The sequence below is a fragment of the Lepidochelys olivacea genome (genome assembly GCF_965140295.1).
Source record: "Lepidochelys olivacea isolate rLepOli2 genome assembly, chromosome: 1".
Classification (NCBI taxonomy): domain Eukaryota; kingdom Metazoa; phylum Chordata; order Testudines; family Cheloniidae; genus Lepidochelys; species Lepidochelys olivacea.
Genome location: NC_140411.1, coordinates 306,762,965 through 307,051,322, shown reverse-complemented (window position 1 = coordinate 307,051,322; position 288,358 = coordinate 306,762,965). Strand labels below are relative to the sequence as shown.

At 43.2% G+C, this 288,358-nt stretch overlaps 2 protein-coding genes across 4 annotated transcripts; both read right to left on the bottom strand.

The window, feature by feature from the left end:
- Positions 1 to 3,560: 3,560 nt before the first annotated feature.
- CAPZA2 (capping actin protein of muscle Z-line subunit alpha 2) lies at positions 3,561 to 48,828 on the bottom strand. Its single transcript, XM_084617761.1, has 10 exons — positions 48,672 to 48,828; positions 23,258 to 23,321; positions 20,314 to 20,365; positions 18,954 to 19,017; positions 18,086 to 18,292; positions 15,784 to 15,863; positions 11,270 to 11,348; positions 9,121 to 9,192; positions 6,008 to 6,070; positions 3,561 to 4,537 (listed from the first exon to the last, which is right to left on the bottom strand). Exons 1-10 carry the CDS (start codon positions 48,708 to 48,710, stop codon positions 4,397 to 4,399), a joined length of 861 nt encoding a protein of 286 aa, XP_084473887.1. The 5' UTR covers positions 48,711 to 48,828; the 3' UTR covers positions 3,561 to 4,396.
- Positions 48,829 to 93,233: 44,405 nt separating this feature from the next.
- Positions 93,234 to 212,076, bottom strand: MET (MET proto-oncogene, receptor tyrosine kinase). Of its 3 annotated transcripts, none has more exons than XM_084617760.1 (21): positions 211,906 to 212,076; positions 180,771 to 181,985; positions 159,479 to 159,670; positions 145,234 to 145,368; positions 143,791 to 143,964; positions 136,787 to 136,947; positions 133,177 to 133,279; positions 132,810 to 132,946; positions 130,528 to 130,692; positions 130,004 to 130,103; positions 120,174 to 120,392; positions 113,031 to 113,177; positions 109,778 to 109,934; positions 109,109 to 109,249; positions 106,514 to 106,744; positions 103,909 to 103,989; positions 102,583 to 102,764; positions 99,595 to 99,704; positions 96,757 to 96,922; positions 95,777 to 95,913; positions 93,234 to 95,665 (listed from the first exon to the last, which is right to left on the bottom strand). In XM_084617760.1, exons 2-21 carry the CDS (start codon positions 181,968 to 181,970, stop codon positions 95,455 to 95,457), a joined length of 4,149 nt encoding a protein of 1,382 aa, XP_084473886.1. In that variant the 5' UTR covers positions 181,971 to 181,985; positions 211,906 to 212,076; the 3' UTR covers positions 93,234 to 95,454. The 3 variants fall into 3 exon arrangements, with proteins under 3 accessions (XP_084473886.1, XP_084473885.1, XP_084473884.1); XM_084617759.1 differs by lacking the exon at positions 211,906 to 212,076 and adding an exon at positions 211,116 to 211,875; XM_084617758.1 differs by lacking the exon at positions 211,906 to 212,076 and adding an exon at positions 210,316 to 210,736.
- Between the last annotated feature and the right edge of the window lie 76,282 nt (positions 212,077 to 288,358).

Below are 288,358 nucleotides of genomic sequence, written 5' to 3'. Positions count from 1 at the left end.
TAGAGACTAATTACTACCCATTTTCAATGAGGTTAGGGTTTTGGTTTTTTTTAATTGTATAGCCTTGACACTTGCATTCCAAGGAAAAACTGCAAGCTTTTTGAACAAATAATCCAAATCTAGTCTATGATTGTAGGCAGACTGGCTTTATGGTACTCAGAATAGTTTCAGGTTTCAGAGTAGCAGCCGTGTTAGTCTGTATATCCAAAAAGAAAAGGAGTACTTGTGGCACCTTAGAGACTAACCAATTTATTTGAGCATGAGCTTTCATGAGCTACAGCTCACTTCATCGGATGCAGTTTCACTCTTTCCTACTAAGGTGGCATAGCCTTTCCCTGATACAGATAAGTTTTTATTTCTGAAGTATGAGGCTAGTACTGCCACATTCATCACACTTGGCATGGACACAAGGAACAAAGTTAAGCCTCTACTTATAAGCATCTACTTATTGCCAGCTACATGTATGACATGCTCATGTCACACACGGACTGGCACAGGGATATGGGATCATCAATATGAAGGTTGGTTGTTGGCACACTACAGTGTGCAATTTACAATGATACATAGATTATTCCATCATGTATGCTCATCAGTTTTAAGCAGGACATACAAAAATGAGCTGTTGTGAACTGGCCAGAGGTCGAGTGTAGCTGAACACAAACTAATGCATATAAAGGTAAACGTGACTGAAGGAGGGACTGTCCTACTGTAGATTGTACAGAGATATTACTGAGCTCTTAATGGAAGTGAAAAATAAATGTACAACCAGCAGATGGCATAATGCCAGAGCTGCAAAAACTGCACTAAGTGGCATGTAACCAAGGAAAAAGCATGAACATTGTTTTTTTTTACAAGTCACTATCAACTGTAAGTGTTTCTAATATATTCACATAGCCCTATACAAAGCAAGTTTGATTCTTTATATTCCAAAAGTAGAAGTCCTGTGAGAAAAAGAACAATACACATTAAGTCTATTACCACACTCCCGCAAGGCTACTTCATGTTGTTCTGATGAATATTCAAAAGCCTGTGAGGTAGCCAAGTATTATCTCCATTTTACAGACAGAGAAAGATACAGAGGTGAAGTGCCATTCAAAGCCATCCTGCAGGTATGTGGCAGAATCTGAAGAGAATTTAGCAATTCTGAACCTGTCCCATTTGAGAAAAGCAACTAAAATATCTGCTACACTTAGTGACATCATAGACCCCATTGATGGCATATTAGGTACAATGTGTAACTGAAGAAGTGAACAAACATACAATGTTATTACACATGGTTGCAAATTACAAAGTAAAAATTAGCATGTTGGAGGAACAGCCAAAGTCTGAAATTCACACAGCAAGACTGCATTGCTAATGCTCTGCCTACTCACGATTTCTCCAGTATGTCTGATCCTGACGAGACCACATCAGAGGGCAAGGTGTTAGTGAGCTATCTGTGGTTATTCACTCCTTGGTGGTTCTTCCCAAACAAAAAGGACAATTTTTATGGGTGTCTGTGTACTAGGAACTGAAATCAAAAGCTGATTTTAGATAGGTCACTACTAAGTCATGGATCCTTGCCCTAGATCAGTGGTTTTTAAACTTTTTTTCTGACGACCTAGTTGAAGTAAATTGTTGATGTCCGAGACCCAACAGAGCTGGGGATGAGGGGGCTGGGGCGTGGGAGGGGCTTAGGGTTGGGGCAGAGGATTGAAGTGTGGGGGTGAGGGCTGTGGAGTGGGGCTGGGAATGAGGGTTCAGGGTGTGGGAGCTCTGGGCTGGGGCAGGAGGTTAAGGTATAGGAGGGGGGCAGGGCTCTGGGCTAGGGCCAGGGATGAGGGGTTTAGGGTGCAGGAAGGGGCGCGGGCTTACTTTGGGTGGCTCCCGGTCAGTGGCGCAGAGGGGTGCTAAAGCAGGCTTCCTGCCTGTCCTGGCACCGCAGACCATGCTGCGCCCCGGAAGCGGCCAGGAGCAGGTCTGGCTCCTAGGTGGAGGTGTGCAAGCAGCTCTGTGCAGCTTTCACCTGCAGGCAGTGCCCCCCACAAGCTCCCATTGGCCAGCAACTGGCCAATGGAGTGCGGAGCCAGTGCTCAGGCAGCACATGGAGCCCCGTGGCCCCCTCACCTACGAGTCAGACCTGCTGCTGGCCACTTCCAGGGCACAGCGCAGTGTCAGAACAGGAAGGGACTAGCCTGCCTTAGCCGGGCAGCACCGCCGATGGGACTTATAACGGCCCGGTCAGCAGGGCTGACCAGAGCTGCCGTGAACCAGTGCTTTACATTCCGTGACCCAGTACTGGGTCATGACCGCAGTTTGAAAACCACTGACCTAGACCACACAAACCAATGACCTAGAAATGAAAAAAAGACAACAACGGTCTGGAGCCTAACAATTCCCCTGAACCATCCAGTCACCTCCCCTTCTCCGGTTCTTCTAATCAGCAAGTATGTCAAAAAAAAAAATGCTGTAAAATTTGTATATAGATCTTAAAAAGGGATTGCAGATTTGTTGTACAATAAATCATTGTTCAGTTGCAGCTGCTATAAGCTATTATCCTGCCAGTGTTTATTGAACAATACAGCTAGTTTGCAGTATATTTTCAATATAGTATTCAGATAGAGTTCTGCCTATCAGTTAAGTTTTGAAAGAGTATGCAGCTGAGGAAAATCAGCTCTTCTACAGTCTCAATATTGTAGAGTTGCAGAGCTTGAATTCTTGAAGTTACTAACAGTTATATACCCTTCCACAGAAAGACAAATAAGGTGTGCCACCTTAATCATTACTGTGATTAGTTTGCATAAGCCTACATCCATCATACTTCTCTTACTATACCATGAACTACGACTTAAACAGAAGTGATTGGGTCATCATGCTGTAAACAAATGAGAATTCTGTTCAGGTTTTGATACTGTGCTCATTCTTGTATCTGAGCATCTTCCAGGAGTGCGTGCATTAATTCACACCACACTTATTGTCTACAAGAATTCCCACAATTTAAGTAAAGCTTAACAGCTATAAAAATCCAATTATTTCTCACTTAATTAGTGGTTAAAAAGTTAGATTTTCAAAATACCATTCTTGACACATCACACCTTTTTTAAAAAAAAACAAGATTCTTTTTATGCAGGTTTTTAAAAAGAAACCCTATATATTTCAAACTGCTGAAATGTTTGACTGCATACCTTGTTCTTTGCAGGGTCTCTTTTTTTAACCTAAAAAACACTTCAATCCCAAAACAACTGCAGCACACAAGGAAAGGATTCCCCTCTAGCAGATTGAGATTCGTTTTGGTCTTCACAGGCACCTAAATCTCTTCTATTCCCTACAGCAAAAAGTAAGTTATTATAAGCTAAGAACTTCAAGCAGTCCTTAGTAGAGAGTAATATTATGAGCATGCATCTTACAAATGGGGAGATGGAGAAATGTGCTATTACAGCAAACCATATACGTACCCAGCATTTCTAATTGCAACCAGTAAGCGACCAAGTTTCAAAGCGAAAATATCAGTTTTAGGCAATGTCCATATTTTTAAAAACACCACACAACAGGATCAATCAGTAATTGATTTGCTACTCAAATAAATAGAAAATCTGCATTTTAATGTCACATTGAATTTTAGTACATTTCAATCCAAGAAAAAAAAAAACAGAGACATGGTAATGAGTACAGGATTATATATTACAATATGCCTTGTTATATTACATTTGTGGCTGTATGATAAAAATAACTCTGGCAGATGGAATCTGAACTCATTAAGTAACTGTCAGGAATAAAGCATTAAATGCATTTCTGAAATAAGTACTTTATTTAATTTCAAAATCTTCAAACAGCATAAGACCGTGGCCTTGTTTAAAAAAGTTAACACTGAGCCAGCTGAATAAGTATTTTGAAAGGTTTTAAGATACTTAAAATAGACAATGCTTTCCCCAATCTTGCATCCAATGAAGGGCTGGATGATTTCTACAGCAGCACAGATGGCTAAATCCATCATGAGCCTTGAACTAGAAATGTACACTACTGAAATCTTCAAGGAATCCAGCAAATTTCAGAAGTTGCTCACTTCATATGAAAGCAAGAGAGTTATTGTATGCAAAAATATTTTTTAAACCGTTCTTAATTTTAAATGGAAATCTAAAGGCATGGTCTTTTCATTATAAAAAAAGTAAAGGTACAACAGAAACTCTAGAGGAAGGTTTTCAGCTATATTGATTTTGCGACCCTCTGAGAAAAAGGAAACAAACTGAAAAAAAACCAAACAAAAAAAGGTTCATTCGTTAAGCTTTGTGCTCTAACCAAAGTACTTACAGTGATTTTTCAATGGCAAAAGCCCATGCTGACTGGGTGACAACAGTTCCAAATACTTTTTATTTGAAAAGAAAGAACACTAAAATTATCCAGTCATGCAATGTTTTTCTTAAGCATTCTGCATCTCTTTTCCAATCTTGTAGCTAAGGATCTTGTTCCAGTCAATCTTAGTGCGGGTAACTGGCAATTGTCGACGTAAGGCCTTGAAAGTAGTGTCTGACATAGTTTGATAATTCTCACTGATAGCAGTCTGTTAAACAGAGCAAAGAGTTAGAATTATTCAAAACAAAACTACACTGGAAAAAAGAAAATAACTGAAACAGTGGCATACGTATACAGATAATTCAAATAATCACAGGATAATGTGTAACCTGTTGCCTCCTGTTCTTAAGTCTTACTAAAATTATGCAGTCTAAAAAAATTAAGATCACACATGTTTTCAGTAAGCTGTCAAATGGGAGCCCAAACTCTGTCTTGGTTTTGAAAGTTAAATATAGGTTTTGAGAGCTAACAGCATTACCATAGACCATAACCTTTCACTTTTTTCCCCCCTATGGGGGTGATCAGTTTGCACATACACTACATTTAGGGTCAGTAGAATTAAAAAATTCAAACTGATAATATCAATGTATATTTTAAAGCATTTTTAAAAAGTTGATTTAAATTTTCAGTTGTAGGAAATTAATGACAGCAGATGCTGAGATTCAAAAAATTAAAGCTTTATAACTGTTAAACAAATTGCTTACATCACATCAAAAATATGCCAAGTAAATATCTTTAAATCAAACTCAAATTCTCAAGCAGCATTATTCTTCCTTTGCCTCGCAGTAAATTTTGATTATTGATGGAAATATTTGTTTGTGAAATCAATGCTTAATGATAAAAATCCAATCATTCCAAGACTAAATACGTGTAAGCACTACAAGTAACACTTTTAGTCATCTGAATTTAAAGTGTACAGTGTTATTTTGCTAAAAAGCACAAGTGGGATATAATTTCGTGCCTGAAAGTGATCCCTTAGATCAAAAGTTTAATGAACATGGAACTCAAATTTCCACAAATGGCTCCTAGAACAGTTATATTTTGCAAACTCTATAAACCTCATCCATTTGAAATACTTGTCTTATTCAAATAAGGTGAGGTTCTGATTTGCTTAGATGGAAATTTCCACCAAAATGTGAACTTCTTGCTCTGGTGAAATATTATCTACATATCAAGATGTGTCCATCCAGAGTATTTAACTGTGGACTTGCCTTTCATAAGAGGTTGTGCACTTCTGAAATGAAATAATGTGGATTACACTTGTGCCTAGAAACTCTAGTGAAACTCAGCGTCCCACTGTGCTATACTGACAAAAAAATCTGCCCTCAAAAAGCTCAGTCTAATTTAAAACAAGACGCAACAAGTAGGTGGAACAACCAGAAGGACTGGGAGCAGGAAATGCGGGTAACAGAGAAGTTTTAGTTCTGCACTCTAGCTATCAGCACAATTAGACTGTCTTGACTCTGTTTCTTAAAGTTATAAAATGAACGGTATTATAGCAATAATCCTTAAAATTGAAATGAAATACCAAAACTGCATTCACTTACAAAAGCCAGTTTTCCTACTTCAGTAATATTACATGAGTTTTCGTACTCAGTCTAAGTGTACACAATATTAGGTGAAATTACACATTGTTTTACATATGAGTAATAGATTTTGGATGTTTCAGAAGTCATACCTGATACTCATTTTCTGCAGCCTCTACAATTTTTATAAATTCCTTTGCTGTTTGGGCTTCATTCTAGGGAAGAAAGGATTTGTTTTCAAATTAAGTAACTCTAAAATGTAACAACCCTAAAAAAGCTGTCAGTGAATTATACTTCTCCTGCAATTATAAGATGCTTAAAGTAGCCTCCAATAGCCAGAAAGTCTATAATAGATTAATTGGGCTTTCATAACAAGTGTTATTCAGTTCAAGCCTCAATCTGAAAAACTTTGTGCTTCCTAAAGCCTGAGTAACTCCATTTTCTCTTTGGTACTATATTTTGAATGCCTGAGTTATGCCTTGGTGCTGCATATCTCTATAGTCCTTAAGTATAAACTAAGCTCATTACTGGAAAGAGGAAAAACTAGTGAATCTTAAGAAAATTTGCAGCAGTATCACTGTCTAGTTACTTGTGGGCAAGTCACTATAGAACCATTTATGGAAGCCACGGCTATTAAATACCTGTGGGCAAGAGAATATAGAGCCATTTAAACAGCTAAGGATAGTACATACCAAAACAAGCAGATCTCATTGAGCCCTTCTCCAGTTATTTTTGCCAAAATTATTGGCAAAGACTAATAACAATAACAAGACTGTAGAGAGATGCATTTGAAAGTACTCGTACTATAACATATTTGATTATTCAACAGAAGTGAAAAATAAGTCTCTAAAAATATTGTAAAACAAGGGTGTTAAAATGTTTAATCTTTACCATAAAACTCAGTTTACACAGGGCAACCTTAAGAATATGAACAATTGATCAGAGCTCCAAGAGGATTTCCAGCAAGAGGCTACTGCTGAGCTGAGAAATAAGGGATACTGGAACTTGGGGGTCTAGCTTGCACATTTTTAGGAGACTCGGAGATAAGGGTGCATCTGGAGCAGGGCATCCTAATGCCAACATTTTTAGATAGACTAGCAGAGCGCCTTGGCCAAGAGTCCCATCCTAAAAGAATGGGTAATCCTCTCTCCTTGTCTTCTACCAGTCAGAATTTGACCTTATGGGAAATAAATTAAGCTAACTCCTTGAGGGGTATGCCTAGAAGGTGGTAGCCTCCAGATCTGCAAGAGGAGCTGCTTCCACAGAGATGGGAGTTGTCTTCAGCAGTGGAGCTATAAAAAGGTTCCTGGAAATTACAGAGGAGGAAGAGGGGGAGACCAGTGGAGGTGGTGCCCACTTAGTGAAAAAGAAGAGGCCTGAATCCTGCAGAGAGGCAAGGAAGAGAGACCTCATATGCTCTATTGAGTCAGGCAATCTTTCCTGGACTAACAGCTTCTGCTCAGCTTCCAGAAAAAAAGGCCATGTATGTTGGGAGGGCTGAGAGACACTGAATGAATCCCCTACTGATTTGGCATACTTATTCATATCTGTCTTTAGCAAGGGAGCTTTGAAATTATTCATTTCAGGTCTGCTGTTGCTGGTAGGAAGCTGCTGCTCAGCCACATGGTGAAGAAAAGGAGGGGGCCCGACAGCTAAGGCACTTTTCCTGCTCTCTCCAAGAGGACAGTGGGCTTTGCCTGTGTTGTCTTCTATGCCTTGTATGCCTGAAGTCTAAATATGCCTGAAGAGGACACATTTTGTTGCCCTTCTCCCTGTTAAGAGCAAGGAAGGCAGGCTGTTTGAGGAAGTGATAAACACCAAATCTCTTGGTCCAGATTGGTCCTTCAGTATCTGACTGATATGGCAGGACAGGACCCACTGTTGGAACAGTCCCCTCAGTCTCCACTGAAGCAACTGTCAGATGAAAAGAGCATAAGTAAGGATGTTTGGTCCCTTTACTTGACTCAGAAATAATTTCCATGTCTACAACTTCTGAAATTTTATCATTTAGCACCACACTTCCCCACTCTGTATGCTGTTATTGTGATTGGAAAGCCAGCGAGCCTTGCTTTTTTTTTTTAAAATATATATTTATTTTAATTCGCAAAGTTTTGTTAAATCCAGTTTGGCACTCAGAGCCCAGTTCTTCATCAGCATGTCATGATCATCTGAGATGCTTTCAAAATGTACTTTTTCCATTCCCTTCCGCTAATTTAATTTCATTGACAAGTTTATTAATGGACACTCCAAGCACTAAATATGTTTATTCACTTCCTCATGCCTTCTACCAGTCATGGTATTTTATTATTAAGAGCAATTATTAGTTCATTCTGCACTCAGACAGCACCAGTCCCTATAGTGAACAGGCCTTAGGATGCAACTGTTTCCACACAAATGGTTATTTTTAGGCATCTCCTCCCTAATGCACCATAATCATCTCTATCAAAAAGGGACAGCTAAGAAGAAATAAGGCCTGTATCCAGCAGGCGTGGAGCCTCTCAGCTGCAGAATATGTGAAATTTTGTCTCTGTCCCCTGAAATGGATTTAAATGTCCATGAAATCAAAGGCCTGATATCACTGGTTACAGATAGCTTGAACTAGTATAGCCTAACACTAGTTATGGAATTCTCCCCTAACACACTGCTATTTTTAGAGCCTTCATCTTCTCCTAAGCAAATGCTGCCAATTGTGTGGCAATACTTGGGAGGGGAAGGAGAGTGTGTTCAGCAGGTACTACAGACCAAACTCATTGCACATTCAAAATATAATTCCATAAGCCACACAGCCACCTAAAATTAACAGTTTACCAAGAGTTAGAGTAAGTGCAGATAAATAATAATAAGTGCAGACAGTTTAAACTAACTATAATCTCACAACTAAAATTAATCTGTCTTGTTTCTTTAAAAGTCACAAGCAAAAAAAGTCATGCAGCAAATTCAAATTACAGTACTCTGGAGGACTTCACAGAACACAGAAGACATCTATACCTAAATGTACACGCAATGTAAAAATATTAGCTAGCTACTTGCATGTACAATTTTATTCACGTATTTCTAAATGGTGAAAGTATCTTATGTCAGAATGTCTAACCAGCACTGTTGTGTAGAATACAAGAAAAAACACTTGCAGTGTAGAATACAAAGGCCAGAACTCACGCTGAGCATCAAAAGTCTTAACAGTGTCATATTAAATAATACATCCAAAACCTATACCAAAAATGTGTCACTTAAACAGATAATGAGATCTTGTAAAAAGATAACTTACAGACACTGTTAATGAATCTTGTACGTCTTTATGGCTCACTAGCTGAACATTACCATCTTCATAATAGTGAACCTATGCAAAAATAAAATAATATTACAGTACGACAGATAGTGAATCAGCATGGTGGTAAAATGCCAACATTAGTCAATATGTAAACACACTTTCCTGGGGAAAGGGCGGGAGCTACTGGTGGTGCATTTTCACTGAAATGCAGAGTTATACTTGAAGTGCTCAGCATTTATGTGCTCAGAGTAGCACTTTTCGTGTCTAGGAATTTCTTTTGCAATTAACAGTTCATTTTATCCAAGCTACTTGCGGTAGCAGGAAGGTGTCGTTCTTCAGGAGACTTTTTGGAAGCTACTCAAGTAGCGAGGATTGACTTTGTTCAAGGAGAGTTTTGGCAAAGCTTCAGACTGCAGTGTATTGCTGTCCTCCTTGCTCACCCAGACTTTTTGCTGGAGGCAGTGTGACATCTTGTATTAAGCAAGCCCAGGTGATCTTTCTAAAAAGAATTCCCTCCTGCACAATAATATTCGGAACCTAACTAGGAGACAAAGCAGAATATGTTTTGAAACTCTTGATCTCTCCCCACAACGGTTTACTGTACTCCCCCCCGCCCCCCGCCCTCAATTTACAGTCCTACCAGTCTTAGTCTTAGATTCTTTAAAGGTATTAAAACTAATCTTGATAAAGTCAATGAGTTAAAATCTGGAGTGATTTGAAGACACTGAAAATGTAGGATTATAATGCTGAACACTGGTTTCTATGTGGAGGATTTAAACACCAATGGGAAATTAAAGAGGTACTTAGATGTAAGGTTATTCACAGCAAATGACATGGTATTGAAGAGGAATGGATATCGTTACAATTTAAACTGGAATCTTTGGAAAATGCTAAGGATAAAAGGATTGTGGCCTTTAATGCCAGAATCAAAAGGAAATTATGATGCACATGCACTTGCAACTGAAACTGAGAGAAAGGTCTTGGAACTGAGCCTCGAGACAGAAAATTAGGATTTTTTTGTTTGTTTGTGTTTGTTTTTACACTTGTGGCCCTAGAGTTCATTGATAAAAAAATGGGCAACTGAACTGTAAATTGTACCTAATAAATGGTGGGATATGCCCATCCATGTTTACCTTTCTAATCACTTTCACAGAGGAACATCAATGGCACTGTATCAATATAAATGCTACTTCCAAAATGAAACAGAGGAGGAGAATTTTTTTTTTTTAAGGGTAAGAGGACATCTGTTTACCAGTTGTGGCAAAAATAACTGACACCATTCATTCACAGCTGAATTTACAGAGAAGGAAATCAATTCTATTTTTTACCCCTCTAAACAGATGAAAAAGGTGCCATTCATTATCAGAAAATGAGAATTTGATACAGTTGAAGAAACATTTATTGAAAAAAAGACAGACTCTGCCCATGATGCACAGCAAAATCATAAAACACAGGCATTAGGATTCCTCTAGTAGAGGCTCCAACAATCACTCTTTTGGGAAAGAGTTTCTGCCTTCCCATAGGGACTGGTAAGGACGTACGTTAGTGATTTCTAATGTATATATGTACTCATTACTTTGGCTGATCTTGTAATAAGTCTGGTACGGTATTCAAGGAAATGTTTGACGTTTTTGATAGTGTAAATGCCGATTCTTAATCCTTTTTTAGAAAGTGTTTCCATTTGCATTGTAGAAGCAACATACAACTTTTGGAACAAGGAGTATATTCCTCTAATCCTATGCCTTCAAGAGAAAATAGCCTAAAGCTGCATCCAGCCTTCTTTGACGAGACACCAACCCTTTTGATTCAGGAGGCAAGAGAGCCAACAAAAAAAACCCCCAAACCAAAAACCCAGAACAAAAAACCCAACCCCCCGCTCCACAACACACAAAATGAGATGAGTCTCCAAAGCCCTCCATCATCCATTTTTACTATATATATATGAATGCATGAATGACTATTTACAGACAGAATTAATGCCAGTTTATTTTAAAATACCGCAGAATGATTAATTAAATGTGTATTTGTTCCATTTTTTCTTGTACCACAATTATTATTGTTGCTACATCACCATGAGATTCCCGTGGTTAAAAAAAAACCTAGAGACCTACTATACGCTGAAGTATACAATTTATGATAAGCCTACCTGAATTTTCAAGATGCCAGCCACCTGAGTGGTTGAAGGGGTAATTGCAAACTTCCATTCTGACCTCCAACGGCCATTCCTTAAAAATAAAAACAGCAGCTATAAATAAGGCAGGGAAAATAATTTGAATAAAATGTTGAATTTCAAACACCTAGTTTTGCACTACTAATGACACACTTGGATTTAATTTGAAATCACTAAGGGAGGTAGTATGGGAAACACGCAATACTCTTACAAAAGAAAATCACTCATGGTTTTAAGACACAAACAGTTGAGAAAAACTGGGACTCTGTAGAAACACTTATTGCTGCTTTTGGATACGAAGCATGATTTTTTATTCATACAGCCATTCTAACAGGAACTTTTTCTTGGTCTCTAAAAATGTTCCTCATTATTAATTATTTGTCAATTGGGCATGTGTAGCTGAGTACTGTTTAGAGCAAAGGAAGACTCTATTACTGGAAATCTCCAGTAACAGTCACCTTTTTGCAGCTCACTAGCTTTAGAATCTGCATTTTTATTTAAAAAAATACCAAAACACCCATGAATCACTACAATGTTAACTGTAGCTAAGGCTTTGGACTGCTCTGACAGAAATATAAAGCTCCAGAACCGTAGGCACTCCTTCCATTACAAAGGAATGCAATAGTCTTCCCAAACCACTCAAGGGGAGATTGTATCTTTCCAGATGTCAGAAATACAGGTAGGCTACATTTCAAACTTTGCCTCCCTGCAAGGCATACATTTCTGAAAAGGTTAGTGGATCATTCTGTCAGGGAGGAAAAAAAAGCTATATTAGGACAGCCACAATTTCTACTCTGTGCATGTTTAAGAAACAAACAGTTTGGGTACAGCATAAACTCACTTTCCATAAGAAGATTAGCTACAGATTTTATTCCCTTTCAGAAGGTAACAATACAGAGACCAAAAAACAGTTTAAGATGACCAAATAATTAATCCACACAAATTGATGAAGAAATGCTCCACTGAATGTATTTCAGATGACAAGTTAATGTCCAAATCCATGATACCTTAGGCTATAATTTCAGAACTCAAAGTCCAAGCAAGGTAGGGTTTGATAGGTACTTAGCTATCTTTGGGTGGGGTGGAGAGCATAAGGTTCTGCAGAAGCTGTTGGTTCAGTGTTGAGTCACTAGTTTCCCAGCTAGGCTGCTAAATGGCACTGAAATGCTACAAGTGCCATAACACTGAGGTCCTGACATCTTGCAGCTACAAGAAGTGCCAAAGGATCAGTTATAAACAGATGTTAACCACAGTGCCCTAACTAAACTCTAATTTGTGTTACTACATTCTGCATACCTAATATTCTTCTTGTTTCAATGTGAAGAACATATTCTTCACTTCCTGAACAGTTACAGGATGGTAACTAGTATTCTGCAGGTTGTTAAATGATTGCAATATTTCACTCGAGCAGAGCCTACATTTTAGTGAAAAAGTAAGTCATTTCAATGGTTTGTAAAGTCCTTTGTCATCCTTCAGTGTAAACGGCATTATCATAATTTAAGTTATAAACATTACTGTGTAATCATTGCTGAACCAAGGATTTCTAGAAGCTTGTTACACACATACCAAAGGCTTTCAACTGCTTTTTAAAATGATTTTATGCAATGTGTCTTTACTAATCTATTTTATTTACTAGCTGTCAGCTGTTTTCCAACAGAAATTTCCATTGGAAAATTTCCATTGACAAAAATTAAAACGCATTTCACAGGAATATGTCAATTTCATTGGCTCTTGGACTAGGCAGGTCTGCCTGTTTTTCTGCCAGCTTGGCTGCTATGCAGCTGGGAGAGCCTGGTAACTCAGGCTCTGAAAACCTCTAGTTTCCCTGATCTACAGCAGGAAGCACAGCAGCCCTTGAAGCCCCAGCGCAAACCATATGACTATCAGGGTTTCCAGGCTTCCAGCTTCTCAGTAGCCTGAGTTCTGGGCAGCTTAGTGAGCCTTGTCAATTTTGTTTGTATTGTGTATCCATTTCTCCTTTTAAGAGAAAAGCCTCAAACAGCCATTTGGAATCTTAATGTTACTTATATTTTTGGACTAAAAGGAATATTATGTCAATATATTCTAACCAAAGATACATTAAGATCAAATTAATTCACATTTATAAGCTAGTAAGCATAAGTCAGAACATTTTATCAGCTCTGCTGGTTAAATGAACAGACTTCAAGGCATTATATTGCACCAAATCATCTCACTGGCTGATACAGATGCATACTGGAATAATTATGCATATCTAATGTCGGCTTCCTGAACTAATGACGTAAGACCTCTTTTTGTAGATGGGAATGGAAAGATGTGCATGCATATCGTGTTACCAAAGAGGGCATAGCACAAGAGATAGAGAAATAGTGTTCTCTAACAATTACATCCACTAACGGTGGAACACCTTAAAAATAATAGCAGACCATTGCACGCAACTCAGACCCAACTCCTTCTGAAGCTATCCAGAAGTTCACTTCCAATGCTGCAAAACAGTCTTCACACAATTGTGTGTGATTTAATTTTAGTTATTAACCAGATAAACTTTTACAGAGCAAAAAGGAGGAATCCAAAGAAATCCAACTTACACCAGATTTTGGCTTACTGTTTGCCAAAATCTGGTGGGTAAAGGCCTAGTGCATGTGACTATTTAGAGAAAATGAGTTAAAATGCTGGCATTTTCCATTCTTTGCCAGTCACATCCACTATGGGACCTCATCCTGAAGAGTAAACAAATTAACAGGAGGGAACACACACAGACAGAAAATATATTGTGTGTGTTTTATATATATATACACACACATACACACACACACTAAAAAGCCACATAAGGAAAAGTTAATCATTTTTAATTCTGCTTTTTTGAGGAAATTATACAAGATTCCACTCTTGGGTCTCTCATCTTCATAGCATGACAGAGGTTGGAAATTCCCTGGCTTCTCAGACTTTAGGCCCTCTAAGGTTTAGTCATGAGGCTTGAGCACCTATATCTATAGCAACAAATGTGCTACTCTGATGGGAAAACTTCCAGGGAGTTGTACATAAGAATTAAAAAGCCTCTGACACTGATGGGAAAAATATCTGCTTTGAGTTTGTTTCTCTCTTAAATCTTTCCTACTGTGAAAATAAAGTAATAGTAACTGATGACATTTTGCATCATCTCAAGTGTTTTGCTTGAGTTTCTGAAACATACTCTTCTCATTCTCGTTTGGTGTACTCTTTTGGAGAAGTTAAAGCTAATGGATTTTTCACTTTTTGTATAGCTCCTTCATTGGGGGAGGTGGGGGGGGGGGAAGGAAGAGGGGGAGGAAGCTGGTTTTCCCTTTACCTGGAGAAACAAATTCCTGGAAAGTTTTAAGAGCTGGAGAATTTGAAAGACTGATGAAGTTTCTTAGCCACCACAGCTTGTCCTTTTGACACATGTTGCTCTACGATAGACTCCAATCTGGCCAAGAGGACTCATGAAGAAAAAGTCCTAACAAGACATTTCTCCTTATTTCTAAAAAAAAGCTCTCTGTATTACTGCTAGCAAAAACTCTCTCAAGAAGCTTGGATACAGATTTCCAGAAGTCATGGCTTGTCTTGCTCCCTTCCCCTCCCAATTTCCCACTTTTTCATGAACAAAACTGACCGGGGGGTGGGGGCGGGAGAGAGACGGGACGGGACACAGAACTGTGTTTTGCCTGGCAGTATATGGCTGGACTCTGGGAGAGTTTTTTGATCACTGATCAGGTTCACTGATTATTCTTCCCTTTGCCTCGTGAGGAATTGGTGGTGAATGACTCATGACCAAGGAGCTGTTGGGTGAAGCACAGGCTAAATATTACTACTGAAAGAATCCTGCTCATCTCCCTTCTGACAAAAAGGAACCATTAGTACCTCTGGGGTAACTGAGGCCTTAGCTATTGATAGTTTAAAGGAAAAATGCCAAGTGGGTGGAAATTAGTGAGCCCACATCCTACAGTAGGCTTCCAATCCCCACTGATTGCCTAAGTGAACCTAAGATACTCCTACGTCTGTGAAAGGACTGCTTCTGGGACTGGCTAGGAGAAATAGAAAGTGAAACAGTCTCCTTTGACATTTCTTCCTCTGCCAATGGAAAATAGCCGTAAATTTCCTGGTCCTCAATTTGCTTTTCTTTGTTGACATCTTACAGCTAAGAGAAAAGGACAGTCTTAAAGCTAAAAATAAGTGGCTGAAACAGTGGTCAAGGAAGAAAAAATGCAAGTAAGAAAAATCACTGGAAAGTCCAGGCAAAAGAGTGGCTGGGAATTTCCCAAATGCTCTGCAAAATAACATATCAGTAGCCTGCCATTTTGCTTCTTTTAGCAGCAAAGCTTTTTGCATAGCTCCTTATAGAAGCTTCTAAGTCACATAAAACAGATCTGGAACGTCTTCCCATCAAAAGAGGTGCACTATCCGATACTGAGGATGAGTGGATATGATTGTGATAGATAGAGTTACTTAAATATAGTGAAATATAACAAATACAGGATCAGTTAAGAACTTACCAAAAATTTTTTGCTTGGAACTGATGGCTCTCTATGCATGCAATAATGGTTTGCTGTCCATCAACTGTTTTACCATATACCTTAATTGCAAATGAAAAAGTAAAGTCATGCCAAGTTTTGAATGAATTCCTTAACCAAATTATAAGTACCCTGTGCAAGACAGATTTTTAAAAAGATATTTAGCTCTTGTATTGTACTATACTTCAGTGACATTACACTACAGAATTTTATTTTTATAACCACTTTCCATTATTTCTATGTATAAACAAAAGCAGTCAATAAATTAGCTTTAAACCATGTCTTGAGTGCTTGTATGATTTACAAAGGAGGAAAATTTAAGGACTCAGTATTTGGAAAATCATTAGACCTGGTCAAACTAAAATTTAGATGCTGCAGTACATAAAACTTTCAGATTAGCAACAAACTAGATATGTCTCAGCAACTAGGGATTTTAACCATGTAACTATGAGTGGTCATATGAGCGAGTCTTCACGAACAGTGCAACAATGGCTGGGTTTCAGACTATTCTTCGTCTAACTGGATATTTTAACTTTTAACTAGGGGAGAGGAAAACAGAGCAGTTAGACACCAAATGTACAACAGCAAGGTATATATTTGTTTCAGTATGTCTATGCCTCAGTATTTTGTCCACTGCAAACAATGGTACAAAAGAAAAAAAAGAAGATCTAAAAATCTAAGGAAATGGAATTGTAAAGCACATAGCATGACTGATATCAGAATCAAGTGCTAGTCTGATCCACAACGAAGAAAGGTTGTATTTTTATGACGCTACCATTACCCACTTTTGCTTTTAAATGCTGAGGATGGGGCAAAGTGCTTTCTCTCCTTTATCTTGCCATGCTATACCCAAAACTTTGTATTGTGTCTCCAAAGCAGCCCAAAAAAAGGCTATGAGTACACTTCATGTATCTTAAAGCAACACACCAAAGACCAGATTTATTCATACCAGTCTACAAGAGGCATTAAATATTAAACCTAAAACCTTATCCCCCCCCCCCCCCCCAAAAAAAAAAGTGTTAACTCCTCTTCACTTTGCTTACAGATTGATGACTGCAGCCATAGTAACTTGGCCTACCCCCAGCAGGTTTGTAGAAACTGCACTTCCAAACTGAATCTTTCCCTTATTGTTTGCAGTGGTGCTGTAGCCATGTTGGTCCCAGGATATGAGACAAAAGATGGGTGAGCTTGAAAGCTTGTCTCTCTCACCAAACAGAAGTTGATCCAATAAAAGATATTACCTCACCCACGTTGTCTTTCTAAAATCTTCTATTGGACCAATTTCTGTTGGGGAGAGACAAGCTTTTGAGCTTACAAACCTTGTCTCTTTCCCTTATCTCTAACTCCACTCAGAGTTCACTTAGTTACAGTGAAACGTCAATCCCGGTTTACTCACCCCCATAATTATCTGTTTTCTTACCAACAACACATTCTCTAGAGAAGATATAGCAAATCAATGTTCATTAAAATTTATGGTACTTCAGAGTCTAGTTCCTTCATGTTTGGAACCTTACAGATGTAGAACTGATGAAGAGAAGGGACTGTTGCTGCAGAACTGCCTACATTTTATAGAGACTCACTGGTGCTGAAGAGTTCTCTCCCCGTTCCCCAACTCTCCAAGACTGCACATCCAAATTACATTTAGCTATGATTTCAAATTGGCCTTTTCTTCCAGTTGAGATTAAGAGTTTAATTGCAGGTGTAAATAAGAGTAAAAATAAGTCACCATGCAAAATTCAGACTAGATTTTAAATAGCTCCTCAAGGCAGAGACTTTGTCTTCATGAACAATGCTTAAAATGTTCTCAACAATTCAAGTAATAATGTTAATATGATTTAGAAAAGCAAATATAATCAATCAATAACATTATCAAACATTAGCCAGACAGGTATCTCCGCCGTCACAAGCAGAACAGGATTTGGGACTACTCTAAATTCTCACACATTTTGATCTTGGAGCAATACAAGAGATACCACTGAGTCTCAAGAGGCTAGTGAGTAGCTAATGCTGCACAATCAATACCCCCAGAAGTTTCAGGAGCATGTTGTTGGGGACAAGGAGAGAAAGAAAATATATGATCGTAGATGGTGCAGAGTGGTGAGTAATGAGAACACTAAAACCGAAGACATTCCCACCTGTCAATTTAAGGACATGTCTGTACTAGACTTTACTTTGTGTTTACATTGTCTTGTATTTCAGGTAACAATATTCTCCTGCAGACAAAAATATAAGCAGACAAGGGAGACTTCAATCCCCCATCATTTCATAGCTGTATAGTACTTACTGTGCAGACACCACTGGGGTAGTGTTCTTTCACATAGGCTCTCATTGCAGTTTCTACTGAATTTCTCCAGGACTCAACCGCATTTTCAGCTTCATGTGGCCTAGGATCAGTAGCCTCCTTTCTTAAGTGATCAAATTTAAAAGCTATCTTGTTTTTTGGATCCAAAAATTTTCCATTGCCCAAATCACCGTGTTCTGTTATCAATACCTGCATTACAAAGTTGTAGTTGTAACCTACTTTTATTTTATTTAAAATATTTCTTTTTCACACAGAGTTTGGTCTTGACATCATTACACCATTCAGTACTGTGTAACCCCACCGAACAAAGGGAAAAGACTAAACTGTGCCAAGGTGAGGCTCATCCAAATCTCATGCTTTAAAAACATAAGATGTGAACTAAGTTCATGCACAGCAGCGGCAAAGAGGGGGGACGTAACAGATATTAAACAGCAGCAAACCTTGAGTTCTCATCTAGTTTACCCCCACATTGTAGTAAATGCAGAATTCATACATTAAATGGCGGTCTTCCAGTGTCCATGAAATTAGTGCATAATAATATTTCAAATTCTATATTACATTAATCTAATTTTTAAAAGATAGGGGTTTTTTTCCGTTCATGATGTAACTATAGGGCAGAGTTAAGATTGTTTAGGTGACTTCACTCTGCATCTTACAGGATTAGAGACCATGTGTCCCCCACTGCTTATATTGTAGCTCTTTATGGTTTACATTATAAACAGGTTATTAACTTGGAATATTACCCAATGCATATTTTTGCAAGAAAAGAAAAGAAAAAGTTCTAATATCATAGCATGCTCCTTAAACTTTAAGAAACCTGTTATGACTTAATATTTCACTGTATCCATACCTGTTCATCATAACCTTCAATTTTCACTGGAGTAAACTGATCCAGATTGTACTGTGCAAATGCACTAAAAGAAAAAAAAATGCATATCAAGTTTACCACACCACCTGTTTTGCAATAAACTTCTATACTATAGCACAGTAAAGACATTTTACAGAATAGTGTACTAGTTTAGTATGCTGAAGTGCCCAGGATATATATGCTGACACAAAGCGGGCGTACACAAAAAAAAAGTGTGCAGAATCCAAGAAGTCTATTCCAAATGAGAATGAAAATTTCTGTCCTTTAAGGTGGAATCTATTTTTGAAGTAATTTTTAATATATAGTGTTGCTATATATACAGAAAGCTTTTAGCATAGAGGGCATGACTATTAACCATTCAAAAATCTTGACAGGGTTAACCAACAGTTTAGAGATATAGTGCTGCCTAACAGAAGGAGCACTGAGATTCAGGAGACCTAGGTTCTATTCAGCCACTTCCCTGCTAGGTGACCTTCGACAAGTCACTTTGCCACTATGTGCTTCAGTTTCCCCATCTGTAAAATAGGGATCACACTCATCTCCTTTCTAGAGCTTTGAGACCTATAGATGAAGAGAGCTAGGTATTATCAGAATGCAAGAGCTGAAACCTTTTGAGTAAAAATCTCCAAATTTATGGAGATAAGTATAAGTTCACTAGATGTGGTCCATGGCACGGGAAAATAAAGTAAGAGTCTACTTATCCCTCCCCCTCCATCATCACCCCCCATTCCACCATCTTTGGGAACTTATATTTACGCATAATTTTTCATCCAAGAGTCCCAAATAGGCTCAAACTTACAATTTACTTTGTAGTGATAACTTTGCCAACCACTTCAACACTATACAACTTTTTATGACAAGAAGTGAAGAATACCTCTAACTGAAACTGGAAGGGGATTTGTAGATAAGCATGATGTAAGTTACCCAAATAAATATATATAAACACCCCTGCAAAAAAGTGCTCTGGAATCGTTAGTGAACACAAGATACAGGACTGCTTACGCTTTATCCAAAGAGACAGCACTTATAGGAGCACTGCTCTCTTTAGAAAACTGCTCCAATGTGGTTTCTATATTCAAAGGGCTGATTCAGTATTGACAGAGCACAGATGACAGAGCCATCAACACTACTTCTGTAACGCCCGAGTTTCCCTTGGACATCTCCAATACAACTATTGACCAACGCTAACTATTTAGTTTATTAGCTCTGATGAACACACAGACAGAGTTACAAGTGCAGAAATTAACAAGTCAGATCACTGTGATCACTTGTTGGTAACAAAACTTTAATAGAATGTGAAAGACAAAGTGTTTAGATGCTAAGCGTAGAATGTGATACTTACTGGGCTGCTCCTTCCCTAAGAAGATTATCATTATTAAGCAGCAGCCGAACATCTGAAAGAAAATATTTAAGTCTTAAAACTATTTTCAAGATGTTAGAAGAATACTTATTTTAATTAGCCCACAAAATAATTTTAATGTACATAGTATTAAATGTAACTTATTCCCCAAGAAAATGGGGGGGGGGGGTGGAAAGGGTGGAAGTAGATAGCAAACCTGTTAAATAATAGATACTTCACCATCATGACTCCACAGTAATTGGATGCAAGACAGATGACTAAAATGGATTCTCCCAGCAAGTAGGTAAGCAGATATAAGTAGGGCCCTACCAAATTCACGGCCACAAAAAAAGCATCATGGACCATGAAATCTGGCCTTGTGTGTGCTTTTATCCTATATTATATAGATTTCACGGGAGGAGACCAGCATTTCTCAAATTGGGGGTCCTGACCAAAAAGGGAGTTTCAGGAGGGTCACAAGGTTATCTTGTAGGTTGCGGGGGGCGGGGTGTCACGGTATTGCCACCCTTACTTCTGCACTGCCTTTACAGCTCGGTGGCCGGAGAGCAGTGGCTGCTGCTGGCTGGGTGCCCAGCTCTGCAGGCAGTAGCGCAGAAGTAAGGTTGGCAATACCATGGCATGGCATGCCATCCTTACTTCTGTGCTGCTGGCAGTGGTTCTGCCTTCAGAGCTGGGCTCCTGGCCAGCAGCCACTGCTTTCCAGCTGCCCAGCTCTGAAGGCAGCACCGCCACCAGCAACAGCACAGAAGTAAGGGTATGGCAACCCCTGCTACAATAACCTTGAAACTCCTCCACAACTCCTTTTTTGGGTCAGGACCCCTACAATTACAACACCATGAAATTTCAGATTTAAAGAGCTGAAATTATTAAATTTATGATTTTTAAAATCCTGTGACCGTGAAATTGACCAAAATAGACCATGAATTTGGTAGACCCCCTAGATATAAGCCATACTATACAAGAGGCATGATCAACAATCTAGGAAACTGTGCCGGATTAGCCACAAGAACGCTGTAATGGCTCCACTTGTCTACAGACAAGTGTTCAAGATGACTAAAGATCGTACAGCAGCCTAGCCATAGACTCTAAGTACAGTTTTTGACAGTGGTGATTAGTGTTGTATACATAGTTAATTTTAATTTATTGTATTTTCCCTGCCCCTATTCCAAACTCCTAGACGACTTTGCTAACCTGAACATATATTTCAATCCAGATTTCAAATCCGCAGGTGGATCAGAAACTGAATTGCAAGTAACTTCTTACATTCTTAAATATTAAGAATTATTTTCAGACACAGAAAATCTACACTCCTATGACAGTAAAATCCTAACCTGATAAATCACCACTTTGTGGATGCTTTCATGTGAAATACCTATATGCAAAGTTAATCACAAAACTGTTCAGTACAGAATACATTAAAATGTAAAAGGCTGGTTATAGGGTTAAAATTGAAAATAAAACCTAATATACGCTCCCACCTGCAAATCTGAAATTCAGATTTTCATTTAAAAGAACAATTTAAAATATTTCCTCACCTGAATGACTAATGTTACTATTATGCCACCTAACCCTGAATATTCTTTCCTCTCACCCAAATATTTATAAGGACCAAAATGATCAGATTATCAGAAACTGATACCTAGAATAGGAGATGGAATCTTTGTGTACTTAAATTACCAAAATTATTTAACAGACTTTGGAATTAGTTTTTCCACTGTACATTAAAATTTTGGTTGGTGTATAGTGTCTGAAGGAGAGCCCTCTCAACCATGGCTCAAAGCAGGGTTTTTCTATAAACATTCGCAAATTCATGAGGCTTGTGGGAAGGAGAAGGTAAAATATGGGAGATTTATCCACATGGAAAACCCCAAGTTTTATACCTAAAAAGTAAGTTTAACTTTTTAAATGACAACAGGGGGCTGCTTGTTCCTGTCTCCTGTTCCTTTCATTACTCTTCTATGTCTCCATCTTTATGTACCATCTTGGTTACATCCACACCTCCCACCTATACCATCATGTATAACTGTCCTTTCAATGCCGGCCTTCTATCCTCCTCTGTTCCGTACCCTCAATATCATACTCTCCCAGATCTTGCCCTCTTCCATACCCCCACACACCTCCCAATACACCCGCCGCCACACACTCCCTTTTAGGCTGTTCCCTTATGTACTCCCCTGCCTCCTTCCTCTATATCCCCAACATCTCCTGTACTCTATCACCATACCTTGGGCACTCATGCCTCAGAGCCATCTCATTCCAAAATAGAAAAATACAGCTCAATATCACTCCTCCAGGATCCCCACCCCCACCCATTTCACCTTCCCCCCAACCCTAAAACTATTGATTCATTACATTTCCCTTTGATCTCACAGCCTCCCACTCCATACCTTCCCCCCTGCAGCTTATCCCCACAACAACAGTATTAATGAAGTGTAAAAAAATATCAGCACAAGGTCAGTTTAACATTTATTCATAAACATTTTCACTTTAAACACTGCATTTTATATACTTAAACTCAACCAGCTCTTAAAACCTCCCCCCACCTGCCTCCAACTAACCACACCCAATATACAACAAGGTATTTTTAAGCAAGGTCAAAAAAACCTGGAGTGTCTAGCCTCGGTATATATCAAAGCATGAGCAGTTAACTGAAGTATCCTTCTTTTCATCAGATCAAACGCTATTAGCAGTTGTCAGTATTGCAGAATTGGCAATGGTGGCAAAGCAAGGTCTCATCCCCACAAAGCAGCGACTGAAGATAAACAGCATGAAATGGCAGAGAAGGGTGAAAAAACAAAAACAATGAACACCTAATCTCTGATAGCTTATTTAAAGTTATTAAACACACACACACACACACACACACACTCTATCTGAAATGCATTAACAAGTTAGATCCAGAGCAGGGAAGCACAAAGATACTCACCATTGAACACCTCATTAAATTCCCCAGGAGGAGCATGAATGATGAACTTCGCTGCTATGTGCACCTTAGATAAAATAAAAAGTATATTCTTATATAACTCTACAGCAAAGGAAATAAAAATATGTAAATATCAAGACTTCCAAAACTCAGTGTCCATCCATGCAAAACAAATCAGTTCTACTTTGTATGGTTTTAACGTCTAAAATATAAAGTCCTCCAAATCCCACTATTCAATACAATCCACATTCCCAAAACTATTTTTGTCTCTGAATATACCAGGAACAGGGACAAGGAGTTGTTTCTAAGCATAGGGGACAACATGGATGGAGGCTATCATATGCAACACAGAGGAGGAGAGAAGGGATACAATAAGTAACAAGACCCAAGTTGTAGAGCTTGCAATTCATAATATAATTTGCAATCACTATAATGTCCCTTTGTAATGCCAAGGCAGGGGAAATAGCTCTCTCTCTAATAGAATCAGGCCTCTACACTGGAAGCTGTCTATGGAAAGGGCCGTCTTTTGTCTGTACAAAACCTAACAGAGAGGGGTATTTGTTTCATTTTATAGTATTAAACTGAAGTGGAAGTTTCGTACTTGTTTCTTTAATTACCAGAATTTCAGATTTTTTTTTCTAGGAAGAAACTTCACACTTAAAGCTCATCTATGCCAAAACAGACAAAACCAAGACCTCATTAACATCATTACTGTAAGACCACCAGAAACTCAAACAGAAAATTGCGCCTGTGCTATGTGCGCTATAGAGTACTGCTTTCCAATATACTGAATTTTCACAAATCAAGAAAGCTGAAATGCTTCAGACTATATTCCATCAGGGTTTGCAGTTTCAAGTCAATAGGCCTGATCCTTGCAGGTCACTTAAATGTTTTTTTTGAAGATCCCATCTAAACACAAGCTTAGGAGCTTACAGCTGTGTCTACACCACAGACTTCTACCAGTTATTGACAGCTGTATAAGAGGTATGATCTAGAGCAGCAGTTCTCAAACTGTGGGTCAGGACCCCAAAGTGGGTCGCAAGTTCATTTTAATGGGGTTGCCAGGGCTGGCATTAGACTTGCTGGGGCCCAAGGCAGAAAGCCAAAGTCCAAGTCTTGCCATGAGGGGCTGAAGCCGAAGCTTGTGTTCCCACGGGGCTTGGGCTTCAGTCCCACACTTTGGGCTTGAGCTTTTTGCCCTGGGCCCCAGTGAGTCTAATGCCAGCCTTGCCAAAGCCTACGCCCCACTACATGGGGCTAAAGCCCAAGCCTGAGCAGCTTAGCAGTTCATGGAGCCCCCTGTGGCATAGGGTCATGTAGTAATTTTTGTTGTTAGAGGAGGATGGGGAGTGGGGTAACAGTGCAGTGAAGTTTGAGAACCACTGATATAGAGCCCTGCAGTGGGACTGGGATCCTGCTCCCATAGTAGCAAAAAAATGTACTTTGTTGCAGGTGGGATTGGGTGGGCAAAAAACCAACCAACCAACCAAAAAACCCAAAAAACAGACTGCAGTAATTTGTGGGAAAACATTAAATCTCTCACCAATTTGTCAATAATAGAATTTCAGCAATGTACAGCAAATTTTCCTTTGTTTTTTAAAGGTTTTAATACAAAGGTTTTAATACTTAAATTGAAGCAAGGGTAGAAAGAGATTTGGTGTCTACTATAACATAAGTTAACGTATTTTTTTTTACACGGTTTACGCAAGATTTGTTTTATTCTTTTAGTGGTAAAAATTGTCTGAATTCTGTTTATATATTTTATATAACATATTAACTGACTGGGTTTTTAGTAGTATGGGGAAAAATCTGTCTCTTGTGGAATCTAAAGTTTTTTGCAGGTGGGAGCACGATAAAAATGCAAGAAACAATGTAGGAGCGGGTGGTAGTGAGTCTTGTGGGACAGGAGAGGGATTAAAAAAAAAAGTCCTGCACAGGACTCTAGTGTGATTCCTGACACAGCTATGAGAGCAGAAGCCCCTTGTATATGTGCAGTTATACTGGCATATCTGTTATGTTTGTGTCGGTTTTATTGCACTGGTATAAAGCACAGTTTTGCCAGTATAGTATACGAATATTCTTTCATCAGTAAAGCACTTCTAGTTTCAATATAACCAAGCTCCTATTTTTCAAAAATTTGGGTTGTATAGATGTGAAAAAATGTCACAATAACTTAGTTCACTGAAAGTGTAAGCTTGTTAATACTGAAGCAATTTTGTTTTGATATGATGAGTTGATTCTACTAAGAGCATTTATTTAAAAATAAAAATAGTGTTGGCTCCTGATGCTGCAAAGCACATGAGTCCGATTTACATCAATGGAACTATTCAAAATTACAAACCTGCTTAAAGGGTCTAATCCTGCAACCACTTTTTAGGCCACTTCACCCCAATCTGTACTCATACTGCAATTTCTTAGTTTTTAAAGATATGACAGTCTTCATACAAAACAAAGCTGACATCGAGTGGCTCAACTGATGACTTATGCTGTTTTAGCCATTTTATTAAGAGCAGCTGCACTAATTCAATCCCTGTCTCCAATCCACTAATCCAGGACAAGGCCAACTCTTCAAGGATCTGATATTCTCTCTCACTTGTGTCCAGGATTAATCTCTCACAAACAATGGTATGAAATATAACACACAGATTGCCAATCCTTGAAAAAGCTGAGTTGTTTCATAGCATTAAAGAAAACACTGATTTATTCAAAAGCCTAGTGAAAGCTTGAGTTTATGTTTACCTGGAAGTGGCTTTTTAGAATAACTTAATGCTTTGTACTATTTTAAGCCTAAAGTTAGCAAGATGTATGCTATAACATGGATAATACTTTCTAATTTCAATTCTTCATTACCAGAATAATGGATTCTATAGTTTGTCAGAGGTCAATAAACAGGTACATTACTGAAAAGAACTAGTTTTATCATTACTAAAGAGAAATTTTCAGTACTAATTATACCTTCTTCCCAGAATTGAATGGTCCTTTTTATTCTTTCCAGGACAGATGGTGCTCCCTTATTTGGTGCAAGGGTTTTACTGAGGAATACTGACTAGTTTTCTAGTATCAAATTTTTTGTTTTGTTTTGTGGAGTACAGAAAGTCTTAGAAAAAGTCTGAAAATAGGCTATCAAACCTTCCATAACAGCCACCCATTCAAGAACAGAATAATTTTATAAACAGGTATTTAAGAAAAATATACCAAATCATTAACTTATGGTAATATCTTAGAAAACTAAGTATTTACTAAGCATAAAAATTTCCAACAGATAGGGAGTTTTTGTTTGTTTAAAATAAATTCTTATTTTGGTATCTTCAGCCCATGTTCACTGACTGAAGTCAACTGGGACTTTGCTATTGATTTTACATTGAAAGCATTCAGATTAACAGGCTGATGGTACTGGTACTAAAAAAATTCATGATAGATATCAAGGACCTGCCATTTTAATGATTTTCCTAGCACAGATCCCACTGGAAGATGTAAATTAGAACAGGAAGAGAGTAAGTATAGTCATTTAAACACATTTTGAATGACTTTACCAAAAAAGTCTAAAGGAAAGGATACAAATACACTAAGAGGCACAACTAATTATGCTTTGCTTTGATTCTTTTCTATTTGTACAATGCAAATCAGTATAAATTACAAAGTCAAATGTTGGCTTTTTACAGCTTAGTTGGAGTTAAATATTTATGGTTATACAAAATTATGTTTGATTATTCTAGACAACAATGTAAAATAAAGTTTAAAGACACCATTTAAAATTAAAAAGGAGGACTTCTGGCACCTTAGAGACTAACAAATTGATCTGAGCATAAGCTTCCGTGAGCTACAGCTGACTTCATCGGATGCAAGCAGTGGAAAATACAGTAGGGGGATTTTATATCCGATTAAGTGAGCTGTAGCTCACAAAAGCTTATGCTCAAATCAATTTGTTAGTCTTCAAGGTGCCACAAGTACTCCTTTTCTTTTTGCGGATACAGACTAACACGGCTGCTACTCTGAAACCGGTCATTTAAAATTAGTTTCACATTTACAGTAGAAGTTCTATAATTCAGAAGAGATTGGTTATTTAACAGTTTAACAAGAAAAGACTGGTTAAGAGTTGGCTCAGAATTTCTTAAATTTATTACAAATACTTTTAGAAGAGTGAAAAACTCAGAACAAATGCACAGTTTAAAAGAAAACTTGCAACTCAAACTCTGATTTAATTGTTTCAAAAGGAAAACATTTTTCAGTCCCACTTTGCATAAAAGTGTCTAGATAGCAAATTCGTATTTTTTTAAAATTCTGTAATTAAAGTTAAGAAATTTAAGATTACATGTGTGTCTTCATTTTTAAAAACATCTCATGTTTAAAAACTCAGAATTCTTTGGCTTTTGAGACAATCATACAGTTTATATGTGAATTAATGTTATACAAAAGTTAGGCAAAATTATGGTAATAAGAAACAACAATCACCATATAAATTCACAGAAGAAAGTTGTTTATCAGAAACAGATCTTGCAGGTTTTGCCATAAGTGTATTTTTAACCACACAATAATGCTTTTAAGTTAAGTCAAACAAGCTAACCTAAATATACTTTGCGAAACATTGTATCTCCACCACCACCCCCATGGCTTGCTCCCCCATCCCCTGGGGCTCACCTGCCACCTGCACAGCCAGGCTGGGAGGAGCTGACATGGAGCCTGCCCAATCAGGGCACAGTGGGGCATGGCAGGGGTCAGTCCCCGGAGAGAGATGCTGGTTAGGGAAAATCGGGACACAGCGGGGTGGGGTCCGTCCCTGGAGCAAGAGGTTGGGGTGGGAAAATCAGGGCACAGCGAGGTGTGTGGGGGGATCTGTTCCCGGAGCAAAGGGCTGGAATGGGGAAATCGGGGCACAGCAAGACTGGGGGGGTGTCCATCCCCAGAGTGAGGGGCCAGGGAAATCAGGACACAGCAGGACTGGGGGGGACGGGACAGAAATGTTAACACCCACCTCCCCCCCCCCGGATGGCACCAGTACCTGCTTTGCAGCCCAGTCCAGTAGCCAGCCAGTTCTCTCTGGCAGGCTTGGGGGTGGTAAAAGCGACAGCTGCTAAACAGAGTGCCTCATCCAGGAGCAGCAGCTGCTGCTCTTCCAGCCCCTTGGTGGCAGAGAACTGCAAGTAACTGGACTTTATCTATGCTAACTGGATTCTGCCCGTTTTCCCTGTTCGACTGGACATTCCAGTCAAAAGCTGGACATCTGGCAACCCTATCCCTAACCCCCAATTGCCCTCCCACCCAGCCCAGAGACTAAGGTGACTACTTCCCTAAACTAAAAACAGGATGCACAGGGCTGTCCTGAGCCATCTGGCATTGCCGCCCACCCCCCGCCCCAAAGTTCCTCCATGGCCCCAGTTTGAGCCAAATAGCAGAGCTGGGGCAGAAGAATGAGTATGGGCTGGGATCTGGGCAGAAAAGCAGGGTGTGAATGAGTACTTTTGAGCTTGGAGCCAGGGGGTGAAGCTGTTGGACTACGATCCTGCTAGTGGTGCGATGTCCCTTTGGTACCTGGGATAGCATAGATGGGGGTGGAGTTCTGGGGACGGCTTGGGGGCAGGAAACTCCAGGGACCGCCACATGGCTCCAGCTCAGCAGTGACACATGGCAGTGGCTAGTGGGGTGAGGGGCCACAAATGAAAGGTTCTTGGGGAGGCCACATGCCCCCCTGATTTTGCAGGACTCCCTGAAGCAAGGAGGCAGCACTCCCCATGGCAGAAGCACTCTCCATGCATCCATTCAGCACAGGGAGGGAGGAAGCAGTGGGACAGCTGGCTGAGCTCCTCCACCCCCAACACGGGGCTGCTTTGCTTTTCCTGCTGCTGTATCATGCATTGCCTCTCACCTGTAGATGGTCTGCAAAGCAGGCAGCAGCACTGGGACTCCAGCAGAAGGGAAGGCAAAGCAGCCCGGGGAGGAGGGACTCAGCCAGCTACCCTGGTCCCTCCCTGTGCTGCACAGACACATGGAAAATGCTGCCTCCTCCAGAAGTATCCGGAGCAATTGGGGCCACGGTAGGAGGAGGTAAAGACACGTGATCCTGAACGCCCTGCCCATGCATCGCCTCGCCTCCATGTCCCACTGAAAAGCTTCTGACAGTCTGGATTTGAACTGTGGTATGCCTATTGACTACGCCAGTGTAGATGAAGACCGAGGCTATACCTCAGCCCAATTTCAAATGCATGCGATAATCTGAAACTTTTGTGATTTTAGAACTGAAATATATACAGCATTAAAACTGAACTTGATGGAGAGGGAGAAAGGGGAGTACATATATTAAATATCAAGAATTTCAAAGAAGTTTGACTTCTGTATACTTGAGATGTTCTCTTTATTACAAACTAGCTGAAGGCTCTTTTCAGCCAGAGTTGATTGACATAAAAAAAACCCTCTAGATTTCACTATCTGCAAATTCCATTCATACTAGCAATAAGCCAGCTGTTCAAAGGCCAGTATTAGCTATCTTAGGTCTTGTCTACACTACAAAGTTAGGTCGACGCAAGGCAGCTTATGGAAATGTCTACACTTAAATTTTGCTCCCGACGACACAACTGCCCCGCTATGTCGACTTAACTCCACCTCCACAAGCAGCATAGAGTCAAGGTAGTTAGTGTAGCAGAAAGAAAGCCTAAGACATAATGCCTTGTGTCAGAGGACTGGTGTGAGGACTAAGCTAAAGTAGTGGTCAAAACTTTGCTAATATAAAGCAAAAAATCAGACTGAGATAAAAGCAGGCCCTGCTCACAGAAACTGGCAAAAATAGAGTTAATATTGCAAAAACACACATTCCTAAGAGGTGCTAGGCACAGAGCATTCACGCAAACATATTCCAAAAGGGTGGTACCAAAACACCTCAATACCAACACGTTCCCTTATATAAACACGCAAACCTTCCTTAAAATAAGGTCAGAAGGACCGTGTAATAAATAAAAATATACAAGGTATGTGTGGCAACTGGCTACGTCAGAGGGTGTCAACTAACTACATTAGAGGGACAGTAAGTAACTTGTTTGTATTAATGTATAGAAAGATATCTCACAGGGAGCGTCTTTTGCTGGCCTAAGGGATAATGGAAAGTCCGCCATTAATTGAGCTAGTCCATTGCAAGGGGCATACATGTGTTAGTGTACTTGTAACCATTGAGCCAGGACATTAGGACTGTGCTTCATTGACAGTAAACCTGACCAAGTGCCTTTGCTATGAACCGAGTCTGGGGATTTATTGGGCAGTTCAATTGGAGCCTGCTGTATAGGCTATCTGGCCAACACCAGTACAGCACGCAAAAAGAATATGCAGCCAAACACCTAACAGTTAGGTCAACAGTGTCAATGTAGACACTGCGTTGGTTATGTCGACCGTTACTGGCTTTCAGGAGCTGTCCCCTTGCCCTACACTGACAGTACAATCAATACAAGCACGCCCGGTGAGGATGCGCACCGCTGACACAAGGAGCAAAGTGTAGACACACACAAGCAATGTAATTACTGTGGTGGCTGTATGCCAACTAAGTTAGGTCAACTTAATTTTGTAATAGAGATGACATTAGAAATGCTGTTTTCAGTCTTATGTCTTCGCTCCACCCACAAACTGTCCTCTGAAGGCATGCTATTAATCAACCAGAAATGCACTGGCTGAGCCCAAGGCTCTATTTCCTCTTCAACTACTTATACAGAATTTTTTCTTTTTTTTATAAGATGAGATGCTGCAAACCACTACTCTTCCTGTTTCTGGCCACACTGGAAACTGACATTGGTTGAAAGGCCAGACCATCTGCAATTTACATGCCCATATATGGTAGTGAGTAAGTGCAAGCAAAAATGCTATTACCAGCAGCTCTGAGAAAGTCAAACTACAGTACCAAATATAAAATACATTACTCCTGTTAATCAACTAACATTCAGCTACCAACAAAAAAGGCAGCAAAAAACTTAAAAACAGAACTTGTTTATAGAAAATATAAAAGATTTCAGAAAAAACTATTTGGCTTAAGTCTCTACATTACCTGGTATTCTGACAATGCCTTCCACAAGAGTTACTGATGAAAGAGACAGTAGAACATAAGATGATGCCCTGAAGTTTAAGCCAATATGTTTTGATATAGTCCCATATGTCGTTAACCTCCGACCCTTGTGCCTGGACTCCTTGGTCCCTCACATATTTCCAGTTATATTGGGAGCTCTTTGGGGCAGGAAACCATTCTTTCCTCTGCGTGTGCACAACATCCAGCACAGCAGGCTTTGGGCACTACCATAATACAAATCAATAAACTATATGTTCTATATAAAATATAGCTTACATATCAAGCAAGCCTCATTTTCTTCTAAAATGAGAAATAGGTTTTTTTGTGATTAAAAAGGTTACTCAAGTTTGCTTCACAGAACTATTACGACAGTAGAAAAAAGCTAAATGGCAGTGTTTGTCACAAATGTAAAAATGTTTTGCTATGACTTTTCAGAACCCTGCCTTTAAATGGAATTTTCTTCTAAAGCTGTACTTACTTAAAAGCTGTAGCATTCGGTTTCTAAACAAGCCCAAACTTGGCCAAATGTTGGCAGTGAAATACCCTGAAAGGTCACACTGAATGTTACACAAAAAAGAGTTAGGTTTCCACTCTAGAAAGCCAGAGAAGATATCATCAGTACTTGTTGGAAGAGCAATCAATATTTTGTTTCCACTTTTACAGCAACTTTCATTGAACGATTTCAAAGCATTTTACAAAGCTTTAACTTTCAACACCTCTGTAAAGGAGATACAGTATATATGGCTCAATATCAGGGTCCTTCCTTCCATTTAGCTACATGGGAAGAGCAGGACGGACACGACCCCCTAGTGGGGAGAGGGAGGGCAACCCCCGGTTGAGAACACATAGGTTAAACAGAAGCAGATCATATTCAACAAGGTAATAATGGGATTTTATTTTCCAATAAGAACTAGAGCAGAAGAGTTTGGTTCATAAAAATCATGCCTTTTGCTAAACTGTACATGCTACTTATTGGTAATCCTTCCTCACATAAACCAGAAATCATAGAATCACAGAATATCAGGGATGGAAGGGACCTCAGGAGCTCATCTAGTCCAACCCCCTGCTCAAAGCAGTACCAATCCCTAACTAAATCATCCCAGAGATTTTTGGTGGAGAATCATACCTTCAATGAAGGCTTCATGCAGAGTTCATATTCAGCCACAGGAGGGAAGTATTTAGAGCAAGCCAGCACTCGTAAAGTATTTGGCAAGAACAGAAGCACATTTAGCATTTTTGCCTCCTTAAGCTTAAACAAGCTATTCAAAGACTCATGTACAAGACGACCAGCCACTGTCAAGTATCCATCCATTCACATAAATAGTGAAGAGGCATGCATTGGTAGGTTTATCTTTAATAAAGTTCACAACTGTTACAGCCTCATCAAGTCCCATTGTTATCCTCTTTGACACCAACGCTTCCCGGTAAACTGAACAATGTGTCCAAATGGCTTAGCTGCAGACTAAGTTCTGGTCACAGGCTACTGTGTTTTCTTGTCATAGCTTGCCATTCGTTAATGCAAATGATCAACACAGCTAAACTAATCCAAACCAAACATTCCCCCCTCATAGCATGCCCCATTAGTGGGCCCAAAAACCAGGAAGTCATGCATGGATCCTACCCACTCATACCAGAGTAATGCTGTGCAGAAGACATCTGTAGTTTCATCCGGTGTATGAAGAAGAGCACTGGTTCACCTGAACTTTTCTTGAAAGCTGTTCAGAACTAGCTGGCCAGTTTTCGATGGAGAAGGGGATTGTTTTGACCTGACTGGCAGCAGCAGATCCCAATTTAACACTGACATTTGGGGAAAATGCTGATTGCAACCTATTAGGCTGACAGCTTTTGTTATTTGCAGTGATGCACGGAGAGCTTTCATGTTTACACTACATACGAATAATAAGTCTTGATTTTGTAAACTCAAGCTTTTGCTTGAATAATTCAATGGGCTTCGTTTGTAAGCCCATTGAATCATCATCATTAGTAGCTCTGCTTCTTCACTTTTAACAGCTATAGGCACATGCCAGAATCCTTCAACTGCTGCAACAAATCCTTTAAGAAACAGTAACTAAGAAGCATATTGATGTGTGTTTTGGGCCAAGCCCGCCAGAGAGGCTACAAGCAATAACTCCACAGAAGGAAGAAAGGCTAAGCAACAGAATGGTCATGACTGCTATGCTCCCTGGCTCAATGGAACACAGCAGGAAGCATGTACTGTAAGGAAGAAAACTGGAGAGGTCCCAATAGGGCAAGGAGACAAAAACAGCAAAATGCAAATCCTCGGGGGGTGGGGGAGAGACACCCCCCCTCCACACTGAATTCTGTGGCATACTGGAAAAACTGCCAGATTTTATGGCCAGAGAATAACTGCTCACAAGGCCTCACCTGAGATGAATGGAGCAAGACACACTTATTGTTTTATGCTGTCTTCACATATAAAGTATGTCTACACTGGCAGAGTTACCACACTGGCTGTTACAGCACCGCTCAGAGTGTGCTGAAAGGAAACCACTGTTGTGTGTTCATTCACACTATCAGCTGCCTGAGCAACAGTGTGTTCACACTTGCGGCACTTGCAGTGGTATTTGGAGAGGTTTACTCTGAGCAGCTACCCCAGAGAGCATCTCTTCCTCTTCTGCTGCTAAGAGTTATGGGAAGGCAGAGGGGATTGCAGGGCATCCTGAAGCTTGTCCCAATGCCCCATGGATGTATTGCTTCGCATCCCAGCAATCCCTGTGCTTCTGTCCGCATTTGGTGCCATCTTTCAACGGTTTGTGTACTGCGCGATCTGCCTCTTTGGTCTGCAGGAATGGATCCTGCACCATTGACCAATATGCTGCTCGCTCTCACTAAGACATTATGAGTGGCAGTGGAGTTATTCCTTAAACTACAAAGGCAAGAGGAGTTCGACATGGATCTCATCACTTGTAGTAGCTACAACACAAGATTGCTTGGGTCATTCACAGAGGCGCTAATCACAGTGGAACACCGCTTTTGGGATCAGGAAACAAGCACTGAGTGGTGAGATCACATCATCATGCACGTCTGGGATGATGAGCAGTGGCTGCAGAACTTTCGGATGAGGAAAGCCACATTCATGAGACTGTGTCATAAGCTTCCCCCAGCTCTGCAGCGCAAAGGCACAAGAATGACAACTGCCCTACCGTTGGAGAAGAGTGATAGTTGCACTGTGGAAGCTGGCTACTCCACATTGCTACCGATCGGTCGCTAACCAGTTTGGAGTGGGAAAGTCGACCATTCGACTCGTGTCGATGGAAGCGTGCTAGGCCATTAATCACATCCTGCTCCAAAAGACCGAGACTGGGCAACATGCATGATATTGTAGATGGCTTTGCACAAATGGGCTTCCCTAACTGCGGCAGGGTGATAGATGGCATGCGTATTCCAATTCTGGCACCAGACCACCTAGCCACTGAGTGCATTCATTGGAAGGGGTATTTCTCAATGCTTCTCCAGGCGCTTGTGGATCACCATGGGCATTTCATGGACATTAACTGGTTTGGAAAGGTGCATGATGCACGCAGCTGTCTGGTTCAGGAAGCTGCAAGCAGGGACTTTCTTCCTGGACCAGAAGATCACCGTAAGGGAAGTTCAAATGCCCACTGTGGTCCTGAAAGACCCTGCCTACCCCTTAATGCCGTGGCTTATGAAGCCGTACACAGGGCATCTTGACAGCAGCAAGGAATGGATCCACAACAGGCTGAGCAAGTGCAGAATGACTGTTGAGTGTGCTTTTGGCCATTTAAAGGCCCCCTGGCGCTGCCTATATGGGAGGCTGGACCTGGCCGATGACGATATTCCTATGCTTATAGCCACTTGTTGTACATTCTATAATATTTGTGAAGGGAAGAGTGAAAGCATCACTCAGGGCTGGACCGCTGAGGCTCAGCGTCTGGATGCTGAATTTGAACAGCCAGAGACCAGGGCTATTAGAGGGGCGCAGCACTGGGACATAAGGATCAGGGACGCCTTGAGGCAGCAATTTGAAGCTGAAAGCCATTAATATTTGTTGCTATACTTGGGAGTGCAGTACTTGTAACGCTAGGAGGTGATTGTCATTGGTGTAGATGATGCACTATGAAGGTTTAAGAAAATTGCCTGTTGCTTTGCAGGGCTCTGTTTGCTTTCAATTAATGGAATAAAGATTGCTTTCAAACCAAAACAATTCTTTTATTAAAAAACAAACAACCGGACGGAAGGACAAACAAAAAACACCAGCACTGAGGGGAATGGGGGAAGAGAGGGTCCCAGGAAGAGGTGGGGTCCCGGGACGGTTAAAGATTTCTGTATGTCCAGGTATCATATCCAACCTTCTCTTCTGGAGTACAGTGCACAGTGCAGTGGGTACTGTACTTCAGCAGGGGTAAACTGCAGAGGGATGGGTGTTGAGTGCAGAGGGTACTGGGAGTCTGAAGGGCTTGACTGTGATGGGGGAGAAGTGGAATGCAGCGGGTACACACTGGAGCCAGGAGGTTGATAAGAGTGTGTTGGCAGTGTTGGGGGGGGGGGGGGGGAATGGGGAAGAGTTTTGCGACAGCAGTTTCAGGGGAGGGCGGGCCTGGAGCCGCTTAGTTTGCGGTGCTAGTAGCACCTGCAGCGTGTCCACGTGGCGCTCCGTAACTTTTAAGAGTCGCTCCATGGCTTCATTCTGGCACATCGGTTTGCCTTTCAGTCTCTCTTCTCGCTGTCCTCCCACTCCTTCAATTCTTGTTTTTCGGCCACAGAGTGCATCATGATATCATGCAGAAAATCTACTTTAGTTGTTCGTGGCCGCTTTCTAATTCTGTGCGGCCATTCAGCTGGTGATAACACAGAGGGAGGCTGGGCTCCCAAGGTCACTTATATGAAGCCAAAATGCAATGTTTTACAGAAGCAGTATTGTTTGCAACACACAGACCACTGAATCAGTGATTTAAAACACAGCCACTATTCACGTACTTATCACTGACTGGCTGACCCCAGGCAAGCACACGAGCCACAAGACCCCCAAAATGGTGAGTAACCGCAGGGGCAGGGGAAATCAGTGTTCCAGGACTGCACTCTACACTGGGCAAGTGGCTCTTGGAGAAAGCCAGCACTGTAGAGGAGCGCTTATAATCATTACTGTCTCCACATTTTCCACAGGCTGTTCATTATGGAAGATGCCTCACTGCTGAGGGTGAGCAGGGAATCAAGGGGGTAGGGTGGGGGGGTCTTCTCCAAGACTGTGACTTCTGCCCTAGCCCCTATGGAACTTACCTCTGTGTAGCAATGGTCACTCCCCACCCTCCCCATGACAGCAGAGTGGCACAGGAAAGTTACCCTTAATGGGGCAAGAAACAAAACAGCTCTGCCAAAGAACCTGCGGCAGTGGATTGCCCAGTACCTCCATGACAGCTTCCTGGAGATCTCTAAGGCAGATTCCTGTGAAGTGAGGGAGTCAATCAACACCCTGTTCCGCTGCTCAGACTAGGCACGTGGTGGTAAGCGCATCATACAAGACAGAAGTCTACTTTCTGCAACCCTCCTGCCCCCAACAACTCACTTCAGTGACTCCCAAAATCAAAGCCACTTACCAGGGGCCTCCTCTCCTGTTTGCACTTCGCCAAGCTCTGACAGCTGTGACTGGCTAGCCTCCTCTGGGGTATAGAAGAGCTCCTGGCTGCCTGCATCTCTGACCTTCAGGTTGTCCTCTGCCTCTGTGTCTCCCTCCCCCTTCTCATCCAACATTTCCTCTTCCTGGCTCGGTCCACTCTCAACTGGCACACAAGCCACTGAAGGATCCACAGTGGCCTTCGCAGTGGAGGTGGGGGTCGCCGCCAAGTAACAAGTCCAGCTCTTTGTAGAACCGGCAGCTCATAGGTGTAGCATCGGAGCAGCAGCTAGCCTCCCACAGTTTGTGGTAGGCATTCTGCAGCTCCTTCACTTTAACCCTGCACTGCAGTGTGTCCCAATCATTGCCCCTTTCTGTCATGCATCATGAAATCTGTCCGTAGGTACCATAATTCCTATAGCTGAAGTGCAGCTGGGACTGGACAGCCTCCTCTCCCCAAATGCTGATGAGGTCTAGCAGCTCAACATTGCTCCAAGCAGGGAATCACCTGGGGCAGGCATGGTCACCTGGAAAGATGCTCTGAGACCACTGCACGCGTCACCGAGCAAACAGAAAGGGAACTTTAAAAATTCCCAAGGAATTTAAGTGATGGAGCTCAAGGTTGGTCACCTGAGGGCAGGGCAGTAGAGTTCAAACTGATGACCAGAGAGGCGAGAACAGGCATTGTGGGACACCTCCCGGAGGCCAATCACGGAGCTGTAATTGGCCAGGGTATCTACACTGGCACAGCAGTGCTGTAGCCCTGCTGCAGAAAGCTGTACGCCTCTCGTCGGGGAGGTTTTTTTTTGTTTTTTGTTTTTTTTAACAGTGCTACAACTGCGCAGTTTCTGCACACTAAGTAGCTTGGCAGTGTGTACACCTTGGGAGTTACAATGCAGAAAGCTGCTTTACTGCGCAGAAACTTGCAAGTGTAGACAAGGCCTATTAGACATTACGCAACTGTTAACCTTAATGGTATAAATAAAAGTATAAACTCTGCAACCTGAAGAGCTAGGAAAAAAAATCCTTGAAAGTGTAAGAATTGAAGGCAGAAAAGGTTGTGAAACCTACAGGGTTGAGAACCACTGCTTTAGGTGCTCTGAGCCTTTCCAGACTGCGGTACCCCTTTCAGGAGTCTGATTTGTCTCGCATATCCCCAAGTTACACCTCACTTAAAAACTACTTGCTTACAAAATCAGACAAAAATTCAAGTGTCACAGCACACTGTTACTGAAAAATTGCTTACTTTCTCATATTTACCCCCATATAATTATAAAATAAATCTATTGGAATATAAATATTGTACTTACATTTCAGTGTGTACTATCTAGAGCAGTATAAACAAGTAATTGTCCGCATGAAATGTTAGTCTGTAGTGACTGTTAGTGCTTTTAATGCAGCCTGTTTTAAAACTAGGCAAATATCTAGATGAGTTGATGTACCATCTAGAAAACCTCTGCGTACCCCTTGTTGAGAACCACAGCTATAAAAGGATAGTGATCTGTTCACCCACCAACGAAATACAGCTCTCAATGAACGATAGTAAAGGTTTAACAGCACATAATAGTACTAGTACTTAACAGGTTTGGACAAAAAGCAAATATAGTATCCAACCAGGAATTTCAGGAGAAATTTAGATAAAAGAATGCAATCACCAAAGTCATATTGAAGTATCATCTTCTTATGAAAATAACCATAAGCTCTTTCAAGACCACAACTGGTCAGAACCTTAATTTTAAAACTGTAGACTTCAACAGAAGCATCTAGATAGTATAGCAATGAGCACTTTAGCAAAAGCCTATTGAGCTGTTGGTTTAATAATGTCACACTACTTTACATGGAAGAATGCAACCTTAGAATGCTTCCTGAAGCAAAAGGATGGGAGCACTCTAGAGGCAGTATTTTTTAAAACGGACTAAACACAAAGCTTATGGAGAAGCAGTGCGGAACATGTCCCTGCACCCAGAAAATTCCATACCAGTAAATTTAGACACAAGATAAGAAATGCCATTTGAGGCTCCATCTAGCCCAATATCCTGTATCTGACAGTGGCCAGTGCCAGATGCTTCCAGCAATTGGAGGTTTAGGGTCACCCAGAGCAGAGAGTGTTGCATATCCCTGATTATCTTGGCTACTGATGTGCACTTGAGCTACTGAGGGACTCATGATCAGCTAATAATTTTTTCTTGTAATGCATCCATAATCAGTCCAATGACAATGAGAAGTAAGGGAAAGAAAGAGGGTTCTGTTTTTAAGAGGGTTAGATCAGAGACAGATGGCAAGAAAAAAGAGTAGGATGACAGAGGTGTCTCACACCAGTGATGGACCATGTAACTAACTAGACCATGTTAAAAAAAACCTGTAGCAAGACAAAATTTATCTTGGTTATTTTGCATAATATTCTGCTACCCCCTAATTATTTTAGCTATTTAAATTTTAACTTCTTCAGGATATGCATCTGTCTAATTCTATGCCCATCATCAATAAAAAGCTATGAAATTAGAACTTTACTGCCATTATGACCTAGAAAGCAGAATGTGCTGTAGCTATAGTGGTTCAGGAATACTAATCAGAAATACTAATCATTGCCAGTAACTAGCTTGAAAGTGACTTGAAAGCCAAGAAAATAGTATATGTACAAAATGCAATCACAGAACTATTTATTTCTAGTATTTGCCCATTCATTTATTTTAAGATCCTTGGTCCATTGTGCCCTACATAACTCAAATTTGAAACATAATCAAAACACTTTTCTTGCATCTGATTTTTCTTTAAAAAGGTTCACTACGAGATCTTCTCTCTCAACACTTATACAAAACATCTCAAGCTAAGTGACTGGTAAAATGCCAACCTTTGTTAAAAAGCTTTAATATATTATGAGCACCTTTGCTCTCAAATAGGTTACTTAACCCATACATGACTACACAGTACTAAAGGGTAGTACTGACAGGGGATCACACACAGGGTGATCTGACATTCCCCCAGGTACCCTACTCCCTTGACGCTTGATGCTCCCTTGTAACACTAGCGCTACTGAAGACACTTCCACGCAGTTAAGATGACTGCAATGGACCACTTGGTTGACATGTGGAAGATTTTCTTCACAACCATGAGGGCTAGAATTTTTAAATGAAAGCTTACACTGTGCAGAAGTTGATTGCATGCAACTACATTTCAAGCCCTGACAGTAAGCATGCATCCAGGAGTGGGAGAAATCAGAGCTTGTACCTATGAACATTTTTTTTTATTACAGAGTGTAGCTGCAGCATGATTAGTGCAACTCAGAGTGCCATCTTAATCATAAGAACTTTTTCCCCCCACATGGCTTATAAACTCTTTCCAAACCGTGTCAAATTACAAATGGAATATTTTCAAAATATCTCATTTTCAAGAGTTAAAAACAAAAATTGTTTCAGCATCTAAGTTCACTCCCATACTTATGTTTTTAAAAAGTTTACAATTATTTATGCTTGTATAACCTTGATTCTACATGTTAAGTTAAAATTTGGCACAATACATAGCTCATGGAAAAATGCAAACTTTGCTAAGTTTTGCTGTCTAACCTGACTTCCTCTCCTACTCAGTGTTTATTTGCTAATATTAAAACAACCCAAGATGGTATTTCAAAGTAGATTTATATTCTTTGATGAATTTCAGTTAAAATATGCAGAGTGACTTAGTGAACAGGGCACTGATGTAGAGCCAAGGTCTCCTGGCTCTCATTCTGCCCCTGACCTCCTCTATTTCCCCTCCCACCTTCTAGGTTTCTTGTCTACTTAAATTATAAGATGGGGTGTGTGTGTGTGTGTGATTGTGGTAGGTCTTTAAAAGCACAGACACAAATGGACCCCACTGAGGCTTTTATACTGTAATAAACATACTAATCTGTATAAGTTATTAGTCACAAACCAACTTCGAATCATTTGAAAGAATATTAACTGCATGGAAGCTGCAAACTGATTTTTTTTTAAAAAAATCATTCATTGTTCTCTTTCAAGAATGGATGCCACAGTAAGTTTTTGATCTTCAAGCTTTAGAATTTAAACAGTTTCTTGAACTGGTCAGAACTCAGACAATTATACCTCTCATAAATAATCAATTGGAAAATATATTTTTTCCAGTTAATCAGATGATACTGGAATGGTTAGCAACTTTTCAGCCAACCTGTGCAATGTTGATACTTCTTTCTGCCATTCCCTAATACATGGATGGCAAAAGATCTCTTTTCATCAAGCCTTCAGACATCTTTTCTATAAAGATCTGTAGACTGAACAATCCTCAGGAGTCAAATTTCAACATGCTAAGGTTTTATGCAGCCATAGTGTATAATCTCAATTCCGAAAGTTATGCAATGCTGTCTTCCTGAGTCTGCATACTGCCTGAAATAACTGCTCAGAACTTCCCCATCCATATTAAGGGGTTAACTGAAATCTGAACAATAGTGTTTAAACCAAGTCAATATGTTTATCCCATATTTCTGAACAACCTTCCACACCTTTTCAGGTATCAAAAACAAAATGTCCCATATTCCTTGACAAAACATCCTGCTTCCACTATCTCCTCCCCCAAATTCTGACACAGTTAGGCATTGCCAATACAAATATCTGTGGCACAGTGAAAATATGCAAATGAGCAACGAACTGAACAAAAAGACAGACTAGATTATTTAATTTTACATCTAATTTATTGGAAACCTCAATTTTTGCTTTATCTGACACTGCTACAAGATTTCCAGAATTTCCACAAAATCCAAGGGTTATGCAGCAGGATTTAGGTCCATCTTGCTTTATAACAAGATATTTAGCAAACTGTATTCGTTAGTTAACTAAAAAATTGACAGTGTTACAGCTACCTATAACTATGAACATACAAAATCTGTTCTTTAAACCACAGGTGACAGCAGCAAAAGAGTTTCATTTTGACTAATATGTTTTTAACATCCTGTTTAACTCCTCCAGTTCACTCCATTCCTACTTATCTGCTGTCTCCATGTCTCATCCCAATGACCTGTGCAGAGCATATAAACTTGATAGACTAAGTTTGGAAGACAAGCTGGATAGACCAGATTCAGAGGACAAATCTTTCATTAAAGTAGCAAAAATTAAAACTGTCCCCCACTGTAACTGCAGTAGGATGCCTATGACTCAAAAGCCATTTCTGGGGGGAAAAAAATAGGATTAGGGAAATACCTGAATTTCCCTGTCAGTGCCAGGAGTAAATTTAGTACTTAAAACAGATCCTAACGGCTTGTGCCAATAGTTATAATCACAACAGGTTATGAAAGTACCCTATATTCCAAGAGATACTTTTAGTCAATGCTAATGTCCTAATTGTGTGTGTCTTATGATCATATACATTTTAAAAGGGATTTTTCTTTCACAAAAATTATGCATTTCTTATAAGAATAGAAATTCTAATTACTCATGTTAAATGAAAGCTTACCTACTGATAACTTCTGCCTGAAGCCAGCATTCCCTCATCAGCAAGTGCAGCCTCTAAGATGTGGCTCTTTCATAAAATGTAGAGTTATTTCCTGAATGTTGTTTTACCACTCCCATATAAGTGTTAAACAGACCAAAAGTATGTGGATTACCTTTCTGAGGGCTGACTTGCAACAGATGCTATCCTTTACTAATAGGCCTCAGTTAATTTATTTAGAAGCGTGTTCCCCAAATAGATAGAGTTAGGAAAAGGTCAAGGTGGGTCATGCACGTCCCAGAGGCAGGTCCCCCCGGCATGCTTTCACTTTCCCTGGGTAGCAGGCAGAAGTGTACAGAGAAGGATCTGGGCATCAGTTACAGGGCAGAGGAAGCACCTCCAGGACACGGGCAGGGCAGGGATAGGCTGCTGACTGTCCCCCCACTGGCTCTGGCTGCTTCCATTGCCCTATCCTGCTCTCACTTCCCCTGGGCAGCAGGCAATGGCATGACGAGCAGGATCTGTGCGGCAGCGGTGCAGAGGAAACCAAAAGTCCTACCTGTCTGCCACCTTCTAGTCCTTCACATTGTGCCAACCACCTATGGTCTCAATCTGAATAGTTTCAGAGCTTACTGATGCTACCTTTTTAGTCATCCTGAAGTGACTATTGGAGAGCAACAAGAAGCATATCCTTTCCTCATGACCTCAGTGTTGCCTTGGCAGCACTTCCAGCCACCACTAGTACATAGAACAAGAAACCAAGTATGTATCTTTCTCAATGGGTACTGTCACTAGACCATCCATAAAATCCAGTATAGAGCCTGGTATTACTCCCTTACGTCTCTGCATGTCTGCCCTCTTTTCCAGGATTATGCCTGTACTTCTGCAAACAGCACCTGTCCCACTAGTCCCCCTCTATCAGGAGGATCACCAGCAGCATGACTATTACAAGATCCTAGTCAGTTTCACTCTATTGCATCATGAGGAAAGCAAAATAGAGAAGCCCCACAAGTGTGATTTACTGCTGGGGCAGGGCAAGATTAACATGTTTCTCCTCCCCCTCTCCAGAAGCACTCCTATACTCTAGGACTAACATTGCAGCCCTATCTTGACAAGAAAAGGATGTGTATTTTCATGTGTGTTAACTCAAATGATTTATCTTAAATACTACAGAAAGAATCCCTCAAGATGCAGGCTAACAAGTCTGAAGCTGGTTAGCTGGCCACATTTTAGCCTAGAAAAAGAAAACTTGTTCTGACAGCCATAGTAAGTGCCAATGAGAGGCGAATTTGACTAAACGTGTCCACATCCACTTAGAAAACTTACTCCCAAGTCTTGCCTAGGGATCACAAGTAGTAAAAATTCTACTTGAGTAAATTGCTGGCTTAAAATATGCTCTTTGTTTAATCAGAAAAAAAAATCTGGTATACTTTTGCTGTAAAATATGAATATTTGTCTTCCGCTCAATCTACTCAAAGCATAAAATCATTCAGCAGTCATTTAAATTTAATAATGTAAGAATAATTAGCTTCATGAGGGGCACACACCTTACTGTAAAGGACAGCACAACTCAAATATTTCCATAGAGATTTAATGTAAAGTCATCCAGAATATGTTGGGGACGAGTCAACATAGGAAATCATGTTTTACCAACCTATTAAAATTCTTTGAGGGAGTCAACAAACATGTGGACAAAGGTGATCCAATGGATATAATGTACTTAGATTTTCAGAAAGCCTTTGACAAGGTCCCTCACCAAAGGCTCTTAAGTAAAGTAAGCAGTCATAGGATAAGATGGAAGGTCCTCTCATGGATCAGCATCTGGTTAAAAGATAGGAATCAAAGGGTAGGAATAAATGGTCAGTTTTCATGATGGAGAGAGGTTAATAGCAGTGTCCCCCATAGGTCTGTACTTTGACCAGTACTGTTCAACATATTCATAAATGATCTGGAAAAGGGGTAAACAGTGAAGTGGCAAAATCTGCAGATGATACAAAATTATTTAAGATAGTTAAACCCAAAGCAGACTGCGAAGAGTTATAAAGGGATCTCACAAAATTGGGTGACTGGGCAACAAAATGGCAGATTAAATCAATGTGGATAAATGCAAAGTAATGTACACTGGAAAAGAATCTCACAAATACATACAAAATGATGGGGTCTAAATGAGTTGTTACCACTCAAGAAAGAGATCTTGGAATCATTATGGATAATTCTCTGCAAACATCCACTCAACATGCAGCAGTCAAAAAAAGCTAATACAATGTTAGGAACCATTATGAAAGAGATAGCTAACAGGACAGAAAGTATCATAATACCTCTATATAAATCCATGGTATGCCCACATCTTGAATACTGCGTGTAGATCTGGTCACCCCATCTCAAAAAAGATATACTGGAATTGGAAAAGGTACAGAAAAGGGCAACAAAAATGATTAGGGGTATGGAACAGCTTCCGTATGAGGAGAGATTAAAAAGACTGGGACGTTTCAGTTTGGAAAAGAGAAAACTTAAGGGGTCTATAAAACCGTACTAGTGTGAAGAAAATGAATAAGGAAATGTTATTTACTCCTTCTCATAACACAAGAACTAGGGGTCAACCTAATAAAATTAATAGGCAACAGGTTTAAAACAAACAAAATGGAAGTACTTCTTCAAACAACACAGACAACCTGCGGAATTCTTTGCCAGGGGAGTTGTGAAGACCAAAACTATAACAGGGTTCAAAAAAGAACTAGATAAGTTCATAGAGGATAAAGCCATCAATGGCTATTAGCCAGGATGGGCAGGGATGCAACACCATGCTCTAAGCATCCCTAGCCAGTTTGCCAGAAGCTGGGATGGGACAGAAGGGGGTGGATCACTTGATGACTGCCTCTTCTGTTCATGTCCTCTGAAGCACCTGGCATTGGCCACTGTCAGAAGACAGGATACTGGGCTAGATTGACCCACTATGGCCATTTTTACATTCTTAATAAGGTGTGTAAATAAGTAATACAGTAATAGATGCTCAATAAGTAAAAAAAAATAGTGTCATCTGGGAAGCCTGATCTTTCAAAAGAATACTCATGGAAGCTATATGGGTTATAGCGTGTACTAGACACCGCTGCTTTGGAAAGGACAAATGCAGGTCAGATAGGATATCTGATTATACCCAATGAATCTTATCAAACAGTTTGATTTTCCCTAACTGGTGAATGTGCCTCCTTTACACAAACTGAAAACTTTCAAGCATCTCAGCACTTTGTACTCACACCAGCCTACTTTTGTAAACTTGCAATATTACCCTTTTTTTGTATTGTCCAACCAGACAAACTCCAGGGCATGGAAAACACACACTCACCTAGGACAATCAGAATTTTGCACAGATGACAGGGTTGAGTTGGGTACCAGGAAGTCACTGCCTCTATCTTCGCAAGAAAAAAAAAAGAGACACTCATATGTCACTCTTAACAAAAGAGGAGAGACATACAGGAAACAGAGAGCCTCTAAGCTGCCAGTACGTTTCAGGAGGGCACAGAAAGCACCGAAGGTGCACCACTTCTCTTTAAAGACCAGGGGCAAAGCGACTTGAGCCAAGGCTAGGACAAGGAAAAGGGTTAACCCACCCGAAGAAGAGTTTGTGGGAGGCACAGGGCTTCCTCAAGGGCTGAAGCTCTGTCGTCCCAGATGGGCCCTACACCGAGACCCAGTATTACCTTATAGCTAAGGCTACGATTTAGTCATGGAGGTCGTTGAAAGTCACGAAATCTGTGACTTCCAGTGACCTCAGAGACTTCAGCCTGCAGCAGCTGGGAGCCACAGGGACAGGGGTTGCCGCCATGGGGAGTAGGGGCCCCCCCCGAACCACAGGGGAACCCAGCAGCTTCTAACCACCATCAGGGGTGGGGAGTTGTCACGGCGGGGGCACTGCGGAGCTCCCAGCACACCCCAGAGCTCCCAGCCGCCACAGGACCCCTGGAACTGCAGGCAGCAGTAGTATCCCAGAGCCCCCAGCTGCTGCAGGCAGCAGGGGCTGTGCAGCTCCTAGCCACTGCACAGTCCCGCTGTAGGGACCCACTGATCCCCATTTTGTTAGATATTTTTAGTAGAAGTGATGGACAGGTCACGGCTTCTGTGAATTTTTTTTTTATTGCTCTTGACCTGTCTGACTGTTACTTAAAATAGCCATGACAAAATCTGAACCTTACTTATAGCAGTGGAGTGCACGTCATTTATTTCATGAGCCTATAATTTATTACTGAGAAGGAAGTAGAGAGTCCAGAATTCATTTGTATACTTTTTGAGGAAAGGAAGAGAAATCAGAATTGCAGGAATCAGAGTAACAGCCGTGTTAGTCTGTATTCGCAAAAAGAAAAGGGGTACTTGTGGCACCTTAGAGACTAACCAATTTATTAGAGCATAAGCTTTCGTGAGCTACAGCTCACTTCACTGAGCTGTAGCTCACGAAAGCTTATGCTCTAATAAATTGGTTAGTCTCTAAGGTGCCACAAGTACCCCTTTTCTTTTTGCGAATTGCAGGAAGAGACCTCAGAACTTCATTAGATTAGTGGTAGGAGAGAAAAGAGCCTAGACTCCATTAGCTAGAGTGAGAGTCAATTGATTTGAGGGGCAGAATTTATTACTGTAACAGAGCAAAGTTATGGCAATGTAGCGACAAGTATTTCTCAGCCAGATAAGTAGATGTTGTTTCCAAGTTTATCCTTAGGTATGTATGTCAATATAGGGTTGCCAATCCTACAGGAATGCCCTGGAGTCTCCATGAATTACAGATTAATCTTTAATTAGAGATTATGTCATGTGATGAAACCTCCAAGAATACCTCCAACCAAAATTGGCAACCCTTCTACCCAGAGGATGCCAAAGTGTCTTTGTTTAGTGTTATTTTTATTTCCCTATGTTTTTTTAAGCAACTTTTCCAGACAAGGTTTGGACCAGAATATTCAAATGTGTATCTTTTAGCGTTTATGGTAGCTAATCTTACCTATTCTGCTGCTTTTGACATCACAAACAGGAACAGTACTCAATGAATTAAAAGAATAAACTGCAGCCTTAAAGTCCCCATCCTGAGAAACTATGACCCACCCTATGTTCTGGTGCTAAACTACTATACTTCTCACAACTCATAGTGACTTTTCATTTAGCCACCTGCTTCTGAAATTCAGTTCTAGCAGGCCTCAGATATGAAGGAAAACTCCTACATTACAATTAACAGTAAGGCATTTTAAAAGTCTTCCCTTTAATTTCAAGGGAATGTAAGACCTCTCTCAATTGCTTAAAATCTCCCACACTTGAGTTGCCTCCACAACTTCAGCAGCTCTGAAAACTTACATTTCTTATAGATGAGTGACAGTTACATAAAGACATGAGAGCTGTACATCAACCATCCTCTAGACATCTCCACACCCTGCCTCCAAAGCCTCCTTTTCACAGGCAACTGTAATGAGCCTCCCTCCAACAGAGGAAGGACAGACGAAAAGAAGAAGAGCAGCTTTAACACTTGGGTTTTACAAGCTGCCCCTTCCCTAAAGCACCATTTTAGGAAGCTATTTTCAAGCCACAGAGACCAACTAAGCAAAGAAAAAAATCAAATAGCCAGGGAAAGATTATAAACAGCTCACTGAGCCACAACCCTGTCTCCTGGGAGAGTATTTAAGCTCTGTCCTTATAATTCATCCCCAAGGGTGGGATCTGAATTCCCTACCCACTCTCCCCCAGCAACGGGGATAGGCGATACACCACACCCCCAAAACTCTCCTCCACCCTGCCAGAAGTCTCCCTTTATTTGACCCCCGGAAGTGAAGGAAGCCACTAGACACCGCCCAGAAACCAGCCCCATTAGTCTCCCTCCCTACAACGCGGAGTGGGGAGAGACACGGAACTCAGCCCTTACACCCCAGCCTGCGAGGAGCTCTGGAGAGAGGGAGCTCCCAGGCAGGCCGCCGGAGTGGGGCGAGGGGAAGGGCCCCTCTCCGAGACCCCGCCACTAGGCTCGCTCTCCCCACGCCCCTGATCAATAGGAAGCCGCCGCCCCAGGGCGAGGATCGGGCGAGCCCCGGAAAGCGGGGGGGGGGAGGGAAGAGGAAACTGGCAGCGCCTGAGGCCGAGCTCTCTGGGCCGGGCGGGCGGCCTCATCCATAGGACACCGGATCCTGCCCCCCAGCCCGGCGCCTGGGGCCTATTTTCAGCCCTCGGACCGTACAAGGCGCGGCGGGAGAGGCCCTTGGCCGGCCCCGGCGCTCTCTGACTGACAGCGCCGGGAAGGGAGGAAGCTAAAAATACAAACGCCGCCACCTGAGGCGGCGAGAGCCCAGCCCGGTCCCGAGCCCCGCCGGGCGCTGCGCTGCCCTGGCCCTGGCCCGCGTTACCTTCTCCTCATCCGAGAGCTGCTCCTCCAGGTTCGCCATCTTCCCGTCTGACCACGAACAGCTCCCTCCGGCAGGAAAGGCGGGGCCCCTCTCGTGTGTGTCCCCGGCGCCCTCCGCGCGCGGCGCCGAGGGGGCGGGGCCACGGCCTGCGGCCAACGGCCGAGGCGCCTGGGCGCATGCGCGGGCAGCGGAGGGCGTCCTGGCGGTGGCAGCCGGAGAGGGTGTCTCCGCCCCGTGTCAGCGCAGCTGCGGCTGTGGCGGGCGGGGTTCTCCCGTCTGGCGATAGCCGCGCGCAATGGCTGCGCGTCTCGTGCGGGGGCCTTACAGAGCGGTATGGCCTGTCAGTACATAGGGGGGGCGGGCCCTTCCGCACGAGCCCTCCGGGGTAGGTTTCACACACCGCTCGGCTCCCCGGTCTGTGAGCGGGGTCAGGGTGAGCACTGCGCCCGGCTTCAGGCACAGAGCACCCTGCGCCCACACCCTGACCACCGGACATAAGCAGGGCCACACTGGGTCCGACCTACGGTCCGTCTAGCGCAGGGGTGGCCAAGCTGAGCCTGAGAAGGAGCAAGAATTTACCAATGTACGTTGCCAAAGAGCCAGGGGTGAGCTGGAGCCGGTTCGCTAGAACCGGCTGTTAAATTTAGAAGGCCTTTTAGAAGCGGTTGTTCCCCGAGGGACAACTGGTTTTAAAAGGACTTCTCAATTTAACCGGCCAAAAGTGGCGCCTTAGGCGCCGACTCCATGGGTGCTCCAGCCCTAGCACACCCAAGGGGAAAATTTGGTGGGTGCAGAGTACCCACCGGTACTCCCCACCCCACCCCTGGCCCCAGCTCACCTCTGCTCCGCCTCCACCTCCTCTCCTGAACGCGCTGCCCCGCTCTGCTTCTCCCCCCCCCGTCTTTGCGCGAATCAGCTGTTTGGCGTGGGAAGTTGGGGCAAGCTGAGAAGCAAGCTTCCCACTCAGGCCCAGGGAGGGCGGAGGTGAGCTCGGGCAGGGGCAGGGGTGTGAGGAGGGCCACCCGCGCTGCAGCAGATAACTGGGGGGGATGGACGTGCAGGGGAACCGCTCCCTGCCCCAGCTCACCTCCACCACCCTCTGCCTGAGCAGGAAGCCACCGCCTGCTTCTCAGCCCTCCCAGGCTTCCTGCCAAAGACCTGATTCGCAGGAAGCCGGGGGAGGGGGCGGAGAAGCAGAGCGGGGCGGTGCGTTCAGGGGAGGAGGCGGAGGTGAGCTGGGGCTGGGAGCTGCCGGTGTGGGTTCTGCACCCACCAAATTTTCCCCATGGGTGCGCTAGGGCTGGAGCCTTCAGCCCTGGAGCACCCAGGGAGTCGGCGCCTAAGGCGCCACATTTTATGTGATCAGTGGGGGAGCGGCTGCTCCCCCACAGCTATGCTCCCCCGCCCCTAGGAGCCAGAGGGACCTGCCGGATGCTTCCTGGAGCTGCCCCAGGTAAGCACCGCTGGGACTCCCCACCTCACCCTCCGACAGGTGCCTTTAGCTCTTAGGGTTAGGAAACTGGCACCCACTACCGTGGCCCACGAGACCCTCCTGCCCAGTTCTGGGGGCAGTCAGAGGACAGGGGAGGAGAGTGGATGGGGCAGGGGTCGTGGAGGGGGGGGGTCAAGGAAAGTGGGGGGGTTGCATGGGGCAGGAGTCCTGGGGGGCAGGGGTGGGCAACGACCCCCTCGTGGGGTGAGGAGGGAACCCGTTGTTAAGATTTTGGCAGTTCATCACTGCAAAGAGCCACAGTAATACATCAGCAGCTCCCTTCCCCCATCAGCTTCCCCCCTCCTCCTCCCCTCCCGATCAGCTGTTTCATGGCATGCAGGCAGCCATGGGGGGCAAGAGCAAGGGCGTGGTAGGGTCAGGGAGGGGGCAGGAAGGGGTGGAGTGGGGGCAGGGCCTGTGGCAGAGCCAGGGGTTGATAAGTCAGCACCCCATGGTGCATTGGAAAGTTGGCACCTGTAGCTCCAACCCCAGAGTTGGTGCCTATACAAGGAGCTGCATGTTAACTTCTGAAGAGCCTGATGTGGCTCCGGAGCCACAGGTTGGCCACCCCTGGTCTAGCCAATATCCCATCTTCCTACAGCGGCTGCCAGATGCTTTAGAGGAAGGAAAAGAACAGGGCATTTAGCAAATGATCCATCCCCCAGTGTCCAGTCCCAGTATCTGGCAGCTGTATGTTTAAAGACACACTCAGCATGGTGTGTCCCAGATAAGCTTGGCTAATAGCCTCCAGGAATTTATCTAATTCTTTTTTGAACCTTATTATACTTTTGGCCTTCACGATATCCACAGCAATGAGTTTGGCAGGTTGACTGTGCACTGCATGAAGAATGACTTCCTTGTGTTTGTTTTAAACCTGCTGCCTATTAATTTCAGTGAGTGACCCTTACTTCACATGTTACGTGAATGGGGTAAACAACACTTCATTATTCATTTTCTCCACTCTATTCATGATTGGGTAGACTGCCATCACCTCTCTCCCTTTGGTTGTCTCTTTTCTAAGATGAACCGGCCCAGTCTTTTTTAATCTCTCCTCATATGGAAGCTGTTCCATACCCCTCATCCCTTTTGTTGCCTTTGTCTGTACCTTTTCCAAGTCTAATAGATCCTTTTTGAGATGGAGCAAGCAAAAATGCATATTCAAAGTGTGAGCATATTGTGGATTTATATAGTGGCATTATTATATTTTCTGCTTTATTATCTATTCCTTTCCTAATGGTTCCTAACACTGTTAGCTTTTTTTGTCTCCCATTGTACATCGAGCAGATATTTTCACAGAACTAATCACGACTCCAAGATCTTGTTCTTGAAGGGTAACATCTAATTTAGGATACCAATTATCAGAGAGCAGCCAGGGCAGGGAAGGAGTTATTGTGAACTCACCCTCACTATCACCCACTCTGGCAGGTTTTTCATCTCTCCAGCTGAGTGCACAAGCACCAGGATTTCCTAGAAGGGGAAACTACTCAGAATGTGGTACAGAGGGCTGATAGTGAAGACAAACACCCACAGAAACCATGGAGAGGGTAAGAGGAGAGTGGCTGCTCCTGCTACTAAACAGTCACTAACATGTCTCTCCTGGACTGTCATTCCACAAATGACAGTAGTCATGTATATACCTCTCTGCTGCTGTTATCAGCAGTAACATGATACACATGGTAACACAGACTGACCTCCGGGTTTGGCAACAGCATCAAAGCCGCACAGGAGATGCCACTAGCTCTGAGTTGCACATGGTTCATTGTTGACATAGACTGGGCTGCATTTTCATGAAGCAGGTCAGTAGCAAATACTTCAGTCTATAGCACCCACATTACCATCAGCCTACAGTATGGGCAGCACGGGGCTGGGTGTGTCAGGAGAACTAGAGCTCCAGCATGATGCTGAGCACAACAGACCCCCACCCTCCTCAGCATTTTCAGAATACACAATATTAATTCCCCTGTGATAGAGCCTGTGCAATTCTGTCCTTTCTTTTTGGTTTCAACAGTAACATGAGCCATTTAAATATCTCATTGGAAGTTTGTACGGGCAGACACACAGCTGAAAATGCCCAAGTTTTCAGACACCCACTCAGCAACATCCCCATGGCACAGTGACAACTACTGCTGCTTCTGGAAGGGATACACAGCTACTGAGGATGCAGCGTCTGGGCTGCAAGAAGGTGCTTTCAAGGAGACAGTCACAGATAAGAGGAAGAAGGCTATGAACAATAAGTGAACCAAATGTTTACATTGCCAATCCCAAGAATTCAAAAATCATGCATCAGGCCCCCAAGTCTTTTGGGTACTTTTTGTTTGCCTTCTGTTTTTTTAATCTTTTAGGTTGCACTTGTGTTGTGTTTTCAAGCTTTTCTCCACATTCACTAGAAACTTAGCTTCTATTCTAAAAAAAGTGAGATTCTTATGCAGTCACATGAATCTAGGAGCTGGGGCTTTAAGGAAAAAACCCACCAAACATTGCAAGACCTGCAATGAAGTTGTGAGTGTTGGCACCACTGTGTTCAGAGCACAAAAACAAAGTGTTTTTTTACAATCAGGAAGACTGCTATGCTGTTTATAAAAGTGAATCCTAAATTTGATATTATGCAGGGGAAGCATCCACAAACATTTTATTTGCAGTAAAAACACGTGATATCCCTTCCGACATTCAAAACAAGCAGCCAAATATTTAATCACACCACATCTAACAGTTTTCTTCCCTGTGTCTGCTGGGCTGTACAGTGCCTATTGCAACTGCTTATCTCCTTTTCAAAAATGTCATGACAGTCCAGAGGCTCCAAAACCTCTTTTTAGCCACCTGTCCTGGGTCTAGCTGCACCTCTGGCCCCTTTATGGTCTCTTTGAGTACACTCCTTCAGCTGTTGGGCCTTATGCAGTTACCTGTCCTGGGTGGACTTTTGCAATTCTCCCATTCTTAGACCATGAGCAGAACTACAGTACCCTGCGTAATCAACCATTCTTACCTCACAGATATGACGTGAGTTCAGGCTGCAGTGGTTCTTACCTTCAAGAGTGTTACCAGGGGTATATAGTGACCAAACAGCCCCCTTAAAACAAAAGTATTGTTTATTTTTGCAGTAGGCATTAAGTATTACAGAAAAAAAGAACTTTAAAAGAAACAGTCTACATACATGTCTAATTTACTTAAAGTCTTACTACACCCTGATGGTAAACCAGACAGGCTTTCTGTATTCAGATACCCCTAGCGAAGTCCTGGGTCTCACTGACTGGTTCCCCCCAGACAACTACTTTCTTTCGAGAGATGGTCTCATTAAATCCCACTAGAATTCTTTGGTTATTTGTGTTCATTGGGCTTTCTTTTCCTGGTCAAAACCAGTTTTGTAGGTTGGCTGGAGACAGAGGCAGCCTCATCCCGACAGCAACATGGAGCCCCCAGCTCCTGAGACAAGGAGGGGAAAGTTCTCCAGTGACTCTAGCTTACTCTCTTCTCCCCTTCTTGCTTCCTTCCTGTGCCCATCTGGGCTAATGAGTTAATTAGCCTTTTACCTCCTTCCAGGCAGCGCTTTCCAGGCTATCAATTGGGAGCCATTCCCATAGTCAGGTATGCTCTGGGACAACTAATTGGAGATGCAGTGACGAGATCGCTGGCCCAGCTCCTGTTGCCCAGGGTGTCACAGCCCCAACCAGGCCGAGATCACTCTTGCTGGCTGCCTGCTGGCCTTCCTCCTGGGAGGGAGCATGTGACACCAACACCACCAGGTTCTCTTCTGGCTGGGAGCCTGTTGCTGCCACTGTCAGAGGACTTGCTGCGGCTACTGCTGCTGGAGGAGGCTGTCATAGAGGTGCTGGTGCCGCGACAGAGACTGCTGCTGTTACCAGGACTGAGTTTTGTTCCATCATTGTCTTTGCCGGCACTGCTGTCATCTGGGAGCAGGATGGGGGCATGGAGCTCTCCCCCCAGGCCATCTTCACCTCCGCAACCATAGATGTTGAGTTATATGGGCCCGTAGTGCCCATGCTCCACCAATATTTAGGAACGTGGGCCCAGCTCCACCAATGTTTGGGCTTACTGCACTTTGGGGGGCCCTGCGCTTCAGGGGAACGCAGGGTCCCGGGCAGCCTGGGGAATTAGTGGGGGGCCTGGCGCTGCCAGCAGCAAGCAGCCCAGCTCCAGCCCACCCCACTGCACTCCGCCCCACTGGCATCTCTTGGGGGAGGGGGTGAAAGCGGGAAAGAGGCAGGGTGGGGGCTTGAGGGAAGAGGTGGAGTGGAAGCAGCGAGGGGGTGGAGCAAGGAGAGGCTGGGGCGCTCGCTGCTGCCGGCGCCAGGTCCCCTTCTAACCCACCAGGCCACCCTGGACCCCGTGTCTCCCTGAGACATGGGGCCCCTCAAAGTGCAGGGCCTGGGGAGGTTGCCCCAGTCCCTCCTATGGACAGGACAGCTCTGCTTGGACCCATTCTGGGCACCACCAAAAATTATACAAAGCTGGCACCCATGTCCGCAACTCCTGTAGACCATCTGGAACTGCCTCTTCTTACCAGACCAGCCAACTTGCCTTCACCCTGCTTGCCACATGGGACTGACAGCAACTGGGACTTTTTGGTCACAAGCATGCATGGATGGATGCACATGCCCCCCTTGCAATTACCATTCCCCCAGCTGCACTGAGCTGGCAGGCCCACCCTTTGTTTGCCCACCAGGCCCCCTGCAGCTGTTTGCTCCCCTCTTTGCTGCCTGCCCTATCTGCCCCACTACTGCTCAGCTTGTTTCTCCTCCCTACCCTGCCTTAGTCCCCTTATACAGTTTACTTTGTTCACCAGCCCACCCTATCCCTTGGGAGTTTGGTTACCTTTCCTGTCCCGCCTGGTCCATTCTCAGCCCATTCCATTCCCCATGATCCTTGGTTGCTTGACCCCTACCCCACTCCATCTTGACCATGAGCAGACCCCCTTGACCCCTACCCCACCTCCACCTGTCTTACCTGCTTTCTGAAGGAACCTATCAACAAACACCTCCCACACCAGGTGGCTCCCCCTGCCTGGCTTTAATCAGTGGATGCAGGCCACATACTCAGCAAAGTCAAGACCAGGACCTGTGTGGAAGCCTCTAGGGTCAGGATGCCTCTCTGGTTGAGGGCCCCACAGGTGCAAGTAAAGGAAAAGCTAACAGTGGTGTTGGCTACACACCATTTCCCTCCCATTGTGGTTCTTTCTTGTAGAATACCTGCAGGTTAAGAAAAAGAAACACACCCAACCCTACCTCCCGCCCTTTGCTGGTGAGCTTCCTTACTCTCCCAGCTGCCTGCATGTCATCAACTGTATATCTTAACAGCCACTGGGAGCCTGTGTGCTTTTTAAAGCCTGGACCTCACACACAGCTGGAATGGTAACTCAACCCCTGTTGCTCAGCTGCCTCTAATCATTGGCTTATCCAATCAGAAACTGCACAGCTCCCACTTCAAAGAGTCCTGCTCAAGCCCAAAGAGCCTTGCTAGAAAGCAGGTGCTTACTCACCTAACTGAAGGTCAACCCAGCTCAGCCAGCCAGCAACCACGCTGAGATTTCAAAACACAGCAATCATACCAACCAGCCCAGAGTCCTACCAAACATGATGGCAAGTTCCCAGCACAGAAAGCGTTCCTCTTTTGCCCTTCCTAAAGTTAATAGCAATAAAATGGTAGTGCCCCAGTGATACTCACCAACTGTCTCACTCCCTTAGTTTCCTAGCTGTCTTTGTGTCACCAGCCACATGTCTCAAGTTTGGAGTTTAACAGTTGATAACATATCAGATGTGCAAAAGCATCTCAGTCCAAAACTCTTTGATGAAATATTCCTGATTTCCTCCGGGAAGAAACACAATACTCTCATATCTCATTTACTAGGCAAAGAGAGATTAGCAGAGATTTATGGTGTATTTTGTTTCAAAGCTAATCCATTTATTTAAATTGCAGCTGCACCAGTTGTCTTTTCTTTTTGAAGCGTGAGGAACTGCAGTGTAATAAAAATAAGTTCTGAGATCATTACAAGGTAGTTTGATTAAGATATGTTGCTTGTATTGAGAAATGATAAGGCTTGAAATTCCAGCACCAGTGTTATCTGGACTAAGGGGAAGACCGTTGGAAACTTTCTGACTAGTATGAGGATTGCTCACTGTGCCTTACTGAAAACTTGCCACTATGGGTTTTGGCCTTTCTGATGATGACAAGTATTTTTAAGTGAATGAGATGATAGCAATGTGCCCTAACTGTAAAATAGAAACTAGAAGGCCTATTAGAGTTCCCATTGTATACCCAGTTATTCAGAGGTGGCATCCTAGCCTTTTGGAGTTCTCCCTTTCCCCAGTACAGCTACCAATGGAGAGAAACTCAGGTGGGAATGGAACAGAATAGGGGAAGAATCCAGCGGAAAGTTGGAGAGGAATCCAAGTGGCATGTGTATGAAACAGAGCATTCAGTGACAAGAAGAAAGATTCAAGAAGGGATCAGGAGGAGAAGTAAACAAAGGCTGGGGAACCAGGATCAAGGAGAAAAGGGAAAACAGACCAAGAGAGGCAGAAGGACCACTGGAAAGGAGAAAGAACAATGCTGAATTTGCCTGTTAGTCCTACGCCCCCTAGGGACTCTTTTACTTTACAGGTATTCACTAGAGGAAGGGCAAATGCCCTAGTGCTCCTTTGCACCAACCTAGCTGTATTTCTGTGCCGTCTCTACAGTAGCCCCCACACAGGCATAGCGGTATTACAGGAGCACAGGAAGAGCAGGAGTAGGCAAAGGCCATCAGAGGGAATGGGCAGATTGGGAGTGGGAGGAGGCATGGCCAAGGTGGTCCTGAACCCTTGCAGTGGCTCATCAGGCCCATTAAAGTAGGGGCACGACTTAAGGAAGCTACAAGCATTCCCAGTAGCCTGAGTCAAGGGGTGATTCAGTTTCTAACAGTCCCTGAATATGGGATGCACCAGCTACCTTTCTCCATCTCTGCTACACCAGGATGAATCTGGCCCTATGGGTAAACCTGGAGGAAGAGGAAAAGGATCGAGGAGCTGTAAGAGAGTAAAGAGAAACAAGCAGAGCAAGGCAGGAGCAGGGCTTGCCAGGCTTTTCCCAGACCCTAATCTATTAGAACAATATAACCACCCTAGTTTTCAGAGGTTGCATAAACAAAACATGCCAACTGCTTCCTTTCCCTTTCACCACACCTGATTTTTTTTTACAAAAAATGGTTCAGTTTCTAAAAGAGAAACTGTAGTTTTCCAGCTGGTGTTTTAGAAAGGACACAGCCTGGCAATCTTACTTTTATTCAACAGGAAATTAAAAATGTCCTGGTTTGTATAACCCGGTAGGGTTCCACAACAGGAGTCCAACATTCCTCTCTCCCTGCCCTCCTTCGAGTTCACTTTCATCTGAAGATAAAATCCCAACAAATAGAAACCACAGTTTGAGCTAACTTCCCTACATGGGCAGATGAATGAACTAAAGGTTCTGCCTGAAGGTCTCCTGTTCTCTATAGAGCTCCTCTAGTTACTGGGAGAGGGCTTGGCAAACAGAGCTACATAATTCAGGGCCCCCTGCTGCATAATTCAGCTTTAGCATACCCTATGGAACATGGGCTTGGTTCTAACTGAGAGACTATTGTGTACCACATATTACAAGAAATCAAAGAACACAAAGGCCAAGATTTTCTAAAATAGAAGCCTAAAGCCATTTTTCTACATACACGTTTAGGCCTCTGCTTGATTTGCAGGAGTGCTGAACACCCAAAATTCCCAGTGTACTCAGTGGGAGGAGCTAGGGCTAAGCACCGCTGAAAATCAAGCGCAGATATGGATGCAGAAGACTAACTTGTAAGTTGTATTTCACAGCATCTAGTCACCAGAGAACATTTAAAGTAGCAATTGGGTATAAAGAAGTTTTCATCATTTCAGTTGAGTGCAGCCTGTGAATTAATTGCCCTTTGATGCCATTGCAATTGATGCAATATCAACTCAGACACCCCAACTAAGGAAGAGATCATTCAAGCCATCACATCCTTAAAAAATGGGAAAGCTCCCGGCAAGGATAACTTGAATGCAGACTTGTTCAAGGTAAATCCTGAGTTAGCATCTATCCTAACCCCTCTATTTACATCAGTCTGGGAAAGGGAAAAAGTGCCAGATGAGTGGACCAATGGGGTTATAGTGAAGATACCAAAGAAAGGAACTCTCTGTGATTGTTATAACTGGTGTGGCATCACACTTTTATCTGTGCCAAGTAAAGTATTGTGTAAGATCATAGTCCAGCATATATCAGAGGCAGTTGATAGAGTTCTCAGAAAAGATCAAACTGGTTTTTGGAAAGGGCGCGGATGCACAAACCAGATCTTCACTCTACGAAACATAATAGAACAATGCTTAGAATGGCAATGGCAGCTTTACATAAACTTCATAGACTTTGAGAAGGCTTTTGATAGCATTCACAGAACCAGCCTATGGCGCATTCTGTGGCCATATGGAATCCCTCTCCGTATAATCAACATCATGAGGGGTCCTATATTGATCAGTAAAGATGACAGGATGCTCTCTCTACCAGTTTTATACTATGAGAACATTGGCCAAAATGTTCACAACTGGTTTTCAGTTGTACGCTGTTCAATTAGTGAGCTCCATGAAGTGTTTTGCTGGAGAACTGGGGGGACAGCCTTGCATCTGTCTCTTGTTTTTCCTTTTCATTTTAATACAGGATTGTCTTTATTCTTAATATCAGAAATGTCATTGCTCAGTCCAACCAAAATCGGTGTAGGGAACATCCTGGAACTTCACCCCCATTTTACATTTTATTACTATCAGGAAACCAGTAATCTCCTTCCTTAGAAGTTTTTAAGGTCAGGCTTGACAAAGCCCTGGCTGGGATGATTTAATTGGGGATTGGTCCTGCTTTGAACAGGGGGTTGGACTAGATGACCTCCTGAGGTCCCTTCCGACCCTGATATTCTATGATTCTATGATCAAAAGCTTTTATTTCAACTTTACATGCAGTGTTGATGTCAGTGAACTCAGTTTTGAAGTAAAAACAGGAGTACGTCAGGGGTGTGTCATGTCTGCAATCTTCTTCAATGTTGCCATCAACTGGGTAATGCAACATACAACAGAAGACATGCCAAGAGGCATTAAATGGACAACCTTTTCATCCCTTGAAGACCTGGACTTTGCAGATGATCTCGCTCTCCTATCACATACCCAACACCATATGCAAGAAAAAACAACTCGACTCAATGCATTCAGCCAGCAAATTGGACTGAAAATCAACTGCAATAAGACACATATCATGACCTTTAAGATTGCCTTACCATTACCAGCATGGATAGAAGATTATGTTCTCACCAATGTAGAAACATTCACGTACTTGTGCAGCACCATCAGCCAGGATGGCGGAACAAATCAGGACATCTAGAACAAAATCAGTAAAGCCATGACCACCTTCAGGGGCTTAAATACAGTCTGGAAATCATCAAAATACAACACCAAAACCAAACTCAAGATTTATCAGAGCTGCGTACTTTCAACGTTACTTTACAGTGCAGAATACTGGGGAATGAGAAAGTATGACATGTTCAAACTGTCTTCATTCCAGAACACCTGCCTCAGAAAAATCCTCCATATCTTTTCGCCCAGAACAATCTCAAACCAAGATCTATTGACACAATGCAGCCAAGAGAATATGAGCACCCTCATTGCCAGGAGGCATTGGAGATGGATTGGCCATGTGCTTCAGATGGAAACTGATTCCATCACCAGGGTAGCAATAAGGTGGACACCTGAAGGCAAGCAAAAAGAAGGCCACCCAAAAACAACATGGCAAAGAGCTGTGGAAGCCAAGCTGAAAAACCTGGGGCACAGCTGGGGAACTATTGAAAGACTTGCCAGAAACAGACAGAAGTGGAGGAGCTTCGTCGCTGCCCTAAATGCCAGAGGTGTAATAGGAACACAATCATGATGATGATGATGCAATTGCAGTAGAACCAGTCCTCTTTCACAAACTTACCTCTGGGCTGGGTGGGACGGTGGTTCTGAAGCATAAAGAAGTTTTAAAGCCTAGGCTCTCTGTTTAGGAGCAACTTCTTGTGATGAAAGTACTATACCTGTCTCTGATTCCTCCCTCCACCCCCAGTTTTTTTGGCTTTACAACCACATTTTGCTATTTTTGAAAACATGTTTTCCTCTCCCCTGTGGTATGGAGCTTTCCTAAGTCCTGGATCCTGCAGCTGCTTCTCTGCCGGTGAACCCATGAGCCAATGTGATGCTCTGTGGTGCAGAGATTGACCCCTATGACTCCTCATGGCACAAGAATCTGCCCAGTGGATGCAGCTGGAGGTCCTAATCTCTATGCAGGGGAAGCAGTGAAGTTGACTAGTGCATTAAATGCCCAGTATAAACAAACTGAAAAAATAAAGAAAACTCCCTTTTTTCTGTTCTCTTTTAGTTATTATAAGCTTAGGGGTTACTGTAACTATATTAGCAATAAAGTTTTCAGAGAGCATGGGTGAAATTTTGGTGCCACTGATGTCAATGGCAAAACTCTCATTGACTTCAATGGCACAAAGATTTCACCGACAGTATTGTGGTTCTTAAACTGAAGGTATCCTAGTGTCTTCAGCCATATGGAAAATGGAGATGATGATACTTTCTATTACTACCTGCTGTGGTAAATTGTAAAGTGCTTTGAGATCTTTCAGTCTGACTGGCAATATAGAAGTTCAAAATATTATTTTTTTAGTGCTTTTGTCCAGAATAAAGCGAAAGCCATATTAGAACTCAAGAAGGAAGGTTATAGGCAAATGGACCATGTGTCTAGGAGATTACACCAAGTTCTTCTTTGAGCGTTTGCACATGTCCATTCTGATTTAGGTGTGTGTGTGTCCCGAGCACAGCTGTCGGAAATTTTCCCCTACTGGTATCCATTTGTGCCCCCTCGTGTCACGCACTCATAGCACGGGTATAAGGGGGCCCAGCCAAGCCTGTGCTCCTCAGTTCCTTCTTACTGTCTGTGTGGCTGTTGGAACTTCACCTCTTTGCCTTGAGCAAAGTGTCTTAGTGGTTTCTAGTATTTTTATTGTAAATAGTTTATAGTTCATAGCATAGTAGTTTTAGTAGTTTAGTAGTGTTAGTATAGTAGCTTGGGACTCCTCTCCATACTCGGAGAGGTGATCCATCTGTCCCCTGGTACTGGTGCATCCCTCGGGTGCCGGGGTTTAAGCAGCATTCTTCGTGTGGCAAGCCTATTAACTAGTGACCCTCACTTGAGTTTCCTCAGGTGTTTGGGAGAGGGTCATAGAAAAGAACACTGCCCCATTTGTTGGGAATTTAAACCCAAAGCAGCAGGACAGAGTGGTGAGACTGAAAGTCCTCCTTATGGAGGCAGCACTGTGACCTGCCTTGGAACCAAGGTTAGACTTGGCACTGAGTACTTCGGCGTCAGTACACAATGCGCCGCCGGCCGCTAAGAGCTCTCAGCACTGTTCCTCCTCTCTGGTGCCGAAGAAGAGACATCGAGGCCACCGGGAGAAGACCCGTTCTCCAGCACAGAAGAGAGATAAGTAGGCAGAACAGGATAGAATGAGACCTGAGCTGGGCTGCTCTCCCTCCCTGGCATCGCGGCAAACGCTGGTATTGGTGGCTGCACCAGCACCACGGACCCCAGATGTCCAGCCAGCTTTGTAGCGCTGGGCAGACCAGTTCATGGTACCATCAATCCCAGAGGCCTACACGGTGGTGAAGGCCTTATTAACTTTACTTGTATTAAGCCCGGCCAGGAGGCAGGACACAGCACTGCCAGTGCCACCCAGCGGCACTGAAGCATCGACCAGCTTCAGACTGGTCTCAGGGCCAGCCTCCAGGATCAAGCCACTTTCATTGCCTCGCTGGAGATATCCGCACAGCACTGATCACCGGCATCAGGAGAATCGGTGCTGCCGTGGTCACCACAGTCCTCCTCCTCCTCTTCCAGTTCGGACTTGGGGTCCGATATTGCAAGACACTGGCACTAGCAGGAGGGTCCGTGTCAATCCCTGCACCCAGCTATATCTTCGGGGGTGCTGGGAACAGTGATGCCACACAATACATGGCTCATTGGTCTGTGGGGCCTGGCACCACTACAATGGTCCTTTTGGAACCCGTGGGGGTTTCCCCAGGGCCAAGGCACCAGCTCGAGGCGGTCTTACTTGGTGCGCTCAGTGACCACAGCAGCATCAGAGGCGCACTGGGAGACTCTGGTACTGATCTCCAGACAATACATCATCCATGTACTACATCAATAGACAGGGAGGGGCTCATTCTTCCCCCTTGTGTTGAGAAGCAGTACATCTATGGGACTTCTGCATCGAACACTTGATTGAGGTCTCATATCTGCCAGGGGTACAGAATCAGTTTGTGTACTGGCTCAGCAGGTCCTTCTTGACTCATCACAAGTGGTCCCTATGCCCAGATGTCGCGATGAGTATCTTCCACAGATGGGGCTTTCCCCACTTAGAGCTGCTCTCCACATGGTCCAACTGGATTTGCCAGCAGTTCTGCTCCCTGAGAGGTCACAGCCTTGGCTCCATGACAGATGCCTTCTTGAAGAAGTGGTCTCATAACCAGTTCTACACGTTTCTGCCCATTCAGCTAATCCACAAGATGCTGACAAAGATCAAGCAGGATCAGGATCAGTTCATACTGATAGCTCCGGCATGGCCCAGACAACACTGGTACACCTTGCTCGTCCGTTTGTCCTGCAAGGCCTCGATCAAGCTTCCCCTGTGCTTGGACTTGATCTCACAAGACTATGGTTGGTTACTCCACTCGAACCTTAGCTCCTTGCATTTGACGGCCTGGCATCTGCGTGACTGAGCCCTGAGGCATGGACTTGTTCAGAACAGGTTCAGAAGATTCTTTTGGGCAGTAGGAAACGTTCCACGAGGTCAGTTTACTATGCAAAATGGAAGCGGTTCTCCCTCTGGTCTTCAGCTCATGGGGTCCTACCAATGCAAGCATTGATCCAGCTTACCTTGGACTACCTTTTATCATTGAAAGAGCAGGGCCTGGCCTTCTCCTCTCTAAAGGTCCACCTGGTGGCCATTTCAGCATTCCACCCAAAGGTTGACAATAGGTTGGTGTTTACACATGAAATGGTGATCCGTTTCCTCAAAGGCCTATGTAATGGGACGCCTGCCCCACACTGGCCTGAAAGGGGTTAAAGCAACCCTATAGATGCTGCGTAGCAGGCAGCCAATTGGAAAGGACCCTACGAAGTCTGTGCAGGAGACAGCCTATTGGAAAGGGGCTGCGAGGAGCAGCCAATCAGGGCTAGGCAGGCCCATATAAGAAGAACCATAGGGCAGAGCAGGTCAGTCACTTCCTGGAGCTCCAGGAGGGAGGAGGACTGGCTACCCTGCAGCTGGAAGGCAGCTAGCACCTTGGACAGAGTAGTGCTAGGCAGGATCAGGGGAGCGAGTGCGAGCTCCCGACTGAAGGTGGACATGCTGGGGCCCTGAGACAAGGGTGGAGAAGGTGCTGGGGCTGCGGGGAAGTGGCCCAGGGAAATAGACTGTTGGGTTGGAGGGGATGCAGCACATGGTTGCCGTCTGCAGGGTCCCTGAGCCGGGTCCCAGAATAGTCGGCAGGTCTGGGTCCCCTCCCTGCTCCCACTTGCCACTGAGGAAGTGGCTGGACAGTGGACTACAGTTCCCCCGGAATGGAGGAGAACATAGTGTGACACAGCCAGAGGGCTGTGTCCTGAAGAGGACGCTGTGTTTGGAAGCAGACGTGAGGGCGGGGAGACATCACCAGATGAGGGCACACTGGTGAACTAAGCTAATTCCCAGGACAGCCAGCAGGAGGCACCACAGCGGTGAGTCTACCCCGTCACAGCCTAAAAAAGACTTTTCCGCAGATAAGAGAACCTCTCCCTCCATGGGACTTATATCTTGTCCTCTCAAAACTAACGGGGCTACCCTTCGAGCCGATGGCGACATGCTCTCTGCTGCATCTTTCATGTAAGACAGCCTTCCTTGTGGCGATTACTTCAGCCAGGAGGGGTTTCAGAGATTCAGGCCCTCACAGCAGAGCCCCCCTGTATGGTTTTCTTTGTGGACAAGGTGCAGCTTTGGTTGCAGCCGAAGTTTCTTCCGATGGTTGTGTCCCAATTCCATTACAACTAATTCCATTTCTGCCAGTCTTTTACCCCCAAGCCTTATGCAAATAGGGAAGAACATTGCCTATATTCCCTGGAAGTCAGACGTGCTCTAGCCTTTTACACTGAAAGGACCAAACCATTTAGTAAATCACCACAGCTCTTTGTGGTGGTTGCCGAGAGAATGAAAGGATCTCATCTCGCATCACATCCTGCATAAGAACATGCTATGACCTCGCGGGCCTTCCCCCTCCATCAAACTTAACTGCCCACTCCACAAGGTCCCAAGCCTCTTCAGTGGCCTTCCAAGCGTAGGTCCTGATCCAGGACATATGCAAAGCAGTGACCTAGTCCTCAGCGCACGCATTCTCAACGCACTATGCTATCACACAGCAGGCTAGAGACGATGCCCACTTTGGCAGAGCGGTTCTACAGTCGGCTTGTCCTTAATCTTTGAGCCCACCTCTGAGTCTACTGCTTGCTAGTCACCTAAATTGGAATGGACATGTGCAAGCACTCAAAGAAGAAAAATTGGTTACTAACCTTTCTGTAACTGTTGTTCTTAGATATGTGTGGCACATGTCCATTCCAAGACCTGCCCACCGGCTCCTCTCTCGGACAGGTCAGTAAGAAGAAACTGAGGAGCGCAGGCTCGGTGGGGCCCCTTATACAGGTGCTATGAGCGTGTGACACCAGGGGGTGCCAGAGCCAAGCCGAGGGATACCACTAGGGGGAAAAATTCTGACAGCTGTGCTCGGGGAGCACACACATCTAAAGCGGAATGGACATGTGCAACACATCTCGAAGAACAACAGTTACAGAAAGATTAGTAACTGTTTTTTTATAAGATGACATATTGTCTCAATCTAACACTTTTATTTTCACTCATTAGTTGACTTCAAAAAGACTCCTTTCCTTATCTCTAGGTGTGTCCCCCTTGCTGTGAGCTGAGCTATGTGAGCTGCAATTGCATGGAGCCCTTTGCAGGCTTAGGGCCCAAGTCATAAGCAAACCCATCTGCCAGGTGGTGTCAATGGCAACAAGGGCCAGGTTCAACATCTAGGAATTTCTCTTAATCTGTCTAGTAATCTGGGAAAACTAAACACCGCCCCTGGGCAGCTCTAAGAGGTAATATTTCCCCACTCACAAGTACTGAGTCTGTGTATAATAACATAAAACTTTTATTAAAAGAGAAAGGGAACCCAGCATTAATTTGGGAAAACACCACAACCTTGTAATCGTAAGCAGGTAACCATAAGCAAACAGACACCCAACGGTGCACTGCACAGTGTCCTTTGCCTCAGTTTCCCAGCCTGAGATGTGAAAGCCCAACAAATCAATGTCCCTTTAACACGCCACCCCCTTCCCCTGTGCTGCACCCCACTCACAGTTGGTTGTCTTTGGTCTTCAGAGATCAGAGGTACATTCACATGGTTCACCTCCCAACCCTGAAAAAAGGGGTAGGGCAAATGCCACCGCCGCTGCTGCTACCTCAACAGCTGGTTCGCCGCTGCTGTCTCTGCTGCTGCTGGCCGCTGCCTCTGCTGCTGTGGTCTGCCACCCTCGCCGCTGGCCGCCGACTGCCACATACCGCCACTTCTGCTGCCGCTATGGCTGCCGCTATCACCGTTGCTGCTTGCTGCTCACAGTCGCAACTGCACTGCGGCATTCTGAGGTTCTGCCACTTACCCAGCTCTTCGTAATTTCATGGGGTAGTGTGGAACCTCCCAGCTAGTGCAGTCTCTGCATTGTCCCCACATCAGGTCTCCGCCCGGGTCTACACTACAGGCTGAGGCCGCTTATGTCAACCTCACTCTGTAAGTGTCCAAACTAAAATTTTGCTCCCACTGACGTAGCTTACCCACTAACCTGACTTAATAACTCCACCTCCGTGAGAGGCGTAGCGTCAACGTCAACGTATTAAGGTCAACACAGTGTCAATGTAAGCACTGCATTGCTTACATCAACTGTTGCTGGTTTTCAGAAGCTATCCCACAATGCCTCACACTGACAGTTCAATCGGTGCAAGCGCTTGGTGAGAATGCACGCTGCTGACATAAGGAACAAAGTATGGACACCCACAAGTGACGTAATTACTACAGCACCTCTTTGTTGAGTCCCATCAGCTCTGTCATTAAACACTAGCAACAGAAGGGTCAAATAACGTCCTCTCTTTAAGTAACATCCACAGCACCAGTTAGGAGCATCAGTCCCCACTTTCATTTTCTTTTACTAGGATTTGGCATCCTTACTCCCTGCGTAGCAACTGAGGTTCAAAGTAGGGTGACCTCAGTTAGGGCATGTTAGATACACTTCTTCTACCATTCAGTAAGGATAACAACATTTCATTACCCCTGCACTCAATACAAAAATGAATTGTAACCCAAAAACCAGCCAAAATTGATCACTTTGGCAAAGCTGCTCTGTCTGTTGAACACCTAGGCAGAGGAGGTGTGTCTATGCAAATACAGTCTCCTCCTGAAGTCTTTTCCCTCCAGTTTGTCAGGGGAGACGTCATTCAGACCCTGCTTATATATAAAAGGCCAGCTGCAATGCCTCCTGCTTCTCTCACCTTCCTCAAGTGGGCCCTGCGAGATGGTTCTCCCTTTCCACCCCTATCTCCTAGTCCTTTGGAACTCATCATTGGGCCCCTGCCCTGCAAGCCTCCCCAGCCACCCCTGACATGCCACTTGAGCCAGCTGCATGACATCCAACTGGTCTGCTTTTGAACTGCGCCCAGAAAGCATTGGTACATGCTCATGCTTCATACCATCCACTTCCTCACCCTTGTGTCCTGCTCTGACACCAAGTGATGGGACCTCCTGCCACCAGAGCTGGGTAAGGAACCCTGGTGAGCCAGCCTGTATTCCACTCTGGTTCCATGCCCTGGTGGGGATATGAGTTGGCAGTTCTTCCACGGAGCTGTGAGCATGTGTGTGTACCTGGTGCAGTTCATGAAGTCCCCTGACTCATGCCCCTTCTGAGGCGAGAGGGATACCCTGGTACACATCTATGTGGGGTGCATCAGGCGGCAGCCCCTCTTCCCACTCTTCCCTGCATCTCCTGATCTATGCATGCCCCATCCATGGCCCCATATAGTTGCAGGACCTCTTGTCAGCCTCCTCCTGGTGCTGGCCAAGATGGGCATCCACCATACCAGGAGGAAGATGAATGAGAGGCTGCTCTGTTACTGTGGGGCCTATTTCCATTCCCTTGTTTGATCATGTCTCCCCTGGGCCATGTCCACTGACTCCTTAGATACCTTTGAGGAGTGGTGGGCACTGTCTGGGGTTCTCTGCTCGTTGTCCTCTTCTGATTCCCTGATTTTCAACCTTTGACCTCACTCCCATTCCTGTTTTTTCATTTGTTGACTCATGTATTCACTTGTGGCCTGGGCTAAGTGGTTCCTCCCCCTGAGCTAACTGGGTAGGTCTTTAGTTTTGGGCAGGCCTAGACCCGTCCCAGACCCGCAAATAAAAAAGAAAAGGCCAGCTGCAAGAATTGTCCACTCCACGGATGTACCTCAATGGTGCTTCACTTTGATTTGTTTTATAGATTTCATATTGACAGCTCTTTACTGTTTTACTTTAGCAGCTCTAAAAGTATTTCCAGTGATGATTATTTATATCGGGACAGAGTTTTCATTAAGGTTATAATTCATCCTATTGCAAATGGAACAATTAAAAAGAAAAGAAAAGTGATGTTCTTTTTGTTCTGGTAAACTGTGGTGTTGGGATTGTAATCTAAATTTCTCCCTAGCTTCTAAAAGGAATGTAGGGCAATTGACAAAGGTCTCATGCAAACCAAGGGGAAATAAATCTCATTACAGTTCTGCCAAGAACATAGACTTTTGTTAAAGAGGACAGTTCAGAGCAAAAACAACACTAAATTAAAGGTCAAATTGTGTTGGTTTTGCTTCTTTCTCCCTGCTACAAGAATGCACACAGGAACAAGCCTTAAAGCTAGTTCTAGCAGGAATCACTGCAATTTTCCTCTTTGTAACCCTATAATAGCATCTTGTTTGGGCTGACTGAGATAAGAATCCAGGTGCCAAGATTTTCTATTTTGGTGGTACGAGTAGTCGCACCAGAGACTTTCAACAACTCATTGGACTATCGGTCAATATTTTTTTAACTTAAATGTCTTACACATCTTGAAAAGGAATGATGTTGTAGTCCACAATTACTATAAATTAGTTCCTCAATTCTTTATAACCTTTTGATTTGTTTTTTCCTTCTTCTGTGTACCTGTGCTCATCTGAATGCCTGCAGATGATGATGTAGTGACATTCCGAGCTTCAGCACTGAATAAAACTTGTTAAGAGTGATCATTAATCCAGAGTGTATCTCTCTCTCCAACAGAAGTTGGTCCAATAAAAGCTACAGAGCCATAAATAAACATTTTAGCACCCGAGGTGAGCAAGCATATTTTGTGCCCCCTGCAGATGACGCATGGGGGTCATGTAGGGTCATGTGCCCCCCCCCCCCAGATTTCTGCTTTCTATTTAGCACAGAGGTTTTCAAACTCTGGGGTGAACCTCCCTAGGCTTATTCACCCCACAGTTTGAAAACCACCGCCTACTCCTGAGGGCATTCTGTGCCAAAAAATTAAAAATTCTGTGCACAATATTTTAAAATTCTGCAATTGTTATTTGTCACAATTATGTGGAGGCTCCAGCATGGCATTGGGAGAGCACAACCCACTGGCTGCACAGAGATGGGAGATGACTGTGCAGCTCCAGCTTGGGACACGGACTCAGCAGTGAGGCGGCACCCAACCCTGACACAGTGCAAGGACTGGGCCTGCCCCAGAAACACCCCAGTGCCTTGTCCCTCCATGCCAGGTGCACCAGGTGTGGGCAGGCAGGATCCAAGTGTGGAGGGGATTAGTGTGGAGGGAACCAGGGGTGGGTTGCGAGGGTTCTGTGTGGGGCAATCTGGGTGTGGGTGGCTCAGAGGGGGGTCTGGATGCGCAAGGGCTTGTTGGAGGGTTCTGGGTGCAACAGTAATGGGACTCTACAGGGGGGTCCAGGTGAAGGTGCTTGGGGCTCAGTGTGGGGGGGATAGAGCTTGGCAGGGGGTGTCTGGGTGTGGGGGGCTCAGTGCGGGGTCCAAATGTTGGGGGAGTGGGGCTCAGTGGAGGTGGGGATCCAGGTGTGGGTGACTCATTGGGGTAGTCCAGGTACAGGGGGAGTGGGGCTCATTGGGGGGGGTTCTGAGAGTGTGTGGGGGGGTGAGGCTCAGTGGGAGGGTCTTGGTAGGAGGGAGTCTGGATGCACGGGGGTTGGGTGGATGGGGGAGCAGCTCCCTGTACAGGGATCCCTCCCTCTGCAGCTGAGGAGCGATGGGTGCAGGAAGCAGGGGTGGGTAAGTTTTCAGAGCTTCCTGCAGCCCGGGGAGAAATCTGGGCATGGGTCTAACCTGGCCCCAGATGCTGTGCAGAGGAAGAGGAAGTCCCGTCCTCCCCAGCCCAGCCGGGACTAGCAGCTGAGCCCAGCACAGGGAGGAGCCACCAGCCAGGTCTTCTCCAGTCCTGTCTCCTGCCCCACAGTAATTTACCTCTCTGCCAGCTGCCCAGAGCACCCAAAACATACTGCTGGGGAGGGTTGCATGACTGCTCTTGTGGCTTCCCTTTGCTTCCCCATCAGAAAGTAATTTTTCTGTGGGGAAGCAAAGAAATCTGCGGGGGTCATAAATTCTGCACATGCGCAGTGGTGCAGAATTCCCCCAGGAGTAATCACCTGCTGTCAGGAGCCAGGATGTAATGTCAAAACCTACCACTGATCGATTTTGCTACCAGTAGTTACTGACATCCATGGGTGTTCTCTTTTGCTGCCCTGTCACAATTTGCTACCTCTCACCTTTGTCATCCTCTAGTCCAGGAGTAGCCAATTGGTAGCAGATAAGGTAAATTTGTGAACTGCTAGGAGACTTTATGCAAACATATAAGGGGTTCATTTAAACACTCAAAATGTGACACACATATTTTTACATACGCCCCCAAAAACTATTTCACTGAATCGAGTCTCCTGTAGCACCTCGGTACGTTATATCAGATAGAGAGGAGCTGCTGTGTCTAGGCCTTGGGAAGCCCTGTGCCTTTGAGGACACAGCCCAGGGAAGCGCATGCTAAGATGTACTGTCCTGTGGGAGGGGAAATAAAAGAAGCCCCTCTGCTTCCCCACACCCTGTTTTTGCAAGCATCTGGGGTAACTGTTACCCCTTCTGCCCCTCCCTGTGCTGGGGTTTTGCCTCTGCCACTGTCTGGCAGCACCTCACCCTTGGGGGGGATGTGGGACACTGAGCATCCTGGGCTCCAACCAATGCTGCTGGGCCTGATCCTGCACCACCCCATTTTGGCACCCTGGCTGGCTTTGCGCCCTGGCTGGCTGTCCCTCTCACCCCGTCCGGTTGGAGTCAGTCTGCGGATCTGGGGCTATGAAGGTGGGTGCAGGGCTGGAGTGGGTCTGTAACAGACCTGGACCAAGGTCAGAGTAGAGCCAGACAAGGCTGGAGAGGGCTGGAACAAGACTCAGGAAAGGCTGGGGCAGGAACAGAACCCAGATCAAGGGCAGGCTGAAAGCCTAGGGCATGCGTGACACTGTGAGGCAGCAGCAGCAGGAGTCCTGGCCAGGTAGTTCTGTTGCACACATTAACTTGCACCTCAGTGAAATACCTGTGCCTGGGGCTCATCTGACCTGGGCCCTACTCAGGGATAGGCTGTTGCCACATGCCTGAGGGCAGAGTCACTTCAGGCTTTGTTGGTTGAGGTGAGTCACAGCAGCTGAGTGAGCAGCCCTGGGCTGGCTGTGGGTTTGCCTCACGCTTCCTGAAATTACAGTAGTAATCTACTGTGAACATATAGTTCCTGTCCTCAAAAGTGGACAGGTCTGTTCCAACCTTTTCCCAGGGTCAGGTTGGGATTTCATGAGGCTGTACACTGGTCCTTCTGTCCTTGACCACTATTCTCGTTACACACCTCCTGCAGATCCATGTGCACTCTTAATTGGGCATTCATGCCTGATACAGGCATGCTTGACATGAACCAGGGAGTGAAGAGTGTATCGGTATCATCATGTCATCTCTTAAATCTGCTGGGGTTACTGCCTGGTCCCCTTCAAACAAAATCCCATTTTGCACACACAGTTCATCCCTTACCTGGCAGTAGGGGTAACCTCCTGTTGCACTTGCTCCTTGCGATCTAGCAGTATGAATTGTGTTACTGTCTGTAGCACATCATCCTGTTCAGTATTTTGTTGGATTGCCTGGAACTTGCCATTGGAGGTGCAAAGGCACTGCAGTATGTTGACAGACTATCTTCTGTTCCACAGAGCCATCTGTGTTTCACTCTGGAAGGGAGGCCCTGCTTGGTGTATCTGCCACCAGTAGTGACTTTCCTTGGCAGAACCACATCCTCACATCAAATCACTGGAGTCTCAATGATATGCATTGTAGTCAGTTGGGTGCACTCAGCAGTGGCTTCTTCTTGATGCTTTCTAATGATTTGTGATCAGACTGCACGTCCAGCTGGTGCCCAAAGGTGAACAGCTGGAATTGTTCCATCCCAAAGAGCACAAACAGGAGCTCCTTTGTATCTGACCATATCCTCTTCTGTGTCTGCCAGGGCTCTCCTAGCAAATGCTATGGGCAGCAGGCTTTGCATCAGTGCTGCTCCTAGGCCTCCTTCCAAGGCTTCTCCACAGGGTTTCAGTACTTTAGGACTGGTGCCTTCCTGTGATTTTCTTTATTCTTTTAAATACCTGCTCGTGGGTCTGTGACCATTTGCATAGCACATCACTGTGTGTTAACTATCTCAAGGGTTCACAGGCTTCTGATAGGTGTATGGAGAATCTGAAAAGATCGTTGGTCTTCCCTCTAAATTACTGGACTTCCTTCACATCCTTTGGGCTGGACATTTCCTTAATGGCTCTGTGATGGTCCTCACTCAGGGGCTGGTTGGTTGGATAGTGTCATCTAGTGATCATGGATAAGGCCCGTGACCTGCAGGGAGGTTGTTGGTAGGGGAGCTGGGGCCTTCCCACTCCACTGGGCTCCAACCTAGGGCCCTTTGAGGGCTATCAGTGATCTGACAGCCAAGGCTGCTTAAGGCTGCCGTCCCTGGGCCACTTCCTATCTTCCCTCCTTCCCATCTCTGCCCGCAATTGTCCCAAAGTCATCATCCAGGTTCAGGCAGTGTGAAGGGTGCCTGCTCACCACAGGACACCTTCTGGTGGCGGCATGCAGCGTGGTAACTCTCTTTCTCAGGTGGCAAGTGCCTCCTTCTGTGGTATGGCCCATGCTCCTGTGCCAGATCAGTCCAAACTGATGGGGTAGTCCAAACAAAAAGTAAAGGGGATTACCACAGTCCAGAGTTCATATGGGGGGGAGAGGGGAATGCTTCCCTCTCTGGCTGTCTCTGTGGTAGGTCCTTTCTTCCCTCAGGGAGGGACCTTTGGGCAGTTGTCTTAGGAAGAAATTCTGCCTTCCCTCCACTCTCCTCTGCTGAAGCTGCAGGTTGCAGGTCTGCTCTTCCCTGGTCTATCACCAAATGAGCTGTTCCCCTGCCTTTTAACTCCTGCCCTAGTTGGAGCATATCCTACAGGTATGGCGGGGCGGGGCTGGGCTAGATGGGCCCAAAGTAGTTCCTTAGCCCCTTGTTGCCCAATGTGGGATTTGTACACTCCATCACAGGCTCTCAGTTTCTCAGGGTCCATCTGGAGTCTCTCAGAAGCTAACAGATATCCAGTGTAGGGACTTCAGTTCTCAGCTTCAGCCTGTCTGCATTCACCCTATTATTTCGCTCCTGGCACCTGCTTAGGAATTGTCACAGCTTGGTGTCATGTTCCTGGATTGCCTCTCCTTTGTCATCTCCTTCTCCTACAATAAGAATGTCATCAGCTACATCAGCCTGAGAGTCCCTCTAGTGCCCGGTTCAAATTACACTGGAACACCTCTGCAGCTGGGTTGATGCCCATAGGCATTCGTACCAGCAGTACCTGCTCAGGAAGTTCAATATGCCAGAGCCCATTTTTGACATCACAAACAGTGAATACTTGTGCCCTGGTTAGATCAGGCAGTATGTCCTCAAACTTTGGGAGCAGGTAGTGACTTCTTTTCAGTGCTCTGTTAAATGGATTTGGATCAATGCAGTGTGAAAACAGCAGTGTAGATGAGGAAGGCACTGCTTGGGCACGTAGAGAACCATGTAGGGTATATACCAGGGGTGGCCAAACCACAGCTCGTGAGCCACATGTGTCTCTTTTACAGTTACAATGGAGCTTGTGGAGCACCCTCATGTCCCCCCCTCTTCTCCACCTACCAGCTTGCGGGGATGGGGGGATAAGCACAGGGCTTCTGCCCTGAGGCAGAGTGGTGAGGCTAGGGGCTTCTGCCAGAGATGATTGGGGCCTGCTGAGCATGGGGGGGGGGAACACAATTTAAAGGTTTGGGCCCTCCCAACAGCTTGAGTCAGGCCCCCCCAGCATGACCCCCTCTTACCCTCAGTGGCCCCACCTCCCTACAACTCCCAGGTGTTAGCATGGAGTGGCAGTGGCAAAAGCAGGAGCTCTCCCTGCAGCTCTCAGCTGTTTGTCGCTGCCTCTGCACATGGCCACAGCTCCCAGCTTGCCAGGTCCAGCAGCTGCCATGCAGGCAGGGGTGAGCTGGAGCCGGTTCACACCGGTTCGCTAGAACCAGCTGTTAAATTTAGAAGCCCTTTTAGAACCGGTTGTTCTGCGAGGGATAACCGGTTCTAAAAGGGCTTCTAAATTTAACCGGCCAAAAGTTGTGCCATAGGTGCTGACTCCATGGGTGCTCCAGCCCAGGAGCACCCAAGGGGAAAATTTGGTGGGTGCAGAGCACCCACTGGCAGCTCCCCGCCCCAGCCCCGGCCCCAGCTCACCTCCGCTCCGCCTCTGCCTCCTCCCCTGAACACACCGCCCTGCTCTGCTTCTCCGCCCCCCCAGGCTTCCCACGAATCAGCTGTTCGCACGGGAAGCCGGGGCAGGCTGAGAAGCAAGCGGCGGCTTCCCGCTCAGGCCCAGGGAGGTGGAGATGAGCTCAGGCGGGGTGTGTGTGTGTGTGTGTGTGTGAGGAGGGCCGCCTGCGCTGCAGCAGGTAACCCGGGGGAGGGGGCGGCGCAGGGGAACCGCTCCCCACCCCAGCTCACCTCCGCCACCCTCGAGTGTGAAGCCACGGCCTGCTTCTGAGCCCTCCCCGGCTTCCCGCCGAACAGCTGATTCGCAGGAAGCTGGAGGGTGGGGGGGCGCGCAGAGAAGCAGAGCGGGGCGGTGCAGTCAGGGCAGGAGGCGGAGGTGGAGAGGAGGTGAGCTGGGGCCGGGCGTGGGGTGGGGAGCTGCCGGTGGGTGCTCTGCACCCACCAATTTTCCCTGTGGATGCTCCAGACCCGGAGCACCCAGGGAGTTGGTGCCTAAGGCACCACTTTTGATGTGATCAGTGGGGGAGCAGCTGCTCCCCCCCAGCTATGCTCCCCCGCCCCTAGGAGCCAGAGGGACCTGCTGGATGCTTCCTGGGAGCTGCCCCAGGTAAGCACCTCCGGGACGCCCCACTCCACCCCCCGGCAGGTGCCTCTGGCTCTTTGGAGTGGGGTGGGCACACACTACGGTGGCCCACGAGACCCTCCTGCCCGGTTCTGGGGACAGTCAGGGGACAGAGGAGGGGGGTGGATGGGGCAGGGGTCCTGGGGGGCAGGAGTGGGCAACAACCCCCTCGTGGGGTGAGGAGGGAACCCGTTGTTAAGATTTTGGCAGCTCATCACTGCATGCAGGGAGGGGGACTCAGAGGCACCATATGACTGAGCAGAGCAAGCAAACCCTGTAAAAAATCTGGGGGGGCATGTGACCCCACGTGCCCCCCCACGCATCGCCTTTGGCTTCTGCCTAGCTGGGAAGTGGGTCTCAGGGCTTCAGTTCTGTGGGAAGCACCTGCCGGGGCTCAGGACTTTAGCCCCACTTCTGCTGAACCCCCAGGCCCCGGCAAGTATGCCCCACTCTTGAACTTCTGAAGATTGTCGTATGCAGCTCAGAGGGTCAGTAAGTTTGGCCACCCCTGATATATACCTTAAGGTTCTGGAATATCTTTACTCTGCTTGCCTAAACAGTGCTCACCGTCTACATTGCTCGGCGGGTGTGGAGTGTCTGTATTCTATATGCTACCATAAGTGTAGACATAGCCTTAGAGACATAAGGCTTGAGAGACTTGAATTGCAATCTTGCCTAGAGAATAAAATATGAAACCTAAATAATGCACAATTGACTCTTCTTTTGGTCATTTGCTATATACAGCAATATGTTGTCATTTGAGTCTTACCCTACACTATTGCCTATGGGCGTAAGATTAGTAAAGTCAAGAAGGATTATAAAAAACACTAAAATTTGAATCCTCACAGTAGAAAGGAATCCGAGGCAATTGGCATCAAGATTATAATCTTTCTCTTCCTGTTATAGGATTTACAACCTTTATCTTGGGTTCCTTTTTATGGTACAGTCACTCTAAGTTAACAATAGACAATAAATATATATCTTAGGCTAGTGTGAGGTGCCAAATATAATCTCCATGTTATGCTTCATGAGAACTGCAGAACATCGGGTAAGGGAAGCAAAACTAGTGTCCAGTGTTCTTGAAAGGCAGCATTCTTATAATAGGAGATACCTTGAATTAGTCATTCGAACAATACATCTTAGATAAAGTATAAAACAAAACAACAACACAAGACAAGAGTGCAGTCCTGAAAACCTGTTATTCATCCATGTAGCCCTTCACATGAGTCAGTCAATGGAACTATGCACATGACTAAATGCGGGATCGGCCCTACCATTTTTATCAACACTCTTTTGGTTTAACCAAAGTTATTGGGCTCAATTTAGGAGTATCTGGGTGAAATTTAATGGCCTGTGATATACAGGAGTTCAGATTAGATGATCTAATGGTCCCTTTTGCCCTTAAACTCTATGAAATCTATAACATTTACTTTATATAAAATAAAATCATTTTATTTAATTACTTAATTTTGTCTAATATAGAATTGGTACATAAAACCCCTATGATACTAGCTAGAGAATAGGAGCAAAAGGCAAATCTGTCTAACAGATCCCATTATCCACTGAACCACTAATTAGGAAATGTTGCCTTACTTTTTCCCTTCCTATTTTTATTCCCCGGGATAGCCTCTCAAAAAAACACAACTCCGTATCATAAGAATCTTAGTGGGACCCCAGTCATAAAACTCTAACTGATAGTACTGCAGTGCAGAATGAATAGTTCAATGTAATATAATTATACTATCTAACATAGACAACAAGGAGTAGTTCAATTTCAGTTTTATGTAAAGATGTAATCCAATTGCCTGAAAAGTTATTGTTAATGTAGAGTTGTTAACTATAGCAGCTAATTCACAGCTGCCGTAATAATCAAATAGACCAGTCGTTATATTCTTATAACAGCTATTAATAATACAAAACCAAAGATTTTGTCAGTCTAGAAGCCATTTATTTTATGTTGGAACGACTTTGGGGCGGGGGGGGGGGACTTTAAGCTCACTGAGTCATTTTCGTTTATGTCATTAGCCATTTCTATTTAGTAGTAGGAGCATCATCTGAAATGTAGAATCTCATACACAGAGCTTTGTTTGTTATTATTTAAGAACACGTTGAGGCACTAGATGGCACTGTTGGTTTTAGTGTACCTACTACTTTCTCTGCTAGAAAGAACTAGTCTTTGAAACTTTAATTAGCTTCCTTTGGAAAATAAACATGGTGTTTCAACAGAAGGTCAGTGTACATTGTTCTGGGCTGCTGCTTTTATGTTTATAGTCATGTAATCAATATGTCGGAAGAATAATTAATTTTTAACTTCAGTCCAATTGTAGATCAAATGCCAGTGGAGTCACTGGGTGTAGAAGGTTTAATTTCTTTTGAAGCAAAGACACTGATTAGCTGAAAAAGGAGTTTGCAGTTAGTTGTTAGGGTTACACAAGACCTTGTGCTTTGAAATAGTGGAGCTAACCTTAAACTAACATTATTAAAACAGATTCAGATTAATGATTGGGCGCTGCAATACTGATAAAGTTACTGTAATACATCTGCTGTAAGTCTCCTTCTCTAATCATATTTTCTGGAACTTTTAAATAGCTTTGGTTCCTTTGACTATCGTGGTCATTATAGTCATAGATGCGGACTCCATGGGTGCTCTGGGGTGGGAAAAATATAGTGGGTGCTCAGTACTCACCAGATACCCACCGATCAGCTGTTTGTCGGGCCCCGCTCATAAGCTGTTCGGCGAGCCCTGCCAATCTGCTGCTTGGTGGGCCCTGCCAATCAGCTTTTTGGCAGTGGTGAGGAGGTGCTGGGGAAGGGGGTGGAGCGGCGGCAGGAAGAGGCGGAGCGAGGGCAGAGCATGCTTGGGGGAGGGGGTGGGATCTCAGGGGAGGGGATGGGGCAGGAAGAGGTGGAACAAGGGTGGGGTCTTGGGGGAAGTGGCGGAGTGGGGGCAGGGCCTCAGGGGAGAGTGGGGGCGAGGGGGAGCATCCACCCAGAAAGAAAGTCGGCACTTGTGACTATAGTGATGGAATACCGCTAAAATACGATGTCACCCTAACTTAATCAAGCCCCCCCTTCTCCTTTTTAACCATTCTTTCCCAATACTCTGTCATTCGAGTCCCTATTTTGAGGTATCTTGATTATTCCCTGCTTCCTTCTGTCCCATCTGGCCTCTTGACTTTGTCTTGTCCTTTCTGTTGATCTCCCTTGCCCCTGTTCTCATTCCCATCTCTTGTGTTAAACCCTAACCTCTTCCAGTCCCCTGGCTCCTTTTCTTCAGCATTCAGGCATGCTCTAGCATTTCTCACCATCAAACAAACAAAAATCCAGTAATCCGCAACTCCACTTGTTTATCAAATGACCTTTTCTCCCTTTTCCCCTTCATCGCTAAGATCAATGAAGGGGCCTATGATGGGGTAAAACCCATTGTGGGCTTAAAAAGGGTTAATAGTTAGTTAATGATGGCATAGGTGCAAGCGGTGTACCTAATTAGCCACGGGGACTAAGGAAAAATCAAGTGGTATCTTAACAAACACCTGGGCCAAATAAAAGGGGAGAGAATTCAGTCTGAAGGGAGAAGCCACGGGGAGCAGGCAGACAGGCTGACTCCTGTGAAGGGCTAAAGAGCCAGAGCCAGTTGGAGGCCTCAGGAAGACTTTGGTTGGGCAGGTCAGCACTTGATGATACCAGAGCCAGGGAAAGGCAGTGGAACGCCAGGAAAGTGCTGAACTCAGGCCCCAGAGGACAGGATGATTCCTTGGGACTTTGGACTAAACCTGGACATTGGTTACCCAGGAAAGCATTTGGTTTAGCTGCTTCTCAGCCCAAGGGCTGATTGGCATGAAAAGGCAGACAGCCTACAACAGTGCCAGAGACAAAAAAACCCTGCAACATCACACCCTGATGCAACGGGGTGCCCTGGTGGTGAGTAGCTATGTAATACATTATACCAAAAGTGGGATTAACCACTCTCCCCTCTGGGAAAGGAGGAAAGAGAGAGAGAGTAAGGGTTTTATTATTATTATTATTATTGTCAGAGGTAGCCAGCCAAATGGAGAAAAACATCCTCATGTTGGCTGCACAACAGGAGCAGACTCACGTGTTATTATGACTTTCACCAGAGCAGCAGAAGCAGCAAGAGGCCCAACAGTTACAGCAAGAACATTTTCTCCAGTGCCTTGAGATATGGGGACCTGACAGATGGGTACTCCATGGGAAGAGGACCCTAGTAGGCCAGTCCTGATCCCATCAAAAGTAGGCCCTGGAGAAGACATGGAGACATTTTTATATGCTTTCAAATGAGTGGCAGTAGTGTCAGATAGCAGTGGCAGCCCGGGTGGCCCGGTTCCTCTCAGGGGAGGCACAAGCCACTTCCTGTGCTCTCTCAGATGAACAAGCAAAATCATATGTTATCAGGAAGGGGACTAACTGTGGATGGCTACAAACTCTTCTTGAGAGTAGAGCCTTTGCCACGGGGAGGATGTCCCCACATCGTGGCACAGCACCTACAGAACCTGGCAAAACAGTGGTTGCGTCCATAAATGAACTCATTGGATAAAGTGCTGGATTTTGTAGTCTTAGAACAGTTTTTACAAGTTCTGCCAGTTGCAGACTAAAGTTGGGTCTGAAAGTTTCAACCACAATCCATCAAAGAGGCTGTAGAGAGGACAAAGGCCTATCTAGAAGCCAATGGCATAAAACAGCCTGAGCAATGGCCTAAATTAAGGATATTTTACCAAGGGAGGTAGGCTGGAGGAGAACCCCAAACTCCAGATGGTAAGGGAGTTGGATGAGGAAGGACACTTCTTCATTTCTAAGTATCAGGGACAAGAGGTGCTAAAAACACCCCAACAGTTCCCACAGACCTGCAAGGGACCATCAGAGGGCAATTAGGAACACTATGTGGTCTGTTTCTGCTGTGGTCAGCCTTATCTGCTGCCTTATGGAATACAGCTCTCTGGGGTGCTATTATAGCCAAGTTTGTGGATGGGGAGGCTCCCATAATAGGGGTCAAACCCCACCATATGTAGTACCCACTAGACTATGGGACCGAGTAGCCATGGGCTTGGTGTGACCCAGGAACCTCTCTGTGCCAAGGGGGGCATAAAGTCTTACAGGGATCACCTGGCCAAGTATATGCACAACAATTCACCAAAGGGTGGCATGTAAGCTCTCTGCCAAGAGCCCATTGGTCATCATAATCATTGCCAAATGAATGTACGGATACATAACTTCTTACATTTTATCCATATTGAAAGCTATGTTCTTCGTACCTTGAATTTAAAGGTTTTGTTCTGACAGGGGGTAGTAGGCACTTATCTCTCTGTCTGGTCATTGTGTGTCTCACAACCGTATGCCTATTTGCACATGGAACCAGATGCTGATTAAAGTTGCAAAGTCAACAAGAGACGGGGGCCACAGGGGAAAAAAATAGCAGCGGGGTTGACCTGTTTACAAAAAAGAACTCTTCTTATATATCTAAAGGTACCAAAAGATACCCTGGATCTTTCACCTAGGAAGCAAGCTGACAGCATGACTTGTCTCATGAATGTAAATCATAGCCAAGCCTGGCTGAAAAACGCTGGATGGATTTTGAGTGAGCTTTTTTCATTAAGACATGAAAATATCTAGCTAAATGAGTCGAGAATCTAGAATGCGTGTTATGATTTTACTTTATAAATAATCATTTGTTTCTAGGTTTCAGAGTAGCAGCCGTGTTAGTCTGTATCCACAAAAAGAAAAGGAGTACTTGTGGCACCGTAGAGACTAACAAATTTATTTGAGCATGAGCTTTCGTGAGCTACAGCATGCATCTGATGAAGTGAGCTGTAGCTCACGAAAGCTTATGCTTAAATAAATTGTAAGTCTCTAAGGTGCCACAAGTACTCCTTTTTCTTTTTGCATTTGTTTCTAATATTTCTACTTGGGTCACTTGAATCTCTGTACTTGATTGAATAAACTTTCACTTGTTTTCACTATAAACATATTGAAATGCTGTGGGTTAAGCAGGGCTGTGATTTGAGGTGTAACAAGTAGGGAACAGCCAGTCTAAGTTGTAACTTTGGGAACAGCCAGTCTGGATACTGTAAGTGTCCAATGGAACAGGGGCTGGACATTCCAGGGAGGGGTCAGGGGTTGGAGTGTGCCTATTGCTAACCAGCAAAGGAACAGCAGAACCTGCATGGACTGAGATGGGACTGGTTGTGTGGCTCATGGCTGGTGGAGTCAGGGAACTGACGCAGGGCAGGCACAGACAACGCTTCCTCATGCTAAGGGCGTGTGGTAGTGACGTGCCTCACTGCCCTCAGAATCCTGGAGAAGGGTCACACCTGGTCGACTTGGGCTCTAGACAGACATTGGTCTGGGGGCAACAGCCTTCTATTAATAAAGATGGACAGACACTTGCTGGTACACATTTCTTGTGTGCATGGGAAGAACCATGTTAACCGGAGAGCAGAGGCAGATATTGAAGTATGAGGTCAGTGGTGCTGGCTGTGGGTTGGGGTGGCAAAGTAGCTGCCCCGCCCATGATGTGGGATGAGACAGGTGGGGTTTTCCAACCCTGAGGCAATACTCAGTATTTCCTGCATTGCTAGGTGACATGTCAGCCCTGGCCCAGGAACCAGGCACCAGGCTTGGGTTCACTTAGCCCTGCTGAACAGAAGGGAAGTGATCAGAGAGACCTGACTGTCCATGTAGGAGATGTTGAAAGGGCTGAAGAGAAAGCTTTAAAGTATCTTCAAAGCCTGGGGGTGAAATGACAAGAGGTGAGGGCCAGAGATGAGGTAAATGAAAGCCTCCCAGCAGAAGATTATGTTCGGACCAGAGAAATGGGAACAGAGGTTGCTACAAACCAAGGTGGAATGGGATCATAGAAGTTTATCCATCAATGGAAGCGCCAAGACTCAGGAAGTCAGGAACAAGCCTTCATGGGCACTGAAGGGGAAGAAAATTGGGCAGACTTTTGGGAAAAGGATGTTTTCTGTGAGAGGGCAGAGGAGTCTGCACTAACCATAGAACGTGATTCTCAACCTCGGGAGAAATCAGAGAAGGCTGAGGGAAAGGCTCAGGGAACATAGACTGAGAAACTGCAGAAAAGATTGATGTCTGCCAGTCAGGCCCTACAAAAGGTCACACAAGAAAAAGAATGGCTGGAGGAATATAGCAAGAGATCCTGGAGGAAAAAGACTTGTGGTTTATGTGGGTGGATGAACTGGAAGCTGGAACTGTGGTTTCGACCACCTGATGAGGTACCTGAAGAGTACCCAGTTGGCAGGGCCAATCAGAGGGAGAGACAGGAGGGCCATTTGGCCTGGGCCTCAAGCTCAAAGGGGGCCTCAAATTTAGACACTTGTTAATTTTTTGGCATTTGATAAGTTTCACAGCTTGTTTTTATGTGCATCCCCATCTGACCAAAATGTGACACACTCTCTCAGCTTAGAGCTGCACATTTAAGAAATAAGAGATGTGATTTGGTAAAAGACATAATTTTTTTGTTAACTGTTATAGATTTTGTCATATTAAAGAGTTACAAATGTTCATAAATATTAATAAAATATATCAGTTCTGATGGCACAAGGTTAGACCATGTGTTGTGATTTTTAATTTTTATTATAGCTAGGGGCCTCAAAAGCTGGAAATGGCCTGGGCCTCTCTGCACCCCTGAGAGGGCCTGCCAGTTGGGTTCTGTCTGGAGATGGGGAAGTGGGGGAGAGATGTGTGATGGGGTGACGTGCACCATGGGCTAGAAAAGGGTTGAAAGTTAATTATGGAACAGGTGCAATAGGTGTACTAAAATTAGCCACAGGAATTAAGGAAAGATCAGGTGATAATTTAATGGATGCTTGAGCTCTGTCAAAGCACTGGAATGCGTTATCTAGGGAGGTGGTGGAATCTCCTTCCTTAGAGGTTTTTAAGGTCAGGCCTGACAAAGCCCTGGCTGGGATGATTTAGTTGGGATTGGTCCTGCTTTGAGCAGGGGGTTGGACTAGATGACCTCCTGAGGTCCCTTCCAAACCTGATATTCTATGAAAGGGGAGAGAATTCAGTTTGAAGGGAGAAACCACAGGGAGGAGACAGGCTTGCTTGCTTCTGTGAAAGGCTGAAGAGCCAGAGACTGTTGGAGGCTGTAGATCGCAGGAAGACTTTGTTTGGGCATGACAATTCTTGATACCTGAGCTGGGGAAAGGCAGTGGAAGCCCAGGAAAGTGTTCAGCACAGCGCTCAGAGGACAGGATGATTCCTTGGGACTTTGGACTATACCTGGACATTTGTTATCCTGAAAGGGGTTTCAACTAGCTGCTTCTCAGCTAAAGGGTTGAGTGGTGCACAAAAACAGATGGCCTGCACCACAGATGAAAACCCCTGCAACATCACACCCTGACACTGGTGGTGAGTTAACTATGTAACAACGAATGGCCTACTGACTTCTCTTCTAGTTGTCTCGAGATCTTCTCTCCAGTATATTGAAACTACTCATGCTATGGGCTCCAACAATCTATTTACCAAGAATGTATACAAAGTCCTGTTTCCTTGACACAGTAGGAACAAACAATGGGATGCAGTTTCCTTGCTAAGTAATTCAAACCTGTTTCCAACCAGCATTCTATCTAAAAGAATCTCTCTCTCTCTCAAGTTGTTTTCAGTGCCCAATTACCAGTGTTTCTCTCACTGTCTCCTGGCTTTCTCTAGTTGTTTTTCGGCTTCTTTCATACACAGGCACACACAGCTGCCCTGCTTGCAATCAGTTCCCAGGGAAACCCCTCTGATCACATAGCTCAGCTTCTGATCAGCCTTGTATGCAGCCAGTTTCTTGGGCAGTGATGTCTATTGTTTCTGTTATCTTATTCCATAAAAGAGTTTAATTACTTTGTAGAGTTTAAGGCCAGCAGGACCACCCGATCACCAAGTTTGACATTCTGTATTTCACAGGCCATCAACACAACCCAGCACCCACACTCTAAACCCCACAACAAAAATTAGGCCTTTCATGAGTCAGACAGGCTGGATACCACACCCTGGTTCCCCAAGAACACAGAGCTGATAAGAAATTAGACCAAAGTATTACAGCTCACATGGTATTAGACTTATATGCCATAGGAAGAGAATAGGAGGGACTGAAGCGCACCAGTGCCTAAGCAATGGTGGATTAACCACTGGGCCACCAGCGCCTGTGCCCAGGGATCCCGACCAATTGGAAAAATGGGTGATCCCATGCCCTGACCCCGCTCCCTCTGCCTGCCCAGCACTCCTGCTGGGGAGCAGTGTAGGGGTGTGGGGGCTTGCCCCACTCACCCATCCGGCACTCCTGCCAGGGAGTGAGGGAAGCTCCCCTGCCCCGACCCCACTCCCCGACAGGAGCGCCAGGTGGGCAGGCGGAGCAGGCAAGCCCCCGCAAGGTGTGTGTATGGGGGAACAGAGCAGGCTCCAGGAGGGAGCCCGCTGCACCTGCTTGCCCAGGCGGTACCCAGCTGCAGTAGGAACCCCTTGGTCCAGGTGCAGGACTCAGGCCCATCAGGGGGCTGGCGCGCTGCCCCCCCCCCCCACCAGTGTTCTGGTGGAGCTGCAGCAGCCAGTGCATCCTTTCCCGCCCCCCCCCCCCGCCGCCCACTCCTAGCCAGGCACAGGTATGGTAACCCCTCTCCAGTGTCAGCCCACTGCATCTTTGTGCTTTGCAGCTGATCCCCCACCACACCAGGCATGGAGGCCGCCTGTCCCTGCTGGGGATCTGCTCCTATTCCGTCCCCTCTCCGCTGAGGGTACGTCCCATCACCAGCTGCCCGTGTCACTGCAGGTTCAGCAGGGAGTGGTCCCTGTCAGAGCCTGGCTCCAGCCCTCCTCCGATTGCCAGCCCCAGCAGCTGTGCCCTTAGTAGAAGCTTGGGGAGGACAGTGACCCCCACTCCGCTGGAAAGCCGGGAAGTCAGCACTAGGGGACAAGATTGGTGATGCAGTCCCTCCCAGGGGGCCAGGCCAGAGCAGGGCTGCTCCCTTCCTTCCCTGCTGGAGAGGCCATCCTTCTCTCTCTCTGCTCACAGGGTTACAAGGCCCCTTCGAGCAGAGCAGTAGCCCCCTGAAACTGAGACACCCTCTCCCCGACACAGCACAGGCTCTGGGCTTGGAAGGGATTCCTTATCCTAAAGACCTCTCCACCTACAAGCTGCGTGCAGGCCATTCTAATATTGTTATGGCTCATGCTCTGACCCTGCTCCCTGGTGGGTGGAGTGGAGACCCCGCTCCCAGGTAGGAGCGTCAGGCAGGCCGGGGAAGCCCCCACACCCTGACCCCATTTCCCTGGCAGGAGTCTGGGGTGTGTGTGGGGGGGGGAAGGGGGGGAGGGGGACTGTAGGCAGAAGGACTGGGGAGGGGCCCCCACTAGCTGTGGTCCAGGGCCCCACAAAACCTTAATCTGCCTCTGTGCCCAAGGCCCCAAGTGAGATATACCCATTTAGTTTTTGGGCCGTACCTAGATGATCTTTAATCTCCTTCCCATGCACATTGCACAGTGGCCCAGCCTCATCCTTTCTGAGTCTCTTTTTATTTATATACTATACCTCTTATTTATTTTAATTTCCTTGGCAAGAGCTAATTCTGCTTGACTTTTAGCAATCCTAACTTTATTCCTACATTTTCTAACCTTCGCAGCATTCTTTGCTGATCGGTCCCTTTTTCCATTCTCTGGGGGCTCGCTACTTACTCCTAGTAAGCTTTTTCAGGTGGTTATTTATCCAGCTTGGTCTGGAGCCTTTCCCTACATGGTTTTTTCCCCCTTGCTTGGATGCAAATTTCAGATAGTTTTAGTATAGCTGATTTGAAGAAATTCGAAGCTTCCTCTGCTTTTAAGTCCTTGAGCTTTTCAGTCCAGTTGACTTCTTTAACTAATTTACTTAACTTTCCAAAGTCTGCCATTTTGAATTAATAGACCATAGCTGACAACCTGGTTTTGATTATCCTTCCATTTAATTTAAACTGGATGAACTTGATCCAAGGTTATTTCCTACTACTGGCTCGTCTATGATGTCCTCACTACTTATCAAAACCAATTCTAAAATTTCATCACCTCTTGCTGGGTTGGTGACAATTTGATGAAGAAAACTGTCATCTGTCACAGCCAGGAATAACTGGGCCCTATCGGTATTAGTAGCATATAGTCTCGAATCTATAGATGGGAAGTTAAAGTCTCCAATTATGACACAATTCCCAGTGGTACGTCTCTCTCTAACAACATTAAAGAGATCTCTATCCATGTCTGGGTCTGATCCTGGGGTGGGGGCCTATAGCAGACTCCTAACATTAGCGAAATAGAAGATCTTTTACAATCCTTCGCTACAGTGATTTTGACCCAAACAGATACGGTTTTGTCCATACTATTGCTTATTTCTTAACAGTTTATTGTGTCATTGATGTACATTGTTACTCAACCACCATTACTTCTTTCTTTCTTTCTTTCTTTCTTTCTTTCTTTCTTTCTTTCTTTCTTAAACAGCACATACCATTCAGTACTTGTATTCCAGTGTGAATGCTATTCCACCATGGTTCTGTAATCCCTATAATATCTGGTTTGACTTCCTGCACCAGTAGTTCCACGTCCTCCGTTTTATTGCCCAGACTCTGCATTCATGTACATTGTTTCCCTTGGACCTTACCCAGTTGTCTAGCTGGGTTAGATGTAGTCCAATCACTAACTGTGACTACTTGTCCAATCAGTGTTTATATTTTCTTTCTCCATGCTGTCCATTCTATTACTTCTGAGGTGTTCAATTGTCTCTTACTATCGCTTCATTTAGTTGATTTTCTCCTCCTGTGTATTGATGGCAGGAGTGGAGAGTTCATGAGTCTCTCCCAACCTTCTCCCTTCATCTCCTAGTTTAAAGACCTGATCAAGCATGCCAGACTTGATCCCAAAAGATTAGTAGCCCAGGTACTCAAGTGGAGTCTATCAGTCGAGAAGAGTCTTCTTTCTGTGAATGCTTCCCAATGATCGATCATCCCAAACTTTCCTCATGGCACCAATCCTTGAGCCATCCATTGATCTTCATTATCTTATCATGCCTTCACCCTCCTTCTCTAGGGACTTGAAGCATTCTGCTGAAAATCACCCGAGCTTCCACTTCCTTAAATGCCCACGCACCCAAGCGTAGTCCTCCTTGATCCATTATCTTGACTGAATGGTGGCTAGAATTCCCATCAGCTTCAGAGTGGTCTGTGATTGGCTATATGTCAAAGACACACCCGATCATAGCCTGATGCTCTGCTTCTCAAGAAGTTTTATTTATTTAGATATTGATGGGAATGCTAAAAGCCACTTTACATGCCTTTTGCACCCCTCCTCTGAGTGCCTTTGATGTACATTTAAAAACACCATCACATAGGCATTACAAAACATAAAGCATCCAATGCAACAGTGCTTCTCCTTCCTACCACCCATCATTTACTTACCATTCATGTGACCAATACATCTTAAATCAGTATTGCACTTTCCTACCCTCAACCTCCTATGTCCATCACTTTGTGCTCCGACATGTGGAATTTACAATGTATCCAGAAGGTCAAAAGATTGGGGCTAGGAGGGGGAATGGGGAGAGGGGACGAGCATTATTCAGATCTCAGGGAAGCAGAGCATTCCAAAGGAAAGGATCTTTACAGAGAATGTTCCTCCAGCAGCTTTTATAGCTGCTGCCATTACTCTGGCAGTATGGGACCACTGAGACCTAAACATTAGTGATGGTAAATAAATACATAACAGAAAAAAACAATATTAAACTACAAAAGACGATATCGGGCATCTCAAGCAGTGAAAACCTCTTATCTCATCTTCTTCTGTAATTTCCTGATTGTGGCTGAATGTGTGAACAATGAACAAAGATTCTGTATCATCATTCAGGCATTTAAAAAAAAGGTGGGGGAGGGGGACTAGTTTTCACTCAGATGAAACAGCTCTACAAACTAAATTCATGCTGAAAAATATCACAGTGATTACACTGCCAGCAAATGCCACATTTTATGAATGAGTCTGTTTTATAATATCTCCTTGGCAGAACAAGCACATAAATATTACAGATATTATCTAAACTAAGCATTGCATAAAGCATGGACATTTCCTAGTGTATTTTTAACATGGGCCATTAACCCCTAATGGACATTCATTTTTTCATGGCATGAAGGTAGTGTTATTATTATTTTAATCTCCTTGGGGTTTTATTCTGCAAAATATAGGACCAAATAATCCTCTGCGGAGAGGGATAAAATCCTGTGGATCCCAGCAGGAGAGCCATGGATGGGGAGAGCTGCTTTGGCACAATAACTCCTATGCAGGGCTGGGGATCTGAGCTTATGGAGGGGCAGGACAGGATTAATAATTAATAATTGTGATCCAGAAACCTCCTGGTGCCAACTGGCAGAGGGCACGGGGTACAAGGATCCACTGGGTGCACCCAGGGTATCTATGTGAGGTTTCTATTTAAAGCATGTGTCACACTGGTCATCATGATTAGAGCTCTGTGTCTGATATGGAGATCACCATTCTGTGACCTCCATGACTTCTGCAGTGGCCCCTGGGATTGTCACACCAGATGCTGCTCCGGTGGCCCCGGGCAGCAGCCTCCCAGACGGCCAGAGCAGCCCCTGGCAGCTGGTGCTGCTGGCCCCAAGTGCCCCCCCTCAGCAGCACCCCTCCCATTGCCCTCCCCTGGAGCAGCACCAACCCCCCGCCTCCAAGATTTAGTCGCAGGTATTTTTAGTAAAAGTCATGGACAGGTCACAGGCCATGAATTTTTGTGTATTGCCCGTGACCTGTCCATGACTTTTACTAAAAGTACCTGTGACTAAATCGTAGCCTTAATCATGATCCTTGTGAAGTGGATGTGCAGATAATGTGAAAGGAGTTATGTATGTCTACCGAAAATTATGTTCTTAAAGTAGGCAAATTAAGACAGGTAACTAGATGAGAAACAGATTCTAGGCAGGAAGGGGTTAGTAAACACTTATCTGCCTGGCAGACCTTCATGTATTGTATACCTCCGGGCCAACTCAATCGGCGTAAAAACAATGGCTGTTCTTGGAAACAGGCTATGTTTGCTGTCTGGGTCAGGTACAGACCTGAGGATTTACAAAGACAAAGGAACCCCAATATCAGTCTCTGAAGCAGGAACCTCCTGGGGTAAGGGACCATGTTCTGTAACTGCATAAGAGAAGTGGAAAGGGGACGAGATTTCATCCTTTGGTGTGGGAAGAGAAGCTGTCACCAGGCTTGATCTTATCAAAGGAGTGTCTCAGTCATCCTGGTTGAGAATGCTAGGAAAAAGACTTGGGATAAGCTAGCCTAACAGAGGAAAGTCTTGTGTGTTACATTTAGGCTATAGAATGAGTGTCATGAGTTTGTTTTATATGTAACTCCTTGTTTTCAGTAGTCTGAGTTAGTATCATTTGCTTTCATAAACTTTATTCTTGTTTTCACTATATCTAAGTGCTGTGTGTTAAGTGCAGTGGTGAGTCTGAGGTGAAACTAGTAAGATGATGAGTGTTATTCCTTTGGGAGTAGAGAAGCTGAGAGTTCTGTGAGCACTCGTCCAAGAGGGATGCTTGGAGGACTTGGGAGTTGGTGTGTGCCTATTGCTAACTTGGACACAGAGCGAGGCATGGAAGGTAGGGCTTGTGCTGCCAGAGGCTAGTGGAGTCTGGAAGCTGACCCACAGACTTCCTCATGCTAAGAGCAAGTGGTAGTGAGGTGCCTCACAACCCTAGATACCCCTGGGAAGCATCACAATAATGTCCCAGGCTTTGGAAAACCATCTACCAGTTTGCTGGAACTTGATGTGACTTCCATTATGACCAGTTTTGCTGTCAGTGGCTATAGGTTTATAATAACGTACACGTCTATTTACCATTAAGTTCATACAGTCTCCATACTAATATTACAAACTTCCACTCAGCTTTCTTATTTAAATTGTGCTTCAGTTTTAGAGCCATAAGTGCAATGAGCAAGTAGAGACCTCCCTAGCCTGAAGTACTTTTTTGTGGCTTAATAAGCCAGTAAGCCCCCCTGTCAATGTGTACAAAGCATTCCTTTTGGCACACGCCCTGCACCCTAAAGTTTTTGGCAGTAGCACTTACTACACCATAGGGGAGCGTTTTCAAATCTCATTTATTCTGAGGAGTGGTTCAAATGTACTTGGTAATTAAAACGGGCAAATCTGAATCTCTTGTCAAATTGCCATAACCAGACACATTAGCTCTACTCTTGGTCTCAAGGAGGCAGAGATGTAGGGTCAAATCTTCCCTATCTAGGTTATGCCACTCATGGAGTTTCCTGTGTATCATTCTGTTGGGAGCTGCCTCCCATCCTGGAATTGATAGGGTGTTCAGACCAAAGAAGACACAGATCCCTCACACATCACTGAAGCCAGATCATGGCACAGTAGCCCAGTGTGCAACAATTTTCCCTGATTCCACATGACCTTTTAGTCCCACAGAGTTTCCCTGAAAGGCTGTGGCAGGGTCAAGGTTTATGCCGCTAAAGAGAAACTTCACAAAACTCCTTCTCGGGGGGTTCTCATTTATTTTTATGTTATGTTACATACAAGACCACACAAAGTCCAAATTCCATCCCAGTCTCTTGCCACATTCTCCTCATATAGTTTACATCCTTGAACACCTATGATTTTATCTTTTCCTGATTTACAGAGCTGGGGCCAAATTTCACCCTGAGTTACTCATATGATTTCTGAGGGTAGAATTTGTCATATAGATTAAATCCTTTTGAAGCAGTTTTAAGAGATTCCTCAGCCTTACTAATCCAGGAAACTATAACAGAAATGTTGGCATACATTCTTATATAAATTAAGTTGTATATGGCAATTAGAGTGATATTATCAGATTAATATTTCAACAATAACAAACCTGCAAGAATACCAGTGGGAGGGAGGGAAATACTAGTGTGCAACACCTCGCCAGCTCAGTGTGGTAGTAAAGTATCACTGGTTCCCTTGTTTTAGTAGAAACTTTATTGTATTTTATTAAGTGTCTACTGTAAAATATAAAAGCCGTGTAAAAGGGCTGAGTAAACATTACATTAAAAACATGGGTGAAATCCTGGCACCATTTAAGTCAATGGCAAAACTTCAGTGTGGTCAGGATTTCTCCCCCTGATTTCTAACCTCTTGGCTTTTGTGGGCTTGATTTCTCAAATCTTAGTATTCTGCTTTCTTGTTAGCTTTTGCACGAATGTACCAGAACAATAGATAGTATTAACTTTAATGGAGCGATGCCAATTTAGGCCAGCTGAAGATCTGCCCCACCATGTTATGTGCATTATATAAAGGAAGTTACTAGAGCACATAACCAAGTGTTAGTCTTGTGATTCTGATGTCCTTTCAGCAGCGCAGCAAACTTCAAGTCTTAACAAATCATGGGAAGGAAGCAGAGGAATGCATTACAAATCTGGTATTTCAGCTAAGTACGTCATTCGGCTATACGTTGTAATGCAACAGACTGATGACACTGCAACTGATTTTTGACTGCAGTAAAATCTCCAGGTTCATTGAGAAGTTTTAGATGACTTTTTCCAGCGCACTCCTCAATCCCAACATGTAAGATGTACTAATGGAGAATAATTCACGGATATTAAAAATGGCAACACTATTAGTGTATTCGGCTTATGACACAACAAAAGTGCACTTTCATTCTAAGCCCTTATTTTCAATAACTTTTTTTTCAAAATTACCTTTGGGGTTGAAGTTGCTCATTCTTGTCCTCAGTCAACAAGTCAGATTTTCTCCAAACAAACTCTTCAGCTATTCCGGAGTTAGAGCACAAAAATGCTGTTTTCAACCAATTAGACATTGATTTTTAACCCCACTTAGTTAACTAAAAAATGGTTTGGATTTAAAACTTAGGCAAATCATCTAGGCCAGGTCTACACTACATAGTTTTGCCAGCATAACTATGCTGGTAAAGGGTGTGGAAAATAAGAGAAACAGCTATGTGGCAACCCCCCATGTAGACACAGCTTATACAGGCAAAAGGGTCTAGTATAGCATATGTCCTTTGGAAAGGTGGTTTATGGTTTAACTATACTGGCCAAAGCACTCCTTTGGCCAGTATATGCTGCATCTCCACCGGGGGCTTTGCCAGTATAGAAATAACAGTATATAGCTGTATCAGCAAAACCTTTGCAGCTGTGATACTCAGAGCTCAGTGGTTCAGGGGCCAAATTAGTGATCAACATTATCCAAACGAGCCACAGTCGTGTGAATTCATTGTTTCATTTACTATTTTATTTATATCTATATATAGATATATAAAATCTCACAGCAAAATGAATGACCAAGTATTCTACAATTGGTTAATAACAGTAAAAGCAGCCTAATTAGTTAATAATTAAATCACAGTGTTTTAATATCATGTGCGCTATACAGAATAGACAGGCCAAGGGACCCCTGGCACCTCAGACACGGTTGCGTCTGGTCTGCACAACAGAGTGGTTAGAACGCTGGCAGCCACTGGTGCTTTATCCGTACTAGCACTTTCACCACTGCATACGTGAGATCAGATCCAGAATCAATGCCACCGAATTAGTGACTACGGCACTTCCCTGAATTTTTGCTGAATGTTGCATTCCTGCCCATGCTCCCAGTCACCCTGGAGATTGCTGTCACTGGGAGAAATCTAAGAGGACAAACACTTTGTTTCTCTGCTTTGTGCATCTGACAACACTTCAGCTGATTCCATCCATCTTAGAGAAGAATTAACTCCCACTCAAATAGCCACCTGGCTTAGAGAGGAGCATGCTAGGAAGTGTAGTGTTAATGTGGCCCTCCCTCTGTTGACACCCTCCTCCCACAGCTCTCATTGACTTGGGATGGAGCGTTTCTGTGGGGAGGAGGAGAAATGCAGCAGGGGAAATCCTTCCCCCCGACCTACAATCATGCCTAATTACCTGTGGCACTCCCTGACACCAATTGTCATTGAGACCTGGAGCTTAGAAGGATTCAGGTCTAGAGAAATCTAGTTCCATTAAATAGAACAAAAATGTAAAAATGATACAAACCTTGCTCCAGAATGGAAGCTGAGCACCAAATTCCTGCTGTCTGGAAGAGACTAATGGACAGACTGTGCCACAATTATCCATTATAGGGAATCTTGTGCCTTACTTTAAAACATCTAGTACTGGCCATTGCCAGGACCGGATACTGGACTACACGGACCATTGTCTGATCCACTGTGGCAATCCCTATGTTTTTGTGTGTCTAAACTGTTCCCTCCCATCTGCTCCCTCAGTCCAGTTCCACAAGTTTCCGATCCCCCTGCTCATGTTAGTGGAAGGGAATATAAAGGCCTATGTCAGCTTAACAGTCAAATACAAATAGTAGTACCATGAATTATCAGCACACAGAATGTTACGATACTTCATTTTAATAACTTTTATTAGGTCACACCAACAACTATCTCCATAAGTACCATTCAGCTCATTTGCAAATGCATGAATTGACAAACATCAAATCCTTACCAGAATCATATACTCTTACAGGTGTCCCAGACACAACATTAACTATATTAAGCAAAATTCATAAATAGTAAAAATGTTTTTTTTTTCACATTGCAGCCTTCCTCAAGCATGGATGTACGGCTTTGGAGTATCCTCCCCAAATCTTTGTGTCATAAACTTTCTTAGCCATTGTAATGACTGTAGAGATGATTCTTTTTCCTGCAGTAAAATCTTTTGTCCTTTAGCAGTTTACAGTTAGTAGTGCTCTTAGCACACATGAAATGTTTGCATCTGAAATGAAAGTGGTGGTGTAATACAATACAGTATTATCAGCTTGTAGTTTGCCCACCCTCATTAGAAACCTTTCCGTTGTAACACTCTTCCTCAAGAACAATGAATCTTCCTCATAATCAGGTCCTTTCTAAACACTACCTCACCTTGCACATATTAAAGTGTTTGACTTCCAGCAATGGTTATATTATAGTTAGGGTGGAGTATCAATTAGTTCTTTTCCTCCTTAATATTTACATAGTCATTTTTAACCTCACTACAATGTATGACTCCAACGTTGACATACATTTTCTGAAACATTCACAGTGCAGTATTTTGTGGCCTGACCAAACCTGGTATATGTCATTAAAAATAAACTTTTTTTTTATAAAAATAGAATACTTTAAGTGTTTAAACTAACAACCAGTTATATCCTACACCAAACAAGCTATACAGTAATACGCACAGAATTCCACAGGAACATAAATGACACATGATGCTTGCCCTAAAGCTACAGTACTCTTCCCTACATAACAAAAACTTTAATTAGTATCTCTTTTGAAAATCACTTCTGGTCATGATTTAGGAATATACTGTGTATCATAACTCACTGGGCTGGATTAACTCATGGAGCAACTATGGGTGCTAAAAAATGTTTCTTCTTTTGTTCAATTTTCTTAATCCTTCAGTACTGGCATGCAAAGGATGGCAGCAATCCCACCACATTGCAGCCTTGTTGGCTTTCCTCAGCTGGCTCAGCATCTCTTCTCAACCACTTACACACACTATGCTGCAGCTCCTTTGCGTGGCTGGCTGGCAGAGTTGCAGCTACTAAACATGCGGTCATACCAGCTCCTCAGGGTCACTTGGCTCCTCGCACTGTTACTGGTCCACTGTTTACTTGACTACCTCTCCAAATGGTGCTTCCAAAACTGCTGCATCATAGGCTTTAGCCTACTGGTTAATATGGATTCCTTAAATTTTTACTCTCATGGAACAATTAAAGCACTTTATTGACAGAAGAGAAGCCTCACAATTTTCAGTAAGAAATCTGTACATACAAATTATTTCTCAAAGGAGCGACTGAGTTTTGGAATGATAGTGACATTAACATTGAGATAGCTTTTTTCCGGGTGTGTTCCCTTACATTTTATGTACAGCATAAATATACTGCTCCTCAAAAGCTGACATACTCATTTTATTTCATGGCATTTTGGAATGTTGACTATCATTTTAGAAACTTGCCATGAGACTGGCTCTAAGGAACCTTATTGATATAATGGCCAAACAAAGAACAAAGGTAGAGTCTACTTTATACAACAGGAGACATTGTACAGTTTTGGAATTCTCATTATCTGGCCTGGTCTTTGTGTGAAAACCGTTACTGCACTGCCCATTGCCCAATAGCACATGCAACAGGAATGGTACATCAGGCTTGAGCGATTGGTACTCTAGCTTTTCCCGTCTTTGCATTAATCATGAGTCTCTGTACATCCCTGCTGCTCACCCCTCATTCTGCTGTACATGCTGTAAACTACAATAAAACCCAGGCTGCAAATGGTGAGCACATTCATTTCACAAATGAATGAGAGCTGGTGGGTATTAGCACTAGATGGTGGTAGATGTAGTCTGGTAAATAGATACAGCCGTCCCAAATATTTGGGATTTACCACTGTAGTGTGTAGAATCCCATAGCTATAAACAACATATCTCATCAACAGTGCAGTTTGGACAACATCAAACATGTGCAACAGTGTTTTCACAAAAACTGGGCAGTGAAAAAGTAGTGGACAAAACATTTACTTTTGTTCATACTACTACTAATGGATTTCTCTCTGGCATTGTATTGTAGACAGACCTGGTCATGTATCCACATCCCTGTCTCTGTTATCTTGTGATGACAAAAGAGAAGGATAGGGAGCAACGCATTTCACATTGACATATGTAGCACTGACATGAACATAATGCTCGCCGATAAAAGTGGAGAAGATTGTTGATATATTAGAAACCAGTTCAGAAAATGCTGGGCGCATTTCAGGTTTTGGATGCCAACACTTTAGCATGACTTCATACCTGCCGTTGAAATAAAAATACAGTAAGTGCTCATCTATGAAATATGTAAAATAAACCCAACAACCCAGAATCAATAACATTTGCAGGATATGTTGCAATCTATTTACTTACAGTGGATCAGGGCAGTATTCCGGTTGCAGTAGCCTTCTTCCTTGTAACAAGTAAACAGTTATATCAAAAGAATTCACGTCTGGGTAGGGCGGTGCTCCTCTTGTCATAAGTTCCCACAACAACACACCAAAGGACCACTAATAAAACAAACCAATAGTAAATCACAGGGGAGAGAAGGTTCTGAACTCCACTTGTAGAATATGGTCTGACAGATTTGATCATATCCATTTTCCCTGTGAAACAAGCTATTTTACTGCATGCAGCCTATAATGCTGCAAACAATTGAGGAACCACTTAAACTAGAAGGAGAGAAACTAAACTAAGTAAGGTGAAATTGGCAGAGCTCCTTTGAGGTCAATTTACAGCAGCTGAGGACTGGGCTAATGCCATATAAATACATACTGGAGAATACAAATGGCTGAAATTCTATACATCAGACTAATCTGAATCTGAATTGAATTTAGGCTAAAATACAAAGTGATGCAGCCAACTAGTGACTTCAGCTAGTAACTTTTTTTCTTCATATGTAGCCAGGTAACGTTTGGTCGCAATGGTCAAAGTATTTATAAAGCAAATAAAGCCTCTTCAAGAGGTGTTATCTGTTAAGAATGTGAAAGCTAACTTTGTGTTTTCTATAGTTGCAGACCTAGGAACTAATCCTGCTCTCAGTAATTTCAGTGACAGATTTATCCTCCGTTTTACTGGGACTGTGATTAGGCCTCCATTTCTTTCCTGAGCAGCAACTGACAAAACATGCCAAACTGCTGTCGCTTTGTGATGAGCACAGATATCTCCTGTGCACTTGGATAACACCAATTTCATATTCTTTTGTGAGCTAGATTAGGATTCCACCCTAGTCTTGGCTTGGACATATAGTCTTAGTGCATTAATCAAATGCCATAAAGATGCCTTTGGTGGTATTTCTAGAGGTGTTTTTAAATGAGGTACATATAAATATACATAGATAGTCTGTACATTACCACATCTGATTTTGTAGTGAACTTCTGAGTTTGCAAACTTTCTAAAGCCATCCATTTCACTGGCAGTTTAGCTCCTGTTTTATTGTGCACACTGTAGTATTCTTTATCATAGACATCTCTAGCAAGACCAAAATCAGCCACCTTGACAGTGAATTTTTCATCCAGCCTATGAAAATGACAAAAATTATTATCTGTAGCTGAGCAGACAGGATTTACAATGACTGTGAATATTCTCTAAATTATAATAAGTGACTTGTGTGTTTGAGACCGTAACTTTTGAAGCCAGCACTCTATCTTGCGTCTATTAACTCATGCTAAATTGAAACAAAAGACATGTGATATCCATTTAACAAATTGAATGAACTCAGAAATATTACTGCTATTGCCCTGATCATTCAAATTACAATTCTTTAAAAACAGTTGTATCATAAAAAAGGTCTCTAATACTGCCCTGTACATCCAGACAGTGAATGCTGAATTATTTCTTATATAGTTGCTTCTTCTTCCATCTACCTGGAAATCTACTAGTTTTCATATTGAGATACCACCTTTCCCATTCACTAATAGTTTAGACAAGACAACTCCTCTTTATCACACTAATTGTTCAGATTTGATGATAGTCCATAGCAAAGGCAGTATTAGGTGTACATATTGAAATACACAGAGCTGATCCATTGGTTGGTGTATTTTTGTTATTTAATAGATAAGTAATACTAGATGGAAAAAGGCCCGTAGGGCAAATCCTTCCCCCTTCCTTCCTGGCTTTGGAAGGTCCCAGACACATTATTATTGCTGTGGTTTTATTGGGTGGGAAGGCAGCATTTGGGAGCCCACACAGGAGGTTAATGTTTCCTGTGTGCTGTGAAACCCAGCTCTATGTGGGCTCCCAGGTTATCCATAAAGCAGGGCTTGGGGTAGGGAAGGATTTGGGGTGAAGGTGGACCCACCAGCTGCTGAGAAGAGTCACTGGCCATTACCCTGTGTGAAATGGAGGTGGATGAGTGGCAGTAACTAGTGCAACCTCAAGGCGACAGTAACAGCCATGTTGCATCCGAGGAAGAAGGATGTTTCCACCCAAGCCCCAATAGGACAATCCTGTACCACACCCAGCCACCTGGATGAAGGGAGACATTTTAGCCCTTACACTGTAACTAAAATAAATTTTTGGAGTAAACTTGAGATTGTTTGCCTAAGAAGGAGTCCTATAAGAGGTAACAAAATAGAAGTATGTAAACTAATGCATGTAACAGAGGAAGTTCTGTTCTTTCTTCCTCATAAAGAACAAGGTAAAACTGAACCATGGCAAATTAAAAACTGATCAAAAGAAATTATTTTTCACACAACACATGATTACTTAGACAGTGGAACTCATTGCCACATGATATCATTGAGGGATCTTGCTAGTAAGATTCAAAGAGGGATTGAACATTTATAGGGATAACAAAAGCATCCAAAGAATTCTAATAGATAATGCTAAAGAAGGAGTATTGGAAGAGACATTAAACCCCATGCTCAGTGCTTGAACCAATCTCTAATTATTAGTGATTGGGATGAGACCTTCATCGGGCAAATTATCCCATATCTGCCGAAAGTGGGGTTTCTTGTATATTCCTCTGAAGTATCTGGCACCAGAGAGAGAACACTGTAGTAGATGGACCATTGGGTCTGATCCAGTCTGGCAATTCCTTTGTTCATAAAAAGCCTGAAAAATATGTAACCCCTCACTCATTACAAATCCCTGGATCTGCAGAGTAACTGAATTAGGAGAGGCTTTCCACAGCAGCCACATTTAAAAATATTATATAGCAAGGGTGAATAACCTTTTTGCTACCAGGGCTCCACTTCCTCACACGTACAAAAAGTAAATTCCAATGATTAATACTGTAGTACATTAATTCCTACTGTAGGTGATGAATCAGCATAACATGGGCAAGTACTATGTCAGTCATTGTGCGAACTAAGTTGTCTGGTCACCCAGACACTAATAAGATTCTTTGCATAATTTTGTTTCATGCCCTTTTGTGCAGAATCAAACCAAAATGATGTCAAGTCCGTGCAATGAAAGACCCACTGTCAAGCAGTCTCATTGTTACTGTTTCTTTGTTTTCCCCATTTTGTGTTCCACAAAGTTTCACCACATTTACCTCCTTACTGCCAGGTGAGGCAGCATAGAAAGGCAGTTTATGAGTAGCCTGGGTGAAAGCACAGCGTTAAAAAAGGCAAGTTGAGACAACGCAGTTTAAATTCCCTCATAGGAGTCCTTTTTAATTCTCTGGCAGCTCAACCTTGAGAGCTGCCATCCTCCCTTTCCTTTTCCTTCTGCCTGCACAAAACATAGAATCATAGAATATCAGGGTTGGAAGGGACCCCAGAAGGTCATCTAGTCCAACCCCCTGCTCGAAGCAGGACCAATTCCCAGTTAAATCATCCCAGCCAGGGCTTTGTCAAGCCTGACCTTAAAAACCTCTAAGGAAGGAGATTCTACCACCTCCCTAGGTAACGCATTCCAGTGTTTCACCACCCTCTTAGTGAAAAAGTTTTTCCTAATATCCAATCTAAACCTCCCCCACTGCAACTTGAGACCATTACTCCTCGTTCTGTCATCTGCTACCATTGAGAACAGTCTAGAGCCAACTGAATTAGGCTCATGCATATGTGTAACCGTAAATCTTTAGCAGGCTAAAGCAGCTCATTTTTATGTGAGCTTAATAGTATCAGTATAACATAAAAATACATTTCTGCTGCAGTATATAGTCCAGGAAGCTTTACATTTACCACAGGGTTACTCTCCCCACAATAATGTGATAATGTGGCATGGAATTAGATTATTGTACTTACATACAATTTCTTGCAGCCAAATCTCTATGGACAAACTTTTTGCTTGCAAGGTATTTCATACCTTTTGCTACTTGAAGGCCAAATCCAATCAAATCTTTAACTGTTGGGTTCTGTAAAACATGGACATTTACAATCGTTAATAGGATATAGTAAATTATGGGGAGTACTGATTGGGAATGCAGTTGGCCATCTTTTGCTATGACCATAATGTTTTGGGGCTTTGTATCCTGCCTTCAATTTGTATTAAAAACTCCCAGTGAGAGGCAGAAGTTGGCAATGAAACCAGGTACAAGCTTAGATCAGGCTCCAGCTAATAGAAGCTAAACATAACTTTTATCTTGATAGGAAGACAACATAAGAAGCAGCAAGTAAAACCAACAAAACTTCCGGTCTGTGGATTCATGGAATATATAATATAATGGACCAGAACCCCTGGCCTAGTCAAGCTCAGTGCAGTACCAAGGGGATGGGTTAGGCAAAGGCTGGCAGGGGGCCAGTTTGACCCCCAGTATAATTTCAAGCAGCCTGTAGGCTGCACAAAATTACACCTGGCTGCCATTGTCCCAAAGGATCATCCCAGCAACTGGAGGTCACCAGAGTGCAGAGGACTCACACTTGGCCTTACCAGCCTCAATGCTGGGGCTGGGGTCACATGTAGTTACTATGCCAACTCTACACCAGGAATCCCCAGGTAGCAGATTAAATTTAAAGTTCACATCAGTAAGAGAACAGCATTTGGCCCATTCTCTTTACATACTCACTTCCAATATCACCCGCACAGTCACTACAATCTTTTGTTCCCTGTCACAGTGACTGTATCAATTTATGAATTCTTTTCTGTTTTCCGAACAACAATTATGATTGCAACCTTCAGTGTGGATTAGAACCTCTGTTTTGGGGGCAGGAACCGACTAAGGCTTGGAGACTGAAACAGGCCCATTGACAACTGAATAGGTCAGCCCTGGCAGAACAATGGGGTTGCTCTGACACAACCACTGACTTGTAATGACTCTGCCTCAGCAATTCCAGTGGGGGTTGGAGCATGGAAAATACCCACTGGAAGGGCAGAAAGAGAAAAGGCTTCACATGCAGCTTTTAAAATGACATGCTCTCCAAGCAAGGAGAGTCATTCCAACCTGAGAAACATGACATAGCTGGAGGAGTGGGGGCAGTAGGATCTGGCATTTCCCCAATGCCAATGCCAACTGACCAAATCCCAACACCACTCAGGAATGACAAGGACTTGGGATGGAGGGGTGTCTTCAAGATGTTGTTTTGCCTACATTTGCCTACAGGAGTATTGCTTCTGTGTTGAGAGTAAAGTGTGTGTGTTAAAGAAGTTCCTGTGCAAAGCCTGTGTTCCCTACTTTACCTGCCATGTGTTCACAAGGAGTTAAACTATGCACCAGCGTGCCCATGGGGGTAGAGCTCTGGGCGGAGTCTGAATAAATGACTGGGAAGGCTTGGGGGTTCAGCACTGGTTTCAGGGCCTAAGGCAGTTGAACTGCAGGGTCCCACATCTCAAGGAGGGTGCCAGATGGGGAGTATGCACTCTGGGAGTGTGCCTTGAAGACCAGGCCTAGCAACAGTGTCTGGACACTGCCCAGACCCTGCAGGCCTCAAAGTATGTGGGATCCAAAGGTTGGGACTGATGCAGCAGACTGGTGACCATCCACTAGGGGGGCTCAGCCAGGACTGTCACAGTTGTTATTTTGAGTCTAGTCTGAACATATTGCCTAGGCAGACCTGATGCCCAAGGCCAGCAATCCAATTTATTCAATCAGAAATTACATAGACTCAGAAGTTTAATACCAATGTGTAAATTCTGTATCTGGTTGCATGACTATTTATTATACAACTATAACACCCTCCAGGTTTCTATGAGGTTAAGCTTGCTCTGGACAGTTCTTTCTGTGAAACAACACTGTTCCACTGGCTTTTGTTTCTTTATTATATTATCATTTGTATCCCCTAAGAGCCCCAAACACGGACCAGGACTGCACTGTGCTAGCTGCTGTATAAACACAGAGCAACCAGACAGTCTCTGCCCCAAAGAGCTTACCATTCTTGCACATCATTTGTTTAACTGAATATTTACTAAGTGAACTGACTATTTACTAACTGTATCTTGCTACATATATACAGCCTCAGTTACCCAAAGGCTCCTTTACACTGCTATAAGTGAGCAAAAATGCACCAGAGCCGTGTAAAGGAGCCTTAACAGAATGGAGAATCAGGTCCATTATCTTATACTTGGTAAAAGCGCTAAAACACATTCTACTAACTTGTACTCTTAGTGCAAATTTGAGAGACTTGAACTAGTACCAACCATTGCTCTGTTTTTTCATTTTTTTTAAAAAAAAATCACAAAGACTTCGTTGTGAGTAAAAAGAAAAGGAGGACTTGTGGCACCTTAGAGACTAACAAATTTATTTGAGCATGAGCTTTTATGAGCTACAGTTCTCCGATGAAGTGAGCTCTAGCTCATGAAAGCTTATGCTCAAATAAATTTGTCAGTCTTTAAGGTGCCACAAGTCCTCCTTTCCTTTTTGCGGATACAGACTAACATGGCTACTACTCTGAAATTTGTTGTGAATATGGCACTGATAATAGCAGCCAGATACGATTGTCCCTTTACATCAAACACACAGGGCCAGATCTGCAGTGGGTGTAAACTGGCACAGCTCCCTTGAAGTTAATGGAACTGTGCCAATTTACACCACCGGATGGTCTCGCACACCAACTTTAATCTCAGAAACCAAATTTGTTTATAACAAGGGGCTTATGGATGGCAATGGTAAATCTTTATTGTCAATGAGTTTTGGGACTATATTCTGAAAAAGAATATAGCACTCTCAGAACAGTGGTTAATATACAAAAATAATGCCATTTTATAAACAGAATGTAGTGGTCAGATCTGGTAACCTATAATACTGTTATAGGGAGTGCTCAAACGTCACCATTTAACAGATCTGATAATGTACTTACATGAGTCTCATTCCTAATGAAGTTTCGAAGATCTCCATGTTTCATATACGGAAGCACCACCAAAGGAGACCCCTCACTGGGCAAGCAAATTCCCAGTAGCGACAGGACATTGGAATGAGTGAAATCTTTCATGATGATCCCTTCTTTGAGAAACTGAGCTACTTCTTCCAGGTCTGTAATTCCTGAGAGATACGGCAGTGGGAGTTGGGGGGAGAGAGATCAATTTGGAATACATCTAAAGTGCAATAAATTCTAACTTACCAGAAACTAGAGGGGATAGATATAATTTTGAAAACGGGCCATTTTCTTCCCCTTCCCAAGCAGGGAGGTATAGTTGAAACTATGATCCAAATCTGGTTGTGGAGTTTGACACATGGTTCACATTGAAGTCAGTGGACCTGATTCCATAAAGCAGGGGTACTCAAACTGGGGGTCGTAACCCCTCCGGGGATCACGAGGTTATTTCGTGGGGGTCATGAGTTGTCAGCCTCCACCCCCAAACTCTGCTTCGCCTCCAGCATTTATAATAGTGTTAAATATTTAAAAACGTGTTTTTAATTAATAAAGTTGGTCAGGTTCAGAGGCTTGCTGTGTGAAAGGAGTCACCAATACAAAAGTTTGAGAACCACTGCCATAAAGCTTGACTTTACTCATGAACATGCTCATGAACTACTCATGTGAATAGCTTCATTGAGGTCAAAGTTACCAGCATGTATGAGTGTTTCAGGCTTGGGCTCAGTTTGAACTGCATACTAATATGTATATTTAGAGTATAGTCCAGTAAGTTTTCAACACTGTCAGGTTCAAAGCAAGCTGTGTTATAGAACATATTCAATAATCCATCATCTGGATATATCGGTCTCTCTCAAATACTTTATTATTTTTTATTCCTCCCTTTTTATAGTCATTTTTTAAAAAAGTAATGCCTGAAGATAAAGCCAGGAATGAATCATTACTATACTATGTACAAACTTCCTTTTGCTGGTTTTCAATTTCATTTATAAAAACCAAACCTAAGCCAAGTTAATGGTGTGCAAAATGCTATTTGCCCTCCCCTAGCTCTTCTCCCTATGCCTGTGTTTGTATTTGGAGAAGATGTGAATGTTCTCCTTGACAAACAAATTTACAGAGCCAAATTTATCCCTTCTGTAGCTGAACTGAAAGCAGTGGAATTACCCCAGGGATGAATTAGGCTCATAGTAGTTGCAGTTGAAGTCAGTCTTTTATAGGTGAAAGTGGAACTCTACAGAGCAATTTGCTATTTTGGGTTACTCTGGCTGCCTTACGAGCTATGATGATATCTCACTATTAAAAAATGTAACTCACTGTTCAAGGACTTCACAGCACAATGAATTTTCCTGCCATCATTATCCAACAATGTCCCATGGTACACACACCCAAAATGCCCTGTGTGAAGAATGAGTACGGTTAACCTCAATCTCAATAAGTAAGATTAGCTTTATATTACATTTTACTTTACTGACTAGCAATTATGCTATAACATAGTCATAATAGACTCTAATTTCAGACTGTTGCAATGTATACTTTATAACACATTAAGCTGCAAGTACATAAAGCTAAAGCTCTATTTCCAGCATAATTGATATTTCTTGATTTAGATGGAAAGAATAAATAAATGACTAAAGGCTAGCTCCACAACTGCCTAATATTCTTGCAATGACTATTTTAAAAAAACAATATTCCTTCTTTCCCCCCATACTCTGCTATTTGATGTATTCTGGAGGAGGGGACTGAATGGCTCAAGGGAATGATAAGGGGGAACAGAGCATTTCACCTGCAGTTCATGAGTTAAAAATCCAGTCAGTAGGGCATGATCAGAGGTCTCTGTGAAATAAGCTGGGCATCTTGCATCGGGTCAGATTCAAAGCTCTCCAAAGTCAATTGGAGTCTTCCCATTGACATCAATGGGCTTTGGAACATGACCCTAGTTTCCACATGGTGTGTCACCGAAAAATGATAATCACAATTTGCCTTCTTGCTGGCAGTCTCAGCAGAGAAATGAATAGGTGTGTAGAGTAGATTGAAATCCTCTCTCATCCCTGGAGAGGGGCTTTTGGGTTAAGGAAGGGGCAGTGTGGAGAAGCACCCCCAGTCACAGCCCATGCTAACCTGCTCTGTGGATCAACAGAGAACTTAGAGCTTCAGGGCTGTGCATTTTCTGAGAACACTTACTTATCACTATTAATATAAAAACAGATATTCTGGAGGATCCCAGTCAATGAGGTTGCATGTTCTTAAACAGATCTAACGATAGGGTTTGCCTGCCAACATCATGAATGCACATTCATTGGGCACAAGAGGTAAAAGATCATTTAAAGTTAATATTAACATTTGTAGTCACAGAGCTGAAGCAGTTTTTCAAGCATTAGCACTGCAGAAAACAAGGCTGAGGAATTCTACTTAGGATCCAGAGTCACAAGTTCTGGGCAAATCCAAAAGCGGCTTTAGTCCTGCAAACTGGAATTGGCCAGGAGTCTGTTTTGCAAAAGCAACCAAAATTTCCCAATCTTGGAAACTGGGCACATTTTATGCAAACCCTCAAGTATGGGTCAGTTAAATTTTTCTGGTTTTGGCCCTTTTCTGGTTTTGGCCCCCTTAAAAAAGGGGATATAGTGAATGAAATGAAGTAGGGACATAGTAAATGAAATCAATGACATTTTCTGGCAGTTTTCCAATATTTAAAAAAATGAAGGGATTTTTTTATGTTTGTTTGGGGAAAAATAATGCCCTGCTCTTGCTATAGGAAACATAATCTATAACTAGGGTTGGCAGAATTCAATTTTTTTAAATAATTTCAACAGATATCAATATTTTATTTTTAAGCTTTTTTATTTTTATCAATTTTAATTTTCAGTTGTGGGAAATTATGGGGGCATCAGACAACAATTATTTAATGACAGACCTGGAGATTCAAAAAGTTAAAGCTATACAACCATTAAAACTCACATTGTCAATAGCCACATGTCAAAATATACAATGTAAACATCCATAAATCAAACTCTGTTAAGTTCTCAAGCAGCATTTTTCTTACTTTGCTCATCTGTAAATGTTGATTATTATCAATAGAAATATTGTGAGGTACGGTGAAATCAACATTTACAAATTCAGAACCCAATCCTTCCCAGTCTAACTATAATGCACTGAGGGGGTACAGTGCCTGTTTATTTGATTTGTGACTATTTTCCTGCACCACAGAAATTGGACAAATGGTTTACAGCCAAGTTTCCATCATTGTTCACTGGTTTTCTACCCCTCAGTTTTTGTGTGTGCAACTGGAGACATTTTATGCCTGATTTTGAGAGGTGCTGAAAACCCCAAACTTTCACTTAAGTCACTCAGGTATATTGAAGTGCACAAAATTAGTGAACACCTCTAAATATATTGACCTTGGCATGGGGGTCAGGAAGAATGGGGGACCCTGGTGTGTGGGGGAAAGGAGGAGATGGGGTGGGTCAGGCACACAAAATCTCGGGCATTAAAGGGAAGAACTGGGGCATTGTTATAGGGGGAAGGGAGAATAAGGGGCACACAGAGCCCCTGGCACGGGGGGAAAGGGAGCAATGACGGGAGAGGGACATGGTAGACACAGAGCCCATGCCATGTGGCAGATGGTGGAATCGGGAGGATGAGACAGAGCCCCTGGCATGGGGGATAATGCAGGGAGTCCATGAAATAGAGGGGGATGGTGGGTAGCACACAGGGAGGTTGGGGTTGGGGTGCATATGGAGGGATGCAAGATGTCCCTGGAACAAGCAATGTGGTCAACCTATAAAAACAACAAAGTGTGCAAGTCTCTAGTTAAATGATTGCAGTATCTTTCAGTGATATGTAAGATGCTACCTTCAGAAAGGAATATGATGAATGGCTGTGCAAAAATGTTATTTAGCAAGATAAGAGTTGAAATACTTACCTCTTCCTATTATCTCACTAAAATGCACAATCAGGCTGTCAGCACCAATGACTACATGCTGAACTTCTTTGACCAGGTCTGGATTTAAGGCACTGATATCAATGTGGACATTAGTTTGCAGCAGTGGACTGGCTAAATCCGAGTCCCCACTAGACAGATTGGATGATAGGTCTGTGTGAGGATACTGTACTGGTCTGCATGAGCCATTCTGAGACAAATTTGGAAACTGATCTGCAAGTAATAACAGAAATTATTTTAATTCTTTTACGCTTCCTGCTGTGCTCAATGAAAGATCAAGAGGTGTATTTAACTGGAACTTGTGCAAAGTCAGTTATATTCAATCAGTCTAGAAGTTAGCCTGCTTTACAACACACTCCGTCACAAAAGGGAAAAGAAAAATATATGTAGCTGCCTTGCCAAGCTCATGTAAACTTCATCACCGAAGACAGAAATTTACTCTGGGCCCAGCCCAGCTTCTTTTGAAGTTAATGGCAAAACTGCCACTCACGTCAGAGGGAACAGTACCAGGCCCTTCCACTTCTAGCCAATGTAAAAAAAAAAGAAGTGTGTAGTATATTTAGACTATATAGCCATAGGAGTACAACTGAAAAAGAACACAGATGCAAGTAGGAAGTAGTAAAGGATGCAAAATACAAAACTTTGGGTTATTGTCAGATTGTAATTTGGTAGGCAACTTTAAATTGCATGACATTTCATTAAATTCCCAAATTGCCAGTGACAAGCTATATTTATCTAATGGTCAATATTCAACCAGGGAAATGCCTAAAGGTGAGTCATATCCTGTAGCTTCCAAAGATAATACAGTTCGTGTAACATGAAAAAAACCAACAATTTGTCAAGGGATTTTAAATTACAACAATTACAATGTTTCAGTTAAGCATAGTAAACGATTTGGGAATAGGTTAAATCAATATAACATTCACTTTTTTGGTATTGTTTCTTAAACATTTGTATAATAGAATCAAAGAGCCAAATTTTACTTTCAGTTACATATGGAATGACTCCAGCAGAGTCAATGAGCAGAATTTAGCCCACGGTCAGAGAAAACCCCTAACAGATGAGGCTATTTTATCAGAGAGAAAAAAGGAATTGGACATAGATATGTTACATGAAATTATAAAATGCAGATAGTGCTAAAATTTTTCATTAGATTCCAGATACTAACTTCATGCTGTTATGTTTAGAAACACAAATCCCTCGCATTTATGCTGCACAAGGAGGGAATATATCCAATTATCACTACGCAACTGAGGCGAGTCTTTCCAGTTTTGTAAAATAATGTTAATTGCTATTACCAATGTACCTCAAAGTTTTCCAGTGTTCTTTTCATTTTATTCCTTACAGTAACTGATATGCATATCAAAGGCATATTCAATATTAATTTAGTTCTTGTGATTTTCTTGGAATAAGCTGTAGCTTTCTTTTATGTCAAGAAGATGAAGAAGCCTTGTAGGAGAGTATGGCAAACACGTCCTGCACAGAGCGGGGTGAATAACTTATTTTTCAGTTTGCTGATAGTTCAAAAAAAAATTGGGGGAGGGGAAAAATCAGTTTGACCCAAACCAAATTAGAAAATTCTGAAAAATTTCGAAGTCAAAAAAGTCCACAAAAAATTATTTTCTAGTTGAACAAAGCATTTACTTTGACCCCTAATGGACTGTTTGGTGCCATTTCTGGACATTTTTTTAACATAAAAGCAAAGGAAATTAAGGGCTAGCTTCACCAAACAGCTGGAGGGGGAGGTGGTGGTACCTTTAGCTCAGTGGTTAAGGCACTCACCAAGGATGTGGGAGACCCACCTTCAGTTCCCCACTCTGCCTGATGTAGACCAGCAATCTGAACTTAGGTCTCCCACATCACAGGAGAGTGCCCTAGTTATTGTGGTCTGGCTTTCTCGATTTCTCCTGTATATCTCGCCTGGTGAATGCCCTAACCATCAGGCTAGTTTCCAGCCCAGTGACTTATTCAAGCATTTTGTACAAAGTGGAACAGCTTTGACAGGAGACACTGAGAAAGACCCACATAAGCAGACTTAATCATACAGCTTGATTTTTGAACCATCAGTTGAGTTGCAGTGTTGGGCAGTCAGAATATATGTAATTTCATTTTTAAGTGAGCATAACTGATGTAGGAGTCATTGAGACATACTTAATGTTACCCTTGCAGGCTCTTTCTGGAGTAGAATTGCACCTTTACCTGCTAGACCTACATAAACATATAAGAGTGAAAAAATCATAAATCCACAGCTCCTCATTAAGGTTTGGAATATGGTACTTTTTTCTTTAATTTTTTTACACTGATTTTACAATGTGTTCACTAATCTCATCTCTTTTTGCCACTCAGACTATTTTATAGTAAAAATTAAAAAAAACCCCTCAGTTTAACATGGTGAAAGACCCCTGAAGTCTACTTTCTATAAAAAACCAGGTGAAGGTCCCTAACAAAAGACAGACAGGTCTGATGAAAAATTGAGCAATAAGATATAGTTCAAAACAGGTGGTCATATGAAGATAGCTGAAAAACAAGAAAGTTAAAATATGGCAATGTCTGCTCAGATTAACAACAGAGACGCACCTTCTAGCAACGTTGATCTGTAGTCTACAGAGTCACTAGAAACCATTTCTGTAGTTGGACTTACGCTCCTTGCGCTCACAAGCCTATCCAAATGAGGAGTGTGCACTCTTCCATCATAACGAACTAAATCACTACCCAGATCTGAAAGGGGGTTTGAAAGAAACAGTGTCAAACATTCATGTTTTTGGCTGTGCTGAGAAGGGGGGCCACCAGGGAAATTCAGGGAAATGTGCTGTCCTGAGCCTCAACAAAAGTTAGGGCCGCTTGGGGGCTGCTTTAATTTATACCAGCTGGTTTTCGTCTCCCACAAGGGGACCCCACAACAGTTAAGTATAGATGAAGTACAGTTCACTCCAGCCATGCCCTCTTCCTGCCCCTTATGCCAAGACTGACGGGGAGAGGAATGGCTAGGGTTCTGCCCCACTTGAGAGCTCCCCGACCTCAGGGAAATTGTCAGCTGGCCAGATCTGCTCTCTGGCCCTTCACACAACCCTGGCACCAAAAAGGCGTTGAAATGCAACTGAAGATTGGGCCTATATTTTGCAATTTCTACTGGCAGGGTATATGAGAAGGATATTACATTACATGTAGGCAGTGCATAAAATAGTTTAAGCTTTAATAGAACCCACATATTTTTTAAATTACTTCATGAAGTTAGCAATGATGCACCTTTAATTTGTTTTTTCTTCTTCATCCATAGAACACCCCCCAACAACAATAAAAATAACACTGAGGTTGAGACAACTCCAGCAATCAGTCCTGTGAAATTCTGATCTTGCAGAATCATCACTTTCCCAATAAGCGTTGAAAAAACTTCTTGCTTCCACTAACAGAAATAAAGAAAAAGATATTGTAATACTGTGAAGATTTAAAATAAAAAATCCACCAAAAATATAGAATACATATTAGTGCTGAAATAGTGAGTCTGAAATACCCTTTATGGGCTAAATCCTGGCCTGAAAGGCTCCACCATGGAGAGAAGTTTGGAGTAATAAATTTACACTGGTGGAAATGAAATTGGAATCTGGTCCTCTGTGGTTCATCACATCCTTTCAAGAAGCCAAGTAGCCATCACACCCACAAAATGATATTATACACATGAAACTCAGCATTTGCACACACAGACAATTACTTTGTTCTTTGCATTATGTAGCACATAGGAGCTGCATGCCTGGACCAGAACCCCTTTGTGATAGGTATAGGCAGCAGGTGAATGTCCCCTTTGGGGAGGCTAGCCCCCAGCCCCGCCCCTTCTGCCCGAGACCCTGCCCTTGCCTGCTAGAGCCCCGAGCCACCCCCCTGCAGCTGGAGGAGCCCCGACCCCGCCCTGTGGCTGGAGGAGCCCCAGCCCATCTGTCTCAGCCATGCCAGTGGGCCCAAGCACTGGGCCACCAGTGGGCCTGAGCACGAGGCTGCTGGCTTGTCCGAGAACTGGGCCACTGGCCGGACAGAGCTGCCCTGGGCCACTGGCCACAGCAGAGCCAGCAGTGGCTTCAGGGGAGAGGGGGAGTGAGGGCAGGGCCTTGGGGCAGAGCATAGGTGGAGCCAGAGGCCTGGGTTAGGGGAGACTTAGCCTTCGCTGGCCTATGATACCTGCCGCCCATGGTGATAGGCGCTGCACAAACACAGAACAAAGACGACAGTCATAGAATCATAGAATATCAGGGTTGGAAGGGACCTCAGGAGGTCATCTAGTCCAACCCCCTGCTCAAAGCAGGACCAATCCCCAATTTTTGCCCCAGATCCTTAAATGGCCCCCTCAAGGATTGAACTCACAACCCTGGGTTTAGCAGGCCAACGCTCAAACCACTGAGCTATCCCTCCCAGCTCTGAAGTGCTTACAGTCTAAATGGCCATTTTGTGTTAATCACCTTTTACTCAAATTGCACTGGCAAAAGTGGGGGTTTATAGGAAAAAACCTGTAATTGATTTTAAAACAGCCCTAGTACATGTCCTTCTGGCTGAAATATGCTGCAGTTCCTGTAGCACAGTTCCCAACGTCATGTGATTCTATCCTTGACAATTTTTAGCTAGTCAACAAGTTTTAAAAAAACAAGCAAACAAACACTGACCAGCTACCAGGGCAAAATTATTTTAGGACACATGGCACTATCTCAGTCAACTGGAATGCATTTGGCAATCCTTCGTCTTTCTTGTGTGGAAGTCAGTCCTTTGGGTACTGTAATGAAGGATTAGTCCATCAAAAGTGCAAAATGTCTTCTTTGCTGGGCAGACAGCAATTTCCAAGACTTTTTGCCAGTAAACAAGTACACAACATGATTAACCCCTTCACTACTGACCTCTTTGCTTCCACATGTAGAATGTGCCACACCTGTGGTTGTTAGGAGTCAAAGGGTTACGGAAATAGGACATAATAGAACTGATTAAATAAGTTACATAACCAACGACATAAATGTAAAAGTGTGTGTGTATTTAATATCATATATACATAGATAAAATATGAGAGACATGGCATTTTCAATCTTCTATGAAAATGTATTTGCCAAAGGGAAAGCATAAGGAGAACATCTGATGTCATAGTTTGCCAGCTCTATATCCAAGAATTAGTGCCTGTGCTTTTAACAAAAATTGTCTAATATAATTATTTTATTTGTACTGAGGTAGAGCTTAAGAGGCAAGTCATGGACCAGGACCACATTGTGAAAGGTGCTGTACGAACAAACGACAAGCAAACAATCCTTACCCCAAAGAGCTTACCATCTAAATCAGTGGTCCCCAAACTGCAGGGCGCACCAAGGAACATTAAGAGGGGTGTGACAGGGCTTGGGCCAGCCCCCACAGAAAGTGTGGAGGGAGCCTCCCAGCTTCAGTCCGGCTCCAGCCCCAGCCTCGCCCCCAGCAGAGGCCCTGGTTTGGCTCCTGGCATTGACCGAAGCTTGGTTCTGGCCTTGACCCCTGACTGTGGCCCCCAGCCCTGGCCCCACTCCCGCCTGTGGCTCTCGCTCCCAGCTGTGGCTCTGGGTGTGGTCTCAGACCTGCTCCTGGCAGGGCACAGACAAATTACATTATGGGTAAGTGGGGACCATGACATAAAAAGTTTGGGGACCACCAAACTAAATGAAAGTCATACTGTAGGTTTCGATCCTATTCACTCTAAAGTCATTGTTGATTTCAGTGGAGCAGGACAAGGCCCATAATGTATAAGCTGCATAGTTTAAAGGAACATCATTTGTGATTTTTGTCTTTTCTCAACAATTTTCTCAACAATTTTGAAAGATACTTGTAATGCCATATGAATCAACACAGGGTCAAATCCTGGCCTTATTTTAATCAATGGCAACACTATCAGTAACTCAGTAGGACCAGGTTTTGGTTCATAGAGGGTGAAGGACCTGGGTTCAAGTACTTGTCCTAAATATCTGGATTTTATCAAACTAATAAAACTGAATTGTTGTAGGTGGAGAACAGGTTATTTCATGCTTTTTCTACACAAAGTGCCTGATCCCATTGACTCCAAGGAAGGCCTGCAGGATCAGGACCAAAACTGTTGCCTCATGGTTTCCACCTGCTTCCCTGTCTATCTGTCCACATCCACCTGTTGTCTCTTGTCTTACAATTTGATTGTAATCTCTTTGGCGGCAAGGACCATTTTTTGTTGTTTGTCTGTACAGCACCTAATACAATGGAGTCCTGGTCCATGACTGGGGCTCCTAAGTGCTACCACAATACAGATAATAATCACGTTTCTCATAAAAGAATTCACATTTTTCTGAAGAAAGCTGGAACTTAGAAATAATAAGACCTACACACACACACACACACACACACACACAAAAGGGAAAGTTCATGAACTGAAACCACTACCAACATGAGGATTAGATTTGCATTTTAAGTTTGCAGGCACCATAATTCCAGTGGGATCGTTATTAGCTACATCATATATGGAGCGAGGGTATCCCACCTCTATATTTAGCTCACTGTGCAATTTCAGCAGATCTCTGGGAATCATACAGAAAACTGATTCAGACTGTAAGTAGATGTTCTCACAACTTCTATTTCCAACTTTTAGCACTTCGCCTTTAATAGCTTCTGAATCAATGTAATTTCCCTACAAAAAATTTAAAAAATATTACATTAACAATCATTTAATATAATTCTTAAGGAGATGCTCTACTATTGACTCAGAAAATGTTATTTTATGGTGGCAAAAGCAACAATTATGAAATCAAACAAAATACTACACAATTGGTCTTCTATGGCCCAGCCAATGTACATGTTTAATTTCTGTTAATGTAAATGGCAATTTGGCAGAAAAACAAAAAGGGAAGTAAAATGTTTAAGGCCAAACTCTGTTCTCAGTTACACTCATGCAACCCACATGATTTCTAAAAATGTAAACATCCAAGGAACATATTCTGCTGGGTTTTTTTAACTGTCTCACATTTTTGCATAATTCACATGAGAAAGGAAGCATTATATAGCCATGTTTACACAAAACTGGCATTCTGTTATCCACTACATTGTAGGCATCTCAAACATTTTGTTTTGCAAATGGCGAGGGGAGATACATTATATTTACAAAGGGAGTGAAACTTGAGAGCGAATTGCTCTCATAGAATTGGGCAAATAGTAGGACCATCCTATTTTGGCTGGGACAGACCCCTTTTTAAGTCCTATCCCGGATGTCCCGACTTTTGTTGGCAAAACTAGGCATTTGCTGATGATCAGTTGGCAAGAGCAAATGGGACAAATGCCTGGTTTTGCCAAAAAAGTAGGGTGCACCTCCCTAGGGAGAGTGCAGAGGAACAGTCGGGGGGCATGTGGTGACACCAGGGGGCAAGGCTCAAGCTATCAGCCCCAGCCCCAGGTGGCAGGGCTTGGGCGAGCAGTGACGTTCTGGCAGTTCAGGCCAGCGCCATGCAGCGGGAGAGGGCTTGGGCCAGCTCCATGCAGGATGGGTGAGGTCTCGGGCCAGCCTCTTGTGGTATCCTGTTTTCACTTTCGGAAATATGGTCACCCCAGTAAATTGGATAAAAAGAAACATGTTCTACAAGCCAAAGATGAGCATTTACCAGTAAAAATGACAGCATTAAAAGGACCCCATTCTGCACTCCTTACCCAGGAAAACTGCCCTTGACTATATCCAGAGTAAGATGAATAATCATTATTATTGCTACTTGTATCATGTTAGTGCCCAAAGGCCCTGCTCAGGATTAAGGAGGGTGGCCACTCATGCATCCCCAGAATACTGAACATTCGGGTACTTCCGGGAATAGCATGGACCTGCCCCCGGCTGTGAGACTCCACCCCGCCAGTGTGACCTTGCACGCACAGTGCGTACAAGGTCACAATGGTGGGGGAAGAGCAGTGCATTCTTCAAAATGGTGTCCCTGTGATAGTGTGCTGGGCAACAGCAGCTGTACTGCTGTATCAACAATTAAATTGCCCTGGAGTGAACCTATGGGGCAAAGCTGTGCCCAGTTGATAGATTGGGGATGGGCAGGAGAGTGCTGCAAGGCTAATTAGCCCAGAAGGTAGAAGGGCACAGGAAGGAAGTGCCCATGGGGGAAGAAAGACTGGTAGCATTTTCAGGATCAGAGCCAAGAGAGATCTCTCAGGTGGAAGATACCTTGTAAGGAGCTAAGGAGAGTAAGCTATTGTAAATACAGAGCTGTGCAAATTTGTAAGGGTGGTGGGGAGAACACTAAATAAATTGCAAAGGTGTTTGACCAGAAGAAAGCCTCTGAGTGGTTTGTGGCTAGAAAAGAGACAGGATCAGGACTCCGTCCTGTCATAGTCCCCCAGCCATGATAGCAAACATAACCACTGCCGTTTTTGTCTCTGTACCGACAGGGAAAAAACATTTAAAACAGGGCTGTCCAACTTAAATCCTGTCTAGGATTAGTGCCCCCTTGGTGGTGGGCAGCATACAATATTTAAGAAGATACAACTCCTGCCATGAAGACCTTTCAATCTAATTTGAGACAAAACACAAAGAGTAATTTTAACAAACAATCAGAGGGAAGTGGGGCAGGCAGGCTGAGGGTAACAGTAATAAGAACACACTTTACATTGGCTAGCTATGGATTTATTATTAATTATTATTATTTTCCCTAAGAAAGGAGCGCTGAAGAACACTGCAATGAATTCCATGGGAGCAGATCCCTGTACCCATGCATAGCAGATCATAATAAATATACGATACATTTGTAGGATTAAATTCTAAGATCCTTAATCAAGCCTCTTATTCAATGGCAATTCTGCTCAGTTAAGGACCACAGAATGTGTCACATATTTAAGGATAGATGGGAGTGCCTATTGATTACTACCGGCGTAGGAGAATAAGATTCCCTTTCATATTAGTTCTTTTGTTTTTTTTAAAAAATCTGTTACCCATCCCCACCCTGTTTTTAATAGTTGATGCCTCTTCAAGCCAGACGGGGCAGTTAGTTACTACTTGGAATAGCCATCACAGACCAACTACATATACCATTTGCTCCCACATCTATGAGTATCTGAAGCATGTTGAACAGTACTGAAGGATTAGAATGGTCCTACAGATCATAAGTAGGAATAATGGAATGCAATTTAAGAATGGAAGATGCAGGCTTAATGTCAGAATAATTCCGAATGGGAAGATTCTAGACTGTAACAATCTGCTAAAGGACATAGAAGGAGATAGATCAATAGAGTCATTTAAAAATGGACTGGACAAGCTTCTTAATGTAATGGGGACTACAAACTCCATACTACGCATAGACAGAGGCGGGAGGAGAGTCTCTCTGGTTTACAAACAAGCGGCTTGATCACACCCTGACATAGCTGCCAGAACTACCAATCCTGGAGGCAGGCACCCACAACTACAACCAATAGAGAAAACAAGATCTGCTATGAAGGGGAGAGCACAGAGAAGGAAAGGGGAGGCAGAAAGGCCTGAGCTAGCAAAGGGGTGACAGCTCTACACCAGGCTGCCTCCAAGAAAACAGCCAGGAGACTGAAGGAGACTGCAAGCCCTAAAATTGAAGGGCTGATGGACTTAATTGGATGTGAAGATCCAGGAACTGACCTGATTGAGACCAAGCTCAGAAGAGTCAGTCAGAAGAAGCTGAGACCCCGAAAAAGACCACACCAAGAGGCAGTGACACTTAAGATTACCCCACAGGGAACATCCTACACTGGACTGGGAATGGACAAAGAGGCTTAATAGATCACTTCTATCTTTGATTTCCAGGGCAGACGTGTCAAGTTTGATTGTTTGACATAAAATTGTGATGGTCCCAATATTTTCCATGGCCAGAATGAGTTCTGTTTAGAAATCAAGTCCTGCTATATATAAGTAATACTTGTAGTCTGTCTCTGGTTTGGTATGTGTGTATGAGCTCTGATCAGGCAAAGCCTTGGGCCTGTTGCTCAGTCTCTGCTTAGAAATTGAATGGAAATGGGGATTGAAGCTGATATAAAACTGCAGTAAGAGCATGAGAGGAATCCGTGTTGGTGGTGAGGACAGTGGACTCAGACAATACTCTGGAATCTGGGGGACTGGCCCTACAGAGATACAACTGGAGTCAATTGAAACTACCTTTGGCCCAGTTCTCTGTCCCATTTACACTGTTAATTGAATTGTCTAGTTCTTTAAGCTGATGAACTCCTGTAGAACAGCTGCTCCAGAGAGTGTAGTGCACTTGTGCACAATCTTGTAGGGGCTCAGATGTAGCAGCACTTAATTAAATAGCCTGCCTCTGACTCAGGACAGCACTGATGGGCATTTTCAAGAGAATCTTAAGTAATGATCACATGCAGAGCTAAGGCAAGTTAAAGTGTCTCACTGATAATTCTGACCTAGAACTGCTATGGAGTCGGTTGCAGCTGTTTCTTCTACTTCTGTGTATTTGCCTGTCACTTCCTACATGCTGGGACAAGCTGCTGACCTGATCTGATAGGCTGTTAAAATTCCTTGTTGCCCTGCTTGCCCGGCATGTCCAACCGAGGCTTAAAACAAACATTGGTCTGTACCTGTGGCTTCCTTGTGAATGCCACTGGACTGCAGTTATGTACTATGATAATGGATGACAGAAATACCCAAGAATAGACAGATATTGCATTTGGGAGGCTGGAAGATGAAAACATGTATAATTAGCCTATACATATGATACGGAGCAATTTGTTGAGTAGTGCCAGAGAAGGAATTCAACAAAAGGAGCCGGCCATGTGGACAAATCATCCATTCCTTCTGCAGTCTGGTGATGTTCACAAGCAAACTTGGACAGGAGGTCATTTTTCATTTACAGCTAGGATGCACTGGGCAGTCAGCAGGCCCAAAGTTCATAAGAACGGGTCACTGACTTCTTTTGGCTGGCAATAAGTAATTACATTTTCTTATCCAGACTGAGTTTTTGGTTGTCCTAGATTGACAGACAATAAGATTTATCCTAACTTGTGTGCTTTGCAAGTTGACAGGAGATGGGAGCGTTTCAGAAGCAGTGTGCTCAGCTCATTGGGTGGGAACTGACCAAGAGAGTGCCTCATGTCACTCTACCATGACCCTTCTGACCAGCCTATGAGTAGCACTGATAGACTTCAAAGAGAGTCATATACCTGGCAAAGGAAGATGGCTGTGATGAGGGACCTAGACACAGAGTGTAATATGGAGTTTTGGAAGCCCTCCACTGAAGACAAAAAACATCTGGCACTCCAGGAATACAATGCCCAGATGGACAAAGTCCTAGATAAAGCAATTGAATAAGTATAGTTTTTCTGAGCAATATGTTCTTATAAAACATCTTGTGTTCATCAAGGGAAACCAGAGAGAACCTTTCAGTCAGTATCCAGTCATTTGTTGGAAGCTAAATGTGTCACACTAGATTAATCCGACTGAAAAACTCGTGATAAAAGCTCTCCCCACTTCTAAAACTAATTAAGAAAAAGATAAAAGAACTTTGGTTTGGTAGAACAGTTTGCTCACTGAAGCAAGCTGCCATTTAATTTCATGCTGTGGTTGCTTAATTATTGCTCAAAATAAGACCATGAGGCATGTAAACTTACGTGTGTGTGATTTTATCTGTGTGTCAGGGGCGAGGGGAAAGTGTTGCCAGTACGGCTTATAATGATCTTTTGGCTCCTGAACATAAATTCTAAAGTCGCCTCAGTGTTTAGATGGAAGCATCCCACTATAACTAATTTTATTTGGAGGAAGATGTTAAATTGCCTCCTGCTCATGCTTTATTCTAGGAGACCAGCTTCAACTAACATCATTCTTTAGTTGGTTGCCAGGAAATCATCCGGGCATTGGGCTTCAGAAGGCAGCTGCTTACGGCACCATGACAAGGTAAACCAACAGAGCTGAAGTGTCATTGCGGTCACCCTCCAATAAGCCAGTCCTAAACCAAACTCCTCAACCTCATGACTGCTTCCAACGAAGCATAAACAGGACACCCTCTTGGAGGAGGAAATGGTAAATATAGTTGTTGGGACTAAGCTAGGTGGGCAAAAGAAAGCATGGAGTGAATGGGGAAGCACCAAATCCCACATCTTCACCTATGGGAGCAGCCTGTCCCCCACGCAGTGAGTGTGCAAGACCAGGAGTGCAATGGCAATGCTATGTTGCCACTGCATGAAGAAGCTGGGTAGAGAGAGAGATTCCATGCTCTCTCTGTACGCTGCATAGCTGAATGCTGTAGAGGGTCTCTCCAGCTGAAGGAGAGAGGATTGTGTGGGCAGGGGTTCCAGGTGAGGCTGGTTGGGAAAATGGCAATGAAAAGCTCTTTTGTCAGAATTTGCTGATTAGTCAAAATCGAAATGTTTTGTGGACATGGTTGAATTTTGTTGAAGATCCAATGGAACCCAGGCATGGGTCTGACAGAATCCTGCCTGATTTCCTGGCAGCTTGCTCACCTGATTCCTTGGCAGCCTACTTGCTGGACTGTCGCGGAGTCAGGGACCCCAGGTCTTCCAGGATTCATGGCTCCAGGACAGTCTGGCAGGTGGGCTGCCTCACAGCTCAGCCCAACCTCCGTTTTGTGGAGAATTTTGAAATTTTTGGTTTTCATTCTGAATCACAATGAAATCAGATTTTGCTCTATCGAAATCCTCTGCACAGTGGAATTTCCTTTCTTTGCCCAGCTCTAGTTCCAAGCACGCAGCCTGGGCTGTGTCTGCTAGTACACCCACACCCTGCATTAACCCTATATGCTGGGTTGGGACTAAGAATGCCATGCCTCAGTGCACACAGCCTGATTACTCAGAACATGCACTCAGTATTGAGTTTGCACCCTTCATAAATTCATAAATTTTAAGGCCATAAGGGACCATTAAGATCATCTTGTTAGACCTCCTGCATCACATAGGCCATAGAATTTCACCCAGTAATTCCTGCATCCAAGATCTAGAATGCCAGTGCTGCTAAGGCAGTTCCATTTTCCTCCAGAGGAAAGGTCACAAAACCATAGAGGAGAAATAGATGAGTCTACAGACCAACCATTTCAAATTCTGAGCTAGATCTTTACTCCTGCTAATTCTTAATTGTGCAGCTGAAGATTCCCCAAGTGTTCCTGAGCTCACGGTGGGAAGGAGATATTGCTGGAGTATGCTGTGCTCTGGATTATCCATTCTGTTATAACAGCTTGTAATAGGCTGTTAAAAGCTGGTGAAATTTAGAACAGTCCCGAGGCTGCTCTTACTTGAACTGGGGCTGAATTAGCCCCTGGGTCCCTGGAGGACCAGGAAAGTCACCTTTGCATTCCCACCCGGTGTGCCAAGTGTACCCCTGGCATATTTGTGAAATCAGCTCTTTATAGTTCATGACAACTGGGACTTCAGAAGAATGTGGTACAAGGAGAAAACAATGCTCTCAAGATATTCCCTGCTGAAAAATTCCCTACATTTTTCTGCAGAGATCCTTTAGATCTTTTCTCCAAACAGTCATTACACATCAGCCCCCTACTACACATAAGTATTATGACAAATAGTTTGTGTTTTAGTACCTATTTGCTGGTGTAAGCTGCAATATTATTACAGAATATTGTTTACTGAATAGTGTTTCAGTTTATCTGCATAGAGTCTAGTAGATCAAAGCCAATGATTTAAAAGACCATTAAACATTTCTTACCTTAATTTCCAGTATATTATGATTGCCCCTTGAGATCACCACTGGCTTTTCAAAAGGTTTAAATACAGGATTATTCACATAATCAAAATCAAAGTATTGGTTGCTGACTCCATCAAAAATGAAAAACACTTTTGTTGCAAAAGGTAGTTGCAGATTAAAGGATTTCAGTGAAGGAGTTGTGCAACAGATTATCTCTGTGTTAGAACGATGGTTACATGTCTGTAATAAGAAAGGGGTACAGAATAGAGAGATGCATTTAATATACTGGAGGTGCATAAACATTTTCAAATACCATACAAATACTTACATTAAAATATATTCTTCAATTGCCAACTCTTTTCAAATAAAGTTTATAAAAGCTGCAGAGCAGTAGGTATCTTGCTATAAAAAAAATCAAATCATGCATCTTATGCAGCATTTTTCTTAGATCTGAGTGATCAGTGCAAAAACTTCACTTTGATAGCATTTGCACACTTTTGAGGAAGTATATTAGCAAACATATTTCCTAGCATCAGTGTGCACATTTTAGGCGAATATTTTGCAGATAATTAATGGAAAGTAAATCTCAAAGCCAAGGATCATCAGTATATTATGTTCTGGCTGCTTTGTTACTGCTCTAGTGACACAACTCAGCCAAAACCCAAAATAACCAGTGTCTGTCAGAGGGCCTCCCATGTGGAGATCTGCTGGAGTGCCTTTATACTGCCAAAGTGACATGAAGTGACCAGAACATGGCTGCCAAAAATGCTATGAGAATCTGTGCCAAAAATTCTCTAATTTTCTTTTAAAATTATATAGTTAAGACTCCAGTCCTGCAACATACAATGCTCAGGTGGACTAATGTGCCCATGCAGAGCACCACTGCAGTCTGCCCGTGTGTTGTATGCTACAGGATCCGTTTCAACCTGTATTTCCTGACAGCAGCTGAGACAAAATGATCCCAGGATGAGCTTTTGAAGGGCTGTGTCTTTGGTTATACCTTTTAACAAAAATGGTTAGAGAGGATGGTAGAGCTGCCACTGGAGATGGTCAGGAATATTTTGACAAAAGCTTTTTTCATTGGAACACGTTGATTCATTGGGAAGGTTTCTCAGGTCTAGGATGGAATTTTCTAGTCAGAAAGAGAAAGAGAGAGCTCCCACCCCATGATAGCTCGCAGGTTCAGAGCAGACTTGAACCTGGGTCTGGGTGAGTGCCCTAACCATTGACTTAGTGGCTATTCTGGGGTGGGTCTTTCTCTCAAATATTTTTTGAAAGGTCGCAATTTCTTTCCAATGAGGGATGAAAACAAATTCTGAAATCTCATTTTCCACCCCCACCAATGTCTCTCTTCATCTCCATTCCTCTACTGTGCACTTCAATTGGGTGTAAACAGGAGTCAGCTAAGCCAAGGGTAGGAAATACATGAATACCAAAAGCACAGCACTTAATATTTATTTCAATATTCACCTTAACAAAATACTTGGTATTTTGCAGTGGCAGTTGCTGCCAAAATAGGTGGCGCTTCCTCTGACACGTTAACCAGATTTTCAAACGAGGACACTGGTGGTGGATGTCACAGGAGGGGGTTTGGTGGAGGATGAAGGAGGTTGATTGGAAAAGAGAAAGAAAGGAGCCCTCTCTTCCCCTACTTTGCATCCTCCTCATTTCAGAATGAAAACATAGGGCACATTACAGTATAGGGCAGGGCACAGAGAAAGGAGTATTTGTCTCTGCGGGACTGCTTGTACTCTTGCCTTCCTGCTCCGTACTGTATACCACTGGCTCATCTACATTCACCAGTTCCCTCATTCCCAACCCCTACTCCTTCCATTCTCCCACCTCAGCGCTGCCAAACCTTCCCCCTCAATTCCCTCCCAGCAACCGAACTCACTTCTTAGAAATCTTCTCCTTCTCCTTCCCCTAAACCCTCATCCTGGGCAATGCCCGGCTATGCACACAAAACCCCTCCCATTTGATCATGACTCAAAACAACCCCCCATCAGAAAATCCCCTCTATCCCATAGGGTTGCCAACTTTCTAATCCCTGAAAACTGAACACCCTGACCGCCCCTTCCCCCGAGGCCCTGTTCCCCCCCCCCCGATCCCCTGGGACTCACCTGCCACCTGCAGAGCCAGGCTGGGAGGAGCTGATACAGAGCCTGCCCAATCAGGGCACAACAGGGCACGGCAGGCATCAGTCCCCAAAGCGAGGGGCTTGGGTGGGGAAATCAGGGCACAGCAGGGTGGGGGGCTCTGTCCCTGGAGCGAGGGGCTGGGGAAATTGGGGCACAGCAGGGCAGAGGGATCCCCAGAGCAAGGGGCTGGGGAAATCGGGGCACAGTGGGGTGGGGGGCAGACAGGTTACCCACCTCGATGGCACTGGTACCTACTTTGGAGCCCAGTCTGGGAGACAGCCAGTACTCTCCATCAGGCTGTGGGGTGGGAAAAGCAGCACCTGCTAAGCAAAGCCACTTCTCCAGGCTCCAGCAGCCGCTGCTGCTCTTCCCACCCCCACCCCTCAGTAGCCGAGGCCAGTTACTGCAGGTAACTTTTAGTGTCTGGTCAGATGTGCTGACCAGATCTTGCCAGTTTTCCTTTTCGACCAGACATTCTGGTCAAAAACTGGACACCTGGAAACTCTACTGTCTCACATAGCACCCCCTCAGTTCAGAGCCCCCAGTTTTTGCTTGGCCTAGTCAAGAGGCAGAGGAAGCAAGGAAGGCCTATATCTACAGTAAACATATCTAGGGGGCATAGTGACTGTCCCTGAGGCTCTAATAGGAGTCCGTCCTACAGAAGCCTGTATTCTCTACTTTGAGTCCATTCCCTCTGCTGCCTGCAGCTTATATGCAGATGGGGTTACTTCAGCTCCGCAAGAAGTCCCCCAAGGTAAGCAAGTGCACTGCACCCTCCAGCACAACAGCCACTTCTTAGAGACTATACTTGTCTGTAGCATGGCTGACAGTTGGGACATTAATGATGGTTCTTAGCACTACCAGCTAGGGTGAGCAGATGTTCTGATTTTATAGGGAGAGTCCTGTTATTCAGGGCTTTGTCTTATATAGGTGCCTATTACCCCCCTACTCCAACTTTTCACACTTGCTATCTGGTCACCCTACAGCTGCCCCTAGTGTTCTGTACTCTAACACCCCCACCCAAATCCTTAGAAAACCAATATACTGTTGAATAACTCTGCATACATAAATAGAGCCAAAATACTCCTTTTTAGTTATATTGGTTCTCATTATAAAATCCAGTCTGAATGTTGCCTTGAAATAATTTCCATTTGTTTCTTTCATACCAAGTTAATGCAGTACAATTTCGCTCTGTATCAAATTAGTATAATAATGGTTAAAGCTATTTACTCACATTAGCTTGGGATTAAATTATTTGTCTCTAGATCAGCACTTTTTCTTATCACCACAGTAATTCATGTTTTCATACCTAAAAGTGTGAAATCTTAGCCCTGCCAACATTTTTCCAAGAATCTGGAAAGGAACACTGGAGTTTTAAATCTGTACTACAAGTTTTACTTAGCTACGGACTATGGGCCCAGTTCTGCTCTCAGTTAAATGGTTGCAGCTCTCACTGAAGATAATGGGAATTGCACCCATGTAACTAAGAGCTATTTGGTTTTATGGACCATACTCTGCCTTCAGATATACCTACACATTCCTGTTGACACCAGCGTGATCTCTGGGGTGCAACAGAAGGTGTAGAATCAAGCACCATAATTTTATAGTACAACTAAACTATGTTCTTTTCTATATTTCAGTTGCATTTGTTACTTGGCTCCCTGGTCACAAGGTGATCTACTGCTGTTGGCATGAAAACTGTATTTTAACTGACAGTATAACACTTATTGAACTTCAGTTCTGCAGTGAAAAACCCCAATTTCTCTAGTAGTTACAGGTTTCTTTGATTTTTTTAAAGAACTATCCTGGTGTCCTTCTGAAAAACCAACAGGTGGCAGAAATGTCCCAGAGAGCTGCTCAGAATTTAACAGAATACATTTTAAATTCCCCCTTTTTTTTGACCAGCGTTGGTCCCAGTGTTGCTATATTGCCAGTTTTCCTGTGCATGGAGATCTGAGTTTTAAATCCTGCTCAGAACCCCTTCTTTCTGGTTTATGGAACAGTCTAAGGCAGAGCAGAATTTCAAAACTAAATTTGTGCCCATGCTGTAGGGAGAAAGGAGATAGCTTTTCTTACTGTTAAGACAATCTGGGATGCTGAAGATTAATGTGAACACACGTAACAGGAACATATTCTAAATGGGTGCTTCTCTCTCTCTCTTGTTGCTCTCGTGGGCCTCCCTTCAGATATTTGGTGTGGGCCTTTCGCCCTGCAATGTCAAGCTCTAACTGAAGGGCCTGCAAAACTCTCATCAACTTCAATGGGAGCAGGAACAGGCCCAAAAGTCAACACCCTGGACTTAACTACATGCAGGTGCCTTCCTCCCTGTAATGTCTTTTCAAATTCAGCTGGCTTGGGGCATACAGAGAGTTAATAATTCATAGATTCCAAGGCCAGGAGGGACCATTGTGATCATCTAGTCTGACCTCCTGTATAACACAGGCTGTAGAAGAATTCATAGAGCACATCTTTTAGAAAAACTTCCAATCTTAATTTAAAAATTGTCAGTGATAAAGAATCCACCATGACCCTTGGTAAATTGTTCCGGCGGTTACCATCTCTGTCTGGTCCCCAACAAGGCCAGCTCACTTGTCTTGTGCAACATAACCAAGTTTCTTTGGCCCAATGGAACATTGTTGTAGGATTCTCTTTTTGACTCAAGTCTATGAACTCAGGTCTAACACACCCTAATATATTAAACTGACTAGCCTAGTATAAATGAATTGTTAAAAATAACTATTAAACAAGGTGGGGTCAAATCCTGAGTTGATGTAAATCGTCATAGCAATTTACTCCAGCTGAGGATGTGCTCTGGTATGTTTACTTCTGAATGCTGAGTGATGGGCCATGTACTGTAGTTCAAGTTTTACTGTGTCTAATGGACCTAGAAGATAATTTGAGTCAATGTGTTAATAACAAATGTATGATGAAAATATAGAATCAAGCTATTTTTTCCTTATTTATGACTATCCTTTTTAAAGATTCCTATAGCATTGTGCTGGTCAGCAAGTCATCACTAAAATACATATGTTTAAACAACCAAATACATCTTAGGTAATCATTATTCTTATTTGATTAATGTGAATTCATTACACATCTTATCTACTGTACAGTAGTGATGTCTTTTAAATCAATAGCAGTGGTATTCATAACTTTGTTTGTGGCTATCTGTTGGAATTGGTTCTGAAGCCAGCTACTTTATCAGGCCGGTCTCTGAAGGGGATGCTCTCAGAGAATGATAAAAATCTAATAATACTCTTTAGAGGTGATGCAATGTGACTGATTGGTAAGGTCAAGATAAATCTTATTTGCAATGCCCTTTTTGTTACGTGATTTGACATGACATTTTTACCTTGAAATTGGTTTTAGCAATTGAAAAATATGATGGTTTAGTTTTCAAGAAATATTGGATTGAGAATCTATAAGGAAAGAATTATAATTCAATCAATTGCCTACTCAATTAAGATACTGCCTATCAGGCAGCACCTTTAACTTTTATTTAATTAGGTTTTAAAATACATTTACTTTAAAAGCTGAACCTGTGTTCTGCTTATGACTATAATCTGCATCAGAAGAAAATGAGGAAGAAAAGATGCCAAAAATGTGGAGTGTTTCACAAGCATATAGCAAATAAGTTTACCCAGGGGAGAATAATGACCCTTTGCTTAATGTATTTGACTCACCACTTAAAGATATGTATTTTTGCCTTCATAAAATGTGACTCTTGAGGCAATTAATGAAAGCTTGATTTACAGAATCTGAACTTCAATCCACAGTTTGATTTTTTTCAACAGGATAAAGAGCAGAAATATTTCTCCACATTTAAGGGGTCACCCAGCAGCTGACCCAGATACCATGTGATTTGAAACTGTCAGAAGGGGCAGAGAGGAGAACTTCACCTTTGACACAGAGTCTAAAATTTTGGAGTTTTCCAATGATGAATGAAAGATGGATGAGATCTACAGCAATTTGGGAGACTTTTATATTGTCTCTGCTCCCCTAGATATCTGTATCTCAGAGTCCAAAGGGTGATTTCTCAGTAATCTGGTAGACGACAAAATGAGAGGTAGGGATAGGAATTCAATGGCTGGCTTGGGGAGTATAGTCTCCCATCTCAACAGGATTTTCTCTCTTGGTGAGAATGTCAGAGGTAACCTTACTTGGTCTGTTGATCATGAAGATCTGTCACAGAATGCACCAGCCTTTGCAAGGACAGATGCTGCTGTTTAGGCTGCTGCACAAGTGGGTATTAATGATTCAGTGGCATCTGCCCCTATTTCTCTTCTAGTCATCTTATTGGATGAAAATACAGAAAAAGAGTGTCTGTTCCAGACGGTACAAACTCCAAGCTGTCAGATCTCTGCGCCAAACAGTAGACAGAGCTACAGCCTCACCTGATTTTGGGTTCCTAATTCTGAAGGCCAGACCGGCCTCAATAGAAATTTCAGTTGCTACCAGTTCTACCACTGGCTTAGGGTCTTTCATGGACTCTACATCACTGGAGGATTGGTGTATCTTCAGCACTCCTCCCTTTTGCCCCTCCTGCACAGTCCATATACCAGGAGAGATGCAGGGCCCATGAACATCTGCAGGGAGTTCCCCTCCAACAAGGGAATTCTCTGCTGGGCATTTGTAGCAGGCTTACAGCTGCTGTGTATGACTGAGGTAATCCAGCTAGAGAATCTGACCCTCAGTATCTGTTAGGGGCAAGCAAAAGTTCTTCAAGAGAGGAAAAGATGAGCTTCTGTGATTTCCATGGAATAGAATAAACCAGCAAAGTTACCTCCAACATTATCTCATAAAGCTACTCTAGACTCGCATGATCCCAGGCTTTAGGGTTTGATGGGTACTACAAACAGGGATAGATTCATGATATCCCAAATCTGAGAAAGCTTTTATACTATTCCTTTAATCTCACGGGAGGTGACTGGGAATAGATGAGAGAGAGCAGCATCACAGGGGAGCAATTAAAAGGTTCTCAAGGCTATCCAATGGAAGGGGCTAGATATTGTGGACCCAGTTTTGTAAATGCTTGAAATGAAAAAATAATAATGAGAAAAGAGATGATCTTATGCTGTTACAATGCAAAAGCCACAAAATACCTGGCCTGATAGCAGGACAAATCCATATTGGATCATAGATGTGACAACTGACTATATTTTACAGGCTGTGGCGGTAGAGGAGGTTTTTGTCTAAAAATCTAAGTACTTCCTAATTTTGCACCTCAGACACCCTGGGACATTCCTTTATAGAAGAAGTTAAGAGTATGAATATACTGTCCAAATCAATGGATGGGGATGAGGATGGGCCATTCCTCTACAGTAAAAGATTCCCAAATGACTACTTATTTGCTATTAGGGAATCAAGGCAAAGTATAGGCTTTCAAAGAGAAAATATTGACCTCAAATGCTTAGGGGACAGAAGAGATCCATTAACAAGACTTACAGCAGAGGTTAGAGGGACTTCATTTCGCAGGCAGGCACATGAGTTCAAAATTTGTTTCCAGATGGTAAGGCCAGATTATACAAAGCCTTTATATAACCGCACAAGAAAGAAGGAGCCTCTCTCCTCCTTCTATCCTCAGCCTGGGATGGGACTTATGAGAGTTCTTCATCAGGGAATGCAAGGCCTCTGCAGAGCTAGTGCTATTCTTGAAACTAACTAGTGCTGGTCAGAAAATGGAATTTCCATTTGGAAGGAAATTCCAACTTCTCAAAATCTGATTTCCATCTGACTTGGAAGGAAGGGTCAAAATTTCAACATCATAGAACAGAAATGCAGAAAAAATTCAATTTGGAAACATCAGAATGTTTCTTTTCAATATTGCAGAATCATTTTATTACAATAAGGGGAAATGTTTTGTTTTGATAATGTCAAAGTGTTATAATATTTAATATAAAACAGTAAACACAATATATATATATATATATTAAAATTAACACTTGAATATAGGAAAGTCTAAGTGAAATAAATCAAAATGATAAAGCTGAAATGAAACACTTTCATGTTATTGAAACGAAATATTCTGACATAAAGAAATGAGAAAACCTAAATGATTCCTGTCAAAAATTTTGTTGTGAAACATTCTGATTTTGAGAAAACTGCATTTTCTGATGGAAAACTATTCCGCTAATTTTTTTTGACCAGCTCAAACATTGACTTCTTCAAAGGGCTGAGGAGAACAGGCAGAGCAGAGCAAACTCTCTCCAAAGCTGGCTAATTGCTGTGTTCTCTAAAGCTTCAGGCTACCCAGCACCTCCTGCAGCTCCCACTGAGGAAGTCAACTTCTGTGCACACATATTGCCCATCATGGAGCTGTGGCCCTATGTCATATACATGCAGGGCACTTGGATACTCTGGATCCAAGCTGAGGGAAATGGAAGGAAGAGTAATATCTCCTCCTTCTCTTGACACCATGGTTGCTCCTCTGTGAACGTTCCTCATGGTTAAGGGCAGCAGCCAAGCCCACTTTGCATCACCAACCCCTGCAGGATCTGAGTGCTGAGTCTGTCAATATTAACTGTCTCTCCCCCCGCACTTCTCCCTTTGCAATGCAGAACCTGCCTTGAGGAATAAATCTGGGGGCAGAGACTGGTGGAGGAATGACTGGCAGTGAAACTCAACAGGAGGTAGGCTGGCAGAGAAGCACAAAAACCCAAGGAGCATAGCAACAGGCTCCAATGTTTTATTCTTCTTCAATGATTTAATTTAAAATGTTAAAAAAAAAGTGTGATGTGACTTCTTATTTGTGCTTACCTTTATGTTTGCTTTTTTGAACTGTGCTTTGCAATGTAACTTGCAATTTAATTTGGGTTGAATCATCACTCATGTCTCAAGCACAGGTCCAGTCCCACACCATTAAAGTCAAAGGCAGTCTGGCAGTTGGCTTCAATTGGAGCATAATCTGTCCCTATAATTTCTTTAATTATTTACTTTGCACTATTTTATTGCTCTCAAATTGCAAAACTCCTCTATAGCATCCTTTATAAGATATTATTATTATTAGTGCTAAATAGATTTTAAAAATCTAGTTTTCAAATGATCATTGAGCTTTGTTGCATGTAGCAGAATCAATCAGAATTATGTGGATAATGAAATCTGGGTCTGATCCTGTTCCCAATGGAGTCAATGGAAAACCTCCCTGTAACAAGGAGGGGCTTCTCCCGAGCTTCCAAACACTCACTATTATGCCCAGTCTCCTTTCGGAAGGCTCATTTTCTGACCCCAACCAAGTACCATAATAGAAAACAGTCTTTTAACTCACTCCTTTCCCCCTAGCTTCAGGTTCCACTGGTCTCTGGCCCTCCATCTCCTGGCAGCTTCCCAATTTGAGTCCCCTCTATTTCCTTCCTGGGGCAGTAGTCCCAGGGCTGCTTCCCTGAGCACCCATTGCTCCAGGGACCCAGACACAGCCTGTCCCACCCATTCTCTTCCCTCTCTCATTTCCTGCCCTCTGGCAGACCTTTATAGGCCCACTTGTAGTCTAGCCCCCTTGAATTGGCTGGATTAGGCTTACCTGCTCTGACACAGGGGCACTGGGCTCAGTTCTACTCACACGGACCAATTCCCCTTTGACACTTCTGTTGACTCCAATGGGGGCAGGATCAAGCCCCCAAGGTACAAGGTACAAACAAGCCAGGCTGACCAAAGAGAACAGAGTCATTCAGGTTACGATGATGAGATGATATTTTATCACCCAGGAGGATGACTCACCACAGTGAAGTTCTTTCCTAGCTTAGGTACAGTGATCACCATCTGAGGAAGACACACTGAATTCAAGTTGATTCCATGAACTGTGATTGTGCTCCCACCACTGGTAAAAATTAAAAATAAATCATTACTATTGTATTTTCTAGAAAAATCCATATAATCAAATATATTTTAGATCAAATTACAGCATGGAAACAAAATTAAAGACATACAAATGGAATAGGAAATACAAGCTGAAATATAGCTTATAGTAGTGATATTTATTTCTGGGAATTAAGTTTCTTTCACACTCATGATAAAAAAACCAAACAAACAGGAACAAAAGAGAAAAAAGAAAAATAATTTACAAAACTGAATAATTGTATTTAATTTCTGATACACCAGAACAAAAAAAGGAAATGTGCATTTTAAAGGAAGATAGAAAAAAGTCCTAAGTATTTGCTAGTGTATTTTATACATTGCTTTCAAAGCACAGCTTAAAAGAGTCTGTCCTTTTCACACTGCTGACTTGAGACACTTTTACTCACCTAAGAAAAGATTTAGCTGGATGAATTTTAAAAACAAAAGGGTCTTCCTTGTACGTAAAATGACCCTTAGCTTCTCGAGTAGCTAAATCAATCTTCATTTTAACAGGATATTCCGATGGAATTCTTTGTGCAGGTGTGTAACACACTATGGTGCTATCAGATTCACTGAAAGGAAATTACAGAAGAAGAGAGGAACTTGTCTTGCAATAATCACAAAACACATAATCTGTTTAAAACACACTCCTAAATTGGGCCCTGATTTTGCAGGAGGATCCACTAGCACAAATTGCCAGTGGGGTCCAAACAAGCAATTCACATTGCAAGATCAGGACCTCAAAAGTAAACATGAGATGAGGATGAGACAATAATGCCATTTATGCTAAACTGTCTTTCAGATGTCTTTGTCCTTGTCATCCCAGTCCTGCTCTTATGAGAAAAGACTGACATTGTACAATCTCTATAATGATCTTGGCCCTCCAAAAACAGGCTATGTGAAGTTAAACTGGGATTTTGGTCTTGGAGAATGTTAGCATTTTAACCCTATTCCAACTACCTTGCATATATATGGCCACATAAGGCTGTAGTAAATTGCCATAGCGCCACTGAAGCTGATGGATCTATCCTGATTTACATCAGTTGAGAATCTGGCCCATAGCCTTTAATAATGAGACAAAGGGCTTTTACTGAGTAGGCTTTGAAAGTCACCTAATACTGTACATGTGGAAGTGGCCTAAGATAATTGTTTGTCACCCAGCACAGGTCACAGGGCCTTTCAAAAGGTGAAGGAAGAATGAACAAAGGTCAATACTAAAAAAAAACAAGGACAAAAGACCATATTGTAATCCCATGGTGGCAATTTGGAGGCTATCTCACTTTGTCTTGGGGAGGAGGTGAGAGTCAACTTGTGCCTTTATGTATTCAGTAGTTTGAGAGATCAGTGGATGTAAGGCTCATCACTTTCACTTTCACCAATGAAACTCGGGAGTAACTTAACCAAAATAAGTGGAGTTACACTAGTGTAAAACAAGTACGAGTCTGAGGAGAATCAAACTCATTGCCTTAACAAACTGAAATAGGCTGTTAATGGGCAACAATATTTTCATTATTTTGAAGTGTTTTTCATACTTCCTGCAGTCACATCTGCAGAGGAGGTATGCCATTATTTTGCGTGAGCAATTCTCATAATTTTAAAAAAACATATACAATACAATACTTTGCACCTTAGATCCAATTGCTTCCCTGCAAGATAAGTATCTCCATTTTACAGACTGGGAAATGGAGTTTCAGAGAATTCAAATGACTTGGTCAAGAATGTACATTAAATCAGTGTCAGAGCCAGGAATGAAATACAGCCCTTCTGACTCTGACACTAACACATAGACCATTGCTCTCTCATGTGTCCCACAAGTGTGAGTTTTTGCCATTAGGTCTCTCCATAACCATGTGGAAAAACTCAATATTTAGACCAATTCTGCCCCAAAGAAAATGGGTACAACTTCCATTACCTTAAGTATGCATCACACCCATTTAACCAAGGATAGGACTGGGCACAACGTATGTAACAATAAATGCAACATCAGTGTTTGTACAGCGCCTAGCATAACAGTGTCCTGGTCCATGACTGGAGCTAAGCACTACAATAATACAAATATTATTATTGTAGATGAGAAAAATAGGGAGAACTTCATGACATTTCTCAACCCAAAACCTATAGCTATTATTATTATTTAATGATTATACGGAGGTAGCATTTAGGATACGTCTACACAGCAAAACAATACCTGCAGCAGCCAGTCTCAGAAGCCGCGTTAACTGAGACTTGGTGCAGGGGAAGGCCTCAAACAGGTCAGGGCCCCACTGTGCTAGATACTGTACAAACATATAGAAAATACCTCAATGGTCTTAAAGACAAGATATAACAGATCGACCAGAAGAACAAATGGGTTGGCATGGGGGTGGGGCAGACAAAAATAATAGGATGTGTGCAATTCTTAGCCAGTCAGGAGCTATCATCACAACTTGTCATCACCTTTTTACTTCCTCTTGGGCTGTAGTGAAATGTACGCACTACAGAAGAGGTGAAATCTCCTGACCTGTAGGGCAAAGGGACTACACCAGAACAGAAAACTAGCACATTCAAATACTCTGCACATATACTACAGTGCCACTTCTACATAGCATTAGGGGATGGATTCATTTACTTTGTATGTCCAAAACATTCAATCAAACCCAATTCATAATACAAAGCAAATACTCTTACAATACTCTTGTGAATATAATACCTTTTTAAGGTGCATGGTTTCTCACCAACATAAATCTCTCTGGATTTTCCACTCTTTAAGTATTTCCCTGATAATGTTAATAATGTTCCACCAGACTTGGGACCATAGGCGGGAGAGATACTTGTTATTACAGGATTCTGTAGGGGTAAAAATAATAAATGGCCTTGTTAAATTGTGCTTCAATATCTTTAAAAAAGGATTTTAGAAGATACAATCATAATATTCTTAGCACTTTAATGAGGCAACAATGACACAAATAGGAACATAGGAATTGCTGTGCTGGGTCAGATCCATGCTCCATCTAATCTCCTGTTTTAATGAATAATTAAATTAATTTTGGCACTACAATTTTAATCAGAGTGCTTACCACATAGGAAAACGTGTTGAAGGGAGATGTGCCATGTCCACTTGAAACACTGCTGGTTATATTAAAACTGGGGTTCTTTGCAGCAGCAACAGTGCATTCTAGCCTTTGAAAAATAAAAAACAAGATGGTTTTTATTTTGTTTTCTGGATTGACTATTTCATATGAAAATGGAGTCACATGAACTCATAATAATATAGCACCTATACTAAACAAAAATCATAAATCCATCTGAGTGATGGATACTTTAGAAATAACAATCTAATGAACTGTAGTTCTTTAGTATCACACTAAACTTCACATCACTATAGTGTTAGAATAGCGCCAGGGAAAATTATGTTGATATATCGAATATTATATTTCTGAAAACACTGAGTATGTGACAGAAAGCCAGTGTATCTTATACATGTAAATAGTTACTTTGTTTTAAAAATTTCTCTTTACATCTGAATTTTGTCAGGCAGCAAAAATGTACAACTATTAGCGTCTTTTTTAAATTTAAACTTTACTGAAAAAATAAATTAGAATGTGATGGCAATATGCATCAATACATTTTTATATCTATATATATGTATATAGATATATAGTCAATTTCTTTTCCCTAAATTGTTTTATTTGCCATGTTAAACTATTCAGGAGAGTTATCATGGCATAGCAGTGACATCTCTATTAGAAAGGAAAGAGCACATCTTTGCGCAGCTTAAGATAGCAACAGTGGCTATACATGGCATTTTCTATCTGGAACTAGATGGGTAGTGATGTATCTAGCAAGACCCTGAGACAGCAGGTTGCTTTATCAATATATAGGCAGATGTCATCAGCTGAAAGAGAATATTCATAGAATTTGCCAGTTCCTCAAGATGCTAACCAATGTCTCTGTCTTGTCTACTGTGAGCTTAAGACTTTCATCCTGGTGTCTCTGCCAGACATCAGGAAAATATGGAAACAGTTTTTTTAGTGTCTGAGGCAGAGGAGATGTACAAAGAGTCATCAGACTATTGGTGACAATAATGCATGTATCCCCTCATCATCTCCCAGGCAGCTTCTCAAATTTGAAAGGGAGAGATGGCAAAACCGAGCCCTATGGGACCTTGACTAAGGTATCATAGTTATGAAGAGCAGTTATCCATTACCACCTTCTTGGATCTCACTAACAGAAACAAGCAGAACTTTCCTAACACCCTTTCACCTTTGTCAGGTCCCACAGATGTGGCAGCACACCTCATGGTCAATCACAGAAAAGACTACTGAAAGAACTATCAGCCTTAGCTAGGATATCAGACCTCCAACATGGAGGTCCTCAATGGATTCCCCTTTTCTGAGGAGGCTGTTGTCCAAGACTAATGCTGTTTCTATACTACTGTATGGGTCTGAAACCTGGGAACTAGAGGAAGCCAGATGCTGTTGGAGAGCTACAATCCAGCAAGTAGAAAAGGAGTATTTGTGGCACTTTAGAGACGAACATATTTATTTGAGCATAAGCTTTCGTGAGCTATAGCTCACTTCATCGGATGCATGTAGTGGAAAATACAGTGGGGAGGTTTTATGTACACAGAGAACATGAAACAAAGGGTGTTACCATACACACTGTAACAAGAGTGATTAGGTAAGGTGAGCTATTACCAGCAGCAGAAGGAAAAAAAAAACCCTTTTGTAGTGATAATCAAGGTGGGCCATTTCCAGCAGTTGACAAGAATGTGTGAGGAACAGTGTGTGTGTGTGTGGGGGGGGGGGGATAAATGTGGGGAAATAGTTTTACTTTGTGTAATGACACATCTAATCCCAGTCTTTATTCAAGCCTAAATTAACTGTATCCAGCTTGCAAATTAATTCCCATTCAGCAGTCTCTCGTTGGAGTCTGTTTTTGAAGTTTTTTTGTTGAAGAATTGCCACTTTTAGGTCTGTAATCGAGTGACCAAAGAGATTGAAGTGTTCTCTGACTGGTTTTTGAATGTTATAATTCTTGACATCTGATTTGTGTCCATTTATTCTTTTACATAGAGACTGTCCAGTTTGGCCAATGTACATGGCAGAGGGGCATTGCTGGCACATGATGGCATATATCACATTGGTAGACGCACAGGTGAACGAGCCTCTGATAGTGTGGCTGATGTGATTAGGCCCTATGATGGTGTCCCCCGAATAGATATGTGGACACAGTTGGCAACGGGCTTTGTTGCAAGGATAGGTTCCTGGGTTAGTGGTTCTATTGTGTGGTGTGTGGTTGCTGGTGAGTATTTGCTTCAGTCTGGGGGGCTGTCTGTAAGCAAGGACTGGCCTGTCTCCCAAGATCTGTGAGAGGGATGGGTTGTCCTTCAGGATAGGTTGTAGATCCTTGATGATGTGTTGGAGAGGTTTTAGTTGGGGGCTGAAGGTGATGACTAGTGGCGTTCTGTTATTTTCTTTGTTGGGCCTGTCATGTGGTAGGTAACTTCTGGATACTCTTCTGGCTTTGTCAATCTGTTTCTTCACTTCAGCAGGTGGGTATTGTAGTTCTAAGAACGCTTGATAGAGATCTTGTAGGTGTTTGTCTCTGTCTGAGGGGTTGGAGCAAATGCGGTTGTATCATAGAGCTTGGCTGTAGACAATGGATCATGTGGTGTGGTCTGGATGAAAGCTGGAGGCATGTAGGTAAGCACAGCTGTCAGTAGGTTTCCGGTATAGGGTGGTGTTTATGTGACCATCACTTATTAGCACCGTAGTGTCCAGGAAATGGATCTCTTGTGTGGACTGGTCCAGGCTGAGGTTGATGGTGGGATGGAAATTGTTGAAATCACGGTGGAATTCCTCAAGGGCTTCTTTTCCATGGGTCCAGATGATGAAGATGTCATCAGTGTAGTGCAAGTAGAGTAGGGGCATTAGGGGATGAGAGCTGAGGAAGCGTTGCTCTAAGTCAGCCATAAAAATGTTGGCATACTGTGGGGCCATGCGGGTACCCATAGCAGTGCCGCTGATTTGAAGGTATACATTGTCCCCAAATGTGAAATCAAGAATTATAACATTCAAAAACCAGTCGGAGAACACTTCAAACTCTTTGGTCACTCGATTACAGACCTGAAAGTGGCAATTCTTCAACAAAAAAACTTCAAAAACAGACTCCAACGAGAGACTGCTGAATGGGAATTAATTTGCAAACTGGATACAATTAACTTAGGCTTGAATAAAGGCTGGGAGTAGATGTGTCATTATACAAAGTAAAACTATTTTCCCACGTTTATTCCCCCCCCACACACACACTGTTCCTCACACGTTCTTGTCAACTGCTGGAAATGGCCTACCTTGATTATCACTACAAAAGGTTTCCCCGCCCCCCGCTCCCCTGCTGGTAATAGCTCACCTTACCTGATCACTCTTGTTACACTGTGTATGGTAACACCCATTGTTTCATGTTCTCTGTGTATATAATATCTCCCCACTGTATTTTCCACTGAATGCATCCAATGAAGTGAGCTGTAGCTCATGAAAGCTTATGCTCAAATAAATTTGTTAGTCTCTAAGGTGCCACGAGTACTCCTTTTCTTTTTGCGGATACAGACTAACACGGCTGCTACTCTGAATCCAGCAAGTGAAGACTCTAAGTGATTTACTATGCAGGACATTTTAAGTATCTTACTTGTTTTTGTTGCTAACTTTTACTTCCAGAGTACAAGGCTTTCCTCCAATAAGAACTGTTGTATTTTTTAAGTCGAATCTATTATTTTTGCTGAATCCAAAGTCCCAGCCACACACTGTAAGTGTTGTTCCGCCTTCTAATGGAGCGCTCCTTGGGACAATCTATAAGAAAAAAATATACTGTTGTATTAGTTTTGCTAGAACTTCAGATGAATTTTACAGAATGTGCAAAGGAGGAGAATAGTTTTATAGAAGCACTTCTTCTGGTAGACGGTATCCTACCATTTATCTTAATTGTTCATCACCTTTCATTCATCACATTATGGGCTTCCTCAGACAGTAGCAATAAATAACAAAACCTTTGCTAGAAAGCTTTGAGGGATAGTGTTTAGGGGCACTGAACAAGCTGTGCACTGTAATAGCCTTTTTAATCCTCCTGATCTTGTCTTTTACGTCCCATTTCTGGTATGTTAAACATATAATGTATGTATTTTATTACGAGCTGGATGCCGAACAAAAAAAGAGTCCAAAAATGACCATGTAACTTTTTTGTTAGCTTGGTGAAAGGGCAGGTTCATAATGGAGCAACTTCAAAGTCATCTTAATCAGATATTGCTTTGGCAGTTACAAAGTTAATAAGACTTCTACTATTCTTTGACTAAAATCTGTTACATTTGGTTACTTCTAATTCTGAGTTAAAAATAAACTACCTCTCAGCAACATACTGACAATCTAGAAAGGAAATGCTTTTTTTCTGTATATTGTAAATTGTGTTGTAAAATAGAACAATGGTGGGAAAAACATAGGAACACTATAGAAGTTGTACAAACCTCAGTTAAGGTATTCAGCAAAGCACTGCCAATAAAAATCTAAAAGACACGGGGGTTTAGGGTTGATGTGGGCTTTTAACAATACTGCCTAAGTTTGCAAACATTCCAGTCACTACCAGATAATCAACAGACTTAACTTACACTTGTGATCATAGTACTTAAATGTCTTTGGCTTAATGCTCCTAGAGATAGCACATTTGCCCTTAAAATTCAATACAATTGTGCCTTTCATAAATTCTATTTCTGCACTCTCAAGCTGAAAGAAAACTGCTTAAGAACTACGTGGCTATTATTTCATCTAAAATCCAGTAAGACAGACTCATTTCCTTTCAACTCTCCTAGTAGCTATACATGAAGAATCTCACAAATGAAACTGTAGGTAAAAAGCTGTTGAGAAATACTTCACAGGAATTATATCATATATTCTATACAGTGAAATTTACTACTGTCATCAAAAACCAGAAGAAGCTCATTGAAAGCAGTGGGAGTCTTTCCGTTGACTTCAACAGGCTTTGGATCAGGCTGTGACTGAGCAAAACACAGGGGACCTATCCAAGGGTTGGGGGAATGGAGTTAGAATAAAACAGAGATGCCCACATAGCCACTCAGCACATTATACTACAGCCAGTATTACACCTTCTACAGTACGGGGCACTAGGCCATTATGGGTTTGTGTTCACTGGTTCTCAGAGTTACATTTTCCTTATTTGTCTTCTGTTTCTAGGTCCCCAAAGTTGAGACTGACTTTGGATCATTGCCCCTGCTCCATGTAACTCAGCGTGCACTCTGCCTTCGGGGTAACACTCACCATGGAGCCCTACTAGGGAATGAAATTGTTTTGTAGGGGTGAGGTAAATCCCATTGTCTGAACAATAATGCACAGGTCCGTACCATTTGAATATCCCCATTTGTAGCCAGTCAGCTATCAAATAAGGAAATTAAAAGCAAACTTCACAAAACTATGCAATATTGTAAGCGAAGGGACTTACCTGACCCCTCTTAAATGGCCTTATTCCTCAAAGGTAGGGTGTGACATCAGCCATATAATGTATGCTGGGGGATGACATGAATCAAGGGATACCAAATCTAGCCATTACATCCTGCAAAACAAGCTTAAAAGGTAAGTTTTAGAAGTGGATATTAAAGGATTAAAAAACACTTTCTGATCTTTTGTGTTTTTTATATTGAATAAAAAGGCCTGCAATGAGCTTTAATTCATTTATTTATTTTTATTGTTTGTACCTTAAATATATCAAAAGAGTCCAGCCTTGTTTTCCAGACTTTTTCTTGGAGGACTTACAGAAACTGAATTGTAAGCCTTCTGAAGGGTGTTTAACGAACAGGTCTTTTCTGCAACCTCTTCATAGTGCATTTGCATTAATTAGATGTTAATAAAAGTAAACAAAAAACAAACAGTTCTAAACAGTCTGAAACTCAGGACCTGTCTACCTGTTTTAATTAGAAGAATTTATGGAACGAGTGAAGAACTAGTAGGAGTAAGAAAACATCACAGATAACAGCAATGAAACCCAATTCACGGCTTGATCCAAAGCCCTTTGAAGTCAAAGGCGGTCTATCCATCATCTTTCCTGGGCTTTGGATCAGGCCTTAAATGAGAGCAGAAGTGATTTTTATTAAGAAAGTTTAAAACTCTGTTTTTTTTTTTTACTTGGTTTTAACAGCCACCTTGTTTAACTTCAAATGCCCTATAAACTGTTGGAAGAAAAAATGTTAAAGATTCAACAGCTCCATCCCTTCAATTAAGGGACAAGAAAGCTCACAATGCACATCTGAAACCTCGAATGAGTCCTCCTATTAAACAGGGAACAAAAGGCCTGACATTCCTGATATTTCTAAGATAAAAAGCCACCCTGTTTAAAAACAACAACAAAACCTCTCAGGGCTTCTTTATACACAGTAAACAAGCAAGATTGGACACAATCCTATTTTTTTCTCCTGTGCAGTTCACATGCCACAGTGACCTGAATCCCACAAATGGAGCATTGCAATTTGTTCCATTACCAAGTTATCTCTGATGAGACCCATCCAAGACTCCCAGATTTGATTTAGCACTGTCTGTCCAGGCTGAGAAAACGCACTTATTTGTTGGCATAAGCAATAATTGCAAAACATTTTGATAGGTATACTGTGCCAAACAGTTGAGTGTTCAAAGAAACCCTGTCTGTGAGAACTGGAGTTGTTTGTCTCACCAACAGCTAGCTGTGTTTTTCTATATGGCACATTTTTCTATATGGAAGGATTCCGTCTGTTTTTACCATTTAGAGAATGTTTGGAAAGAAGCAGTTTGGAGTGCAAGAACCCCGCTGAGACCTCTCCAGTTGGGAGAATGGTCACTGTGACCCAAAACTCCAAATAAAGATCTTCGATATTTAACGCAAGGGGGAAACAACTGGGAGATCTACAATGCTCCTTTCTTCCTCGTTTACAGGGAGAAAATCCCCTAGTAGATTTTTCATGGAATAAAACGCTGGAATATAAAAAATGGAATATACTGGGAACAATTTTTTCAGACCCTGATCCAAATCCCACTGACGTCAACCATTTACTTCAGTGGGCTTTGGATCAGGCCCTCAAAGCATCTCTTGCGTCTGCTTCAGGTGAAAGATATCACAGAACATAAACCTCTGTCTCCCTGAAATCTTGCTTACTTTTTGTGGGATTTTAGGATTGAATGTCAAACATCATGCAAAGCAGGCTTCCTCCATTTGTTAGGAACAAAACATGCTTGGCTCTTGTATTTTATGCACATGGGTTTAAAGATAGAACCGAAAAAGATTAATAATCTGTTTAAAATAATTTTTTCAATAATAATTTTAAATGTCATGGTCAAGCAAAGCAAGAAATTTGCCTTAACAGCTAGCAATCCACAGGGAACTAAGCACTTAGCTGCATTATTTTCCTTCCAAGCCTTCTAGAAACAAGTTTTACAAACTTGTGCATGCTGTAATGCAAACCTTCAGGAGACTCACTTTGAAGATCAATCACTGACACATAGTCACTGAAATTTAAAATATATATACACACACACACACATTTGAACACAGGGCACTAAATTATAAATAAGCATGAAAAAACTTATGAGATCTTGCTCTCTTTAAAGTTCTAGGGGTCCAATTGTGCAATCCACACTTGTACTGAAATACTTTATTGAGAGGAATCATTGCATTGACCTTAAAGGGATTACCCTCATGAGTCAGCACTACTCAATATAAGGATTGCAGAACTGGGCTCTACAGGACAGGTTTTAAGAATGGCTCAGTACACTCAACTCTGATTGAAGTCAATGTATGTGCTCAGGATATCTGAAAATCAGTACCTACACACAAAATAAGCTATGTTATATAGCTTTGAACAGTTTGGTCTTGTAGAAACATCATATGTATGTATTTAATTATGATGCAATGGAGACTCTCTGGGCTTGATTCTCTACTGCCTTGTGTCCAGTGTCATGCACCCATGTACATGTGTGATTCACAAATTCATAGATTTTAAGGCCAGAAGGATCATTAGATCATCTAGTCTGGACTGTATAACACAGACCATAGAATGGGGTGGGCAAACTACGGCCCGTTGGCCACATCCGGCCCGCGGGACTGTCTTGCCTGGCCCCTGAGCTCCTGGCCGAGGAGGCTAGCCCCTGGCCCCTCCTCCGCTGTTCCCCTTCCCCTGCAATTATGACGCTGCGTGGGCAGTGCGGCTTGCGCCTGCCCACCTCACAGGCTTTCAAATGAGCCTGTCCTGCTGCTCTGAGCAGCCTGGTAAGGGTAAGGGGACAGGGGGAGGGCAGAAGGTCCCGGGGGGCAGTCAGGGGACAGGGGGCGGTTGGATGGGGTGGAGGTTTGGTGGGGGTGGTCAGGAGCCAGGGAGCAGCGGGGGTTGGATAGGGGGTGGGGTCCTGGGGTTCAGGGAGGACCAGGGAGCAGGGGGAGTTGGATAAGGGGTGGGGTCCTGGGGGGCAGTTAGGGACGGGGGTCCTGGAAGGGGGTGGTCAGGGGAGAAGGAGTGGGGGAGGGATGGATGGGTTGGGGGTCCCAGGGGGTTTGTCAGGGGGTGTGGGTGTGGATAGGGGTTGGGGCAGTCAGGGGACAGGAAGCAGGGGGGTTTGGATAGGGTGTGGAGTCCCGGAGGGGCGGTCAGGAGACAAGGAGCAGGGGGGGTTGGATGGGTCAGGGGTTCTGCGGGGGGCAGTCAGGGGGTGGATAGGGGGCAGGGGCCAGGCCGTTTGGTGAGGCACAGCCTTCCCTACCTGGCCCTCTATACTGTTTCGTAATTCCAATGTGGCCCTTGGGCCAAAAAGTTTGCCCACTCCTGCCATAGAATGTTGTGCACTTGTACAAAGTGAGTGTAAAACATTCCCATTCTTATTTTACAGACCTTTGCACAGATGTAAATGACTGCACAAGACAGTGGAGAAGCAGTAACAAAATCATTTTGGTATTCACAATCCTAATATAAAGATAAATAAGACTTTTGTAGGTTTGGTTCCCAATAAAATTTCATTGTTTGTTGATTGGGTTTTGCCTACTTTACCCCCAGAGTGACTTCGTATTTGAAACATAAATGTAGAAAAGAAAAACCACCATTTAAAATGTTTTTTATAGGTTATTAACAAAACTCAAACGTCTTTCAGCAGCTTTGCTTGGATATTATGTTTAAGCAGGTACAGCATGTGAATCATCCACCTCTGGGTTTAGTGAAATATTATTTATTTTAAAAAGTGTCTCTCTCTTTGTGCTGAGTCTTTCAAGTTTCTAAGTTTCATCCCTATTTATGAGTTCAGATGTGCAAAAGGAATAAGAATTTAACACTGTATACATCAGTAAAAATAATGGCTATAAATGCTATAAGAAGGTTTTATGCTTGTTCTCCGCTCCATTTACTGGTGTATTAACTGCTCCATGAAACAAGGCCTTCATAATTGTGTCACACTTAACACAAAATGACTTGGTTAAATGCACAGTCAGCCAGTACAAATCTTGTCTTAACCATAGCTAAATGAAAACAGCAACGAGCTAGTGGGCTCTTTGATTATCAGTGTAATTTTGCTCTTGTGTACTTTTTAACATTTATGGGGTCTTCTAACAACTGAAAGCAGCCTTCAACTGTCCTTTTTCCCATGGACAGAGCCACAGACTCTGCCCTGCCCCAGGGCCATGCATATGACAACCAGGCCTATGGGAATGACACTCAAGAAACTGTCCAGGCTGGGGAGATGTTTGAAAAAGCACCTGGCCTAAAGATGTTCCCTTTCTCTCCCATCAGTGCCACAAACCAAAAAGTGGCAGGGGTGGTGGGAGGGAAGAAGAGACAGAGCCATCCATCAAAATATGAGATGGGATGGGGAACTCCTCCACATCATCTCCAGCAGCTGTGAGCAGGAAGCTTCTTCTTACCCATTCTCCCTATGAGGAAGGCTTTGAGAGGTGACTTGCCCTCCTTCTCCCCACCAGGTGAAGGGAATTTCCTTTTTTAAAATCACAAACAGATCAGCTGAAACCCTGCCCCAGTTCCACATTTAAGACAGTAAATGGTAGTTACTGAAGACGAGGGCTTCTTGCACAGACCCCAGCAGAGGGACAAATCCAGAATGGGAGAGCTATGGAGCACAGAATGTGGGGTGTTTATTTACATGAGGCCAGCAGCCCGTTAAGGCTAATTACACTGAGGGGAAAGTAAAGACAGCAGAAACTTTATTTATCATAATTTAAAAAAAAGAGAAAAAATGTATATTAAAATGGTATCTATTTGGTTGTAGTCCTCTCCCCTCAGCATCCATGTGTAATTTGCGTTCATACACTGTAAGCTCTTTAGGGCAGGGCCATGCCTTCCTATGTGTTTATACAGATCCTAATGCGATGACACCACCAATCCTGATACTGTTGGAATGCAGAATAACAGGAATAAACAGTTACATGAACACAAACTCTCTTCATCACAGACAGCTCTGCTCCTGGTCTTGAAAAGTTCTGAGATTTTTTAAGGGGAAAAGGCAGCTTGCCCTTTTTACTGCCTAGGCCGGCTAGCTGAAAAGCTAGCATCTGCAGACTTCCAGGGCTCAGAAGACTCAAGAGGCCTGAGGTACATTCTGTTGGACAGGTATGCTTGAAATAGCGTCCTACCTCTGAGATAAATTTTGGGGGAAAAAAATTTTTACCTCATAAACTCTCGGCAAACATGTCTCCTGCGTCCACATCCTTTTAACATGCTCCCAGGACCTCACACACTGATCGCTACACCAGCCACACTGCATGAAAGGAGGTGCTGAAAGACACTGACTGCAGGACTTAAAGTGATCACAGCCTGGTCCATTCAACGGAATCTTGGTTATCTATTGATAAGAGAATTATACACAGATCTTTACAAAAATATCTTAACTAGCAAGGAGAAACTCCTAATTTATGCAAAGTATAATGATGTTACTCTGGTTTCAAATGTGAAAATTACTCCTCTACTGTAGTTTAGTTCAGTAATTAGAAGATCTGATAAGTAATTTAATTGGCACATTTCTAAATTCACTCTTAAACCCTAAAGCCATACTGATAATATCTATAGTCACAATAAACAGCTGTTGCTTACAAAGAGGGGTTACCATCTTGTGATTAGAACTTGGACAGAGTATCAGGAGAACACCTGGTTTCTTCTCCCAGCTCTGCATTAACTCACTTGAAATATCAGTCAGTGTAAATCAGTTTACTCATTTGTAAAATGGACATAATACCTACTTCACAGGTATGTTGTGAAGATTACTTGTTATCTGTAACCCATGTTAAGAGCTTTAGAGCAAAGATGCTCTGCAAGTGGTTTTCATTTTATGACTTTAATTAATATACAGTTACTTCACCATATTTCCATGCCACATTTAAGCCTATTTTGATCATACTTTGTTTTAAGGTTACATTTATATCTAATTCTTAAAGGATTAGTAAATGATTAATAGATATTTCAATAAATGGTTAATCAATTCTTATAGATTGTTAGAGAATTCAACAGGTCAAGAGGTTGCCTATAACCATGGCTTATAATCATCTATAATATCTTCTACCAATGTGTTTTCAACCATTTATAACACATAGTACTCATGCCTGTAACATACTTATATCATCTATTAATCAATCATTCATTAACCTTTGACAAACTATTGCTAAATGTAATCTTAATATGAATTGTGACCATGGTTTTAAACACCCACAACTCCCCTCCACATTTAAATAGTGTTATAATGTTACAATACCAATCTACAAAGACCAGGAAATTCTAAACACTATTTTTTACTCAAGCCATTGTGTATTTTTCTTTACAAGAGCTTGAATTAAGGACAGGGTGTCAGCCTTAAATTTGCATTTCCTGGCTTTTTGTTGGTTTCTATCACAATTCTCACATTATTTGCACATTTCTCAATGTTAATTTACTTGTTGGTTTAATAAAAAAAAAAAAAAGCTTTTGAGGAAACAACATACCCAAGAGACTGGAAAGGATGCAAAAGTTGCATGTTATGAGAACTCAGAATACTGTACTGACTAACCACTCTTATGTAAAGCTGATACTATGAATGTAGGTTTACATAATACAAAGCGTGATTAGATTATGAACCACTCACCTTCATTCCGGTGACAACCAGAGTATAGCCATCTGCTACTAATGAATGGTGAATAATAACTTGTGGGGAGACTGGGTGGGAGTCCAGAGGAAAATTCACATGTGGTGGAGTAGCTTCTGAACGGGAAATCACTATCTAAAAAAGAAAAACCCTCAAAATCAATAGGGGCAAAGAGTCCTGTGGCACCTTATAGACTAACAGACATATTGGAGCATGAGCATTCGTAGGTGAATACCCACTTCGTCGGATGCAGACTAACACAGCTACCCCTCTGAAGCTTAAAATCAATAGGCTACATGTTACTTGTGTGCACATTGAGCAGTGATTCCACATTCACAATATTTTCTGTCTGATGGTTAGTACTAACCAGCATTGTTGCACTAACCCCTTTGAAATACATTATGAAGCAATAAAACCACGCTTTATAACATATGCTTTGCTTAAACAGAGCAATCTCATGACTGCCTGAAAGACTTTTATAATATATCACATTTGTAACACTAAGAAGGAATCATCCCTTGCTCCATAATCCTTAAATTTCAGGTGTTTACGAAATAAATTGTAAAAAATTCAGTGTCTATTTAATCAGCCTCCCTGCATTTAAGAGAAAAGTAAAGGAATTTTGCCAACAAGGTCTATTTAAAAGCATATTAAACCAGCGAGTTTGTCCCCTCTCTGTTTTAGAAAGGTAACAATATTTTAATTTGTTTTCCTTTTAATCCTTTGGTTTGAAAATTAAGATTTGCTCTATATATTATATATTTTAAAAAATTTTAAGATCTGTATTGAACATATAATATTGAGAGCCCTCTCAGCTTCTAACCTGGGATTTAAATTGGTACGTATTTTACTGCATAAACATATTGCACTTTAAAAAAAAACCAACACATTAAAGTAGTAAAAGAAAAGAAAAAGAAGAGCAAGAATTGTACTATCCTAATTTAACTTTTATTTGTGGTGCCAGAGGTGTGCACAGCACCTTACAGAGAGAATAAGAAAGTCAATGATCTGAGCTCAGGCTCATTTAGTTCAACAAGACTCTATTGGCATGACAAGCTGTAAAAGAATTGCTAAAGTGTAAAAACTATCTGTCAGAGGTAGGTAAGGACAGGGCTACAAGTGTGTTCGAGGTTTGAACCTCATGCTCGTATGCCACTGCTGTCCACTCCTGATCTGGTGACAGGCTTCTGCAGCGCAGTGTTATCTCTGCTGTTTGGGTGCATTCTGCTTACTCTGAGTAGAACCACAAGGGATTTCAACAGGTGTTAGGTACCTAGGTGCTTTTGAAAATCCCACTAGATGTCTAGCCCCACCTTTAGGTGCCTAAACACCTTTGACAATCCAGGTCTATAATTCTGATCCTGTGAAAACATGGGCACATGCTTAACTTTACTACCATGATTAGCCCCACAGATTTCAGTCACTATGTCCGAGAGCAAGGATGTGCAGGACTGGGCCCATAATTATATACGGCATGAGCTGGTAGGTGATAACATCATGCAACAAGGGCAGAGGATCATTTAAACAAAGGTTACAAGGGTACTGTTTCCAAAAGTTACACCTCAGGTTATTTATTTATTTATCTGAGGAATTTAGAATATCAGTATTTGATGAGAAAGTGAGACTCACTGGATATCATTATTTAGAGCAGTTTAACAATCTTTAAAACACCTAATACACAAAATGTTTATTTTGTGACTATAAAAAATTTTCACCTAACTGCTAAGCCAATCCTAAAACAGCTAGGCCATGGGTTTCGAGGATTTCATTGGCCTTCCACACTGCCATTGTCTTTCGGCAAGATGGCCTACTCCAGAACTAGCCTTAGAAATACCCACTTTGCTGTCATTCAAAACTTCAATAAAATATGTTCCCAGTTAATTCATGGTGATATGTGTTTCACACCCTACGGATGTTTAGACTATTGGGTGGAAACAAATAACAGGGAAAGTTTTTCTTTAAGGTAAAGCTATTTTTGTTACAGAATTGCCGTTCAGGTTTGATTCACAGCACAGAAAAATGCAGTTTTTAGAAATCAATAAAGTTTGATGGTTTTCTGCGACACAGAGCTATGATCTTTGGCACAATACATTAGGAGATGAGCTCTGTTTTTATACGCAGGACAGAGTGAAAAATGGAATGAACTGCAAAGCTGCATGGAAAAGCTTGATTAATGTTAGTATTATATGAGCAGAGGTAACACCACAGCTGCAAATATCTTTTTAGTTGATCATTAGCCATGTCTCCTCTCAAATACCCACTGCTATAAAATGCTAAGAATTCTTTTCTATCATTAATCCAGGCTTCTTCTTATTGCCAAACATTCTTTCTGATTGAGCAACAATGTTAACCCTTAAATACTTCTGGGTTTCAGCCAAAGAACAATATAAGAAATGATATTATTATTACTGTAAGTAAATATCTGTATTGCGATAGCACTGAGGAGTCTTAGTCATGGACGAGGATCTGTTTGTGCTAGCTACGCATTGTACAAACACAGAACAAAAAGACAGTCCTTGCCTCATGGGCTTACAATCTACAGGTATGTCTATACTTCAAGCTGAAGGTGTAACTTCCAGTTTGAGGAGACATACCCATGATAGCTCTGATCAAGCTAGTACGCTAAAATTAGAATGTAGCTGAAGCAGTGTGAAAGGGGCTAGCGGCTCCCAGTATGATCATGTCTGAGACGCTAGGTATGTACTTGGGTGGCTAACCCCTCCCACCACTTGCACTCCCACAAATGCACTTCTAGTGTTAGCGTGGTAACTCCATCAGAGCTAGTGCAGGTATGTGTCCTTAAGCTGGAAATTACACCCCAGCTCAAAATGTAGACATAGCCTAAGTAAATTTAATACCCTATTTTTATGGTTCTAGAGAATGTTTGGTCTTTAAAACACTGAATGATTCATCACAGATAAAGTTCACATCAGCTGCTCAAAGCCTGAGTAAAATGGTTTTCTACCTGGTGATGTGATCTGAGGTTGGAGAAATAGAATTTACCCCCCCCCCGCCCACATCTTGGGACTATGGTGTGAAATACCCATATACCAAATACCCATGCAACTGATCTATAGCCAACAGTATGACTATGTTTATACTACAGAGCTGATGTTGGCATAGCTATGCCACCACTGCCTCTAGTGTAAACACAGTACACACAGGAGTTTTTCTGCAGGTGCCTGAATGGCATTAGCTAAATCAACAGCAGCACTCTTCCATTGGCATAGCTGCATCTTCACTGGGATTTTTGTTGGCACAGCTGTGCCAGTCAGGGGTGTGTTTTTTTCTCCACTCCTCACCAACGTAACTATGCTGATGCAACTTTTAAGCGTAGACCAAGCCTGTAACTAAGGAACTGCAGAGGTAGCCAAGAGATTCAAAATAAATAAATAAAAATTTGGGGGCCAACGTATCTGTGTAATTTGTGATCTCACTGGCCAAGCCCATAGAATCAAAGAAATGTAGGTCTGAAAGGGACCTCAAGAGGTCATCTAGTCGAGCTCCCTGTGCTAAGGCAGGACCAAATAAACCTTGACCATCCAGGACAGGCATTTATGCAACCTATTCTTAAAAACCTCCAGTGATGGGGTTTCCACAGCGTCCCTCAGAAGCCTATTTGAAAGCTTAAAAACCTTTATAGTTAGAAAGTATTTCCTAATATCTAACCTAAAGCTTCCTTACTGCAGATTAAGTCCATTACTTCTTGTCCTACCTTCAGTGGACATGGAGAACGGATCACAATCCTCTTTATAACACCCCTTAACATATCTGAAGACTATCATCAGGTCTCCCCTCATTCTTGTTTTCTCAACACTAAACATGTCCAGGTTTTTTTTTAACCTTTCTTCATAGGTAAGGTTTTCTAAACCTTTTATAATGTGTGTTGCTCTCCTTTGGACTCTCTCCACTTTGTCCACATCTTTCCTAAAGTGTGGCACCAGAATTGGATGCAGTACTCCAGCTGAGGCCTTATCAGTGCCAAGTAGAGAGGAATATTATCTCCCATGTCTTACATGCAACATTCGTGTTAATATACCCCAGAATGATATTAGCCTTTTTTACAACTGCATCACATTGTTAACTCATATTCACTTGTGATCCACTTTAAGGCCCAGATCTTTTTCAGCAGTACTACCACCTAGCCAGTTATTCCCAATTTTGTAGTTGGGGATTTGATTTTTCCTTCTAAAGTGAGGTACTTTGCACTTTATTGAATTTCATCTTGTTGAGTTCAGACCAATTCTTAGTCAAGGTTGTTTTGAATTCTAATTCTGTCCTCCAAAGTTCTTGCAACACCTCCCAGCTTGGAGTCATCTGCAAATTTTATAAGCATACTCTCTACTCCATTATCCAAGTCATTAATGAAAATATTTAATAGTACTGTACTGAGGACTGACCCATGGGAGACAGCACTAGACTCCCCATTTGACAGTAAATAATTGATAAGTACTCTTTGAGTACTTTCTTTCACCCAGTTGTGCACCCACCTAATAGCAACTCCTTGGCCTGCCTAAACCTTGTCTTACATAATCCTACAGAGAGAGCACAAGAGAGACAAAAAGAAAAGGAGTACTTGTGGCACCTTAGAGACTAACCAATTTATTTGAGCATAAGCTTATGCTCAAATAAATTGGTTAGTCTCTAAGGTGCCACAAGTACTCCTTTTCTTTTTGCAAATACAGACTAACATGGCTGTTACTCTGAAACAAGAGAGACAGACTCCTAAGGCATGCTCTTCATCATGCAGCTGGGTTGCATGGTATTCCTGTGCAATTATTCAGCACCTATCTTCTCGCTGCCATGGGACAGGGTGGTGTGGCTGTGGTATGACCCTAGGAAGCGGGGTAGTGGAAGCGAGGATTACTCCCTAAAAATAACAAATTTGATTGTCTATCTCCTGGGGCACATATACCATTTTCATAAGAAATCAAACATCTCTCCAGAGCACACAAAGAGCAGAACACGTGTGCCAGCTGCCCTCCAGAAAAGCACGTTCATAGACAATAAGCAGTGCAATTCTTGACATTCCTCTCAAGACAAATACAAATATAACATTTTATCCACTCCATCCTTGAGGGATATGGATAATTCACCAGTACACTGACTGAACTATAGACTTCAATTTACACTGCTAGCTTTGAAGGTGGGTATGTTTTACTTTCAACATCCAAAAAGACACACACAAAAGGAATCATGGGAACTGAAAATATATGTAGTAGCCTTCTAGTACAGCTCAGAGTATTTCAGTGTTGCTGACTTTAGAGATGATTGGCTTTGAAGACAGGAGGTCAATAGATTAATTAGTATCTACTTTATACTGGAAATGAATCATCATTTTTATGTCCATGGATATCAGATGCATTCTTTTAAACTCTATTTCATTATCACAAACCAATCAATGTTCAGTCAGAAGCCTTGACATTTGGTTAATTTATATACAACTTTGCATATTAAGACCATAATAACTTCAGCACAAAAGCATGCATGTAATATATATTTTACTCATTTTGATGATCAGTCCTGCTAGTCAGTAGGATTGAGTTACAAATGTTACTGTATGCATGTCAGAATATCTTCTGCAAAAATCAGAGGCTACTTAAAACAAGCCAGTCTCAGTATCATATTGTTAGTTTTCCCTAGATGTCTGGCAGGTGTAGGCCATTATCCAGCAGAGATAGGTTCAGGGTTAATGTTATTATGTAACCCCCAAGCGCCCCAGGATATGCAGCATAGCCTTGTAAAGGGCACACATGTAGCTCTCTGGATGCTGTATATATATCATTGTAATCCATTGAGTATAATGGATCCACTTTGAAGGGCATAAGCTTTTCTACTGGAACTGAACATTAAAACATGTGCTCTCTCAAAACGGTAACTTGGTTCCAGGTGTTAATTTTAAACTTCAGTATAAAGATTTCCTCTCTTTTCCCTTTCTATTTGAGTTTACTTTGGGATTATCTAGGCATGCTCTCTACCACAGAAACAAGAACTACTACTCAAAAACCCATTAAATATTAAAAAGTAAGTTTAAAAATATTAATAACTCTTTACTAATATAGATTATGACATTTAATTTCATTGGTTTAAAACCAGAGAAAGAAAAGAAGCACTGTGATTGATTACACATTCACATAAATTCATATATGTATGTTTTATATTGCCAACTCTGGAAAGTCAAGTCCTCTAGCCACAAAACATGGTATAACGAACAGGTATAATATAGGAAGCAGGCTTTGAGCAGGGAGGTGGGAGGGTTCCATGGCTCCACCGAACTGCCTTAACCCCTTTCTGGAGGGACCACTTCTAGGGATGGCAGCGTTGTTCAATTCGGTGTTCATTCATTCCTTGGTCTCTTTGCCAATGCTTCCAACAAAGGTTGCCATTCATACTGGTGGATTTTCTTACGTGTACACCTGACCAGTAGAAAACGAATGGAGACCACTAAATCAAAGGCCACTGATCAGCCAAAAGATGGTAATGATTTCCTGGGACTTTAGATATGCATTGGATTTGAATGACTGACCTAAAGCTGAAAGGCTCTGTACATCATTACTCTGAACCATTGCTGTTTATGAATATATACTATGGGCCTGATCCTTCACCACTGAAGTAATGGCAGTTCTGCCACTGACTTAGTTGAATGTAAGCAGATCACAGCTTGTGAGATGCAAAGTGTTGAAGGCCCAATTCTGCTCTCATTGAATTCTGTGGCAATTCTTGACTTCAGTGGATACATGGTCAGGCCCCAACTGTAATCACTGAGTTAAACACAGTTGTGATTATTTCTATCTAGCTTTCTTCCAAAAGTATCTATCATTCGTGTAGGTATCTAAGCACTGAAAACAAGCATACAGTGTCCATAGCAGTTTTCTGCTCCTCAAGTATGCAGAGCAAGACCTGCATGTGCTAGGGGTTTCATTTGTTTGTTAGTTTTTAACCTGGGGTGGTGTCCTGGGAAAAGGCTTTGTCAAACAAGAGTGCCACATACTTTGAACTGAAAACGAACAGATTTGGGATCAGCATGTGGAAACTCCACCTCTTGTTTGGCTATCAAAAATGTGGTGGAAAATGTATATAAAAATATTCCTCCTTGCCCAGGGCCCATTATTATTAACTATTTGTATTAAAGTAGTGCAGAGAGGCCCTAGTGAGGGTCAAGGCACCAGTGTGTTTGGTGTGGCATAAACCTATAGGAAGATATGTTCCTTGCCCCAGAGAGCTTACTGGGCAGCCACACTGCTGCTGTTTCTCTGCAGGAAGCAGGCAGGATGCAGACAGGCTGCACAGTCGGGAGCTCTCAATTTCCTGAGCACCAGAGGACAGGGTTCTGCCGTGGTTCTCTCTACAATGCTGTGGAGTGGGGTTTGTCAGCAGGCCAAGGGTCAGTAGATCCATGAATAATATGGCTTCCCTGCCAAAGCCCCATATAGAGGGAAGATAGGGAACTGCAGCTGCTCCTACTGCTCTGAGAGGTTGTATGAATTGTAAGGAGAGGTTTCCCATCCTGTGCTTCCACATGTAGGGCACCTACGTGAAGCTCATTTTCCTGGGCTTCACACTGGTGAGGTCCATTTCACTCACAGTGAGCGTGCTAGGTGTGCAATTTCCAAACACTGGGAACCTCATTGTTTCCAAAACAGATTTCATCAGGCACATCAAAGACATATTCCTCTCACTGACAATTAAGTCCATTACAAATCTGAATATCACAGGGTGGCTGGCCCTCTATGGGAAGATGGGTCCTTCACTTGTGATGGATGAGCTACGTCTCAGCTGAGTCTGATCAGCTAGGGACCAGGTGGTTTTAAAAGATAGCAAGCAGCACAGTTGCAGTAGAGACCTGCAAGGACCAGGAAAGCTCCTGCAGGAGACCTTGGGGCACGGGGGATGGAATGGGGAGGTGAGGTGGGGTGGGATGCAATGGGGAGAGGGGAAGGGGAAAGCACTACAAGAAGTAGAGTGGCTCTGTGGCAGGGTGACTCTCAGGCAAGTGGCTGGTAGAGAGACAATCTGAGGGGAACAGATTGATCCCTGCAGGAGATCCTGGGTTCCAAGAGAAGAGATGATTGATATGCTGAATTTGTCTTATTTAGAGGAAATAAAGCTAAGAGTCCAAACTAGACTCGTGGTAGGGTGTCACTCCTTCCTGGGATAGGGAAACAGGTCAGCAGCCTACACTGAGCATTTAAAAATAAGTCATTTTGACACCCTCCTCCACACCCCAAAAATCAACAAAATCTCCTGTCAGTGAAATGGACTGTTCACACTGAGAGTTCAAAAATGGCCAAACAGAACATTGTCGTACTCAGGGGAAAAAAGTTTCCCTTTAGGCTCCAGAAATTTCAGCCCAATTTATTATGGTAACTTTTGTGACAAGCTCTAACTGCCTGAAAATAGAGGCTTATTATTAGGCTTGGGAAGATTAGATTTTTATTGGTAAATGTCAGTAAACATCATCATACACACACAAACTACTCATAATTTACCAATAGTCAAAGAAAGAAAAATGCTGCTTGAGAACTTATGAGAGTTTGATTTAAGGATATTTACACTGCATATTTTGACATGTGATGTTGACGTGTTTTAATGGTTATAAAGCTTTAACTTTTTGAATCTCAACATCCAAGGACAGTAAATTATTCTCTGAGCCCTGTCCCCACCCCCCACCCATAATGTCCATCAACTGAAAATTTAAATAGATAAAAATAGGAAAAAAGCCTAAAAATAAACATTTTATCATTTCTATGGATAATATCAAAGAAAATAAAATTCTGCCACGCTTATTTATAATGAAAGAGTCTTTTCAGTCATGAGCCAGATCTACAGGTGGTGAAAGATGGTGTAGCTCTTCTGACTTCAAAGGAGCTATGCTGTTTTACACCAGCTAAGAATCTGGCCCCATAACTATAGCATCTCCATTGTGACAGTATCCTACTTTCAAATCAAATAACCACTGTGAAATACCTGATTCACTTTGCACCCAACAGCTGTACTTATGGCCTGTGTTCCCAGCCACACACTCAAAACAAGGACAATAGGAAAGGCAGAAACAGCTGCAACCACTCAGAAGAAAAAAAAAACTGTTTAAAAAAGCTTGTTGTCAGACTCCCGCTTAGGAAGGAAGTCAAACCATTTTTCTTTGCCTTCTCATGCGTGGCAGCTGTCTTAGAAAAATTATTACTGTTCTGTTTTGTAACAGAAACTCCATAGTATTTAGTAAACTATGAACTCCAAGCTACTCGTGGCCCAACACAGGTTTAACACTTTTGATGCAAACAAAACATTATCAGTGCATCAATGGGCTGCGACTTCTCTGTTGGAGAACACGGAATTCCCATCCTCCCCAATTACTTGCTTTAAAAGAACTTGTGAGTTTTCTGTATCTAGACCATACAGATCAATTTAATGCATCTTAGCTTGGCTGAGTAAAAATGCACAACTTTCTACATTTAATGCAGGAGAATGTGTCTCCTTTTCAACCAGTTCTCAATCCTCAAATAAAATCACAGAAGGTAAAGAATGAGATATCTTTTACTGACTCAATAAAATATGTAAGCTTTTGGGCCACATTCAAATGCATTTGTTAAACAAACAAAATATGACTACATTCTGATACCCTTTCTCTGGTTTAGTATTGTAGCACTTGACTTCAATGGAACCACTCACAAAGTAAGGTACTGTACCTTGTGAGTAAGGGTATCAGATTCTATCCACTAAATAAATACTGTAGCAACCACTACAGTAATTCGGGCCACAAAATCAGTGTGTTAGAGATTACATTTGTTTTGTAGTAGTGTTCTACTACAATTGTATGGAGAGCAGAGGGAAGGTTGATGGAGACAGAACTGGAGAATCAGAGAGAAGAGAGGTGGAGACACAGGTACGTATGAAGGTGGGAGTGAGCAAGCAGAGGAAATAGTGAAGGGCTGAGAGAGAGGAAGGGAAAGAAAAAAGAGAATAAGAATAACATGGTTGGTTACCAAGAGACTGATGGAAATGGTTTCAAATGCAGGTACCTAAAGTTAAGCACCTCAAGGTTTGATCCAAACTCCCATTGACTTCTATGGTGCACAATCAGAGCCTCCATCCTTGTTAGTGCTGGCCAATGTTTGTCAAATTAGACAAAAATTTTCACTGATATTTCAAAAAGAAATAAAAACTAAAAAAAAGTTGACAAAAATGTTCACTAATATTTCTCTTGGTTTTTGACCAGCTGCAATATTTAGGCACTCAAATAAACAGGTCCTGATTTTCTGAGGAGCTATGTAGTCACAATTCTTATTGATGTCAGTAGGAACTGTGGGTGCTGAGCATGTCTGAAAGTTAGGCCACCTAGTTAGGTACCTAAATATGAATTTAAGGCCTGGATCCACAAAGAGGCTCTGGTGTTGAAACACCTAACTTTTAGGCATGTAGAAAATTACAATGAAAAATAATGGGAACCACCAAAGCTTGAGTTAGGTGCCTTTATACAATGAATGGGGAGAAACAGGCACCTAAGAATGGGATGCATAAAAACCAGCTCAATAGGCAGGGCATCATCTAAGTTAGCTGGTGGGAGATACCAATGAGAGAGGCATCTCTTAAACCCGACCTCTCTCAGGAAATTAGGCACCTCAATCCATGCTGCAGGGAGGCACTTGTCTCTCTTTGTGAGTCAAGATCGACTCTTGGAATGAGGCTGCCTAGGCACCTCAGCCATTTCTTGTCAGAAACACTGGAGAAGGAGGTACTGGCGCTGCTTCCCTTATTGCCTGTTAGCCCAGCGGCTAGCAACACTCACCCAGAATCTGGGAGACTCAGGTTCAGTTTCTCCCCCACTACCAGAGAGAAAGGGTTTGAACAGGGGTCTCCCACCTCCCAGGAAAGTGGTCGGGCTATTCTGACACAGTGGGGGGTGCTCCCTCAATCTCTCTTGTTCAAGCTGTTCTGCTTTGGATAAGTAATTAAATAGCCATTGGAACAGCAGGATTGGAGCCTGCGTCTACCCTGTGAGTGCTCTAACCGCTGGACTACAGAGTCATTCTCACTCTCTCCCCAGTCCAATAACTCTTTAAAATTTATCCAAAGTAGAACAGTTTCTACCGGAGAGACTGAGGAAGACCACTTGCCCCCACATCAGAATACCCTATAGCCTGGTGGTTAGGGCACTCACCAGAGAGATGGGAGATCCCTCTTCAGTTTGTTTCTCCCCAACATACGGAGGAGGGAATTGAACCTGGGATCTCCCACATCCCAGGTGAGGACTTTAACCACTGGGCTAAAAGTTATAAGGTGGACACGTCCTCATCTCTGGTCTTGAATGGGGCTCCATGCAGGCCTACTAGATAGGGCCCTGCAGGCTAGATAAGCAGGCAAATGCCTAGCTCCTGGTGGTTTGTGGATTCCACTGTGTTTTAGGAAGGAGACTGGTGTTGGGATGCCTAGTGTGAGGCAGCAGTGCACATACTCAGAGGCAGAAACTTAGGCACCGAGGAAACTCTACAGTGAAAATTTAGGCACGTAGCAAGTTTAAGCACGTATAGGATTAGGCAGCAGCCTAGTGGGGTTTAGGTGCCTAAGTCCCTTTATGGATTGGGGCCCAACATTGGGGATCTACATTTGAAATTTTTTGCTTTGCCATTAATAGTTGTCTTGAAAATTTATTTGGTTGAAATAGTATATAGGCACATATTTTCAATGCATGGCCTGTGTTTGTGTGCACTCAAAGTGTAGAAATTTTACACCTTGATCCTGCAGCTGACTGCCCATTGAAGTTAAAGTGGCTCTGCATGATCACAGTCAATTTGCAGGATCAGGGTCCTAATATGCAAAATCTATTCGCTTGACCACAAACAGATTTTGTGCATATAAATTCAATTATTTAAATACACAAATGCTAATACACTAAATGAGTGCAAACGACTTGTGAGAGCAAATATGGATGTGTACAAAGACAGGGCAAGTTGAGGCCCACTGCAAATTTAACCCATCAGGTAGGTATGGTAAATAAAATCACTATTATGAAATGTGGCTTTTCGCTATACAATTTGAATACAATATTTGGAAGGTTGAGTGGCACACTGAATTGTTTCATTGTGAGGTTATCCTGATTTTTAGCAATTACTTCCCAGCAACACTAAAATAAGTGGCCCATATGCTATGAATTTATTTCTATTCATTGCAGATACCAGACAGATTACTATAGAAACTCCATTACATTTTGCTTTTAGTTGAAAATTTGCTAATCAACATATGTTTGGAAGCAATACCTAGACAACTATTAGTGGAGTTAAAAAAAAGATATAATTTGTGTGTATTACATTCTGGAAAATACTGTAATTCCTGTATCCTGGAGACATGGTACCTTTTTTCAAGGCAAGAAATATTACATTTGGTTATACAGATGTGCTGTTACCAGTCATTAAAGGCTGTCTGAGTGTTCACTCTGCTGTTGGAGGTACTAGACCCTAAGGCTGTTCAGGATAAAGAAAGGCTTAGAGTGTTATTATAGTATGATCTTCCCGATAACTTCCCCCTGTAACTCAAGCCAATCTAATTCAATGATGTGAATATTTCTGTTAATGGCAATACGCAGCTCACACAATAGCCTTTCTTTTCATCTATGGCTGGCCCTAGAATGAGAAATGTAGACTGGAAGTATTTTAATTGTTATATTTTATTGTTCTGTGAGATGGACAAAATCCTGAATAAAAAGTCTGGTTCAAGACATGAATGCATAATAAAAATATAATAAATAAAAGTACTGCTTTGTATTTTCCTCCAGAGATCACCAAAGGCTTTACCCAAAGTCCACTGAAGTCCCACAATGAACCTTACAAAGAGGGTAGTAAGCATTATTGCCCATGCTTATAGATGGGAAAGTGAGGCAGAGAGGTTAAGTTACTTGCTCAGGATTACACAGTGAGTCAGTGGTTACATTCAGGCCTAGAATTTGGGTCCCCTGGCTTGCAGGACTCTGCTCTAACCACTAGGCATCCCGTATTGAAAGCAATCTCCATCCTTAAGGCAGTGAGTTCATCACGGGGACTTCTAGTAAACATTACAGCATAATCACTTCATATTTTGCTAAATTCACATTTGAGATTCACACTGATTTTTTCTAAGGTGTCCCATGTGTCCTTTCCAGTAGGGTGGTGGGATTCCTTCAGCCCCTGAGGGGGGCGGGACAGCAAGTATGACACGTACATGGATGTCCTGTAACAATCTGTTAATAATGTATGTGGACTGGCTTTGGCATGGTTTTTTTCTGAATATCTTTGATTAAAATGCTTCCCAATAGGGGGACCATCTGGGTGAGTCAGATGGGAAGGAGAAAATAGCTCAAGATCCATTTCTACTTCCTCTGATCAGCTTCCACTTAAGGATGGAAAGAGAAAATGCCAGAACTATTAGCTCTGATGACTCAGTTCAGTCCCCAGAGCCTATGGAACTCATTTGACCAGGAGGTGCCAAAGTCCACCAAAAACTGATGAACCCTCCTGGAGCATAAAGAACACTGGCAGGGTTTAAAAGGACATTTTCTCCAGGTTGTAGGGGGCAGGGGGAACCTGACTGAGACACAGGCAACATGGGAATCTGTGGGGGTGTCGCTAAGCCTGGCCTAGGTTGCCATTATTCGTAGAGGCTCTCTTTTGCTTTAACCTCCTTTTTTCCTCTAATGTTTTGTTCTGACTGCTAAATAAGAATATTTTGTTTTAAGAAAGTTATCAGCATTATAGTACTGATTACAGGTCCCAGAAGGGAGGAAACTCATGTGCCCAAACTCATGTGCCCAAAACCAAGTTAGTCCTGCAGAGTGTTAAGTGACTAATATAGGTGGAGCAGCCTGACCCTGGTCCCGGTCAAAGAGCGGGAGAATTGCGATATTCCACACAGAAAAAGGTAAGAGCAAGAGGCCTAAGATCCAAAGGGGTGCACTCAGTGAGACCAGAAAGGGGACAAGCTAACCTTACTACCATGGCTACAGGGCTAAAAATAAGAAAGTCATAGAACCCTTGAGTCTTGTGATGAACTCAAAGCTGACTTCCTTCAGAGATGCTGTATCGGGTATTCTGTCTTATGTTTCCTTACAGATGCTTCAATTTATTCAGCTCACCTGATTTTCCATTAATCTGTGACTATATTGTCCCCACTCTTTCCCCAACCCCATTTATATATAATTGGCTTCTTATGGTTCTAATTCATCTTGCTTACTCTTTGCACTCACGTTAAAGTGTGCTAATGTCACAGTTATATTTACCTGCATGAAGCGGCCCTCAGACGTTCCCAGATTAGCAACAGTAAGATTCCCTTTGGTGAAGACAGATATTGAAGTTAGCAGGACACTGTTGAATCGCCCCATAAACAAGTCCACCCGTTGCAAAGGAGTTGTAACCTCTAGACGATATTCATCATCTTGTGCTCCACAGTACGACGCATTTCTTGAAAATGTCTGTCAGAAAATAAAGTCGATGTGAATAGTGTCTCTTCAGCAGGGCACAGGCAGGAAAAGCTCTTTGTCAGAAGAAAGTCATTTGGCAAGTGGACACAAATGCATTTCATCAGACGTACTTAGAGGTTTCAAACTGTAATTGTTTCACCAGTTATCACGTTCCACGGGGAAGATAATGATTTCTTTACATTATGGGAATATTTCCCATTTGTTTTAATATGTTTTGTCTGGATGCCCAGAAGATAATGATGGTTTTTCTATTCAACAAGTAGATATTATGTAAGCATTTACATTAAGATATAATACAGTATACGTAATATATTTTACAGTGCTTTTCATCTGAAGGTCTCAAAAATGCTTTAAACTTAGAGCTGCCCAAATATAGTATATTTTGCAAAAATATACAGAAAAAATTGGGAAAGAATGTTCACAGCATTTTGAAATTTTCAAACCCCTCCCCCTGATTTTTCCTTCTCTCCCTCCCCATTTTTATCCTTCCCCCCTTTTCAGTGACAAAAAGTAAAAAAAAAAAAAAAAAGGGGGGGGGGAGAAGGGCAAGAGAGGAAGTGAGGGAGATAAAATGGGTAAAATCTATGTCCTGATTCTGATTAAAAATAAAACCAGGTCAATATAATTACTTAGGCTGAGATTATTTTGATCATCTACTGCTCATATATTATTCTTTTCAATCTCTTTTTATATTTATCATGAACATTATTAGAATAGGTTTCAGAGTAGCAGCCGTGTTAGTCTGTATTCGCAAAAAGAAAAGGAGTTCTTTTCTTTTTATTATTAGAATAGATGCTGCATTTGCAGAGCTTTTAAAAAATTCTCTTCTGATTATTAATGGAGAATACATGGATTTTTCTTTTCATTGGAAAAATTTCTTGAACAATATACTTCAGGTTAATCTTTAGAAAAGAAGATAACTATGCTGTACTGACAATTCAATAGTAATCTATTAACTGATAATTCCATTACTATTGATGCTTCATCTTCCATTTTGGTGAAATAATATAGATAATAAACAGGGATCCCTTAAAAGATCTATAACCACTTTAAAATTGGAAATAGTCTAGCTATGTTTCTACTGGAACATGTTCTATGACTACATGTACAAAGAAAGCAAAATATCATGGATCTTTCTTTTGAAACCAGTATTGAGCTTGCGTTTTTTTCTTTCAATTTTTATTTATCGATTTTTTAAAAAAAGGAATTTTTGGTGGGGGATATTAAAGTTTGATCCATAACTCTTTGACTTCAATGGCGGTATTTCCATTTACTTCAGTGCAGTCTGGATCAGGCCCTTAAACAGCAAGCCAGAATAAGCTTTTACTACATAACTATTACATAACTGTTACATAGTTATTCTAATTCTCCCGCTGCAGATGATTTACCTTATATTACTTATGAACAGAATATTATCAAAGAGAAGGCAACCAAATATGCAAATAAATTAGTTCCTTGAGGCTTGTTAGTGCTGGATAAATGGCCAAAGACATTTAAGGCCCTTTTCCAACCTACCCAATGGTTTTATGAATTGTAGTGTTTATGAAGAGACCCTCATTGGCAGCACTAGAAAGTTAAGACTCTCTTAATCCTCGGAACAATTCTAGCATAAACTGTAGCAGTACCAGCTTCCCCATGCTGCCCAATCAATGTGTTTTAACTGTGACCTGAAGAAACAATCACATACATGGATGATGGAAGGTAATTCATGCATGTAGAACTGTACGCATCTCTACGGCAATATTGCCAAGAAGGGGTTCCAAATTAGGCCTGGTGTAGGGAATGGGGCATGGGCGGTCATGCCTAATGTTTAGCATCAGCAGCCTGGAACTCCCAGAGCTAGGGTCAGAGCCAGACCCCAAGCCAAAGGTAAGAGCCAGAGTCAGGTGCCAAACTGAAGCTCAAAGCCGGAGTCAAAGCCAGGCGCCAAGCCAGGGGTTGAAGCCGGAGTTAGCATCAGGGGTAAGGTGTAGGAGCAGGGACCTGGAGTGAGGCAGGAAATCAAGAACTGGGAAAGACGGGGGTCTGGAATAAGGAGGAACCAAGAACAATCTGGGAGGCAGGGCTCAGGAGTCAGGGTAGGGCTCAGGACTCAAGTAGGCAGGCTCGATAGCAGCCACTAGCCAAGGACTCCTTTAGTTGCGCAGGCAATTTCTTGTGCCTCTTTCTGACCTAAGTAGAGCTTCCCGCTAATCAATGGGGCTGGACGTCTTCCCCAGTCAGGAGCTTTGTGGGCCAGGCCCTTTGCAAGTTAGAGCTTCGCTGGCCCCTTTCTCCAGTCATTCAAGTGACCATGGTCTGAGCACTGCCTGGGGACATGTGGACCCAGGTTCAAGGCTGTTGATTCCTCCCACCTGGTCCAGCACTGATTTTTCAGTGGGACTATTTGTATGTTTGAAGTGCTTTGCTGGATTGGTTTTGGTGCTGACAGTTACTGTGATGTGGACACCTGCCCATAAGAACTGTTTTGGACAATGAGCTCATTTCATATAGGCCACCAAATAATCATCAGAGGGTAATGACTTTAGGTAATTACCACTACGCTCACTTTCTCTAAAACTCATGTTTGATTCATACTTAACAAATTTAGCCCCTCTTCTCTTCTGTCCTCAAAAGCAGGGTTATTTTGCAGTTCTAGTCTGGCCAGTCTAGAAGTGTCTTCAAAACATCTGCATAGAGATGCAATGAGCACAAATAGTTCCACCAGAGCAGGATATACAACTCAGATGTACCCCCTCTGAACATGTATCCATCTCAGCCTCTGTTCCCTTGCTATAATCCCTCCCCATATTGAGAGAGGAACTTTGGACTCCTCTACATCTGTGCTGCTGACCTCCTTTGAAGATTTCCCGTCTGAGGCACAAAATGTACATCAAAACCTCATCTTCTGCAATTTGAACACCCTGCCAGTCCTCATTAAACATTTTCCAATCCCTTATTAAGAACAAGTGGCCTATATTTTCCCTCCTGCTCCTAACAGATGACACCTTCCTGTATCATCCTAAAGACAGATATGACTAAACTGACCCTTCTCCCAGATGTCCAAGGACATGTTGAACACAAGGCCTTTCCACAAATCCTGGCTCTGCATGGGATAAACACAAAGCTGCTCTTTGAATGGAGCAGAGAGGCAAAAAGGTCACCCCAAAAACTAGAGCAAGAAGTCGGATGGAAAATTTTAAATGGTCTCACCCATTTCTCTTAGCTTTTGCTAGGCAACCTAAAGTAAATCACTGTTTGAGCTAACACAAAATACTACTGGGAAAAGGATGTGCTGTTGTTTTAACCCTTTGACCCTGTGAAGCCTGAGTCTCTTCCTGACACAAATACTCTGCCAAGTATTCTGTGGTAATATGGAAAATAACTGATCTCTGGGTTACACATTTACAATATTATGCCAAATCCTAGTGACAAATCATACAAATATTGAAATAACCAGGGACCCTGCTGGTATGAGTTTGGGTTTAGTTACATTGTTTTTTATGCATGACTAGGAGTGCAAGTGGTGTATATGACTCAGAAAGAAAAATGTTAATGTGATAGAGGTGTGCCATTGGAATGTGATGAGGTGTAGTAGGCAAGTGTTGAATTCTGCCCATATCCAGTATGGACATGAGATAATAATCCTATTTGCTCAAAGGGGAGATTGTAACTACTTGGAATTTGCCCTGGATCCAGTCTGCAAAATACATGTTGCCAGTTGGTCAAAAAAGTCTCTGAACTAGGCTAGCAAGAATTGTCACTGCCTAAAGATTAACTGATGCTTGTACATTCAATTTAGCTGACATAAACTTAAAATGTCTTGACATAAAGTTGCACATTTGAAACCAAATGTCCAAAATGTGATGGCCTCAAAATATTTGCCACCCTCTCTCCTCCAACTCCTCCAAAAGTGACTTTTTACGAAGCTACCCAATTAGACAAGTATCATAATTCAAAATATCCAATATCAACCAGACTGAGTGAAATAAAGGCTTTATCTAAGGATTTTTATGAAGTCTCTGCAATAGCTGCAGATCCTGCAATCCCCAGTGGTCTGTACTGGGACCAGTCCTATTCAACATATTCATAAATGATCTGGAAAATGCAGTAAACAGTGAGGGGCAAAATTTGCAAAGGATACAAAACTACTTAAGATAGTTAAGTCCGAGGCAGACTGCAAAGAGCTACAAAAGGATCTCGCAACACTGGGTTACGGCAACAAAATGGCAGATGAAATTCAATGTTGATAAATGCAAAGTAATGCACATTCGAAAACATAATCCCAACTATAAACACATAAAATGATGGGGTCTAAATTAGCTGTTACCACTCAAGAAAGAGATCTTGGAGTCATTGTGGATAGTTCTCTGAAAACATCCACTCAATGTGCAGTGGCAGTCAAAAAAGCAAACAGAATATTGGAAATCATTAAGAAAGGGATACATAATAAGACAGAAAATATCATATTGCCTCTATATAAATCCATGGTACGCCCACATCTTGAATACGGCGTGCAGATGTGGTCGCCCCATCCTAGAAAAGATATATTGGAATTTGAAAAGGTTCCGAGAAGGGCAACAAAAATGATTAGGGGTATGGAACAGCTGCCATATGAGCAGAGATGTGTAAGACTGGGACTTTTCATCTGGGAAAAGAGATGATTAAGGGGGGGATATGATTGAGGTCTATAAAATCATGACTGGTGTGAAGAAAGTAAATAAGGAAGTGTTATTTATTCTTCCTCATTACATAAGAACTAGGGGTCACCAAATGAATTAATAGGCAGCAGATTTAAAACAAACAAAAGGAAGTATTTTTTCACACAATGCACAGTCAACCTGTGGAACTGCTTGCCAGAGGATGTTGTGAAAGCCAAGACTATAACAGGGTTCAAAAAAGAACTAGATAAATTAATGGAGGATAGGTCCATCAATGGCTATTAGCCAGGATGGGCAGGGATGGTGTCCCTAGCCTCTGTTTGCCAGAAGCTGGGAATGGGCAACAGGGGATGGACACCTGATGATTACCTGTTCTGTTCATTCCCTCTGGGACACCTGGCATTGGCCACTGTTGTAAGACAGGATACTGGGCTAGATGGACCTTTGGTCTGACCCAGTATGGCCGTTCTTATGTTCTTCTTATGTTCTAATCTGCAAACATTAATGGTCTCTTCAGGTCTCTGCCTCTGCAGTCCAAAATCCTGCTCCCAAATTGAGTTCCTCAATCAGAAAAAAGATATAATATTTAATATCTTCAATGAACTAGAAATGAATTATTAATCATGGCAGAAGCTTTCATGATTCAAGTGAATGGTGAATGTGTAAAAAAGCACACTTACTTTTCAATACAAAAGTAAAATAATAAATGTGCAGGTAGCAGTACTTAGAGGTTTGGGGAATCTGAAACTAACTTGATAGAGAGAAATGGATTAACATTTTTGAAAAGAGGCAAAAAACATAATTAGTACATGGCAGATATGAAGACTTTATATTTCTATGTATTTAACTAAAATTAGTTAAAATTATGAAGTCAAGCAGTTACGTGGCATCTTTGTGCAGTCTGCAGTATGCAGTCTGAGGTCAGCTTCATCAAACACAAACGGTATGGGTCCTGCACTTAGGACGGAAGAATCCAATGCACCGCTACAGACTAGGGGCCGAATGGCTAGGCAGCAGTTCTGCGGAAAAGGACCTAGGGGTGACAGTGGATGAGAAGCTGGATATGAGTCAGCAGTGTGCCCTTGTTGCCAAGAAGGCCAATGGCATTTTGGGATGTATAAGTAGGGGCATAGCGAGCAGATCGAGGGACGTGATCGTTCCCCTCTATTGGACATTTGTGAGGCCTCATTTGGAGTACTGTGTCCAGTTTTGGCCCCACACCTCAAGAAGGATGTGAATAAATTGGAGAGAGTCCAGCAAAGGGCAACAAAAATGATTAGGGGTCTAGAACACATGACTTATGAGGAGAGGCTGAGGGAGCTGGGATTGTTTAGTCTGCAGAAGAGAAGAATGAGGGGGGATTTGATAGCTGCTTTCAACTACTTGAAAGAGGGTTCCAAAGAGGATGGCTCTAGACTGTTCTCAATGGTAGCAGATGACAGAACGAGGAGTAATGGTCTCAAGTTGCAGTGGGGGAGGTTTAGACTGGATATTAGGAAAAACTTTTTCACTATGAGGGTGGTGAAACACTGGAATGCGTTACCTAGGGAGGTGGTAGAATCTCCTTCCTTAGAAGTTTTTAAGGTCAGGCTTGACAAAGCCCTGGCTGGGATGATTTAACTGGGAATTGGTCCTGCTTTGAGCAGGGGGTTGGACTAGATGACCTTCTGGGGTCCCTTCCAACCCTGATATTCTATGATTCTATGGTAGTGTAATCTTTGAAGATCTAAAAATAATTAAACATTTGCTTAATTCTTTTTAAGGCCCCAATGCAGGAAAACAGATTCTGTATGTTCCATTTAATTATGTTCCACTGAATGGTCCAATTAAGCACATGCTCAAATGCTACCTATTTGCCATTGTGGGTTGTCTATTTATAACATGGGCCACATCCACACAACATATATACTACCTTTATGGCACTGAGGATGTCACATGGGTTGCAGCTGTGTGCTGATTGGGCTGCAAGTGGTCACAGGCCACAGATTGAGAACCACTCTGCACTACAATAATACAAATAAATAAATAAATGTGCTTAAGCACTTTGCTGAATCAAAACCTATATTTTTAGCAAAGAAAAGGCAAGGAAATGTTTGCAATATATATCAACACACGTACTGTCCCACAATAACATCTCCATGATCAGGCACTCGCATCCACATAGAGAGTGGGCAGGACTACCAGCATTTAGTGGGTCTGGAGATTTGTCAATGATGGCATAAATATTCAAAAAATAAATTTGGTGTAAAGTGCACAGAATAGATAGTCTTAGATATTGGACTGATTTCCTAGCCTATTTGGAAGGGAGAAGCCCAAGGTCTCTGTAGAGACAGCTCTTCAAAACAATGTTTTGTCTCTATGGTTCCAAGGGTCAAGGAATTAGGATTAGCGATAAATAGTATCGTCACCCATAGAACACAATTTTCAAGCGTGTCTGCCCTCATGAAATATGGTTACGAAAAAGTAGGAAGCTTAGATGGATCAACACAGTCTCAAGAGAAAGAGCAAATAAGGGGAAAATGGGGCAACCTTGATGGTTCCCCTCTCTAAACAGTCTTGTATATTTTTAATAAAACACAAATACTTTTCTCCCCTATAGTGACTTCCATCTGAGATTTCAAGACAGTATACAAACAATGAATTAGTTTAGTTTCATGACCCTCCAGTGAGGTAGATGAGTACTATTACCTTCCCTGTTTCACAGTGAAACCGAGACACAAAGGATGAAAACCTGACCCTGTGGACTTCAGAGAGGCCAGGATTTCACCCACAGAGCTAACATCACTTGCCCAATGTCACACTGGAAGTCTGTTGGAAGGCTGGGAGCAGAACCCATATCTCCAGTTTCCCGGTCCTGTGCAGAACCCAAAACCCATTACAAAAGTGCCCTAAAGAACTGGACTTTCAGTCACTGCTTGTTTTGGAAGGAATTATTCCTGAGGTTTCACATAACTCATAAATCTCCGCTTCTGTCACATACCAAGCTGTTTAATTCTGGGCTCTAGTAGAGACAACTACATGGTTCTTGCAGTTATAACTCCGCAACCAAAAGAGAAGAGGGGGAAAAACAACGTCAAACTTTCCTGTTTCTGACACAATTACAAATCCTATTTGCTTCATCCTTCTCTGGCCTATTTCCTTAACAAAGGACATCTTGAAGAATCTCCTTTTTCATTTCCCAAGTGGTGTCACGGCACAGCTGGACAAAATGAATAAAATACAACGAAAAAGGTAAAGCAGACACGTAAATAGATTTCCCCTTTCATCCCTCAAAGGCAGAAGGGTGAATTTTTTCTGCATGATTAAGTAGTACAGAATGTTTGTGAAACTGGACAAAATGTTATTTAAAATCTTGAAGATTTCCTACCTCTGTGGGTATATAAACTGGCACTCACGGTCTGAATTCCTTTCAAGTTACTCACATGACTAATTCACATGATTTGCCTTGGAAGAAAGCAGATTAGAAGAAAACTCTATAGAACAAACATCTACAGTACAATAGACCAAACTTCAAGAAATAAGTACAGGAAATAAATGAGATATGCAAATTCTGCAGGAACAGAGGCAATTGCAAGGTCCTCTTCTAGAATGTATGCAAATCCTCACCCAGGGCCACATTTAGATCCAGCACCCAGTCCAAGGAGTTGGGTGAAGCACTTGTGAAATGCACTAGGGAATGAGTCAACAGATTTTCCTACCTGTGCCATAGAAGAGTTGCAAAGCCCAATTGCTGATGTAACCTCTGGGGGGAACCTATGCTGACAGGAGGATCCATGAAACATTGGGTTCCCTGATCCTAACCCTGAGCTACCTCCCTCCTTATCAGCCATGGAAAGGACTCATGATGAGCCATCATTTATGTCATGCCCAGGGCACATGCCCTGTGCAGACCCTCCCACTCATCCAATACTGTAATCAGTCCAGTTCTGCTCCTCAGTAAAACATTGCACAACTTATGCATGTTCCCAGAACAGGCTGGTGTGTTCCCAAGAAAAACTGCAGCATGTAAATAAGCAGGAAATGCCATACAAACAATATTTGGGTTTTGTTTTTCACTGATCCACAGAGTAAACGCTCATGAAAAGAACAATGTAACTTGTTGGTACCTAAGTTATTGCTGGTGCTAACTGCATGTCCATATCCTCCCATCTGGCTTGCTCAACAAAATATTATGAATAAAGGCACTGATTCACCCCCATTGGTACATTGCACCCTCCTTGCACTGATGAGCTGCTGAGGGAGGTTAAATATCAAGGAGGGCAGGCACTATCCTCCCTGGGTATCCTGATTTAATAGGGCAGGTTTAATTTGCAGCAGAGACTTCATAGAAACCTGTCCAGTATAGGCTGTCTGGGGGACTCAGTTAATTAGTACATGACCTAATAATGCTGCCCGGGGTAGCACTGGACCACTGCTCATTCCCATTGTAAAGTAGGAGTTGTGGTGTCTTGTGCCATGTAATACCCACCCTCAGCCAGGCAGACTTTTTACCACCAGGCATTTACAGCCAGGGGTGCTGGAACAATTTGTATAGTGGGGGTGCTGAGAGCCACTGAACAAAACGGTAAACCCTGTATACGATGAAAACCACTTTAAGCCAGGGGGTGCTGCCCCACCCCCAGAACCGCTAGTTCCAGCACCTATGCTTAAGGCTCCAATCCAGGACCTGATTGTTCTGCATGTGTCCCTGTCATAGGTGAATTCCACCCAGGAAGAATTTATTGGCTGTCTGTTGGGATTAGAGAAATGTCCATTTTCAAAACGGCAATCAAACCACATGGAATATTTTTCTTTGGCTTCAACAAAGCAGCATCAGGACCCACACTTCTTTATCAGGGCTTTGGGTTTTGGAGGCCTGGGTCAAAATTTGAAACGGAGGTTCCCCCCATCCAAAAAAATTACCATGGAGGTGAAAGAGCTTAAGAAGAGGGGGAAAAAGTAAAGTCAAAGAGGGCCCAAGCTTGTGGGGTTGCTGCCCTCCTCACGGGGATGGGTGGAGCTCCACCCTGCATGTGGCCAGGAGCACGCTTGTCCCTGAGCTCTGACTCCACTGCTGGTGGGACTGGTATCCCCCAACCTGCTCCTGTCTCTGGGCTCCTGGCCTGGTGTGTTGCCTCAGGCCTGGTACAATGATGCCAGTGGTGGCTATGATGGCATCTGGGCTCCACTAGGGCAGGCGAGTCACTCCATGCAATATTGAAGGCAGACACCAATTCTGAGTGGCACTGTGACCCAGTGTGCCAGGCTGGAATCCCACTCACTCTAATTTGGCCCCTCTGTAACGTTGGGGACTCTCTCAAATGGGGGGCCTGAGCAAACTCACCCTTTTGCCTCCTACACCCAGCCCTGCTCCTTGTGACAAATGAAGTGGTGAAACAGAGGAAAAATATGCAGAATGGGACAGATTTTGTTCTCATACACCTGGGCAAATCCACTGGGCTAAATTCATCCCTGGTATAAGCAGATCCATCTTCCACTATCTTTCGACAAGTCAAATCTGAGTTTCTATGAACCAATGAAAGGCACATATATGCCTGAGGAACTATGGAGTTGATCCAGCACTCATTTAAGTCAATGGAAAGAATCCTACAGATTTCAATGTATTGGATTGGACCCTCTGTCCTTTTCAAACATCAAGTTTCTAACAAACTTCAGCTAAAACATTAGAGCTTTTCTTTAAAACATAAAAAAGTTGCAATTTTTTTAAAGTAGAAAATTGTTCCCACCTCCCACTCCTTTTGTGCTTGAAAATGACTCAAATGTTTTTGATGAAACTTTCAGGGGAAAAGTACACTCCCTTTCTGAGAGCAAGCATCTCATATTTTGGCTGCAAAGGTAAAGCTCTGAGAAAGTTATAAACAACTGAAAATAATCCTTTAGAAAGGAAATGTTTAGGCAACCTTAGCTATAGGTGATGCTACATGTGTTGCCTATAATCACAACTATGCACGCAAAAAGTCACATGGAAATAGCATCTTGTAGCAAAACAAAAAACAGACAAACAAAAAGCTTGGAAGGAAATATTACATTTAACACACACTTTAAAGACCTGATCCCAAATCCACTGAAATCAACAGAGAGATTATTTAAATTGATCAGACCCCAAATAAATGGTAGTTCTGTGAAAAAAGTCACCGGTGTACATTTCTCATAGCAATATCATCATTCCAATCAACTCTTAATACTCATTACTTTGGTCTATTTCACTGCTGAATAACAGAAAAAAAGAGGTGAGACTGATTATTTTACTTAAGATAACAAGGTAGAAAAGACGTACATGTTAGTGTAATTAGTTAATACAAATTAAAAACATTGCACATTCTATTGTCAAGATCATTCAAAGAATTATTTGTTTTTGTCATTGACCACCATTGCATTAGTTCTTGTAATCTAGTTAGTGCATTAGCACTAAGTAAATACTATTGATTCAGTCAGATATAATGGACCTATGCAATCTTTGAATTTCGTCCATTTCCTTTATACTAATTTTATGACGTTTCACTCAGTACACAGATTATCATTCTGGAGGTGGTGGTTCATTATTCAGTTTTAATGAATTAAAAATAAGACACAGAGGATGTTGGTAAAATATCCCAGAGTCACTGAGCTAAATACAGACTTGGTGTCAGCAAGTGCATCTCCCATGGAAGTCCCTAGGACACATTTGTGACTTATGGCTTGTCTGTGAAAGTTCTTCCAGAAAAAGGTAGGGTATGAATTTACAATGGAATAGTTATTGTGGAATAATTCCATGTTTAGAGAAGCCCTTAAACAGTGGTGTAAGACAGTGCTACTCAAAGTGGTGGTCCGTGGACCGGTGGTGGTCCGCGGACCGGTGCTGGTCCGCGAGCCATTGGCTGCCGGTCTGCGCGCACATTGGAAAAAAAAATTGCCGGTCCCCCACATCAGATAGCTTGAGAAGCACTGGTGTAAGAGACAAGGGATGAAAGTAGGTCAGAAAATGGGTATGAGTTTCAAGGTAAAGTAGTATAATTTATACCTATTTCCATTCAGTAAGTGTGCAAAAGCAGAATAACATACACACAGAGGAGGCAGAGCACATCCTCCTGTTGGGTGCTTTTTTTTTTGGCTGCAATCTCTTCTTCTGCTCCCTTAGTATTTTTCTTGCTACAACCATTCATTCTGCTCACCTGCTGCAAGCCAAATTGCACAGCTTGCATTGCTTTGCCACCTGAATTTGTCTTCTACTAAACCATTTATGTCACTGCTTAAGCCACCAATAAATTTGGCCCATTGTTTGCAGTAATGGTATTCTTTATAAAATACAGGATCTGATTCTGGTTTCTCTGAATCAGGTGTAAATCAGGAATCATGGAGTTACAACGATGTCAGACCTGTGTGAGAGCAGAATCTGTCCCAAAGCGTAAGTTACACAATTGCTTACTTCTGTGACAAGCCAATGCATTTACTGTGAAGGTGCTGAAGGCAGACCTGGACTAAGGAACTGAGGTTCCTTCAAAGTCTCCTGATGCTGAAGCCCAATTTCCTATTGCTGCTCTAGGGCTGGCAGTTGTGAAAGTGCCAAGGGGTCATCAACTCAGATAAAACTACAAATCAGATTGGACTGGACTGACTGGAAGCGATGCTGAGGATAGCTGAAGCAGGATAGGTACAGAGGGAGTTGAAGTGCCATACATATGTGTTTGCATGATTTAGACTTTCAGTTCAGACGTGACAAAAAGGGGGAACTAGGAGTGGAGGGACATGGGTTATAATACCAACCACCAGAAGGGTGAGATTCTGGAATAGCCTCCCATTGGGAGTTGTAGGGGCAAACAACAGTTAGTTTTAAGAGGGAGCTGGACAATCATGCGTGCAGTTGTATGATGGGGTTGTCTGTGATGGGAGTGGGCTGGGCTCACTTCCATAAATTATGTTCCTAAAAGCTCATGCTTCAGGGTCTCTGCTGGTCACCTGGGGCCAGGAAGGGATTTCCCCCTTCTCCAGTGTATTCTGGGTGGGGTTTTTTTACATCACCTTCCTCTATAGTATCAGAAGAGACAGTGTCTATGGCTGGAGACAGTGGATGGGGAGAGCCAGGGCTCTGAGGTGAAAGTGAGCTTTGTCTCTCTCAGGTGGCTAGTTCTTACTCACATGTTCAGGGTCTAACTGATCACCATATGTGGGGTTGGGAAAGCATTTTCTTCTAGGTCAGATTGGCAGTGACTTTTGGGGGTGAGGTTCATCTTCACCTGCCAGGATTATCTGTATATATTTCACTTAATCACTCCCCTGCCAATGCAGGGTCCTTGGGTATTGGTGCACCTTGATCCCTCATATTCTCTTCCTGTGGCATATAATAGTCTAGTCTCCCAGGGGCTGTAATATTTGGGTCTAATTTTGGTTGTTGAGTTTAACATGCGGGTTCTGGGTGGTTTCGGTGATGTATAGGAGGTCAGACTAAATGACCTGGTGGTCTCTTCTGGCCTTAAACTTTATGACTATACTCAATGTGGTTATGCAGTAAGGCAAATGTGTACATTTGGATGATGCAGTGTGTTATTATGTTTGTTCATTTTGTTTCACATAGGTGACATAGCAAAAGCAGGTTTTTAGGAGTGATGTGACTGAGGAGAAGGAGCTGACGTTAGAAACAGACCTCGGGAGAGTGTCCCAGGCATACGGGATGGGATGGAAGGAGGGTCAGAGGCAGGAGTAGGACAATGGATGGCATCGTTTGTGGAATGGAGGGGATAGAGTAGGCACTTTGAAGGAGGCCAGGTTGCAGACTAGCTGGGGCTTCAGCCTGTTATGAAAAAAACCTGTTATTTTGTTATGTAATTAATGTTCACGTGCTTTAAGAGACATTTAAAGGCATTTTACAAATCTGAGACATAAAAAAAAAAATACAATTTTTCAGTCCACTGGTCAACATCTAGAAACTGGTTTCAGAGTAACAGCCGTGTTAGTCTGTATTCGCAAAAAGAAAAGGAGTACTTGTGGCACCCTAGAGACTAACCAATTTATTTGAGCATGAGCTTTCGTGAGCTGTAGCTCATGCTCAAATAAATTGGTTAGTGTCTAAGGTGCCACAAGTCCTCCTTTTCTTTTTGCATCTAGAAACTGTTCATTGAGCTACTAGAAGTTTGGGCTGTGCATTTTCAGAGTATGCAGTACACTCTCTTGCCATACTAGTGACCAACGGGCAGCTCTCTCTTCAATCAAAGGATTTGATTTAAAAGTCTGGAGGTGAGCATTATTAGTTGGCTTTACTGAAAAAGCAGCGCCTTTGCCAGAAGATGACAGGAGAACAAATGTCAGTTTCACAGAATAACCCGACTTTCAGAAAGAAAATGATTAAAAACAAAACAAAAAAATCCTCATCACACTGAACAACAGAGTAGGAGATACACAGAGACCAGTCCTCAGCAGGGAGCTCAGGAGGAGGGAAATTCAGCAAGGTTCTCTTTGCAGAGCTTTCTCCCCATCAGGGTAGCAAGTGGCAGCCCCAAACTCCATGGATCCCAGGGATCAGCAGGAGGACATTTCTGCACCACATCTGGGTCTCCAAAAGTCACCTCCTACTTCCTGGCAGTGTGATTCCAATGGAATGATAGGGCTTCTATACCTGGTTCCTTCCCTGGATCTCCCCTTTAATTGAGAATGATCATACAGAGATAATACACCTTTACACTGTATTATCTTTCTGCCGTGAGCTAAGCATGTTTTCCTAGAGGACAATGTACATTTCCCACTGCCCCATCACATCCTGTTTACGCATCCAACAGATGACCTACCGAGAACCCTCTACAGATGCTGTAAAGGCGAGAGGGGATGCTGCAGCATACGCCAGTACCCTCTATGCATACATTTAGTGGGTACAATCAGGCCCTTAACTTTTACAGCTTTTTAATTTGGATTACTGTGGTATACCAACCTTAAGGAAGGTTACATGCCCACAGTTCCTTTTAGCATCACGAGCGAGGATCTCAGCTGATATTTTTATGTTTTTTAATATATAGCATTTCCAAAAGCATCAACTAATGAAAAAATTAGGATTCTAGTGCCTGATTCTTAGGAGAAATATTTCAGCCCATATTGTATTCTATTTGTAATAGAAAATCCATTTCCTTTACCGTGCGAGATTGTTTAAATGAGCCCCTCCAAGCCTTTATAATCACACAGATGTGGGGCTATTTTTAATTCTGCCAAAAATTTGTAATCTAAATGGTGTGGGAGATTACAGGGCCTCTAAAGAGTTATTTGTCTCTGTTTATTTTATTAAATATTACTAGACATACCCTGAGGATGACAGATCAATAAGGGTCTTTGTGGTTTCCTGATGGAAGGTCGTAATTATTTTCTTCCATTATAATATAAACATAACCAAATTTAACTCATCTATCATCTTTGCAACAGTAATAAAGAAACATCACTGCATGTTTATTTTACTGTCTTTTTCATTTCACCTTCCTTCAAAATTATTTTTATCTGTTTGTGCTCTTCCTTTGATAGGAGTGGTGACCAGTTTGTCTGTCCACATCCCAGGGTATTTTGTGACAAAAAACAGCCTTTGGTTTCTCTGTTTGGTTGCAAAGTGCTTTGCCATGCTTTGGATCAAAGACACTGTATGGAGTAACTTTTGGATGTGAAAACTCACAGGAAAAACAAAACAAAAGGAATCCCTGTGCCACAGGAAATCTAGAGCTGAATTCTGCTTGCAGTTCCACAGGCACGGCTCCATGGGAATTGGATCCATGTAACTGAGAGCCAAATTGGCTCACAATTGTTTACCACATAAAAAAAATCAATGTGGAAAAATTCTAAATAAAAAAATTCTAAGCTTACTGCTCAGTAAAAATATTACAATGTAGAATACATCTGTACCTGTTGAGCCCAAAACCTGCTCATCTCACCCACCTAAGGAGTCCCATTGAAGTCAGAACTTAGATGGGCACCTTGAGACTATGTGCATAAGTGAGGAAAGGCAAGTAGGATTTGGCTCTTGATCTGAATCTTCATCTATTTTAGTAGCTGAACATGACTAATTTTGAACCAGTGACTAAGGCTCAATCCACTAAAACCGACACCCAGTTTCCACAGCGGGTGTGGGTGAGGAGATGCCAGAGCAATGATTCGAAAACCTCCAGGAGAGATTTGCAACCACTTCACAGCACTCTTCTTGCCCTGGCTTAGGCACCAGAAAACCTTTAGTTTTACTCCACTTTTTTATTTCTGATTCAAAACTGATTCTGATTGCTCTCCTGTTCCCATTTAAATCAATGTCAAAACTGGAGCAGGTCCTCATCTGGTGTTCACTGTCATATTTCCATTGACTTAAATAGGGCTATGACAATTTACACCAGCTGTGGATCTGCCAGCCTGACTTTAATGGGCTTGGTCTTATATGAGCTTCCCTGAAAGACAGGGAAAACTGGAGCCAGTTTTGATTCATGTTTTGTAAAAACTGGCAGGTTTTTATATCCAAAACCAGTTTTGTCAACCAAACTGAGGTGAGTTGAAGCATTTTCATTCAAACACCCAAATTAGGGAAGGAAGGGTAGAGGGAAAGTTTCAGAGAATTTGTTCTCATTTGGGCCCATTTCTCGCTTCAACTGCTTCACACCAAACAACAAAAGCACGAGGAATAGTCATTCAAAGGGTTATCTATTAGCCTAACAGAAACAAAGACAATGTGTCTTGCAACTCTTTCTGCTAATGTGATTTGTCCTTCACCTATCAGCCTTTGACTGTAAATGATCAAATATTATAGGATTGCCTTGAAAACAATGCCAAAGACGCAGCATTTGGTTTGGATGTTGCTAACATTACACTTTCATTACTGCAGTACTGTTTGAAGTCTCTTGTTATTTAATCCTGTAGAAGTCAGTACATTTTCTCTTGCATCAGAGGACTGTGGTTTGCATCTCTCATAACATTAAAGAGAGACATCATTTTGGCTAAATTACACAAAATAACATTCTGATTCTGCCAAAATAAGCTATGACAAATTGTCATAGTTTACAGAAAGTTTTATATCAAGTGAAAGGTGACCTACAAAAGGGAAAAGTTGGGTTGTGGCATTTTAAACTTCTGTATGATGCACAAAGAACGCCTGAAAAGTGCTTTTGTTTGATGAGTGTTTAAAAGGAAATTTTTTCCCTGTTTGTTTTTTACATTAGAAATTTACATCCTTCTAGACTGGAAAAATATGTGAAATGGTGACATTACAAGAGTCAAGAAAATGAAAGCTGAGTAATTGACAGGAGAAGAGATTTTCAGTCAGACTGTTTAAAACTCTTTGATTTTTGTTTGTTTTTATAATCTCCTATTGAACTTCAAAAAGAAAAGGCGTACTTGTGGCATTTTAGAGACCAACACATTAGTCTCTAAGGTGCCACAAGTACTCCTTTTCTTTTTGCGGCTACAGACTAACACGGCTGCTACTCTGAAACCTATTGAACTTGAGTGATTAAAGAACACTCTGGATAAAGGAAACCGTGAGATAAATATTCAAACTCCTAATCTCTTCAATTAAGGTGTTGAAGGTCACAGTAAACATCCCTAAAACCACCCAGAGGTTCTCCAGCAAAATCTGAGATTTGACATTCTTGATATTTCTGAGATTAAAACAAAAAAAGAAAAAAAAAGACCTTTATTTCCCTCCCAAAACCAAATAAAAACCTTTTATGTCTTCTTTATACATCATAATGAAGCAATGAAAGGGCACACTCCCAGTTTTTAAAAATCCTTTGCTAATCACCTACCCCTTCAATCCAGGGCCGAGAAAGCTCACAATAGATATTTAAACCTTCCAATGAGTTCTCCTCCAAAAAAAGAATGTCTATCTTGACAGTCTTGATATTTCCATGGTAAAAAACTACATTCAAGCCTTCTTTATACAAAATAAAAGTGCACAAAAGGCACAGACCCATTTTCCTCCTTTTGAAGCAATCCTTTATCAATGTTATATAGCTGCAGTAAGAGCAGAAATCTGCAATTCTGATGACATTTCTTGGAAACATGCAACTGTAATAAACCCTCTGAAGCCATAATACATTCAGCTCAGATATGCAAAACAGTGGCAGAGCCTAGAAAGCATTTTGAAGCAGGAAAAAAATTCTTAGAATGTGAAAACTCATAGATTATTCCATCAATATATTAAAGGAGCACTTTGCTGTGAAAAGACCATCTTATTAAAGAGGTTTGGTTGGGTAACAGAAGAATGAGATAAAAGGATCAAAAGGATCTTAACCCCCCCCCCAATAAATAATCCAAGAATAAGGAAGAAAACTATTTTCAGAGAATAGAAATGGATACTCAGAGTGAAACACAAAATGAAAAACGAAGAAGAAATATTAAGGTTTGAGAAAAGACGAGGACAAGGCACTAGAAAAAGATAACAGAAGCTACTATATTAAGAATTTTCTAAACTGTATCTATTTTCCTGAAAATTAGGAAGAAAAATAGTAAAATATAGAATGTGACATGTTCACAGTGCCAGCACTAAGTGGCAACTCCAGTATCTCAGCTCAGCTCTGGGAACCTCTGGCAAGGAATCTTTCACTGAAGGCTGCAGAATCATAATGGAGCCTATTTAGAGATTATTCTAGCCCAGTGGCTAGGCGACTCTCCACAGTGGAGCATGCCTCTGCCACAAGGGAAATGCCAGAGGATCTGTGCAGTGATTGATTCACCGAGTGTGACCTTCGCCCCATCCTGGTGCTGAACGCCTAACATCCGCTGCCATCTGGGAGGGACTGTGTAAAGCCTGTAACAGAATCTCACCCTACCCAGGTCCTTAACAGAATGGGTTACAAACAAATATGTCTATGTTTTAAATATTTTGTTTGTAAAATCCTTCTTGTCCAGTCCTGAATACAGGATTCCATATTTCCGCTGACATCACCACAGACCACTCAATAGAGAGGAAGGAGGGGTTTTTCTTTTGTTTCCTCTTTGTTGTTCTAATTGCTTGGGATGCCACCAGCACCATCAGGGAAACCCTCAATGTGTAAAGAAAAGGAGTACTTGTGGCACCTTAGAGACTAACCAATTTGAGCATAAGCTTTCGTGAGCTACAGCTCACTTCATCAGATGCATATCGTGGAAACTACAGCAGACTTTATATATACACAGAGAATATGAACCAATACCTCCTCCCACCCCACTGTCCTGCTGGTAATAGCTTATCTAAAGTGATCATCAGGTGGGCCATTTCCAGCACAAATCCAGGTTTTCTCACCCTCCACCCGCCCCCCCACAAATTCACTCTCCTGCTGGTGATAGAGTCTAGTCTACCATTCCTGGTCTTTACCGGGGATAGACCAGGAATGGAGTCTTAGAACTTTTAGTAAGTAATCTAGCTAGGTATGTGTTAGATTATGATTTCTTTAAATGGCTGAGAAAAGAATTGTGCTGAATAGAATAACTATTTCTGTCTATGTATCTTTTTTGTAACTTAAGGTTTTGCCTAGAGGGGTTCTCTATGTTTTTGAATCTAATTACCCTGTAAGATATCTACCATCCTGATTTTACAGGGGGGATTTCTTTATTTCTATTTACTTCTATTTTTATTAAAAGTCGTCTTGTAAGAAAACTGAATGCTTTTTCATTGTTCTCAGATCCAAGGGTTTGGGTCTGTGGTCACCTATGCAAATTGGTGAGGCTTTTTATCCAACATTTCCCAGGAAAGGGGGGGTGCAAGTGTTGGGAGGATTGTTCATTGTTCTTACGATCCAAGGGTCTGGGTCTGTAGTCACCTAGGCAAATTGGTGAGGCTTTTTACCAAACCTTGTCCAGGAAGTGGGGTGCAAGGTTTTGGGAAGTATTTTGGGGGGAAGGACGTGTCCAAACAGCTCTTCCCCAGTAACCAGTATTAGTTTGGTGGTGGTAGCGGCCGGTCCAAGGACAACGGGTGGAATATTTTGTACCTTCGGGAAGTTTTGACCTAAGCTGGTAAAGATAAGCTTAGGAGGTTTTTCATACAGGTCCCCACATCTGTACCCTAGAGTTCAGAGTGGGGGAGGAACCTTGACATGGTGATAGAGTGAATTTGTGGGGGGGGGGGTGGAGGGTGAGAAAACCTGGATTTGTGCTGGAAATGGCCCACCTGATGATCACTTTAGATAAACTATTACCAGCAGGACAGTGGGGTGGGAGGAGGTATTGTTTCATATTCTCTGTGTATATATAAAGTCTGCTGCAGTTTCCACGATATGCATCTGATGAAGTGAGCTGTAGCTCACAAAAGCTTATGCTCAAATAAATTGGTTAGTCTCTAAGGTGCCACAAGTACTCCTTTTCTTTTTGCGAATACAGACTAACACGGCTGTTACTCTGAAACCTCAATGTGTAGTAGATTTGAGAAAGCACAGATGTAAAGATATGGAACCCTTCATTATCTGAATTCAGGTTTCATCTTTTAGTAGACAATATTTACCACAAAAAACTCCTCTTACCCAGATTCCATTAATCTAATAAACCCTACATTGCACTCAGAAAAAGTGAGCTTCTAGGTTACTTCTTTAGGACCCAATCCTTCACAGAGAAATTTGCAGAGACAAGAGTACATTTGCTTAGTTCTCACTGCAGGACTGGGACTGCATTCGGGTAGGGTGAGATTCAGCACCTCACTCTACAAGAAGAAAAGGAGTACTTGTGGCACCTTAGAGACTAACCAATTTATTTGAGCATGAGCTTTCGTGAGCTGTAGCTCATGAAGGCTCATGCTCAAATAAATTGGTTAGTCTCTAAGGTGCCACAAGTACTCCTTTTCTTTTTGCGAATACAGACTAACACGGCTGTTACTCTGAAACCTGTCACTCTACAAGAAATCTCACTGATTGGATTAACTAAACTAACTTCAGTGGGACTGCTTGTGTATGAAACATGAGTAAGGGGACCACAACCTGGCCATTAAATGATTTATATTATGAAACAGATTTGTTTTTCTAACAAAAAAACCCCAAACCTTTATTTCACCTTTAACATTTTCTGTGAGTTTTAGTTGTAGGGGACTCAATGCACAAGGCGACTGATATTAGTGAACCCCTTTTAATGACAGCAGGAGATATAATTCCCTCATTGTTCCATCTACGGCCTAATGATCCTTAGAAACAAAAGCACACAAAACCAGAAAACAAATTAGTTGTTTTTTAAAAAGAATTTTTTCAGTCCCTTTAATAGTTTATTTTATCTCCTTAAGCCCTTCATTGACTCCTGCAGTCGATTTACAGTAATTGCTTCTTGCAAAGATTGGCAAACTTGTGCTAATCATTGCCTATTTAAATGGACAACTCAAATAACCTGTAAATGATTAGGGGCCTTAGCCAGCAAAGACTTGCATCTCACTACTACAATCAATGGGACAATCACACAGTAATGGAGTAGTCAATGTGAGTAACGGGTGGAAGAATTTATATGACAAAGTAATTTTATATATGTAAAGTATATGACATAAAGTATATGACAAAGTAATTTTCACTTACCCTTTTCAAACAGTATTTGCTATCTTTCCCATAAAAGTGCTGAAGACATTTCATGTTTTGCTTGTTTACAATCTTGTTGAAGAATTCATTGATTGTTCGGACAGAGACTGCACAGACAGCAGATCTGTTTGTTGGTTCCGAAGAGTCCGGCTTGCTTTGTGCAAAAACACCATACAGAATGTCATCGTTCACACTAAGCCCCATTTCATGGGCCAGAACTGCACCTGGCTTACTGACATATGCAGCCTGCAGAACATTAAATATCTCATTTCGAATTGACCTCTTCCTCCGCTTTTCAGTGAAAATGCACTCAAGAGGCATCTCCATGTAAGAGCGCAACTCAGAATCAAAAGAGCAGAAACGGATGATTCTTGTGTGAAAAGACTGGGAGTCAAGAGATTCACGCTGGACTGTTAGGAAGTAGACAAAGTGGTCATTTTCAAAGGCATGGACATACTTAATGGTATAAGAGTCCCTGAACTGTGGGAGAATGTCCATATAAGAATGATCTGTGAGAAACTCAAAACCATCCTGGGTTTCTTTTAACCTTCTAACCGACACTGAATGTAGTGCATGCTGTGGTTGAAATGAAGACTTCACAGTATTCCCAACAAAAAAGTTTACAAATCTGTCCTTTTCGGTCACCAAAACTTTGGTTCCTAAAGTGCTTACAACACAGTCAGGGCAGCTGTCTGACTCGCCATCCCTCTGCTTTGAGTACATGCAGTGCACTTCACTTTCTATGTCGGCAGGGTTGTCGGGGTGAATGATGTGACGTTGACATACACCTCGAGTTACACTACCACAGCTGATGAGCTGATCATCATAGTACGTTTCTAGGAGCAGAGCCATGTTGACATTATCCTTCCAAACACTACTGGATAAATTGTTTCTCTCTTTGCAATCTTCACATGGTGCACAATCAGGATTCTCCAGCACGGGTCCAGTCTTGTACACAGAAATGTTCTGGAGGTTTTCATTTAAGACATAGATCTTGTTGACTGCTCCGATATAGATATGATGCTTATATAAAACTATATTCTGTATTGGCGTTTCTGTGATAAAATGAGGAAGATGATAATTGATGCTTAAATTCATCTCTGACTTTATAGCTGCTTCTTTACATTGTCCACTGGTCCTTTGCACCAAAGAAAACAGGAATATAATAATCCCAGAAGTAAACGCAGCAACAGTCTTCATTGTTATAGATTTAACCTGTCAAAATATATTTAAATAAATAGTGTTTATATTTCATATAGTAAAGCTTCAGTTTATCAATTATCAGAGATCTGCTTCTATGCTGTATGTGTATTAGCCATTCTAATCCAGTTTGAGAACAAGTTGCAGTTTTGCCCTGTGTCCTGTTCTAAACCGTTGCCATTACAATGTCTAATGGGTACCTATCTCAAAACTGCCAGCACACTTCCCAGCAGCAATGGATTATGATGGATTTTGAAAGACCACCGGTGCATTGTGGGGTAGAAGTGGAGAGCTGATAATATCAGCTACTCTAGTTCCACATTGATGCTAAAATAGTTTAGACTGAAATGGCTTAGATAAACCCAATCCTTAAATAGTCTGAAAGAAATTCACATCAGAGCAGTTCTTGAAACACATATAAAGTGGCTGAAGAACTTTGTGTGGAAGAGAGATGTTCTGCAACACCTAGGGGTTGGAGTGGTTTTTAGTATAGCTGGTCCAAAAAAAAAAAATCACAAAAAATATTGACATTTGTATTTAAGTGGACTCATTTTATTCTTTGCTCAGTGTTTCACAACATTTTTATCAAAATCATTATTGAAATGGCTAATTAAATTTTTCACTACCAGAAAGCCATTCTGTTTTTCCCTGAAAATTCCATAAAAGGCAAAAAATGTTTTGTCTGAAAAGAATTCAACCAGTTCTAGTTCTTGGAATGGTCATTTTCTCTCATGTAAACAAGGCATTATAATATATCCTTAAAACATTTAATGTATTTTGTGGTTCTTGACATGTGCAAGTTTAATTTTAGGCCCTGTACCACAGTGATAAGTCACTTGGGTGAACCTTCAGAAGATACAGGCAAAGCCCTGTGTTGTAAACAAAGAGATATCAAATGAATTAGAACCATAAAGTGATGAAATCAACAAACCTAGCACATTTCTTTCTTACTTATTTTCCTCATTTATTTTATGTGGCTTTAAAAATCAAAAGCCCATGACTAGTGTGATATTTAAAACCCTCTCATTTGACCAAGTACATGAATTGTGGTTGGCACGTATTTTGGTCCAGTATCTACATTAGATCATAAATCATACCAGACATCATTCTCTTAATATCTTGCCACAATTGCTAAACTCAATTTGGCTTCCTGATGTAGAAAGCAATTATACTTTCTAAAAGAAATATGATTACATGCTGTTTAGAAGATTTTATGGAAAAAACGGCTTATAATTTGGCTATAGTTAAACACTTGTTTCTGATAGACAAATGATCACAAGGACACTGAGTCTCTGGAGACCTAAATACAGACTTGAAAATACAAAATATAATAATCAGGAGTTTTGTACTGACTTTTTTTTTTTTTAAAAAAAGCAAAATTTTGGTTAAAATGACAGAATTTTACAAGTCACTGAAAATTTTATATAACAAATATATAACTTTTATATTTTCGTTAGACTGGTTTAAACAACACAAATAATTCTGATGTACTCTTTCATATACATTATTTCAATGTATATTGCATTCTTTCTGCGGCTTACATCATTAGTCTATACACACAGTGTTTGCAAACAAGAGAATTGTCCCTTGTCCGAAAACCTCTCAACCGTCTGTCAAGAACCATGATCAAGAATGGAGAAAAAAATCAAAGACTATCAGCAACAGTCTCTGAAAAACTGCTAGGAAAGACAATCCACTCATGTGATAGTGAGTAATGAGAGTATTATTTTTTACGCAACTGGCATTTTCTGCTATTAATTAGCAATACAGTAGCAGAATATTGGGAAGAAAAAGAATTTGGTTTGGGGAAAAAAAAGCAGGGATATTATTATTATAAAATAGTGATAATTTGATTTAATATTTACCTGTAGTATCTACAGAGTGCTGGCTCCTGGCAGAACATATAGGCAGACACGTTCTTTGCCCTAACTAGCTTAAGTTCTAATATTGAACAAGACACAAGAATTGAGAGCTGCAAACAATAGGTTGAGAAACTGAAGGGTGGATAGATGAAAGTTACAAAAATAGTCACAAGGTTACTTGATTGCAATACATTCATCTTGTTCCAATGTATTAGACAATACACACAAAACCTTCCCCTCTTCCCCGCCCCCTAAAATCCTCTACAGAATGCAGATCCCTTACCCAAACCCACCTTCCTGGTCCCTTGGATATCTGAGAGGCGCAGAGAACTCCTGCAGAGATTGTTCTGGGTGTTCAAGACCAAAAGAGCAAAATACCAGCTTTTAAGACACTGGGACCCAGAAGGTGTAAAGACAGGGTGGACTATTCTTTTCCCATGCCACACTGGTGTTCAGGTCCCAGAGCTAAAAGGAAAGCCCCAGCTGGGTCACTGTCCCCACTTCCCTCGGTATGGCAGCACTAGCTGCTACTAGCAATTATGTAGTTCCTGGCAGGAACTGGTCCTACCCTGGAAAAGTGTTGCCCAGCTCCCCAGGTTCCTTGTGGTCTTGAAGAGCTGCTAATCACAGGTGCTAACTAATCTCCTTGCTGGAGTTCAAGTCCCAGGCTTGACTCTGCAGTCTGGAGCAGACAAATTCCTGCTGAAGTTGATTTACAGAATCAGATCCAAGGTGCAGAACTAAATAGCTCCGTTAATTCAGTGCAGTGCAATGGGCGGCACTAATAATATGTACCACACTCAACTCCATGAGCAAGGAAGGAAAATATGAACAACCCATGAGAACCAAACTTCATCCAGGCTTTGCAGTCTGAGCCCTCCCATCGTGTCTACACCTTGTCTTCCTTTGTGTTTGTGACATGTGCCAAGAAGTCTCAGATGCCGACTCCTGCAGAGGTCCATCCATACAACCCGCAAGGTCAATACATGTATACAGTTGCAAGAGGAGATGGCTCTCCTCTTGCAAACCCATACAGTATGGATTTCCTGCTTCACGGTGTCTAAGAATGGGAAGCAGAAGCAAACTGCTGTAGGCTCAACCTTGGTGAGACAGGAATGATGCTGATAGCCAGAGGGATACAGCTTCAGGAAAGGGTGCACGGTTCAGAATGCACCAACTCTTGGAGGTGTATATCTGGCATTTCAGCCTTGGGGCATCTCCGTTGCTGCTTTTGGATCTCAAGGAGACACTGATGGCACACAATGTCTCTTTTCACCTAATGTTCGGCCTGGAGACTGTCACTATTCCTCTTTTGCAGACTTCAGCATAGTGAGCCATCTTGTTATATCCTCAAGGCTGCAAAATGCTTTACTTGGCGATACACTTGAAAAGTACTTGAAAGCGTAAAAAGATAGTAAAAATAAAATAAAAAATACAGTAAAAAATGCAGCAGCTCATCCCTTGAGAGGTGTTAGCACCCCAATTCAACAAAGTACTTAAACATATGCTTAACTTTAATTTGATTTCAGTGGGACTTTAGCACATGCTTAGGTGCTTTGCTGAATCAGTGCCATAATACCCAGGCTATGGACTTGTTCCATTTTCTCTTCTTCGTGCAGGTCAAGGTATTAGTTAATACCTTTCTGTTGCTAAGGGAAAAAAACTAATCTGTTAGTTTCTATGTTGTATTTTAGTGACCTCCCTTTGATCAGTTTATCCCCATCTGCGTCATCTGTCTAGAGGAGTCTTAACTTATTTTGACCCGTGGTGCTTCCTATTAAGCTAATTCTGTGGATGGATTCTGTCTTTTGTGAGTGGATATTTTCAAAGGTCATGTCACAATGCCCCCATTTTTCCATCCCTCAGCAGACACTAGCTCATATAACCCATGAGAAATTGGGTTTTGGTCAGCCCGTGGTGCTGGCAGCTTAAGTGCTGTGGTTGATGCTTCCCATACATATTTGGTACTTGGAGTTTGTGTGCTAGTGACTAACATCCATCACTGGGAACTAGATAGCTTTTTTCCATTGACAAGCCTCATTCACACTGTGTCATCATTTATAAAAATACAAGTGCAATAACTTTTCTTGATGGCCATGAGGATGCTGCTTTTATTGCGGTGATATTCCAGACCAACGCTGGTTGCTAGGTAATGTCAAGTCTGCAACATGTGAGGAAGCCAAATGCCGTAGCTGTGCTTGGTCTTATAGCATTAATGTTAACAATTTCTCTTCCTTTTTGGTTTGATCACAGTGCACTTCATGAAACCTCAGAGAGAATGATACTATTTAACCTACAAATCCAGGCTTTTGTATGTTGTTATTTGGCACATCTCAATTTTCCTTGCTTTATTACCTGACAAGAAATGATAGGGGCCTGTTTGTGTCATGACAAGTGATGGATCCCTGAAAAATTGCTCTTTTCTGTTCAATCCCTCTGAAGCAATTGTTCCCGGCCACTGTCAAGATACAGGGCTAAATGGACAATTGGTCTGACCCAGTATGGCCATTCTTATGTTGTTAACGGCAAGTTTACACTAGAAAACACATTCCTAAAATAGGTCCTTTCCAGTGGGATATAGCCGAGATGTGGTAATTCACACTTCACTAATCTACAAACTCTATGATTACCACACAAAAATGATGGCTTCTTCCCATTTTTAGCTAAGATTTAATAGCAGAGCACTACAGTTATTAATTATGAGATTGTAGATCTTATTAGTTGCATCTCAGACACCACTTACTAAGACACCATGATTTCTACAAAATACAGTGCAGAGCAGTTAATAGAGAGCACGTCAAAGTACTGTCATAACTAATCAAATCAAAACAGCACTTGGCAAATAAACTAGAGACATAGAGTCATAGAATTTACAGCCACCAGATCATTCAGTCCAACTCCTTGCACATCAAAGGCCTCCAACACCATCCAGCACCTGCACGCCAACCTGAACAACCAAAATTAGACCAAAGTACTACAAACCCACAGAGATTAGATAATTACGTACCACAGGCAGAGAAGTGAAGGGACCCAGGTACACTAGTGCTCGAGGCCTCTGCAATGGCAGAGAAATGATTACTTGAGATATACCCTGGCAAGTGACAAAGAATATTTTGTACTGTAGGGTTCTTGCTTTTTATATTGTTTATTCACTTGGGGAAGGTGCACTGTAACATGTTAACCAGCGGAATGTTAAACATGACTTAGCTCTTAGTGGGCTCATCTTTGCTAACTTCTGTACCTTGAGTTAATTGATTGCCAATTAATTTGAGGTACAAAGTACAGTGAGGACATACCCGGTGTGGATAATCACAGACAGTCAAATTAAGAAATGTGTTAGGTGGTTGTGCTTTCTAACTGATTTCTAACATGACACATTTTTTCAATGTAGACCTACTCTGAGGGCAAATACAGCCCTTCCACCCCAACTGTGGGTCATCAATTAGCAATGGAACTGGTTCTGTGGTAAGGTGGGAGCTGGGTAGGGCAGGTTTGCGTGCGCAAGCTCCATACACGGCAGAATAAATGGGGTGATGCAGCAAAGGTGGGCTGGGCAGAGGTAAGGCCAAGGCTGGAGGATGGGCATACTAAATGAATCATCCAGTCCTCCTCTGTGGGGTGTGTGTGTGTGTGAGTCTCGGGGGGAGTACCTTAGAGAAGTGCAGGTTTACTTCAGTCATTAGGAAGCAGCCTCCCTGGAATGGCTGTGGAACTTCTCCATGAATTTGGGGAAGGAGGAGGATGCTTTCCCCTTTCCCACTGCATAGCTACACAGCTCCCAGCCCAAACTGCTTGAATAAAACATTATGGCCTGATCCAACTCTCCATTGACTTTAATGGGAGATGGTTTTGGACTTCCTTCCTTACTTGCCAATTTTCAAAATGAAATAGTTTAACGTGTCTGAGTAATTAGTGCAAATTAGTGAGATCCCACTCTTGTCAAATAAATCTTTCTTCATTTATGAAGCAAGTTTAGACTCAAGTAAAGGTAATAACATTAAGATGTATTCTGCCACTGCTGTCTATACTGAGACTGGCATTCGCTTCAGTTTCAGTTTCTGGGATCTATTTGCTTGTGATTTTTTTCATAAATAACTGATCAGCAGCAAGCAAAACTGGGGTCAAGGTAATGGTATCTGTATATGTTCCTGCTTTTCAGCCAGTAGAAAACCATTAACTAGTTTCTCCCTGCTGGTGGGAGGGGTTTCATTGAAAAGATTTGGGAAGGTTTCATTTGCTGAACCTTGGCCCAACTATTGCTTATATAATTGATGTGCAAGTGTCCAGAACATCTGATAAGCACATTTATTATATACACTGAAAGAAAAGTATAGGGGAATCAGTGTCCTGCTTTATCCTAAAAATGAAATTCTAATCTGAACAGTACTGACAATATGTGCAATGGCTTTCCAAGAGATGAATTCATTAGCCTGTTGGGCTGATTTGAAAGCTTTTTACTGTATTCATTCTAAAATAAAAATCTAGTACAGTAGAAATCAGATAAATTTATAAACTCAATGCATAAAATATATTAATTAATATGCACAGTCCATTAACAGGTCCAATATATTATTATCATTTACAGTTGTTTACAGTAAAAAGAGTTTTCATTGTTTTGCCAGGATTATTTTTAACACACACTAGAACACAAAACAATCAATTTATTCTTTGCTAGGGAGAAAAATATTTTTTTTACTTGTTTAACATTAATTTACTGTAAAGTATATTGCAGTGCAATACAAATCCTGGCATTTCTTTTGAAACCTCCTGTAGTGCTTAACATCCTAAGGACAAGGCAGGTCTTGAGTCTGTGGCACAATTTTTGTTTTTAATTGCTTCTGCTAGTGACAGACTACAATGGCAGTAGAGGTGCTCTCATAATGACAGAGCTGACTGGAGCAGATTGATAGTGTTACATTGTTCAAAAAGGGCTAATTAGGAATTCAGCGTTTGTTGAGATTCACTGGGACTACTAGCGTGAGGAAGTGCTACGCAGTGTAAGGATTGCAGAACCAAACCCATAATGAGAGAAGATCAGAAAGATGCTGAAAGTATTGAAAGAATAATTGAAAAACAAGACAAACACACAAGAATGGATAGTCCATATGTTAATCTGTGATACTGCTAACATTTTCAGATGGACTGGGACTTGTCAATACAGTTGTGTTTTCCACATCCTGACGTACAAGGACATGGCTTTTCTTTTTAAAGGTGTTATTAGTTGACAATAGCAGGAAAATAGAAAACAGACTTTGCATAGCATTCATTTGGAATATACTAGTCAGTATTTGCTGAGGTTCATTATCACAGAATCATAGAACTGGAAGGGACCTCGAGAGGTCCCCTAGTCCAGTCCCCTGCACGGCAGGACTAAGTCTTATCTAGACCATTCCTGACAGGTGTTTGTCTAACCTGCTCTTAAAAATCTCCAATGATGGAGACTCCACAGCCTCCCTAGGCAATTTATTCCAGTGCTTACCCACCCTGACAATTAGGCAGTTTTTCCTAAAGTCCAACCTAAACCACCATTGCTGCAATTCAAGCCCATTGCTTCTTAAGAACATAAGAATGGCCATACTGGGTCAGACCAAAGGTCCATCCAGCCTAGTATCCTGTCTGCCAACAGTGGCCAATGCCAGGTGCCCCAAAGGGAGTGAACCTAACAGGTAATGATCAAGTGATCTCTTTCCTATCATCCATCTCCACCCCCTGACAAACAGAGGCTAGGGACACCATTTCTTACCTATCCTGGCTAATAGCCATTAATGGACTTAACCTCCATGAATTTATCTAGTTCTCTTTTAACCCCTGTTATAGTCCTAGCCTTCACAATCTCCTCAGGCAAGGAGTTCCACAGGTTGACTGTGCGCTGTGTGAAGAAGAACTTCCTTTTATTTGTTTGCCCATTCATTTCATTTGGTGGCCCCTACCCTTGTCCTATCCTCAGAGGTTAAGAAAAACAATTCTTCTCCCTCCTCCTTGTAACAACCTTTTATGCAATTGAAAACTGTTATCATGTCCCCTCTCAGTCTTCTCTTCTCTAGACTAAACAACCCCAATTTTTTCAATCTTCCCTCATCGGTCATGTTTTCTAGACCTTTAATCATTTTTGTTGCTCTTCTCTGGACTCTCTCCAATGTATTCACATCTTTCCTGAAATGTGGCGCCCAGAACTGGACACAATACTCCAGATGAGGCCTACTCAGCAAGGAGTAGATCAAGGCACACAACCTCAAGTAAAGATGTGCATCCTTTAACAGTACTTTTGGTATAAGTAAAAAAAGTCACCCTGGTAGGGAAAGATAGTTTTCTGACACTTCACTGTTCCTGACAAATTCTGTCCTTTTGAAGATCTGCTTGCATAAGTGCAAACATGTTGTGGTGGTCTGCACAGAACAGGGGCAGCCTAAGTTCCCTGGTATGCAGTCTTTGCTTTCATGAAGATCCAAGTAGGCAAGCCTGGCTGTAAGTAGAGTTTTATTTCCACGCATTTGACTACCCTGATGTATTACTTCTCCATTTGTGTTCTTGCCATATGCGTAGTTCTTGCACTGAACTAGAAAGCAGGTTTTGTACACCTTTCCATACTTGTAGTAAAGCTAGCAGTTTTACATACTGGGATAATAAACAGAATGGAATGGGTCATAAAATGAAAGGGAAAAGGGCAAATAATAAGTAACCCAGGGAAAGTACAGAGATGGTCAAAATGTTATAATAGCAATTATGAATGATCCTGATGCAGGGCATTTCCTGGGGTTTAGTCATCAGTTAATGATTTTAACTGTACCAGAACCAATAACTCTTCCTAGCCAGTTACTAATTCCTAAAATATGTCCTGCACATCAATGTTTATTGCTCACAGATAGAATATTATCTGAACATGAAGCCAACATAAAGGATCAAATCTATGTACATAACATATATTAAGTGATTTATTAATTTTCTCTGAGGCCTTGTCTACAATACAGGGAAAAGTCGATCTAAGCTACGCAATTTGAGTTACATGAATAGCATAACTCAAGTCGACGTAGCTTAGATCTACTTACCACGGGGCCCACACTATGCAATGTCAATGGGAGATGTTCTCCAGTCGACTTCCCCTACTCTTCTCAATCCGGTGGAGTACAGGAGTCAACGGGAGACTGATCTGTGGTCAATTTAGTGGGTCTAAGACCCACTAAATCGACCATCAACGTATTGATCACCACACATCGATCCCCCAATAAGTGTAGACAAGACCTGAGAGTCCATAGTAGTGTTGGTCAATTGCTTTTTTTGTCCTAAGGGCCATCTATGGTCTGTGTCCTCACGCATCTTATTCAATATGTCTATGAGGAGAGTTAGTGCGGAGAACCAGGGCAGGGCAGGCCAGGGCAGTCTACACTACAGGGTAAAGTCAACCTAAGTTACGCTACTTGTACCTTAAGTCAACTTATTGAGGTGTCTACACCGCGCTGGGTTGATGGGAGAAACTCTCCCATCTACTTACCTTATGCTTTTCGTTCCAGCAGAGTACTGCAGTCGATGGGAGAGCGGGTCTTCACTAGACACGCTAAATTGACCCCCCGGTGGATCGATCGCCACAGCGTCAATCCATGCTAAGTGAAGACAAGCCCAAAGAGTCAGGTATTTTCAGTAGGCTGCTGCCATGCTCCTTTATATAACATCTCATCTAGCCCAGATAGGATGATTGACTGCCCTCGCTGTCTAGGTGAGATTGGTGCACAGATAAGACTGAGTTGATTAAGCAGGTTGAACCTTAAAGACTAAGGTGATAATGGTAGGCAGGGGGAAGTAACCAGAGGAAATGGAGAAGCAGCCCCTTTGCTTATCTTACAAACTCCAGGAATCTTGCTCTCCAGCTCCGAAAAGGTCTCCAAAACCAGGCATGTTTTGGCCTAAAGAGTAAGTCTGAACAAATCTGAAATTAAGTGAAAATCATTTTACAAATGACTCTTAGGACCATTGGTTGTGCATTTTAGCATTCTCAGATATCTAGAACTGGCTGGAGAAATGCTAATGGACCATATTCTGTCAGAATATGTGGTTCCATTGAAATAAAATGATTTGTGAAATTGGGTTGATTTTGCCAGATTTTTATTTTTGGAAGAAAACCAGGAAAAAAAGAGTTCTGACAATGGTGACATTTTTTAAAATTAAATATTTCAATTTTTCCTTTGGATACAACTTTTTGTTTTGAATATTTTTAAATTTTGTATAATAAAAAATAAAGTTGAAATAAAAAACTATTTTGTTGAAACAAAACCTTTTGATTGCCCCAACATGATTTTCCCCCCACCCCCCAGAATTTTCCTTCATAAAACTTCAAAATTTTCAGTTCGTTTTCATTCAGAACAAAGCCAAATGCTGAAATTGCTAAATCCTTCACAAAAACAGAACTACGATCTTCTACGCACCGTTGGTTGGTGGTGTATATCCATCATATGTTACCAAAATTAATAATTTGAGTGTCTGGGTAGATTCCCTGTAGTTTTTGGATGATCAAATATGTGCAATGTTTTTTTCCCCATCTGTGTTTAGGCTCAGTGCTTGTGACTTTCTCTTTTGAATGCTAACCTTCACTTTCTCACAACAAGATTAGATTATTAAAATGTACTCTAGACAGGGTCACACCTTAACTCAGTTTAGAAGGTGAGCTACTGCTGACCCATTTGTTAAGCAAAATAGCTCGCTGTGAGAATGACACCAGTGCTTACTGATCTGTTTTGAAAGAGTTTCTGGTATTGGTGATGACTTATACATGCCTAAATTGCCTGGGACTAGCCTATCTGATGGGTCAGCTCTCTTCTGTGCAACGTTGTTACAATTAGTGGAGATGGCTGAGCTGGAACTAACTTGGTTCTTGTTGGCAGGGTTTTCTCTTGAGGGTCCATCAACTACAGAATTCATTCCCACTTTCATTCTGAAAGCCCCCCAATCTGCTGACTTCAAGACCTGCTAGGGTGACCAGATTGCAAGTGTGAAAAATCGGGATGGGGGTGGGGGATAGTAGGTGCCTATATAAGAAAAAGCCCCAAATATCAGGACGGTCCCTATAAAATCAGGACATCTGGCCACCCTAGGATCATCTGCAAAGCCCATTTGTTTGGTGCAGAGTTTTGGGATGCTGAGTCGTCAGAGTGCAGGGGTGGGTTTATTTTCATGCTAAGTGTCTGGCTTTGTGTTGGATGGGATCTGCTGTCATTTTGTTTATGCTTCTCCCTCCATTTTGGATCAGTTTAAAACTCCTATCTGAGTGCCTAGCACTTGGGATAGGTGTCTATTAAATAGTAAAACTGAAATAAACAAAATATTTGCTCCTGATACTGCTTGAGCTGTGAAGAAAGACTTGAAGCCAGATAGTTCCATTCGCTAGATATCATTAGCTAGATATCTGAAAAGGCTAAAATGCACAACCAATAGTCCCAAGGGTCATTTGTAAAATGATTTTCATTTAATTTCAGACTTGTTCAGACTTACTCTTTAGGCCAAAACATGCCTAGTTTTGGAGACCTTTTTGGAGCTGGAAAGCAGGATTCCCGGAGTTTGTAAGATAAGCAAAGAAGCTGCTTCCAGACTTCAGATTATTTATCTTTCACACAAGGGTGACATGAGGATAAGTAAGTTCATGCTTGCAAAATGCTTTGAAAATATAACGTGCTAAGTATTACCACTTACAAGTAAAAACTGGAGAGTAGCCTTGGATCTGATGGCAGAGATTAGCCTTAAGCATAGTTTCTATAAAAAAATATTGCATGTACAATCAATTTAAAAACTTCAACATCAAGGCCTTGATTTTATCCATTCCCACAATGAACAGGCAGGCCCAGCAGTGTTAGCTGAAGGGCTAATAAACTCTGGCCTTGCTGAACTAAACATTCCAGAGTTGAGGGCTTTCCACCAAAAGCACTCTACTTTCAGCACAGAGACTGCTTCTCAGTTGCTGGGGCAGAACAAAAGGTATTCTTTCAGGGGGCCAGGACTACTTTATATTGGGCTTGGATTGCACCTATATAGGTGTGTGATGTGTTTCAGTTGCTGTTAGTCTTGATGAGGAGGATATTTTAAATAAATTCATTAATTATGAAGTCTGTTCTCTATTTGGGAGCAATGAACTAACACATGTTAAATCCTGCCACAGACATGCAGGTGGTTATTGACTTAGAGTCCTACAAACCACAGGGATCTCTACGATTTTGCATTTATATAATTCCAAAAAGTATGGGTGAGTCCCAAATAAGGGCTTGGAATGGGCTGGTGTGGGACACTACACCGTAACAGCACCGACCCCAGATTGATAACTTGTGCTCCAGAATCTCAGCTTTCATAAAATAAGGTTGTACCTTCACTAGAAAAAAAAAAAGGTTTAACTAACTTGAAAGCAAAATTCTAATGAAGCCAAGGCAGTTTGTAGTTTTCACATGAGTAGGGCAAGACAAGTTAGAGACAAAGCTCCCCCTTAGGTTACGTCTACACTTAAAATGCTACAGCAGCATAGCTGCAGTTTTGCAGCTGCTGTGTTGTAGTGCTTCAGTGTAGACACTCACTCCAGTGACGGGATGGGTTCTCCCATCTCTGTAGTTAATCCACCTCCCTGAGAGGCTGTAGCTTGGTCGACAGAAGAATTCTAGTATTATCTGCACCGGAGGTTAGTTCGGCACAACTATTTCTTTCAGGGAGGTGGATTTTTCATATCCCTGAGTGACGTAGCTATGCTGATGTAAGTTTTCAGGGTAGATCAGCCCTTAGTCTTTAACTTGACCTGCTAACTTGAAAGCAAAATAAAGTGACAGGGGTAAAACTAGCAGATGCTTATTTGGTATATGTGTGTCACTTAGGACTTGATCCTGCAATGTTTACTCCTGTGAGTAATGCTTGCTCAAATAAGTAACACCATTGAATTCAATGCTTTAATAGCAGCCCCTGGTATCAGTCAGTGAACCTTATCATGTAACAAGAGTATTGACTTTTGGATCCCTGACCCAGATCATGTAACTGGGGTCAGGAAATCAAGCTGAAGTTTCTTGCTTGCACTCCTGTGAATCAGACCTTTATCCCAAGTTGGACTCCTTGTGTGACTAAGAATTACTCACTAGAATAAAGGTTCAGAATTGGGCTTTTAACTTGCACAGGATACAGCTGCCAGGGATGGGGGAGTGGCAGGTCTAAGTTACTATGCACCTGGATATTTGTAGAAAAGCCTGGGTTTGGAAGTGAGTAAACAACATGCCTGTCTGGGCAAGTGATATCCCTTTATTGTGAATGTGCCACCTTTTCCAAGTAACTAAAGGCCCAGTCTTGCAACCCTTACTCAGACAACATTCTCATTGATTCCAGAAAGAGTTTATCTGAGTAAGGACTGGAGAATTGGGCCCTTAAACATCCTAAGAGGCAGAAGAACTTTTAAGATAACAAAATCTCAATATTTCATCATTTAAAATGAGCAACCCTTAATACATGACAAACAATGAGTTGTGCAGGGCATAAGTCAAAAGGATGATAGGGAGTAAAACAATAAATCTTTAAAAATCTTACATATTGTTTAATGAAGAAATGAACTATTCTCTAATGAATGAGTGAAAAAACATATTATTTCCCAATAACATTAATTAATGGACATGGGCATTGTCTTTTTAAATATCTTTGAATTCCCAATAAATAAGGCTCTGGGTTTGTCACAGAGGTCACGGATTCCGTGACTTTCCGTGACCTCCGTGACTTCTGCAGCGGCTGGTGTGCCTGGCCCGGGGGCCACCTGAGCAGCTCAGGCAGCCACCCAGGTCAGGCGCACCAGCTCTGCTGGGGCAGTCTTGGGCCCCTCCTCCCCTCAGCAGCAGGAGTTTGGGTGTGAGGGGGCTCTGGGCTGGGGGGCGGGGCGGTACTTACCTGAGGATGGGGGGAGGCTCCCTGGAAGGGCAACAGCAACTCCCCTCCCTCAGTTCCTAGCTCCACGTGCTGCCTCTGCCCGCAGGCACCACCCCCACAGTTCCCATTTGGCCGCAGTTCCCAGATAATGGGAGCTCCAGAACTGGGGTTTGGGGCAGAGTGGATGCAGCACGTGGAGCTAGGAGCTGGTGCCTGCCCCAGCCCCATCAACGCCCTCCCCGCCCCCGCAGCACCTGCAGCGCCCCCAGGCCGCAACTCCCGCCCTGAGCAACCGTGCCCCCCCCAGGCTGTGACTCTTCCCCCCCGCCACCAGCACCTACGGCACCACCCTGGGCCACGCCCCTGCCAGCACCCACAGCACCCCCCCCAGGCCGTGCCGCGCTCCCCAGCACCCACCACGCCCCAGGGCCACCCTCCCGAGCCGCCCACCTCCCAAGTTTTAGTCAGGTGTATATAGTAAAAGTCATGAACAGGTCACTGGTTGTGAATTTTTGTTTACTGCCTGTGACCTGTCCATGACTTTTACTAAAATTACCCGAATAAAACATAGCCTTACCTATAAATACACTGACTTGTCAGAGACTTGACTGATTGGCTTTTAGCCCCATTAATAATATGCATGCATTTCTCAGTCAATAACTTACGTTCAGAATTGAATTTGAAAAATGCTAAAGATTCACCAATAAGTAGTAGGAAAACAGGTCTCTTATTCTTCAGCTATCTCTTACTGTTTAGTGTTGTTTCCTGAAAGAGGTTTTGTACTGTAGAAACAATTAACTTGTATTAGCTTCTGTTGTAGCCAGAAGGACCTTCAAGCCAAACATTGCTCTCAGATAAGCAGGAAGAACTCCCACCAAAGCCAATGGAAGTTGTGTGTGCTTATCTGAAGGCAGTTTGGCCTAACTTATATTTAGTTTGAAAGTAGTGTGGTGTTACTTTCCGAAAAATACGTTTTTGAAAGCATGTTAAGCAAAAAAAATCCTCAGTTTAAAAAAAAAAGAGCTATTTTCTCTGGAAGCAGCAAACATGACACTGAACTACTCACAAGCAGATTTTATCATGAGAGCTTAAGGTTTATGAAACAAAATCATGTGATTAATCTTCTAAACACATTCTCAGAAAAACTGAAATGACACAGATTCACAAGGAATTAGTAGTCCTTCAGACAGATAATGACCCAGCACCATGTTATCACTTTCCCACCCTGAAGAAGAAACAGGGAGTTCAGCCCCACAAAGCAGCTGAACTTCTGAAGAATTTGGATTCACATGTGATATATGGAGATCAATCTGAGGGTTATACACCTCCATGCTGACTTCCAGCTTTCCAGACTCCTCTGAGGATGAAGCCTACAAAACCTACAGAATGGAGGGGAAAACCCAGTAAGCTACTGCCAGTAACTTACCCATAAAAGTTCCAACTTATTGACTGGGGATTGGGGGGTGGGGACGGTGCTGCGTCTATGATCTTCCTTCTCCTCCCCCTGACACATATCCAGCAATTTGCCACCTCCCTGCACACAAGATCCTGACCCTTATGGAGTAATCCTATAGAGTTTGAGAGACATGAAACCCATGAGGTTCCATGGAATTGAATAGAAAGTGTTAACCATAGTACAGCGTGTGGCGGGGTTGTTTTGTTTTGTTTTCAATCTATAGAACTCTATAGCAAAAATATAACTCGCTATTAAATTCTATAAGGACCACTCAAAGAACCTATAGAAAGGTTCTAATTTAATATTAAATTCTATAGGATTTTTCCATAAGGGAAGCCTGGTTGGAGACCTCAAAGAGGGACTTTGGTGGAGTCAGGAGAAGGGAGGAGCAATGTTGCAGAGCTGGGCCTCCCCAGGCAAGGAACTGCTTGATCCTTAGACCCTCCACTCACAGAATTGGAGAGTATAACATAGCTCCAGGAAATGTCACTGTACTATGTTTCCCTGCCCATCTTATTTGTAGAGCAAATGCAGGCAACGCCAGGCAAAATGGTCACAGGTAAATTTTTTATTCAGATTTGAAACTGCTTGGTAAACACTAAATACTTAGGGCTGCCAACTTTCTATTGCTGAAAACCAAACACCCTTCTCCAAGGCCCCGGCCCCCACTCACTCCATCCCCCTTCCCTCTGTCGCTCGCTCTCCCCCACTCTTGCTCGGTCGCTCATTTTCACCAGGCTGGGGCAGGAGCTTGCGTTGCAGGAGGGGGCTCTGGGCTGGGGAGTGTGGCCGAGGGATTTGGAGTGTAGGAGGGGACTCCGGGCTGAGGCAGGGGATTCTGGTGTGGGAGGGGTGAGGGCTCCGTCTGGGGGTACAGGCTCTGGTGTGGGGCTGGGGATGAGGGGTTTGGGGTGCAGGAGGGGACTCTGGGCTGGGGCCAAGGAGTTGGGGTGTGGGAGGGGTGCGGGCTCTGGGAGGGAGTTTGGATGTGGGAAGGAGCTCAGGGTGGGACAGGGAGTTGGGGTGTGGAAGGGGGTTCAGGCTCCAGGTGGTGCTTAACTCAGGTGCCTCCTAGAAGCGGCCAGCATGTCCCTCAAGTTCCTAGGTGCAGGCGTGGCCATGGGGTCTCTGTGTGCTGCCACCATCTGCAGGTGCCGCCCCCGCAGTTCCCATTGTCTGTGGTTCCCAGCCAATGGGAGCTGCAGAGCTGGCACTCAGGGTGGGGGCAGTGCACGAAACCCCCTGACCACCCCTCAGCTGGAGGGACATGTCACTGCTTCCGATAGCTGCGCGGAGCCGGGTAGGGATGGGACCTTGCCTGCCCTGCTGCGCTGCCAACCAGGCTTTTAACGGCCTGATCAGCAGTGCTGACTGGAGCTGCTAGGGTCCTTTTTAACTGGGTACTTGGTTGAAAACCGGATACCTGGCAACCCTATAAATACTGGAATTAGAAAAAATGGGGTCAAGGTGTAAATGAGGGCTCTAGCCTGCTCTCAGGACACATGCAACACTCCTGTTGAAGTTGGTGGGAGTTTTACCTGAGTTTGGAGAGTAGATGGGGTCCTAAATTTGGCAGATGTAGCCCATCCAGATAAGCTGAGCATGTTGATTTAGTAAACTGGAGCAGTGTGTATGCAAACAAGGACACATTTTATTCTGATGCAACACTCTGTCCTTGCGCATTTGCCCAAAGGTAGTGGCAGACCACATTGGCAAGTTTGCCCTCATCAGAAGGGTTAACCAATAATCAAGATAACCATTATGAACAATCAGTTACTATGGGCCACGTTCTGTCCTTAAATTCACATGGGCATTTCCCAGTTACTTCAGTAGGAGCTAAGCACATTTCCAAGGCAAAATCTGGCCTTATAGTCTCTGGTAGTAGGAGGTCTATTGGATTTCAAAGTCCGCAATGTTGCAATGAGCTTTAGATAGACCGACTCCTGGGTATCCCAAGCCTGCATGGTATGCAAGTATGCATGATGCCTGTGAAGGGCTCATTAAAAGACCAGGGCCCTATTTTGTAAGCACTAAATGTACATAAACAATATTAATGTTTGATTGTATTAGTTTTAAACCACCGTTTTTGGGACATCTGGAAGGATGATACCTATGGCACCACCAAACACAAAGCATTAATTACAACCAACTTTCTTTCAATAAGATACGGAACTCTGGTTTTTAGGAAAAAATGCAAAGAATCTAAAGATTTTAAACAAGGGATTTGCATCATAGTATTATGTAGTATTTAAAATTAAAATCCACTTAGAATTTGCCAGGAAGCCTGAATACTAGTCCAGTAATTCATTTATCATTTTCAATAACATTTTGGAGAGGTAATTAATCGACTTATGACATATATTCAAGTACTGTCACCTTTCATTGTCTTTAATTAAACTCTCCATCTGGTATTTATCATATGTTCTCTAAACTGATTTACAGAAATTAATTTTTTGGGAGGTGGGGGTACAAGTTATATAAAAATATATGTGGTAACTGTGTTTTTCAAAGCAGAGATTCTAGTTCTGCTTCAGAGAAATATCAAGTCTTAAATATATAGGGGTAAATTCTGCTCTCATCTACACCAGCATAAATCTGGAATAAACTGAAGTCTGTGGTTTTACTCCAGATTTACACCAGTGTGAGTGCAAAAATGTGTTCCTCTACAGATACAGGATTTTATTACACTTACTGTAAAATCTACAAACAGGCCAAGCCACAAACTTCAGATCCAGGTGGGGGTATTTAGATTTAGGCTTTTCCATGTTTTCACCATAAAAATAAGGGCCAGTATCAAAGTTTTGATCCTGATTCATCTCCAAGTATTCCTGCATTTTGGGCCTGTTCTGCCCAATTTGGGATGGGTGGTCAGCCTAACTGTAACAGGTTGTTGTTCTCATTGACCATTTATTAGACCTGGGCAGAAAATGTTTTGTTTCCATAATCTTTTTTTTTTTTTTTTGAGAAAACTGCTGTTTTCCATGGAAGCTTCCATTTTGACAACAAAAAAAAAAGAATTTTTTTCTCAACAGAGAAATATTTCAAATGAAAAAATTCATCAAGCTCTGCTATTTATATTGCAGACTGCATCCCCATTGTGCTATGTACTGTACAAACACAGGCAAAGCATTGGGGTGAAATCCAGAGTCCACTAAAGTCAATGGCAAGACTCACACTGACTTCAATGGGGCCAGATTTCACTCATGAGTCCTGTGCCACAAAAGTTACAATTTGAGGGTCAGATTGTGCCCGGCTCCTAACATGGCCACATAGGGCAGTAAGGAGAAGTAAGTTTCTGTGGCCATGTTACAGATCCCTGCACTGTGGGTTTGGGCATGGGAGCAGAAAAGAGCAGGGACTGTTCCTCTTGTACTTCTCACTTCAAGTAGGCCCCTCTTCCTCAAGGCACTAGCCAGCAGAACTGAGCTGGTCCAAAAGAGAAGGAACATACAGCTGGCAAAGGGCTATAGTGAATGACTTCTCCACAGGAGCTGTCATAAATATAACGGGAAGGGTAAACACCTTTAAATTCCTCCTGGCCAGAGGAAAAACCCTTTCACCTGTAAAGGATTAAGAAGCTAAGATAACCTTGCTGGCACCTGACCAAAATGACCAATGAGGAGACAAGATACTTTCAAAGCTGGAATGGGGGGGAAACAAAGGGTCCTGTCTGTCTGTGTGATGCTTTTGCCGGGACCAGAGCAGGAATGCAGGTCAGAACTCCTGTAAAGAGTTAGTAAGCAATCTAGTTAGATATGCGTTAGATTCTGTTTTGTTTAAATGGCTGATAAAATAAGTTGTGCTGAATGGAATGTATATTCCTGTTTTTGTATCTTTTTGTAACTTAAGGTTTTGCCTAGAGGGATTCTCTATGTTTTGAATCTGATTACCCTGTAAGGCATTTACCATCCTGATTTTACAGAGGTGATTCTTTTACTCTTTTTCTTCAATTAATATTCTTCTTTTAAGAACCTGATTGCTTTTCCTTGTTCTTAAGATCCAAGGATTTGGGTCTGTGTTCACCTAAGCAAATTGGTGAGGATTTTTATCAGGCCTTCCCCAGGAAAGGGGGTGTAGTGCTTGGGGGGATATTTTTTGGGGGAGACGTTTCCAAGTGGGCACTTCTCCTGTTCTTTGTGTAACGCTTTGGTGGTGGCAGCTTTTAACCTAAGCTGATAAGAATAAGCTTAGGAGGTCTTTCATGCAGGTCCCCACATCTGTACCCTAGAGTTCAGAGTGGGGAAGGAACCTTGACAGGAGCAAAGTGGTGGGAGCCAGGAAGAAATTGTGACTTCCTCCCGGGGGCTCCTCCTAAGGCAGCACAGCTTTGTTCTGCTGCATACACTGTGCAAAGCTTCAGTCTAGCCCTAAAACAATTGACATATGGGGGAGAGGTGAGGGAAGAGGGATGCATTCAAATGCATACAATGTTAATATATATTTGCAATTTTTAAAATTGTTTTTATGGGTTGGATTAAACCTTGTTGCAACAGCTGTCTTTTATTTAAAGTAGTGGTAAGAAACCATTCAGCTCCTTTATGAACCAGCTAGCCAGGGGTGAAAGTAACTTAAAGGACTTACCGGTATGCTGGAGTCCTGAGGGGGGCATGGCCTCAACTGGAAGAGGCATGGCCTCAACCATAAGAGGTGGGGCCTTTAAATCAAGATTTAAAGGCCCTGGGGCGCTGGCTGTGACTGGGAGCCCCAGGTCCTTTAAATCACCCCGGAGCTACCAGCTGCAGAGGCAGCTGAGAGCCCCGGAGCTTAGGGGAGAATTAAAGGGCCCTGGGCTCTGGCCGCTGTGGTGCTCTGGGCCCTTTAAATCACTGCAGGAGCCCTGCTGCTGCTACCCCGGGGCTCCAGCAGTGGGGCTTGGTGGCGCTTTAAAGGGCCCCGGGCTCCCCACAGTGGCAGGAGCACCGGGCCCTTTAAATCCCCGTCCGAGCCTGGCTGCCAGAGCCCCGGTGTAACGGCAGCAGGGCTCTGGCGGTGATTTAAAGGGCCAGGGGCTCCCACAGCGGCTAGAGCCCCGGGCCCTTTAAATCAGTGCTGGGGAAGCCGGTCCAGTCTGGCACAGCACGCCGGCTCTTGCCAGTACGCTGTACTGGACCGGACCAGCTTACTTTCACCTCTGCAGCTAGCTGAAACAGCACCAGCCTCCACCCAAAAAAAGGCATATGCAAAGCACATGGAGACAGAGGGGGTTTACTGGGTATTGTTCTACTAACTGGGCATATGTGTGCAAGAGAGAGAGCAGCAAAAAAATCCACCACAGAAGCAGACCAAGAGAAGAAGCAGAAAGCCAAAGACAATACAGCCTGGACAAACACTGGGAGAGTGGCCCTGAGAAAAAAAGCCTAGAGAGAGCTTTTGCAAATGAGTGTTGGCTGAAAGAGGCTTGGAACTGCAAGCAAAGAACTCTATTCTGTTTGATTCCTACTGTGTCCAGGGAAACAGAACTTTGTATATCCTGACTCCAACAATCTCTCCTATTTCTATTAGCCAAGATGGTCAGGGATGCAACTCCTTGTTCTGGGTATCTCTAGCCTTTGATTGCCAGAAGCTGGGAATGGACAACAGGAGACAGATCACTCTGATTGCCTATTCTGTTCATTCCCTCTGAAGCACCTGGCACTGGTATATTGGGCTACATAGACCATTGGTCTGAGCCACTATTGCCATTCTTATGTCCTCCTAACAGAAACAACTTATAGGACCCCAAATTTTGGCAACTGCTTTGGTCAAAAGGAGATAATGCTTTTATACATAAAAGTAAGTGGCAGCTATCCCCATCTGCCTCTCAACTCAGCCAGGATTAAACTGGCTGATTTCTTAGAGGCATCTCAGTGTTAAATAAAGATATAAAAAAATAGAGGGTGATAGCTTATATATTACCTCTCAAAAGATATGAAGCAGCTGCTGCACATTGGGTAAAATACATATTTAGAGATATTTTACACAGATACATATTTCCCAACATTACGTCTTTATTTATTATAAAGAAAAAATTACAACTAATTATTGACCCACAAAAGCCCTAACTATCGGAGCCAATGGGGCTCAGTGGTGGAGGGGTTGCCCAAATTTCTCAGCCCTGAATCAGAGATGTTGGACCCAGTCCTGCAAACCACTTCCTAGTGAGCAAAAATGAATGAGTAAAAGTAAAGTTTTAACCTTTCTGCTCTAACAGAGTCAATGAGTCATTAGGGGAGAATTGTGGTAAGGAGAAAGCAGACCAAGACAGACTCTGGACTAGAGCCCTGTGCGGGACTATTTTTTTAATCCTGCTCCTGCCCTGCCCTGCAATACCCACTCCCCTCCGCTCCTGCATTGTCATCCCGTTCCCACCTGCAAAAACATTAGATCCCGCAAGAGAGACAGATTCCTCATACACGAAATTCAGACACAATTTTTACCATTAAAAGAATAAAAAATACTTTGGCTCCTGTTAAACAGACATCAAATCTCTTTCTATCCCTCACTTAAATTTAAGTATTAAAACCATTATTGTTTTTAAAAAAGTAAAAACTTGCTTTACATTGTTAAAATTCTATTTATGACAAACTGACAAGAGATTTGATGTTTTCCCACAAATTAACACAATTGGGGGGGTTTTCGCTCATCAAATCCTGCCGCAACAAAGTACATTTTACCTGCTCCTGCTATTATGGCAGTGGGCGAGATCCTATGTATCATTAGTATTTGTCTTCAGTCAAAAGCTACACGTGTGGGAAATGAGAAACTTACAATGTGTTACTGTATCAATAAAAGATAGCCACATAAATCTGTCTTGATTTACACCTGTGCAACCTTAATAAGTAAGCTCAGTCAGGTTGCAGGAGTGTAACCAAGGGCATAATTTGGCCCCTATACTTTGTCATCAGCTCCAAATGCACAGTTATTTTGTAAAATATCCTGTCCAAAAAAGTAAGCTCATGGGATAGCTTGTAACTACCATTTTGGATTACGAAGAAAAGTTTGGTCAACACACAGGGGAAGGTTTAGTTCCAGCAAACACACACAAACAGGAAATCTCTCCACAGTAAGAAGGTGTTTTTCTTTACACAATAGAATTTAAAGATGTGTCATCATGTAGTTTAAAACAAAAATGGCCATTGCTAAGTAAGTTCACCCTTTCCAGTAGGTTATGAGTATACCAGACTTACAGTACATTTCAAAACCTGTTAGAACTTGCATGGATGGCATACAAACACAAACAAATGAAACCTGTCTTAGTCTGTGCATGGTTTTTAATCAGTAAGCATGTCAAGCTTTGGGGGGGAAATCAATTTTCAGAAGGCAAATGGTAACAACTGCAGATTTAATCAAATTGCATCTGCAATCTTTTACTATTTTCTATATGTTTGAAATGAAGTAGCTCTGTGGTAAAAAATGAATTTCAATGAATGTCATATATTTAGTTATATGCCTTATTTTTTTAAATTTATCAAGCTAGATCACTGATCCTTAGCAGAAATTATGCCAGCACATGTCAAAAGAAGTTGGATGCTGTTTAGTAGGAGAAGCATTAATATGAAGGAGCTATAGTAGAGAAGAGTGACTAAGGATATGAATCCTTATTTGTACCTTACCATACAGGAAGAAAAATTATGCAGACATAGCTCATAAGACAAGAATTGCAGCTGTGGCATACACAACAGAATGCCGCTGGGGATCAAATACCACAATGATGGGCATGGTATAAGAAACTGAATAAAATAGTAATTCTTTGAAGGCACAGCATTTAAGTATTTTTCATTTCACATAAGGCTTCATCTGAATTTGATGAATTCCAGGATTGCCTCCCCTACAAAAAAAAATCTATTTCATCTTGATTTCCCTAGGGCTAGTAAGTAGAAGAAGCTGTATCATACAACTGTAAAACACACTTCAAAGACTCTCTGTTGAAGTTCTTCTGCAACTATTATATATTGCAGCAGTTCTCAAACTGTGGGTCGGGACCCCAAAGTGGGTCGGCACCACATTTTAGTGGGGTTGCCAGCGCTGGCTTAGACTTGCTGGGACCCCAGGCCAAAGCTGAAGCCCGAGCCCCACCACCTGGGGCCAAAGACTGAGGGCTTCAGCCTTGGGTGATGGGGCTTAAGTTACAGGCCCCCTGCCTGGGGCTGAAGCCCTTGGGCTTCAGTTTTGTCCCCCTCCTCCCTTCCTGCACAGGGTGGAGGTGCTCAAGCTTTGGCCCCCCCAACCTGGGCCCTGGGGCTCAAGTGGGCTCTGGCTTTGTTTCCCCCCTCCTGGGATTGTGTAGTAATTTTTGTTGTCAGAAGGCGGTTGCGGTGCAATGAAGTTTGAGAACACCAGATATCGGTATGTTATGAAAACCATTGTTACTGAAATCTTCTAGCAAAATTGTACACCACCTACTCTTCGGAGAACTCTGTGCCAAAAAATTAAAAATTCTGCGCACAATATTTTAAAATTCTGCAAAATTCTGCATTTTTTTGGTCAAAATAATGCAATATAATCCAGCTGGTTTCAATTATTTTTGTAATTTATTTAAAATTACAGTACAATGGATGGAAAATGGGAGTGGGGAGCATTGGAGGAAATCACCAAACCCCCTCTGCCTAATAGTAGTGTAGCTAGTATTTGACGGTTTACTTCAAGTTATTAGTCAACAAATATATGCATCCATATGCTTACTGTTACATCTTAGGCAAACGAAGAGCAAGTGGGGGCTGGGGACTCAAACTCACAATATATACTGGCTACTGACCATCTCCAAAAAAGATTAATAGCAAACAGTTCATGGAGCACATTTTGATAGGAAATTTTTTCAGTCCAAAAATTTAGACCAGTTCTAATCACTAAAGCACCATAAGCATTTATAAGGCCATACTGTCCTTTACAATACGGCTCCTTTACATCACTCTGGCAATGTAAAAGGAGTGTAAAATGTAGATGTAAAATGTAAAAATGTTTACACCTGTTTTATACTCCTGGGGGAATTCAATAAGAACAATGGGAACAATTCACTAAGCAGGCAGGCTGCTACATTCTCCTCTGCCTGACGGAACAGAATCTGCCCCGCGTCTCCCTCTTCAGAAACACCCCAAAGCCCTGCCCCTCCATGCCGAGCACACCACAACAGCAGTTGAGAGAGACAGAGTCTCTCTCACACATGCATGACTACTCAGACCACCACCCGCCCTGAGTGGTGATTTACATCTCTATTGGCTGCTGTGGGTGCCCAAACCGACCTGCTTGCACTGTCGGGAAATGGGCGCATGACCATTCTTGTGGTTTCCCTTTGCTTCCCCGTCAGAAGTCATTTTTCTGCTGGGAAGCAAAGAAATCTGCAGGGGGCATGAATTCTGCGCATGTGCAGTGATGCAGAATTCCCCCAGGAGTAACTACTGAGTGCCCCAAATTCTCTTGCTTCAGTTTCATGTCTCAACCCAAATATCTGTGCAAACAGTACCCACCTGATTCAAAGCCCCTTGGAGTCAACAGGATAGACTGCAATGGGCTTTGTATCAGGCACTATCTGATCACATCAGGTGGCATAACAATATAATTGTGTAGTTTAAAAACAAAACAAGAAATGGCCCTCGATCTCCTTGAGCAAAATTCATCCTTAAAACAACACCTTTTCCCTCACAGGCATTACATCCTGGATGAATCTGGCCCAATAACTTTACCTTTTTTTTTTCTCCCATATTTAAAATTGCAGGAAAAATGCTCTATCTTCCTGTACAACATAATAATATTCCTGAAGGCAAATAGCTTGGCAATTTGGGAGATTTGTTAATGTTAAAGGAAACAAGTTAGCACACATACCATGTGTATGAATGCCTTTAGAAATTAGATTGCAACCCTGATTTGATTTCCTAAAAGGTATTTGAAACAAGGAAAGCAACACAAGGTCAGCGATTCTAAGAGTAATGAGAATTTGTGGGATTTCAAACAGCTCTACATGAAACAGGCCTGATGTTCTGGGGAAAAGAGGTCACCTAATTATTCCTTTCTTTAAGGCCCTGTCTACACTACTTTTCCCCTGGGTGAAAAAACTGCTTTGAAGATGGTTTCTGCTAACATGCCTGTGTTAGCTGCTGTGGATGAGGTATAGATTTGTTAAAACCATTGCTAAGATAAATACATTCTTCAGAAAGAAAGCCCAACAAAACAGAACCTGATGGTTTGGCTGCACAGTGGGGGATGGGCAGCCCATGCAGATCAATACTTTACATTGTGGTCAGCTCATCTCCACAGTGGCTCACCCCATAGAAGTACGTAGGAGTGGAGAGGTTTGGGTAGACTAGGGAACTAGAAAGAGCATGGCTAGAATCTGCATATTGTGAATTCAATGGCTACACACTCTATAAAGGAGGCAATCATAGACAAGATGCACAAGATGATGCCTCCACTGACTGGTAATGGGCTGTTAAACATTCGGTCTTTGTGCCAATGCTTTAAATGCAGCCCAAAGAGGTAATGACCATAAGTGTGGGAAACCTGGTCACATGGTTTTCATGTACTAAAGCTAGGGGAGCTGGTTTGCAGACAAGAAACCCATATGTGTTTGTTCAGAGTGACAGGTGGCAAATATCCCTGAGAATTCCCCGCTCTCTTCCCTCCCCGCCAACACACCTTGGAATTGGGATCCTTAAGGCTCCTTGGGGCCAGTGTTTCATGTCTTGGTCCTGGGATCTTCAGAGGATACCAGGTGACTGCTCTTTTATCTCCCCATTTTATCATTGGTATTATTAATATTTATTATGTGTATTACTATTGAGCCCAGAGATCCCAGGCAGGATCCCATTGTGCTAGGTACTGTACAAACATGTGAAAACACTGCATCTGTCCCAATGTGCTCTCTTAAGTGAGTAGAGTTAAGATAAGTGCCTACTACAAAGGGGTGCTGGGTCCTGAGAGAGACCTCAGAATTCCTTGTGTGGACACTGCCCTGGAGTCTGCACTGTAGCTAGGGAAGCCCTGATTTCTGAGGTATCTTTCAGGCGTCAGGTTCCCTTGGCTGCTGTGGAGTCAGGCATGTTTACAGCTACACAGCTGCCAGTTGGATGGGGTAAGCTCCAGAATGTCTTTACTCTGATTTGGAGTCCAGCAGACCGAAGAGGCCATCCCCTTTCCCCTCTGAGATAAACAATGTGGAGCAGCCACCTGGAGGATCACAGAAGGATGAGGAAAAGCCACTTGGCCCCCCAACAGCACTGGACAAAGCAGAAGGGGGTTGCAGGTCACCATGCAAGCCCCCAGAAGATTACAAATGAAGGAGGGGTCTCAGAGCCAGTAGGGAGGGGGAAAGAGGATGTTAGGGACTTGTAGACTTGATGAGGTAAGAGGCCAAAATTTGCTAACAATTCTTTATTCATGAACCTCTCAATGAACCTGTGCTAAGTTTTGGGTTTCTAATTGACTTAGGCCTTAATTACTCTGTTTCCCATTGCATTACCATCAACTGTAAGCCATAGGCTGGCTTCAGAATGACTTTTTGTAAAGAAAGCAACCCTCTAACAAGAACATCTGCAGTTGTGTCTCAAGAGAAACAAGTGTTATGGAATGGTCATAAATTCTGAAAAACACTAAGACAAAAGACAAGACAAAACTTCTGCAACCCTCTGGAAATAGATTTTGATGTGAATTTAAAAACGATTGTTGTACATAACTAATTTGGTGTATTTACCTTTCTTCAAATTATCAATTGTGTACTAAAAGACCTGTATTACAAATTATCTATGGCTACAGAAGGTTTAAGGAGGTAATGGGTGCAAAGGACAATGAGATAGTTAATCTCTCAGGTTATTTTGTTTTTAATGTGTGACTCTTGCAAAACAGCAGCGTTGTGGTCTTTATTGGATAACACACTGTAAATATTAGCTGCAAATATTTAAACAGCTCTTATAGAGAAGTGAGACGTTTTGTACCTTGCCTAAGTATGAGTTTGTGCCTTTTGAATCTCAAAAATGATTCCCACCTAATTCTGCTTGCCAGCAATGCAAAAGGACATTTTGAATGAGATATATCAAAAGCAAATGAATTACCACCACATGCAAAGGTTTTTTGGGAAAACTGAAAACATCCACACATTGCAGCTTCTCAAAGTAAATCCTGTAGATTATAAATGCAACAACTCCCAATGAACTGCACAGATATTAAAGTATTTGTACTATTTAAATATTCAACATTTTAGGGGGTGAGGATTAACCTAAATATTTACAGTTTCTAGAACATACATAAATATTTATAAAGAAGAGACCATCTAACTTAATGTTGATATGGGCACAGTACTAAAGTTTCATTACAGAGTGTAAATTATTCCTAATCGTGGACAAATTTAATCTTTAAAATAAAAAATCTACAATACAACAGCAAGAAATATTTTAAATACACCAGATCTGTAAAGTACATACTCTGGTAATTTGGAAGATAGTATACTTTAAAAAAAAAAAAAAAGCATTTAACTTGATGTAAGCCTGACTGACTATGCAAGAATTTATCAGTAGCCAAATATTTCAAACACATTTTTTTCTAAAATGAACTTTCAAGTTAAATTTGACAAAACCATCTGAATAACCCAAAGCCTTTGACTTCATTTACATTTCTGCACCTCTTACGCCCCAAACAGCACAGCTAACGGTCCACATGATCATTGCAAATAGACAGTCACAAAGAGAAAGTGTAATAGTTGACAAGAAAAATAGTACACAAGATGCATGTTAAAAACAACATATGTACGGTAGGTGGATGGCTCCATATGAAATACAAGCCTAAATATTGTGTTATACAATGTGATGCTTCTTACAACATTTCTAGAGAGAGTGCTTTGTAAGTGTGGCATTTTCTTTCTAATGCCCTTTGGAACAATTACCCTTGTAGTAACTGACTAGGATACCTTAAAAATGAAAAAAGTATATAGATAATCATCTGATGAAAGTTTAGAAGAACTGACATGATTCTGTCAAAATTAGACTCTCTGACGCTCCTCACACAGAGGAGGGTGGTAAAGGGTTTTATTATTACATCTCAAACCCAGGAAGTTTCCAGCTGCTAAAGCAGCGATTGCTGTAAAATAAAACACTAATGCAGAAGACACCAGAGTGGAGTTGACGTTTCCCTTGGTCGGAATTAATCTGACCCCCTTAACTGACTCCCACGCCAGGGCAGTGCAACATGCATACAGTACCTGTCTCTGCTAAAGCCAACAACGCGGTATTCCCGCTGGGGTCCCCTCTAGGGGTTTCTAGCCGGACACCAACGCTTCCCGCTACATTCCCAAGCAGCGGGGTCATCTCATTGGGAACGGGTGAGGGCAGAAGCCGCCCGGGAGGCGCAGCGCGAAGGAGGCCAGCAGAGATGCACGTGCACCTGCGGGCAGGGCGAGGCGATCCCCTTTCAGCGCTGGAGGGTGCGGGGGCTCCTCGCGGCTACTGCGCCGCTTGGCCGCTTCCCCGCCGCGGCCGTCAGGCTGAGTCAGGCGGCGGTGGTTCCAGAGTGGATGACTGTAAGCGCCGCACACGCACACACACTTCATTCACCTTCCCGCCTCCGCCCTCGGCGGAGTCACTCACTCCTGAATCATGCAGGCTCGCGCTCCTTGCGGTCGCCCGGAGAACTCCCCCTGACTCAGCCCCAGGAGCGCGCGGCCCGTCCCACTGCCCCGGTCTCTCCCGCCTGCTGTCCCCGCGCTTACTGACAGCTACAAGTGCGCTAACCCCTCCTCCCCGCCCCCCGGCCGCGGGCTCCAGTCCGCGGCCACAGCCAACGGGATCGATTCGGTTTCGCACGAGTTTGGGGCCAGATCGTCCAGACCTCGCTCAGGCTGAGAACGGCGGGATCTGGCCCCTTCCCCGCCCCCGGGGCACTGAGGCTCCAGCTCGCGGAGCCTGGCGATGGGGGAATCCCCCTCCTGCAACGCGGGGGCTGAGCACTGACCCAGGCGCCGGGTGGCTGGACAGGCCGGTCCCCGGCGCTCTCCGTTTGTACCTTGAGCGGGCGGGGAAGCCGAGGCAGCTGCTCCGCATCTGGGTCCCCGACTCCCGCGCTGCGCTCCCGCCAGCTGGAGGCAACGTCGCTGCTGGGGGGTGGGCGCCGCCCTGCTGCTCCCCAAGGCACCTGGAGGCGCCGGTCACTCTGGCGCTGCGCACTTCCCTCGGCGCCTCTGCCGCTCCCGTGGCGGCTCCCAGCGGTAAATCAGCGGGTGGCCTCGGCTCCCCCGCCTCGCCCCGCGCGGTCCTGACCTGGCCGTGACTCACCGCCTGCCTCGCAGGGGCCCGGGAGCGCGGAGGAAGCGGCCCTTCCCCCTCTCCCGGGGAGGTGGGGGGGGGGGGCGGCGCTGCTCACGTGGAGAGCCCCCCGGCCCCTCAGCTCCGTCCCCCGCGCCCCAACTTTCCAGCTGAAAAGGGGGAGTTTCCTGCGACGCTCCCCTCAACCAGTTGGGTCAGCAGCCCAGGGACTAAGCCCAGGCGGGCTCCGAGCTGCGGCCGGGGGCCGGGGCCGGCTGCTGAGCGGAGCCGGGGCTGCAGCGCAGGGACGAGCCCGACTCAGCGGGGACAACAAGCGAGGCATTGGCTCGGGGAGCGGGCAATGGGGATCTGGGAGGGGATCCAAACTTGGCCAGCCCCGCAGAGCCCCAGTGGCCTTTTGGGCCCTGCCACCCATCGCGATTCCCCTCCACCTTTGCCGCTGTTTGCCTCTCCCTCGTTGTGTAACTGCCCCCAAGCAAACTCCGGGGGACCCGGACTTCCCCCGAAGTGCCACGCACCGCCCAGAGTACCTTGGAAAGACCGCAACTGCCTCCCCTCTCCGCATCCCTAACCGCCCCGAGCCTGCTCCCAGCGGCAGCTGCAGAGCCCCACTGAACTCCTTGATCTGGATCCTGCAAGCGCACCGGGAGAGGCTTGCCAGATCCAGCCCTTAGGTGGTTCCTCTAAGGCCGGAAGACAAAACGTGTTCAGACAGAGGTGGGCTATTTATGCTGCTTTCAGAAAACATCGGATTTAAAAGCAGATTTTCTCCCCTGTGTTACTACCTGAGAGTATTGGTACCTGAAGAAATATTAACTTCTCATCCAGCAACTCAGTGGCAGTGGCCCGGCCATGCTGGCCGAGCTACAGCACAAACCGGGCTGTCCTGAGAAGGGGAATTGGTCCATAGTCTCTCCACCGGCAGTGTCAGAGGTGGGAATTGTATTGTGAACATCTGTCCTCTAGGAAATGGATTTAAATAATCCCATATAGATAATTAAATAGCCATCTATCAGTAAAGGTGCCCCTGTGAGTCGCAAGGGATACTAAGTGCTCAGATACGAAGTACTGGGGATTTATCTTCACAACACCTCTGTAAGGTAGGTATCCTCTCCATTTTTACAGATCAGAAACTGAGGCACTGTCTGAGGGTATGTCTACACAGCAATGTAAGCCCGTGGTTTGAACTCACTCTCAAGCCTAACCCCCCTTCCCATCTACACACAAATTGTGCTAACCCAGGTTTCCGAGTCCACAGGAGTAGAGGGGCTGAGCCTGAGTGAAGCCGGGATCCAGGCTTCACGCCTTATGGCTTTGCACTGGAGACACAGCCCCACTGGATTTGTGCTCTGGGAGTCTGCCAGAAGTATTCCATATTCCCATAGACTGACTTTTTTTGTCCTCTTGACAGTCACATTTGGTGGACAGTCAAATCTTCCCATACTGCACCATGAATAAAGAGCTAGAGCAGCTATAGTTTGGGAAGGTGCTAGAAAGTCTGAGATTTGTAGGGTTTAAATTCAGTTGGAGCTGTCTGGAGCAGAGCTCTGGTAAATAATGACTCCAGCCTGATTCTGTTGGTTCTCACCTGGGGGTCTGCAGCCCTTTGGGGGTCTGCGAGCTGGTTTCTGGGCGTGCTTGGGGTTCCACACCTGAAGCCCTGAGCTGCAGGGCGTACCCCCGTGGGCCTGAAGCCCTGAGCGGGATGGGGGACTAGGAGCTCCAGGAAATACTCTATGAGAATTTAGGCCCTGGAGATATGGGTTGTTGGATTGGGGCTTGCATAATGCTGGAGCCCCGGGTTGGGAGCCAGAGTTCAACAATTCCTAACCTGGGGTTATAAATGGTTGTAGATGCTCAAGCCCTGTGTTAATGAACCCCGGATCTGCTAACTTGAGTTGGACTAGTACTGGGTTTTCATTGCAGTGTAGACAGACCCTGAGAGATTGAGGTCCAGTTTTACAAAGGGACTTTAGCTTTGCAACACTTGACTTCTAGGTGCCTACAAAAATCACTGCAATAACAGTCTGACCCACAAAGCCTAGAGGCACTTCCTCATAACCTTTACCCCCAGTGGTTATTTTTATAAAGCAGTCGGCCAGCCTACCACTAATATGCCTCATCAGCACTTTCACAATTTGCTTATATGTCTGTGTTTCACACTAACTTGTTGGCTTTAGTGATAGAGACGTCTAACCTAGATGGGAAATGATTCATTGCCAAAAGCAAATGTGTCATCAAACCAGAATTTGACCCTTTTTATTTTATCTGCTTAATTTGTGGAATCTCATACCATAATATCTTGCACTTCCAAAAATAACATAAAGGAGTTCATATTTTAATAAGAAAAACCCTACAGTCCTATGGCTACAGGACAACTAAAGGATTATTTTTATTTGTTGTTTCATTATTTCATACATGCTGACAAAGTGTGTGGTGCTGTGCAAAACAAAAATAAAAACAGCCTTTGCACCCCAAAACAAAATCAACACTAAAGAGATCATTTTGATTGATTCAGGGCCTGATATAATTTGTTTCACAGTCAATTGGAATCTTTCCATTGACTTCAATGGGCTTTGGATCAGGCCCTTATAGTGTAACAAAATATGATGAGGCCCTTCATTAGTGCTCAAAATACTAATACAGATTAAAGGCTCTTGTCTATTGCCTTCCAAGGAGGATATGGAGGTAGAACACACAAATGCCAGTCCTCAGGCATTCTGTGGTGCTCCCAGGCAGACACAATGCTTCCAGGGGTAGTGAAAAACATGATTAGAGGTGCCTTCTACTTCTTTGTGGAGGTACAGTATGTGCACCCCTCTGCCAAGCAGTGTGGAAGGCTCTCCCCGCCCCACAATTCCCCTTGTGCTCCCATGCAGGATCAGTCATCATCCAGCACTAACAGGGCAGAAGTATAAACAGCTACGGCAGACTTGGATAGATCCTTATTATTTTTAAAAGGAAAAGGTAAAGAAAAAGGGATCAATCTAATGATCACCCACATGTAAGGATAGCCGTGATCAAGAGAGCAAGTCATATGCTCTTTGTCTGCTCTCTAGTTCCTGATACACCTGCTTTGGCTGAATAATAGCCAGCACCAAAACTGTTATTAATGTTATAGTCAGTGCTATTCTAATGTTAACAAATGGATTGTCACCCAGCATAAAAAGGAGAAACAGCTGTTTCCTTTCCATTTTTTACCATGCTGATGCCATGTTATTTTAGGTTAGCAATATGAGACACAAACTGCAGAACACTAGGATATCAACAGTTTCCAGATACATATTGATCCTAAAATCAGAGAGATGATTTATAAACACCTTAACTGGAAGCTGAAACCTCTTTCAGAAGCAAAAATTAGGTAAGCAGGATCTCAGCTTGATTCCCATTTTTTTCAAGTTCTTCTCATGACTTAACTTTTGCCATCTGTCCACAGCTGCACTTTGTAAAGAAGGCTGGCGTAGATACGATGGTGTGGAGCATTTTGGAAGCTGGCCCCAGCTGAAAAACAGTTCAATAGTGAGCTGGTGCAATCTATTCAAATAAAAGAAGTGGAATGTACAAATTGTACTGTCAGAGAGTCCTGGCTATATGCTTTCCACCCTTACTTGCTTCAAGATAAAGGTAGGATGAATAAGCACAAGCACTGACCAAAGAACAGGATTAGACAAATGGCACAAGATATGAGTTTTCAAGATGATCTCTCCAGGGTCAAAGATGGAGAATGAAAATGCAAAAATATGTATTTGTGAGTTACTACTGCTGTACGTGTGACACATAAGGGCCCAATTCAGCCACCCTTATTCATTCCAAATAGTACTCATAGAATACGATATTATTTAATATAATCATAGATGACAGAATTGGGCCCTAAGTGCTTTTCTTGCCTAACTTCGTATTCTTACATTCAGTATTAGAAATTGGCTATGAACATTTGTATAAAAATATATCATGCTATATCTCCTGCAGACAGAGGGCCTGATCCTCTGTGCCCTCATGTAGTCATTTACACCTGTGTAAAATAGATGTAAAAGGGACTAGGTACTACAGAGCGTTTATAAGACTTGCCAGAGATCACATAGCAAGTCCATGGCAGAGTCAGGAATAGAAATCATGAGTCGTGGTTCCAAGTTCCCAGCTTTAAGCCGTAAATCCCACTGAGCAATTCAGCTCCAGCCAGATGGGCAGGGCCATCCATGGGGCGGAGGGGGTGGGGGGAAGGAGAGAAGAGGGCCAAACCAAGTAGCACTGGGACCTGGTTTATGGGTTTATATTGCCCCTCTGATTTGGCCCAGCCTGGCCGGGCCAAAGCTGAATGGCATTGTGGTCCCATGCACCAGGTCTCAACACGTGGAGTGGAGAGCTGGGTACAGTCCTATGGGACAGGAGCCACTGCTTTGTGGTTAGTGCAGATCAGGCTTGCTCTCCAGTCCCCTCTCCCCCAGGGCTTCTCTCAGTGTTTTTACATTCTTGGTCTCATGATTTCTGTCATTTCATGACTCATTATCTCTATGATATTTCTTTGGTAGGGTGGGGGCCTCAGTTTCAGATTTTGCCCCAGAACTCCCAAAACAGAGCCTTGCAGATGGGATCACTAGAAAAATGCAAATGACATAATTGACACATGTCCAGTGAATGCAAAGTTTCCATTGTGTATCGCAAGTGACATCTTTTCTGTTTTCATTGGCTAAGTAAAGTGAGGCCCTACACTCAACTTGATGACGTTTCTCTGCCTCTCTGTCTCTGTGGATGTAACAATATAACTTTTGAACACTGTATACGATCAATTCCAAAATTTTAGAGAATATTCTAGGACTCAGTGGGTAGACCTCTATCGATTTTGGTAAAAACTGGTAAACCGGAAGGGAGAAATCAGGGACACAGAGTGTGCCTGGCATCTGGTCAGCACACCTAGCAACTTTAAGTAGGTCTCAGAGTAACAGCCGTGTTAGTCTGTATTCGCAAAAAGAAAAGGAGTACTTGTGGCACCTTAGAGACTAACCAATTTATTAGAGCATAAGCTTTCGTGAGCTACAGCTCACTTCCTCATATGCATCTGAGGAAGTGAGCTGTAGCTCACGAAAGCTTATGCTCTAATAAATTGGTTAGTCTCTAAGGTGCCACAAGTACTCCTTTTCTTTTTAAGTAGGTCTGTAATTGTCTATAGAGCAAATAACTGGTTGACAGCAACCATTACCACCTTCCAATATACCCCTCTCCCATCTCAGCTCTGCCCATCCTGCCAATCAAACATAAAATGTTGACACCCTTAATAACTTATCTCTCAGATAGAAAGAAAAGAAATAATTTCACGAATTAAAAATTATATGAGTTTAACAATTTATATATGTCCCTGAAATAAATGGCGATGGGAGAGTGGCACTCAGAACTTGTGGAAGGAAATGGAGGAATGCAAGGAAACCATGGTGTGTGCAATGAGCTCAGCCAACAGAAGCAATGGTGTGACCTCTAGTACTTTTCAAAAGTTTACGGTAGTACATTAATTCAGTATAGTGCATGAGTCAAAAACCAGCATAATACCAAATACGTATCTACTTGGAGTGGTAAATTCAAGTATACATTGCATAGCTTAAAATTAGGTTGTTATAAATAGAAGAAAAATGTTTGACATATGGGGTTTGGAATGTGTTATAGGCATACTGCAATTTATGTTATATCTTCATTGGATTTGGTTTGTCTTAAAGGATCTGATAAATATGGCCATTCCTTGACATTTTTTCAGTGCCATCCTTTTTCACTGGATTTTTTTTGTATCTGTTTTCACTACAAGGCAGATTGTATGGAGCTATGTGCTAAAGTCTTTCTGATTAGGATCTTTCCTATTTTGTGGGATTATCTTTAAGACAACTATTCCAGAATTGTCCATGAGCCTTTTCTAGTCTGATACGTAAAGTTCAGGCGACAGCATTTTTTTTTAAAGTTTACTGTGCCTGTTTACAGAGTTCATAGCCTGCATAAAGATCATTGCCCAGGCTGGAAATAGCAAATCTATCTATTTGAAAGCTTTGAGGCGGATTGTGTTCTCAGTTACTCACGCACAAATCCATTTGTTGCGCATGGTGAGGCGGGCACTGTGCGAACACGCTTTTGAATCTCTTTGCACACATAAGCAGTCCCATCGGCACTAATGGGACTATTTGTAGCCCTGATCCATCAAGATACATAAGTACATGCCTAACGTTAAGGGGCACTAGCTTCATTGCAACTTCTTATGTGCTTAAGTTAGGTACATGCATAAGTACTTTGCTAAAGCAGGTCATATGTGTAAGTGTTTGCAGGACTGGACCCTGCGGCTGTACTGCACCCTATGCTTGACTACGCAGTTCCACATTGTGTCACTTGCCAAACACAAGCCTGCACCACACTTACTCTACATTTAAAAAGACACCATCAACTTCAAAATTCTCCTTTATCTGACAATATTTTAGCATACTACTACTAACATCACTAGTGCTGCAAGCAACACCTAGGAGGAGTATAACTTAAGATATTAAATAAACAGCTCTCTTTTTCCATTTGTTTACTCTTTGTATTTGGCAGCACTTTGGGTGTAATCCACAAAGTTCTGAGGTCCCTAAGTCCCATTTTTGGGCAACACTGCAACCCAGAAAACTCCTGCATGGCTGCCGCTGAACCTTGTTGGCGTAGAGTTGCCAACCTTCCAGGATTGTCCTAGAGTCTCCAGGAATTAAAGATTAATCTTCAATTAAAGATTATGTCATGTGATGAAACTTACAGGAATACAGCCAACCAAAATTGGCAACCCTATTAGGTGCCTAAACTCATTCGGTGCCTATGATTTTGCCTCTGGGCATGCGCTCTGCAGTCTCACTCTAGGCACCTGGGTGCTTATCTCCCACCAGAGCATGCACACTGCTGTCTCCTGTTAGGTGTCCGGATGTCTATATCCCACCAAAGTCCCAGAGTGATTCACAAACCAGGAAAGATAGGCCTTCAGCTGCCTAAGTCACGTGTGGGAGCCTAAACTGGTAGATATGCTCAAACCTAGTGGATTTGGCTCCTCAGACAAGTTCACATAAAACATCTGGGGGGTGGGGTGGCAGGGGACCAAGAGTAGGAGATTTCCCTTATAACCTTGTGGACAGGGAACTCACCCAGATTAGGGGAAGACCCCCTGTTCAAATCCCCTATCTCCTGACCGGGAGAAGGGGTTTGAACTACATCTGTCACCTTACAGGTTAGTGTGTGATTCCTTCACTCTCCCCTATGAAGTTGTTCCATTTTAATTAAATAACTGAATAATTAAATATTAGTTGGGAGAGTGCAAGAGTTAGAATGTCTCTGTAGCTCAGTGTGTAGGGCACTCACCTAAGGGGGTGGGCAGTGGAACTTGAATCATGTGTGGTAAACCCAGGACAAACAGCTACAAAAGGGGGATAGTAATTAGTCCAGGAGATTAAAAGGCCCCTCCCTATCCACTGAGGAGAGAGAACCGGGGGCAATAAGGTTCAGCTGGAAAAGGGGTTGGTAGGGAACCAATTAGGTTCAGCTGACTCCAACTACTTGGGACCTTTTTAAACCCTCCCCTGAGTGGTAGGAAGGGGAGAGTGAGTGGAGCAGGGAAGTTGCTAGTAGGTTGTTTACGGTGAGACACCAGACTGTCCCAGTAGGGAGGTTGCACTTGCTCCCCAGAAGGGAAGGAAAACAAGCATAAGGGACTCACTGAGGAGAGGAGTAGCAGGACCCTGTGCCACCTATAAGGATTTGCCTTGCCCCAAACCTGAGTCTCCAAGGCTAAAAAGGACTGAGCCTACTGAGGTGAACAAGGTATTTTGCCACACATGGATCTCCCACATCCTATGTAAATACCCTAATCACTAGACTAGATAGAGGAAAAAGTAGAACACTATTTGTAGTAAAGCTAAGCACATGCATATGTGTTTGCATGATCAGGTTCTTGTATCCAAGTGTAGATTGAAGCAGCCTTTGCCTTGCATTTCCAGTTTTGGGGAGCTGTAAACAAGTTTCAGAGACTTTTTTTCCCCTTTACAGTCTTTCACCAAAAAGTTCCTTGCTGGTCTGGAAAATCTGGCCCTTTAAATACTAATATGTATATAAAATATATTTCAACATATCTGTGCATGTCAGACCACAACTCTGAAGAAGGTTATTAGCTTTTTTTACTTTATCATAAATACTATGTACTTTCCAAATTACATTTGGTGTGTGTTCTCTGCATTACCTATTTTGATGCAATTTAAAAGATAATGGGACATATTCAGTGATGAACTAATGAAGTGTAAGGCTGGATTTGGCTCATTATTTTTAAGTGTCTCCACTGTTTGGATTAACTTTTAAAACAAATTGTTTTGCACAGATGTAACTATACAATATTTGCCAAAAGCTTTCCTTCATAAGGCAGGTTTAGGATATAAATTTAGTCATAGAAATCTTTATAGGAACTTTTCTTTTTAATAACTTGCATAATCTAATTAGACGTGCTGATAATGGATCTAATTCTACTGTGAATGAAGTAAATATTAAGCTCCCATTGATTTCAGTTAGGGAAGATCACACTCATATTGTATAGTCTGCATTCAGGAAGCATTTGTTCCCTTAACATACTAATAGCAGTATATTTTTTGCATTAAAATAGTTTCAAATTGCCCTAGTTCTGTTAACATATCACTTGTGCTAGTCTGTCATGCAGTCAAAAACATTGCAGCATAATAGTCATTAGAGAGCTAGGCTTAACAAGCTGTCTGGGACTCAGAGTTTATTGTTTAACTTTGTGTTTGGGAACTCGTTCAAGTCAAACAGTATTATGGAAGATGTTTAATCCTTTCTAAATGTTAAAGCCAGATCATTGGTTACTAATCTTGAAATGCAATTCTATGTTTTCACTTTTTTATGTTTGTTATGTTAAGGTGTTTGGACTTTGAACTAACATGCCAGTAGCCTTGAAGCAAAATTCCATGTTAAAATTTATGTTTTTGTAACACTTGGCTTTTTTACCAATTCCATCAATTTAATTGTCTACAGTAAAAAGAAAAGGAAACAATAAGTCAGAACTGGGAGAATTAGAGATGAACAGCACAGACAACATAAATTTTCCACTTAAAAGCTAGAAAGGTGGCAGTTTTAAAATGCTGCTGGCAAGGAACTTTTGATTATTAATGGCATGCTTCTACAGGTGCTGGCTTCCTCCTTTCCCTGGAGGTGCTCCACCCCTTTCCCCAAAGCCCCAACCCCACCTCTCCTCTTTCCACCCTGCTCCTGTCCCTCATCTTCCTGTCCCTGCTCCACCTCCACCTGCCTTTTTCTGCCCAGTTTTCCTCACCCCCCCCCACCTCCTGCATGCTGCGGAACAGCTGATCAGGAGGCACTGGGAGGGTGGGGGATGAGTTAATCAGCAGGTGGGAGGTGCTAGGTGGGAGGGAGAGGAACTGGCTGCTGGTGGGTGCTAAGCACCCGCTAACTTTTTTTTCTGTGGGTGTTCCAGCCCTGGAGCACCCATGGAGTCAACACCTATGCATGCTTCTAATACAGAAAGATTTTTGTTTATTAGAAGATTTAAATGATCTTATAAAGGCTGGAACTACCATCTCAAACCAACTCTACCTCTGATTTCTTCGCAAGTGTCCACTCCATAACAATGTGTTGTCATTTCTTATGTACTCACCTAGTCTCCATTACCTAATATCAGGAACCTCGAAATGTGTAATGTATTTATACTCACAACACCTCTGTGAGGTAGGGAAGTGCTATTATCCCCGTTTTACAGATGGGGATCAAAGGCACAGACTGTGGCCTGGATGTACAAAGTTATTTAGGCTCTTAACTTCCATTAATTTGAAATCAATAGACATTAGGAGGCTACATACCTTTGTGGATCTGGGTCCCTGAGTCTATCGCTATAAGGCATGTTTTCTAATCCTGTGATCATTCTTGTGACTCTTCTCTGAACCCTCTCCAATTTGTGTTCTTATCAACTTCCTTCTTGAGTTGTGGGCACCAGAACTGGACACAGTATTCCAGCAGCAGTAGCACCAGTACCAAATACACAGGTAAAATAACCTCTCTACTCCTACTTCAGATTCCTGTTTATGCATCCAAGGATCGCATTAGTTCTTTTGGCCAGAGTGTCACATTTGCAGCTCATGTTCGGTTGACTATACACTACACTCCAAATCTTTATTAGAGCACTGCTTCCCCATCCTGTAAGCATGGCCAATGTTCTTTGTTCCTAGATGTATATGTTTATATTTAGCTGTGCCCACTGCTGACTCAGGCAAGTATCTAGATGCCTACCTCAGGCCTAAGCCCCAATGCGATCCACAAACCAGGGGAAGAGAGACATTTTTCTCCTATCTTGCCTGCAGAGCCTGATCTGGTAGGTGTGCTCAGAGGCACCATTAAAAATCTGGCTAGCAATAGCACCTTACTGATAAATGTCAGCCCAGTGGTTAGACCACTCACCTAGGATGTTGGAGACTTGGGTTTAGTTCCTCCCTATGCCTGATGGGGGGGGTGGGGGAAGAGGATTTGAAGAGAGGTCTCCCACCTCTCAGGTGAATGCTCTAACCACTGATTTTTATGGGATATTTTGATACAGGCTCCCTTGGACCAGTTTTAACAGGAGAGTCTACTCTGGATTAAATAGCCATTTAATGGGAAGCCAAGCATCCATTCCACTTCTCTAATGATTCTTTATTTATAAAAAGTGGAACATCTTCCACAGGAGAGAGCCCAATTCAAGGACACCCTCTGTCCAGTCATTAGGACACTCATTTTGGAGGGGGGACATTCAAATTCAGGCTCCAGATTAGGGATTTAAACCTAGATCTCACACATCCCTGTTGAGTGCTCTGGCTATTGAGAATAATTCATCATCCTGGCTGTCTTTCATGCAGATTAGCTGTGCTTAAAGCATGCCAGGCAAATTGGGACCTGCTGGGGAGACAGGCAGGGGAAACCTAGTTTGTGAATCCTGCCAGGGCATAGGCATAAACTAGGGTGCCAAACACTTTGCATCACCAAGATTTAGGTGCTTTCCAAATGCCTATTGACAGAAATCTAGGTGGCAGCTTGAGCAGGGATTTTGAGTGAATATTTGATTTTTCAGTTCAGCGGCCAAACCAAAAAAAAAAAAAAAAAAAACCGAAAAACCAAAATGATTAGTTTTAACTGAAACTATTTTTTTGTTTTTCTCACTGAATCAAAAAAACAAAAACAAATTGCATTTGGGTTGACTGAAATGTCTCGACGTTTCTGAATTGATTTTTCATTTTTTTTTAAAAACAAAAACTATTTGCTAAATTAGATCCAAAATTGTAAATAGTTTTCAGGTCCCCAAAATGCATTTTTTGGCACATTTACTATTGGCTGACAAAATTTCACTCAACTTCAGATCTGAAGATCTCAGTGGTGGCTAAATGTTGGATTTAATGGTAGTTGGGCACTTAAGATCCTTTGTGTATCTAGCCCAAAGTTACTTAGGCACTTCTGAAAATGTTATCCCTTGCAAGAATGTATTGTTAATATTTTAATAATAACATTGTTCATCCCAAAAGATTCTAAAGTGTTCTCATATCACATGGTCTAGCTGCATTAACTCCCATGTAGATTTCAGCTTGGAAATATGCTGTGTCCCAAGGTGAGTATGCCACAAAGAGGGTCTGCTTCCCATCTTCAGCCACATCCTGCCCCCAACATACTCAATCATAGGATGACCAGATGTCCCGTTTTTATAGGGACAGTCCTGTTTTTTGGGACTTTTTCTTATATAGGCACCTATTATGCCCCTAACCCCTGCCCCTTTTTTTCCCAGTTGCTATTTGGTCACCCTACCCCATCACCACATAGAATCATAGAACTGGAAGGGACCTCAAGAGGTCATCTAGTCCAGTCCCCTGCACTCATGGTAGGACTAAGTATTATCTAGACCATCCCTGACAGGTGCTTGTCTAACCTGCTCTTTGTAGAATCTCCATCATTGGAGATTTTTATTTCCCTAAGCAATTTATTCCAGTGCTTCACCATTCTGACTGTTAGGAAGTGTTTCCTAATGTCCAGCCTAAACTGCCCTTGCTCCAGTTTAATCCCATTGCTACTTGTCCTGTCCTCGAAGATTAAGGAGAACAATTGTTCTCCCTTCTCACAACCTTTTATGTACTTGAAAACTGTTATGTCCCTTCTCAGTCTTCTCTTCTCCAGACTAAACAAACCCAACTTTTCAATCTTGCCTCACATGGAGGGGTTTCCATGGCTCCTCAGCACCAGAGGGCATGTACCAGAGCTGCTGCTTCCATTCCTCAGCCAGTTCCATTTGCTACCCCTTTGTCCCACTAATAAGAGGAAAACAACTGGCTATAAATCAGCAGGTGGAAGTTTATAAACCCATGAATCAGATTAAGTCTCAAGGACAATATTCCTAATAACCTTTGTTATCTCCAGTGATCAAGACTGGAGTTAGAAATTATTTGAGTGTTGTGACAACTTGTTCTATGGCAACCCTCCACCCAAAAAACCCAGTACAGTTTATGGACTTATCCAGCTTGACTGAAGATGCTAGATATTGGATCTTGCTATGAAAGGAAGACATTTTAGATCACAGTGCAGAGTTCTCTCTCTTATTTACTAGTAAATGCAGGGAAAAGTAGATGGCGACACTTTCATTGCCTGTGATACGGATCAGTTAGCAAGTTTTATTAAAGGCAGGGCTAATCAGATGCAGTTGGAATCCTAATCTGTTTCTGCTAGAGTGGATTTGGAGATTGTTCCTAAGTGAGCTCTAGAAGATAACATGGCTCATTTAAGGGTCATATTGTTTCCCTTTTGATATTTGTAAGGAAAGATCCGTGTGTCTTCTGGTGAGGATATGACTGGTGCTTACTTTTATATTGAACCTATTGGAGATTTTTAAATTTGACATTTCAAATAAGAAATTGCTCCTTGAGAGATTATTCACAAATTTAAGCCTAAACTGTGCCTGTCTTGGGGAGGGTGCAGCCTGCATTCCCCTCACCTGGGTTCACTAATGGTGCTGCCATGCCTGTCCTCTCTGGAGAGGCTAATAGCACAGTGGCCACAAGCCTCTTACAGACCTTGGGCAAAGCCCTTTGTAATCACTGAGTGTCTTTCCAGACCCTGAGGCTTGTTGTGGCCTCTTTCTCTTACGCTTATTTCCTTTGTACCCATTGACCAGTTAGGTTTTTGTTTTTCACAGGGTGTACACTGGGGATGTGTTTTTTGATGTTTGGGGGCTTGTATGGGAGGATATTTTTTCCTTAAGAAGGTTAGTTATTTTGCATTGATAATTTGTAAGAAAGCATTACACAGATGTTTTTTAAAAAGCATATTGGTAGGCACATGCTGTATCTCAGAAGACTTTTTTTTATTAAAGGGATACTGACAAACAGATTAGGTCTAAATTCAGGGTGCTTGTTGGGGGACTGGCTGGTTTTAGGGTCTGCTCCTGTAAGGAACTGAGCATCTCCTGCGATGCTCTGTGCACCCGTAATTCACTTAGCCCTCAACTATCATTGAGGTTCTCAGCACCTTACAGAACTGGGCATTTACACATCTGAGAGATACTAAACATGTAGCATGATTGGGCCCAAAATATGTTACAGAGTTCTGAATTACCATGTTTTTATTTGACGCAGGTGTGGCTGGATCTTGCTACGGTGCTGAAGGCCATTGAAGTCAGTGTCAATTGAAAGCATTCAACACTCTTCACAGTGATCTTAGAACCTCCCCGTATTGAGCCCATGATGATTAGGGACATGAAAGATATCTTGCAGAAGCCATAGCTCCTCATATAGTTACACAACTAGTTCCAATGAAACTTCCTTATTTCTTTAACTTTGCATAACTGGCAGGCTATAAAAAGGGAATAGGCACCAGGAAATACTTCCTGAACATTCTTAACTAATTTTCAAGGTAAGGATAATGCTATGAATGTATCATTTAAATGTTTTTCCTTACTAACTATGATACTGCCATCTGGTGGCTTCTATTACAATGTAGCGATAGGTTTCAGAGTAGCAGCCGTGTTAGTCTGTATTCGCAAAAAGAAAAGGACAGGTTTCAGGTTTCTTTTTTAAAAAGGAGTACTTATGGCACCTTAGTCTAACAAATTTATTTGAGCATAAGCTTTCGTGAGCTACAGCTCACTTCAATTATTATTTTTATGGTGACACAAGTGTGCATGATACTTTACACATAAATAAAAAGCAGTTTCTGCCCAGAGAACTTTACACTCTAAGGGCTAAGTTTTCAGAGAGATTTTAGATAGGTGCCAACAGGTGGCTAAGCAGGTGAGGTGCTTAACTCCCAATTATTTCAGTTAGATGAATAGGTGGCATGTCCTCTTCTATGTAATGTTTTTGAAAACACTACTGGTTTAGATGCGACTCCTACAGTAATGCAGCCCCAGCATCCCATTAATGCAGGTTAACAACCCGAGTGGCAGTGATGCCTCCAGATTGCATTTGGGATAAGTTATGATCCTGAGAGGAAGAAGTTGTAAAATGTAGGAAGCAGAGAGCACAGTCTCATGGAGCTCCCTGGTTTTGAGGTGTAACCAGTGTCAGGCTGTCTGGAGTGGCTCAGGAGAATGAGTACCAACCTCATGGCACGCTGTTAAAGGAGCAGGGCACAAACCCCAAACTGACTGAGTTCTATACTTGGATTTCACCAACCAAGTATCAAGTTTAAACTCTTCAGGCACTATAACAGCCTAACCATGGAATCACAGACAGTCCCTTTTGGTGCTCAGGTATATCTTGCCACCTAAGCAAACTTGCCTTTGTGATAGATTGTCCCTTACATCAATCACAATACTCAGGTTACTTCCAACCCCAAATGACCAGTCACTTACCCCAGCTCAGCTGCACTTTAGATCTTACACTAAAGACAATGTTTGTAGCCAATTCTATAATTATCTAAAGATTTATTAACTAGGAAAAAGAAATAATGGTTATTTATAAGGTAAATCAGGTAAACATATACACACAAATAAGTTAGTGTCTTAGGTTCCAAAAGATGATATAGAGCTTGCATATTATGGTAGCTTTTATGTCCTTTAGGGCTAACCTGAGCTAAGCAGCTGGGGATTCCTTGCTTATGCTTAGAAATCTTGCTGTCCCAAAGTCCAAGCAGCACAGAGAGAGTTTCTTCCTGTTAGGGATTTTTATTCCTTTCTCCACAGAGTTCAAGGTGATGGGACGAGTTCACAAGCATGTCTCCACTTTATGGTGTGTCTGTGGGTGGGAGGAATACAATTAAAGTTTTTGTTCTTTGGTATTTCACAATGGCTTATTTGGTTTCAATGGGCCTTCTTGGTAGGCCAGACCTAACACCTTCTGTAGGAAGCCAGTATTTTACATTGTTTCCTTCCTGTTTGAAACTTACACAATTAGAGGATTAGAATGCAAAGACTTAATATTACTTTATAACATGGGGTACAGGTGTTATAAGTGAGATTACTACGTGCAACATCCTACAAGCCTTTCATAAAGTCTAAATGCTAAACACATTCTTATACATGTAACCTCTATTTTAACAATACTAACATACATGTGAGCCAGACTAATTCCAGCAATGTATTTGTCAATGTTCAGTTGAGACATTGGGTCCTTGGCAAGAGCTGGCATCTGGTTTGCCAGAGCCACAATCAGAATTCTATAACTGACTTCTAAGGTTTTCCAGGGCTTTCACAGCTCAAGATTCCCCTGAGTTAGTGTAGCTATGTACATAAACATGGCAGCCATGATGTAGTCAATAGTATTTGAGCAAATAGTATTTGGGTAGGGATCGTCGAAGTCAACAAACGGCTACGCAGGTGGTGTCGGAGAGAAGGCTTTGGATTCTTTGACCATGGGATGGTGTTCCATGAAGGAGGAGTGCTGGGCAGAGACGGACTCCATCTTACGAAGAGAGGGAAGAGCATCTTTGCCAGCAGGCTGGCTAACCTAGTGAGGAGGGCTTTAAACTAGGTTCACCGGGGGAAGGAGACCAAAGCCCTGAGGTAAGTGGGAAAGCGGGATACCGGGAAGAAGCACAGGCAGGAATGTCTGTGAGGGGAGGGCTCCTGCCTCATACTGGGAATGAGGGGCGATCAGCAGGTTATCTCAAGTGCTTATATACGAATGCACAAAGCCTTGGAAATGAGCAGGGAGAACTGGAGGTCCTGGTGATGTCAAGGAACTATGACGTGATTGGAATAACAGAGACTTGGTGGGATAACTCACATGACTGGAGTACTGTCATGGATGGTTATAAACTGTTCAGGAAGGACAGGCAGGGCAGAAAAGGTGGGGGAGTTGCACTGTATGTAAGGGAGCAGTATGACTGCTCAGAGCTCCGGTACAAAACTGTAGAAAAACCTGAGTGTCTCTGGATTAAGTTTAGAAGTGTGTGCAACAAGAGTGATGTAGTGGTGGGAGTCCGCTATAGACCACCGGACGAGAGGGATGAGGTAGATGAGGCTTTCTTCCGGCAGCTCACGGAAGCTACTAGATCGCATGCCCTGATTCTCATGGGTGACTTTAATTTTCCTGATATCTGCTGGGAGAGCAATATAGCAGAGCATAGACAATCCAGGAAGTTTTTGGAAAGTGTAGGGGACAATTTCCTGGCGCAAGTGCTAGAGGAGCCAACTAGGGGGGGCGCTTTTCTTGACCTGCTGCTCACACACCAGGTAGAATTAGTGGGGGAAGCAAAAGTGGATGGGAATCTGGGAGGCAGTGACCATGAGTTGGTTGAGTTCAGGATCCTGACACAAGGAAGAAAGGTAAGCAGCAGGCTGCGGACCCTGGACTTCAGGAAAGCAGACTTTGACTCCCTCAGGGAACGGATGGCCAGGATCCCCTGGGGGACTAACATGAAGGGGAAAGGAGTCCAGGAGAGCTGGCTGTATTTCAAGGAATCCCTGTTGAGGTTACAGGGACAAACCATCCTGATGAGTCGAAAGAATAGTAAATATGGCAGGCGACCAGCTTGGCTTAACGGTGAAATCCTAGCGGATCTTAAACATAAAAAAGAAGCTTACAAGAAGTGGAAGGTTGGACATATGACCAGGGAAGAGTATAAAAATATTGCTCGGGCATGTAGGAATGATATCAGGAGGGCCAAATCACACCTGGAGCTGCAGCTAGCAAGAGATGTCAAGAGTAACAAGAAGTGTTTCTTCAGGTATGTTGGCAACAAGAAGAAAGCCAAGGAAAGTGTGGGCCCCTTCCTGAATGAGGGAGGCAACCTAGTGACAGAGGATGTGGAAAAAGATAATGTACTCAATGCTTTTTTTGCCTCTGTCTTCACTAACAAGGTCAGCTCCCAGACTGCTGCGCTGGGCATCACAAAATGGGGAATAGATGGCCAGCCCTCTGTGGAGATAGAGGTGGTTAGGGACTATTTAGAAAAGCTGGACGTGCACAAGTCCATGGGGCCGGACGAGTTGCATCCGAGAGTGCTGAAGTAATTGGCGGCTGTGATTGCAGAGCCATTGGCCATTATCTTTGAAAACTCATGGCGAATGGGGGAAGTCCCGGATGACTGGAAAAAAGCTAATGTAGTGCCAATCTTTAAAAAAGGGAAGAAGGAGGATCCTGGGAACTACAGGCCAGTCAGCCTCACCTCAGTCCCCAGAAAAATCATGGAGCAGGTCCTCAAAGAATCAATCCTGAAGCACTTGCATGAGAGGAAAGTGATCAGGAACAGCCAGCATGGATTCACCAAGGGAAGGTCATGCCTGACTAATCTAATCGCCTTTTATGATGAGATTACTGGTTCTGTGGATGAAGGGAAAGCAGTGGATGTATTGTTTCTTGACTTTAGCAAAGCTTTTGACACGGTCTCCCACAGTATTCTTGTCAGCAAGTTAAGGAAGTATGGGCTGGATGAATGCACTATAAGGTGGGTAGAAAGCTGGCTAGATTGTCAGGCTCAACGGGTAGTGATCAATGGCTCCATGTCTAGTTGGCAGCCGGTATCAAGTGGAGTGCCCCAAGGGTCGGTCCTGGGGCTGGTTTTGTTCAATATCTTCGTAAATGATCTGGAGGATGGTGTGGATTGCACTCTCAGCAAATTTGCGGATGATACTAAACTGGGAGGAGTGGTAGATACGCTGGAGGGGAGGGATAGGATACAGAAGGACCTAGACAAATTGGAGGATTGGGCCAAAAGAAATCTGAGGTTCAATAAGGATAAGTGCAGGGTCCTGCACTTAGGACGGAAGAATCCAATGCACCGCTACAGACTAGGGGCCGAATGGCTAGGCAGCAGTTCTGCGGAAAAGGACCTAGGGGTGACAGTGGATGAGAAGCTGGATATGAGTCAGCAGTGTGCCCTTGTTGCCAAGAAGGCCAATGGCATTTTGGGATGTATAAGTAGGGGTATAGCGACCAGATCGAGGGACGTGATGGTTCCCCTCTATTCGACATTGGTGAGGCCTCATCTGGAGTACTGTGTCCAGTTTTGGGCCCCACACCTCAAGAAGGATGTGGATAAATTGGAGAGAGTCCAGCGAAGGGCAACAAAAATGATTAGGGGTCTAGAACACATGAGTTATAATGAGAGGCTGAGGGAGCTAGGATTGTTTAGTCTGCAGAAGAGAAGAATGAGGGGGGATTTGATAGCTGCTTTCAACTACCTGAAAGGGGGTTCCAAAGAGGATGGCTCTAGACTGTTCTCAATGGTAGCAGATGACAGAACGAGGAGTAATGGTCTCAAGTTGCAGGGGGGGAGGTTTAGATTGGATATTAGGAAAAACTTTTTCACTATGAGGGTGGTGAAACACTGGAATGCGTTACCTAGGGAGGTGGTAAAATCTCCTTCCTTAGAGGTTTTTAAGGTCAGGCTTGACAAAGCCCTGGCTGGGATGATTTAACTGGGAATTGGTCCTGCTTCGAGCAGGGGGTTGGACTAGATGACCTCCTGGGGTCCCTTCCAACCCTGATATTCTATGATTCTATGAAATGTATCCAAAAAAAGAAAAGGGAAGAACAAAGGAATTGGTCAGAAATGTCTGAGCCATTCCCTCAGCATATCTTCAATAACTGCCCAGTGAATCATGGTATTCAAAAGAAGACTGGCCTCCTAAATGCTGAATTGTTTCTTGTATTTACAAAGATTCAAACCAGAGTGGCAAATTCCAATAATAGAGAGAATATTTGAAGCAAAGCTGCTCATAAAATGTTGCTGCAGCATGAATTGTGTTATGATAACTCTTATTAAAAATTGCTATGCTCAAGGTAGCAGAATTATTATTTCTGGCAAGACAACTCAGCCTTTTAGGGAAATGAGTAATAACTAACTCCTTTGAAAATCAGTTTTAAAGACACTTATGGAAAGAGGTTACATTATGCTATACAAAGAAGAAATCCAAGGTCTTAGCCATGGTGGGATAAAAACACCTGAACAAATAATGCTAGAAGGCCATGTTAGTACAAAATTATATGGGATAATAGACCATGTCACCGATTGTTGGCATACGCTCCTTTTTTGTTCATGCTCAAGCCATCTTTTCATGTGCTGTAATATATATACTGCTTACTGTATTTTCCACTCCATGAATCTGATGAAGTGGGTTTGAGCCCACAAAAGCTTATGCCCAAATAAATTTTAGTCTTTAAGGTGCCCCAAGGACTCCTTTTGTTTTTGCTAATACAGACTAACATGGCTACCACTCTGAAACCTAAAGCCAGACAATGATTCATACTTTCACTAGACTCGGCATGCTGCAAAAGACACTTGAAATAATTAACAGAATTAAACTACTTAGATTTCACATCAAACTTAACTTTCCGTAATCTCCACTTCAGCTAATATATTATTCGCTCCATTTATCCATTCTAATTACAAATATTTGTCTCGTAGTTACTTTAAATTGCTCATAATTTGTTCTTCTATGTCTGAACAATGACTGAAAGCATTTCTACACTCCTGTCTTGTACTAGAAGTGTTGGGACATTTCCATTAACAAAATATAACATAGTCCATCCGTTTGATTTATTAGCAGTTGTCCACAAGTTCATAAGCTCATAAGTCATTCTCAAGGTAGTCTCTGTCTCTGCTCTGTCATAAGTTCTGGTTCTGACGGTGGAGGCTTTTGCATCTCTCTTCAGTTTATTTCACATTAAGCAAAATTTCTGCAGCAATTTTAGTTCCATTGTCCAACTGAGTAGTTGGTTTGAACACCTTAAATCCCCAACTAGATTAATATCTTATGAAATAACAGTTTGTGTATAATCAATGGTTAACTATTTAACTCCAAGTTACTGAGCATATGGCAAGCTATTTAGAAAGTGTACCAAACAATTACGAACTATCCAGAACTAGAACACACTTCGTGTACCGATATCACATCAAGCTTGGATAGAATGCAGGATAAGGTGCAGAAACAGGCTCTTGGAATGGCATATAACAAATATGAGGATAACCTCATGGGGCATTCACCAGTCCAATAGTTGGATTTAGACACTGATAAGTAGGTGTCCTTAATTGTTCATGTGTGTCAGTGTCTGACGGTCTCTTCTGTCTCTAGATGGATGACCTTGCTGTGTCAGTGGATTGTTGTGGTGATCTGCCCCCTTGCACTGCTGGTTTTACGTTCCATTTTGGCATTCATGTCTTTCTATGGCTGGTGTGAATGTCTTGTCTTAGTCTGACCAGCAGTTTCCAAGTTTACTGGATCAATAACATCATTTCCCAGACATGGATGAAATGTCTCTGCCTCTGGATTCAAAGTTTCTGTGCCATGAGCAGTATCACTGGAGTCCAAATTTCTATCTTCCTTTTGATCTCTTCTGTGCTAGTTTACGGTGGTTGTTTAGAGAGAGGTGTCATATCCAAGGCACGAAATCAGTCATGGGATGTAAAAGATTGTGAAGAACTAATGTTTTTCTACCTTCTGCTTTTACTTCCTCTTTCCTTTTTAGTACTACAAGAAGCTCTTCTTCCGAGTAAAATCTTAAGTCGCTTGGTCCCCCTCTCTGAAAGGCTTCTGACAAATACTGTCACTTGGTAATGCATGGCGCTGCCCTTTTTGCTGATCATAGGGAATCTTACAACAAGTAACAGCTTTTTAAGGACATTTTGATGCCCGTTCATAAGCTTCTTTCATCTGCTGTTTCCATTTCTCAGTGTAATCTTTATGATGGCCAGGTGTGGATTCAGAGTTTATCGGTAAACCAAATGTGATGTCAGTGGGCAAACGTGGTGATCTTCCATATAATAGAGTGATTATAGCTTGTAGCTTCATTTTGTGTACAATTATAGGCATAATGACTTTATTAAGAGTTCTTCCAGTTTGACTTTTGTTCTTCTGGTAAGGTTCCCAACATAGCCAAGTTTGGTTCAGCTTTTCTATCTTCCTATTTCTGTGTGGGTGGTGTGGGCTTATGCAAGATGTTTCAATTTTACAGTACTGCTGTAATCTTTGTAATAAACTGTTTCAAACTCTGGTCCTTGGTCATGATGGATTCTTTTGGGGAAATTACTTTTGTTTTAAAATGTGATTGAAGCTCTTGTCTGTCCCAGTCTTGCCTGATTTGGTAGTGGTAGGGCAGGTTTGGAAGTGACCCACTATGACTAAGATGTGTACATATATTCCTTTGCTTCTGTCTAGGTGCAAGAAGTCTATTGATAAAAGCTCAAATGGTTCTGTTGCAACTATGTTAGCTAATGGAGCTCCGGTAGGCTGGTGAGGTTTCTTTTGCTTGATGAATATACAGGCTCTGTGACAATGTTCAATGTCCCTCTTCATATGCAGCCAGTAAAACCAGTCTTGTGTGGGACTGATTACTTGCACTGCTCCTAAATATCCCATCCCTTCATGTAGTTCTTGATACCTGCCTTTTGTAGTTGATTTGATCACCTGGTTTTCCAATAAAGAATTCCATCTGTATCCACAGGCAACAGATTCTATTAGAATCATAGAATATCAGGGTTGGAAGGAACCTCAGGAGGTCATCTAGTCCAACTCCCTGCTTAAAGCAGGACCAATCCCCAACTAAATCATCCCTATTCACCCATCAGGGTGGAGATCTTAGCACATCCTCCTGTGTTCTCTTGGTTATTTGGTTTGTGCCCAGAGTGCTTGTGATGAAGAATTGTAGCAATTGCTGGATCTTTCTTCTGAACTACCAAAATGTCTTCTCGTGTATAGACTTTATGGTGGCTTTAATACCCATGGAGAATTCTTCTACTGCGAAAAGATTGGTAGTAATAGCTGCTAATCAAAACACCTTGCCATCTCTTTATACATCCAGGACTGTATGACAGCATTAACATAATCTTTGCTCATATCTTCTGTGCATTCTCTCATATTTTCCATATCAAGAGGAAATCTGGAAAAAGCATCTGCTCCCACATTAGATTTCCCTGGACAATTTTGAAGTTAGCTAATTCTGCAATCCACCAGCCTGTGGCATTCAGAGGTGAAAACAGGTTAGCAGGCTATTATCACTGTAAATCTTAAAGGATTGTGTGTAGTCAATGGCAGATTAGCCACTGGACTGACTGGGCCCGAGCCCAAAGACCCTGGCCAATTGGGGGACCCCAGAAAAATGGACACCCCTGCACCCTGCTTCCCAGCAGGAGCACCGGGTGGGTGGGGCAAGCCCCCACACCCTGACCCCGCTCCCTGGCAGGAGCAACCAGCTGCGGCCCAGGACTGAAGGAGCTCTAGCTTCCTGCAATGGCCTCAGGGCTGGGAGAGCTCTCACTCCCCACCACGGCCCAGAGGCCATGCCAGAGGGCAGGGAAACAGTGTTTCTCTGGTCTTGGGGCTGCAGTGGGGGCAGGAAGGGAGACAAAGGAGAAAACTGATTGATTGTGAACCTCAGTATGGGGGGGTGGAATGGGGCAGACCGGGGTGTGGATGGGCCCTCCCGACTTGCTCTGGCCCAGGGCTCCGCAAAACCTTAATCTGCCTGTGTGTGTAGTAGAAGTAAATTACAGATTTTGTCAGTTACAGCCCATTTAAAAGCCAGAAACTCCAGCTCTCCTGAAAGAAGGTGGTGATTTTTCTCAGCTGCAGTTAGCATTTTGACTCAGTTTACCTTCCTTATGTCGGTATAAGACTGCACCTAATGCCTTATTGGAAGCATCTACATGAAGGATAAAGGGTAAAACAAAATTGGAGTGGACTATTATTGGTGGCTGTATCAGGCAGTTAATCAACAGGTTTAAAATTTGTTGACATTTCTCAGTCCATATAACTGGCCATTTGGAGGGTATCTGTCCAAATCCCTTTCCTTGCCCTTTAGCTTCCTCCTTCTGAGTTCACTTTTGGCAATGGTGTTTGTCATAGTCCAGTGGAACAGTCAACAAGTCATGCAATGATTTCGCTATTTGAGAAAAAAAAAATCTTGAATGTACCTGCAATAGTAGGTGAGGAAACTGAGCAGCTTGTGAAGTTCCTCTGTGGTGTTCAGTGGTTCTCTGCAAAAGCCTGAGAAGCCACAGTGTCAGCTGAATCCATTTTATCACCTTTAGCAGATTCCATCATTCCCAAGAAATGTACCTCTCTCAAAGAGCTCACATTTAGAAACTTTCAGCTTAATTCCATGCTTCTGTAATAGTTGCAATACTCTCCTTATATTCTCCACATGTTCTTCAAAAGTGCAACTGTACACAAGGACATCATCCATGAAGGGAATAAACACCTCATCCCTAAGTTCTGTGAGGCACCCTTGCACCTGCTGCCTTCCAGCTGCATTTGGATTTGTTAAACTGAATGGGATTCTAACCCATTCATAGAAAACCCATGGAGTAATGAAGGCTGTGACGTGACAGCTTTTCACTCATGAAACCTTGATGTGAAGGCTTCTCTCGATGTGAGGTGGAGAAACCAGAGTTACCTCCTAATGCATTCAGAACATCTTGGATCCGAGGGATGGGTTGTCTGTCTGGTATTCTATTCAATTCTCGATAGTAGATGCAGAGTCTTGGACTACCAACTCTTTTCTGGCAATGAAGAGGATGACTTGATTTTGTGATCCATCCTTTGTATAAGAGATCTTGCTGATATTCCTTTACCTCTTTATATAGTGGGTGAGGCACTCGGATGTAAATCTTCTGTACAGGTTGCTGGTCATATAACTTGAAACGCATCTGCAGACTGCAAAAAGAAAAGGAGTACTTGTGGCACCTTAGACTAACAAATTTATTTGAGCATAAGCTCATAGAATATCAGGGTTGGAAGGGACCTCAGGAGGTCTTCTAGTCCAATCCCCAACTAAATCATCCCAGCCAGGGCTTTGTCAAGCCTGACCTTAAAAACCACTACCTCCCTAGGTAACGCATTTCAGTGCTTCACCACCCTCCTAGTGAAAAAGTTTTTCCTAATATCCAACCTAAACATCCCCCACTGCAACTTGAGACCATTACTCCTCATTCTGTCATCTTCTACCATTGAGAACAGTCTAGATCCATCCTCTTTAGAACCCCCTTTCAGGTAGTTGAAAGCAGCTATCAAATCCCCCCTCATTCTTCTCTTCTGCAGACTAAACAATCCCAGTTCCCTCAGCCTCTCCTCATAAGTCATGTGTTCCAGTCCCCTAATCATTTTTGTTGTCTTCTGCTGGATGTGTGGCCCAAAACTGGACACAGTACTCCAGAGGCTTTCTTCCGGCAGCTCGCAGAAGCTACTAAATCGCACGCCCTGGTTCTCATGGGTGACTTTAATTTTCCTGATATCTGCTGGGAGAGCAATACAGCGGTGCATAGACAATCCAGGAAGTTTTTGGAAAGTGTAGGGGACAATTTCCTTGCGCAAGTGCTAGAGGAGCCAACTAGGGGGGAGCTTTTCTTGACCTGCTGCTCACAAACCGGGAAGAATTAGTGGGGGAAGCAAAAGTAGATGGGAATCTGGGAGGCAGTGACCATGAGTTGGTTGAGTTCAGGATCCTGACACAAGGAAGAAAGGTAAGCAGCAGGCTGCGGACCCTGGACTTCAGGAAAGCAGACTTTGACTCCCTCAGGGAACGGATGGCCAGGATCCCCTGGGGGACTAACATGAAGGGGAAAGGAGTCCAGGAGAGCTGGCTGTATTTCAAGGAATCCCTGTTGAGTTGACAAACCATCCCGATGAGTTGAAAGAATAGTAAATATGGCAGGCGACCAGCTTGGCTTAACGGTGAAATCCTAGCGGATCTTAAACATAAAGAAGCTTACAAGAAGTGGAAGGTTGGACATATGACCAGGGAAGAGTATAAAAATATTGCTCGGGCATGTAGGAATGAAATCAGGAGGGCCAAATCGCACCTGGAGCTGCAGCTAGCAAGAGATGTCAAGAGTAACAAGAAGTGTTTCTTCAGGTATGTTGGCAAGAAGAAGAAAGCCAAGGAAAGTGTGGGCCCCTTCCTGAATGAGGGAGGCAACGTAGTGACAGAGGATGTGGAAAAAGATAATGTACTCAATGTTTTTTTGCCTCTGTCTTCACTAACAAGGTCAGCTCCCAGACTGCTGCGCTGGGCAACACAAAATGGGGAATAGATGGCCAGCCCTCTGTGGAGATAGAGGTGATTAGGGACTATTTAGAAAAGCTGGACATGCACAAGTCCATGGGGCCGGACGAGTTGCATCCGAGAGTGCTGAAGGAACTGGCGGCTGTGGTTGCAGAGCCATTGGCCATTATCTTTGAAAACTTGTGGCGAACGGGGGAAGTCCCGGATGACTGGAAAAAGGCTAATGTAGTGCCAATCTTTAAAAAAGGGAAGGAGGAGGATCCTGGGAACTACAGGCCAGTCAGCGTCACCTCAGTCCCCGGAAAAATCATGGAGCAGGTCCTCAAAGAATCAATCCTGAAGCACTTGCATGAGAGGAAAGTGATCAGGAACAGCCAGCATGGATTCACCAAGGGAAGGTCATGCCTGACTAATCTAATCGCCTTCTATGATGAGATTACTGGTTCTGTGGATGAAGGGAAAGCAGTGGATGTATTGTTTCTTGACTTTAGCAAAGCTTTTGACACGGTCTCCCACAGTATTCTTGTCAGCAAGTTAAGGAAGTATGGGCTGGATGAATGCACTATAAGGTGGGTAGAAAGTTGGCTAGATTGTTGGGCTCAATGGGTAGTGATCAATGGCGCCATGTCTAGCTGGCAGCCGGTGTCAAGTGGAATGCCCCAGGGGTCGGTCTTGGGGCCGGTTTTGTTCAATATCTTCATAAATGATCTGGAGGATGGTGTGGATTGCACTCTCAGCAAATTTGCGGATGATACTAAACTGGGAGGAGTGGTAGATACGCTGGAGGACAGGGATAGGATACAGAGAGACCTAGACAAATTGGAGGATTGGGCCAAAAGAAATCTGATGAGGTTCAATAAGGATAAGTGCAGGGTCCTGCACTTAGGACGGAAGAACCCAATGCACCACTACAGACTAGGGACCGAATGGGTAGGCAGCAGTTCTGCGGAAAAGGACCTAGGGGTGACAGTGGATGAGAAGCTGGATATGAGTCGTCAGTGTGCCCTTGTTGCCAAGAAGGCCAATGGCATTTTGGGATGTATAAGTAGGGGCATAGCGAGCAGATCAAGGGACGTGATGGTTCCCCTCTATTCGACGTTGGTGAGGCCTCATCTGGAGTACTGTATCCAGTTTTGGGCCCCACACTACAAGAAGGATGTGGATAAATTGGAGAGAGTCCAGCGAAGGGCAACAAAAATGATTAGGGGTCTGGAACACATGACTCATGAGGAGAAGCTGAGGGAACTGGGATTGTTTTGTCTGCAGAAGAGAAGAATGAGGTGGGATTTGATAGCTGCTTTCAACTACCTGAGAGGTGGTTCCAGAGAGGATGGTTCTAGACTATTCTCAGTGGTAGAAGAGGACAGGACAAGGAGTAATGGTCTCAAGTTGCAGTGGGGGATGTTTAGGTTGGATATTAGGAAAAACTTTTTCACTATGGGGGTGGTGAAACACTGGAATCCGTTACCTAGGGAGGTGGTAGAATCTCCTTCCTTAGAAGTTTTTAAGGTCAGGCTTGACAAAGCTCTGGCTGGGATGATTTAATTGGGGATTGGTCCTGCTTTGAGCAGGGGGTTGGACTAGATGACCTCCTGAGGTCCCTTCCAACCCTGATATTCTATGAGATGAGGCCTCACCAATGTCGAATAGAGGGGAACGATCACATCCCTTGATCTGCTGGCAATACCCCTACTTATACAGCCCAAAATGCCATTGGCCGCCTTGGCAACAAGGGCACACTGCTGACTCATATCCAGTTTCTCTTCCACTGTAACCCCTAGGTCCTTTTCTGCAGAACTGCTGTTTAGCCATTCAGTCCCTAGTCTGTAGCGGTACATGGGATTTTTCCATCCTAAGTTCAGGACTCTGCACTTGTCCTTGTTGAACCTCATCAGATTTCTTTTGGCCCAATCCTCTAATTTGTCTAGGTCCCTCTGTATCCTATCCCTACCCTTCAGCGTATCTACCTCCCCTCCCAGTTTAGTGTCATCTGCAAACTTGCTGAGGGTGCAGTCCATGCCATCATCCAGATCAATAATGAAGATATTGGAATTAGCTAAATTAGCTAGTCCAGTTTGCTGCTTGGGAGTCCCATGGAAATGTCAGACTCCTGGTAAATCAGATGCAAGAGACAAACCAACTTTGTTTCTCCACTCTTGTGATTTTCCTGCCCAACATCCTGACTGGTAGTGTTTTTTACTGCCACATCTGAAACAGTGGGCACAAGTACTGTCTCTGCCATCATGCCTGCAACTAGTACACCCTGTTCTCTGGGGTTGCTTGTCTACTCATACCATTATAAATTTTGTCACGTTCCGGGACAACTTGCTTTAATATGTTCATTTCAGCTTTCATAGCTTTGGCCTTTAATTCCTTTGTTTCATTCATCGAGTCATCTTTGGAGAGTTGTTGCTGTGTTGGCTCTACGATATTCAAGAGACAGGGTGGGTGAGATAATATATTTTACTGGACCAACTTCTGTTGGTGTGAGAAGCTTTGCAAGCTTGTATCTGGGTTGACTTAACTTTTTTTGTGTAGACCAGGCCTAACTCTGTCATAATGCTTGCAATCAAATTTCCCTGGCACCTCTTCCGGGAACACTCTACAGCAGCTTCAGGTAGGTTAGTTATTCATTGCAATTCAGCCTTTTCTTGCTGGTGTCTCAAATTTTACTCCCCCAGAACAGGGGCACTTTTCAGCATATCCAGTGCTGTAACAAAGAGCCTGATGAACAGAATGGCATGGATTAGTATTGTAGGACTATATACCCACTAGTATTGTAAGAAGACTTATGTCTCAAAGGCAGAGAAAACCAGGCAAACATGTTTGTTTCATTATTGTTCCATCAGAGTAACTATCTTAGATTATATAAACTTTTCATCCCTAAGGCTCCCATACAAAGGAGCTGGTGGAGATCTGTCAGACCCATTATTATTGTTAGGCCAGATTCTGTCTGGCCCACGTGTGTTCAGGGCAGGGAGGGCTTTCCACCCACCACTCCTCAACTTGGGCAAACCCACATAAGGTAAAATTCCAGTCCCTGTACTCCCATTCCCTCCCCATGTTCCAGGTGGTGTATTTGTGCCCAAAGTTGGTGGGAAGGGGCATGGAGGAGGCAGGACCATGGCTGTCCCTCTTAAATGCTGGCCAGCAGATGTGTCCAGGTGGTGAAGTAGGGTTACATGCATCTATGACCCTTAGAGAGGTAGAATTCTGCCTGCTGCTTCCCTGGTTACTGGGATGGTGAAGCTTTCTTTCTATTGACTGTACCTACAAAAGACAATGAATAATTATTATTTAGATTGTGCTTAGCATCTAGCTTGTACTAGGTTCTCTTCAAACACAAAGGAAGACACAATCTCTGTCCCCAATGAGCATACAATCTATGTAATACAAACACACAAACAGCTGCTGTAGCAAAACTAGATGTCATAAATATAAAGGGTAATCACCTTTAAAATCCCTCCTGGCCAAAGGAAAAATCCATTCACCTGTAAAGGGTTAAGAAGCTAAAGGTAACCTCGCTGGCACCTGACCAAAATGACCATTGAGGAGACAAGATACTTTCAAAAGCTGGGAGGGAGAAAAACAAAGGGTCTGTGTCTGTCTCTGTGTGTGTGTGGGGGTGGGAAAGGGTCTGTCTGTCTGTGTGATGCTTTTGCTGGAGACAGAACAGGAATGGAATCGTAGAACTTAGTAAGTAATCTAGCTAGGTATGTGTTAGACTATGATTTCTTTAAATGGCTGAGAAAATAGCTGTGCTGAATAGAATGAATATTCCTGTCTGTGTCTTTTTTGTAACTTAAGGTTTTGCCTAGAGGGATTTTCTGTTTTGAATCTAATTACCCTGTAAGGTATTTACCATCCTGATTTTACAGAGGTGATTCTGTTTTACTTCTATTAAAAGTCTTCTTGTAAGAAAACTGAATGCTTTTTCATTGTTCTTAAGATCCAAGGGTTTACGTCTGTGGTCACCTATGCAAATTGGTGAAGATTTTTACCAAACCTTCCCCAGGAAGTGGGGTGCAAGGGTTGGGAGGATTTGGGGGGAAAAGACATTTCCAAACTACATTTTCTCAGGAACCCAGATAAAGTTTGATGGCTGTAGAAGTCCAAGGGCAAAGGGTAAAATAGTTTGTACCTTGGAAGTTTTAACCTAAGCTGGTAAAAATAAGCTTAGAAGGTTTTCATGCAGGTCCCCCCCATCTGTGCCCTAGAATTCAGAGTGGGGAAGGAACCTGGACGCTAGAGTAATCAAAATGAAATTTCCCTGGCTGGAATTTGGCTTGGGGACTGGTCTAAACAACATTATGCCCAGACTTCTGTGATCTCCAGTCATGATGACTTCCTCTTCCTGTTCTTGGTGTGGCTGACATTGAACTCAAGGAGCAGGATTCTCCTCTCACACCAATTTTATACCAGTGTAACTCCTTTGACTTCAGAGGAGTTACTCCTGATTTACAGCAGAATCAGGCCCTAGAATGTTTATGAATTTGCTAAAAAAAACCCCACACAGCTTGTTCCTGTTCAGGTCTATTTGTGACTGACAGATATTGCAACCATCAGCAATATCTTTGGGGACCATATTGTATTAAGTTTATGAATCACTGTGGGCCAGGGATTTTATGCAGCACTGGGGAGAAGGACAGGGAGGCTTACCATCGTTCCTCCAGGAACTAAAAAAACAAAACAAATAAAAAAACCCAATGGGGGGTGATTAAGGCTCATCACTAAAACTGTACACCCCTCCAGAGAGGTACCACTCCTTGGGGAGGCTTGAATATACTAGGTCAGGCTGGGTTTTCCAGAGACCAAGAAAGGGCCTTTTGGTATAAAAGGGGTGACTTTTAACTGGCATGAAGACTTCCTTTGATTCAGGAAAAAGCACAGAACCTTCTGTCCAAAGTGAGCCCCAACCACTGTGAAAGTCTTGGGCTTACTAAGATCCCATAAGACTGAGGGGTGATATCTGGTAAGCTTTTAGTAAGCATATAGGAACCTTTATTTTTATGTTTTTTCTCTGTGATGCTTTTACCATAAGAATCAGTGTTCTACTGAGAGGTGTGTGTGGCCCGTTGTAAGTACTTTCAATGCACTGTTCATAGCCCTTGTAGAGAAACCAAGGCACAAATACTGGCTGTTTGGCAGACTGGCTCATTGGGGTATCAGAGTCAGTGTAAGGCAGGGGGCCTATGCAGCCTTAAAACCCTGGTCAGAAGGGAGTGGGACAAGGGTACCTACTTAAACAGGTGAGCTGACTGGGCACACCCTGAGAAGACCATGGCATGGGGGTGTGTGTGTGTGTGTGAGGGAAATACAGGTGAAGTTACCCTTAAACTGTGACATTAACTGTTACTGTATTGTCTTGATCTGATTATTCTAAATTCTATCTCAGTGGAGAATAATTTACTCATAGATGTCTGGATTAAGAAGATGTACTAAAAATTAACCTTATCTGCTGTTCTAATTAATTATGCATAAACCCTTCTAGTAAAACACCAGTGACAAAATAATTCCTTCTCTCCATTTACTAACATGTTAAACGTGTGCTCCTCCTCATGCAGTGTATTTATGAAAAACAAGAAGGAAGGGGCAGTCTTTTTACACAGTGTGGCAAGACTGCTCTTAAATTTGTTTGTCAGAAGAATTTTCATATCTAAACAAGTGTGGATTGAAGTCATTGGCAAAGCAAAGAAGAAAAGCTTGCATTGATCCATCATCACTGGCACCACTGTTTAACATTGAGCTTCTAACATCAGATACCATAATGTTTAGGAGCAGAAGCACAAATATTTGCACTCAGTGTTTTGCAAAAAAAAAGTATGCCCTTTTTGTACAGTTACAAATGTGGAATCACATGTGAGACAAACCTTGAGACCATAAAAGGTCTACCCCAAAAAGGGACTTACACAGATCTCTCAGCTTCAACCAGATCCCAAGTTGGCATGAATAAGGGAAGAACAAGTAATGTTTACAAAATGTTAAATCCAAACCAGGCTTCTTGGATCCACAGACACAAGCAAGACAAAGGGGGCAGATCCTTCACTACCTCTGAGGAGCACACAGTGGAAGTTTGTGTAAAAGGGTGCAAAGGTGACCTGCTGATCACATTTGCACTCCCCTGATCCTGGATTGATTGTGTGCTCTGCTAGCATAAAGCAGCCTGAAGGCCACTGTAAATTACACCAGTTAGCAATGGCTGCAAAGGGCCAAAACACCAGCTGGTGATTGGTCAGATGTAAGGAAACTCTGGCCATACCCCTTTTGCTCCAGCTATGCCTTCTATGCCTGCAGCAGGGAATTTGGATGCCATAAAAGCCTCTTCATCACTGGATCCCTTTGCACTGGAGTGATCCTTCTTAGCTGGTTATGCTAGTTCTACAGCCAGATTTTGCCAGTAGTACAGTAAATCAGCCACACCATGCTACAGAATTTGACAGTCTTTTGTCTAGCCTAAATTAACTGTGCATGAGAGACTTAGCTACACAAATATTAGGGAGTGCAAGAATCAGGATCAGGGAACTACTACAGAGATGTACAGTACCTGTGAAGATGCTTCTCTTCCCCCCCCCCCCCAGCTATAATTTCTCCCCCAAAATATGCACACATGCATGGAACAAAGCAGGATAATTGCTTGGCTTGGAACTGTGGAACACCTGTCTTTTAAAAGGTGTCCTAAATGATAGGGTCCAGGTTTTTTTAAATCTCTATCAAATTTTATAGATTATTCAGAGTACATATCACAGCAGGTGATCCCAGGAAGTAAGCACTTTGGGCAAAGTATCTCACAAATTGCCCCTGCTCACTGATGAATAGAGAATGATGTTACTTCTGCCCTTTTGCAGAAAATAGAATGAGGCATATTTTGCTATCAGAATGGTGACAATTTTGGCACTCCAAGAGGCTGAAACCTACGTAACTTGGCTGACAGTAAGTGGCAAACTGTGTGTGTTGTAGTATACATCTTAAAATTCAAGAAGACTAACAGTTTCCTGCCAGATTAGACTGTAGGATTTGAGTTTCAATAGAAATAAACAAAGCTTCTTGTCTACCAATAGATGATCTTTAGGTTATAGCACAGTATTTCCTGTATTATCACTGAACTAATGTGAATAATTAGATAGTTGTGGTGGTGTAAACCTCAATGGTAAATAGGTTTTTCTGAATTATTAGAAGTCATAATTACCTCTATTCACTTACCATTCTCCTCCCTACACATACTGTAAGTGAATTTAGAGCTCATGAAAGATGCTAGGTCAATAGCTGTGGAGAGAGAAACACTCTATCTGCATAACAATACATCAAAGGCAATGGCAGTATAAGTTTCTCCAAACTGCCTGGCCAGTGTACCTCAATCATGAGCTGGAGAGAACACCTTGGCTTTAGGGATACTAATGCTATTCAGTCTCCGTGTCCATTCCCCTGCTGACAGCTGCACTGGTCCTCTAGTGGTCTCCCCATTAATATGCAAACAAAAGAGCTAGTTGTGGTGGTGAATCTTGTGAACATAGTTCTCAACAGAAGTTGAGAGTTTTTTTCAGTCTTTCTTGGCAATTAAATCATGGTAGATTGTAAACATGTAGATTTTTTTTTCCCCCTCATGAATCTGTGTTTCAAAATTTGTACCTTGTCAGTGTCAGCAGCGAGGCAGGCCGGAGCAGGAAGGTTTGCTTTCCATAACCAGTCATTTCATGCCCTCTCCATGAGGAGTCCTTTCTAGGCATGAGAGATCTTTCTCTCTCTTTCTTCCCCCCTCCAGTGCAGGCATTGTCACTTTTCCCACTCAGTTTACTGGTAAAAATTAATCTTCTGTTTCCCTCAGGGCTAATTTTACAAAGGGAAGGTTTGCAAATCTCATTGGGAATACATAGAATGGTAGAAGTGTAGGGCTGGAAATGGTCTCAAGAGGTCATCAAGTCCAGCCCGTTGTGGTGACATAGGAGCAAGTGAACATTGACCATCCCTGACAGGCGTTTGTCTAACCTGTTTTTAAAAGCCTCTACTGACAGGGATTCTGCAGCCTCCCTGTTCCAGAGCTTAAAAGCACTTAGAGCTAGAAAATATTTCTTTTAGTATCAAACCTAAATCTCCCCTGCTACAGATTAAGCCCAGTACTACTTGTCCTTCCTTCAGTGGACATGTAGAACAATTGATCCCAGTCCTCCAGATTTTTTTAACCTTTCCTCATAGCTTAGGTTTTCTAAACTTATCATTTTTGTTGCTCTCTTCTGGAGCATCTCCAATTATCCACATCTTTCCTTAAGTATGGTGCCCAGAATAGGACACAGTACTCCAGCTGGGGCCTCACCACTGCCAAGGAGAATGGGACAATTATTTACTGTGTCCTACATATGACTCTTGTTAATACACCCCAGAATTAAGTTAACCTTTTTCTCAACTGCATCACATTGTTGACTCGGATCCACTTGGTGATCCACTGCAACCACCAGATTCTTTTCCGCAGTACTACCCCATAGCCTGTTATTCCCTATTTTGTATTGTGCATTTGATTTTTTCCTCTTTAAGTGAAGCACTTTGCACTTAATTGAATTTCATCTTGTTGATTTCAGGCTAATTCTCCAATTTGTCAAGGTTGTTTTGAATTCTAATCCTGTCCTCCAAGGTGCTTGCAACCCCTCCCAGCTTGGTGTCATCCACAAATTTTATAAGCATACTCTCCACTCCATTATCCAAGTCATTAATGAAAGTATGAAATTAATAACATGAATGAAAAGGTGTTCAGAGCCAAGTTTTAAGAGTGGTGTCTGAGGTTGCTCTAACTTGTGCCTGGAAATTGAACTGACTGCTGGCTAGCACCACTATCATAAGGGGAGTGTAAAGGTGGCATACACCCACCTTGTCCCCACCCCATCTCAAGCAAAGCTCAGCAAGATCTGAGGACGTAACAAAGAAAGAAAGTCAGCAAGCAGAGCGGTATTTTAAAAAAAAATAATTCATATTCATTACTGCCCTGAGTCTGCGATAGAGATATTAAGCTACAGATGTAGGACAGAAGAACGGCTATAAACTTGCTAGGAAGTAAATGTATGACAGATGAAAGTACCAGAAAAATCAAAGCTGAAATGTTAAGATGACATATGTCCTGCACACACTGCAATCCCTCAGGAGCTGCACTGACCAGTAAGGAAAACTGGACATTTTTGGGTTGGCATTTGTAGTTTCTATTCCACTAGAATTCAACAAATCTATCCCCGGATCAGCCAGTAAATATACTTAGGAACAGTTTGTGCCTAGCTGTGAAAGAGCAGACTCACCCCTGGAGCACCTCCTCATGGCATAGTAACCCGAAAGGAGTGGATTTAAAGTCAAACAAATCAAAGTCCAAAACCTTGTATCAGGAGTTGAGCCCCAACTCTGGACCCCATGGTCTTCACATTCTTCTTTCAGGGCTCTGTCATCCTTGTGTCCCTCTCCAGTCTTGTCATATTTTAGGGCAACTGCACCTGTATTCCTCCATTGTCCACCAACGGCACCCAGTTTAGGCTCCTGGCTCCTCAGCCACCAGCTCCATAGGGCAGAGACCCATGTCTGTCTCCCTCCTGACTGGGTTTTTTCCAGGCTGCACAGTTCTGGGTGTACACTGTGTTATCCTCTGCAAGCCAGATTGCCTAAAAGGCCAACATCTGTGCTTTGCTTTTTCTCCAGAGGTTATGGACAGCATAATTGCCTGCAATTATGTGTTACCATACAGCTCTTAAGAATAAATGTGCTTTCTTATAAAGTATTAGAGAAAACACGTTAAAAACAACAAAAGGGACCCTTTAAGCAGCCAAGGATTGCTTCATGAAGCTCCTTACTGTTGCCTCCCTGGATTTCTTACTAATTAGCCTTTCTCAGGCCTTTTCTGTTGGTTCACCTTTCTCTCAGGGCTGGGACTCTCAGGCCCTTGTCTGGAATCTCCTAACAAACCAAATGTACAAACTTAAGCCAACTTCTGCCCTCCTCAAGCTTGACCATTCATGCCTCTTAAATTCCCCTTGCTGTTCTCCATTGAACACCTCCCAGAGTTCTCTACCAAAAAAAGTCTAAATCATGTTTTACCAGGGCATACCACTGGAGCCTTCCCTGCTCCCAATGGCTGCTGAGTCTCTCTCTCCTGGCCTCCTCCCAGACTTCTTGGTTCAGGAAAAGATCCTCCCCAGCCCGGGCTTCCTCCTTTACCTTCCTGGTGTGTGTGGATATGTAAGTATATGTCTGTCATCCCAAAGAGCGACTGCAGATTCTCCCCTACGGCTCCTTCTACTCTCAATTTCCTCTGTGTATAATCTTCTCCCAGCCCCTCCGCCACTGGGTTTTATCATCAGTTAAGCCTGGACCTCCCTCCACCTGCAATCCAGTATGTTAACTGGCCTCTCAGGCCCACATTAATCCTTTGGGAATCCATGTGAGGTACTGTGGTGGGGTGGCTGCCCCACACAGGCAGCCTTGGAGAGGCTATGCAGAACCCAGCCCATCGAGAGAAGGCTTGCTGGAGCAGCCCATATATAAAGGGCTGCTCAGCAGAGGAAAGGTAGTCTCTCCCTGGAGGGCAAGGATTATCTGCTGAGGTGCCCTGGAGATACTGCAGTGCTGAGCAAGGTAATGGAGAATAGGGGAGCTCTTGGCTGACTATAGCCAGACTGAGGCCCTGAAGCAAGGGGAAGAGAAGGTGCTAGGACTATGGGGAAAGTAGGCAGTGGGAATAGGAGGAGGAGGGGCAGTAAGTGGCTGCCAGCTATAGGGTCCATGAGCTGGGGCCCACAGTAGTGGGTGGGCCTGGCTCCCCCCTTTACCCCTACTTGCCAATGAAGAGAGTGGCCTAAATCCAGACTGCAGTTTGCCCCTGAATCCAGGGGCTGGGCTAGTCTAGAGACTTCAGTTGGCCACTGAGGCAAATGGAGGGACTGAGGACTGTCTGTCCCCCCGAAGGAGGGAGACAGTGGGCTGGGACACAGCTGGCTGTATCCCAAAAAGGACACCGTGGTCCAGCAGAGAAGTGGGTCCAGATGGTGGAGGAAGTGAAAATAACAGTGTATGAGACACTGCTAGTAAAAGGCCCAAGAGAGCTAATTCCTAGCATAACCAATAGGAGGCACTGCAGTGCTACAGGTACACACCCCCATCACACTAGCTCCTTAAATATGGGGGAAAGGCATGAGGAGCCTTTCCTCGGTCCTCCAACTTGCATACCCCACATATGGTTCTAGTGCTGGGGGAATGGAAGCATCAGTCTCACTGTGGAATGCCAAAGAGCTGCTATATATCTACTAATGAGATACTGTGTTGGGGTAGCCTTCCCATCCATGAACAAAGACTTTATTAATTGTTCCCTCCCCACACTCCTGGAGTGGAGATATGCATGTGGACTCCTCCCATCAGTCTGAACACTGGAAAAAGGGAATAATAATCCCTGACAAGAAGAAACTGGATCTCTTTATGCTGCTTGGACTCTGAGGGGAAAAGATTTCCAAGCATAAGGAAAGGATCCCTGGATGTTTAGCACAGGTTAGCCCTAAAGGACACAGAGCTTTCATATCACAGCAGCTTCTATCACCTTTTGAAACCTAAGACTAACTCATTTGGGTGTGTAGGTTTACCTGTTTTAACATTGGAAAAAAACCTCTTTGTCTTAATAAATCATTAGTTTATTATAGGATTGGCTACAAGTATTGTCTTTGGTGTAGGATCTAAGCAGCAATTGTCTTGGAATAACCTGAATGTTGTGATTTTTTTTTTTTTGATGTAAAGGACTGCCTATCAAAGGGAAATTTGCCTGGGAGGCAAGACAGACCAGAGTACCCAACGGGACTGCCTGTGGCTCTATGTTAAGGCTATGACAGTGCTTGAGTAGTTCACACCTGGTACTTGGTTGGTGAAATTTAAGTAAAACTCTCAGCCAGTTTGGAGTTTGTGCCCTGCTTCTTAACAGTCTTCCCTGAGGTTGGAATTCATGCTCCTGAGCCACTCCAGGCAGTTTGACAGGATGCAGAACTCCTTGTGTGATCTTTTGGCAGCAGTTCTCAAACTGTGGGTCATGACCCTGTTGTAATGGGTTTGCCAGGGCTGCCGTTAGACTTGCTAGGGCCCGGGCTGAAGCCCCACCACCTGGGTGATGGGGCTCAGGTTACAGGCTCTGCAGCCCTTGAGCTTCAGCTTCCCCCCCAGGTAATGCGGCTTGGGGGAGGAGGGGACCTGCCTAGTGTTGTATAGTAATTTTTTGGTGTCAGGAGTCACAATGCAATGAATAGACCAAACTTGTTCCTCTGCAGATAGAGACAACCTGGGACTTAGTATGGGGGAATTTTATATAACAGACTGTCCCAAACACCTGTAATTTAAATATTTTTAAAAATGGCAATGAATTAGCATTCATTAAAATTGATGCTTCCCCACACAGCTCTGCCATTTCAACCCCTCTGCTATTGCAGTGCTTGGTCTGTGGCATTTGCTCAGCCCAGAATGTCAATTGTACTAATGATGACTTTGTAATGTGGGCACTGGAAGAAACTGAAAAGAAGTGGTGGTCATGAGCTAAGATTTAGACACAAGTCTCCAAAGGGGTTGCACTCACCCAAATTTTCTTCCCTTATTTGCTTTTTTAGTGCAATTAATTTTTAAACAATATAAAAGCATTTGCTATCACATTGCTATGCACTCCTTGCCCACTTTCAAGCTCATACTTGTCTGCAAATCATTGAAGTAATACATGGAAAGCTGTATATGCTGAACAGATTCCATCTCAGATAAACATGGATTGATATGTAAGGTCTTCATGTCAAGACAAGACTCTGTAGGTTTCGGGGGGGGAAATCTAGAGTAAGCCAAATGTGAATGTACTTAAAGATGTTTTTCTGTGAGCAATTCTCCTCAGTGACATTAAACAGGAATAATTTCAACACCTGTTCCTTCCTGCTGTATATTTTAATACATTGTAGTGATGCACCCTTGAGAAAATATTTTAAAGCTCTTCTACAACTAGAGCTGCTATGGAGGGGCAGAAGGAGGAACAAAGGTAGTAAATTTTTCCCCTCCCCCATCTTCCATGGAGTGAAGAAAGCTTGTATTTAGAATCTTATCTGGGGATGGTATAAAATAAAGGGAAAGATAATAGTTTTAAAGCCATGACCATAATTACTATTTATTTCAACAGCAATTTGCCTTATTATGGTGTATAGCATTTGTTACCTAGGCAACAGGTTTCTGTAGAGGCCCTGCTCAAATTAAAGTAAGTCAGGCAAGATCTAAAGTCAATATCAATAACATTTCAAAAACAAAGCTGGACAGCCAGCAATTTGGCCTAAGTGTCCTGCTCTTTCTAGTGGCCCAGCAACAAAGGGTTATGTGCATGTGTGTTACATTTAGATATGCCCCTGCAGCTATGGGGAAATAGAAACAAAAAACAGATACCCCCCACTTTGCTCCAAGTTCTGTAGCTTGTTATTATAGGGTCAAACACAGTGCACAGCTTGATTTTTTTTTTTTCCCTGTTACTTGTAAAAAGAATTCCACTTGAGGACTGGTGTTAGTACTCAAAGGGTTAGAGCCTACTCCTACTGTAGTCAATTGCAAATATCCCATTCCCTTTAAGGGTGGAAATTCTGCACATGTAACCCCCTCAAAGAGAACTGTTCCTTTTCAAAATTCTAAGGGATCAGGGTTATTAACTGGATTGTCAGACAATCCAACGTTCGGGTTATTTTTGTAAAGAAGGTAATACTGTTTGTAAGTAATGCTGTGTGGTTTTGTGGAATATGGACACACGATCAACCTTAACTTTTAGAATGAAGGTTTTTTCTTAATGAATTTTCCTTTTTGAGGAGATGGTTGAATGAGCACTAAACATGCAAATCATGTTGGTGTATTTAGGAGGCGAGTCCCTCTCTGGCAGATCTTATGAGGCCCATGAAAATAAGGCTCCTTTCTGCAACTTTTAGACCAAACATTGTGAGATTTGACAAGGCAGCACAGCTCCATGCCACTCCTTCCTCTACCCAAGTCCATGTCCCTTCTCGTCAGCCCACTTCATACCTCACCTTGTCTCTTCCACATTTCCCGCCCACATCCTTCCTATCCCCATCCATGCCTGAAGGCAGGTCAATTTATATTTACAAAGGTTTTTTTTTAAAAAAACACCTTGTTCTATCCACAATGGCTCTGTAAAAGCCTGGCCTATAGTGAATTCCATCCAGTGGAGGATGGTCTGCGCTATAGATGTAGATAAAAGGAAAGGAGAAAAAATAAAGCTAAAAGAAGCAGAATATTGCAGCGTGCCATTTTAAGACACATGCATCTCTGCAGAACATTTCACCGCCTTTGCCTAATACAGGTGAAACCATTTTGCTAGGGGCTGCTGGGAGCAACAAGGGCCAGGTTCAATATTTAGGGATTCCTCTTAATACACAATCGAACTGGCTCAAGCCCTAACCCAGTAATCTGGGAAAAGTAAACACCACCCTGGGTCCTTCTAAGAGGCAATACTTCCCTACTCACAAACACAGAGTCTGTGTAAAACAAAAAAAGGAAAGGGGTCCCAGCATTAATTTGTGACAACACCACAACTATGATTCAAAAACACATAACCGTAAGCAAACATCCACCTCACACTATGTTGGGCAGCATCCTTTGGCTCACTTTCCTACCTTGTGGTGTGAAAGTCTGACAAATGAATGCCCTTTTAACATGCCACTCCTTTTCTTCCACTGCACACCACTCACAGTTGGTTGTCCTTGGTCAGTAAACACCCAGGGTTCAGAGGTGCGTTCATATGGGTTCACCTCCCATCCCTGAAAGCGGGAGTGGGTGTTGAGGAATGTATCTGCTGCTCCCAAGCACCTTTGCAACTGGCTTCTTCCTGCTGCTGTTTGTTTTCTCTGCTGTGGCTTGGCTCTCACTGCCACTTTTGTGTTCTGAGATTCCACCACTTAGCAAAGCTCGTAGTGATTTCAGCTCTTAATTATTTCACTGGGTAGGGAAACCTCACTTCTAGTGCAGCCTTAGCCTTCCCTTTCACAGCAACACTATCCCTGCACCAGTTCGAAGATTTAAGCCTTACACCTGATTATCAGTGACCCAGCTCTGATCATCATCACTGAATAAAAACAGACTATCAATTAAGTCATGAGCTGTGTCTTTAAACATCAGAGGACAAAGGCTCAAATGACATCTAAGACATACCTCTCTACAAAACTAGAACACTAAGTAGAATCCCCACCCCAGACAGAAACATCTACCTTAACCCCCTTTCCCCTTCATCAGGCTTTGTCATCCCTACCCCCTGCTTAGCAAGTGAGGTTCAGGTTAGGGTGACCCCCCCCCCCCAGTCAGGGTATGTTAAACACAGTGCTTTTCTCATGCTATAAGGACACTTCATTACCCCTGCATTCAATATAAAAGTGAATAGTAACCAAACACCAGCCAAAATTGATTACTTTGGAAAAGCAACTCTCTGCTGATCCCCTATGCAGAGTAGGTATGCCTATGCAAATATAGGCCACTCCTGAAGTCTTTTCCCTCCAGTTTGTCACTAGATGTCAGGGGAGAGCTTGTTCAGACCCTGCTTAGAACAATTATGATTCCCCTTGTTTCTTCAGCCTGGTCCAAAAATCCCAGCAAGCAACAGATAAACCTCAACAAGCTTTAATTTCCTTCAGCTGGCAGGGAAGACAGAGTTCCTGATTGTCAAAGTCCATAGTATATATGGCCTTTCCATTTCCTAGGTCTTCTTGCTTCCTGGGCTAAGCAAGCACTTCTTCCTCTTCTGCACAGAATCGTTTCCTTTGGCAATCTATTGGTTCTGGTTTATAACCCTACTTTAATGAGCCTCAATTAACCTGACTCTGCCAGGGTTACTGCAACTTCAGGATTGCAGTAGGAATGGCAGACAAACTCTACAGCTTCTCTGTGGCCTGGCTGGAAATGGGATTCCTCTTTCCCTCATGCATCTCCCCAGTACTAAGCACCCAGGCTAGGTACTTGAACAGTATTCTGGAGAGTGGGTTTGGGCCTAATTGAATAGATCTGCTTTATTCTCACTGCTTTTAGACATTTCCTAGTCAAAGCTGTGCCATTCCTTTGATTAGTCTCCTCTTGTACTGTCTGAGCATGTCAAAAAATCATTTAGACACAAGTGGGGTCCTTAATGCTGAAGCCATTGTGCAGCAACAATTCTGAGGCTGGGAAAGATTCATTAGGATGCTGCAATCTAACCCGTAGGTAATGTCCACCCTCTTGGGTCTTTGCTTTAAAAGTTCACAACTGCCAGTAAATCTAACAAACAATTAGTTTCCTGATGTTTGAGGAACCCATTTAGAGGTCTCTCTAGAGTCCTTTGCTTTCCTGTGCTCCACTCATTTCTGGGCATCAGGATGTTACTTCAGTGTGCTCTGGTAGAAATTCCTGGCCCCACTGTCACAAATATTCATTTTATCTGTTGATCCAGAGCTCATTGATAGTACTAGGAATCAGACATAGAAGTTTTGTCTATCATAATAGACAGTTATCTTAATATGGAATGAGAAGAAGCTATTTTTAAATAATCCTTCCCTGATTGGAGAAAAATCAAAGGCTTGCACACCTTTGGCAAAAATAGCCATTTATTAGTTTATGTTTCCTCAGTCATTTCTGAATTAACACCCCTGCAATGTTTGCTTTGTATTGGAGGTGCCATGTTTTGGATGAGGTGAATTCCTGGGATCCTAACCACTTATGGCCATCAAAAGTCCTCTTGCTCTTTTCCTCCAATAGGGGGAGTATTAAACCTGATTGAATTGTTTACTTACATTGTTGCACTGTTGGTTTTAAAGCTGGTCAGAAAATTTCCCTTGAATAATTTCAACATTTTGCAAAAAATTGAAACCAAAAAATTCCGGTTGAAAACTGAAAAGGTTTGATTGGAAAATGTCACCCCAGTGCCTCAGGAGTTGTAACTTGGGTGCCTCATGCCCCCATTCTCCTCTATGGACCATACTCCCTAGCCAGACTACATCTCCCATGATATATCACAGTATTTCCCACACCTCTTGCATGATGGTGCATCATGGGAGATATAGCCCTACTGAGAAACTTGAACTATAGATTAGATTGGTGGTACAAAACAGCTAAACTATAACTTCTATGGGGCTCTGCAGTGCCATTTCCAAATTGAAGTGTTTTAGTTTTCAGGTGGTAGTTTAATTTTAATTTTTCTTGAACAAAGACAACTTTCTGCAAAAAAGCAGATGCTTTTTGTGACCAAACTTGTTGAGCCAGAAATCCAATTATTCCATCAAAAAACAATTCTGGTGAAAATTTTCAGCCACCCCTAGTTGGCTTATTTTTTTATGTAACATTGTTGTGTCCCATTAGAGCTGCTGTATTTTGCATCAGACATATTAATGAAATCTGTGGTGTGTGAAATTATAGCTGTATATAATTTACAAGGCATAGGTGAATCTTTATGGAGGAAAGGCACTCTATAAACGGGAGGAGTTGTTGTGACATAAGTTGTCTACCAACTCTGTTGGTCAGAGTTTGTTAGGTAGTAACTAGTATGATAACAGAACATCTTAACTGGCTGAAAATGTGAAGCATTTATTCACCAAAATAAGTGGTAAAAAAAAATTCAGAATAAGTTCCACAGGAAGGTTCAGGGACATGGACAAAATGACCTTGAATGGACTTACTGATTTACTTAGGTAACTATTTTCCTGGCAGTACTTAGCAGGGCTCTGCATGACCTGTAGCCTTCATCACTCCTTCCATCTCTGCTTCTACTCCTTTACATTCCTTTCCAGTCCTCTCTCTTAAGTCCTCTCTTTAAGTCCAACTCTGTGTGTGTGTGTGTGTGTGTGTGTGTGTGTGTATTGCTGCCTTATGATAAGAATAGTCTTGCCTTCTATGTGTTCATGTGCTCTCCCTTACAGTATTCAAATTTCTTTTCAAAACTCACTTCTGTGAAACCTTCATATTGTTGTCCACGCTACTGTGGCCTTGTCCCATTACTTCATGTTTTGTCATGTATTTAACATCTGTCTGAATAAGACTGCAAGCTCTTTAGGACAAGGACCCACAGCAGTCCTTTTTCATGTTTGCAAAGCACCAGGCACACTTACACCACTCTATAAATACTAATAAAAATGGGGGCAAATTACTCTTGTTCACTTTCTACATTTTTAGCACCATCCCTTTAAGCAACTTAAGTGGGTTATGCTGTGCTTAGCTCTGGCTTGCATGTGTTATGAGAATCAGATTTTTTTCACAGCAAAGTGATTTGCTTAGGCTTGTAGTGGTTATAAATATTATCTCTGGAAAAGTCAGGTCTGAGTTTTTCAACTACACCGTATTTTTGTGACTTACAATTCTCACATTTCTTCATGTTTACTTACTCCTAACTGTAACCCTTATTTATCAAACAAACAAAAGGAAAAGCCTTGGTTGTCAATAGGAAACTAGGGATAACATAAGAACAAACTAAGTTCTTAATAGATTAAGTTATATTTTCAAGCCTAACGAGTGCTTAGGAGCCTAAAATTCCTTGAAAACCAATGGGATTTAGGCTCTTAGTTGCCTAAATACCTTTATAAATTTGGCACTTAACTCCCATTTAAATCAATGGAATTAGATGGCTACACTTCTTTTAAAAATCTGGCCCTGAGTCACTTTGGTGAAAAAAGTTACCCTATAAACAAGTTAATATAACTGAAAGGTATTGTATGTCATTTCCCACCCCAACCAACTTTGACAGCATGGGCCACATTCATCCTTGGCACTGACTCCTTTGATGTAAATGGAGTTAAAGCCAGGGCTGTATGTTTTCAAGATGACCAAGTTTAATTTCACAGTACCCTAGATGAGAAAACTGAAGCGAATCTCTGCTTTTCTGTGCCCTTTCCATGTATTGTACCCATTCAAGAGCTGTCTTTCTGATAATGCTACAATGTATTTACAGTAAAAGCTCTGTTTGGGGAATGAGGGGTGCTGGTTCATTGAATATTCTGGTTAACTATGTTATACTTTACCAATGGAACACCAATTTTCAAAGAAGTAGAATACAATTAAATAACTAAAGTATAAAATAGTATACAGGTACTCACCAGTCCAGTAGTAGTTGCAGAGTGGTTGGTTTCCGGAAGCACTTCATTTTCTATACAGTAGGTTACTCGTATATACCTATCTTATGACACTACATATCACTCTGGGCAGCATATGGCGTACACCCACATCACTAAAAATACACTTAACGCTAAAATTAACATGAACATAATTTAATCTTTGATTCAGAAGGCACTTCAGGTTCTTGCAGTGACTCAGGGTCATCATTATCAACATCAATTATTGCAGATGTAGAAGGTATAGGAGATTGGGCTGAATCTGTAATGACCCTGACACACCCTGGAAGCTGCTTTTTTGAATAAGTCCCCGATATCCACTTGCTTGCTTGCCTTCTGCCTCTTTTGCATAAAAGAGGAGTGCAGAATGTGCAATTGCATAACCTCTTGGGCAGTATACTAGTCCCAGTTACTAGACTGAAGATTTGTATTGGGAGATATCAGAAATGCTGGTTAATGCAGGCCAGATAACAGAGCTTTTTTTATATTGTGCCCAGTGAAACAATCTTGCTTTGCCATCTTTTGGGCTGCTCTCACTCCATATTCATTTTGCAGTCAGTTTTGCTTTCTATGAGGATTTCCTAGACTAGCTCACTTTGATTTAAAGAACCAGGATTAGCTGACTGAATGAACTCAAAGGCAGTTCTACTCTGAAATGTGACTGCAAAAAACAGGAGTTTCTGGTTCCTTGTTTATTGTCTCTTTATGGCATATCAAATCTGATCAATTTACAAGTATAAAGATGATTTCATAGCAGACAGCCCTGTGATCTGCCCTTGGAATCTGAAAGTCAAGCTGGATTTCTTCTGACTAATCCGACTGCATTCAGCATGTGTTTAATAGTTTTGCGGATGTTGTGTGAACACAAACAGACCAATTCACTCTTCTGTAGTTGTGTTGGCTCTGCAGGGGCAACTGCAGTTAAGAAAAAAAGTAGTAAAATCTTATGGTGGCCAGACAAAAGAGCAGAGCAGATTGTTGAAATACAGACAGGGATAAAGTTTCTATTGAATAAAGTATCATTTTACATGCAACTACTTTTCAGAGAACTGCACTTTAAGAGGGCCATATCTGATTTAGAAATTGTATGGCAGGCCATGAATACTCATGAAATTGGGGTTGGGGTGTGGGTGGGGGGTGCAGGCTCTGGGGTGGGGCTGGGGATGAGCAGTTTGGGCTGCAGGAGGATGGTCCAGGCTGGGATCAAGGGGTTCAGAAGGCAGGAGAGGGATCAGGGCTGGGGTAGGGAGTTGGAGCATGGGAGGGGCTCGGTTGCAGGCTCCGGGCGGTACTTACCTCAAGCAGCTCCTGGAAGCAGAAGCATGTCTCCCCTCTGGCTCCTACATGGAGGCATGGCCAGGCAGCTCTGCATGCTGCCCTGTCCGCAGGTGCTGCCCCCGCAGCTCCCATTGGCTGCAGTTCCTGACCAATGGGAGCTGCGGGGGCGGTGTTTGGGACAGGGGCAGTGTGCGGAGCTCCCTGGCTGCCTCTAAATGTAGGCGGGGGAGGGGAGACATATCACTGCTTCCAGGAGTCGCATGGAGCGGGTCCCAATCCTGCTCCCAGGCTGGAGCGCGGGAGCAGGGCAAGCCCCAGACCCCGCTCCCCAGCAGGAGCTTGAGGGCCAGATTAAATCAGCTGGCGGGCTTGATGTGGCCCGTGGGCCACAGTTAGCCCACCCCGGTCTAGAGTGTAAATTAATTCTTACTTTGCACTGCCAATAGTCCATTTTATATGCTGAACCAAGAATGGCAAATATCCCTACAAAGACAAGTGTCTGACTTCTATGCAAAATTCAATTGCTAATGTCAACACAAATCTTTCAAAATGTCATCCCGTCATCTCCCCCGCTCTTCAGACCCTTTCAAAATGGCCACAAGCAAAACTGCATATTGGCTCAGTTTAAATAGTGACTCTGAACTAGATCTTCATCTAAAAATTATAAGATTTTATATTTCTCAAGGCAGTTTTGTCCATCTTTAAATCTGTGTGTCAGGGCCAGATTGTGAGCAACCTGTTGGCATGGAGTGAACTGTTCTGCATCAGGGCTGAAGGTCAGATCAATCCAGGGCTAGGCCAGCTCAAAACAGTGAAGTCAGAGTCTGTTACCAAATTGAGAGTATGAGGTAAGAATCAGGGTTGGTCAGGCCAGGATCTTTCACTGGGGTCAGCAGTAGTCTTAAGCCAGAGACAGTAAACCAGGAGCAGGGTTGAGATCTGAGCAAAGGTCAGAGCCAGGGATCCAGACAAATCATAGCAAGCAAGGGCTATGGCAGAAGCACACTGGAGTCCTGCATTACTCTGACAACTCTCAGAAATGGTTTCCTGGTTTAACTTTATATGGGGAGTGCCAGCCAATCAGGAAACAGAGGGCTGTTGCTCATGTCCCTTTGTGCAGGATTTAACCTCTCAGTTCCTCTTTATGGTAACAATACCAGAGCCCCTAGTGGTGATGGGGAAGCAGCTTCTGCACCTGCATACACCAGTTGTAGGCTTGTGGTTCTTACACCAGGGCTGCTTAAGGCCCAATCCTCACAGAAATCAGTGGGAGCTTAGTACAACTTGTAGAATTGGGTCCTAAGCATTTTTTTTTTTTTTTACAGCGTATGCTCCTCAAAGGACTTCCATTGTGTGAGGCAATTCTGATGACTCATTCATCCCTATGTTTTCCACTGAGATACATATGTAGCCATACACAGTCTGCCACTTCCTATTTATTAACAAATTTTCTGAAAAGACTTTCTATCCATATTGTTGTACAAGCAAGAGTAAAAATGGGATAACTGCCAATGATTCTGACACATTCAGATTCCAGCTCTAACATTGTGCAGCAGATTATCACTAACTAAATTCCCTCTAAGCATGGGTAACAGACTATTCTTTCCCCTGGCTATGTGGTTACATTTGTGACCAGATAATTCATCTCTATTTATGTTTTATTTTCAGTTTAGAAGGTGGATATATTATAGTGATATTTGTATTGTGTTTGGAAGGTTTGATTGCATTTATATTTTTGTACTGTCCTCTAACATGTCTGGGGCAGTGTGGGAGTCCTTCAAATATAATTTTTATTTATTTGAAACTTTGTATTAAGGCAAAATTACAATAAAATTCTAACATACTACATCCTACATTGCTTATTCAGGATCAGGTTAATACTCTAAGAACATGGCTAAAGATTCTGTCTTACTGACTGGGGAGCCCTGGCCCTGCGTATGCTAAAAAGGGTGACCAAATTTCTAAATACCTATCCTCTTTTTGGTGCTGCTTTTGTGTATATACTTAGTGTGAAAGCTTTTCCCTTACAAGGACAGTTCATGTTTTACTATACCACAGTTCCATAGGAGAAGTCACATTTTCCCAGTAAGGTGCAATATAAAGTCTTGCTGCTAACCATAAAAAAAATTAGTCATTCCATTTAAAATCCAGATCCTTCACTGGAGCATTAAGTAAGCAGGTATGGGGTTCTCTGGGAAACTGACATCTGTTATAAAATGACTTGCTTTAATAATTTCCTCCCCAAACTGTCTAATTCCTGGATACAATCACCACATGTGCAAGTATGTTTCCTTTCCTCACAACCCTCCAATAGAGTGCCTCCCTACTAACAAAAATGATATCATTATAATGAAGTGATAGGCATTTAGAAGAACACTTTGCTAGAATGCATCTGATGAAGTGAGCTGTAGCTCACGAAAGCTTATGCTCAAATAAATTTGTTAGTCTCCAGGGTGCCACAAGTACTCCTTTTCTTTTTGTGGATACAGACTAACATGGCTGCTACTCTGAAACCTTTGCTAGAAGGCTTTCCCTTCACCCTCCCACTTCCTGGTTCTTGTCACACAGACAGCAAGCAGCAGAAGTCCAAAGTGAAGACAATGCAATGTTTATTGGGGTTAGTTTTCAAGCAAGCATCTTCCAAATCCCTTCACACCAGTCAGGTTTAATCTCTGTTATGCTGATATCTGTTCCCCAGTGTCCCCCTTCTGAGCTCTGACACCACAGAGCATTTACCCAATGTCCCCCTCCCAGCCTAATGCCAGAGTCTTGCCTGTGTCCCTGTTCCCCCTTCCCTGTTCCTGTCCCCCCAGCAAGCATGATTCCAATCCCCCCCATCTTCCTGTTTGACCTCAGTTTATACAATACTATTCTCAGCTATAACTTAACCAATCATGTTACTGAAATTAACTAACCAATCCTAACATAGTAACAATCCTCTAACCAATTATACCCCACTACCCTAATTAACGTACACCTAACAAAATTAATTATACAGCAGACAGAAATTAGAGAACCAAACAGATTATAGAAAAGTGGGGGCCATAGAGATAAAATACAGAAATGAGGGTTTCACAACCATTGAAAAGTGATTTCTTGCCAGACGGGATGCTATCGAACTAAGTTTTCTTTAACCATCTTAAGATCTGTTTCTTTATCTGGTGGTGATGGGCACTATCGGGACAGGCTTGTCTTCCTAACAGTCTTCAATGTGAGAGGTTTGGAATGTGGGGATGTGACCATAGGCTTCCCAGCTTATGGCTGCCTCTGCTGTTTAGCCAAAGGCCTCAGACTATTCTAGTGACAGAAGGCCATACACAGGTGGACTGATTTTGATTCTTTGTTTTTATACCCCTGTAACTAGCTAAGTGATAAAAATCTACCTAAGTTCTTAAAGTATAGGCTTTTACAGGCAGGCCTGAATATCTATATTCTAACATTTTTGAACTGTAAGATCGAAATAAAGGGACTAAAGAGAAGGGAGTCTGATCTAATTGTTAGAACAGAGGAGTGGGAATTCAGACCCACAGATTCTAGTCCTGCCTCTGACACTGTTTGCCTTCAGGCAAGTCATAACTTTTCTACATCAGTTTGCCAATCTGAGGCAGATAAGGGGTTTTATAACTATTTTACAGTGATCTGGAGGATATTCTTTAAAGGTTAATGTTTAAGTGATTGCAGTGTTGTAGCAGTGTTGGTCCCAGGATTTTAGAGACAAGGTGGGGTGAGGTAATGTCTTTTATTGGACCAACTTCTGTTGATGAGGGAAACAAGCTTTCAAGCTACACAGAGCTGCTTCTTTTCCTCTTCCGGGTAGCATGAAAACTTCTCACTAACAGAAGCTGGTTCAATAAAAAAATATTACCTCACTCAACTTGTCTTTTATAGGTGAGTCATACCAATAGTATTTAGTCCCCCTATTCAAAGATGGTAACAATCTTTACACCTTTACAAAGGGAAATGTATCATTTTTAACCTCAAGCATCACCACACATTTATTTAATTCTGCAGCAAAAACATTACTGACATTTTAAAAAATTCTGAAACTGTCAGATTTTTATAATTCTATTCCTTCCTGTACATTTCAGAGTTGACACTGATTTCTATGTCATGGTATACAGCACAGCCAGTGGCTTCCCACAATATTATAATTTTTAGTGCAGTCATTCATTTTTCTTACAAACCATATGATCTGAATCTTCCTTAGCGATCCTTGTAGTATTAGGAACCTTCTTTCTTCCCTTAGCATCAGTGTGAGAGGGTCAGGTGCATACTTCCTGTTCCTCTTCTAACTGGGCAGGGTAATTACATCTGTCCAGTTTCACTGTCACACAGTTTAGGATCCAGGACTGGACACTGGAGGTCCTGTTCTCTTCTCACACAATGAGCCTTTTACCTCTTTATGTGCCCTGGCTTAGATGAGTCTTGTGTGCTTAAGCAGGAGACAGCTGTGCAGGATGTGGACTAACAGGTCCAAATGTGCTGTGATGTCAGTTTCTTCTACACAACACAATGTTTGTGACAAGACAATATAAAGCCAACTTATAATTAAACATAACTAAAGAACATTACTAGGAGCCTGATCCTGCTCCCAGTAAAATTAATGAGTGTGGCCACTGACTTCAGTGAGAAGTCAGTGGACTTCAGTGAGTATAGGATTCCTGTAGTGGCTCAAACAACTTCCTCTGTTGCTTACTGGTTGAAAAAGAGCTCTCCAGTCAATCAGGAGTGCAGATGTTTTCCCCAATTGGTAGCTTCAGGGGCAGGGCCCTGTCATAAATATAAAGGGAAGGGTAAACCCCTTTGAAATCCCTCCTGGCCAGGGGAAAGCTCCTCTCACCTGTAAAGGGTTAAGAAGCTAAAGGTAACCTCGCTGGCACCTGACCAAAATGACCAATGAGGAGACAAGATACTTTCAAAAGCTGGGAGGAGGGAGAGAAACAAAGGGTCTGTGTCTGTCTGTAGTCGTCTTGGCCGGGGACAGAACAGGAATGGAGTCTTAGAACTTTTAGTAAGTAATCTAGCTAGGTATGTGTTAGATTATGATTTCTTTAAATGGCTGAGAAAAGAATTGTGCTGAATAGAATAACTATTTCTGTCTGTGTATCTTTTTTGTAACTTAAGGTTTTGCCTAGAGGGGTTCTCTATGTTTTTGAATCTAATTACCCTGTAAGATATATACCATCCTGATTTTACAGGGGGGATTTCTTTATTTCTATTTACTTCTATTTTTTATTAAAAGTCTTCTTGTAAAATACTGAATGCTTTTTCATTGTTCTCAGATCCAAGGGTTTGGGTTTGTGGTCACCTATGCAAATTGGTGAGGCTTTTTATCCAACATTTCCCAGGAAAGGGGGGGTGCAAGTGTTGGGAGGATTGTTCATTGTTCTTAAGATCCAAGGGTCTGGGTCTGTAGTCACCTAGGCAAATTGGTGAGGCTTTTTACCAAACCTTGTCCAGGAAGTGGGGTGCAAGGTTTTGGGAAGTATTTTGGGGGGAAGGACGCGTCCAAACAGCTCTTCCCCAGTAACCAGTATTAGTTTGGTGGTGGTAGCGGCCATTCCAAGGATAACGGGGGTAATATTTTGTACCTTGGGGAAGTTTTGACCTAAGCTGGTAAAGATAAGCTTAGGAGGTTTTTCATGCAGGTCCCCACATCTGTACCCTAGAGTTCAGAGTGGGGGAGGAACCTTGACATGGTGGCACAGTGGTGGGATTAACCTGAAATCATTTTGAGATCCAGTTGAGATTTTTTGAACTAGAAATACAGATTTTAAAAAGGAATTTTTAGGAAGTCCAGAAGGCAGCTTTGAAACTGAAAGCAGCTTGGTTTCTCTCTGCTTTGTGGCCAAGCAGAGACAAAAGGGGATTATCTTGTGAATTGCAGGTTTTCTTTGCCTGGAGGCAGGGTACTTAACTCCTGCAGGGAAATTCACAGTCTTCCAACCCAGAGGTTTTTTTTTTTCTTTTCTTCCTAAAAGTAAATAGGGGGTGTGTGCTCTACCCATTTGCCTGGAGACAAAAGTGGCAGGGTTTTTTTTAGGATTTTGATTTTTTTTTGTTTTACAAGGAGCACAGGTTTGAAAAGAATTTTTTTTTCTTCTTTGGGCTGGGTAAGCAGGTTTCCAAGTAGTTGGAGGTTTTTTGCTTTAATTTGGGCCCAGAGCAGAGACAAGGGAATTGTCTTTTTCTGTAGGCTGACAATCACTATCAGAGAATAGGTATTCTATTCCAGCACAGCAAAATTTTACAGCCAAGTTTTGTTTGTTTATTTCTAAACCTCGGGTGTAAAGTTAGTTAAAAACAGAGAGGTTAGAATGGCCAAATCCTCAGCTCGACTACAGCTGGAATTAGCCAAATTTCAGGCTGAGGAAAAACAAAGGGAACATGAAAGACAGATAGAACTCATGCGGCTGAAGAAGGAGGAGAAGGAAAAAGAGAGGAAGCATGTGGAGGAGATGGAGAGGATAAAGGCCCAGCAGAATATACCAACAAACCCTAGCAATCCTTCTCCAGGTACCACTTCCCATCCCAGAAAGTTCCCCACCTACAAGGCAGGTGATGATACTGAGGCCTTCTTAGAAAACTTCGAAAGGGCCTGCCTTGGGTACAACATCTCTACTGACCAATACATGGTAGAGCTGAGGCCGCAGCTCAGTGGACCCTTAGCTGAGGTGGCAGCTGAAATGCCTAAAGAACACATGAACAAGTATGAACTGTTTAAATCCAAGGCGAGAGTCAGAATGGGGATAACACCCGAGCAGTCTCGTCGGAGGTTCAGAGCCCTAAGGTGGAAACCAGACATGTCATTTACCCGACATGCCTACCACATTGTAAAACATTGGGATGCCTGGATATCAGGAGCAAGTGTTGAATCTCCAGTAAATTTGCCCTTCCTAATGCAAATGGAACAATTCTTAGAGGGTGTTCCTGAGGAAATAGAAAGATACATCCTAGATGGGAAACCCAAAACTGTAATTGAGGCAGGAGAGATTGGAGCCAGATGGGTGGAGGTGGCAGAGAAGAAGAAAACTGGTCGCAGTTGGAGCGGAGACCAGAAGGGACCACCCCAGACCACACCCTATTACCGGGGGCCGCCCAAAGCCCCACCTACCTCCCAAAGAACCCTCCAGACCCCTTATCGTCCCACCACCCCGTTCTCCAGCAACCCTCCTCGCCCCAGTGACCCGTCAGCTGGACGATGTTTTAAGTGTAACGAGCTGGGGCATGTAAAGGCCAACTGCCCCAAGAACCCCAACAGATTACAGTTCATTGCACCGGAATCACACCAGAGGTCCACAGGCCCAGATACCTCCCAGATACCCTTGGAGCGGAGGGAAACTGTGAGTGTGGGTGGGAAGAAGGTCACCGCGTGGAGGGACACCGGAGCACAAGTGTCAGCTATCCATGCTTCCTTAGTGGACCCCAATTTAATCAACCCAGAGATCCAAGTGACGATTCAACCCTTCAAGTCCAACTCTTTCAATTTGCCTACAGCCAAGTTGCCTGTCCAGTACAAGGGCTGGTCAGGAATGTGGACTTTTGCAGTCTATGATGATTATCCCATCCCCATGCTGTTGGGGGAAGACTTGGCCAATCATGTGAAGCAGGCCAAGAGGGTGGGAATGGTCACCCGCAACCAGGCTAAACAAGCCGTGAGGCCTAGCTCTGTTCCGGAAACTTCTATCAGGACCCAGTCAAAGGTGATGGACCTGGACCCCAGGCCAATGTCTGCAACAGCAGTAGTGGATCCAGTCCCAGAGACCCAGACGGAACCAGTCCCAGAACCGGAACCAGCCAAACAACCAACACCAGACCCCGTGTCAGCACTGAATCCAGTACTTGCAACCTCAACACCAGAGGGCCCCACCGAACCTGAACTGGCAGCAGCCGATAACCCTACACAAGAGGCTCAGCCGGAGCCTGAATCCCAACATAGTGCACCAGCGGAGAGCGGTTCACAGTCAACAGAAACAGCTCCATCCCCTATATCGCTTCCAGAGGGACCAAGCCTAGGTCCACAATCCCATGAGGAACTGATGTCTCCAGCATCAAGGGAACAGTTCCAGACCGAACAGGAAGCAGATGAAAGCCTCCAGAGAGCTTGGACGGCGGCACGGAGCAACCCACCGCCTCTCAGCTCTTCTAATCGATCCAGGTTTGTTGTAGAAAGAGGACTTTTATACAAGGAAACTCTTTCTGGGGGACACCAGGAAGACTGGCATCCTCAGAGACAGTTGGTAGTTCCAACTAAATACCGGGCCAAGCTCTTGAGCTTAGCCCATGATCACCCTAGTGGCCATGCTGGGGTGAACAGGACCAAAGACCGTTTGCGGGGGTCATTCCACTGGGAGGGAATGGGCAAGGATGTTTCTACCTATGTCCAGTCTTGTGAGGTGTGCCAAAGAGTGGGAAAACCCCAAGACCAGGTCAAAGCTCCTCTCCAGCCACTCCCCATCATTGAAGTTCCATTTCAGCGAGTAGCTGTGGATATTCTGGGTCCTTTTCCGAAAAAGACACCCAGAGGAAAGCAGTACATACTGACTTTCATGGATTTTGCCACCCGATGGCCGGAAGCAGTAGCTCTAAGCAACACCAGGGCTAAAAGTGTGTGCCAGGCACTAGCAGACATTTTTGCCAGGGTAGGTTGGCCCTCCGACATCCTCACAGATGCAGGGACTAATTTCCTGGCAGGAACTATGAAAAACCTTTGGGAAGCTCATGGGGTAAATCACTTGGTTGCCACTCCTTACCATCATCAAACAAATGGCATGGTGGAGAAGTTTAATGGAACTTTGGGGGCCATGATACGTAAATTCGTAAATGAGCACTCCAATGATTGGGACCTAGTATTGCAGCAGTTGCTCTTTGCCTACAGAGCTGTACCACATCCCAGTTTAGGGTTTTCCCCATTTGAACTTGTATATGGCCGTGAGGTTAAGGGGCCATTGCAGTTGGTGAAGCAGCAATGGGAGGGATTTACACCTTCTCCAGGAACTAACATTCTGGACTTTGTAACCAACCTACAAACCACCCTCCGAACCTCTTTAGCCCTTGCTAGAGAAAACTTACAGGATGCTCAAAAAGAGCAAAAAGCCTGGTATGATAAACATGCCAGAGAGCGTTCCTTCAAAGTAGGAGACCAGGTCATGGTCTTAAAGGGGCTCCAGGCCCATAAAATGGAAGCATCGTGGGAAGGGCCATTCGTGGTCCAGGAGCGCCTGGGAGCTGTTAATTATCTCATAGCATTCCCCACCTCCAACCGAAAGCCTAAGGTGTATCATATTAATTCTCTAAAGCCCTTTTATTCCAGAGAATTAAAGGTTTGTCAGTTTACAGCCCAGGGAGGAGACGACGCTGAGTGGCCTGAAGGTGTCTACTACGAAGGGAAATGTGCTGGTGGTGTGGAAGAGGTGAACCTCTCCATGACCCTTGGGCGTATGCAGCGACAGCAGATCCAGGAGCTGTGCACTAGCTACGCGCCAACGTTCTCAGCCACCCCAGGACTGACTGAACGGGCATACCACTCCATTGACACAGGTAATGCTCACCCAATTAGGGTCCAACCTTACCGGGTGTCTCCTCAAGCTAAAACTGCTATAGAACGGGAGATCCAGGATATGTTACAGATGGGTGTAATCCGCCCCTCTGAAAGTGCATGGGCATCTCCAGTGGTTCTAGTTCCCAAACCAGATGGGGAAATACGTTTTTGCGTGGACTACCGTAAGCTAAATGCTGTAACTCGCCCAGACAACTATCCCATGCCACGCACAGATGAACTATTAGAGAAACTGGGAAGGGCCCAGTTCATCTCTACCTTGGACTTAACCAAGGGGTACTGGCAGGTACCGCTAGATGAATCTGCCAAGGAAAGGTCAGCCTTCATCACACATCTCGGGCTGTATGAATTTAATGTACTCCCTTTCGGGCTGCGAAATGCACCCGCCACTTTCCAAAGACTTGTAGATGGTCTCCTAGCGGGATTAGGAGAATATGCAGTCGCCTACCTTGACGATGTGGCCATATTTTCGGATTCCTGGGCAGACCACCTGGAACATCTACAAAAAGTCCTTGAGCGCATAAGGGAGGCAGGACTAACTGTTAAGGCTAAGAAGTGTCAAATAGGCCTAAACAGAGTGACTTACCTTGGACACCAGGTGGGTCAAGGAACTATCAGCCCCCTACAGGCCAAAGTGGATGCTATCCAAAAGTGGCCTGTCCCAAAGTCAAAGAAACAGGTTCAATCCTTCTTAGGCTTGGCCGGTTATTACAGACGATTTGTACCGCACTACAGCCAAATCGCTGCCCCACTGACAGACCTAACCAAAAAGAAACAGCCAAATGCTGTTCAGTGGACCGGAAAGTGTCAGAAGGCCTTTAACAAGCTTAAAGCGACACTCATGTCTGACCCTGTACTAAGGGCCCCAGACTTTGACAAACCGTTCCTAGTAACCACAGATGCATCCGAGCGTGGTGTGGGAGCAGTTTTAATGCAGAAAGGACCTGATCAAGAATTCCACCCTGTAGTGTTTCTCAGCAAAAAACTGTCTGAGAGGGAAAGCAACTGGTCAGTCACTGAAAAAGAATGTTATGCCATTGTCTACGCTCTGGAAAAGCTACGCCCATATGTTTGGGGACGGCGTTTCCACCTGCAAACCGACCATGCTGCCCTAAAGTGGCTTCACACCGTCAAAGAAACTAACAAAAAACTTCTTCGGTGGAGTTTAGCTCTCCAAGATTTTGATTTCGACATCCAACACATCTCAGGAGCTTCTAACAAAGTGGCTGATGCACTCTCCCGTGAAAGTTTCCCAGAATCAACTGGTTAAAATCGTCCTTGAGATGTGGAAAATATTGTTAGTCTTTATGTACTTGGTAGTATATTTAGAGATGCATGTGTCTTATTAACTCTGTTTTCCTAGAGCTCCAGGAAGAAATCCCAGCCAGTGTTTCACCCTAGCTGAGATTTGGGGGGCGTGTCATAAATATAAAGGGAAGGGTAAACCCCTTTGAAATCCCTCCTGGCCAGGGGAAAGCTCCTCTCACCTGTAAAGGGTTAAGAAGCTAAAGGTAACCTCGCTGGCACCTGACCAAAATGACCAATGAGGAGACAAGATACTTTCAAAAGCTGGGAGGAGGGAGAGAAACAAAGGGTCTGTGTCTGTCTGTAGTCGTCTTGGCCGGGGACAGAACAGGAATGGAGTCTTAGAACTTTTAGTAAGTAATCTAGCTAGGTATGTGTTAGATTATGATTTCTTTAAATGGCTGAGAAAAGAATTGTGCTGAATAGAATAACTATTTCTGTCTGTGTATCTTTTTTGTAACTTAAGGTTTTGCCTAGAGGGGTTCTCTATGTTTTTGAATCTAATTACCCTGTAAGATATATACCATCCTGATTTTACAGGGGGGATTTCTTTATTTCTATTTACTTCTATTTTTTATTAAAAGTCTTCTTGTAAAATACTGAATGCTTTTTCATTGTTCTCAGATCCAAGGGTTTGGGTTTGTGGTCACCTATGCAAATTGGTGAGGCTTTTTATCCAACATTTCCCAGGAAAGGGGGGGTGCAAGTGTTGGGAGGATTGTTCATTGTTCTTAAGATCCAAGGGTCTGGGTCTGTAGTCACCTAGGCAAATTGGTGAGGCTTTTTACCAAACCTTGTCCAGGAAGTGGGGTGCAAGGTTTTGGGAAGTATTTTGGGGGGAAGGACGCGTCCAAACAGCTCTTCCCCAGTAACCAGTATTAGTTTGGTGGTGGTAGCGGCCATTCCAAGGATAACGGGGGTAATATTTTGTACCTTGGGGAAGTTTTGACCTAAGCTGGTAAAGATAAGCTTAGGAGGTTTTTCATGCAGGTCCCCACATCTGTACCCTAGAGTTCAGAGTGGGGGAGGAACCTTGACAGGCCCTTTGCAAACTAGCACTTCACAGGTTCCCTTCTCTGGTTGCTCAAGTAAACTATGGGCTTGTGGTTGTGGGCTGAGTACTGCCTGGGTTTAAGGCCCATATTCCCCTCACATCAGGTTTGTTTTAAAAAAAAAAAGACATAGTGAAGAGCATGCATTCTGCAATCAATGTATTTGGTATTCTTGCGCCTCTGCCAAGCAGTAGCAGACATCCAAAGCAGGCTGGCTTGCCACAGAAGGAAAAGTCAGTAACAGGGGTCTCTGGATGTATTCTAAGAATAATTTGCCTTTCTTTACATTCACACCCGTCCTGGAATGAGATGGTCAAACAGTATGCCAGGTAAGTCTTTCTTTCAGGAATCTCAGCCCAACACCAATGCCTAGTTCTCAGGGAACAACTCGGCCTCAAGACCTGATGCTAATCAGAGACCAAGGTAGAGATCAAACTCTCCCGCAGCTCCCTTTCTGCCTTTACAGGGAGCCCTGCATAAACAAAACTGACACAAATACACAGCATGTCTTCCCAAGCCTGAATGTTTGCTTTACCTCAAAGACCAAGAACTTGGAAAGCTCCATGTAACAGTTCCACCTGGTGACACTTGCCATAACAATGTTTAATGTGTATGAGTTCCTGCTGACCCAGCATAGTTCCCACTGGCTCCAGCTGGAGCAAGGCGTGGCAGGTTTGTAGAAATTTTGGTGGTGCCCAGAGCACCCAAACTCCACCCCCACCTGCCTAAGGCTCTGGGAGGGAGTTTGGGTGGGGGAGGGGGTCTGGAGGTGGGGCAGGGGTGCAGGAGGAGGGGTTGAAGGGTGCAGGCTCTGGGAGGGAGTTTGGGGGCAGGAGGGAGGTGTGGAGGGAGGGGGTGCAGTGCTTACCTGGGGGTCCTAGGCAGGATGGGTCGGGGGCCTCTGTGTGCTGCTACCCCCAGGCACTGCCCCCGCAGCTTCCTATTGGCCACAGGGGCGCTTGGGGTGGGAGCAGTGTATGTGGACACAGACCCACCCTGTCCAGGGGCCACAGGGAGGGGCCAGCAGCCACATGGAGTGAGGGGGCAGAAGCGGCTCAGCTCCGCTGCGGTGCCTGGTGCATAGGCACGGACTCCATGGGTGCTCCGGGGCTGGAGCACCCCTGGGGAAAAATTAGTGGGTGTTCTGCAGCCAAGCTCCCTGCCCCATCCCCCGACCTTGCCTCCTCCCAGCGCACTGCATCTCTGCTCCTCCCTCCCTCCCAAACAGCTGTAGCAAGTGCTGGGAGGGAGGGGGGAGGAGCAGGAATGTGGCAGGCTCAGGGGAGGAGGCGGGGTGGGTATTTGGGGAAGGGGTTGGAATGGGGGCAGAGCAGGGGTGGAGTTGGGGTAGGGCTGGGGTAGAGGGGGGAGTCTAGCACCCAGCAGCGCCAGAAAAAGTCTGTGCCTGTGGGTGGGGGCCATAGGGCCATTCTAAATCGTCCAGGGGGTACCCAAGGGGGGAGCACCTGGGGATGGAAGGTGGGGCTGAGGGGAAGACCCAGCCTCAGACAGTGCTGGAGTGGGGCCCCAGGCCAGGAATATTCCTGATGCCGAGGCACCACAGACCCATAGAACTCACTGTCTATGAACTGCACTGTCTGTGTGCATAACACAGAGCCTGAACTTGCGATTGCCGAGTATGCCCTGTGAGGTGTTGAGCACTCCCAGCTCCCGTTGGTTTCAGGGGAAGTTGAGGGCATACACTACCTTGGAAAAAGTTGCTCAGCGCTTTGCAGGGCCAGGTCTAAACTTTCTATGTACACAAATTTTGGCAGATTTCAGCAATATATGGGAGCATAAGGGTGATTAGTATCAATGGCCCAATCCTTCTTACTGAAGTAATGGCTGTTACTATGGTCTCCTCCTGCTTACTTGGCTCCTGCCTCCCCGTCTGCTCTTGATCCCTGTTCTTATCCCAGGCCTCATCTGTTCCAGCTTTCCAGCCTCACTCCAGGTCCCTGCTCCTACACTTGATGCTGTCTCTGGCCCTGAGCTTCAGCTTGGCACCTGATACTGGCTAACCTTTGGCTTGGCACCTGACTCTATTCATCAGACCTGGCTGCCCATGCCCTGGTCATTACACCTAGGAATTTTAAAACAAATATGCATTGTACATCTTGTACACAACCAAGGAGGCAATTTTTTTAAAGGGATACAAAACATTTTAAAACACTTGGAGCCTGTTTCTCATTTATGCTAAGGCCAATTTACACTACTACACTTTAGGGCCCCTTTACAGTGCTAGAGTGGCGTAAAGTGGCCATAGCACAAAGGAAAAATCAGGCCCTTGATTTTTGGAGCTGAACGAGCACTCCATTGCATTAACTAGCAGCTCGTTCCATGGCATTGTATTAATTAGCAGATTCCAAACCAGTAACTGAACTTACCACCACTATTTAATACTCAAAGTAACGATTTCATGGACTTAAACTGTAAATTACAATGACAGCCAGGCTGTCTCCCTTAGTTTTTACCTTAATTGTCTCATTACTTTTTGTAGTTGATCACAGCAGTTAACAACCTCAGCAGTAAATCCAGCAAAGTGAGGTTTTAAATCACTGATGCAGATCTACGCTACTGATTTGTCTCATTTTTTCCATGTTGGTCTCTGCTACCATTATTTATATCATGCCCCTTCAACTTTCCCCGCTCCCATCCCCAGATTTACCAGGCTACAGGTAATATTGAAATGACATTAACCCTTTCACTATGTATGCGTTAGGAAATGTAACCTCTTCAGCACAGAGACTGTATCAGTGCTAGGTGTATGTGCAGTGCCTATAGTCAGGGTGCCAGAGGGGGGAGGTCAGAAGTCACCTCCCCTGCCACAGGCCCCAACTCCACCCCTGCCCCGGCCCGGCCCGGCCCGGCCCTGCCTCTTCCCAGAGCGCACCATGTTCCCCCTTCTCCTTCCCAGCACTTGCTGCCATGAAACAGCTGTTTTGCAGCAGCAACCAGTGGGAGCTAGGGTGAAAAGCGGGGATGCAGCTTGCTCATGGGAGGAAGCGGAGTGGAGATGAGCTGGGGGCACCCCCCAATTTTTCTCCATGGGTGCTCCAGCCCCAGAGCACCCACAGAGTTGGGGCCTATGACCCCATGCCCTGAGTTAACAGGAGGTGTGCAAGATCCCAGGTGGAGCTCTTAACTACAGCACAGCATTAATCTGAAATGTAAGTTCTCCAGAGGAGAGGTACTCCTGAGGCAGAGAGTCAATATTTTGTTTACAAACAGAGGCAGGGTGATTATGATAAAGGGCTGGTGATTAAATTAAGGATATGGAAGTTTAGCTTGTAAAAGAGGAATCCCTCTGGAGAGGGAGGAGGGGTTGTTTTAGACACAGGGGACTCAAAAAATACAGCAAAGTACTGAGCCTAGGTTACATTCAGAAAAGGGGGGATTTGGGGGCATAGGTTAAAGGAAGGGATCAAACCCAGGGAAGGGCCTCGCAGTGCATAGAGAAGTTCCCACTCTACCTGTGATACTTTTGGCCCCATCACCATGATATCTGAGGCTGCACCTCAATGTCAAACCTATTTCTTCTCCCAGTGAGGTACAGCAATGCTATTATCTCCATTGTACAGATGGGGCACTGAGGCACACAGACTAAAGGCCAGATTTTCAAAGGTATTTAGGCATCTAGTGAGATTTTCAAATGCACTTAGGTTTGGTGCTTTGTAAACCCCACTAGATATCTAGCTGCATCTTTGGGTGCCTAAAAACCTTTGAAATTCTGTCCATAAAGCATTGGTCTGGGTCAGATGGGGAGTCCATGGGGGTAGGAGGAGTACAACCCAGGTCTTTCAGGGCTAGCTCCCTGACCAGCCCCTCTCGATGCTGCATGCTGCCAAAAAACCAAAACCTCAGATGGGAGCAAAACCAATGTGGCCAGTTTTCTGAGACTCCAGCAAATGGTCCCAGGATGGATGTCATGAAAAGCACAGCATGAAAAGCAGCACAGAGGTCAGGAAGGATGGAGAATGAGAGTTTGATGAGAGGAGCTCACTTAACTCCCAAGGGGTTGCAGGTTCTGCCCCATGCTGGGTTGTACAGCAACGGCTGCCGTGCAATTTTACATTTTAACTGAAAACCATTTTGTTCAGTCATTTTTTTGTTCTGAGTTCGAGAAAAGGAAGGAACAAGTGTATCATAAGTATCAGATGTGTTTATGCCTCAAATTCTTAGGATTTCAGCTGGATTCAGGCCAATTCTAGAACAAAGAACAGAAACTGCATCCAGAGTCCATGAAGTCAACACTGTTCAGAATATGCCAGAAAATCCAGTCCCTGAGCCAATGCATATAAGATGTGTAACTCTGGGTAAGATGGCTCAGATATTTAAGTATGAAGTGTATAGTTACTGACCACACATCATCACATGGTTACTGTGATGTTTATATCTGAGTGGAGGTACTGATGGCAATAGAACTTTTCATAGAATATCAGGGTTCGAAGAGACCTCAGGAGGTCATCTAGTCCAACCACTGCTCAAAGCAGGACCAATCCCCAACTAAATCATCCCAGCCAGGGCTTTGTCAAGCCTGACCTTAAAAACCCCTAAGAAGGACATTCCACCACCTCCCTAGGTAACCCATTCCAGTGCTTCACCACCCTCCTAGTGAAAAAGTTTTTCCTCATATCCGAACTAAACCTCCCCCACTGCAACTTGAGACCATTACTCCTCGTTCTGTCATCTGCTACCACTGAGAACAGTCTAGATCCTCCTTTGGAACCCTCCTTCAGGTAGTTGAAAGCAGCTATCAAATCCCACCTCATTCTTCTCTTCTGTAGACTAAATAATCCCAGTTCCCTCAGCTTCTTCTCATAAATCACGTGCTCCAGCCCCCTAATCATTTTTGTTTTCCTTCGCTGGACGCTTTCCAATTTTTCCACATCCTTCTTGTAGTGTGGGGCCCAAAACTGGACACAGTACTCCAGATGAGGCCTCACCAATGTTGAATAGAGGGGAGCGATCACATCCCTCGATCTGCTGGCAATGCCCCTACTTATACAGTCCAAAATGCCATTAGCCTTCTTGGCAACAAGGGCACACTATTGACTTATATCCATCTTCTCGTCCACTGTAATCCCCAGGTCCTTTTCTGCAGAAGTGTGGCCTAGCCACTTGGTCCCTAGTCTGTAGCAGTGCATGGGATTCTGCCGTACTAAGTTCAGGACTCTGCACTTGTCCTTTTTGAACTTCATCAGATTTCTTTTGGCTCAATCTTCTAATTTGTCTATCCCTACCCTCCAGCATATCTACCACTCCTCCCAGTTTAGTGTCATCTGTAAACTTGCTGAGGGTGCAATCCACACCATCCTCCAGATCATTAATGAACATATTGAACAAAACCAGCCCCAGGACTGACCCTTGGGGCACTCCGCTTGATACCAGCTGCCAACTAGACATGGTTGATTAAGGACTAGAAGATTTGACCCTCCAACTTTCTTTCTGAGGAAGAGCTGCCCAGAGCTCCTGTGCCTGTTTATTTTTCTTTCCTGCCTGCAGTGGGTTGATGTCTTTTTCCTCAACTCTAAAAATATAGAATTTTCTTGGTGTTTAGTTTTAACTGTTCTCCTGTGAGAACTTCAACTTAATCACTGTAGAGTTATGTTTAAGAGCCTTCTGGAAAGTAACTAGCCTTTAAAAAGCAGTGTTGCCAACTCATGAGTCTCATAATTGTTTTTCTTAAAGCCCCAGCTCCTGGAGTCAAGTGGATATGTTATTTCAGCCTTCATTCTTAAAGAAAAATGAAATTTCTAGTCTTCATGGTTGTGGAGAGCTCCAAAATGTGACCCCAGTGCACCTTAAAGGCTCAAAAAGCAGAAGGCAAATAAAAAAGAACCTCAAATCTATTTTTACATAATCTCATGATTTTAAATCCAATCTCATGACTTTTCGTGAACCTGATTCATAATTTTTGAATGTTTGGGATTGGCAATACTGTGAAAGTGATGTGAAAGTGTCAGTTTAATTCCTGTTTAAGGTTAGTTTCTAGTCTATTTGTAGTGAGGTAACACCCCTAAAGCCCCAGGCATGTGCAGTATAAACTATATCTATGAATCATGGGGCCTTGCCCTAGTAAGATGTTTCCTAAATTAAATGATCTATTCCAAGTTTGGTGAACTGCAAAAAAGTGATAGAAAGTAATCTAGATTCAAGAGCCCCATTCAAGAGTACTAATTCAAGAGTTAGTAACAAAGAATATACATTAAAAATTTAAACCTAACCAGTGTTACTTAAGTGACTTCTCACAAGATGTGAGAACATGTTAGTATTAGAGCTGAGTGGGTCCAATATTTATTCTTTTTTCATATATGGGAATTAGTTACAATGCCTTTATCTGCAAAAAAAAAAAACAAAAAAACCCCACAAACAAAAAAACTCTAGAGTTTTCAGCTGCTTAAGTAGCCCTTGGAGTCAAAGTTGCCATCCCCCCTCCCCCCAGCCAAAATCTGAAATGGTGCCCCACCTATAGTATTGCCAACATGTTAAAAAAACATGAGTCAGTCCCCACCCCTTGTCCCCCACCAAGTAATGAGATTGGCTTAAAAAGCATGAGGCGATTTTGAAAAAATACACTGTGGGTTATTTTTATTGGCCATGTGGGGATTGAGCCTTTCTGATTCAAGTTTTCAGTCTTTTCTTACCAACCATAAGGGCTAGAGACCAACTGTATTTTAAAAAGAATGCTGAGATTTTCATGTAATCATATGACCCCAAGAGTGGGTGGGGGGTTTAAGAAAAACAAATATCCTAGCACTCATGATAAAATTGCAAGAGGTAGCAAAAATGTGCCTAACACAATGGGGCCCTGATCCAGGAGAGCACCTGGAAAATAATTAATAAGTAAAGGGATTTGAGGTTAAAGACCACTGCACTTAATATTCCCTTTCTTCCTCACTTTACAGATATTGAGCCTGATTCACTATTTTATCTATTGATTGCAATTGAGTTAAACTGGTGTAAAACTGAAGTAACAGTGCTGCATTAAGCCCTGCATGTGCTACTTATGATAACCACTAAAGTCTCAATGCTTATAATTACCATCAGGATTAATAAAATTGAAATAAAATGTCCATGCTGTGGGTATGTCCAAACTATTGGCATTTTAAAAAGTGATTTTCAGCGGTTATATATTCCTTTATTCCAAACATTTGTAACCTCTATTGATCTGCTAAGGCAGAAGCACAGAATAAAAGGTCTTTGATTGATTTGGAAAATACTACTTTGTTTTCAGTCCACAAATGTCTAGGACGGTTTGCCATACTTCTTCCTTTTTCCATGCCTAGAAAACCCATACATATACATTTGGTACAATACGGGGGTTTTCCATACAGTTTAATTACAGCTGAAATTTCCAGCATTTCCACCAGCAGAGTGGTAACAAATTTTGCTTTAATGGGCCTCATTGTGTTCACTTAACCTCTTGGTACCCCACTATGTTTGCATACAAACTCTTGGGGTCGCATCAACCCGTCCACATCCAGGCACACAAGGGAAGGGACTAGCACAAATATATTTGGCCGGTAAGCATGGAAGAGGGAAGTAGGGTCTATGGGGCATCTTTCCTCCTTCCTTTGGGCTCTATTTTGCCACCCTTACTCACATTGAATAGTGTCTCATTGTACAAATAGTTCCACTGATTTCAGGAGGACTGTTTGTGGAGGGTAGTACTACTCAATGTGAGGACGATAGAATGTGCCACCCCACACTCCAAGATGGAAGCTCCACTGTGTGAACACCACAGGGCACCCAGACACCGGAGGACCACGTGGGGAAGTTGTTCTATATGGTATTAGCCCCTACAGGTGCATTTTCCATTTAAAAATCCATCGGAAGCAAGTGTTGCTCAGAGCAGCACTAACTCCCATTCCTATCACCTCTCAGAGAGTGGGAGATACGTGCTCTGCTGCATCTGGGCTTCTACTGGACACAAGGACTTACCCATGCTGCCTGGAGATGGGGACTCCAGGGAGCAGCATGGAGGAGCTGGATCTCTGCACACATGGCCTCAGATGGGTATGTTTAACAATATGGTTAACAGTTTTCCCATTATCTTCCATTTGATACTTGAGCCCTTTGCGTCTGATGGTTCCAGTGTAGTAAGTAACAGTTTTCAAACCCAGCACAAACACCGTGAACTTGCAATGGCCCAGTAAAGTTTGCACATTGATAATTCGAGTGGCCTTTGTACTCTTATGACTTATGAGGCAGAACAAGCTCTCCAAGTTTTTCGGTCAGTGCATGGCTGTCATGTTTCATTTCAGCTGATACACATCAAGGTGACCTTCTGCAATTGCACTTCACTATGCTATTTGTTTACTTCTGCTTTCTAATTCCACCTACTGGGACCCAGGCAGTCGCTACATTGTTCAGAGAATTTAACTGGCTGTTCTCTATGCCCCAGTTAGTACAACTTTTCTTTGAAAGTCATCATTTTATATCTTTTTATGTCCTTGTATTTTCTCTCTCTCTCTCTGTGTGAATGCAGGTTAATATAATTGGTTCTTGTATGTACAGTGTGTGTGTGTGTGAGAATGAATGTTACTACTTAGCCTGCCATTTGAGTCTCACACATGTAAGGGACAGTAATGTTTCCTAATAGAGAATATATTTTTTAGATTTCCAATTTCTGAAATCAGTTTAAGACAATGCCCCGGCAATATGAAAAACAATTGTTTTGTCAAGTTGTGTGTTTAGTGAAGTTTAGAATGTCATGTTTAGCACTCTAGATCAGTGCTTCTCAAACTATCTGATGTGGGGGACCGGCAGTCTTTCCCCCGCAATGTGTGCGCAGACCAGCAGCCGATGGCTCACGGACCGGCACCGGTCCGCGGACCACCACTTTGAGTAGCACTGCTCTAGAGCCTTCAGCCAGGTTCTGGGCACTGTGTATACAAGAACCATACGTTTGCACCACAGAAAGAAGCTGGGGTTGCTGAAGTTCACCTCCCGCTGATCTGCTGAAAGTAGGAGAGCTCGCCCTCCTCCTCGGCCAATGAAGTGAGGCCTTCCAAGGCAGGGGAATGTGAAGTCAGAAAACGAGGTGCTGAGCTGATCCCAGTATCCTGCTCTGTGTCATGCTACACAGCCACACAATTTCCCCTGCAGTCAGGGCTCTCCAAGTCTGCGTTTGCCCTCTCTGCCCCATCATGGTGTCTGGACTGGCTCAGGAATGTGAGTGCCAACCTCAGGGCATACTGTTAAAAACCCAGGCACAAACCCCAAACTGGTTATGAGTTCTATTAGCTTTCACCAATCAAGTATCAAGTGTGAACTCCTCAAGCACTATAACAGCCTTAACATGGACTCACAGTCACTCCCTTTCGGCTCTCTGGTCTATTTTGCCACCCAGGCAAATATGCCTTTGTGATAGATGGTCCCTTACACTGAAACACATGTCAGTATTCAGTTACTCCCAGTCCTAAAGGGCCTGTCACTTACCCCAGGTCAATTTGTACCTTAGATTTCTCACCAAAGACAAAACTTATAGCCAAATAAACTAACTAAAGGTTCATTACCTAAGAAAAATGAGTCATTTACAAGGTTAAAGCAGCTAAACATACACACCCAAATGGGTTACAGTCTTAAGTTCCAAAAGGTGACAGGAGCACCTATATATGCAAGCTCTATATGCTCTTTAGGGATAACTCAAGCTAAACTTATGCTTAGAAATCTTTGCCCTCAGAGTTCAAGCAGCAGAAGGATAGTTTTCCTTAACAGGGATTTTATTTCCTTCCCTCAGCATTCAAGCTGTCATAGGATAAGGGCTTGTGCACGTACCGCTTTTCAGGGTATGGCGAAAACAACTGACAGTCTTTTGTCCACTGATGTTCCACAACGGCTTGGCTGGTGACTGTATGCTGCCTTTTGTAAGGGAGAAGATAACACTTTGTGGGAAACTAGAATTTCACACTTGGCAATTCTTCTTCCCAACTGTAGGGGTTTAGAGTCTAAGGCCCAGTTTACACTACAGACCTATATTGGTATAACTACATTGCTCAGATGTGTGAAAAATCCACACACCTGAGCAACTTAGTTTTACCGATCTAACCCCTGTGTAGACAGTGCCAGGTTGATGGGGCCGCTTCTCCCACCGACATAGCTACCACCTGTCAGGGAGGTGGATTAATTATGCTGATGGGAGATGCTCTCCTGTCAGAGTAGGCACAGAGTAGACACTAAAGCGCCAATGCAGCATTTTAAGTGTAGACCTGTGAGTGGGTGGAGGGTCCGTGTCCAGTGCAGGGTGAGTGCACCCCATCCCTCAAGCTGCCTTCTGCCTCCAGGCAGTGAGGCCTAAGGTTTAAGTCTACCAATTGGCTCTTTGCGGTAAGGCTGTGCAGCCTAGGAGTCAGAGTCAACAGCCCTTGACTCCCAGGGCCATGAGGCCTAACAGCCAGAGTCAACAGGTTCACCCTGGTCCACAGAGCAGTTAGGCTTAGTGGCTGGAGTCAATAGAGTTGGGCTGTTCCAGAAAGGTGGCAGCTGGGGTAGGGAAACCCAGGCCCTCCCTGCTCAACCAGGTCTCAGCCCAGGGCCCTGGTAGTGGCGAGTGGGCTAACCATTTAGTCAGCAGGGATCCACTCAAAACACATTGACTGCTTTGGGGACAATGGCTAGACCCTACCAGGGCTACTTCCTACCATGAAGTACTGGTCTAGACATCTTCAGGGTCTCTGGTCTGCTCAGGTTATGCTGATCCTGGGGGCTCCAACCTCTGAGTGGCATCCTCAGGTACCCGGGTATCTGCCTGAGTTTCAGTGTCTCCAGGTCTCTCAGCCTGAGGCTTCAGGACCTACAGCATATGTCCTTGCTCTTCAGCAACTAGCCCAAACTGAGATTGGCTGCTCCCTCCTATACTGGTGCTAAAGCTTGAGCATGCCCAGTAGGGATGTGAGGGTGTGGCTTCTTCAGCCCACAGGGAGACGTTAACCCATCCCCATCCAGTGCGTGCACTCTGTCACAACCTGCCCTTAGCAAACGTTTTTATAGTTCTAGCACAAACACTTAAACATTACCTTAGAACATGGGGTACAGATATTATAGGTAAGATTAATACATGCAGCAGCTGACAAGCATTCCATAAAGTCTAAACACATCCTTATATCTCAAATATCTATTCTAACAACACTAACACACAGGCAAGTCAGACTGGCTTCCAGCTATGCATTTGTCAGTGTTTAGTGAGGCCCAGTGGCCTCGGCATGAGCTGGCATCTGGTCTGCCAGTGCCACTTCCCCATTAAAGGGAGTGATTTAGGAACAAATGAATTACAAATAGCACTGGCATTTGTCAGTATAGACCATAATTGGCCGTTTGAGAAGCTGAAGACGTAGCACTTGATCCAAAGTCCACTGAGGTCAGTGGAAAGATTCCTATTGACTCAGTGGGCTCTGAGTCCAGTCCTACATGAGACTGGAGAGAGATTGTGTGACCAATAATGGAGCTCTTTCCCAAACAGGTTTTGGACTCAAGGGTGGTGGGGTGGAGCTGAAGATGCTGTATATTCAGGCTTGGCAGGATTTAATTTTAATCAGTAGTGATTTGTAAACATCCATTTCACACGTGATACACAGAAATTGTGGGGAAAAATATCCATCAATAGCATCAGGCGAGTATAACCTCCTTGTGCCTGCCGGGATTGGTGTCCCAGCCTTATGGACACACAGAGAGCCCTCTACAGCCCTATGGTCATGTCCCACTAACTCACTCACTGGCTGGGAGTGAGGGGCCATTTTCTGGCAGGAGCTGGCTCAGCAACGGGATGGCCTTCCCCAAGGCTGGGGGCTCATCCTCTTCCTCTCAGCCCTGCTGGGGGTTTCTGTTCTGCCACATCAGGATTGCAGCCCTCACCAAACCTACTGCTTGCAGGGATCTGGTGTTACCAGCCCTGTGGCAGCACAGGGTACACCCTGCAGCCCAGCTTTGAAACTGTGGAAATTTGTTAATATTGATTAAAATTGGGGGAAAAGATTAAAAATAAACATTAATATTAACAGTTGAATTTACAGGACCCCTCCCTCCTCCCCGCCAACCCAACAGAATTCTGCCAGTCCCGTTTATATGGCTGCTATGTTTGCTGCACCTGGTCCAGGATAAACAAAGGACTTCAGTATTCAGCGATGCATCATTCTCAAGAATTAAGTTCATTTTAAAGAAATGGTGGAGAGATTGTGAGTAAAGCAACAGAACCCAGAAAATGAAAAATGAAGGCCAACACTTTGTGAATGATCCATGTCATTCGCCTCCCTACACACTATGGCATTTGATAAAGGAAGGGTGGCAGCCCTGAGTTACACCTGGAATGTCTTGGCCACTTTGAATGTTACTAGAGACAAAAAACAGATAATAGCACTTAAGCAAAGCAAAACAGTTTTAAGTATGCAAAGCAAAACACTTACGTATGGGCTTAGTTCCCACTAAAATCAATAGGACTTCAAAATGTACTAAAAAAATCAAGCAAGTGTTTAAGCACTTTGCTGAAAGGGACCATAGCACCCAAAATTGATGTCCTGAATTAATATCTTGCAAAAGGAGGATTTGAATTTTGCAGTTTAGGCCTTGATCCTGCAAACATGTGAGCCCATCAGTAACGTTATGCATGCAAGGGTCCCATAGAAGTCAATTATGCATTTATCCCTAGAACAGGAAATCAATGGGACTACTTATGTGCGTCAATTCTCTGCTGTGCACAAACATTGGCAGGGATGGGCACTAAAACTGTCTGTTCCAAATGAATTCTTTACAGAATCCATGACATGTCACACCACTTACATCATTATCATTATGAAGGGTGCCCAAAATGACCTCATTCAGTGGGAAGAACTGGAAATATTTATATTTGGATGCTGATCCTATTATATGGGGGGGAATTTAGCTAGACTTTGCGTGGCACTGAATCCATTTCCAGCCTTTAATATTAATGTGTTTTAGATCTGCTGATTTTAATATTCTAAATATGAAAATACATTGGATCAGTAAAGTCTTTATGAGGTGACTAATTGTTTTTCTTTAATGTATCATTTTAAATGAACGTTAGTGCATGTAAAAGCTGTTAGATTGCCAGCACTGGAGACTGAAATACTCTATTTACAGAACAAGTACAGTAGTGGCACTTCAAGTATAGTACCTAAAAGGCCAGGCCTTCCTTCCCACAGAATACACCTCAATTCTTTCTGTTTCATTAGCAAAGAAATAAGCTGAATACAGGAGAAGGTGAATAAGTGGAACTTTATTAAACCCTGTGCACTGCTCTATCCATGTGGCTAAGTTGCTTCCAGCCCAACTTCCTGCATTCCCTGGTCTCCCATCAATAACAGCCCCTCCAGAGAATATAAGCTGTGACTCCAGTTCCACAGATCATGATATACTTTACAAGCAGGATTATATCAAAGGTTGGAAATTTAGTGTCCTTGCCTATTCAGTCCTCAGCTTGTCTGTTGAGATTGCCAACCTGGGTTCTAGCTGTATGGTTGGTGTTGTGATATGGCTTAGAAACTGGACTGAATCTACTATTTCCCATATGTCTCTGAAAAGTTGACAGATGGTAATGTGGTGGGTTGGACCCCTCATCCGGGATGCCACCTAATGTACTGGGATTTAACTGAGCCCCTCCTGCTCCACCAGCCTGGATTCCCTCTCCTTGTTTTGCTGAATTGGCTCTCTGGCCTCTTCCAGCACACACACAGGTAGGACCACATGCAGCTGCAGACACAGACTGAAATCAGCTCTGTGTGAGAAGGCTCACCCGGCACTCATGTGCACACCCCTTTTGGGAGAAATACCCCAAAGTATATTGTTTTGCACCGTATAGAAAAATCGGCACAGCACAAACTCATAAAATTTCATCCTCTTCCTCAATGTGCAGAGAGCTATGCATGACTTCTTGTCCCCCCAGTTAGAAATTATATAAACTCGGTTTAATAATAAACAAAACAAATTTTATTAACTATAAAAGGCAGATTTTAAGTGTTTAAAGAGATAGCAAACAGAACAAAGCAGATTACTAAGCAAATAAAACAAAACATGCAAACTAAGCTTGATTCACTAAAGAAATTGGCCACAAATAGGAATTTCTCACCCTCAGTATTGTCACAGGCAGATTACAGAAAGTGTTGAACGTCAGCTGCCCTGGCCTGCAGCTTGAGACTGGTATTATTATTCAGAAGCCAGACACTCTTCCAGCTTGGGCTCAACCCTTCTCCCCTCAGTTCCATTCTTCCTTTCAGGTGTTTTTCAAGGTCTCTTTTGGTGGGGAGGCAGAGGAGAACCACAATGATGTCACTCCCCTGCCTTATATAGCTCTTGTGTATAGTGTGAACCCTTTGTCTTCCCATGTTAAAACATTGGCATTCCAAGGGGTGGGTCCAGTACCAGGTGACCCAGACCCATGTCTCTGCAGGGCTGTGGCAGCCATTACTCACAGGCTGTCTGGAGTGTCCAAAGGAAGACTAAGCCTTTTTACAGTCTATTGTCTTTGCTAATGGGCCGTCAGCCCTGTCTGGCTTTTTCATTGTACCTGAAGGCTAGTTGTGGGTGACACCCAAAGTAGCACATTTGAAATACAGATACATGGTCCACATTCCTAACTTTGGATACAGAAATGATACAGGCATACAAATTGGGTAATCACATTCAGGAAATCATATCCTTTCCAACGATATCTGTGGCAAATTGCCGGTACGATTATGATGGGTCCCACGCTTCCTCTTCCTGGGGGGAGGGGGTTCATGGCGCAGTTTCCTGCCCCTGAACTAGGGTATCTACTGTCCTATTAGTAACCCAGAAAAGGGTAGTGGAAAGGGAGGGACTCGGGCCCGCCCCCTACTCTGGGTCCCAGCCCAGGGGCCCTAGGGATAGTGGTAAAACACTTGAATTGTGCTTCCTTCCCCTGGGCTACTTCCCTCTCCTGCTCTTCAGTTTGTAGAACTTCCTGCCCTCTCTCTCTGCACAAGCCAGTTGTCTCTTTACCTAGGGTCTTGGTCTTCTAGCCAGCCACGGCATGTCTCCAAACTCTCCTCTGCTCCAACTCCTCCAAACTGCACTCTGCTCCAACTCCTTCCCCTGATTGAAGCAGAGGGTTTTTATCAGGTGACTTGCTTCAGGTGCTTTTAATTAATCTATAGAAACCTTTTTTCCCTCTACAGGGAATAAGGCTTCTCCTCATCCTGGGACTTACATATCTCTTTTATATCACTCTCCTGCTGCCTTCTGGCCATATTGTATCACATATCCTCCCCCCTACTCAACATCATGGGGTTGGGCTACTTGGGATGAGAGGCAATGCTTTCATGACAAGCCATCTGCGTTGCCGTGTTGGCTTCCAGCCCTATGCTGTACTTGGAAATGAAAGGGTTGCCGAGATAGGAACCATCTAGTCACTCTTGCATTCTTCTCCTTGTTTCTGTGCATCCACTGGAGCGGGGAGTGGTCTGTCACTAGGGTAAATCGCCGCCCCAATAGGTAGTAGCGGAGAGTTTCCATGGCCCATTTTATCACCAGACATTCCTTTTCAACAATGGTGTACTTTTGTTCCCTGGGGAAGAGCTTCCAGCTGAGGTACAAGATCAGGTGTTCCTCCTCCCCTACCATCTGCGAAAGGACGGCTCCTGGCCCTACTTCCGAGGCATCTGTTTGTAGGACAAATTCTTTCTTGAAGTCCGGGGCTATGAGTACTGGATGGCAGCAAAGGGCTGTCCTTAAATCTGTGAATGCTTCTTCTGCTGCATCAGACCATTTTACTATCTCTGGGCCCTGAGCCTTTATCAGGTCCGTCAATGGCCCTGCTCTTGTGGCGAAGTGAGGGATGAATCTCCAATAATACCCTACTAACCTGAGAAATGCTCTGACCTGCTTTTTACGGACTGGCCGAGGCCAATCTCGTATTGCCTCCACTTTGTTCCATTGGGGTTTTATCAAGCCTCTCCCTACTATATACCCAAGGTATCTGGCCTCAGCTAGTCCTATCACGCACTTGAGAGGGTTGGCAGTGAGGCCGGCCTTCCACAGGGTGTCTAGTACCACTTCTACTTTCCCTAGGCGCGTTTCCCACTCAGGGCTATGGATGACTATATCGTCTAAATAGGCGGCGGCATAGCCGGCATGGGGTCACAGCAATTTATCCATAAGTCATTGGAATGTTGCAGGGGCCCCATGGAGTCCAAAAGGGAGGACAGTTTATTGGAACAGGCCATCAGGTGTAGAGAAAGCAGTCTTCTCCTTGGCGTTCTTGGCCAGGGGAATTTGCCAATATCCTTTGGTCAGGTCCAGAGTGGTTAGGTATTGGACCTTGCCTAACTGATCAACTAGCTTGTTGACACTTGGTATCGGATAGGCATCGAATTGGGATACTTCATTCAACTTCCAGAAGTCATTGCAAAACCTCAGGATGCTGTCAGGCTTGGGTACTAGAACAATAAGGCTGGATCACTGGCTGTGGGATTCTTCAATAATCCCAAGTTCCAACATCTTCTTCACTTCTGTCCTAATTTCCTCTCTTTTAGCTTCTGGTATCCGGTGCGGTCTTATCGTCACCCTTATTCCAGGCCTGGTGACAATATGATGTTGGACCAGTGTTGTTCTGTACACAGCCGGGCAGTACACATCTTGGTTACGTTGGATCATATCAGTGACCTCTGTTCATTGTTCTGGGGCTAACTTGGGGGATATCCTCACCTGCTCCTGAGGGTCGTCCATCTGAGGTGGAGCTCTCCAAATGACCAAGCATGTCTCTCAGTCACGCCAGGGCTTCAGTAAGTTTATGTGGTAGATCTGCTCTGGTCTTCGGCGGTCTGGTTGTCTGACCTTATAGTCCACCTCCCCAATGGCTTCCACTATCTCATATGGCCCATGCCAGCTGGCCAGGAGTGTGCTTTCCGCTGTCGGCACTAGCACCATCGCCTGTTCTCCCAGCTGAAATTTTCGTACTTTTGCCCGGTGGTTATAATATGTCCACTGGGTCTCTTATGCTTTTTCCAAATGTTCTTGTACTATAGGGGTTACTCAAGCTATTCGCTCTCTCATCTGTGTCACATGGTCAATGACATTCTTTCCTGGGTTGGGTTGGGTTGGGTTGTTCTTCCCAGTCCTCCTTGGCGATATCTAATATCCTGCTTGGGTGGTGTCCGTATAGTAGCTCAAAGGGAGAGAAACCGGTGGACGCCTGGGGGACTTCCTGTCTTGCAAACGTTAGGTGTAGTAGAAGGGTATCCCAGTCTTTTCCGTCTTGTGCTACCCCTTCCAGATCATACCTTTAAGGGTGAGGTTAAACCGCTCTACCAGTCCTTCTGTTTGTGGAGGTAGACTGAGATCCATATGGCATGGATGTGGAGCAGGGTACATAAGTCCTTCATTAATTTCGACATGAAAGGGGTTCCTTGGTCAGTCAGGATCTCCTTAGGGATGCCCACTCTGGCAAAAACCTGAAGTAGTTCTTTTGCTATTGCTTTGGATGTGGGGTTTCTTAAAGGAATGGCTTCTGGATACTGTGTGGTGCAGTCAAGGATGACTAATATGTTTTGGTGGCCCTGTGCTGATCTTTCCAGCGGGCCCACTAGGTCCATGGCTATCCTTTTGAAAGGGACTTCAATAATAGGCAAAGGTACTAATGGGGCCCGCAAGTGAGGTCGGGGGCTATGCAACTGGCATTCCGGGCAGGAGGTACAATAGCGTTGGACCTCCGTGCATATTCCTGGCCAATAAAATCTTCTTAGGACTCTATCAAGTGTCTTGTCTATTCCTAGATGTCCCCCAAATAAGTGACTGTGAGCTAACTCTAGTACTTCCCTTGTGTGTTTCCATGGGACTAAGAGCTGCTCTACTTCTTCCCCTTGAATCTGCACTATTCGGTACAACAGATCACATATGATCACATAATATGGCCTTGGGCCTTTGGTCTTTCCTTCCATGGGTACGCCATTTACTTCCACCACTTCTTCCCTCATATTTGCATATAGCGGGTCATTGGCTTGGTCCTGCCCGAAATTCTCATGTGCGGTACCGAACTGACCTAACTCAATGGGACCTATTTCTTCTCCGCCCCTTGGGTTGCCCCTACTTGGGCTAGGAACCGCTTATGAGTCCTCACTGGCCTGAATTGTCTCCTGGCCTCCTGAACGGATTCGCTTACCAACAAGGGAGGCTTTCTGGTTCTCTGCTAGAATCCTGGTCCCTAGCCTTTTATCTGCCCTCTTTTCCCTCCTAGACTTTTGGGGTTTCCCGGGGGATGAAAATAGCTCTGGGGAAAATCTGGCAAAAATTGGGGTGAGGCTATTGGTAGGTGCCTCCGTCTCAGCCTTGGAGTTGCTACCCTCCCCTGGCTCTACTGAGGGGAGTAAGTTCTCAAACCCAGGGAAGTCCCTATCAATTAAGATCAGGTAGGGGAGCCTAGGGACCACTCCTGCAGTTATTCTGGTAGTGTTTCCCTGAATCTCAATCCATACTGGGATTGTGGGGTACAAATTTACAGTGCCATGAATGCACGTTACCCCTGTGGTTTTGGCCCAGGTTAGTTGGTCTTGCCCCACCAACTTCCCTGAGACCAGTCATAGAATCATAGAATATCAGGGTTGGAAGGGACCTCAGGAGGTCATTTAGTCCAACCCCCTGCTCAAAGCAGGACCAATCCCCAATTTTTGCCCCAGATCCCTAAATGGCCCCCTCAAGGATTGAACTCACAACCCTGGGTTTAGCAGGCCAATGCTCAAACCACTGCACTATCCCTCCCCACAGTGTGACAGCACTCCCTGAATCTACTAATTCTATGGTCACAATACCATTCATCTTTACTGACCTTGTATACCCATGTGAGGTCATTGCAACCCCTACCAGGCCAATTAGGCCACATTGTTCCCCAGGATCCCCTAGATTGCACTGCATAGGCTCTTCCCTGTTGGGGCATTGGGCTGCTATATGTCCCAATTCCCTACACTCATAACACCGACCCTTATCCCAGTTGCCGCCCTCTGCCTGGGGCTATTTGGTTGCCCCCCCCCAGCCCTCTCATCCCAAACCCCCAGGTCCCTTCTTGGCCTCAGGCCATTTCTCAGTGTCTTTCCTCCCAGTTATGGTTCTTCTGTAGTTCTCGACAATCCAGGGCCTTGGGTTTGGGGCTGTCTTCCTGGTTTGCTGTGTCTCATCCCCTGGGGTCTGGAACAGTTAGCGGGCTGCCAGCTGTCTTTCCACGAGGAAGACCAACTCATCGTAGGTAGAGGGGTCATTCTGGCCAACCCAAGCCCAAAGGCCTG

Excerpts from the sequence above, each read along its gene's own strand:
- CAPZA2 (XM_084617761.1), bottom strand. The coding sequence starts at position 48,710 with ATGGCGAACCTGGAGGAGCAGCTCTCGGATGAGGAGAAG. Across the intron at positions 19,018-20,313 it reads CTTAGGGAAGGAGCAGCCCA|TGCATTTGCACAGTACAATC; the intron begins GTAAGTATCACA and ends TTTTTCTTTTAG. Across the intron at positions 4,538-6,007 it reads CTGCAGAAAATGAGTATCAG|ACTGCTATCAGTGAGAATTA; the intron begins GTATGACTTCTG and ends TCTGTTTAACAG.
- MET (XM_084617760.1), bottom strand. The coding sequence starts at position 181,970 with ATGAAGACTGTTGCTGCGTTTACTTCTGGGATTATTATATTCCTGTTT. Across the intron at positions 120,393-130,003 it reads TAGGAAAGAACTTCACTGTG|ACATGTAACCATCGTTCTAA; the intron begins GTGAGTCATCCT and ends TTCTTATTACAG. Across the intron at positions 102,765-103,908 it reads TGCTGTGAAGTCCTTGAACA|GAATTACAGACCTGGAAGAA; the intron begins GTGAGTTACATT and ends CGTATCTCTCAG.